Raw genomic sequence first — 288,358 nt, 5'->3', positions numbered from 1 at the left:
CTAGGTATCATTGAAAGCTACGTTCCCACCTGGATATAGTCTGGTTGACAGGAGGATCATCTTCAGGGACCAGAGCTTCCTGGTTAGGAGCAGTTCCGGAGTGGGCAAGAGGTGGTTCAAACAGGGGTGGCATAGCAGCAGTGTTATGAGGTGAAGACACAGTGAGGTGCAACTTTTCTAACACAGGAGGCAAAGTGCTGGAGTGCCACGGTTGTTAACACAACTTCACTAGTAGAAGAGTCAGGGTACTGTGACACAATAATGTGGGATCTGGAGTGGTCCTGATACCTAAGACTGGTTTAGGGTACTTGTTTTTCTACCACCAGAACATTTTCTGGATGGCTTTACTTGGTGCATCCTCTTCTGTGTCCCGTCCCTGCTCAGGTTCAAAGGTGCACTTTCAAGTTGGCACTTTTGGCCCAGGGTGCCTTTTCTTCCCCTCCACACTGCAATGTTAACCATTTGTCTTTTCTCCGGAGTCAGACATTTCTTTGTAGCTAACATCCTGATAGTTTGTGCAGTTCACGCCTACTGTGTAGTGGCTTAGATTCTATTGACCCAGTGCTTCCAGTGTTGTCATGCTCCTCTGGTGGTTTAAGGTTGGAACATCAATAGCAAACATTTTGCCTGACATTAATATTGTGATCTAAAAAAGTTTTATCACACTTTTGCTCTATTGGGTGTAGAGTTTGGATTAATAACTCAAATGAAGCTATATTTTTGTTAGACACTAGGCCATCATATTCTGACACCACAATGCTCTGTCTGTGGCAGATTTTGATAATCCTTCTTGGGGGGGGGGGAAGGGTGATGGTTGGTGGTGAGGGTGGTTGGTTCAGCTATCTGTTTCGTTCTTCCTCTATGAGGGTGCAGCAAGGAGGTTCTATTCATTCTGTGAATATGAGATCTTCTGTATACAGTAAGCCTTTCTGCTGCTGGGTAGTGTTTTGATCAGCCAATGGAAGATTTGCTGGGGTTCAAATGGGTAGATAGATTTTGAATTTGAAAGGTTCTCAATAGCTTTCCCATGTACCAACCCACTGATGGTCCCTTACCCCCAAGAGTGCTTCCTTCTGCATCTACAAGCAAAGTCTGTCATCTATTATGCAACTGGGCTTCCCTTTTTGACTCACTTACCACTGCTGGCACTTTGGGCCTCATTACGACTTTGGCGGTTTCAGGACTGCCCTGTTGATGGTGGCGGTCGTACCGTCAACAGGATGGCAGAGAAGACCGCCAATTATGACCATGGCGGTATGTCCAACAGAATACAGCCAAAGCACCGCCACTGTGGTTTGGCTGCCACGGAGTATGGTAGCCACCTGCAGGCCGGCGGAGACTATGTTTCCGCTAGACAAATTATGAGGTTGCACACCGCCAAAGTTTCCGCCGCTGTTGCATCACCATGGAAACCCAGGTTGAAACAAACTGCATAAAAGGAGACACCCACCTTCAGGAAGCGGTACTAGTCCGGAGCCACCATGGAACCTGACCTAGACGTCTTCCCGCTGCCCCTGCTCTCCCAACGACTTCAGAATCTGCAACGACAACAGCAACCATAAGTACACACACACCTACCTGTTACTGTTGTAGATTGTCAACTTTTGTACACTCACACAACGTACATTTGGGAAGAGGGTGGGAGGGAGACACACGTAACAGCACACTAACACTCACACTCACATACAGCTACACAGACACTCTCATATACACAACACAACAAACACGCTACGGCCACCACAAACACATACATATGTCACAAACACACACAGGTACACACGGAAACACTGCAAAGGCCCATACTCACACAGTACCACACAACATGTCACAACCACAACACAACCTCACCGTCTCCAATCTCTTGGCAGGGACATACATCACAAGGTAACACCATCAGGCAAAATAAAAAAACATACAAATACACAATTATACTACTTAGCGATCCACTTCTACAGAACATTGCATCTAACATCACATGCACATAACACGCACACAGTCAAAGCACACAAAGCTGGACAATACACCAACAAACACATCTCAACACAAACAACACCCAATACCAACACACTAATAAATCTGTAAAGCATAAATCAAGACACACCCTTCCATGTTTAGACAAAAGAACTGCACACAACCTCACATACTAGCTAAACAACACACATAGCCTAAGCAGACCACACATATATACAACCCCACAAGTAATGTCAGCCAGGAACAACTCCATACTACGGAAAGAAATGCAAGATGTAACCAGGAAACCAACTACATGTTGGTTTAAATTATTTTTTTTTTTAAAGTATTGTCAACAACAAAGGCCATAGGCCAGTCCGTAATGGCAAAAGTCTGTATGCACAGTGCACTGATGTGTGCCCTGACCTTGACTCCTGACTGCCATATAACCTCCACAGGTAGGGGCATCTATGGGGCAGGCAGGCACCTCAGGGGTTACTGGTGGGGGACAGAGTGGGGAGTTTGGGTTTAGGTTTTGGAGGGGGGCCTTTGGGATTTGGCTTGGGCGGAGGGGTTTGGGCTTGGTCTTGGGTTTAGGGTAGGGTTGTTTTTTTTGTGGAGGGGTTGACATATTGGCAGGGTGAGGGGAAAGGGGAGGGGTATGGGTACTTGTAGGGGGGGAGGGGAGATCTTGGAGGTGGAAGGGGTGGATTTGGGGAGGGACACAGACCATTTAGGAGTATCACGGGGTGGGAGAGGAGTAGGGAAAAAGGCAAACTCAGAAAGGAACATAACAAAGAGGTTTAGGTGTGGAGGGAGTGGTTGTCTGAGGTGTTGGTGTGGATGTCTTGGGTGCATGTTTGTGCGAGGTATGTTTGTGGGTAGTGGGAGTCTGTTGGGTGGGTGAGTGAGGGCGTTTATGTTTCTTGGGAGGAGGGGGATAGGGGGTAGAGGTGCTGGGGGATACCTGGTGGAAGGGTGGCTGCCTGCTGGGGTGGTGACTGCAGGTATGGTGGATGTGCTTCATGTAGGTATGTCTGTGGTTGTGGTGTCTGCAGGTGTGGTGAGTGGGGTGGATGTCTGAGGGTCTCCTATGGTGCTGTCTTTGGGTAGGATAGGTGTAGTGGCTGGATCTGTGAATGTTGGTGTGGTGTCTACAGGTGTGTCAGGTGTGCTGTCAGTGATGCTGGAGGTGGTGGGGGTGTCAGGGCAGGTTGTGGCTGTTGCTGTGTGTGCAAGGGTATGTTGCTTGTGTGCATGCCAGTGGTGTGTATTGTGGTACTTACATTTCTCTGAGCTACCCTTGGATGTTGATGTGGATGCATGCATGTCTGTCTGTGTGCTTTGGCTGGGTCAGGGAAGAGGGGTTTGGGATTGGGAAGAGGAAGGTGGACAGGGAAGGGGAGACAAAGGATGACTGTCATCAGTGTGGAGGGCAGAGCCTGAAAGGATCTCTGTAGGCCAGCCAGTGCACCGTGAATGCCCTCCAGAAAGGCATTACTCTGTTGGATCTGAGTTGCAAGTCCCTCAATGGCATTTACGATGGTCGACTGACCCACAGAGATTGACAGCAGGAGTTCAATAGCCTCCTCACTAAGGGCAGCAGAACTGACAAGGGCTGGGGCAGAGGTGCCTGCAGCAAAGGAGATGCTCCCGTTCTTGGGTGAGCGGGCACAGCCAATTGGGTAGGGGTAGTAGGGAGGGTGGCAGACTTAAATGGTGCTGGGGAGGTTCCAGAAGTGTCCGCCACTGCCAGGGAGTGTCCACTACAGGATGATTCTGAAGACGATGGACTGGATCCTGTCTCCCCCCCTGGCATGCTCCTGGCCCTCCGTGCCACTGGGTCCCTCGGTATCGGTGGTATCTTGACCTGGGGTCCTGTGGCCAGCAGCTTCCCCACTCAGCTGTGCCCCATCTCCTTCACCTGCTGATGCTGAGAAACAGAGAGAGAGGTAGGGTCATTACATTATTTACATACACATAAATTACACCATACACAATAGTAACATCACATCTATATCTAAGAAAGCCTAAGGTAGGAACCATTTAGAGCTTACATCATGTCACAACTACATACTTCCAACAATCCTATATGACAACAGTCTCACCCACAACATAAGCCAAACATCTGACCACTACATTACCTTCCTATAAATTCAGCGGCAATACTAATTATTCATGCACAAGAAGATTTGGCAACATAAAAAGTATCTCTGTATACAGATCATCACTGTGTATCAACAAATCATCCTTAGCAAATGCTGTAAACTGACATCACAATATCATGCCTACCCCCAATCCACACTTTCCCAATCCATCACCAGTAGTCATGTTCTATGAAAGTAAACTCATCTCACTCCAACTACAACACAGCATGTTTCTTTGAAATCACATACCTAACATGTGACTCTGCCCATAACATTCACAATGTCAAGTACCTCAGATGAAATCACTGCATATGGGATACCCAAATTGTGAGTCACATAAATGTATATACCATGTCAGCAAAACATCTATCAAAAGTGTTTAGTAAAGGTTTAGACAGAGTTTCTGGACCACTTATCTTACTCATTGACACATAGACAACAATATTTTGTCCAGCAATAGGGGCCTACTTAGCACACAGGATACACCCACAGACAACCACAGGGAGCATACTAACACCTTCAATACAATGGACAAAAATCATGGGCATAAAGGCAACATACTGTTCCACTATTCATGCTGAGTAGAAACTTCCACATGACAACATCAAAATATCTACATCACTACCAACTGTCCAGACATGTGTAACCTGACATTTTAGGACTACAGTGACACTGACATAAGCCACTTCTAATGTAACCATGATTTACACATATACCTAGAGTCTAGCAAATTGACTGACAACATATCCCATTCCACCAATATGTGAATGTCAACGAGAACATCTGCTACTCTAATAACTCAGGCAGAAATGAGCTGATCCATTACAAAAACTGTCAAAACAGCCTCAAATTAGCAAAGGTAAATATGGCCCTCAACATACAAAAAAAAGACATGAAGTACCAATTGACACATGATTTAGGCAAAAAACAGTGTATGTTGCACCCATATAGGTACGGTCCTGCCCCTATGTAGCATGGACAAAATACGTGGCCTAAGGGATCAACAGGCTAGCATCTTACCTTCTCAATAGCATGTACATGGTACTAATTGTCTGAACACACTTGCCAATTATATGTTGAGTACCGTTAATGTATTAGTACCACTTTGCTTTCCATCATGTAGGATGTTCACCCTAATCAAACATCACTTTTGCCAATGTGTAGTTTAGACATAACAATGGGGACACCTCCTCACACCTCAGAGAGAGAGAGTGTAGTAGGTTCGCCAGGTAAAATTCCTGATTGGGATAACACCCTTACATGACGATTCCATCTATTTCAAAACACAGGAATATTTGGCCCTGCTACTCATCTGCGAGACCCTATGTTGCACATAGAGCTATATCCAGTGGAATAGGAATGGTCAGATACTAAAGAGCTGGACAACTTACCAACTGAGCATATGGACTGTGGATCAGTAGGTGGGAAGGATTACACAGCAGGTTACACATATGTATAGCAGTGTAGAGTTACACATATGACACAGTCACATGTGCATCACCACATGCTGTTATGCAATTTGCTTAACATAGCTGATTAATATGCCCCTAGACACAATACAATGTCCACATCTGTGTATCAGTGATGGCAACTGCAGTACTATGTCTTCTTAGGAGAACCTTTACCTGTAGCACTTGCCACATTGTCACAGCTGAGATACTTAGACATCATACACTTAACTGGCAGAGGCATTTACATGGTGTAGTCAGTACTTACCCCTTGTGGCTGCTGTGCTGTCCTCAAATGCCCATCCAGCTCAGGGTAGGCCACCGCCAAAATGTGGGCCATTAGGTTGGTCAAGGTCCGATGGGCACCCCTCGGTCCTTGGGAAGACATCCCCAGCTGGGCCTCTGCGGACCTGGGCCCAGAGTCTCAGGTCCTCCCACTGCTTCCTACAGTGGGTGCTCCACCGGCTGTGGAACCTCAGGGCCCGCACTTGCTTGGCGATGGCACACCAGATCCCCTTTTTCTGTTAGGCATTGACCTGCATAGATGACACAGACCAAAGGAGAAAGTTATGTCCACATGCATTATACCAACATAAGTGGACAGAGCACTTCAGTTACAACAAGTAGGCAAACATTCCCATCCTCTCAGTTCACCCTCTTGCCCAATTTTGCACCTGCAGGCAGCCCATGTGTGAAGTGGAGTGTCACATGCATGATCAGCACCTGGTATTGACTACACACTTATGACCAGGCCACATGATTGGCCACAATATGGAGTGTCAACAAAAAACATATCTCACACCATCATTGTTGTCCAATCTGCAATACATGCTGTGTGTGCAGGAAGTTAGATTGCACACAATCTACCATGTGACACTACTGTACGTCTGCCTATGCACATGTTCACATTTTCATAGAACCAGACATGGGAGGCAAAACCTTCACTGCTTTACATTTCAGGAACACCATCTTACACCCCGCCTTCCACACATTGTTATTGCATTGGATTCACCTGCTCTGGTGCATTATATATCTGTCCATACAGGAGTAGGACCTTCTCCACAAGCTTGTCCAGCTCTCCTGGGGTGAAGGCCCCAGGACATGGTATGATAGCTCCCAAAGGCAGTACACAGCAGCTCAGGTAGTGGAGTTTTTGCTGGCATCAGTGTCAAGAGTCAAGTGAGCAATACTGCAGAAGATGACGGTCAAGTCCGCTATGTACAGGACCGTTACCGCCGGCAGACGTTGCCATTGGCCTAAGTCCACCAAAGGCAGCAATGTGTTCCAATGGCAATTTCCACCACAGTTGTAACAGCTTACTGCCATGACGACATCCGCCAGTGGAGTTAGGTCACTTCCACATGTCCAGTACAGTGGGTCAGGGAGCTGCCATTTTGAGCACATTTCACGTATGGAAAAGTTTTGGAATCTGCGTCATTACCAATTCCCTATAAAGTGCTAAATATCAGTAAGTACTGCCGTCAGGTTTAGTAGTCTATTTGTGCATGTGAGTAGCTAAAGCAGTGTAACAGAGGGATTTGTGGTGATAGAAATGTACACCTATTCTCAACGTCTTATGTGTGTCAGAAATGTAGAATAGGTGCAACAAATATGTTTCACATGTAAACTAGGTTGTACTACCAATCACAGTCACAGATAAATATGCATGTATGATACATTAGATAATTCAGGGAATGTGCACCAAGGGGAGTGTCATAGGATGCATAGCAATATGCTGCACTGTAGATATCAGATGTTGTAACAACCACGACTGCAGATATATGTGACTTGTGTATGGACATATTCCTTATATGTGCATTGTTCATGTCACATACAAAATGTTTATGTTTCCACATAGCTACCCTGACATGAGGAGAGGTAGACAACCTCCAGTGTACTGCCCAGTAGTAGACCTGCACACCATGGAGGAGAAACATACTATACAGACATATCACCTGAATAGGCATACAATCATGGATCTTTGTGATCAGTTGGAGCCAGATCTGATGCCTGCCATTCGCAATCCTAATAGCATACCGTCCATCGTTCAAGTCATGTCAGTGCTACACTTCCTGGCCACTGGGTCTTTTCAGAATACAGTGGCCCTAACTACAGGGATGTCTCAGCCCATGTTCAGTCTGGTTTGGAAGGATGTACTTTGTGGATTTTTGATTTTTGAAACACCTGGACAGCTACATAAGGTTTCCCCAATGTGCGGATTAGGCCTATGTCAGGGATCTGCAAAGTCGGTCCTGGAGAGCCGGGTCCATGCCAGGTTTTTAGCATATCCACATTTAGAAAAAATATGTTTCAGAAATCTACATTTTTCGAAATGTGGATATGCTAAAAATCTGGCATGGACTCAGCTCTCCAGGACCGACTTTGCAGAACCCTGGCCTATGTGAATGCTATGAGACACATTCCACATGTGGGTTGAGCCATAGAAAGCACCCATGTAGCCTAGGTTCCCCCCAGTGCCAATGAACAGGTATATAGGAACAGGAAAAACTACCACTCCATCAACGTTCATGTGGTGTGTTTGGCAGACCAGTACAATTCACAAGTCAGTGCAAAGTATCCAGAATCAGTCCATGATTCCTTCATCATGCGGAACAGCAATATCCCACTGCTGATGCCACAACCCTATACAGAGAGGGCCTGGCTGGTTGGTAAGTCAGATTTGACATGTGTGTTTGTAAAGTTTATCTCCTACTATCACTATTGTTCATGTCCTCGATATATGTCTGTGTTGTCCTACCTATTCCTTACAGGGGATTCTGGCTATCCATACAATCCTTGGTTGTTGACACCAGTGAGGTACCCAACCATGCCAGGGGAAGTCCGCTACAATGAGGCCCATGGAAGGACAAGATGTGTTGTGGAGCAGACTTTTGGGCTCCTGAAGGCAAGATTTCGCTCCTGGACATATCAGGAGGAGTCCTCCTCTACTCACCCAAGGTATGTCAAATAATTGTTGCCTGCTGCATGCTCCACAACTTTGCCCTGAGACATCAGATATCATTCCTACCAGATGAGGGGGAGGCAGCAGAACCTGTAGCTGAAAATGCAGATTTGCCAAGTGATGAGGAGCCAGATGAAGATGAAGCTGGAGACTTCAGGACAGATCTCATCAATCAGTACTTCAACTGACTCAAGGTATGTGATGACTTCTTAATGATTACATTTTGTAATCTAGAGTTGATGGGTAGCATGTCACCTCCTTTTTACCATCATCTCTGAGGTTTTAGATAGCTCCAATGCCAATGAGTGAGTTGTGCCTGCAGATTGTAAGTTGGTATTGTGTACGGGACAGTGGCTTACAGTGTCATGACATGTGAATGCACTTGTGAACATGACTTGTCAGAACTGATGATTGTTTTCTGCTATGTCCTATCCTTTATCTCGATCAATCACAGATTTGCCAAGTTTCACTTTGGCTCTTCATCCTTGGAAAGTCACAGACAGTGTCAGAGGCAGATGGGAATTGCAGGCAGACATAAGAAATGGACATGGCTGAAACCAGGTACTAATTGCCATGAGTATGTGAGTGTAACTGTTAGAAATTGGGTTTTTGGTTGGCAGTCAGGTTACCCCCTGTCCAAGCAAAAGCCCTCACTCTAGTCAGGGTAAGTCACACACAATCCAAGATTATCCTGTGCCCACCCTCTGGTAGCTTGGCACGAGCAGTCAGGCTTAACTTAGAAGGCAATGTGTAAAGTATTTGTGCAATAAATCATACAATACCACCATATAGCACCACAAAAATACACCACACAGTGTTTAGAAAAATATTGAATATATATCAGGATAATTGTAGGTCAAAAGAATAAAGTTGCAATGGGAAATTGTAGAGATATCACTGAAAAGTGATATAAAGTGTCTTAAGTCTTTAGAATATAAACAAAGTCTCTTTCAAGCACAAGTACCTGGTTTGGAGTGGAAAAATCTCCTCAGAGGGCCACAAAGGAAGAGGTGCGTGGAAAAAGGGTGTGTGCGTCGATTTCTCCCCAGCACACACGGACTTGCGTCGTTATTTTCCACGCGGGGAAGTCGTGCGGCGTTTTCCAGCACGCGGACAGTCTCTTTCTGTGGGTTGCGGGGATTACCAGATGTCCCGGGTCTGTGCGTGGATTTTCCTGCTTGTTTTCCGGCTGCGCGTCGTACTGCGGGGCTGCGCATCGAAATTACGATCTCACGGCAGGCGTCGCGTCGATTTCTCCTCTAGAGGTCGGGCGGCGTTGTCCTTGCGAAGCCGTGCGTCGGATTTCCGGTCGTCCCAAGAGCGTCGCGTCGATCAGCGTCGGTGTGCGGCGTTTTTCTCGCCGCAGAACAAGCTGTGCGTCGAACTTTTCGGCGCACGGAGCGTCCAAGTGAAAAAGAGAAGTCTTTTTGGTCCTGAGACTTCAGGGAACAGGAGGCAAGCTCTATCCAAGCCCTTGGAGAGCACTTTCACAGCCAGACAAGAGTTCAGCAAGGCAGCAGGCCACCAGCAAGGCAGCAGTCCTTTGTAGAAAGCAGACAGGTGAGTCCTTTGAGCAGCCAGGCAGTTCTTCTTGGCAGGATGTAGTTTCTGGTTCAGGTTTCTTCTCCAGCAAGTGTCTGATGAGGTAGGGCAGAGGCCCTGTTTTATACCCAAATGTGCCTTTGAAGTGGGGGAGACTTCAAAGAGTGGCTAAGAAGTGCACCAGGTCCCCTTTCAGTTCAATCCTGTCTGCGAGTAGGGGATGTGGCAGTCCTTTGTGTGAGAGCAGGCCCTCCACCCTCCCAGCCCAGGAAGACCCATTCAAAATGCAGATGTATGCAAGTGAGGCTGAGTACCCTGTGTTTGGGGTGTGTCTGAGTGGATGCACAAGGAGCTGTCAACTAAGCCCAGCCAGACGTGGATTGTAAGGCACAGAAAGATTTAAGTGCAAAGAAATGCTCACTTTCTAAAAGTGGCATTTCTAGAATAGTAATATTACATCCAACTTCACCAGTCAGCAGGATTTTATATTACCATTCTGGCCATACTAAATATGACCTTCCTACTCCTTTCAGATCAGCAGCTACCACTTCAATACTGTATGACGGCAGCCCCAATGTTAACCTATGAAGGGAGCAGGCCTCACAGTAGTGCAAAAACGAATTTAGGAGTTTTACACTACCAGGACAGGTAAACTACACAGGTACATGTCCTGCCTTTCACCCACACAGCACCCTGCTCTAGAGGTTACCTAGGGCACACATTAGAGGTGACGTATATGTGGAGAAAGGGGGGGTTTAGGCTTGGCAAGTACTTTTAAATGCCAAGTCAAGGTGACAGTGAAACTGCACACACAGGCCTTGCAATGGCAGGCCTGAGACAAGGAAAAGGGGCTACTTAAGTGGGTGGCACAACCAGTGCTGCAGGCCCACTAGTAGCATTCAATCTACCAGCCCTATGCACAGGGAGTGCACCTTACTAGGGACTTATAAGTAAATTAATAGCCCAATCAGGTATGATTCCAGGTTACCATGTTTTAAGGGGGAGAGCATATGCACTTTAGCACTGGTTAGCAGTGGTAAAGTGCGCAGAGTCTAAAAACCAGCAAAAACAGTGTCCAAAAAGTGGAGGGAGGCAGGCAAAAAGTTAGGGGTGACTACCCTAAGGCTGTCAGGTCTAACAGTAACTAACATGGCCAGACTGTCAGGACACTGGGGTGGAGGTGTGTTTTCCCATCAAGATAACCTGTTGGGTACTGGAGGTGGTCAAATAGTGTCATTTGTGTGTCCATATGTGTCAGCATGTGAAAATGTTGAACCATATCCTCTACCTTCACAATGGTTTCTGGTGTATGTGAACTACCTTGTACATAGCTGTCAGTGTGTTCCTACTTCGCAGAACAATGTGCCTGTCTCTGTGGACTGACATAAGTGAGTTTGCACGCCTACAGGTACGTGATCAATGTAAGTGAAAGATCCCTGGACTGGGGACATCAGTACTGATCTCTTTCTGCACCATGGAGTATGAATATTATGAAGCTAAGGTATGGTTATGTGACAAGGCTTTACCAGGTGATATAAAGGACCAATCTGTATGTCTCCTGCCTTCTAGGAAGACTGACATGTCCCTAACTTCTGTATCCTGTGGTTTAGTAGTGTATGACATCTCAGCTAACAATCTGATGTTACTATCAGTACTACCCTATGAACTGTTTGCATATCTAGCAATTCATGTGTGTAAATGTAGTATGTTACAGTCCCAATGTAATGAGTCTCCTGCTGTTAGAGTCAACGTGTGATGTCCATAACAAAGGTCATACATATTGATACCAGAGTTACCGTGCATAACAGTTGTACATGGTTGATAAATGGCACTTGCACAGGACCTGTGTTTAAGTGTAATTTATTGTGGACAGTAAAACAACATGTGTGATTAGTAACTAAACAAACACAAAGTAAACAGTGAAGGGTTCAGTCATGGTGGCTGAAATCATCACAGGGCTGGGAGTAGTCGATGTGGGCAGGTTGAGGCTGACAGTTGTTGACTGACCAGGTGTCATCGATGGGCCAGCTTCGTCCTCAGCTTCCACACATCCAGGGCTGTTGGCCTCACTGGGGCTTTCATCCAGAGGGGTAGTGACAGTCTCTGGTATCCTGTCCATGGTGATAGTGGCAAGGTTACCTGTGGGAAAACTGGAATACAGAGTTGCTGTAATTGATACTACAAGTGATGTAGGGTATTATTGATGTTGTGTGAGATGCAGACAGTGCCTTAACATGATCCCCAGAAATGACAGTGACAGCTGCTGCTCAATCTTACTTAGTGCAACATGAGACTTTGTAATTTCAATACCATACACCAGGCTTAAACCTATTAAACTATGTTGGTAGTGATTGGACTGCTCATACCATCTTATGATGTCAGATTATTGACATGGGTGTTCATCTTTGTTGCCTAGTGATGTGTCTTGCATGATCCATGGTACACACAAGAGCTGTATAATGTAGAATAGTATCAGATTAGGGACACATTATGGGAGTAAGCAATAGACATTGACCTGTATCTGGATAAACTGCATGTACATCCACTTTGGCATCTAGATTGCCACCCCAGGTGAGAATATTTAAATCTTAGGAACTTTTATTCTAAGGACATTAGGATTGGGTACTCAGCTATAGCTGTGTTTTTCCTGTGACAATAGTGGGAGTGGGCCATTGCATTGCTGTCATTGCCATAAACTGTTTCACACTTGAACATTCAAGATGGGTTAGAATGGTTGTTAGTTTCACATGCATAACATCTCAAATTTGGCGCACTGTTCAGGTTTTCACAATGGTGGGATATTGCATTCTGGGAGTTGGATTGCTATGAATTGCCAGTACTTCACATGCCATTTCCAAGGACTGTGGATCCAGATTAGTTTAGTGGACATGTGGCATGCCAGAGAGGGGTATTAGGGCATTTGGACAGAGGTGTAGTAGGTGCTATGTTAATTGGGGTAGAGTAGGATGGTGAGGGAGCATGCAGGACATGACAATTGGGTGACATAGATTTTGTGGTGACTTACCCACAGCTATTCCTGCTAGACCCTCAGTATGCAGTATGTCCAAGGCCTTCTCCTCCCAAGACCCTCAACTCATCAACCGTGAAACGTGGGTGTTTTTGTGGGGACATGGTAGTGGTGGTGAAGACTGTGGGAGTGTACAAAGAAAAAGGCTGCAGATAAACATAAACGTGAGGTGTAGGTGCTGTGAGTGGGTGGGTGACAGTTATTGTGGATTGTGTGTAGTAGTAAAATGTGTGTTGTGTATGTTGTGCAGGTAAGGGATGTATGCGTGGTGAAATATATATGGATCCCTATTGTTAGTTTTTCTATATCTTAAAAAGATTTTGCTTGTTTGTGGCTGTGTGTGACGTTCTGTTTTCAAAGGATTGTGGGTTGTGTGAGGGTGTGTTATATAGTGCAGTGTGCAGGTGTATCTGGTGTGTGAATGTGTGTCTGGTGTGGGGTATTTAAACTATCCAATGTGGTGTTGTGTTCAGTGTGGTGTGAGTTGAGACCGCTGAGTTTCACACCACCAATGGTTTCCTGCTATGGAAGAAACAATGCCATGATTTGGGGATCGTAATTTGATGGGAGGATTTTTGTCGGGATGGAGGTGTTGGTAGTGGAACCACCTCTTTTCCGTCCTTCAGTATACTGGCGGTTTCGGAAATTTGGCTGTTTTTTGGCCTACTTCACTGTGTGACTCTTAGGGCCATATTTATACTTTTTGACGCAAAACTGCGCTATCGCAGTTTTGCGCCAAAAAGATTAGCGCCGGCTAACGCCATTCTGAAGCGCCATGCGGGCGCCGTATTTATAGAATGCCGTTAGCCGGCGCTAGCAGACCGGCGCTGCCTGATGTGCGCAGAAAGAAAACACGTACACCAGGCAGCGCCGGCGTAGGGAAAAATGGCGTTAGGGCGTCTTAAAATGGGGCAAGTCAGGTTGAGGCAAAAAAATCGTCTTAACCCGATTTGCGCCATTTTTAACGACGCCCAGACGCCATTTACATGACTCCTGTCTTAGTAAAGACAGGAGTCATGCCCCCTTGCCCAATGGCCATGCCCAGGGGACTTATGTCCCCTGGGCATGGTCATTGGGCATTGTGGCATGTAGGGGGGCACAAATCAGGCCCCCCTATGCCAAAAAATTTTTTTTTTTTTTTTTTAAATTATACCTACCTGAACTTACCTGAATGTCCCTGGGATGGGTCCCTCCATCCTTGGGTGTCCTCCTGGGGTGGGCAAGGGTGGCAGGGGGGGTCCCTGGGGGCATGGGAGGGCAGCTGTGGGCTCATTTTGAGCCCACAGGTCCCTTAACGCCTGCCCTGACCCAGGCGTTAAATTCAGGCGCAAATGCGGGGTTTTTTGCCGCGACCACTCCCGGGCGCGATTTTTGCCCGGGAGTATAAATACGACGCATTTGCGTCGCAGTCATTTTTTTTTACGGGAACGCCTACCTTGCATCTCATTAACGCAAGGAAGGCGTTCACGCAAAAAAATGACGCTCATTCCCCATACTTTGGCGCTAGACGCGTCTAACGCCAAAGTATAAATATGGCGTTAGTTTTGCGCCGAATTTGCGTCGAATAAAACAACGCAAATTTGGCGCAAAAGGAGTATAAATACGGGCCGTAATACGGCAGTCGGATTATCGCCAACACGGCGGTATTTTTCACAGCTGCCACCGCAGTGACTTTCCCAAAAGTCTGCCAAGCTCATAATGACCCCCTTTGTGTCTTGTTGATTCCTGAGTTCCACTTAGGGTTCTGTTTGAATTCTGGCCGTTCTGTGTGCACCAGTTGTACCTGAGTTGTTTTCCATCGATAGTTCTTGATATCAATGTGTCAGATGATTTTTTCTCTCATGTAGAATATTTTTTCCATTGTCCAGTGGTTTGTTTCCCTGGTTCTTCTTGCTTGTAAATTTCCAGGTATTCCTGGCATCAGTGGTACATGATGTCTCTATTTTTTTGCTTTCTGTTTCATGAGAAGTCAATTTGTATTCTTCAGTGGACACAAGGCTCTCCCTTTCTCCAGCCAGGTCTGCCTCGATCTTTCAGATTCTCTGTACATATCCTATGGCATGGTTGGTTCGGATCAGCATCTTGATGTGATGACTATGTGCCTCATGGGTCATTCCCTTGTCTTTCATATTTAATGGATTTCTTTAATGTATTTTTCTCAAAGAGAGCCACTAACATTTATTGCTGTTTCTAAATGGCATAACTCATTGCTAAGTTGATAACAACATTCGTTATCCACTGTTGCTATGTCATACAGGCTTTCCAGGCCAGGGCGACAGGGCTCTTTGAGAGTCTGTCAGTGCAGCTCTGCTTGTTTGTTTTCACTGAAAGTAGAGTAGGAGTGCAGGAGAATAGGAGGGAGAAGGAAGGGAGGGAAGGTAGTGGTGACTGCTTTAGAATAGCAGGTATTGTATTTATTTTTTAGTATTTTGGACAGGGAGATGAGCCCCTGTTATGTATGGCACGCCATTACTCCTCTGCCCCTGTGTAGCAGTTCAAAGCAAGGGCAAATGATTTTGTGGGGGCGGCATACATAACGTAAAATTATAGATGGATATAAATTGAATTAGGGGGATTTTTTCACCTCAGGGTTCTGAGTGACACCATAGACAACTCAAGCTTTGCTTTTGTTATCTATTTGACATCACTCAAAACCCCTCTGTGAAAATATCCCATAGTTCAATGTTACCCTATAATTCTATATGATTTTCTGGAGTTGGCTGACCAGGAAGCTATGAGGCTCTTGGGTATTTTTGCCTAAGGTGGCACTTTTGGGGGCTGTCTTGTTGGATTTGCACCAGGTGTTTATGCTCCTTTTCATATGCCATCCCTGGTGAGGGGGAGATTTCTGTAGTCTCTCATTTGTGTTGACCTCTGCAGACGATCTGTTTGTTTTTGAGGGGATTTACTTCAACAGTTTTCACAGCAGTTGTGCTTCCAGGTCTTGGCAGTTTTCATGGCCTTCTTGTCATTCCTCTGATGTCCTGGTGTAAGAAATGAGAAAAAGGAAGACGGATGAAGACGTTATACCTGACTACTTATTCGGATTTTACGTTACTCAGACTCTAGCCTGCCTCATTACAGTCCTTGGTACCAACCCTCTCTTTTTGGATGAGATTGCCTACAGGGCGGCGGAGTTGCTTGGTACTTCAGGAAGTATAGCAGAGGCAGTCTCTTTACGGCTACCAAGAAGGCAGTGAAGCATTTCTTTTTAGGATTTAGTTTAATTAAGGGTAGGATGGGTAAATCCTGTTTCTATAACAAGGCAAATATCACGATGTGAGGACTGGGACAAGTACGACTACTACTCAGAGTAATGAGGAGAACAGTAAGTAGTTGGGGCATTAGCTTTGTTCAGACAACAGAAGATTTACTTCATCTAAAAGTACTTGTGGTCCATGATTCTTTTCTTATCCAGATTCACCTGCTGAGTCCATCCTTTGCCCTGGCTTCATTCTTTCTCTTGCTTACTATAGCTCTGTTTTCTCAGTTCTGTCTCTCCTTTCTCTCTCACATTTTCTTTCTCTTGTTCTTCGCTCTTTTTTTCTGTCTCTTTCCTTGTCCTGTTTTTTCCCCACTCTCTATCTTTACCCTTGTTTTTCTTTCTCTGTCACTTTTAAACATTATCTCTCCTACCTACTCCTCAGGATGTCTTTCTCTTACTCTCTGTCTCTTTCAATTTCCCTTTCTCTCTTTGAACCTCTATTTCCCTCTTGGAGTGAATTTCACTGGGGCTTGACATTCATGAAATTGTTATCAGAATATAAATATCATGGAGTCCCGGAAGCAGCTCAAGGATCAACATTATATATTATTGGAAGGGAAATGCAAACAATAGAAACACAATTATGTAAAAACATGAAATACACAAAGTACAAAACTTGAAGGTAATAAACAATCACACCAGCGTTCCACTGCAAGCCACATAGGAAACCTGGGAGGGTGAATTTGGCAGAGCCCTTCTTGAGAAGGAATGTGCGTGGGAGATAGAATTCCTGCACAAAGTCTCCTGTAATGTCCTGGCTGAAACCTATAAAATATTATATCCTACACAGGACTTACCTTTCACCGCCGCATAGAACCTGCCGTAGCGGGCTCTACCGGCTATTAAAGGCCTGCTCCCGCTTTAAAGGCCCGAGCCGAAGGCGAGGGCCTTTAAGAAGGGAGAGGGCCTTTAATAGCCGGTAGAGCCCGCTACGGCGGGTTCTAAGGCTATTAGAACATTCTGCCATTAGAGGGCAGAATGTTCTCCTAAAGAAAACAAAGGCTTTACAAAACCAGAGGGGATTAAAATCCCCTCAGGCTCCGTGAGGCTTTGTTCACACCTGCTGCTGTGAACAAAGAAGATTGGAATGTTGGCGCTGCAGGCTTTTACCGGCAAGTAAAAGCCCAGAGCACTCCATTGTTTTCAATGGAGCTGCCAACATTCCAATGTTCTAATAGGATATTAGCTAGGGCATTGGACTCCTCGGCCACACGTGCCTCGCTGGCAGCTGATTTTAAACACATTCTTTTGAATTATTGGGCGCAGGTGCAGGGATGACTCAAGGTGATCACTGGGTTGTCGGAGCTGGACTCTTAAAAGGTGGTTGCATTAGCTATACACTGTTGTCCAAAGAAACCCAAGGTAGCCTCTCACTTCCTTAACGTGATGCCTGCAAAAAGAACAATTACCACTGCCTGGAAGAACCACTTGGTGCTGTTCTCTCAAGGTATGGGTGGAGGCGGAAGGCACCCTCCACAGAGAGGAAGCCAGAGGGCTGGTCCAGTGCCAATAGCTGTGGATTGGAATACCCTGATGTCCAAGTTAACAGGCAGAACTGCAGATGATGACCGCTTCTCCTGATCTCTCTTTTGCTCACCTGGGGTTCAATGACCCATCTCCTTGGCCCAAATATCCTGATGTGGACCCCTGTATTACAGTACCCCTTGGCGCACAGCTCAACTGCCCTCATTCACTAGTTAATTTGTCATGTGGTGGGTGAAGATTCCCTTCCTTGCACCTTATTCTCTAGCTTTGTTATTTGACACATCTCTCCATTATTCCTTCCGCAGTTTTGCTCTCTCAGGTTAATACATTGAGTTATTGCATCCTAATATCCGGTGGTTAACGTCTTGAACTAGGACCTTAGACTCTGAAGGCCAATTAACCTCCTCCTCTTGCGGGAGTATCTTCCTGACTGGGGGCTACACCAAACTCAGGGAAATATTTACAATAAGCATTGCACCGCTGCAGCTTCATTGTTTTTACTTAGTGGTGGTGTTGGAGTGTAACTTTTATAATTAGTATTAACATGAAATGCTTGCAAAATAATGTATAATGAAGTCGCATAGAGAATGTGTTAGAATAATACTAATGCATGCGTTTGAAATGTGCCCACTGGGAGTGGCCATCACTGTATACGATAATCAATGAGACTGACTAATGATGAATTAATAATGTACTAAAGTACGATTTTGTATTAGCATTAAGAGTTATGTATTAAGGTTTTTTGCTAAATTAATCACTAGACCTTAGTTAGCAGGGTCTGGGCCTAGCTGCCTGGTCTCATATTAAATGTGTTTTTCTAACGTGTAATGTGCTGTCTTCCTGAAGGACGTGACACTGTACTTTTCCAGAAGCTAGAGATATGTGTGTAGCTGTAGTAAATTCTTTCTCATGAGACCCGGCTTGCTCAAGGAGACATTCTTGCTGAATGCAACAGTGTAATTCGCAACAGGTGCAAGGTCGCCTAGCCTAGGAGAAGACAATGGAACTACTGACTGGAGTGACAAGTGTAACTTTTCTTACCTGACATTCTACCTGATGAAGACGTCAATCACAGGAGCCAATAAACTATGTGAGAACTGTCTTAGGTGAAAATTCTATTAAGGTGTGTGATGGATTATTGGACAGAGATAACCATGCACCAAATATTTCCCAATGGGAAATTAGAGACTTGTTCGACAACTTTGATATGACGGCGTGACACAAGAAGAAATCAGCCATTACTCACCTTTACCCTGCCACTCTTGAAGCCATTATTCCTCTTAGCCATTCCTTGCTACTCTGAGAGACTTTGGGGGTCATTACAAACCTGGCGGTCAAAGACCGCCAGGGCTCTTTTGGCGATTGCACCGAGAACAGGCTGGTGGTGCAATCTTGTGTATTTTGACCGTGGCGGAAGCGCCGCGGTCACACCGTCGGGGCCGGCGGTTTCCCCCCACATTTGCCCCGGCGGTGATAAACCGCCTGGGCAGCGCTGCTTGCAGTGCTGCCCAGGGGATTATGAGTCCAAGACCGCCAGCCTTTTCCAGGCATGGGCAGTGCAGGGGCCCCCTGACAGGGCCCCATGCAGCTTTTCACTGTCTGCTATGCAGACAGTGAAAAGCACGACGGGTGCAACTGCACCCATCCCTCGGCCACAACACTGCCGGCTCCATTTGGAGCTGGCTCCTGTGTTGCGGCCGAGATCCCTGCTGGGCTGGCAGGCGGAAACCAGGTTTCCACCTGCCGGCCCAGCGGGGATCTCAAAATGACCGCAGCTGGAGTGCGGCCACATTGCCGGCCGCCAGGCGGTCAGCCGCCCGCCAAGGTCATAATGAGGGCCTTTGTCTTTAGCTGTTTTATACTTTAAAGCATCTTCACCTTTCTTCCATGCCCGATACTTACTTCTCCTCCTTAGGAGGGAAGTGTTCCTTCTTGCTATGCCCTGCTGAGACTTAACTGTTCTATCCTGGCTGATGGCGAATCGACTGATGTCCTGAGGACGAAGACTGACGCTGTATGCTGACCCATTTGGAGGGGTAACTATATGATGATATATTGTGATTGTCTGTTTGCCTTTTTTTTCTAGGTACCAACTGCTCTTTTGATAGATGCCCTAGTTAGATGTTTTCTAAATCCGTGTTGCTAAATTGTTTTGCATGAAGCCCAACATGCTGATGCTAATTCGAGGGTAGTTAAAGAGTTCACTAAAATCGGATGCAAATAGACAAATGACTGAATTCTTTCTTTGTTGAATAACGTGCTAATGATACTCTGCTAAAGTTAATTAATGTTAACGTCGTGCTTTGTGCTAATGTTCATGATCTATGCTCTGATAAAGTCTTACTCGATTTGCCATATTGTAGTAGTTTTGATGTGCTTACTGATATTGAGACTAATAAATATGCTATTAGATTGTAACTAATAGGAAATAAATATCCTAACCCTTACTAGATTTGTGTGGTTATTCCTGGCGGAAAGGTCATGGTGTGTGTATGATTCTTAACAAATGTTATTGATTAGTTTGATTGATTAGTTATTGTGAATATTGATGAGGCTAATGATTCATTAATTGAGATGTTAAATAGGTATCTCGTCCTGAGGAGTCTCCAATCAGGGTCAAAAGGTTCATTGGCTTAAAACGAATTTCTGAGTAAGTTAAATTATCAAAGTTGGGACGTGCTATCAGTTCCGCAATCAGTGCTCCACACTGCTCCATATTTACAAATTGATACACTGGGCCCAATGCATCTGTTTGTAGAAGCCTGCGTCGCATTATACCGCACCAGGTATAATATATGTAGGGTAGGCGTTGCTAAGTTGAAAGCCACGTAGAACTGAAGGAGTAAAATTTGCAACTTTTCCCTAGGTCACTCTACAATCTGACTGTGTGAAAATCCCTACGCCTCCTCAAACCAGGAATAAGGATTGATGCAAGGCTTTTAACATGGGACTAGCCTCTGTGTTCTAACGCATTTCTGGAGCTGTGTCAGTCTTATGACCAACTCCAGCAATGCGTACTTTAGTACCAAATGATGAGTCAGAGTTTCTGACACATCTGTCAATCCTTGCACCATAGAGCCCAGTATTGTAAATACAATGGTGTTGCAAGGGCATTTGCGGCAAGTGCAAGAAAACTGATGCATTGATGTCCATGCATCAGTTCTTGTAAATGAGGCCCTCAATTTATGACCGCTGGCACCAATCTCACTCACTGCACCCCACTACTTGTGCATGTACACTAATAATCTATAACTAAGGCATCTTTTGCCTCATACTGTGCTGTATGTTGTTTTTCAGAAATGCTAATAAACATGATTTTTTTTAAACGAAGGAAATGAACAAAAAGGTTGATTCAAAATTATAAAGTGGATGAAGGTAAACAGAAAAGGATATCAGCAGAGAAAACATACTTTGTTGTCTGTTATGATATGCTACAGATTTTCAAAGCATTTTAGGACCTATATCGCTGAATGATTGAAAACAAGCAGCAAAGAGAGCAAAAAAAGGCGGGACACCCACAGAGATAAATGGCTAGTACAAGTCAGAAGAATAAAATGTGGTGAAAAAAGTATGTAGCGATAAAGCAAACCCCCCCCCCTCCATTCAGTTCAGTTAAAACAATTTATTGGCATGGCGTATAAATATTGCCAAAGTGTTACAGGTTCATAGGCTGAAGAGTTTTCTCTGCCTTTTCTGCCATCTCTGTTGAATGATGCAAACTTACATTTCTTATTCAGCTTTGTGAAGTTAGAAATTTTAACAGGGGAATCAGGATAATAATCGTTCTTTCTTTCCTGAGATCGGGGCAGTGTACAAGGACGTATTACTGAATTACTATGAGGATCTAGGTGCAGGGATGAGAATATGTTCAGTCACTGAATTACACAAATTTGAATCAAATATATCATGAGACATGAATAGTGCGTTAGAAGTATTGTCACTATAAAAAGATAGTGGAACAGAATATAAATGGTAAGAATATCATTTTTGTCTGTATGAATTATTGTTTTTATAAAATGGTGCGTGCAATATTGTTTACTATAATGCAGTTGTAATAAATAACATATTTTAATTAATGCGATACCATATAGTTTTTATATTCATTTTATGTGTTAATATTATTTGTCATTGTTTAATAAAACATGTTAGTGTACTTTGTAATCTTTAAGGTGTAGTTTTATTTTTACAAACTACTGTTTTATGATAATTAAATATTTCATTGCTAATTAATTATGCAATCTCCTTAATTGATTATTTGTTACATAAATTACTTGCTGGGTTTTAATTAATTGTTAATTGATTGATCAGTGTGTTTAATAATAATTTTCGTAAAATGCAGTTGTTATTTTGTATTGGTTTTAATTTTATTTGGGTTTTTTTCATTTGAACTTTTATGTTATTATTGTTTGATTTATATATTCTTATATTTTTGGGGCCAGGACAATAGGAAGGAAAGTTTATTTATTTTAAATCTAATTGTATTGTTTTTATTTGCTAACTGATTTTATCACATTAATTTTTATTTATTTACGTAGTATTAATTTAGAACTTTACATTTGTAAATAATGTTATGTTGTTAGGTATTTAAATGATTAGGAGTCTGTATGGTACATGTAATCCTTCCTAAATCCAATACTTTCCTTATTTGCACTTATGTTCGAGTGAGAAAATAAAATCTAACCCTTCCAGAGTCCAACACTTTCCCTGCTGTTGCTTAGAATAGAATGGAAATAATAAATCTGGCTCCTACAAAGTTCAACACTATCCCTGACTTTGCTTACATTGTAATAGCAACAGTAAATTTAGGTCCAGATTTATACTCTTTTTGCACTGAATTAGCACCATTTTTAACTACATATTTATATTTTGACGCTAGACTAGTCTAACATCAAAATATTGGAGTTAAAGTCATTTTTTGGATGTGTGAACCCACCTTGTGTCAATGAGATGCAATTTGGGCTTTTCCATCCAAAAAATGACTCTAAGGCCCTAGCGCCTTATTTACCCTCCCATACAAAAATGGTGCACAGGAGGGAGGCGGGCCTAAATATTGGCTCTAAGTCTGCTTAGCGCCGTTATTTAATGCCTGGGTCAGGGCAGGCGTTAAGGGACCTATGGACTCATTTCCATTGTTGAACACCATGGAATGGGTCCACAGGTGCCCTCCTCAAGCCCCAGAAACACCCCCACCCACACCAGAGGGACACCGAAGGATGGGAGACCCCATCCCAGGTAAGTATGGTAAGTATTTTTATTTTTTTATTTATATTGCCATCGGGGCCCAACTTGGGGCCCCCTGCATGGCACAGGGTGCAATGGCCATGCCCAGGGGACGCTTGGGTGGTGGGCATGACTCATTTCTTTTCTAAAACAGGAGTCATGTGGAGTCATGTGGTATTGATGGTTTTGCATCAGAAAATGACGCTAGGCTAGTTAGGGGCATTTTTGTTGCCTCTAACCAGCCTAACGTAATTTTTTGGTGCAAAACCCACTTCTCCCATACCGCAAACCCCACCCGGCCAATGTCATTTTTTTTTTTTACGCCAGCCCACTCTTTGTGCCGGATTGCGCCATTCCATAAATTTGGCACCCGGCTGGCGTCCTGGAATGGCACAAGCCGGTGCTATACTTTTTGACACAAAACTGCGCAAATGCAAAAAGTATAAATATGGGCCTTAACTTCTCCAAAGTCCAACACTTTTCCTACTAGTGCTTAGATTGCAGTGGGAAAAAGTATAAATATGGGTCTTAAACTTCTCCAAAGTCCAACACTAAAAGTATAAATATGGGCCTTAACTTCTCCAAAGTCCAACATTTTTCCTACTAGTGCTTAGATTGGAGTGGGAATAGGAAATCTGTGGACTGGAGTAGGGATAGTAAATGTGATCCCTGAAAAGTCTAACAGTTTCCCTACTTTTGTTTAAATTGTAGTGGAAATATTAATATAACCCCTCCAAACTCCAATACTTTCCCTATTGTTGCTTCGATTGGAGTTTTCCCGATTTTGCTTTTGTTGGAGTTGGAATAGTAACTTCAATTACTCCAGAGACTGTCACTTTTCCTACTAGCGCTTCAGTGGGAGTGGGAATAGTAAAGATGACTCCTCCAAAGTCCAGCACGTTCCATGATTTCGGTTTCGTTGGAGTGGGAATTGTAATCTAACCCCTCCAAAGTTCAACATTTTCACCACTTTTATTTATGTTGGAGTGAGAATAGTAAATGTGATCTCTACAAAGTCCAAAACTTGTTCTACTTTTGCTTAAATTGGAGTTATATTGATAAATTTGACTTCTTTGCTAGTTCTATTTATTTTTGTTATTATTGTTTAAAAAAATATTTTTTAAGTTTTATATAATTTTGGTGAAACATATAATTTTAATGTAATTTTACTTTTTTATCTCTGTGCTATTTTGAATTGTGATATATGTTATTAATAAATGTTTATTAATATTACTTTTTAAACAATTGTTAATATTGTAGTCAGTAACACATAATTAGTTCACAGTATTAATTGGATTTTTTTAAACTAATTTTTATATTTACATTATATATATATTTTTGGGTTACATGCGATTATAAGATTGAAAAAGTGTGGTAATGAGTCACAAATACAGAGTGGGGTGTTTTATTTCAAAGGTTGTTGTTCTAAAAAAATAGTACCATCTAAGGATGTGAATGCGGTGTTAGTTTGCAGTATTGTTTATATGACTGTTGTATACAAGAGCGTTATTTGCTGTCTCATAAAACATGTACATGGAGTGAACGAAGTAACAACGTTTTGCTAGCAATTATTTTATCTCTTGTATATGTTGGTCTCATATTTTATCTATATCCCCTCAGAATTTTGCTTACAGAAGACTCGACCACAGTAGTGAATATTATAGCACACAATGAGGGTGTGAAGCTTGTACGCACGTGCTTGCCTGTATCCTAAATTTCTGATCAATAAATCGTATGCTAGGGATCTAGGTCGTAAAGATTGCCGGTGACTCCGGATGGGACCAATAATGCCACTGAAGTATATCACTATGGGGACGCAGGACAAATATTTATCCCAACATGTCCCAACACTTTTTTAAAGACGCCTCTAAATTCCAAGAATACTTAGGAGAATCTTTAGGGAATTTCATCTCACTTATTGGATCCCCTTCACCACTCCAATTAAAAAGTACTCTCTGAAAACAGGGAGCCCATACGACCCTATAAGAATTCCGGCTGAATGTTGCAGTTCCAATGATGAAGCAAGCCTCCTATATTGGTGGGTGAGGTTTTGCCTTACATATCTACAGCTATGACATATCTGAGTTTCCTGGACTAATGCAACAACTTTATGGATTACTCTTAACCTCCTGATTGCCTGCCTCCTTATACAACATTTCACAAAATAAAACCAGAGAGTGGTAATCGGATTAAAAAGGAAACTAGGAATATTACAATATAAAATGATTAAAATAACACAAGTAAAGAAGTGATAGGTAGAGGGGATCACAGAAGTAACCATTTTCTTCCTGAAAGTCTAGTTTCAGTTATGTTTCAGAGGCATTCTCAACCACAGCTAATGTTACCTCAAGGTGTCGGTCAGGAGACAAAGTGGGAGGAGCAGCAGCAGAAAAAGCCTGGCAAAAGAATGCGTCTGTCTACACATGAGCATGGCTAGATTCCTAGGCTCCTTGCTCCTGGTGTGTCTCACATGGACACAATAGGACAACGACTGGAAAGTGCAAAGAAGGAATACACCAACTAATGTCAATGCTCCCTCAATCAGATGTGCCATAAAATGAATGATTCATTTCAGAAGAAGCAGGTCAAGAGAGGTAGACTATAAAGAATGCATAACTTCCGACCTGCCTGGAAGGCATGCCTAAAGCCATAAGGGAAAATGAATGTTTGAGTGTTTTTCATAGCAACAAAGCCGATCCTCTTCTGCAGAGCATTAAAAACAGACATTTCAGCTCTTACGTCTGGAAGCCTGCCCTGCTCCACAAAATACAAATATGTTGCCAGAGACAGCCTGCTCAAATGGAAGCCATATACAGGTGATGTGATGCGAAGCGATGCAAAGCGATGTGATGTGATATTGATACAACGCACTTCTACCTTTTATTCTTGGAGTACACAGAGGCCAAGGGACAGATCCCTATATAGCCAAACTCCTTCAACCCCCAGTGAGGAACAAAGGGTAAACTTGCAGGTTCATCAATGCAGGATTTATATAAAATCAGACGTTACGGACATGCAAGTAGACTGGCTGTTCAGAACTGAGACCTGGATAGTTAAGGACACACCCCCTGTCTTGCATGAAGCAATACCACCAGGTTATAGGACCATCATGAGAAACCATTCAAATAAAAAGTCATGATGGGTAGCATTGTCCCCTATGGAGCTTCTGGATGTCTTGCACTTACATAGCTACTCTGCATCAATGTGAAAATCTCCTGTGATGAAACACTGTCCACCTCCCCAATAAAAACAATTATCATCTTCTTACACTACAGTTGCCTTTTCCAAAACACCTCGGTAGCAAAACATTTCTTTGACTATATAGCCATCTTCAGTCTAAGCCACCCACACCACGTTGTTCTAGGTGAATGAACTGCATGGCTCAAAAAAACAAATACACCTTTAAGAAATGGACTATTATAAGGGCTTAGACTTTTGAATAGACACAGATAATTAACAACGGAAGTGGTCATCTTGCCATTTTTATGTTATGCTTTTAGTAACTCAGAGTGGACCGTGGTGCTCAAGAAGTTGCTGAGTAGGCTGAGGGTAGCCTATTGGAATAGACAGGTTTTCAAGTTCCCTCTAAATCTGAGGATTGAACTGGAAGGTCTGATGGAAAAGATAAACTCATTGCAGGTGATGTGAAAAAAGGTGTGTCCCCCCGCTTTAACAAGCCAGATGGAGCGGACGTGGGTGTGAAGTAGGCCTGCCGAGTGGAGGTGTCTAGATGGGATGTGGAATTAGATGTGATTGTTGGGGTAAGCTGGCCCCAGGTTGTGTAAAGCCTTGTAGGTGAGGGTGAGAAGTTTAAAATGAGCACATTTCTGGATCAAGAGCCAGTGGAAATGCTTCAGGTGCTTGGTTTTATGCACTCGAGGAGGAAGGTAAGTGTAACTCTGGCGGCTATATTTGGTACCAGTTGGAGTCTGTTGACGAGCTTAGCTGGCATACCTATGTATAGGGATTTTACATAGCCCAGTGAGCTGGTGATGAGGGCAGGGGCCACCATTCTGCAGTTTCATGATGGAGCCATTTGAGTGTTTTTCTTTGCATTCTGAGGCTGTGGAAGCAAATGGATATTTTAGTGTTGACTTGGTTGGCAATGAGATCAGCTTGTTAATCATGACGCCCAGGTTGCTGGTGCATTAGTGGGGGGGCAAGGAGGGAGGCAGTCACAGTTCAGTGAGCACCAAGATAGGGACTAGAGTGAGGTGTCTTTGCTGAACAGTAGCACTTTGGTTTTGTCACTGTTCAATTTAAGGCAGTTGCTGCTCATCTAGTGTGCCAATGCGGACAGGCACTTTAGGAAGTTGGATTGGATGGTGGGTGTGAGGTAAGAGGAAGAAGATCAGCTGTGTATCGCCTGCTTATGAGATGATGCTGAAGCCGCATTGTGGGGAGATCATGGTGAGAGTAAGCACTGAACAGTGTGAGGCTGAGGAAGGATGGCGTAGATCAGCTTGGTGGTGGTCAACTGATAAAGGGGTAGACTGACCGTTTGTGTTCACTCAGGAAGGAAGGAGCGTATCCATTCTAGGGCGGGACATGGATTCCTGCTTCATGAAGTTTCTGTATGAGGATGGGGAATGAGTCTGTGTCAAATGCTGCTATAGAGTCCATAAGAATGAGGACTGACTACACTCCCTTGTCAGTGGTAAGGCAGATATCGTCATCGCCATTACATTGAACATCATGGTACTGAAACATGACAGCTCCAAATGACAAAAGTCTCCAAGAATTCTAGATCATGCTTGGAAGGAGAAACTAGACATCCTAGAACAAGTTTGCTGAGAAATGGGGAACTGTAGCGGAAATCTGTATGCACTGATTTATGCGTGTCATTTATACATTCCGAGATCTATACCATGCTATGTCTTGTTTGCTTTATTTCTGGCGAAAAGCATCAACACAAAATCCCCAAGCGTGTTATATTACCGCACATCTCGAAATCCCAGTTTATAAAGAATGTGCCATTTATCGCCCACGTAGGAAATTCCGAACAACGTGTAACCGGGGCCTCAACTATCAATTTAATCGGAATCTCTTGTTTATATGTGTCGTGTCCTTGAAATAGAAGTATCCTGTCTACTGGTCAAGAGGTACATAAACTTTAAAGCACCAATGTAAAGCATCATTGCCAGTTCCCTCAGCCATATATTTCATGCAGCAGTGGAACTGCCAATCCTAACTTGCACACAAGCATAAGAATGACAAGTTGTTTGCAATCCTGGTGTTTTTGCGCTGTGCACCATTCGGCATGTCAAACCTGCTGAAATTTGTGAGCGGAAAATGCTTGAAAAGGGGGGGCTGCTGGAATCAGTGGAGAAGCACAGATCCCCAATGTTATTTCCCATTTCGTATGTGATCTCTTGTAATTTGGTGCTCAAGAAATGGAGAAACTAGCGGTACCCGCACTTCTGGGTGCAGGATTACTAGTGCAGGCTCCCCGTCTGATGGACAGGAACGCTCAGCAGCATCAGCACAGCTGCTGTCTCCTGGGCTGAAAGTGTCTACAGTATTTACTTCCCCAAAGAAGCTGAACATTTCCGGAACTGGCTGGCATAGAGCTGGTATAACAGCCTTAATGAATTGGAGCAATTACTGCTGAACAATTTAAGGACTCTCTGGTGCAAGATATTGTTGGATAATGAGGCATATAAGAGAGAGTGAGGGAAATGGGAGTAGGGAGATCAGAAGGGTGGGTGGTGAAGAGGGGGAGAAGTGGAGTGATGAAGAGGTGGTGAAGAAAAAGAGGACCTCTGGGGGAGAGAGGTGTGAGGCTGGGGCAGAGACCATTTGGTTTTATTTGATCACTTTACCATGATCGATTTGGCCAAGGAAAACACAAACAAGAGATTATTGCAACAGACGCATTAACACATTGATTGAGTCAAAGAATAAGATAAATACATATCAAACCAGGTGAAAGAAAATGTATGCATTAAAAACATTTCATTTTTTTGGTACTTGAGGGTCTCAAGGCGCTGGAAAAGGGAGTGGAGACAGAAGTGGACAGAAAGAAGGGGCTAGAAGAAGGAAAGAGAGGCTGGAGCTGGAAATTGAATACAAGAGGGGGATGAGGAGTATGAAGAGTTGAGGCAAGAGGACAGAGAGGCAGGCTAGAAGAGAGGCGTAAGGGATTGTGCTGCAGTGGAGGATGGGGATGGCCGGGTAAGAGGTAAAAGGAGGGTAGGGAGTAGAGAAGAAGGCTCGAGGAGAGAGGGTGGAGAGTGAAGAGAGAGGGCTAGGGTTAGAGGAAAGAGGATAGTGGGACAGATAAAAGGAGATGCCATGGAGAGACAAGCTAAAGGGGAGAAGGGAGTGGGCTCAGAGAACAAAGGATGAAAAGACAGTGTCAAGGAGACGTGTGGGGCTGGATTGTGACACTATAAAGGAGAGGGTAGTGGAGCTAGAGGAAAGATAATCGAGAAGGAAGCTAGTGGATAGAGGAGGAACTTGGGAAACAGAAAAGAGGAGTGCCAAGGGAAATGAGGTTAGAGGTCAGAGGAAATTTCGTGGAGAGGATAGGGCAATGTTGTGCAGGAGAGGGGATCGACAGATGAGGTAAAAGGTGAGAGAAATGGTATAGGGTGCATTAAGATGGAAGTAGAGGAATACACTATAGGGGAGAGGCTTGAAGGGAGACACAGGCCACGTGAGAGGTGTTAGAAATGGGGTCTGTAGTTGGCAGTGGTCTGCACCCTTTTCAAATAGGGAACCTCATTCTAGTCAGGGTGAGAGAGTCACACAGCTAAGATAACCCCTGCTCACCCCCTTTGGAGCTTTGGCACAAGCAGTCTAACTTATCTCAGAGGCAACGTGTATAGTATTTGTACACACACACACACACAGACACACACACACAAACACAGTAGCACAATGAAAACACCACAAAAGTACGCCACACCAGTTTCGAAACATAGCTAATATTTATCTGAATAAAACAAGACGAAAACATAAAAAATCCAACATACACAAGCACAGATATCACTTTTAAAATATTAGATGTAATTGAAGTTCCTTGAAATCAATGAAGCACTTGACTGAGGCAAAGTACCTGAGATGCATCAAAACAAAGACAATGTGCGCTGCAGGGGAGGTGATGCATCGAATGAGCCGGAGATGCGGATCCTTACTGTTGCAGGGGAGGTGATGTGTCATTTGCGGCATGAATAATTGGTCCTTTACCTCGGTGCGATGTTGATGAAGAAAGTGGTACTCAAGGACAATGTGTCAATGATGCATCAGAAGTCAAGTGGCGATGCGTTGATCTGACATCGATGGAGCAGGAGCTGCACTGGAGTCAGTGCAGTGCAATACGGACTTCAGTGATGCAGTGCTTGAAACTCACGTAGCAGTGGTTGTTCTAACGTAATGTCCACTTTCTAATAGTGGCATTTTCAAACTTACAATTTTAAAATCAACTTGTATTTTTAAATTGTGAGTTCAGAGACACTAAACTCCTCATCTCTATCTGCTCCCAATGGAAATTACACTTACAAAATAATTTAAGGCCATCCTGATGTTACCCTGTGGGAGAGATAGGCCTTACCATAGTGAAAAACAAATTTAGCAGTATTTCAGGACATGTAAAACACACCTTTAAATACACTGCACCCTTCCCATGGGGCTGCCTTGGGCCTACTTTAGGGGTGACTTACATGTAGTAAAACGGAAGGTGTGGACCTTCAAGTGGGTGTACTTGCCAGTTCGAAATGGCAGTTTAAAAATGCTCACACAGACACTGCAGTGGCATGTTTGAGACGTTTGCTGGGCTACTCCTGTTGGTGGCACAAGCAGTGCTGCAGGCCCACTAGTAGCATTTGATTTACAGGCCGTGGGCACACATACTAGGGACTTACTAGTAAATCAAATATATAAATTCTGGAGAAACCAATCATCAATATATTTAGACAGAGAGCACTTGCACTTTAGCACTGGTCAGCAGTAGTAAAGTACCCAGAGCCCTAAAGCCAGAAACAACGAAATTCGAGACAGGATCAAAAGCAGGAGGTCAAAGCCATAAGACAGGGGAAACCATGCCAAGAGCTAACAGGTGTAACAAGAGGTTAGACACGTGGGATCAGATGAGAGAGAAGAGGCTTCAGAAGAGGGAAGAGATGTGGGAGCAGATGAGAGTAGGGGCTTAAGAAGAGTGGCGAGTTGCAGGCTACATGAGAAATTATACATATGGGATCAGAAGAGAGAGAAAAGATGTAGGCCACAAAGAGGTTAGAGATGTGGGATCAAAGGAAAGAGTAGGGGGTAGAGGAGAGCTGCGAGATGCAGGCTACATCAGAGATTAGAGATGTGGGATCAGATGACAGAGGTGGGGCTAGAGAAGAGAGGGGAGAGGTGCAAGGTTCTTGATAGATATGTGGGATGAGAGGAGAGAGAAGAGATGTAGGTCACAAAGAGGTTAGAGATGTGGGATCAGAGAAGAGTGGAGGGGCTAGAAGAGAGGTGAGAAATGTAAGCTACATGGGAGATTAGAGATGTGGGATCAGATGATGGAGGAGAGGCTAGAAGAGAGGGGAGGGATGCAAGCTACATGAGAGGTTAGAGATCTGGTATCAGAGGAGGGAGGAGAGATAGAGCCACATGAGAGGTTAGAAATCTGGGATCAGAGAAGCGAGAAGTAGCTAGAGGAGAGGGTAGAGGTGCAGGCCACATGAGAGGTTAGAGATGTGGGATGAGAGGAGAGAGGAGAGATGGAGGCTACATGAAAGGCTAGAAATGTGGGATCAGAGGATAGAGGAGGGGTTGAAAGAGAGCAGAGCTGCAGGCTACATGGGAGGGTAGAGAAGTGGGATCAGAAAGAGACAGGAGAGATGCAGGATACATGAGAGGTTAGATGTGGGATCAGAGGAGAGAGGGTAGATGCAGTCTACATGAGAGGCTAGAGATGTGGGATCAGAGGAGAGATGGGGGTGTGGTCAGCCCACACAAGTTGGCGGACGCAAAATAGCCTCGCTCCGCAGAGGAACCCGACATCCGACATTTATCGCTGCAATCTGCTTCCCCTCAGATACCACGTTCAGTTTGGGGGGAAGCGGAGTGGTGGAGGCACAGACAGCTGAAAGTTAGAGTGGGAGAGACTGTCTTCCGATGCTGATCTTCGCATTGCGGGCCTCTGTATGCATGAAGCCCGTCTGCCAGCCTAATCGCCTCGGATGGGGCCTCATGCCTTGGACTGAGAGAGCGTCGGGTGTGCCCTAGAGAACTGAGCGCCTATGAGTCCAGAGTGCATTAAAACTGGGGCACATTTTGAATAGGAAAGTCCACGACAGTACCACCAGCGCACCAGACACCACCTCCCAGGTGCCGAAGCAACCGCGAGGAGAAGGGAGAGTGGGAGGGCCCCTTACTGCGGCCTGCGATATGATGGTGCTCACCTCTCCACAGCGGTGATGAATGCACCACACAGGGGTGGCAGATTTTTGAAGGCGACGGAGCAGGGAAGATTTCTGCTGCACCCCCAACCAACACTGTAGTAGGTGCCTGGGGAGCAGAACTTGACGAAACGGAGGGAGAAGCTTGTCCTGCACTGCATACTTTCCCAGGGTGTGCCATCTTGCCCCAGTCTGCTTCTACTTCCTGGCCCGGAGTGCCTGGCCCACAACAGTGATCACCTAGTGCTGTGACTGTCCTGTCCACAGCACCAGTGCGAGACACGCACTTCCAGGATTGGTGCGGGCAAGAGGGCCTACTCCCCTATTTGGCCCTGACACCCTGGGACACCTCCTGTTACCTTGACTCGTTGGACCAGCATTGACGGGGTGCCCACTGGGACACACGATGTGTGTTACTGATTTTGCATGCCCCAGCTTTGGCTACTACAGTGTTGGTCAGGTGGTTGAGAAGCCACCCCCTCCCCAAGTGACTCATGCGGTAACTCCTTCGAGGAGGGGGCGTAGCACTGGAGGCCATTTGGAGCTGTGCTGCATCCTAATTACCAGCACCACACCACGGGCCAGTCCAGTCTACTCGTATTGCCCCCTTGATGCCTTGCGTCTAGGGCGAAGGCGGGTCCTCCCAAGGCAGTCCTCTGCCCTACAACTGCAGAGCTCTGATGGCAGAGAGGAGTTTGATGCCCACCAAATTCTCTTGGGCTAATGCTTGACATTTTAGAGAGGCAATTAAACGGCATCACCTCACTGCCTCCTAGTGGCAGCCTTGCCCATCATGCCACCCTCCTTCTCGACCTCCTGTTGGATGATTGTTGGGGCCTGGGGGGTTTGGTGGGTCCTGAGGGGTGCCCTCACCACATAAGAGCCACCCTGGTCAAAGTGGACAACCAGTGCATACCACCTGAAGACATCGGACCAGCGTCTGTCATCTGGGAATCACAGTCTAAGCATGGGCCATGGGCCATGGGCAGCACAGGTCCCCCTTCACCAAAACACCAAAATGATGACACCCCTACTGCTATGCCAGATTTGGACCCAGAATCACTTACTGTTTCAACACCATCAACCAATTTAAAACTGGACAGAATATTGGCTGCCATAACCGATACTAAGCAGGAGCTATGTGGCAGGGTTGGCGCAAAAGCAGTGGAGCTGGGGTTACTTACAGATGGCCAACGGAAGCTAGCTGCACTACTTGCCACTACTGAGGATGCTATCACTGATATAAAAAACCAGCACTGTCAAAACTTGAAGCGAATATCCAAGGCCTCATTGCCAAGGTACGAGACCTTGAGGTCAGGGCGGAGGATTCTGAGGGTCGATCCAGACGGAACAACATCCAGATAGTGTGGCTGTCTGAAGATGTGAAGGGGCAGGCTCCAGTGATGTTCTCGGAGAACTGGTTAGAATGAACAGTGACCCCTGTTCAACTGTCCCCACACTTCCTACTGGAACAAGTACATAGAGTTCTGGCCCAAAAACTGCCAGAAGTGGTTACCTCTGCCCCATAATAGCAAGAGTGAACTATAGGGACAAGAAGGCTATGCTTTGGGCCACCAGACACTAGTCCCATCCTCCTTGAAAATGGACACATTTCCATTTTCCTGAACTACAATTCGCTGGTCCAGCAGAATCGGGCTTCGTTCCTGGGCATGAAAAGGAAACTTTGACAAGCTGGAATGCTCTAATCCCTACTTTTTCCAGCAAAAATGAAGATCATGGCGTATGATACCAGCTACATCTTCAGTCCTAGTCCTCGGATGCCTGGGACTAGGACTGGGTGGAACAACATTGCTTCAATGGCAAACCCCTTCTTCATCTCCTAGGGCACCTAAATGTCTTTGCCAGTGGAAGAGGGACAAGTGCAATCTGCCCAAGGAACATCCAGAGTGAGCAAGGGGCACACCCACGCCAGAGCAAACAAAAGAGAACAAAACACAGGCGCTATCCACGGCCACTTGCTGGTGGGCAGAAAGGTGGTTCCATCCATCAACATGAACTGTGGATACCCCTTGGGATGCCGGATCGAGCATCTCACACAATAGCGCAGTGTCCTTGGTGTTTCCTGAGGTGACCCCACAAACTGAGGATGGCTTGATATAGGACTGTAGTTTCACACTTGCCAAATGTGGGTCAGTTGACTCATGTGCTTACATGCCACTGGTTGTACCATTCTGCCCCATCTGCCCCCTCCTCCCGGAAAGGTAATGGCCAGAGACATGTCCACCAGCTCTTTAACCCATGGGTACCCTAGAATATGGGAGGTCATCTAGCTTCTACATCACTCGCTAAGGGCATATCCATGGAACTGCTGGCTTTCACTATAGAAAGAACTTTCTCTTTCCTCTTTTGCTCCTTTGTCCACCCCCTCCTTCTGATGGAGACCCTCTATTTCTCACTGGCCATCGTTGCTCTAGCACCCCCTTCCGAGTCTCTATTGATGACAGACAGTTAGTTCACAGTTTGCGTAGATTCCCCTTTGGGATCCGCCCTGAAATGAGAGTTGAGTGGTGTTTCAATAGTTTTAATCACACAGATCACATAGCACAACAGAATCAGATGGCGCATATGCTTGGGACGCACAGGCCATTGCCACCTTGGCCGGTGCCCGCTCCTTATCCACACTTAGCGACACCACTCAGTCCCACCTACCATGTTCCCCTTTGACCCTCAATGCAAATCGACTATGTCCAAAATTGTAGTTCTATCTTGGAACGTGACAGAACTGGGGATGCCACACAGGAGGCATGCCATCCAGCAGTACATTAGAAGTTGGGGTGTGCAAATAGCAATGTTATAGGAAACTCATATAGCGAACTTCGAGGATTCTCTCTTACAAAAGTGCTGGTGGGGTAGTGTTACTGCATCATTTATTCTGACTTTGTCAGGGCTGCATTTATCTGGATTTGCTCAGGGGTCCTGTTCTGCCACACATCAAGAGATAGACTCAGAGGGACGATATGTTCTGTTTGAGGGCCATCTTAATGGAAAGTCCATTCTTTTAGGTAGCATACATGTGCCCCACACAGCGCAATTAGCATTTCTGGCACACCTCACTGTCACAATAACACGATGGCCGCATGTACCCTGGATCCTCAGGGGTGATTTTAACCCAATCCTGGGCCCACAGTTAGATATGTCATATCCCCTACTACCATCCTCTCTGACGTTCTCGGCTGCCACATCCTTCGCACAATGTCTGGCACACTGGTCGTTGCATGATAGGTGGTGAGATTTATATCCCAGGATTTTCATGTGTGCCTGGACTGGAACCTCTGCCACATCACATTACAGGTAACCAGTGCTGAAAGTAGTAGTCAGGGGACACAGTATAGGGACTGTATTAGGGGTTCGTGGTGACACTCACAAATATTTACAGCAGTTTGAGATGTCTTTGGGAACTCTAGAGTGAGATACTAGAAAAGACCCTGCGGCGCGGCCAGCCCTGGCAGAAACGTCTGAGAGACATGCCTGCCTGATACACCAACTGCGCTGCATGGACTTTCATGCCTACCAAGCCAAAACGCATGCTGAAGGAGACAAGTCAGGCTGGCTACTGGAATGGCTTTAATGCAGCACAACCCCCACAGCACCTTTCTCTATGCTCAGGGACACAACACAGTGCTAATTGACCACCCAATCAGACATACACACTGCCTTTACTAAACACTTCCAGGCACTATATGACCCCCCTCCTCTAGATGGACAACCTCATGTTGACTTCCTCAAACATATTGAACTCCCTCACCTCAATCCCCTGGAAAATAAATAATTGTATGCCCCACTGACCGTCCAGGAGCTCACGGTAGCCATAAGAGACGCTGCTACCCAGAGAACCTCCAGCCTCAAGGGGCTTCCTATGGAGTTCTACAAATCTTACAAAACTCTCCTAGCCTCGAAATTGCTAGAGTTCTGTCAGGCTTGGGGAGGGTGGCTCTCACACCACAATTTTGTGAACCACGACTAGTGGTCTTGTCCAAGCTGAACAGAGATCCATTTGAAGTAACATATTACCATCCACTTTCATTGTTAGGGACGGACTACAAGACACTCAGTAAAATCATAGCCCATAGGTTAATGGAGCATCTACCCCAGTTGATGCACAGGGACCAAAAAGACTTTGTACCTGAGGGATCCACCACTCATAACATTCAGCAACTTCACAGGGTGATGAAGATAGCCTCTCATCGCTGGCCACATGCGACCTGTCTTGCACTGGACCTTGAAAAAACATTCAACACAGTAGATTGGATGTACCTATTTTATATACAGGCCAGATTCAGCTTTAATGGCACTTTCCTTCGGCTCATTCACCTTTTGTATACTGTACCCACAGCCTGGCTAAAGATAAGGTGCCTAATATTGCATCCTTTCTCTGTGAGCCGGGGAACTGAAAGGGATGCTTCCTCTCCCCACTCCTGTTCATCCTGGCAATGGAGCCATTGGGCCACAGATTGCACAGACAGGGCATGGCTTGGGGGATCCCGTTGCCTGATGAACTACACGTAGAGTCCCTGTACGCAAACAATGTACTCATATATGTACATGACATCCGTGAAGGGATCGTGGAAATTGCACAGATCCTATCGGAATTTTACATGGCCTCGGGCCTTGCTGTTAATTGGACTAAGTCATGTATTTTCCGCTTGAGAGGGATAGCCTCCCAACTGATACAGGTTGACTCCCACACTTTGCAATGGGAACCCTGCTCCTTCTATTATCTTGGCATCTGAATTTATCATGATACTGAGATATTATGGACGGCAAACTCACACACGCCACTCCTCCTCCGTCCCCAAATGCAGTTCTGGGGCATATTGCCATTGTCGGTTCAGGGGCAAGTACCCCTTGCCAAAATGTTGGTGCTGTCTCTGTTATTGTATTTTTTTTACAATCATGCCATTCATATCCCAAGAACTACCTTTCACACTCTACATGAAGCTCTTATAACAATATTTATAAGCAGGACTTACGCCTTATGGCAGGCCTTACTCCGTACTCACCAGAAATATGACTAAACACTATTTTGACCTTCTGTACACTCATCGGACAGAGGGTGTCAAAACATAGGCTGAAGCAGGAGTAGAAACCGTTGGTGATCTTTTCCATGTTGGTACACTGATGCCATTTGCTCAATTGCAAGAGGAACATAGCCTCCTGCTGGGACACTTTCCAGCATATGGGACAGTGGTGGCCAAGTTAGGCTGCTTATGGCACATAACGGACACAGAGCCAGAACATCACCTGATCGTACACATCCTCCACATAATGGGTGGCGGCCTCTGACTTCACGTCGCTCGCCAAAGCACTGGTGTCTAACTCCCGCAAACTCTTATTAGCAACATGGAGATGCTGGGAAGGGGATTTGGGATGCAAGTTTATGAAAAAAGTGGGATATAGTCCTTCAATACCCGTGCAAACACTCCTGAAACTCCAAATTCCAGTACATCTAGCACAACATATTGCACAGAACGTATCTCACTTCCGTTAGTTTGCATAAAAATGTACGGTTCCCCCCTCACTGCCCCCGATGCTGAGCACCGCATGCTGATATGGTCCACATATTTTAGGTTTGTGCTGTAGTGTCCACTTGATGGAAGGAGGTCACTGACACTCTTTCCAAAATAATGGTGCATAGTGACATACTCACCTTGGAGGGAGTCCTGTTGGGTCTATATAAAAAGTGTAAAACTCAAAAAGCCACCAATAGATTTATCGACCTTGGCCTTCTCCTAGCCAAATGTCTATAGCGATACATTGGAAAGTGAACACCATTCCAACCATACAATAGTGGTGTGCAGCGACCTTAAATTGGGACAGGGCAGAGGCTTTTGCGCTATGACACTTTGACCACTTGACAAGCAATGACCCCCCCCCCACAACTTTCATTGCTGGGAATCGCCTGACCAATGTTCTACCATCATAGGCGGAGCGGACCCCCTCCCTACTAGCTGTTGACTCAGTCATTATTCATACCAGAGGTGGATGGAACTAGCCAATGAGAACTGTACCACCTGGATTACTTGTGTTATTGTTACTGTACTAGGCGCCCATAGCCAACACCTACCATGTCATACCTTTGTTTTCTTATCTATATGTTATGCAGTGATCTGTGGTTTGCCACCTTTTCTTTAAAAATGTGGTTACCAAAACATCAGGTCCACTCACATGGCCAAATCTCTTGCTTTGCAGACACTGAAATACGCGACGGGTGCAACTGCACCCGTCGCACCCCTGCAACTCAATTCTGAGCCGGCTTCCTCGTTGCAGGGGCATTTCTGCTGGGCCGGCGGGCGCTCTTTCGGAGAGCGCCCGCCGGCCCAGCGGAAATGTTTAAATGGCCGCCGCGGTCTTTTGACCGCGGTGCGGTCATTTCACGGCGGTACCTTGGCGGACGGCCTCCACCGTCCGCCAAGGTTAAAATCACCCCCTATGTCTTATGTAGATGGTTATTCTCCTGAAAAGCGTTTGCTTAAGAGTTTACGGCAGATGTGGAGCTTTACATGGGGCAAAATTGAGTCATGATGGCTGACATCTCGTCACTGCTGTTACTAAGAAGAAGTTGGAACTGGAGAGGCAGCTTTTAATCAACGTGACAAGTGCTAATCTGTGTAAACACACTTTTTCATCCAACGCTTTCAGTGGCTGAAACATACTATTGTATGGTTAGCAGGGCACACAAGAGGGCCTTAGGGGGCCGTGAAAGAGAGAGGAAAGGGGTTTTGTAGGTGTAGTAAGTGGGATAAAGCACATTACTTTGTGAAATTACCAACATTTTTGAAGTCTTTACAAACAGAGAGTGGGAAAGAGTGTGGATGCGCTCTTGCCTGTGAGTGCATTTTCCTGGTGAAATCCAACCACACCATATCTGACTGAAAGCACCTTTACGTGCCACAAAGATGACAGGGTATACATTTTAAAGCATCTTCAAGCTCAGCATCTATGTGAATTCTTAGTGCTGGGTGACTTATGGCTTAAAATCTTCTCCAAAATCACAGCAGTTATTTTGCAGTTTTATATAGCACAAACTCAACCAGCAGGCATCGAACTGCTTTACAGGAGCACCAATTATATAACACAAGTGCAGATTCATTTTTTGGTGGGCACCAGGAGATTGGGAATTGCTCCAAATCACAGGATGGTGAACCGACGCTGATACTCAAACGTCGTTCCCCTGTTACAAAGGGAGCAGCTTTGGTGCTACGCCACATTTGACATTACAAAAGAGGCCCAGCTAAAAGAACTACCACAGGATGGATAGGAAAAAGGATTTTCCTGTCAGAAAAACCCTCACCCACCAGGGTTACCCCTTGCCATTCCGCTACAGAGCGGGACGTGCTACGACCTACAGGATACGTAGGAGCACTGATGTAGTCTCGTCAATGTAAATCACAGGAGGGATAGAAGTGGTGTGGTCATGGGTGAGTTAAAAATACCTGCCTCCTAGTAACTCCAATGATTTAATAGATCTCTTGGAGGCAGTATGATTAAAAAGGGGCTGCGGAAGTAGGGGTTGTACCTGACTTCCTAGTCTAAAAGTTTCGGAGCCCTTCCCCTAGGCTCCTCTTCAGGTCCAAGGTGGACTCCCTGGTGCCACTCCTTGTGTGACTACCTCTAAAGAAAGCATAATAATATATGCTCTGTGATATGGTGCAATTCACCTCACTAATGTGGTGTCATAAGATGATACCTATCGTTTATGGTGTCTGTCATTGATACTTGTGGAAATACAAGAGAGGCATAGTTATCATAGCCCCCATTTGTAATGGGCCACTATATATGTTGTTTGTGGGTGTGGTGCCACCTATTTGCAAACTGCACCCCACTCGTGGGAAACGACAGTTCTGAATATCAGGACTGAGAGACTAAAGCACTCTCACAATCAACAGTACAAGACATACTACATTTAAAACTTTTGAACATGTAAACATGTGAAAGACACCAAACAGCACACACGTGGTGCATGCATAACCTACTAGGTAGTATTTGGATTCTCATATCATAGCTCCTCCGGGAGAGGGTGTGTGCTTGTAGTCACACTCTAAATATTTAGCAAAGTTTTAGAATCGACTCATGTTACCGTATCTGTAGTGCAATGCAAACAATGTTCAAAAGGCACTTACTTCCTCAAAGCGATACTCCCGCTCTGTACTTAATGCTCACCTCCCGGGGTCTGAATCTTGAATGCTCACATGGGAGCCGAGTTTAAATGTGCAGCAGCTCTTGCATCTCGGCACGCTAAAGGGTGCAGCACTAGACCGCTAACTTCCCCAATATGGCAGCCTCCAATGGAACAAAGGGGGGTCTGTGAGGACCCTAAAAGTAGGTATCCCTTGTGGGTGCCTGTAATGGGGCGGAGGTCATTGGAGTTTCATGGGCTTACAGAGGCAGAACTGGGGATTCCTATATGGTTTGGATAATTATTTGGGAGTTTTTTTCTTGTGTTTAACGAAGGGTTACTCATTACCTTCTTACTGTGATGTTGACGTATATGTGAGTGGCTAATACTTATTGTTGAGGGTTTGCTCTTTGTGTCACTATGGAATGTAAAGGAATGAGATGGACATAGGACTTTTAGTGCTGCCTAGGTGTACCATTCATTTCAGGATCTGTATATCTGACTAGTGATTAACGTGATGTTAATACTTTGTCAGCTGGCTCCAAGGTATGTTCTCATTGAGGCCAAATTGGTGTATGCGTAATTTATAGACCCATTGTTGTTCTTTCTCAAACAGTGTAGACAATTAATCTCTTTATGGTGTTCTAGGATAACCCACTGGTAACCCTCCACTGTGTGTGCTGTCTCTTTGAAATGAGTGGGCATTTTAGTCGTAGCCCGTCCACATCTCAGGTTACTACGGTGTTGGCAGATGCGAGTCTTAACCTTGCGAGTGGTCATTCCCACATAATATAGGTTGCAAAGACAATTGATCATGTATACTGGTCACTGAGTGTTACAATTTAAAAAGTCCCTAATGTCCCATGTTGTGTTGTTGTTAAAGGTGACCTGTTTAGTAACCTTTGTTAGATGGCACACACTACAGTTCCCACATGGATAATGTCCATTGGGTAGTGGTGGGTAGTTGACATCTTCTGGTTGACTACGAAGATGGCGTGGGTGGGTGTGTACAAGCATGTCTCTAAGAGGCATATTTATACTCTGTTTGCGCCGGATTTGCGTCGTTTTTTTTTACGCAAATCCGACGCAAAACTAACTCCATATTTATACTTTGGCGTTAGACGCGTTGAGCGTCAAAGTTCATGGAGTTTGCGTCATTTTTTAGCGTGGACACCTTCCTTGAGTTAATGATATGCAAGGGAGGCGTTCCCTACTAAAAAATGACTCCGAGGCATGTGCGTCGTATTTATACTCCCGGGCAAAAATGATGCCCGGGAGTGGGCAGGTCAAAAAGAATGACGTCTACCCTCTTAGCGTCATTTTTTAACGCCTCCTCAGGGCAGGCGTTAAGGGACCTGTGGGCTCGGAAGGAGCCCAGAGGTGCCCTCCCATGCCCCCAGGGACACCCCCTGCCACCCTTGCCCACCCCAGGAGGACACCCAAGGATGGAGGGACCCATCCCAGGAAACTTAAGGTAAGTTCAGGTAGGTATTTTTTTGTTTTTTTGGGTGGCATAGGGGGGCCTGATTTGTGCCCCCCTACATGCCACTATGCCCAATGACCATGCCCAGGGGACAGAAGTCCCCTGGGCATGGCCATTGGGCAAGGGGGCATGACTCCTGTCTTTGCTAAGACAGGAGTAATTTCAATGGGGGTTGGGAGTGAAAAAAAATGACGCAAATCGGGTTGAGGCGAAAAATTTGCCTCAGCCTGACTTGCCCCATTTTTGGACGCCCAAACTCCATTTTCCCCTACGCCGGCGCTGCCTGGTGTAAGTCATTTTTTTTTACGCACACCACTCCGCAGCGCCGGCTAACGTCATTGAATAAATACGGCGCCCGCATGGCGCTTCAGAATGGCGTTAGCCGGTGTTAAATTATTTGACGCACAACTGCGTTGGCGCAGTTGTGCGTCGAAAAGTATAAATATGGCCCTAAGACTCTTTCCCCGTTTATGAGAAAACATGGGTTTGGGAATATTTAATGAGCCACTATTGAGAATGCACCAATGTTTGTTGATGATCTTGCTTACTTGATTGGAGGCTCTGTTAAATGTTGTGATACATATTGGTCTTTCCTCCTTATCTTTTTGGGGAGGGGTGTTATTGGACCTGGCCCTTTTTGCAGGTTCATCCCCTGATTTTTTGCCTCCTTCCCCCTTTTTTCCTGACCTCTTGCTGTAGGCTCTAGGATTCTGAGCACTTTATCATTGCTGATCAGGCACCTACTCTGGTGGCTGTCCTCCGATGCGGCCCAGGCGTGCCTTCCTGTGTGTGCTTCCAGCCAGGTGGGGAAGATAGTCTCAACAGAGGCACCCCGCTCCACCAGGTCCCCTTTGTTGCTGTAAGCATGGGCGGGGAAAAGGAAGCCTCATCAGAGGCTCCCCCGCCCCACCGGAAGCCCTGAATGATCTTCTAAAACCGCAGGTGGGGAAGAAGCCTCACCGGAGGCCCTCCGCACTGCAAGGTCTCCTGATTTGGGCCCCATATTGTAGTGCAGGCTTTGCCCCCCCCCCCTCTGAAGGGCCATTTGCGGCCCGGGGGGCCCACAGAGATCACGGGCCCCAGGAGGCGTCTGTTATAAAAGCAGGAGAGGGTGTGTGCTACCCCCCCAAAATTATCGCGAGGCCCCTGCTTGGCACAGAGGAGCGCTGGGGGACCCCCTTTGTTCACTGCAGGGCACTGGAGGTGCTGTTACATCATTAAACAGGTACTCTTTCTGAGGACATATGATTTATAATGTTCCTGGTATGGACATGGTGGATTAATATGTTTTCCTGGTTCTTTGATGATGTGCCATATATGTTTGCTGAAGTTCCTTTTATGGGCATTCCATGCTGATATGTTTTCATAACTTGCCATGTGTTTTATAATGTTTCTGAGATCGGCGTTTATGATACTTCTAGGACAAGTGAATTTATTTATTAAAGTGATTCCTGACTACTGCTTATGTTGCAGAATGATAAGTAACCTGTGTGTTATGTGTGACTACTGCTGGTTCTGCAGAGTAACTATAGTGTAACGTTCTGACAGCTGCTGAGTAGCAGGGTATTACTGACATGTTGTGTTTGATCTAATAATTGTGTTGTGTACAATACAGTTTATTTTTGTATAACTTGGTGTTGTGTTTCCTTTGTGGCGGGGATAGTATGTCACACGTGTTGTGTGTGTTGTGCAAATGCTTTAAGCATTGCCTCTGGGATAGGCCTGACTGCTTGTGCCAAGCTACCAAGGGGGTGAGCAGGGGTTATCTTGGACGTGTACCTCCCTTTCCCTGACAAGAGTGGGTGGGTTCTGCCTGGCATAGGTGCATACTCTACCCAACCAGAAACCCCATTTCTAACAGGTGTCCAGAAGGGCTTCTCTGTTGTTATTGCGAGCTTGCTTCATGGCTCGGTTTATTACTCTTGGTGGGTATTTCCTAGCCTTCAGTTTAGATGCTTACCTCTGGGCTTGTTTTTGTAATATGACATCTCTGAGCAATTCCTTCTCAATCTAAGACATTGTCCAAACGGTAGGTTCTCTCTCAAATGGCGGGGGTGAGCACCATCAAACAGGAGTAAACAGTTTTTGGCTGTTGGTTTTTCATGGGTGGTTGTTTTAAGAGCACCATTGGTGGCTATAATACTTAAATCCAGGAAGGCCAAATGTTCCTTGCTCATTGTGTGAATGAATTTCAAGAATTGGTCCTGTACGTTTAACCACTGTACAAATGTCACCACTTGTGTCTCATCCCCTTTCCAGATAACCAATATGTCATCAGTATATCTTTTTCCACAATACTATGTTGTCTCTGTATGGATTGGTGGGGTTTAGGATTCTCTTTCTCTAGATGATGGACATAGTGACCGGCCAGACTTCAAGCGAAGGTGCTTCCCATGCTGGTCCCGTGTTTCTGAAGGTACAAATTTTCTCAAACTCAAAAAAGTTTTTGGTTAGGGCCCAGAAACAGCATTCCATAACCACATTCTGTAGTGTTTGGTAGTCCCAATCTAAGTCAAAGATAATTTCCTCAATTATGTGTAATGTGTCAGGGTGAGGAAGACTCGTGTATAGGCTTTCTACATCCAGTCCTATTAGTATCTTATTTTCTGGATCAAAAGGTCTGTCTTTCAAAAGACACAGTACATCCTTTGTATCTTTAAGGCAAGTATTTGTGTTTTGGACTATGGGTCTTAAAAACGCATCTGCAAAATGGGACAGTGGTTCCAAAATAGAATTGATACCTGATACGATAGGTCTAACAGGAGGTGATTCAAGGTTTTTGTAAATTTTGGGGATAGTGTAGAAATAACGAGTTACTGGATTTTTATTAATTAGGACCTCTCCTTCTTTCTAGAAAATCCAGTTTTGCGCTAAAGCTTGCTCCACCATACTGTGGATCTTTGTCTTTAGGAAATCAGTAGGGTCCTCCCTGAGTTTTTCATAGTTATGTGTGTCACCCAATAGTCTTAAACATTCTTTATAATAGTTTTCTAAGGTCTGGATTACGATAGCGCCTCCCTTATCTGCTGGGTTTATTACTATGTTGTTGTTGTTAGCTAGTTCCTGTAAGGCTTTTTTCTCATTCTTGGTTGTGTTATGGAACACCTTCAAAGTGTTAGGCCAAATCTCTTGCTTTGCAGACACTGAAATACGCGACGGGTGCAACTGCACCCGTCGCACCCCTGCAACTCAATTCTGAGCCGGCGTCCTCGTTGCAGGGGCATTTCTGCTGGGCCGGCGGGCGCTCTTTCGGAGAGCGCCCGCCGGCCCAGCGGAAATGTTTAAATGGCCGCCGCGGTCGGGTCATTTCACGGCGGTACCTTGGCGGACGGCCTCCACCGTCCGCCAAGGTTAAAATCACCCCCTATGTCTTATGTAGATGGTTATTCTCCTGAAAAGCGTTTGCTTAAGAGTTTACGGCAGATGTGGAGCTTTACATGGGGCAAAATTGAGTCATGATGGCTGACATCTCGTCACTGCTGTTACTAAGAAGAAGTTGGAACTGGAGAGGCAGCTTTTAATCAACGTGACAAGTGCTAATCTGTGTAAACACACTTTTTCATCCAACGCTTTCAGTGGCTGAAACATACTATTGTATGGTTAGCAGGGCACACAAGAGGGCCTTAGGGGGCCGTGAAAGAGAGAGGAAAGGGGTTTTGTAGGTGTAGTAAGTGGGATAAAGCACATTACTTTGTGAAATTACCAACATTTTTGAAGTCTTTACAAACAGAGAGTGGGAAAGAGTGTGGATGCGCTCTTGCCTGTGAGTGCATTTTCCTGGTGAAATCCAACCACACCATATCTGACTGAAAGCACCTTTACGTGCCACAAAGATGACAGGGTATACATTTTAAAGCATCTTCAAGGTCGGCATCTGTGTGAATTCTTAGTGCTGGGTGACTTATGGCTTAAAATCTTCTCCAAAATCACAGCAGTTATTTTGCAGTTTTATATAGCACAAACTCAACCAGCAGGCATCGAACTGCTTTACAGGAGCACCAATTATATAACACAAGTGCAGATTCATTTTTTGGTGGGCACCAGGAGATTGGGAATTGCTCCAAATCACAGGATGGTGAACCGACGCTGATACTCAAACGTCGTTCCCCTGTTACAAAGGGAGCAGCTTTGGTGCTACGCCACATTTGACATTACAAAAGAGGCCCAGCTAAAAGAACTACCACAGGATGGATAGGAAAAAGGATTTTCCTGTCAGAAAAACCCTCACCCACCAGGGTTACCCCTTGCCATTCCGCTACAGAGCGGGACGTGCTACGACCTACAGGATACGTGGGAGCACTGATGTAGTCTCGTCAATGTAAATCACAGGAGGGATAGAAGTGGTGTGGTCATGGGTGAGTTAAAAATACCTGCCTCCTAGTAATTCCAATGATTTAATAGATCTCTTGGAGGGAGTATGATTAAAAAGGGGCTGCGGAAGTAGGGGTTGTACCTGACTTCCTAGTCTAAAAGTTTCGGAGCCCTTCCCCTAGGCTCCTCTTCAGGTCCAAGGTGGACTCCCTGGTGCCACTCCTTGTGTGACTACCTCTAAAGAAAGCATAATAATATATGCTCTGTGATATGGTGCAATTCACCTCACTAATGTGGTGTCATAAGATGATACCTATCGTTTATGGTGTCTGTCATTGATACTTGTGGAAATACAAGAGAGGCATAGTTATCATAGCCCCCATTTGTAATGGGCCACTATATATGTTGTTTGTGGGTGTGGTGCCACCTATTTGCAAACTGCACCCCACTCGTGGGAAACGACAGTTCTGAATATCAGGACTGAGAGACTAAAGCACTCTCACAATCAACAGTACAAGACATACTACATTTAAAACTTTTGAACATGTAAACATGTGAAAGACACCAAACAGCACACACGTGGTGCATGCATAACCTACTAGGTAGTATTTGGATTCTCATATCATAGCTCCTCCGGGAGAGGGTGTGTGCTTGTAGTCACACTCTAAATATTTAGCAAAGTTTTAGAATCGACTCATGTTACCGTATCTGTAGTGCAATGCAAACAATGTTCAAAAGGCACTTACTTCCTCAAAGCGATACTCCCGCTCTGTACCTAATGCTCACCTCCCGGGGTCTGAATCTTGAATGCTCACATGGGAGCCGAGTTTAAATGTGCAGCAGCTCTTGCATCTCGGCACGCTAAAGGGTGCAGCACTAGACCGCTAACTTCCCCAATATGGCAGCCTCCAATGGAACAAAGGGGGGTCTGTGAGGACCCTAAAAGTAGGTATCCCTTGTGGGTGCCTGTAATGGGGCGGAGGTCATTGGAGTTTCATGGGCTTACAGAGGCAGAACTGGGGATTCCTATATGGTTTGGATAATTATTTGGGAGTTTTTTTCTTGTGTTTAACGAAGGGTTACTCATTACCTTCTTACTGTGATGTTGACGTATATGTGAGTGGCTAATACTTATTGTTGAGGGTTTGCTCTTTGTGTCACTATGGAATGTAAAGGAATGAGATGGACATAGGACTTTTAGTGCTGCCTAGGTGTACCATTCATTTCAGGATCTGTATATCTGACTAGTGATTAACGTGATGTTAATACTTTGTCAGCTGGCTCCAAGGTATGTTCTCATTGAGGCCAAATTGGTGTATGCGTAATTTATAGACCCATTGTTGTTCTTTCTCAAACAGTGTAGACAATTAATCTCTTTATGGTGTTCTAGGATAACCCACTGGTAACCCTCCACTGTGTGTGCTGTCTCTTTGAAATGAGTGGGCATTTTATTCGTAGCACGTCCACATCTCAGGTTACTACGGTGTTGGCAGATGCGAGTCTTAACCTTGCGAGTGGTCATTCCCACATAATATAGGTTGCAAAGACAATTGATCATGTATACTGGTCACTGAGTGTTACAATTTAAAAAGTCCCTAATGTCCCATGTTGTGTTGTTGTTAAAGGTGACCTGTTTAGTAACCTTTGTTAGATGGCACACACTACAGTTCCCACATGGATAATGTCCATTGGGTAGTGGTGGGTAGTTGACATCTTCTGGTTGACTACGAAGATGGCGTGGGTGGGTGTGTACAAGCATGTCTCTAAGAGGCATATTTATACTCTGTTTGCGCCGGATTTGCGTCGTTTTTTTTTACGCAAATCCGACGCAAAACTAACTCCATATTTATACTTTGGCGTTAGACGCGTCGAGCGTCAAAGTTCATGGAGTTTGCGTCATTTTTTAGCGTGGACACCTTCCTTGAGTTAATGATATGCAAGGGAGGCGTTCCCTACTAAAAAATGACTCCGAGGCATGTGCGTCGTATTTATACTCCCGGGCAAAAATGATGCCCGGGAGTGGGCAGGTCAAAAAGAATGACGTCTACCCTCTTAGCGTCATTTTTTAACGCCTCCTCAGGGCAGGCGTTAAGGGACCTGTGGGCTCGGAAGGAGCCCAGAGGTGCCCTCCCATGCCCCCAGGGACACCCCCTGCCACCCTTGCCCACCCCAGGAGGACACCCAAGGATGGAGGGACCCATCCCAGGAAACTTAAGGTAAGTTCAGGTAGGTATTTTTTTGTTTTTTTTGGGTGGCATAGGGGGGCCTGATTTGTGCCCCCCTACATGCCACTATGCCCAATGACCATGCCCAGGGGACAGAAGTCCCCTGGGCATGGCCATTGGGCAAGGGGGCATGACTCCTGTCTTTGCTAAGACAGGAGTCATTTCAATGGGGGTTGGGAGTGAAAAAAAATGACGCAAATCGGGTTGAGGCGAAAAATTTGCCTCAGCCTGACTTGCCCCATTTTTGGACGCCCAAACTCCATTTTCCCCTACGCCGGCGCTGCCTGGTGTAAGTCATTTTTTTTTACGCACACCACTCCGCAGCGCCGGCTAACGTCATTGAATAAATACGGCGCCCGCATGGCGCTTCAGAATGGCGTTAGCCGGTGTTAAATTTTTTGACGCACAACTGCGTTGGCGCTGGGGGACCCCCTTTGTTCACTGCAGGGCACTGGAGGTGCTGTTACATCATTAAACAGGTACTCTTTCTGAGGACATATGATTTATAATGTTCCTGGTATGGACATGGTGGATTAATATGTTTTCCTGGTTCTTTGATGATGTGCCATATATGTTTGCTGAAGTTCCTTTTATGGGCATTCCATGCTGATATGTTTTCATAACTTGCCATGTGTTTTATAATGTTTCTGAGATCGGCGTTTATGATACTTCTAGGACAAGTGAATTTATTTATTAAAGTGATTCCTGACTACTGCTTATGTTGCAGAATGATAAGTAACCTGTGTGTTATGTGTGACTACTGCTGGTTCTGCAGAGTAACTATAGTGTAACGTTCTGACAGCTGCTGAGTAGCAGGGTATTACTGACATGTTGTGTTTGATCTAATAATTGTGTTGTGTACAATACAGTTTATTTTTGTATAACTTGGTGTTGTGTTTCCTTTGTGGCGGGGATAGTATGTCACACGTGTTGTGTGTGTTGTGCAAATGCTTTAAGCATTGCCTCTGGGATAGGCCTGACTGCTTGTGCCAAGCTACCAAGGGGGTGAGCAGGGGTTATCTTGGACGTGTACCTCCCTTTCCCTGACAAGAGTGGGTGGGTTCTGCCTGGCATAGGTGCATACTCTACCCAACCAGAAACCCCATTTCTAACAGGTGTCCAGAAGGGCTTCTCTGTTGTTATTGCGAGCTTGCTTCATGGCTCGGTTTATTACTCTTGGTGGGTATTTCCTAGCCTTCAGTTTAGATGCTTACCTCTGGGCTTGTTTTTGTAATATGACATCTCTGAGCAATTCCTTCTCAATCTAAGACATTGTCCAAACGGTAGGTTCTCTCTCAAATGGCGGGGGTGAGCACCATCAAACAGGAGTAAACAGTTTTTGGCTGTTGGTTTTTCATGGGTGGTTGTTTTAAGAGCACCATTGGTGGCTATAATACTTAAATCCAGGAAGGCCAAATGTTCCTTGCTCATTGTGTGAATGAATTTCAAGAATTGGTCCTGTACGTTTAACCACTGTACAAATGTCACCACTTGTGTTTCATCCCCTTTCCAGATAACCAATATGTCATCAGTATATCTTTTTCCACAATACTATGTTGTCTCTGTATGGATTGGTGGGGTTTAGGATTCTCTCTTTCTCTAGATGATGGACATAGTGACCGGCCAGACTTCAAGCGAAGGTGCTTCCCATGCTGGTCCCGTGTTTCTGAAGGTACAAATTTTATCAAACTCAAAAAAGTTTTTGGTTAGGGCCCAGAAACAGCATTCTATAACCACATTCTGTAGTGTTTGGTAGTCCCAATCTAAGTCAAAGATAATTTCCTCAATTATGTGTAATGTGTCAGGGTGAGGAAGACTCGTGTATAGGCTTTCTACATCCAGTCCTATTAGTATCTTATTTTCTGGATCAAAAGGTCTGTCTTTCAAAAGACACAGTACATCCTTTGCATCTTTAAGGCAAGTATTTGTGTTTTGGACTATGGGTCTTAAAAACGCATCTGCAAAATGGGACAGTGGTTCCAAAATAGAATTGATACCTGATACGATAGGTCTACCAGGAGGTGATTCAAGGTTTTTGTAAATTTTGGGGATAGTGTAGAAATAACGAGTTACTGGATTTTTATTAATTAGGACCTCTCCTTCTTTCTAGAAAATCCAGTTTTGCGCTAAAGCTTGCTCCGCCATACTGTGGATCTTTGTCTTTAGGAAATCAGTAGGGTCCTCCCTGAGTTTTTCATAGTTATGTGTGTCACCCAATAGTCTTAAACATTCTTTATAATAGTTTTCTAAGGTCTGGATTACGATAGCGCCTCCCTTATCTGCTGGGTTTATTACTATGTTGTTGTTGTTAGCTAGTTCCTGTAAGGCTTTTTTCTCATTCTTGGTTGTGTTATGGAACACCTTCAAAGTGTTAGGCCAAATCTCTTGCTTTGCAGACACTGAAATACGCGACGGGTGCAACTGCACCCGTCGCACCCCTGCAACTCAATTCTGAGCCGGCGTCCTCGTTGCAGGGGCATTTCTGCTGGGCCGGCGGGCGCTCTTTCGGAGAGCGCCCGCCGGCCCAGCGGAAATGTTTAAATGGCCGCCGCGGTCTTTTGACCGCGGTGCGGTCATTTCACGGCGGTACCTTGGCGGACGGCCTCCACCGTCCGCCAAGGTTAAAATCACCCCCTATGTCTTATGTAGATGGTTATTCTCCTGAAAAGCGTTTGCTTAAGAGTTTACGGCAGATGTGGAGCTTTACATGGGGCAAAATTGAGTCATGATGGCTGACATCTCGTCACTGCTGTTACTAAGAAGAAGTTGGAACTGGAGAGGCAGCTTTTAATCAACGTGACAAGTGCTAATCTGTGTAAACACACTTTTTCATCCAACGCTTTCAGTGGCTGAAACATACTATTGTATGGTTAGCAGGGCACACAAGAGGGCCTTAGGGGGCCGTGAAAGAGAGAGGAAAGGGGTTTTGTAGGTGTAGTAAGTGGGATAAAGCACATTACTTTGTGAAATTACCAACATTTTTTAAGTCTTTACAAACAGAGAGTGGGAAAGAGTGTGGATGCGCTCTTGCCTGTGAGTGCATTTTCCTGGTGAAATCCAACCACACCATATCTGACTGAAAGCACCTTTACGTGCCACAAAGATGACAGGGTATACATTTTAAAGCATCTTCAAGCTCGGCATCTATGTGAATTCTTAGTGCTGGGTGACTTATGGCTTAAAATCTTCTCCAAAATCACAGCAGTTATTTTGCAGTTTTATATAGCACAAACTCAACCAGCAGGCATCGAACTGCTTTACAGGAGCACCAATTATATAACACAAGTGCAGATTCATTTTTTGGTGGGCACCAGGAGATTGGGAATTGCTCCAAATCACAGGATGGTGAACCGACGCTGATACTCAAACGTCGTTCCCCTGTTACAAAGGGAGCAGCTTTGGTGCTACGCCACATTTGACATTACAAAAGAGGCCCAGCTAAAAGAACTACCACAGGATGGATAGGAAAAAGGATTTTCCTGTCAGAAAAACCCTCACCCACCAGGGTTACCCCTTGCCATTCCGCTACAGAGCGGGACGTGCTACGACCTACAGGATACGTGGGAGCACTGATGTAGTCTCGTCAATGTAAATCACAGGAGGGATAGAAGTGGTGTGGTCATGGGTGAGTTAAAAATACCTGCCTCCTAGTAATTCCAATGATTTAATAGATCTCTTGGAGGGAGTATGATTAAAAAGGGGCTGCGGAAGTAGGGGTTGTACCTGACTTCCTAGTCTAAAAGTTTCGGAGCCCTTCCCCTAGGCTCCTCTTCAGGTCCAAGGTGGACTCCCTGGTGCCACTCCTTGTGTGACTACCTCTAAAGAAAGCATAATAATATATGCTCTGTGATATGGTGCAATTCACCTCACTAATGTGGTGTCATAAGATGATACCTATCGTTTATGGTGTCTGTCATTGATACTTGTGGAAATACAAGAGAGGCATAGTTATCATAGCCCCCATTTGTAATGGGCCACTATATATGTTGTTTGTGGGTGTGGTGCCACCTATTTGCAAACTGCACCCCACTCGTGGGAAACGACAGTTCTGAATATCAGGACTGAGAGACTAAAGCACTCTCACAATCAACAGTACAAGACATACTACATTTAAAACTTTTGAACATGTAAACATGTGAAAGACACCAAACAGCACACACATGGTGCATGCATAACCTACTAGGTAGTATTTGGATTCTCATATCATAGCTCCTCCGGGAGAGGGTGTGTGCTTGTAGTCACACTCTAAATATTTAGCAAAGTTTTAGAATCGACTCATGTTACCGTATCTGTAGTGCAATGCAAACAATGTTCAAAAGGCACTTACTTCCTCAAAGCGATACTCCCGCTCTGTACCTAATGCTCACCTCCCGGGGTCTGAATCTTGAATGCTCACATGGGAGCCGAGTTTAAATGTGCAGCAGCTCTTGCATCTCGGCACGCTAAAGGGTGCAGCACTAGACCGCTAACTTCCCCAATATGGCAGCCTCCAATGGAACAAAGGGGGGTCTGTGAGGACCCTAAAAGTAGGTATCCCTTGTGGGTGCCTGTAATGGGGCGGAGGTCATTGGAGTTTCATGGGCTTACAGAGGCAGAACTGGGGATTCCTATATGGTTTGGATAATTATTTGGGAGTTTTTTTCTTGTGTTTAACGAAGGGTTACTCATTACCTTCTTACTGTGATGTTGACGTATATGTGAGTGGCTAATACTTATTGTTGAGGGTTTGCTCTTTGTGTCACTATGGAATGTAAAGGAATGAGATGGACATAGGACTTTTAGTGCTGCCTAGGTGTACCATTCATTTCAGGATCTGTATATCTGACTAGTGATTAACGTGATGTTAATACTTTGTCAGCTGGCTCCAAGGTATGTTCTCATTGAGGCCAAATTGGTGTATGCGTAATTTATAGACCCATTGTTGTTCTTTCTCAAACAGTGTAGACAATTAATCTCTTTATGGTGTTCTAGGATAACCCACTGGTAACCCTCCACTGTGTGTGCTGTCTCTTTGAAATGAGTGGGCATTTTAGTCGTAGCCCGTCCACATCTCAGATTACTACGGTGTTGGCAGATGCAAGTCTTAACCTTGCGAGTGGTCATTCCAACATAATATAGGTTGCAAAGACAATTGATCATGTATACTGGTCACTGAGTGTTACAATTTAAAAAGTCCCTAATGTCCCATGTTGTGTTGTTGTTAAAGGTGACCTGTTTAGTAACCTTTGTTAGATGGCACACACTACAGTTCCCACATGGATAATGTCCATTGGGTAGTGGTGGGTAGTTGACATCTTCTGGTTGACTACGAAGATGGCGTGGGTGGGTGTGTACAAGCATGTCTCTAAGAGGCATATTTATACTCTGTTTGCGCCGGATTTGCATCGTTTTTTTTTACGCAAATCCGACGCAAAACTAACTCCATATTTATACTTTGGCGTTAGACGCGTCGAGCGTCAAAGTTCATGGAGTTTGCGTCATTTTTTAGCGTGGACACCTTCCTTGAGTTAATGATATGCAAGGGAGGCGTTCCCTACTAAAAAATGACTCCGAGGCATGTGCGTCGTATTTATACTCCCGGGCAAAAATGATGCCCGGGAGTGGGCAGGTCAAAAAGAATGACGTCTACCCTCTTAGCGTCATTTTTTAACGCCTCCTCAGGGCAGGCGTTAAGGGACCTGTGGGCTCGGAAGGAGCCCAGAGGTGCCCTCCCATGCCCCCAGGGACACCCCCTGCCACCCTTGCCCACCCCAGGAGGACACCCAAGGATGGAGGGACCCATCCCAGGAAACTTAAGGTAAGTTCAGGTAGGTATTTTTTTGTTTTTTTTGGGTGGCATAGGGGGGCCTGATTTGTGCCCCCCTACATGCCACTATGCCCAATGACCATGCCCAGGGGACAGAAGTCCCCTGGGCATGGCCATTGGGCAAGGGGGCATGACTCCTGTCTTTGCTAAGACAGGAGTCATTTCAATGGGGGTTGGGAGTGAAAAAAAATGACGCAAATCGGGTTGAGGCGAAAAATTTGCCTCAGCCTGACTTGCCCCATTTTTGGACGCCCAAACTCCATTTTCCCCTACGCCGGCGCTGCCTGGTGTAAGTCATTTTTTTTTACGCACACCACTCCGCAGCGCCGGCTAACGTCATTGAATAAATACGGCGCCCGCATGGCGCTTCAGAATGGCGTTAGCCGGTGTTAAATTTTTTGACGCACAACTGCGTTGGCGCAGTTGTGCGTCAAAAAGTATAAATATGACCCTAAGACTCTTTCCCCGTTTATGAGAAAACATGGGTTTGGGAATATTTAATGAGCCACTATTGAGAATGCACCAATGTTTGTTGATGATCTTGCTTACTTGATTGGAGGCTCTGTTAAATGTTGTGATACATATTGGTCTTTCCTCCTTATCTTTTTGGGGAGGGGTGTTATTGGACCTGGCCCTTTTTGCAGGTTCATCCCCTGATTTTTTGCCTCCTTCCCCCTTTTTTCCTGACCTCTTGCTGTAGGCTCTAGGATTCTGAGCACTTTATCATTGCTGATCAGGCACCTACTCTGGTGGCTGTCCTCCGATGCGGCCCAGGCGTGCCTTCCTGTGTGTGCTTCCAGCCAGGTGGGGAAGATAGTCTCAACAGAGGCACCCCGCTCCACCAGGTCCCCTTTGTTGCTGTAAGCATGGGCGGGGAAAAGGAAGCCTCATCAGAGGCTCCCCCGCCCCACCGGAAGCCCTGAATGATCTTCTAAAACCGCAGGTGGGGAAGAAGCCTCACCGGAGGCCCTCCGCACTGCAAGGTCTCCTGATTTGGGCCCCATATTGTAGTGCAGGCTTTGCCCCCCCCCCCTCTGAAGGGCCATTTGCGGCCCGGGGGGCCCACAGAGATCACGGGCCCCAGGAGGCGTCTGTTATAAAAGCAGGAGAGGGTGTGTGCTACCCCCCCAAAATTATCGCGAGGCCCCTGCTTGGCACAGAGGAGCGCTGGGGGACCCCCTTTGTTCACTGCAGGGCACTGGAGGTGCTGTTACATCATTAAACAGGTACTCTTTCTGAGGACATATGATTTATAATGTTCCTGGTATGGACATGGTGGATTAATATGTTTTCCTGGTTCTTTGATGATGTGCCATATATGTTTGCTGAAGTTCCTTTTATGGGCATTCCATGCTGATATGTTTTCATAACTTGCCATGTGTTTTATAATGTTTCTGAGATCGGCGTTTATGATACTTCTAGGACAAGTGAATTTATTTATTAAAGTGATTCCTGACTACTGCTTATGTTGCAGAATGATAAGTAACCTGTGTGTTATGTGTGACTACTGCTGGTTCTGCAGAGTAACTATAGTGTAACGTTCTGACAGCTGCTGAGTAGCAGGGTATTACTGACATGTTGTGTTTGATCTAATAATTGTGTTGTGTACAATACAGTTTATTTTTGTATAACTTGGTGTTGTGTTTCCTTTGTGGCGGGGATAGTATGTCACACGTGTTGTGTGTGTTGTGCAAATGCTTTAAGCATTGCCTCTGGGATAGGCCTGACTGCTTGTGCCAAGCTACCAAGGGGGTGAGCAGGGGTTATCTTGGACGTGTACCTCCCTTTCCCTGACAAGAGTGGGTGGGTTCTGCCTGGCATAGGTGCATACTCTACCCAACCAGAAACCCCATTTCTAACAGGTGTCCAGAAGGGCTTCTCTGTTGTTATTGCGAGCTTGCTTCATGGCTCGGTTTATTACTCTTGGTGGGTATTTCCTAGCCTTCAGTTTAGATGCTTACCTCTGGGCTTGTTTTTGTAATATGACATCTCTGAGCAATTCCTTCTCAATCTAAGACATTGTCCAAACGGTAGGTTCTCTCTCAAATGGCGGGGGTGAGCACCATCAAACAGGAGTAAACAGTTTTTGGCTGTTGGTTTTTCATGGGTGGTTGTTTTAAGAGCACCATTGGTGGCTATAATACTTAAATCCAGGAAGGCCAAATGTTCCTTGCTCATTGTGTGAATGAATTTCAAGAATTGGTCCTGTACGTTTAACCACTGTACAAATGTCACCACTTGTGTCTCATCCCCTTTCCAGATAACCAATATGTCATCAGTATATCTTTTTCCACAATACTATGTTGTCTCTGTATGGATTGGTGGGGTTTAGGATTCTCTCTTTCTCTAGATGATGGACATAGTGACCGGCCAGACTTCAAGCGAAGGTGCTTCCCATGCTGGTCCCGTGTTTCTGAAGGTACAAATTTTCTCAAACTCAAAAAAGTTTTTGGTTAGGGCCCAGAAACAGCATTCCATAACCACATTCTGTAGTGTTTGGTAGTCCCAATCTAAGTCAAAGATAATTTCCTCAATTATGTGTAATGTGTCAGGGTGAGGAAGACTCGTGTATAGGCTTTCTACATCCAGTCCTATTAGTATCTTATTTTCTGGATCAAAAGGTCTGTCTTTCAAAAGACACAGTACATCCTTTGTATCTTTAAGGCAAGTATTTGTGTTTTGGACTATGGGTCTTAAAAACGCATCTGCAAAATGGGACAGTGGTTCCAAAATAGAATTGATACCTGATTCGATAGGTCTACCAGGAGGTGATTCAAGGTTTTTGTAAATTTTGGGGATAGTGTAGAAATAACGAGTTACTGGATTTTTATTAATTAGGACCTCTCCTTCTTTCTAGAAAATCCAGTTTTGCGCTAAAGCTTGCTCCACCATACTGTGGATCTTTGTCTTTAGGAAATCAGTAGGGTCCTCCCTGAGTTTTTCATAGTTATGTGTGTCACCCAATAGTCTTAAACATTCTTTATAATAGTTTTCTAAGGTCTGGATTACAATAGCGCCTCCCTTATCTGCTGGGTTTATTACTATGTTGTTGTTGTTAGCTAGTTCCTGTAAGGCTTTTTTCTCATTCTTGGTTGTGTTATGGAACACCTTCAAAGTGTTAGGCCAAATCTCTTGCTTTGCAGACACTGAAATACGCGACGGGTGCAACTGCACCTGTCGCACCCCTGCAACTCAATTCTGAGCCGGCGTCCTCGTTGCAGGGGCATTTCTGCTGGGCCGGCGGGCGCTCTTTCGGAGAGCGCCCGCCGGCCCAGCGGAAATGTTTAAATGGCCGCCGCGGTCTTTTGACCGCGGTGCGGTCTTTTGACCGCGGTGCGGTCATTTCACGGCGGTACCTTGGCGGACGGCCTCCACCGTCCGCCAAGGTTAAAATCACCCCCTATGTCTTATGTAGATGGTTATTCTCCTGAAAAGCGTTTGCTTAAGAGTTTACGGCAGATGTGGAGCTTTACATGGGGCAAAATTGAGTCATGATGGCTGACATCTCGTCACTGCTGTTACTAAGAAGAAGTTGGAACTGGAGAGGCAGCTTTTAATCAACGTGACAAGTGCTAATCTGTGTAAACACACTTTTTCATCCAACGCTTTCAGTGGCTGAAACATACTATTGTATGGTTAGCAGGGCACACAAGAGGGCCTTAGGGGGCCGTGAAAGAGAGAGGAAAGGGGTTTTGTAGGTGTAGTAAGTGGGATAAAGCACATTACTTTGTGAAATTACCAACATTTTTGAAGTCTTTACAAACAGAGAGTGGGAAAGAGTGTGGATGCGCTCTTGCCTGTGAGTGCATTTTCCTGGTGAAATCCAACCACACCATATCTGACTGAAAGCACCTTTACGTGCCACAAAGATGACAGGGTATACATTTTAAAGCATCTTCAAGCTCGGCATCTATGTGAATTCTTAGTGCTGGGTGACTTATGGCTTAAAATCTTCTCCAAAATCACAGCAGTTATTTTGCAGTTTTATATAGCACAAACTCAACCAGCAGGCATCGAACTGCTTTACAGGAGCACCAATTATATAACACAAGTGCAGATTCATTTTTTGGTGGGCACCAGGAGATTGGGAATTGCTCCAAATCACAGGATGGTGAACCGACGCTGATACTCAAACGTCGTTCCCCTGTTACAAAGGGAGCAGCTTTGGTGCTACGCCACATTTGACATTACAAAAGAGGCCCAGCTAAAAGAACTACCACAGGATGGATAGGAAAAAGGATTTTCCTGTCAGAAAAACCCTCACCCACCAGGGTTACCCCTTGCCATTCCGCTACAGAGCGGGACGTGCTACGACCTACAGGATACGTGGGAGCACTGATGTGGTCTCGTCAATGTAAATCACAGGAGGGATAGAAGTGGTGTGGTCATGGGTGAGTTAAAAATACCTGCCTCCTAGTAATTCCAATGATTTAATAGATCTCTTGGAGGGAGTATGATTAAAAAGGGGCTGCGGAAGTAGGGGTTGTACCTGACTTCCTAGTCTAAAAGTTTCGGAGCCCTTCCCCTAGGCTCCTCTTCAGGTCCAAGGTGGACTCCCTGGTGCCACTCCTTGTGTGACTACCTCTAAAGAAAGCATAATAATATATGCTCTGTGATATGGTGCAATTCACCTCACTAATGTGGTGTCATAAGATGATACCTATCGTTTATGGTGTCTGTCATTGATACTTGTGGAAATACAAGAGAGGCATAGTTATCATAGCCCCCATTTGTAATGGGCCACTATATATGTTGTTTGTGGGTGTGGTGCCACCTATTTGCAAACTGCACCCCACTCGTGGGAAACGACAGTTCTGAATATCAGGACTGAGAGACTAAAGCACTCTCACAATCAACAGTACAAGACATACTACATTTAAAACTTTTGAACATGTAAACATGTGAAAGACACCAAACAGCACACACGTGGTGCATGCATAACCTACTAGGTAGTATTTGGATTCTCATATCATAGCTCCTCCGGGAGAGGGTGTGTGCTTGTAGTCACACTCTAAATATTTAGCAAAGTTTTAGAATCGACTCATGTTACCGTATCTGTAGTGCAATGCAAACAATGTTCAAAAGGCACTTACTTCCTCAAAGCGATACTCCCGCTCTGTACCTAATGCTCACCTCCCGGGGTCTGAATCTTGAATGCTCACATGGGAGCCGAGTTTAAATGTGCAGCAGCTCTTGCATCTCGGCACGCTAAAGGGTGCAGCACTAGACCGCTAACTTCCCCAATATGGCAGCCTCCAATGGAACAAAGGGGGGTCTGTGAGGACCCTAAAAGTAGGTATCCCTTGTGGGTGCCTGTAATGGGGCGGAGGTCATTGGAGTTTCATGGGCTTACAGAGGCAGAACTGGGGATTCCTATATGGTTTGGATAATTATTTGGGAGTTTTTTTCTTGTGTTTAACGAAGGGTTACTCATTACCTTCTTACTGTGATGTTGACGTATATGTGAGTGGCTAATACTTATTGTTGAGGGTTTGCTCTTTGTGTCACTATGGAATGTAAAGGAATGAGATGGACATCGGACTTTTAGTGCTGCCTAGGTGTACCATTCATTTCAGGATCTGTATATCTGACTAGTGATTAACGTGATGTTAATACTTTGTCAGCTGGCTCCAAGGTATGTTCTCATTGAGGCCAAATTGGTGTATGCGTAATTTATAGACCCATTGTTGTTCTTTCTCAAACAGTGTAGACAATTAATCTCTTTATGGTGTTCTAGGATAACCCACTGGTAACCCTCCACTGTGTGTGCTGTCTCTTTGAAATGAGTGGGCATTTTAGTCGTAGCCCGTCCACATCTCAGGTTACTACGGTGTTGGCAGATGCGAGTCTTAACCTTGCGAGTGGTCATTCCAACATAATATAGGTTGCAAAGACAATTGATCATGTATACTGGTCACTGAGTGTTACAATTTAAAAAGTCCCTAATGTCCCATGTTGTGTTGTTGTTAAAGGTGACCTGTTTAGTAACCTTTGTTAGATAGCACACACTACAGTTCCCACATGGATAATGTCCATTGGGTAGTGGTGGGTAGTTGACATCTTCTGGTTGACTACGAAGATGGCGTGGGTGGGTGTGTACAAGCATGTCTCTAAGAGGCATATTTATACTCTGTTTGCGCCGGATTTGCGTCGTTTTTTTTAACGCAAATCCGACGCAAAACTAACTCCATATTTATACTTTGGCGTTAGACGCGTCGAGTGTCAAAGTTCATGGAGTTTGCGTCATTTTTTAGCGTGGACACCTTCCTTGAGTTAATGATATGCAAGGGAGGCGTTCCCTACTAAAAAATGACTCCGAGGCATGTGCGTCGTATTTATACTCCCGGGCAAAAATGATGCCCGGGAGTGGGCAGGTCAAAAAGAATGACGTCTACCCTCTTAGCGTCATTTTTTAACGCCTCCTCAGGGCAGGCGTTAAGGGACCTGTGGGCTCGGAAGGAGCCCAGAGGTGCCCTCCCATGCCCCCAGGGACACCCCCTGCCACCCTTGCCCACCCCAGGAGGACACCCAAGGATGGAGGGACACATCCCAGGAAACTTAAGGTAAGTTCAGGTAGGTATTTTTTTGTTTTTTTTGGGTGGCATAGGGGGGCCTGATTTGTGCCCCCCTACATGCCACTATGCCCAATGACCATGCCCAGGGGACAGAAGTCCCCTGGGCATGGCCATTGGGCAAGGGGGCATGACTCCTGTCTTTGCTAAGACAGGAGTCATTTCAATGGGGGTTGGGAGTGAAAAAAAATGACGCAAATCGGGTTGAGGCGAAAAATTTGCCTCAGCCTGACTTGCCCCATTTTTGGACGCCCAAACTCCATTTTCCCCTACGCCGGCGCTGCCTGGTGTAAGTCTTTTTTTTTTACGCACACCACTCCGCAGTGCCGGCTAACGTCATTGAATAAATACGGCGCCCGCATGGCGCTTCAGAATGGCGTTAGCCGGTGTTAAATTTTTTGACGCACAACTGCGTTGGCGCAGTTGTGCGTCGAAAAGTATAAATATGGCCCTAAGACTCTTTCCCCGTTTATGAGAAAACATGGGTTTGGGAATATTTAATGAGCCACTATTGAGAATGCACCAATGTTTGTTGATGATCTTGCTTACTTGATTGGAGGCTCTGTTAAATGTTGTGATACATATTGGTCTTTCCTCCTTATCTTTTTGGGGAGGGGTGTTATTGGACCTGGCCCTTTTTGCAGGTTCATCCCCTGATTTTTTGCCTCCTTCCCCCTTTTTTCCTGACCTCTTGCTGTAGGCTCTAGGATTCTGAGCACTTTATCATTGCTGATCAGGCACCTACTCTGGTGGCTGTCCTCCGATGCGGCCCAGGCGTGCCTTCCTGTGTGTGCTTCCAGCCAGGTGGGGAAGATAGTCTCAACAGAGGCACCCCGCTCCACCAGGTCCCCTTTGTTGCTGTAAGCATGGGCGGGGAAAAGGAAGCCTCATCAGAGGCTCCCCCGCCCCACCGGAAGCCCTGAATGATCTTCTAAAACCGCAGGTGGGGAAGAAGCCTCACCGGAGGCCCTCCGCACTGCAAGGTCTCCTGATTTGGGCCCCATATTGTAGTGCAGGCTTTGCCCCCCCCCCCTCTGAAGGGCCATTTGCGGCCCGGGGGGCCCACAGAGATCACGGGCCCCAGGAGGCGTCTGTTATAAAAGCAGGAGAGGGTGTGTGCCAACCCCCCAAAATTATCGCGAGGCCCCTGCTTGGCACAGAGGAGCGCTGGGGGACCCCCTTTGTTCACTGCAGGGCACTGGAGGTGCTGTTACATCATTAAACAGGTACTCTTTCTGAGGACATATGATTTATAATGTTCCTGGTATGGACATGGTGGATTAATATGTTTTCCTGGTTCTTTGATGATGTGCCATATATGTTTGCTGAAGTTCCTTTTATGGGCATTCCATGCTGATATGTTTTCATAACTTGCCATGTGTTTTATAATGTTTCTGAGATCGGCGTTTATGATACTTCTAGGACAAGTGAATTTATTTATTAAAGTGATTCCTGACTACTGCTTATGTTGCAGAATGATAAGTAACCTGTGTGTTATGTGTGACTACTGCTGGTTCTGCAGAGTAACTATAGTGTAACGTTCTGACAGCTGCTGAGTAGCAGGGTATTACTGACATGTTGTGTTTGATCTAATAATTGTGTTGTGTACAATACAGTTTATTTTTGTATAACTTGGTGTTGTGTTTCCTTTGTGGCGGGGATAGTATGTCACACGTGTTGTGTGTGTTGTGCAAATGCTTTAAGCATTGCCTCTGGGATAGGCCTGACTGCTTGTGCCAAGCTACCAAGGGGGTGAGCAGGGGTTATCTTGGACGTGTACCTCCCTTTCCCTGACAAGAGTGGGTGGGTTCTGCCTGGCATAGGTGCATACTCTACCCAACCAGAAACCCCATTTCTAACAGGTGTCCAGAAGGGCTTCTCTGTTGTTATTGCGAGCTTGCTTCATGGCTCGGTTTATTACTCTTGGTGGGTATTTCCTAGCCTTCAGTTTAGATGCTTACCTCTGGGCTTGTTTTTGTAATATGACATCTCTGAGCAATTCCTTCTCAATCTAAGACATTGTCCAAACGGTAGGTTCTCTCTCAAATGGCGGGGGTGAGCACCATCAAACAGGAGTAAACAGTTTTTGGCTGTTGGTTTTTCATGGGTGGTTGTTTTAAGAGCACCATTGGTGGCTATAATACTTAAATCCAGGAAGGCCAAATGTTCCTTGCTCATTGTGTGAATGAATTTCAAGAATTGGTCCTGTACGTTTAACCACTGTACAAATGTCACCACTTGTGTCTCATCCCCTTTCCAGATAACCAATATGTCATCAGTATATCTTTTTCCACAATACTATGTTGTCTCTGTATGGATTGGTGGGGTTTAGGATTCTCTCTTTCTCTAGATGATGGACATAGTGACCGGCCAGACTTCAAGCGAAGGTGCTTCCCATGCTGGTCCCGTGTTTCTGAAGGTACAAATTTTCTCAAACTCAAAAAAGTTTTTGGTTAGGGCCCAGAAACAGCATTCCATAACCACATTCTGTAGTGTTTGGTAGTCCCAATCTAAGTCAAAGATAATTTCCTCAATTATGTGTAATGTGTCAGGGTGAGGAAGACTCGTGTATAGGCTTTCTACATCCAGTCCTATTAGTATCTTATTTTCTGGATCAAAAGGTCTGTCTTTCAAAAGACACAGTACATCCTTTGTATCTTTAAGGCAAGTATTTGTGTTTTGGACTATGGGTCTTAAAAACGCATCTGCAAAATGGGACAGTGGTTCCAAAATAGAATTGATACCTGATACGATAGGTCTACCAGGAGGTGATTCAAGGTTTTTGTAAATTTTGGGGATAGTGTAGAAATAACGAGTTACTGGATTTTTATTAATTAGGACCTCTCCTTCTTTCTAGAAAATCCAGTTTTGCGCTAAAGCTTGCTCCACCATACTGTGGATCTTTGTCTTTAGGAAATCAGTAGGGTCCTCCCTGAGTTTTTCATAGTTATGTGTGTCACCCAATAGTCTTAAACATTCTTTATAATAGTTTTCTAAGGTCTGGATTACGATAGCGCCTCCCTTATCTGCTGGGTTTATTACTATGTTGTTGTTGTTAGCTAGTTCCTGTAAGGCTTTTTTCTCATTCTTGGTTGTGTTATGGAACACCTTCAAAGTGTTAGGCCAAATCTCTTGCTTTGCAGACACTGAAATACGCGACGGGTGCAACTGCACCCGTCGCACCCCTGCAACTCAATTCTGAGCCGGCGTCCTCGTTGCAGGGGCATTTCTGCTGGGCCAGCGGGCGCTCTTTCGGAGAGCGCCCGCCGGCCCAGCGGAAATGTTTAAATGGCCGCCGCGGTCTTTTGACCGCGGTGCGGTCATTTCACGGCGGTACCTTGGCGGACGGCCTCCACCGTCCGCCAAGGTTAAAATCACCCCCTATGTCTTATGTAGATGGTTATTCTCCTGAAAAGCGTTTGCTTAAGAGTTTACGGCAGATGTGGAGCTTTACATGGGGCAAAATTGAGTCATGATGGCTGACATCTCGTCACTGCTGTTACTAAGAAGAAGTTGGAACTGGAGAGGCAGCTTTTAATCAACGTGACAAGTGCTAATCTGTGTAAACACACTTTTTCATCCAACGCTTTCAGTGGCTGAAACATACTATTGTATGGTTAGCAGGGCACACAAGAGGGCCTTAGGGGGCCGTGAAAGAGAGAGGAAAGGGGTTTTGTAGGTGTAGTAAGTGGGATAAAGCACATTACTTTGTGAAATTACCAACATTTTTGAAGTCTTTACAAACAGAGAGTGGGAAAGAGTGTGGATGCGCTCTTGCCTGTGAGTGCATTTTCCTGGTGAAATCCAACCACACCATATCTGACTGAAAGCACCTTTACGTGCCACAAAGATGACAGGGTATACATTTTAAAGCATCTTCAAGCTCGGCATCTATGTGAATTCTTAGTGCTGGGTGACTTATGGCTTAAAATCTTCTCCAAAATCACAGCAGTTATTTTGCAGTTTTATATAGCACAAACTCAACCAGCAGGCATCGAACTGCTTTACAGGAGCACCAATTATATAACACAAGTGCAGATTCATTTTTTGGTGGGCACCAGGAGATTGGGAATTGCTCCAAATCACAGGATGGTGAACCGACGCTGATACTCAAACGTCGTTCCCCTGTTACAAAGGGAGCAGCTTTGGTGCTACGCCACATTTGACATTACAAAAGAGGCCCAGCTAAAAGAACTACCACAGGATGGATAGGAAAAAGGATTTTCCTGTCAGAAAAACCCTCACCCACCAGGGTTACCCCTTGCCATTCCGCTACAGAGCGGGACGTGCTACGACCTACAGGATACGTGGGAGCACTGATGTGGTCTCGTCAATGTAAATCACAGGAGGGATAGAAGTGGTGTGGTCATGGGTGAGTTAAAAATACCTGCCTCCTAGTAATTCCAATGATTTAATAGATCTCTTGGAGGGAGTATGATTAAAAAGGGGCTGCGGAAGTAGGGGTTGTACCTGACTTCCTAGTCTAAAAGTTTCGGAGCCCTTCCCCTAGGCTCCTCTTCAGGTCCAAGGTGGACTCCCTGGTGCCACTCCTTGTGTGACTACCTCTAAAGAAAGCATAATAATATATGCTCTGTGATATGGTGCAATTCACCTCACTAATGTGGTGTCATAAGATGATACCTATCGTTTATGGTGTCTGTCATTGATACTTGTGGAAATACAAGAGAGGCATAGTTATCATAGCCCCCATTTGTAATGGGCCACTATATATGTTGTTTGTGGGTGTGGTGCCACCTATTTGCAAACTGCACCCCACTCGTGGGAAACAACAGTTCTGAATATCAGGACTGAGAGACTAAAGCACTCTCACAATCAACAGTACAAGACATACTACATTTAAAACTTTTGAACATGTAAACATGTGAAAGACACCAAACAGCACACACGTGGTGCATGCATAACCTACTAGGTAGTATTTGGATTCTCATATCATAGCTCCTCCGGGAGAGGGTGTGTGCTTGTAGTCACACTCTAAATATTTAGCAAAGTTTTAGAATCGACTCATGTTACCGTATCTGTAGTGCAATGCAAACAATGTTCAAAAGGCACTTACTTCCTCAAAGCGATACTCCCGCTCTGTACCTAATGCTCACCTCCCGGGGTCTGAATCTTGAATGCTCACATGGGAGCCGAGTTTAAATGTGCAGCAGCTCTTGCATCTCGGCACGCTAAAGGGTGCAGCACTAGACCGCTAACTTCCCCAATATGGCAGCCTCCAATGGAACAAAGGGGGGTCTGTGAGGACCCTAAAAGTAGGTATCCCTTGTGGGTGCCTGTAATGGGGCGGAGGTCATTGGAGTTTCATGGGCTTACAGAGGCAGAACTGGGGATTCCTATATGGTTTGGATAATTATTTGGGAGTTTTTTTCTTGTGTTTAACGAAGGGTTACTCATTACCTTCTTACTGTGATGTTGACGTATATGTGAGTGGCTAATACTTATTGTTGAGGGTTTGCTCTTTGTGTCACTATGGAATGTAAAGGAATGAGATGGACATAGGACTTTTAGTGCTGCCTAGGTGTACCATTCATTTCAGGATCTGTATATCTGACTAGTGATTAACGTGATGTTAATACTTTGTCAGCTGGCTCCAAGGTATGTTCTCATTGAGGCCAAATTGGTGTATGCGTAATTTATAGACCCATTGTTGTTCTTTCTCAAACAGTGTAGACAATTAATCTCTTTATGGTGTTCTAGGATAACCCACTGGTAACCCTCCACTGTGTGTGCTGTCTCTTTGAAATGAGTGGGCATTTTAGTCGTAGCCCGTCCACATCTCAGGTTACTACGGTGTTGGCAGATGCGAGTCTTAACCTTGCGAGTGGTCATTCCAACATAATATAGGTTGCAAAGACAATTGATCATGTATACTGGTCACTGAGTGTTACAATTTAAAAAGTCCCTAATGTCCCATGTTGTGTTGTTGTTAAAGGTGACCTGTTTAGTAACCTTTGTTAGATGGCACACACTACAGTTCCCACATGGATAATGTCCATTGGGTAGTGGTGGGTAGTTGACATCTTCTGGTTGACTACGAAGATGGCGTGGGTGGGTGTGTACAAGCATGTCTCTAAGAGGCATATTTATACTCTGTTTGCGCCGGATTTGCGTCGTTTTTTTTAACGCAAATCCGATGCAAAACTAACTCCATATTTATACTTTGGCGTTAGACGCGTCGAGTGTCAAAGTTCATGGAGTTTGCGTCATTTTTTAGCGTGGACACCTTCCTTGAGTTAATGATATGCAAGGGAGGCGTTCCCTACTAAAAAATGACTCCGAGGCATGTGCGTCGTATTTATACTCCCGGGCAAAAATGATGCCCGGGAGTGGGCAGGTCAAAAAGAATGACGTCTACCCTCTTAGCGTCATTTTTTAACGCCTCCTCAGGGCAGGCGTTAAGGGACCTGTGGGCTCGGAAGGAGCCCAGAGGTGCCCTCCCATGCCCCCAGGGACACCCCCTGCCACCCTTGCCCACCCCAGGAGGACACCCAAGGATGGAGGGACACATCCCAGGAAACTTAAGGTAAGTTCAGGTAGGTATTTTTTTGTTTTTTTTGGGTGGCATAGGGGGGCCTGATTTGTGCCCCCCTACATGCCACTATGCCCAATGACCATGCCCAGGGGACAGAAGTCCCCTGGGCATGGCCATTGGGCAAGGGGGCATGACTCCTGTCTTTGCTAAGACAGGAGTCATTTCAATGGGGGTTGGGAGTGAAAAAAAATGACGCAAATCGGGTTGAGGCGAAAAATTTGCCTCAGCCTGACTTGCCCCATTTTTGGACGCCCAAACTCCATTTTCCCCTACGCCGGCGCTGCCTGGTGTAAGTCATTTTTTTTTACGCACACCACTCCGCAGCGCCGGCTAACGTCATTGAATAAATACGGCGCCCGCATGGCGCTTCAGAATGGCGTTAGCCGGTGTTAAATTTTTTGACGCACAACTGCGTTGGCGCAGTTGTGCGTCGAAAAGTATAAATATGGCCCTAAGACTCTTTCCCCGTTTATGAGAAAACATGGGTTTGGGAATATTTAATGAGCCACTATTGAGAATGCACCAATGTTTGTTGATGATCTTGCTTACTTGATTGGAGGCTCTGTTAAATGTTGTGATACATATTGGTCTTTCCTCCTTATCTTTTTGGGGAGGGGTGTTATTGGACCTGGCCCTTTTTGCAGGTTCATCCCCTGATTTTTTGCCTCCTTCCCCCTTTTATCCTGACCTCTTGCTGTAGGCTCTAGGATTCTGAGCACTTTATCATTGCTGATCAGGCACCTACTCTGGTGGCTGTCCTCCGATGCGGCCCAGGCGTGCCTTCCTGTGTGTGCTTCCAGCCAGGTGGGGAAGATAGTCTCAACAGAGGCACCCCGCTCCACCAGGTCCCCTTTGTTGCTGTAAGCATGGGCGGGGAAAAGGAAGCCTCATCAGAGGCTCCCCCGCCCCACCGGAAGCCCTGAATGATCTTCTAAAACCGCAGGTGGGGAAGAAGCCTCACCGGAGGCCCTCCGCACTGCAAGGTCTCCTGATTTGGGCCCCATATTGTAGTGCAGGCTTTGCCCCCCCCCCCTCTGAAGGGCCATTTGCGGCCCGGGGGGCCCACAGAGATCACGGGCCCCAGGAGGCGTCTGTTATAAAAGCAGGAGAGGGTGTGTGCTACCCCCCCAAAATTATCGCGAGGCCCCTGCTTGGCACAGAGGAGCGCTGGGGGACCCCCTTTGTTCACTGCAGGGCACTGGAGGTGCTGTTACATCATTAAACAGGTACTCTTTCTGAGGACATATGATTTATAATGTTCCTGGTATGGACATGGTGGATTAATATGTTTTCCTGGTTCTTTGATGATGTGCCATATATGTTTGCTGAAGTTCCTTTTATGGGCATTCCATGCTGATATGTTTTCATAACTTGCCATGTGTTTTATAATGTTTCTGAGATCGGCGTTTATGATACTTCTAGGACAAGTGAATTTATTTATTAAAGTGATTCCTGACTACTGCTTATGTTGCAGAATGATAAGTAACCTGTGTGTTATGTGTGACTACTGCTGGTTCTGCAGAGTAACTATAGTGTAACGTTCTGACAGCTGCTGAGTAGCAGGGTATTACTGACATGTTGTGTTTGATCTAATAATTGTGTTGTGTACAATACAGTTTATTTTTGTATAACTTGGTGTTGTGTTTCCTTTGTGGCGGGGATAGTATGTCACACGTGTTGTGTGTGTTGTGCAAATGCTTTAAGCATTGCCTCTGGGATAGGCCTGACTGCTTGTGCCAAGCTACCAAGGGGGTGAGCAGGGGTTATCTTGGACGTGTACCTCCCTTTCCCTGACAAGAGTGGGTGGGTTCTGCCTGGCATAGGTGCATACTCTACCCAACCAGAAACCCCATTTCTAACAGGTGTCCAGAAGGGCTTCTCTGTTGTTATTGCGAGCTTGCTTCATGGCTCGGTTTATTACTCTTGGTGGGTATTTCCTAGCCTTCAGTTTAGATGCTTACCTCTGGGCTTGTTTTTGTAATATGACATCTCTGAGCAATTCCTTCTCAATCTAAGACATTGTCCAAACGGTAGGTTCTCTCTCAAATGGCGGGGGTGAGCACCATCAAACAGGAGTAAACAGTTTTTGGCTGTTGGTTTTTCATGGGTGGTTGTTTTAAGAGCACCATTGGTGGCTATAATACTTAAATCCAGGAAGGCCAAATGTTCCTTGCTCATTGTGTGAATGAATTTCAAGAATTGGTCCTGTACGTTTAACCACTGTACAAATGTCACCACTTGTGTCTCATCCCCTTTCCAGATAACCAATATGTCATCAGTATATCTTTTCCACAATACTATGTTGTCTCTGTATGGATTGGTGGGGTTTAGGATTCTCTCTTTCTCTAGATGATGGACATAGTGACCGGCCAGACTTCAAGCGAAGGTGCTTCCCATGCTGGTCCCGTGTTTCTGAAGGTACAAATTTTCTCAAACTCAAAAAAGTTTTTGGTTAGGGCCCAGAAACAGCATTCCATAACCACATTCTGTAGTGTTTGGTAGTCCCAATCTAAGTCAAAGATAATTTCCTCAATTATGTGTAATGTGTCAGGGTGAGGAAGACTTGTGTATAGGCTTTCTACATCCAGTCCTATTAGTATCTTATTTTCTGGATCAAAAGGTCTGTCTTTCAAAAGACACAGTACATCCTTTGTATCTTTAAGGCAAGTATTTGTGTTTTGGAATATGGGTCTTAAAAACGCATCTGCAAAATGGGACAGTGGTTCCAAAATAGAATTGATACCTGATACGATAGGTCTACCAGGAGGTGATTCAAGGTTTTTGTAAATTTTGGGGATAGTGTAGAAATAACGAGTTACTGGATTTTTATTAATTAGGACCTCTCCTTCTTTCTAGAAAATCCAGTTTTGCGCTAAAGCTTGCTCCACCATACTGTGGATCTTAGTCTTTAGGAAATCAGTAGGGTCCTCCCTGAGTTTTTCATAGTTATGTGTGTCACCCAATAGTCTTAAACATTCTTTATAATAGTTTTCTAAGGTCTGGATTACGATAGCGCCTCCCTTATCTGCTGGGTTTATTACTATGTTGTTGTTGTTAGCTAGTTCCTGTAAGGCTTTTTTCTCATTCTTGGTTGTGTTATGGAACACCTTCAAAGTGTTAGGCTTAATCTCACTGATATCCTTTAGAACCTCTTTTTCAAAGGCGAGGATTTCTATTGGGATAGAAGTGTTGGGAGGTGTGAAGGACGATTTTTTGCGTAGACCTGTGTCCCCCAGTGTTAAATTGTCTGCTGGTGGCTGACCTTCAAAAAGGGATCTTAGCTTGATCTTCCTAATAAAATCATTTACTTCAATACAGAATCGGAATTTGTCCACATTCTCCAATTGTAACACTCAACAAGCAGTATATGTGATCACTTGCCCTTGCAACCTACATTATGTGGGGTTGACCCCTTGCAAGGTTAAGACTCGCATCTGCAAACACCGTAGTAGCCTGAGCTGTGGACGGGCTACGACTAAAATGTCCACTCATTTTAAAGAGAAAGCACACATAGTGGAGGATTACCAGTGGGTTATCCTACAACACCATAAAGAGATTAATTGTGAGTCTACACTGTTCAAAAAAGAACAATGAGGGGTTTATAAGTTTTGCACCCACCAATTTGGCCTCAATGAGAACATACCTTGGAGCCAGCTGACAAAGTATTAACATCACATTAATCATTAGTTGGATACACATCTCTTAAAATGAATAGTGTCACAAAGCGCAAACCCTCAACAATAAGTATTAGCCACTCACATTTTCGTCACCATCACAGTAAGAAGGGAACGAGTAACCGTTCGTTAAACACAAGAAAGAAGCTCCCAAATAATTATCCAAATGATATGGGAATCCCCAATTCTGCCTCTGTAAGCCCATGAAGCCCTAATGACCTCTGCACAATTACAGGCGCCCACAAGGGATACTTACTTATAGGGTCCTTGTGGACCCCCCTCGTTCCCAGGAGGCCGTCATCTTGGGGAAGATAGAGGATTAGTGCTGCACGCTTTAGCGTGCCGAGATGCAAGAGCTGCTGCACATTTAAACTTGGTTCCCATGTGAGAATTCAAGATTCAGACCCCGGGGAGGTGAGCATTAGGTACAGAGCGGGAGTGTCACTTTAAGGAAGTAAGTGCCTTTTGAACATTGTTTATATCACACTACAGATACGATAAGATGAATCGATTCTAAAACTTTGCCACATCTTTAGAGTGTGACTACAAGCACACACCCCTCCCGAAGAAGCTATGATATGAAAATCGAAATACTACCGAGTAGGTTACGCATGCACCACATGTGTGCTGTTTGGTGTCTTTCACGTGTTTACATGTTTAAAAGTTTTAAATGTAGTATGTCTTGTACTGTTGATTGTCAGAGTACTTTAGTTTCTCAGTCCTGATATTCACGAGTGCCGTTTCCCACGAATGGGGTGCAGTTTGCAAATAGGTGGCACCACACCCACAAACAACATATATAGCGGCACATTACAAATGGGGGCTATGATAATTATGCCTCTCTTGTATTTCCACAGGTATCAATGACGGACACCATAAACGATAGGTATCATCTTATGACACCACATCAGTAAGGTGAATTTCACCATATCACAGAGCATATATTATTTATGCTTTCATTAGAGGTAGTTAAACAAGGAGTGGCACCAGTGAGTCCACCTTGGTCCTGAAGAGGAGCCTAGGGGTAAGGCTCCGAAACATGTAGATTAGGAAGTCAGGTACATTACATCCCCCACTTCCGCAGCCCTTTTTTAATCATACCGCCTTCAAGAGATCTATTAAATCATCAGAATTACTAGGAGACATATATTTTTAACTAACCCAAGACCCCACCACTCCTATCCCTCCTGCGATTCACATTGATGAGATTACGTCAGTGCTCCGACGTATCTCGTAGGTCGTAGCACAGCCCGGTCTTTAGCAGAATGGGAAGAAACCTAATGATGAAGCACCCCACCAAGGGGTAACCCTGGTGGGTGAGGGTTTTTCTAACAGGAAAATCCTTTTTCCTATCCATCCTCTGGTAATTCTTTTAGCTGGGCCTCTTTTTTAATGTTATATAGGCTATAAGGAGGACAAACCCAGTCCCAGAACCTCCTTCTCCCTCTTTTATGTGTATGCCACATTTGAGACATCTGTTGATGGAGTGCGATAATTACAGTGGGAACGCTTTGGCCAGCATGGACCAATAAAAAAGAAGATTAAGTAAGGCATGTGAAATGTAATCAGGAAAAACATGGTTATGGTAACACTTTTAAACGTATAATATGCTGGCTGCAAAAAGCCTGCAACATTTACCGTTCTAATGTGCAAAAAGCAGGGAAAGGGTGCAGTATCCCAGGCTGTCTTAGGTGTCCCTTGAAACCTCTTTTGGCTGCATAAGGTACTGCAACCTATAATCTTGAATTAAACACATCCCCAATTACTTTCAGATGCCGTGCTGAAAAATAAAGTGCAGCACCCATTTTGTGAAATGTTTTACACTGTGCATTCAGGTTATGAGGGACGGGAGAGAAGAGTAATATGCTGGTTGAAGAAAAAAACAAGATTAAGCAAAGCATGTGAAATGCAAGCAGGAACAACATGGTTACGTTGTTTTTATACTTGTAATATGCTGGCTGCAAAAAGCCTGCAACATTTACTGTTCTGATGTGCATGCACCGGGGAAAGGGTGCAGTACCACAGGCTGTCCCTAGGTGTTCCTTGGGAACTCCTTTGGCCACAAAAGGTACTGCACCCTGCAATGTTGAATTAAACATATCCCCAATGACTTACGGTCACCAAGCTTAAAAATGAAGCGCAGCACTCATTTTGAGAAAAGTTTTATGCTGTGCATTCAGGTTATAAGGGAGGGGAGACAAGAGTAATATGCTGTTTGAAAATAATATATGCAACTTCACATAGTGATGTAAAGCGTTTTTCCGACCAATTTTGTGCTATATGCTTAGTGATGTTAAGCGCTCTTCTGATCGAGTTCGCTCTATATGAAATTCCAGGTCCTCATTTAAAGCACTCACACACCACAAAGAAACAGCGACATACCCAAAACAAGGAAGAGGAAGAAACAGCATACGGTCACGCAGCGTGAAGTGGCGAGGCAAAAGAAAATAAGTGCACTACACTAAGCTATATGGCCAATCGTGCAATCATCTATGTAACAGGGTCAGTCTGCAAGGCGGTAACAAAGCAGTCTCAATGTGGGACAAACGTGAAACATTTACCTACAAAATCAAGGGACTTTTGAAAGGCAGGCCAAGGAGTGATGGGCATGAGATGGGCGTGAGATGGGCGTGGTAAAAGCCCACAGATGTAGATGACGTTGTTTGCTCGCTGCCTAGGCTTGACCTAAAAAAATAATTGAATGTGAAGGACAGGCCAACCAGATCAGTGCAAACTAAACCAGATTTAATCCCTAAACATAACACAAGTGTGGCCTCAAAAGGAACCCCCCGATACAAACAGAACTGAAGACAGTGTCCCTCTCACCGGAGCATTCATGGAATCACTATTTGACTCTCTTAGTTCTGATATACCAGCATTGAAAACTGACCTTTTCAAAGAACTTAAAAAGGCCCAGCAAGAACTCACAGAAAGTGGGAGTAGAGCGACACCCCTGGAAGACTCGAGTTTTTCTTGTGATGAGGAAGTGCAAATACTACGCCATGAAATATTGATGCTGAGAGACCAGCTCACCCACCCCCAGCTACGCACAGAAAATCTGGAAAACCACTTGTGAAGGCAAAACATGCAGTTGAGAGTGAGCAGTAAATGAAGGCAGTGAAATTGAAGCTTTTGTACAAAAATTGTTCCACAACTTGCTCCCAGATCTCACATCTGAGGATGTCAGGGTAGACAGAATTCCAGAGAACGAGTCCTCTTGAGGGTCAAAAAGATTTCAGGCCTCTAAGGATCGGATGCACACAAGGGGAGGAGCTAACAGAGGACTCAAAAATGGCAGCAGATTTTTGGAAGTTTTACCACAAACTGTATGAAGTTCAGGACCTGCTGTATGACAAGGTGAAGACTTACCTCGCACAACCGCTTCAGTGCTCATTAGACTCACATCACCCTGTGTGCCTTGATAGCCTGATCGCTTGGGACGAGTTAGCATTAGCTTTTGCAAGACTGAAATCTAATAAATTCTCATGCCCGAGGATGCCGCTGGACCCTACGCAAGATGGCCTCAGCTCTCTAGACCTCCATGCACCTCCGGTGCTGGGACCAGGGAAAGGGCACCATATTTTCCCCTTAACATGACTGCTTTATACCCAAGGGTGTTGGGACATGGATGCTATGCAGCACTGTGCTTTCCTGCATATTTCTCCACCTTCCTCACCCCCTATGGAGTTGCTGCATCCCAACAGCTGCATTTTCTCATTTGTGAGGCCATTTTTCCCTCTCTTCTCTACAATCTAGACAAGCCTTCTACATATGGGACTACCACATAAATGCATGTCTGTACATTTATCTTGTGGATATCGTGACAACTATGACATTCAGGGGGCGTTCTATTTCCACATAGCCAAATGTAACCTGTTCAGTGATGTATTTTATTTATATGACAGCCTCTTTACACTTTTGCTCCTGCTTCGCTTGAGTGCTACAATACTGTATTTTCCCAACTGAGGATAGCCTCTCAGGAATTTCCCAAGAGCTAAGGTAACATTTGGTCCAATTGCTAAGGGGCTATCTTCGCCTGTTACTTTCCCTCCTTTGAAGTTGTATGCGGAGATATTGCAAGCACAAGGTGACAGGAAGTCTCCCTCATTTAAAATCTACAAGTAACCTACATGTTCCAATGTCTTTGTCATCTAATTCCACCTCTGCCTATAGAGACCTCATGGAGAGTATATTGGAACCTGGGACAGAGTCCCTGCCTTCCCTTCAGGCCACAGGCACTATTTCAAATAAATCTACTACTTCTACCAAACGGCACAAAAAGGACCTAGACTCCCCCTCTAAACCACCTCCTCCTTTGACCTAGAAGGATTTCATGGAAGAAATGAAGGCATTCAAAGCATTTATAGTAGGGACTATCACTTATCTTCAACAAATTGAGGACAAATGGTCCACCCACGATCAACGCATCTCCATGCTTGAATAAGAAGTCAGCAGTGTTGACGATTCTATCCTTATATCTCTCATATAATTAAAGGCATTAATCAACTTAAACGACTGGCAAAAGTCTGGAAAACTGGGACAAATGGTTCAACCTTAGACTCTTTGGTATTACAGAAGGTTCAGAGGGACCAAACATGATTACATTATTACAGCTGGTTATTTCTACAGTAATGCATTTACCTACAATACCTTCTCTCTCTATTCAACAATGGGCTCACTGACTTGGATTCGATCCTCCTCTTGCTCCAACTCACACCCAAGAGGATACTCAGCGTTTTTCTCCAAGGTCATGGAAAACGTGTGGCTTTAAACCTGTGTGGAGATCACAACTTAACTTTGCATGCAACATTAGATAGTACAAACAGCAAAGAAAGATGAAATGCACAGAACAGAGAGAAGCTATTAAATATATTATCACAATACAACAAGATATATATTTGGTGTACCCAATATGAAACTGCTAGAGAGTGTAACTATTTATCGACAGTGCATGATTCAGTATCTCAAATTGACTTCTGGGTGGGAACAAGGGATATCAAGCTGGACTAATTCTATAGCCTAGAACATATTAGGGCCACTCTCCAGTTATAATGATCCCGAGTCTTTCAGATAGTACACCCATATATAGAGGGTGGAGGTTTCAACCAAATATGCAATTACACACTACATTCAATGAGGAAATATAACTAACCATTTTGCTTTAACACTAATGGGGGGTCAACGGACACAAATGCAACATCGTGAGAAGCATTTAAGGTGGTGATTTATGGAGAGTGGATCACCAGATGACTGGCATTCTTAAGTCTATTTGCAAGTGGCTATGCCAACTGGAGAAAGATGTATAAAGACAATAGAAGAGGAATATTTTCGGAGCAAAGCCGCAAAAGGAATAATAAATATACAGAAGGGGGTGGGAGAATTTAGAAAGAAACAGACAAAAAGTTAAATTCATGAGGAAAATACACCAGAGATAAAATATATGTCCTGGTGAGACCCTTGCTAGACTAATATGCCCATGGTACGCTGCTTTCAATATGAATAACATTGACTGGAAGTGGCAAGATCAGAATTACATTTTATGCAGAAGATGTAGCAGAATTAGCTCCATGTCTTCTTCACCTGCGTGAAGAGGCAAATGCTAGTGGAGGCTTCCCACTTCACTAAGAGAGGCCATAGTGATATCTCAGCTCAAACCCTAGAAGGCTCCGCAGAAATGTGATGTGTGTGTACGCCACTATCATCAATAAATGTAGATAGCAGGATACTGGCTAAATAATTGCAAACAGAATATTACCTCTGTTGCTACCACTAATGTTGGCAGAATTAATCTGGCTTTATACCAAGCAGGTTAACTGCAGGCAATCTAAGAACCCTATTTGCTGTAACCCATCAAATATATCCAGCCCTTAAATCAGTGCAACACAGGATGGGATTAAATCAGCCAAGCTAAAATGGGTTGAGCTTCTATATGCATCTCCAGTAGCACAAGTTAAAATAAAGGTATTGACTTGTGCTACTCTTGGAATTGGAAGACATAAGCATTCAAAGCGGCAGCGGCAGGGATCCTCTCTACCACGATCCTTTCTGCACTGGAGGTTGAACCACTTGCCAGCCTGCAAAGGGAGTTACATCTTGGCTGAGGCTTAAAATTGGGAAACCGTAGGATTTTACTGTCGATATATGCAGACAACATACTATTATTAGTCAAAAACCAAGACCTTAATCTAAATCCTATAAGGAAATCTTATGGTTTGACAATAAACTGGCCAAAACCAATAATGCGACCACTGACCAAAGAAGAAACTCCAGCCCCTGGTCCTCAATACCCAGTGCAATGGCAGCAGACACCCATTAGATATTTTGGCATGCAATGTTACTGGTATGTGGAGTTGCGGGTAAGAGAACTCCATGGAAAATTAATAGACAATATTACCATCCAAATGGACAAATAGAACAGATTGCCAATAACACTAGCCGGGCGAGTACTTCTGATGAACATAATATTCTTCCCCAAGATGCTGTTTCTGTTCTAAAATATTTCAAAACCTCAGAATAGTAGATTCTTCAATCACTTCACATCTCTCATGATCAAGCATGCCTGGGAGGGATGGCAGCCAGGATCGCATGGAGCAAATTACAGATGCTCCAAAGAAAGGGAGGTTTTGCAGCTGCACATTTTGAACTGTGCTATTTAATTACACAAGCACAATTGATGGCGCATTGGTTGCACGATTGAAGGCAGGTACAGCACTACGAATTTGAGATGGGAATGCTAGCCTGGATCCCATTAAACACGTGATTAGGAAGAAAAACAAAATTAGGGAAGAAAATACGCATAGTAAAGTGTACTTTATGGGCATGGACTGTGTTTGCTGAAATTTGCAATGTTGACACACCATACTCACCATTAATACCACTAAATAATAACCCGCGCGTTGAAGTATTGTGTTATGTAGTAGCTATAAAACAATATCAATGAAAATAACAAAACCCACTGGGAGACATACAATTGAACACAAATGTATGACACTGCCAGAATGCACAGCCCGGTGGCCATGCACTTCATTGGATGTACTGATATCCCATAGATTATGCCGTACCATATGGAAAGTCTACCACCTTTCTAGGAGGAGTGCCAGTAACTAACGTAATTCTTTTCAAACCCTATCCCTCCCAGACTGATAACCACCATGTACAACATTACTCTGAAAACTAAGGAGGACGGCTAGGGCTAAGTGGGCCCAAGACATAGGACTGAAATTAACTGATTTCCAATGGGAACATTGCTGCCAACAGGCAAAGGAAGTGTAATCTACTTGGGACACAAACTCATAAACTACAAATGTATAAATGGGACTTACCACGCTCCAGAAAACATGGTACATTTTGGGTTATCTGCCTCCATGGACTGTAGATGATGGTCAGGTACAAATGCTCAGACGATGCACCTCCCTGGGGAATGCAATTCTGCTAAAGAGCAGTGGTAACAGGTCTTGCAAGCAATCGAAGAGGTGATGGAGCCATCTGAAACAGGAACCCCTGATTGCCGTTTTGGGGTTTGTAAGATATTCCCTCAAAATATATAAGAGGTATGTGGTGGTGACTCTTATGTTGGGAAAGTCCAAAGTGACACTGGTGTGGGGGAAACATACTGGAACCATAAATTTAAAGACTGGCTAAAAGATTTAAGGATGTGATTTACTCAGTCTGAGGTCTATGCCACACTACTGTTCTGCACGTCAATGCTAAGAAACAAACAGAGCAATTCGCAAATATTTGGCCGAGAGAGTGGCATATTAAACCTGGGCACCTTTATATGCATATGTAGCACACTATTTTTGAATGATGTAAGGAGGGGTCAAAGTGTAGAATTATTGATAAAAGGATCTGATTGTCACAGAAAAATGAAATCACGCTTGCAAGAACTGTAAATATGACAATGTGGGTGCAGTACTGAGGATATCTCTGTGAAGATGTGAGATAATGCATGATGTAACTGGAATATGTGCCTCAAAATGTTAAACAAAGTGTTTTGTTTTGAAAGACAACCAAAAACTGCCCAGTCACCCAAAGGTGTATCCTAGTGCTGAAAAACAGATGGATATTCCAAACTGAAACGAAAGCAGAGACGTCACCTACCTCAGGAGAACGAAACACTGGGTAGACTCATCAAGTTCTGAACTTCCAACCATGAGTACAAATACAAGGTTCTCCAGAGGAGTCAGAAGACCATTGAGCCGTCACACCTGGCTAGCGGCACATGAACCCAGAGACAGGAAGAAAAAAGCTAGCTTAGAATATGGGGACAAATACAACCCCCTAAGATAGCCAAGGACCACAAACACAGCCAGGCAGAGGAAAGAGAAATGAAAATGGACAGCTAAAAGGGAAACAGCTACAAAAAGAGAAGTACCTTGTTAGAAATGGGGTATTTGGTTGGCAGTCAGGTTACCCTCTGTCCAAGCATGAACCATCGCTCTAGTCAGGGTAAGTCACTAACAATCCAAAATTATTCTGAGCCCGCCCTCTGGTAGCTTGGCACGAGCAGTCAGGCTTAACTTAGAAGGCAATGTGTAAAGTATTTGTTGCAATAAATCATACAATAACACCTTATAGCGGCAACAAAAATACACCACACTGTTTAGAAAAATATATAATATTTATCAGGATAATTGTAGGTCAAAACGAATAAAGATGAAATGTGAAATTGTAGAGATATCACTGAAAAGTGATATAAAGGGGGTTATTCTGACCCTGGCGGTCGGTGATAAAGCGGCGGCCAACCCGCCAACAGGCCGGCGGACAAAAAAATGCAATTCTGACCCTGGCGGGAACCGCCAACACAGCCCGCCGCATTAACACTCCGACCGCCACGGCGGAACAAACAAACAGCGCGGCGGTCACCGCCAACAGCCAGGCGGCAGACAATGTACCGCCCACCCTATCACGACCCACCAATCCGCCACCTTTTCCGGGGCGGGAGCCCCGCCGATAAAAACACGGCGGAAACAGACATTTCCAATGGAAAACGCTCACCTCGAGACACTCCACGCGGAATCCGGACAGCATGGAACCCGAATTGAACATCATACCTGCTCTCGTCTACCTGCTCATCTACCACGAGTACGAACTCCGGCGCAGACGTCAACGGTGAGTACTGCACCTACGACACACGGGAGGAGGGAGGAAGAAAGGTTACGGGCATACACATATGCGACCCCCCCACCCCCCCAATATGTACACACCAATGCAGAGCAGGAAGTCACAGTGACACCACACAAAGACCCTTTCAAAATACAATGACACAACCAAATTTGGAATAAATTTTCATGTACAAAAAAAGCACCTGGAAATAATTGAGCAACCGTGAAAAATATTTACAAAAACCAAAAAGATATACACATCAGTGTATCACTGAAGTAACAAGTCCTGCACATCCTACGAATCTAACATGTCCGTGGGCCAAGGTTCTGCGAAACAAGGGCAAAGCCCACACACGAGACCTGAGTCCTTTGGAGAGAACACTGCAGGGGCATCTGATGTCAAAACTACAGGCACCTCAGGGGGAAGGGAAGGGGGGGCCACCACAGCCACATGAGTCCACGACGCCAGATCCACGAGGAGCCACCATGCCCACTGTACCATCCTGGGGAGTGCAAAGCCACAGTCTCTCAAGTCTCTGCAGTGGGTGGGTTGCCCACTGGACCATCCTGGGGAGTGCAAAGCCACAGTCTCTCAATGTCTCTACAGTGGGTGGGTTGCCCACTGTACCATCCTGGGGAGTGCAAAGCCACAGTCTCTCAATGTCTCTACAGTGGGTGGGTTGCCCACTGTACCATCCTGGGGAGTGCAAAGCCACAGTCTCTCAATGTCTCTACAGTGGGTGGATTGCCCACTGGACCATCCTGGGGAGTGCAAAGCCACAGTCTCTCAATGTCTCTACAGTGGGTGGGTTGCCCACTGTACCATCCTGGGGAGTGCAAAGCCACAGTCTCTCAATGTCTCTACAGTGGGTGGGTTGCCCACTGTACCATCCTGGGGAGTGCAAAGCCACAGTCTCTCAATGTCTCTACAGTGGGTGGATTGCCCACTGGACCATCCTGGGGAGTGCAAAGCCACAGTCTCTCAAGTCTCTACAGTGGGTGGATTGCCCACTGTGCCATCCTGGGGAGTGCAAAGCCACAGTCTCTCAGGTGGATTACAGAGTCCACTGGTCAAGGAGGAGGCATGGTGGGCACAGTGAACCATAAACAGTGCCTGAGACGGCGGGACCCAGCGCAGCGGTGCATGACATGGCGATGTCCAGCGGAGCGGTGCTTGAGAGGAAGGGCCCAGCGGAGCGGTGCTTGACAGGAAGGGCCCAGCGGAGCGGTGCTTGAGACTGCGGGGCCCTGTTCAGCGGTACCTGTCTTCACGGCGGGGCCCTGTTCAGTGGTGCTCTTCTGCACGGCGGGGCCCTGTTCAGCGGTACCTGTCTTCACGGCGGGGCCCTGTTCAGCGGTACCTGTCTTCACGGCGGGGCCCTGTTCAGCGGTACCTGTCTTCACGGCGGGCCCTGTTCAGCGGTACCTGTCTTCACGGCGGGGCCCTGTTCAGCGGTACCTGTCTTCACGGCGGGGCCCTGTTCAGCGGTACCTGTCTTCACGGCGGGGCCCTGTTCAGCGGTGCTCTTCTGCACGGCGGGCCCTGTTCAGCGGTACCTGTCTTCACGGCAGGGCCCTGTTCAGCGGTACCTGTCTTCACGGCGGGGCCTGTTCAGCGGTACCTGTCTTCACGGCGGGGCCCTGTTCAGCGGTACCTGTCTTCACGGCGGGGCCCTGTTCAGCGGTGCTCTTGCAGTATGTCAAGGGAGTCATACCTGGCCTGGACACCCTGCTCACTCGCCCTCCGACCGTGCTGTGTCAGGCCCCTTCGGGGAGTGAGTCCTGGGCCCTTTGGTGTCGTCCCTTGCAGCCGGGATGGGGCTTGTGGGGCCCTCCTGCTCCGCGCTCCTGGTGGTTGTCCTCTCCGCCCTGCTGTCCTTCCGCTCCTTAGATGGGGCTCTCGGGCCCTTGCCTCCCCTGGCTGCTGTGGCCGGTGAAGTGGCCGGAGTCACCTCCTTGGGGGCAGCCGTCTCTGTCCGCTCACGGCGGCCCTTCAATTTCCAGGTCCTCTTGCCTGGGGGGGGGCTGGCTGTCCCCTTGCTGCTCACCGAAGTGTTACTGCCGCCAAAGGGTGGACTCCACATGCCATGCACCACTTGCACTGTAGAAGTTGGGCTGGTGGTGGCTGAGGTGCCCTTGGGACTTTTCCCAGTTGGAGGGGGTGGGTCGGGGGAGGGAAAGAGGTCAAAACTGGAGAGGTAATTTTTCTTGGGACCAAGGTAAGGGGTAGGAGTAGTGGTGAGAGAAGTGGAGGAAGAGGATGTGGTTGTATGAGAGCCAGGTGTGCTGTCCTTGGGTGCAGGTGACTGGGACGTAGGCTGTGGTGAGGTGGTTGGCTGTTGTTTGGGTGTCTGCCTGCGTTTATGTGTCTTGGAAGAGGGGGTGACAGACACAGTGGGAGAGGACACAGGGGACGTGTAAATTCCAGGTAGGCATTGCTCCGATGCACCTCCCTTTCCACCCCCTGGATGGCATTCAGAAGGGTAGTCTGCCCAACAATGACCGTCCTCACCAGGTCAATGAGCTCCGCACTGAGGGCAGCAGGGGTAACAGAGGCAGGGGCTGAGGTGCCTGGGGCGAAGGAGACGCACGCCTTCCTGGCCGAGCGGCCACGGAGCGAAGACTGATGGGCTGCTGGGAGGGCGGTGCTGGTGCGCTGGGTGGCGGCTGTACCTGTTGTTGCGGGGGGCACAGATGGTGCCGCCATCGCTAGGGAGCTCTCAAACGAGGACGTGTCCGTGTCGCTGGTGTCTCCACCGGCCCCCATTGTGGTGCTCCCCTCGCCCTCCGGATCACTGGTGCCCTCGGTGTCTGTGTCAGTGCCCACTGGGGCCTGGTGACCTGCAGCTCCCTCCTGCTCCGACGCCAAATCTCCTCCGCCTGATGATGCTAAAACACAAGAAGACAAAGATTTAGGGTGGGGGGAGAAATGAAACAAGGTTGAGTGCATGCCTTAGCAATACCCTTTGCGGAGAGGACAGACACAGGTGCCTCGTGCACTAAGTCGCGAACTTGGGGTACACTACTCAGTACTTCTGACTAGGCAAACAGGTCTAGGGACAACACACGCGCACATGTGTGATGCTGGAGCATGGGTAGCTGCACTTGGCACCCTACAGAGGTGGGGGGCGGGGGCACAGGGCCATGCCTAAGGGAGCGGATTACACTACAGAGAGCGCCCTGGCCTAATGTCACCCACAGCCCTCCTCCCCCACCCAGACGCCTCCAATGCGCATACAGATAGGAGAATGTGCGGATACTCACCCCCTTGTGTCTGCTGTGCTGTCCTCAAGCGCCCATCCAAATTAGGGTAGGCCACCGCCAGGATCCGGGACATCAGGGGGGTCATGGTGCGACTGGCACCCCTCCTAGGTCGGGAGGCTATCCCCAGCAGTGTTTCTGCGGTCTTCCTCGTTCTGCGGCGGATGTCCTCCCACCTCTTGCGGCAGTGGGTGCCCCGTCTGTTGTAGACCCCCAAGTTCCGGACTTCCTTGGCGATGGCACGCCAAATATCGATTTTCTGGTGGGCGCTCACCTGTTTGACATGTACAGGGTGGGAAAGAGAAACCGTCACATATCTGCATGTTTGGAGTACATGCCCCCCCCTCCCCAACCTTGTCATGGTTCCCATTCTCTCATCTGTCGTGCGTTGCACTCCTCATTCCCTCCACACCCCACCAACTTACATCCCCCCCCTCCACACAGGCATAACCCATTCAATGTGCACTGAGTGTACTCACCTGTTGGTCTGGAGGACCGTAGAGTAGCGCATACTGGGGGAGGACCCCGTCCACGAGCTTCTCCAACTCTTCTGAACTGAAGGCGGGGGCCCTTTCACCAGTAGCAGCAGCCATTGTCACTTCCAGACCGAGTTCACAGCAGCACTTGCAGTATAGGTCCTCTCCTGTGGATGATCAGGTCTCGAATGATTGAGCAGATAGAAAATGGCGGTCACGCCCGCGGCGGTGCGTACCGCGGCGGTGCGTCCCGCGACCGCCGGCGCACATCGTCATTGGCTCCTGAAACCCATAGGCTTCAATGTTAACCAATGCGTCTTCGCACAGCGGTCTTCGACCGCCTACCGCCACGGTGTGCCCCGCCAGCGCAGTGACCTCACATCCCATTGTCCCACTTCACAGGTCAGGCATCGGCCATTTCAAGGGCCCACATGGCTTAATTTCTAATGCGTCACACAGGCCTAGGCCTTGCAATGGCACACATACAAACATATCAAACCATACATTTACCTGTACTGTTCAAGCTGTGTTGTACATACCTGTGAGTGGATTGACTCTGTACTCCATATTCTCCTTCCTAGGCACCGTCCGCTGGGACTAGCGATGAGAAGGAGGAATCCTCGCGTGTACCGGCCGCTGGTGGACCTGTCCACAATGGAAGAACGCAACATAATACTACGATACCGACTTGACCGAGCCTCCATCCATGAACTGTGTGCCCAGCTGGAGCCAGCCCTGATGTCCCCCATCCGCCAACCCACAGGAATTCCCCCTCTAGTGCAGGTTCTGTCTGTCCTCCATTTCTTTGCAACTGGCTCATTCCAGACAACAGTGGCCATGTCATCTGGGATGTCTCAGCCTATGTTTTCCAAGATCTTATCCAGAGTGTTGTCTGCCCTGATGAAACTCATGCGGAGCTACATCATTTTCCCAGAGGAGGGTGATTTGCCTACAGTGAAAGCTGATTTCTATGCCCTTGGACACATCCCCAACATCATTGGTGCAATTGATGGGACCCATGTGGCTTTAGTCCCCCCAAATGACGATGAACAGGTGTACAGGAACAGGAAGAATTACCATTCAATGAATATCCAGGTGGTCTGTTTGGCTGACCAGTACATCTCCCATGTAAATGCCAAGTTCCCAGGGTCAGTGCATGACGCGTATGTTATGCGAAATAGCAGCATTCCCTATGTGATGGAACAGCTACAGAGACAGCGTGTGTGGCTAATAGGTGACTCTGGTTACCCCAACCTGCCGTGGCTATTGACCCCAGTGAGGAATCCCAGGACCAGGGCAGAGGAACGGTACAATGAGGCCCATGGGCGTACTAGGAGGGTGATTGAGCGAACCTTTGGGCTCCTGAAGGCCAGGTTTAGGTGCCTGCATATGACAGGTGGATCCCTAATGTACTCACCAAAGAAGGTGTGCCATATCATCGTGGCGTGCTGTATGCTCCACAACCTGGCTTTGCGACGCCAGGTGCCTTTCCTGCAGGAGGATGGTCCAGATGGTGGTGTTGTAGAAGCCGTGGAGCCTGTGGAGAGTGAAGAGGAGGAAGACTCTGAGGACGACACAGACAATAGGGACAGAGTGATACAACAGTATTTCCAGTAACACACAGGTAAGAATCACCCACGCCATTTCACAATTGCTTATAGCCTCCTGCATCTGTACTTTCTGTAGTTCCCCACAGATGTTTTTCATTAATTTTTGCCTTTCCCTTCCCTTCTCAGTGCTGTCTGACTCAGTACCTGACTTCTGCTTGGTTCGCCCATGAAATACAGCGTATTGACATTGGTATGTTGTCATGACTAATTGACAGAACAGAAATTGAACAGTAATATGTAATACATTTGTTAATAATACAGCATGACTCAAAACAGATTTGTGTGCAAAATGTGATTTATTTACAGTGCTAGATATCGGTACATGTGATTCTAAGGGTGATGGGTGGGGGTGGAGGAATATCCATGGCAGAGTCCAGTTCTCAGTCTCACAGGTGCATTGTCCTTTTGCCTGTGGAAGGATGGAGCATAGGCAGTTCATGGTTGGACAGGGTGGCAATGTGGGACAGTGGGAAGACTTGAGGGGGTATGTCCTGCTGGCGGGGGTCTTGACATCCTACTCTGTCTTTTTTTTTGGTCTCAGGCTCCTCTTACGGGGTGGTTGTTCTTCAGCAGGAGGTGGGGTTCTGGGGGGCTGTCGAGGTGTTGGGACCTCCTGTCCACTAGCGCCGGCGGAGGTGGTAGGCTGTTCCTGGTCCGGGCTAGTGACAGGGGCCCTGTGTGGTGCACCATGGTCCCGCAACGTGTCCTCTATCCTGTGGAGGGCCAGGATGATGGTCCCCATTGCGGTCCCGATGATTCTCAGCTCCTCCCTGAACCCCATGTAGCGTTCCTCCTGCTGTGCCTGGATCTCAGTGAACCTGGCCAGTACCGTCGCCATCGTTTCTTGGGAGTGGTGGTATGCCCCCATGAGGGTGGTGAGGGCCTCTTGGAGAGTGGGTTCCCTGGGCCTCTCCTCCCCCCCCTGTCGCACAGCAGCCCTCCGAGCTGCCCGGTTTCCCCCGGCCTCTGTCCCCTGGACGGTGTGCCCGCTACCACTGCCCCCAGGTCCCTGTTGTTGTTGGGGTGTTGGGTTAGCCTGGGTGCCCTGTAGTGGCAGACACACCGCTGATTGAGCTGTCCTAGAGACAGAGGCATGGGCCCGCTGGGTGGGAGCTGTGCTGGTGTTGGCAGAGGGGGTCGGGTCTGGTGTGGCCTGTGGCTGCCTGAGGGGAACCGACTGCCCAGAGGTCCCCGATGGTCCGGGCTGGTCATCAGGTTCACTGTCGACAGAGCTGCTATCCTCATTGTGGGCCTGTTCCGGTGGTGGGATGGACACTTCTGGACCCTCCTGGCTGGTGTGTTGTCGTTCGGGTCCTGCATGGGGTAAGAGAGTTTGGTTATTGTTTCTGTGTGTGCAATAGCGTGCGTGTTATGGGTGCCCTTGTCCCCCAGTGCAGGCATTCCCTTGAGGGAGGTGTTGTGAGGGTAGTTAGTGGGGGGGGGGTTAGTGCAGTGGTCATGCTTAGGTGATGGGTGCCCATGATTTGTGTTGGCATGCAGGAGTTGGTGTTGGGATGGGTGGGTTGTGCTGGTGAGACATTGTCAGGGAGGATGTGTGCTGGGGGGTTCGGGGTGAGGGTGGGGGTGTGGGTTGGCATGCTGGTGGGGTGGGGGGGATATAGTAGTTGAGATTGGACTTACCAGAGTCCATTCCTCCGGCTACTCCTGCGAGGCCCTGAGGATGCAGGATGTTCAAGACCTCTTGCTCCCACGATGTGAATTCGGGAGGGGTGGGTGGGGGTCCGCCGCCAGTCTTCTGGACCGCGATGTTGTGCCTGGAGACCATCGATCGGACCTTCCCCCGTAGGTCGTTCCATCTTTTGCGGATGTCCTCCCTATTCCTGGGATGCTGTCCCACCGCGTTGACCCTGTCCACGATCCGCTGCCATAGCTCCGCCTTCCTAGCTATACTGGTGTGCTGCACCTGCGAGCCGAAGAGCTGGGGTTCCACTCTTAGGATTTCCTCCACCATGACCCGGAGTTCTTGGTCCGAAAAGCGTGGGTGCCTTTGGGGTGCCATGGGGTGGTGTGGGTGAGGTGTGGGGTGGTGTATGTGATGATAAGTATGTTGGTGAGTGGTGCTTTGTGCTACTATGTGGTGTGTGTGATGGTGTAGTGTGCCTCAGTGTGTCTTGCTATGGATTGTCTGCTGTGTCTCTCTCTCCTTCTCTCAGTAATTATGGTCGCAGGGGTTTGTGGGTGATGTGGGTGTGTGTTTTATAGTTGGTTGATTGTGTGGGAGTGGTGTGTGTATGTGTATCAGGTGTGTGTATTTCAAATTGTCCAATGTGGCTGTGTTTTGGTGCTGTGCGTGTATTCTGACCGCGGCGGTGTGTAGCGCCAATGGAATACCGCGTTTGAATGACCGCCGTGTGGATTCGTGGGTCGTAATGGCATGGGCGTATTTCTGTTGGCGTGACGGTGGAGGTTTGGTCATCTCCAGTTTCTCGCTGCCCGCTGATGTGGCGGGCTGCAGTGGAGGACGGATTTTTGGAGGTTTGGCCGTTGTGGGTCAGAATGACCGTGGCGGTTAACCGCGGCGGTTTTATGGCGGTCTTCTGACCGGCGGTAAGGGCCTTTTACCGCCGAGGTCAGAATGACCCCCAAAGTGTCTTAAGTCTTTAAAAAGCAAACAAAGGCCCTCATTACGAGCCTGGCGGTCTGTGACCGCCAGGCTCTGACCGCGGCGCTTTGGCCGCGGTCAGTGCAGGAAAACCGGCGGTCTCCCGCCGGTTTTCCGCTGCCCGTCAGAAGCCTCCAAGGCGGCGCAGCATGCTGCGCCGCCTTGGGGATTCTGACACCCCCTACCGCCATCCTGTTCCTGGCGGTTCGCCCGCCAGGAACAGGATGGCGGTAGGGGGTGTCGCGGGGCCCCTGGGGGCCCCTGCAGTGCCCATGCCAATGGCATGGGCACTGCAGGGGCCCCCGTAAGAGGGCCCCGCTTGTATTTCACTGTCTGCATAGCAGACAGTGAAATACGCGACGGGTGCAGTAGCACCCGTCGCACCTTCCCACTCCGCCGGCTCGATTACGAGCCGGCTTCATGGTGGGAAGGTCGTTTTCCCCTGGGCTGGCGGGCGGCCTTTTGAAGGCCGCCCGCCAGCCCAGGGGAAAACTCAAAATACCCGCCGCGGTCTTGCGACCGCGGTACGGTATTTTGGCGGCTCCCTCCAGGCGCGCGGTCACCGCGTCCGGCGGGAGTCGTAATGACCCCCAAAGTCTCTTTCAAGCACAAAGTACCTGGTTTAAAGTGGAAAATCTCCGCAAAGGGCCGCAGAAGAAGAGATACGTGGAAAAATGGTGTGTGTGTCGATTTCTCCCCTGCACACACAGACTTGCGTCGTAATTTTTTACCCGGGGAAGTCGTGCGTCGTTTCCGGCGCGCGGACAGTCTCTTTCTGTGGGTCGCGGGATTACCAGATCTCCCGGGGTCTGTGCGTGGACTCTTCGGCTTGTTTTCCAGCTGTGCGTTGTTCCGGGAGGCTGTGCGTGGAATTCTCGGACTCACGGCAGGCGTCGCGGCGATTTCCCCTCTGGAAGTCGGGCGCCGTTGTCCTTGCGAGGCCGTGCGTCGAAGTTCCGGTCACCCCGAACGCGTCGCGTCGATCAGCGCCGGTGTGCGTCGATTTTCTGGCCGCAGAGCAAGCTGTGCGTCAAAATTGTCGGCGCACGAAGAGTCCAAATGAAAAAGAGAAGTCTTTTTGGTCCTGAGACTTCAGGGAACAGGAGGCAAGCTCTATCCAAGCCCTTGGAGAGCACTTTTACAGCCAGACGAGAGTTCAGCAAGGCAGCAGGGCAACAGCAAGGCAGAAGTCCTTTGTAGAAAGCAGTCAGGTGAGTCCTTTAGGCAGCCAGGCAATTCTTCTTGGCAGTATGCAGGTTCTGGTTCAGGTTTCTTCTCCAGCAAGTGTCTGATGAGGTAGGGCAGAGGCCCTGTTTTATACCCAAATGTGCCTTTGAAGTGGGGGAGACTTCAAAGAGTGGCTAAGAAGTGCACCAGGTCCCCTTTCAGTTCAATCCTGTCTGCCAGGGTCCCAGTAGGGGGTGTGGCAGTCCTTTGTGTGAGAGCAGGCCCTCCACCCTCCCAGCCCAGGAAGACCCATTCAAAATGCAGATGAATGCAAGTGAGGCTGAGTACCCTGTGTTTGGGGTGTGTCTGAGTGAATGCACAAGGAGCTTTCAACTAAGCCCAGCCAGACGTGGATTGTAAGGCACAGAAAGATTTAAGTGCAAAGAAATGCTCACTTTCTAAAAGTGCCATTTCTAGAATAGTAATATTAAATCCAACTTCACCAGTCAGCAGGATTTGGTATTACCATTCTGGCCATACTACATATGACCTTCCTACTCCCTTCAGATCAGCAGCTACTACTTTAATATTGTATGAAGGCAGCCCCAATGTTAGCTTATGAAGGGAGCAGGCCTCACAGTAGTGTAAAAATGAATTGAGGAGTTTTACACTACCAGGACATGTAAACTACACAGGTACATGTCCTGCCTTTCACCCACACAGCACCCTGCTCTAGGGGTTACCTAGGGCACACATTAGAGGTGACTTATATGTGGAGAAAGGGGAGATTTAGGCTTGGCAAGTACTTTTAAATGCCAAGTCGAGGTGACAGTGAAACTGCACACACAGGCCTTGCAATGGCAGGCCTGAGACAAGGTTAAGGGGCTACTGAAGTGGGTGGCACAACCAGTGCTGGAGGCCCACTAGTAGCATTTAATCTGCAGGCCCTAGGCACCTATAGTGCACATTACTAGGGACTTATAAGTAAATTAAATAGTCCAATCAGGTATGATCCAAGGTTACCATGTTTAAAGGGAGAAAGCGTATGCACGTTAGCACTGGTTAGCAGTGGTAAAGTGTGCAGATTCTAAAAGCCAACAAAAACAGTGTCCAAAAAGTGGAGGGAGTCAAGCAAAAAGTTAAGGGTGACCACCCTAAGGCTGTCAGGTCTAACATACCTCTATTGACAACTAGGAACTACACCAGGATCGGAAAGGACCCAAAAGGCAAGGTGCATCCCAGTAGGAGTCGTCAAGAGGGTATACCAGGCGCTGAAGCAAACATGAGTGTGCCCAGCCAATGAGGAAACTGACTGAAGTCTGGTAGGAATCCTAGACAGACAGAAAAGAAGGCTTAATCGAGAAGAATTAGAAAGCAGTGTTTCAGGTGACATCAGCCACCTAACACAAAAGGAAGCAACAACCTAACAGGAACCAACAGCCAGCTGAGATGAGCCATCAGGACCTAAGACGATCAACAAAGAGACCACACAACACATCAGGGAAGAACATGAAGTCAAAGAACCCACAACAATGAAACCCCCCATGAGGTCAAACAAATCAAGGATCTGCAGCCACTATGCATGGGCCAGAGTAAATTAGATGATGCCAGATCCCTTTCCAGGCCAAGAAGCTAAAACTCCAGAGTGGAATACAAACCTCCACCAAAAGACAATGGCTAAGGACACTCACCACCTCAAAGGAAAACTGAAGCAGTGGTGTTCCAGACCAAAAGGGGGCAAAAAACAAAGAGACGTCCAGGGCACCAGATAAGGGAAACAGGAATTAAGACACTGTACCACAGAAGAGAGCTACGGTAGAGACTGAACCACAAAGAGCCATAGACTGAAAACAGGCATTTTTCCAAAAGCAGTGGATTTGGCAGAAGTACAGGAGCTTTGCTGAGTGTGCAACCCACTATGCAACTAGTGGCTAGATTCCTCTGGAGGAATTAAAACATCCTGACCCACCCAAAGCAGAAAGAGGAGTAGAATGATCAATGACAGGCACCCAGGTAATCTTGCCAGAAGTCAGCCAAGCAGAAACTGCTATTGAACAACCAACCTAAACCGTGAAATGCACTCCACTAACACAGAGAGAGAAGGGCAGCATAGAAGAAAAACACGCCCACTGGAGGAGCATACACATGTCCTCCTAAACCAACTGTCACACCTGCAGTAAGTGACCAAAGACACTCAGAGGTGGTGCGAGAATAGGCCGACAGCACGGGAACCCATGGACCAGCCTGCTCTGTAACAGGGAGACTGAAGGAGTGAGCTGAGGTCCCAGCAACAGTGATATTTGAAAGGTTTACCGAGAATCCTGAAGAATGAACATGAGTCTCAGCAGCAAAAAGAACCACACTTGCCAGTCTTCAAACGTGAAGAATAGAAGCCCAACCAGCAAACAGCAAGTGTCAAACTAAGAGACAAAGCCACTCATGAGTGTTAGGCAAGCTGAAGGATGAAGATACTTTAGAGACCTTGTGCAAAACACACAGGCAAAGTATCAGGTAAGGAGGTCTTAAAGAGCACCAGACTCGTTCCTCACCCAGCAGGGAACCAACCTTAGAACAACACAGACCATGAAGGGGAGCTTGCAAGACCACTTGGCATTGCAAATTTAGATTGTGGGCCGAAGCTTCAAAAAGCCATGGCTGAGACAGTCCCAAAAATTACCCAAATGATCTGCTTGGGTGAAAAATGTACCTGAAATGTTTGTTGACCACCCATGTTAAAGGAACTGTTGCTCACATTCGAAACATTGCAACTCGTATTCGAATTTGTAGTTTCTCACCCAAAAATTATCCGAACAGTACGATTAGGTAAAAAATCTAGCTGAAATGTTTACGTTAAAAATGACCTGAATGGTACATCTAGCTGTACAATTTCTTCCAAAAATTATTTGAGGTGGCATGATGGATAATCTCGGTAATTTCATGTAAACTGTGTTATGCAAAATTACCAAAATTGTCCAACTGTGCCACATAAATAACATTTGCCCATGCCTAGTCATGATCAAAGTGCTCCTATGTGGAGCAAGGGAATCAGGAAATCATGAGGGAACCTGCCAAAGCTATATATCAGCAGCTGGAGCTCTGAAGCAGAGACACCAGGGGTAGTTGGAGGCCCTAGCACCCAATGCAAAATAAGAGCTGTTAATTGATCCTGATAAAGAATGTGGGAAATCAACCAGCCAGAACCTAATGAAACCCCACTGACCTAACAGACTCAGGGCCCATAAAAACAATCCATGCCATAGGCAACCTTGTCAAGAATTTGCTCACATCAGGAGCAACACAGGCAATTATGCCTGTGGCAGAAGCCAGAAGAGGCACAGACGGTGCAATGGCACCAAAGCATAGAAAGAAAGCAGCCAAAGACACCCCAGCCACCGGCAGCAGGTGGCAGTGGTGTCCATAGTTCATGGCAGCAGAGGTCCATGGTAAGGAATTATATGCCAAATGCAGAATACACCAAACACAGGAAAACTGAGAGCAGAGACTGGACTGGACTTAACAGGCAAACTCCCATGATACAACAGAGGAGGCACCTCTGCAAGAAGCAGTGGAGGGCATGGGCAAGCACTGATAGCACTGAGATAATGTAGCATCTCAAGCTGAAAGGGAGCAGTACAACCCAGCATGGCAATCAACATGGGAAAAAGGAAGAGCACCAGGACAAAACCAGAGAAAATGGGTTCTCCAGGAACATCGACATCAGCAATACTGAGTGAGTCCCTTTGACCTCCCTTGCAAGTATCAACAAGGAATGACAAAAGAAAAGAGGATGGAACCCAGGTCACACACTCACATGCCTTCCCAGGCTGCTCTGCAGCCTTTACGGATGAAGCTCTTTTAAATAAGCTATCATTCACTCATCATAGAGAACCGTCAAACACCTTATGAGAGATCAGACTGATAAGCAAAATCCAGGACCAGTGCTTTAAATGGGCGTGTACTGTCTGGTACTGAGTACCTGCACTTCTTAAGTTTGTAAGAGGGGGTTCAACCACTTCTCAGCACGGGTGCAATACTTTTAATGAGAGGGTAACAGAGCTTCTCAGTAGGAAGCAGGAGCAGCAGATACCTGCACTTCTGCATTTCCGTTTAAAGCACTTTCTATGACAATTCAAGAATTGGGACTTGACCCTGAACCTTACCCTGTGGCAATATAAGCTAGGTCAGGAAAACCAGCAGCGCAGCTGCAGGAACCATACACATGGTGGGAATTGCAAATATGTAAGTGACCAGACACCCCAGGAGAGAGAAAATCCTCGAATATCAACTCTTGCGAATCAGATTGCACTCCCCGTGTTGTCATCTTTTAGAGTTCTTACACCCATCTACAGTGAGTGATAAGGAAAGCTTGCAAATGTGCAGCGAGTGCCCTGCAAGCACTGAGACTCTAGAAGGAAGCAGAAACTGATTTACCAGCTCCAGCTGCCTCAATTAAAGAACATACTCAACTTTACATCCAAGCCATCTGGTAGGGTCGTCACAAACAGCCAAGGGCTGGCCCTGAGACCAAAAGAACCATGAAGTGCTCTTACCAGGCTGCACCAGCTCATCCTGGCCTCACCTCCACCAGCACAGTCAGTGGCAAAAGCCATTGAACAACTAGATCCACATGCACACTGCTGTTATTTAAGGTATATGGAAGATATAAAATGGAGCGAACCTGATGAGCTAATCTGCCTCTCATGCAGCCCCCAAGTCTGAAACTGGACCGCCCCTTGCATAGTGAGCCGGAGCAGAACCGTTTGGTATCAGGAACAACACTAAAGTCATTTAGTCCAATGACAGTATTCGGATCCAGGTAGGCATACTTTTCTAAGTCAGTCTCCCAGCATGCCTATCTTCCTCAGAGCAAAATTCCACAAAGCGCACCGTATCCCCCTCCACCCAGACAAGGAAGGATCTGACAAGAGCGGGGTTGGAGTCCAAAGCCCTTCAATGATCTTTGGAGCTCCCTGGCCCTATCAAAGGTAGGAAAAACAAGAGGATGCTGAGAATTCTGGACTGATTTGTGGCACCCAAACAGGGCGAGCAGGGCTTGGGACCTCACCTCACAATTAATGATTGCACGATGAAGGGGGTCTCTGAGGTATAGAGAACACTTTTAAAGTTAAGAACTGTGGATGGAACCAACTGTAGCCATTTCCTATCCGACGAAGCAGCCAAACAGATCTAAATTTAGGTAAAGTTAGAGGCGCTACATTAAATGTGTGACACTTTATTCACAGAATTAGCATCTGAAAATCGACTGCTTCATTGCACATCCAGGCATGCGTTTTTAACCAGCACATCTTAGCATTTTGGGACTTTTTTGAATTATCCATTATGAATGAAAAATTTGAGATTCAAGTACTCAATGTCAGTGACATCCTGTATCCTATGTGAAATTGCGTGTACTTGGGCTCTCTCAGTTAAGGTAGAGTGGAGACTAAAGAGAAGTGTTGGTACTCCCTTTCATACTAAAGAAGTTGATGTGTTATACCTTGAAGGCATCATGGAATGATGCTGTGTTTGTGGTCTATGGAGCTTTTGTGTGGAGTGGGGATTCTACTGCTGCTCAGTTGAGAGGTTGGTTAGCTAGTGGCGATGACGATTGTCCTGTTGATTTACGTGCTCCTAGTTTTGTGTGTATGTGTCTGTGCTTTTGACAATGCCCACCTCACGCCTATCACTACCACTCGTTCGTGGGCTTGCCCTTCAAAAATCCTTTGATGACATTGGTAAATGGTTTATGTTTGTCCCTCCCTGGGGTGGTTTTGTTACCACCTTTGCCATCGCACCTGTTACATGGCTAATTGCACTTTTGCCAATAAGTTGGACTGCAAGTGAACTTCTTTTTCGTTTTGAGTCTCTCCTTCGCGCTGATGCTCATGGCAGCCGTGGCGCTTTGAATTGGCTCACTTATGTGAAACTGCTTTACTTTTATTTTTAAGTTATGTGGCAAGACAAGCCCTGTTAGGAATTTACAACGCTAATAACTCTAATTGGAGAAAATGGGAGCCACATTGCATTGCAAATGCGTGTTTCAAAGTCTAATCGTCAACTGACTTTTCTCACTATAAAATGAAGATTAAAAGATTGAGACTGTGATGACTCCACAATCAGTTAAACATTTTGATGAAAATCAGACACCTGTGGTAAGTGTGAAGCGTAATGCGCCATCGCAAGCAGATTTCACAAATGAATAACTGTATTAGTTAATTAATAGTAAGGAGTCACACATGCAATGCATTACTAGTTTTATTAATGAAATCTTGTTAGCTTGACACTTGTCATCTTGACCTACTTTTGTTTTTGAATTGCACATTTTTAATGTGTGGTTTGTAGTGCTTGACACTAACTCCTCTGCTCCATCCCTTCCTGTGCTTTGAGGATCTCCCATATGACTCCATTGTTTAATTAACAGTAGGACATTGGCTTGGTTCTATGGTCTTGCTCACTCGATAACATCTATAAACTGTAAGGTTTTCTGTTCCTGGTATGCCCAGAGAGGACAGATTTTATGTTGCATACAACTGAAGGGCGCTTCATTGGACCAACAGAGGAGCTGTTTATTTTTTGATTCTGGTATTGTTTTCTGTGTAAGCCTGAGCACAGCATATGCATTAGATCTAGGGAAATTGTCAATATTATCATGTGATGTGTTTCCTATGTGTCTGTTGGTTTTGAAATGTAACGTTCTTTGTCACACCACAGTGATTGCATAGTTTATTAGTCTGAAAATGAGCAAAAATCCACTATTTGGGAACCGACCTAGGTATTTCCCTCCTTCATAGGGAGCAGACTCCATATTTGCCTGATTATCATTCTGTGCTTAGGATATTTTTCAAATTTCTCTCCTGTCTTATTGAGCAGATGCTCATTTGCCTTGTGCTAGACAGTATTTGGTTCTGGCTAGGAACAAGATTAGGGCTTAGGTCGAGCTGCTAATGATATTTTACATTTTTTGCGCTTTGGAATATTTTTAATTGATTGACTAACCAATGTATTTTGCCTCTGTATTGATTCCCTATTTTTTTAATAAACCTTCATGGTTTGCACTTTGAATCCTGTCTTGTGTGGATTTTCCTGAGTGAATTTTAATTGTCCTTGGGTAAATTATATGATAAATGCAGGATTCTTGTCTGCAACAGCTGCACTCATAGCCTTATTATTCAGCAATCAGCTCTTTTGATGTAAAAAGAGGTGACACATCTATCTCTCCAGGTCACTGTGAGGTACTTTTGTCAACAGTCCCGGCTGGTGTTGGGGCAAGGATGGCAGGGTGGAGTGGTGGCGGGGAAAGAGGGGTGCAGGTGGGACGGGGGAGCAGGTGGGACGGGGAGAAGGGAAACAAAACAAAAACGGAAAAAAAGAAATGTACCTGCCGCATTGCTGCAACACCAGCCTTCAAGCTCCACTGAAGGCACAGGCTCCCAGTCTGCCCTGCGGCCAATCCTAACGCTTCTCTCATGTTGCTGACAGCATGACAGCAGCATCAGGATTGGCCTGAGCGCCCCGGCTTTGCGTTCCCAGGCTGACTGGGAGCCTGTGCCTGCTGTCTCCAACCCGGCAACACAGCTGGGGTTGGAGACAGCTCTGTGCGCATGCCAGATTGGCCTTCCTGAGATGGATGGCCAAACCAACATGCACACAGAGGGGAGTGCACACCACTTCCTCTCCCTGCCTGTCATCCCCATGGCCTAGCACCCTTGAAAGATAAAACAATAATAAAGATGGTTTATTATTGTTTTATTTTTCAGTTTTTTTTTTTAAAGTTTTGCAGCTGCTGCCATAGCAGAGAAGCCACCGTCGTTTGTCAATATTTTAAGCTGCCACTGGTAGTGGAATATTTAATGGGAGGGGGGGACGGGGGGATAAGGAAAACACAAACTAACAACACAAAAATATAGGCATTTATACAGATGTGTGTGGCATTCTGGTAGCAATCTGACGGGGTTGTGTGGAATCTTGCATGCTCTGGATTCCTCAAATGCCAGTTAGCCCAGGCTTTCCAAATAAAAAGTTACTTTGTCATGTGCCATATAAGCCCACTTACCTCAGCTTGGAAGTGTACGGCGTATGGGTAACATAACACTGGCAATGAGTGGGCAACGTGGAGAGAAGCCTGGAGCTCTGTGGTGAAGGAAGATACACTGCAGATCGGCAAAATCCATGAAGCAACTGTGCTTTTGGCATCACATGAGATTATCTCAGTGATTGCCAAGTGGAGTATTTTTGGCAAGTGTTACCACTTGGGGCCACATCACAGGTGAGCCAGGGGTGAGCTCAAATATAAGAGGAATCTGCACGAGGAGTTGATGGTGGAAAGCGCAAGCATCTTGTGACAATGTGACCGCAGTGGGAGCACCCAGATAACGTGACACGGTCAGAGTATGCAACATCACGTCTTGGTGGCCATATTAAGAGTAGTAGCTACAGGCAGTGTAGCTATTATTTGGCAAGATCATGTTAGGTAAAAGGCTCATATGAAAAGAAGAGTGCTATATTCTGTAAAGTAGCCATGTTGCAAAGGTGCAGTACTTATTAGTATTTTGCACAATTTGAACAGTTTTCTGTGGTGAGCAATTTAATGAAACATTTGCATACTGGACAGCACATGTTACAGTGATTTGCACATCTCCATATTGTAATTTCAAACAAGCATTGGGCAATTCACATGAATGTAATCAGGGATTTGCACACTATTTAAGTGCATTTAGTGATTCTCTACCAAATGGCATGAGGAACAACACTAAAGTCATTTAGTCCAATGACAGTATTCGGATCCAGGTAGGCATACTTTTCTAAGCCAGTCTTTCAGCATGCCTATCCTCCCCAGAGCATAATCCCAGAAAACACACCTGTATCCCCCTTCACCCAGACTACATTAACAGAGAGAATTAACATAAAGTTATAAGTTGTCAAAGGAGGTTTCTGTCTGTTAAGATAGCCATATCAAAAATGTCTTACGATAACTTTAAATCCCAACGACCCAGACTATGTTTTGGGATATAGTGGTTTGATTTGGCATATTCATGAAGATAAAACTATGGAATGGGAGAACATATTTCCCAAGGTATTTTCATTGAAGTGGAATTATTAAAAAATGTTGTTCAGAAAATAATTATGAAGGAAAATGCTGTTGCTAAAGTTCACAAAGTAGCAAATATTCCCTTACTCCTGAGAAAGGAAGCAAATGTTAAGATCAGGCTATGTGTTGATGTGAGAGATCTTCATGATTGTGTGTGGGTATATCGCCATCCATTGCCCAACATAAGTGAAAAGCTTTCCTTACTAAATTAGGCTACAGTGGTCACTATTTTAGATCTCTTGAGTGCATACCACCAAGTAGCTTTACATAACAAGAGAAGACACTACACCTCTTTATTACTCCTGAAGGAACTTTTAGGTACAAAAGAATGTCATTTGGGCTAATTTTTGCAACTACTGTTTTAATAATGCACAAATTGTTTAAGGATTTACTCAACATGTTATATTTTGGTGTTCGATGCTGAGACTGTTTAAGGTGCTAACGGTTTTACAAGAGAATGGGCATACATTAACAAACGATAAATGTAAATTTGAAGTAGATTCTGTTGATTATTTGAGACATGCAAGGCGTTTCTCCAAAACAGAGTTTGTTAACTGTTAAGGCCATGGAGGAGGCTCCTAACTCAAAAGAGAAAGATCAACTCAGATCGTGGCAAATTATTATACCAAATTCATTGCACATTTTCTGATAAAACAAAACACTTGAGAGATCTGATGAAACATGATCAACAAGGAATGATAATTGTATATCTGATTTTGATAATGTAAAAAGGAAATTGGTAAAGCACCAGCATTATCTTCTTTTATCACAGAACATAACTCAACCATTGGAGTGTAGTGTAGGCTTTCTTACAGTTGCATAGCTTTTTCATTAACAATGTGGTAGAAGAATATGAGCTTAGATTGGCTGTATTTGTCAGCAGTGAATAGCCTTAATAATAATGTACTCACCCAAAGGAGCGTTTGAACACTTATTTCTGATGATCCCACAAAGAAAATAATGTGATTGCTTCAGATGAAACAGTGGCATTCTGAAGAAATCACACACTGTTATGTGTATATGTGTGGGAAACATGGTGACAATTCTGAGCTCATGGTGTAGTTCCAGCTGGCAGATCCATAAAAAAAAAAAAAAAAGTCCATTAGAGTGACTGATTGTACTTTCAGTGTGAAGACCAAAGGAGACATCCTCTCAGTGTAGCTATGCTAGGTAGAAATATGTCTACACAGATATCTATAGCTCTTGTGATTTTCTTCAGAACAGAAGATTTGAATGACACATGGTTTCAGACCCACAGGTGCCAAAATTATGTCTTGATCAAGCAAGGACTTCAGTTCTTTCTCCTTGATGAACTGATGAACTGGCACTCAGTGTCATCTTATTAAAAGGTGGCAGGCAGCATGCAAAACATTATGACTTTTCTAGACTTATCATTTCACATCACAAGGCCTCAGCTGTTCTCATTCATTTAATGGTCAGTACTAATATAACTTACGCAGGGGGGTACTACAGAGCCTGGTAGAAATATGGCCTCTGCTTAGCATGGCTCTGCTAACTGACTTTCTTATCCATCAATAATCCTCGGTATATGGGCGGCAAATGCTCTGCAACAGACATGCCGTCATGTCTCAAGCCCTGGTGCCCATGATGCTGCCAGTCCTTTAAAGAACTTTGTCCCCGGACTGGCTAAATGAAGACTGGCCTTGCGACAGACTGATCTGAAGCCCGCTGCGATGTCCTTTCCTGCATGTCCTACACTTGGCAAGACACCACACACAGCTGCTGCCCCTTAAGGCTGGTGCATAGCATTAGACCCAACTTTGGCATGACACTTAGGGGCTGATTATGAGTTTGGCAGACAGAAACATCCATCTGCCAAACTCCCGATGGGGAGGTCGCTGTGGTGCTGGCGACCTCCCTGCCAGCCCGATTACGACTTTTCCACTGGGCTGACCACCGGAAACCAAGGTTTGCGCCGGTCAGCCCAGTGGGAAAGGTGCAGCAGCAGGGGGCACTAGTAGTCTTGAAATGCACACTGTCTGCACAGCAGACAGTGTGCATTTAGAGGGTGCTGGGCAGGGGGACCCCTGCACTCTCCATGCCAAAAGCATGGGCAGTGCAGGGGCCCCCTGTGGCCCCCTTCTCTGAGTTTCCACCAGCCTTTCCATGGTGGTGGAACCGCTATGAAAAGGCTGGCAGAGAACAAGGTTGTAATCAGCAGGGCGGTGCTGAGATCAGCACTGCCCTGGCTGATTACAACCAGGACCACCATTAGCCCATCAGGATCTCTGATCCTGATGGGGAAGGCGGTAGGTTGGTAGGTCTGCCCACCAAACTCAAAATGTGGTAGTCAGACCGCCACAACCACGGTGGTCCGACCGCCACCGTAAGGCTGGCGGTCTTCGGATCGAAAGCCTTGTAATAAGGTCCATAGCCTCTCACATGGTGTAATGACCATCACCAGATGCCTGACCTGGAACATTTGTGGGTTAAATGACAAGCAGAAGGACGGATTAATTCATGTTTACATTACCAGATATCACATGGACATCTGCTTTCTGCAGGAGCTCCATCTAACTCAGACAACTGCTTCCTGCCTCCCTGCGAGATGGTGCGCTGAGACACATTTAAATTAAATTGCATTTGTGTAATGTTTACTACTCCGGATGAGGCATTGAATGCGTCATTATACTCTAATTATGCCAGAGGGACCACTATACTCATGTGTAAGGGGATGCCCTGGCACACAAGACAGAGAAGACACTCTGTGATAAAGACGGGTGGTATGTGACAGTGGCTGACACGCCTCACACACATACTGCTTTTTTAGTTTCCATTTATGGCTCTAACAAAGCCAGCCCAGAGATCTTCTCTGAATTCTGGTACCTGTCATCAACTTGGGACCGGGAGCTGTGGAGTGAGGGGCAGCTTCAACGTCGTCTTGGACCAAGAAGTAGACTGCTCCGGCAGCTCCAGGCAACCCCATACTGTGGTGCAACTTCATACACTCATGCATGATAAATGCTTGATGCTTGGCCGATGTATGGTGGCTGCAACATGCAGATGATGTCGAGGGCACTTGCATCATGACGGCTCATGGAGCATGGTCTCAGAGAACTTATTGGCTGCTCACTTGAGATGCCCTCACCTGGGCCTCTGATGTGATGTATCTACCCCGCATCCTCTCATACCACGCCCTAGTCTTGCTGGAGCTATCCCATCTGCTGGCCAATCCGTGAACCTTTACTTGGCATCTACCCCCCAACACTCTATGTGATCCAGTGTTTCAGGATGAAGAAGTTCGAACGGTTATCTTTGACTACATTGCCCATAACAAGGGCTCTGTGGCCTCACCATCATTGCTATGGGAAGCTTTCAAATCCTCATAGTATGCATTGCAAAACAGCCAGGCACACTTAATGCACACATGGCTGACTGCGCTTGAAAGGGAATTCTGCTCCTTAGAATTGGAACTTTATGTGACAAAAAGCTAACATACCATGGCGTTTATTAGGGAGAAAGTCTCAGAGTATGACGAGGAGCCTTAGAGAGAAACCCATTACCTGCACTTGGAGACAACCGCACAATGCTATGTCGAGGAAGACCGTCCCAGAAAGACACTAGCTAATATGCTTCAGATACCATGGGCCTCAGTCTATATTGAGGAGCTTATAGATGAAAAGAAGATAAGCAAACATCCCCTAAAGGTCTGCTCTAAACCCTGGTCTCCTTCTACTCCCAGCTCTATAGTGCCACAACTGTGGCCAAACGCAGATGATTTGTCGGCCTATCTAAATAACATCCAGCAACTCTGGCTGAACCCAGCCCACTGCCTGTTGCTAGACGCTTCTTTTATGGTTGAGGAGGTGACCCAGGTCATACAGGACATCCCTGATGACACGGCACTGGGTCCAGATGGGCTCATCACCTCCTTTTATAAGGAATACTCTGCCCTCCTAGCTCCACAACTCCTAGCTGTCTACAAGGACAAGGTGCTGCCGACCCTATGGGAAGCATTCATTATCACAATCCTAAAGCCTGATAACCACTGCGACTCATATTGCCAGCCCTCATTGATTAATGTAGACAATAATATCTTCGCCAAACTCCTTGTGAATTGGCTGCTCCCCCAGCTGCCACATATCGCCCACCTGGATCAGTTGATGTTTGTGTCCGGCAGCTCCACAGCTCACAACCTTCACACAATGCTCACCCTCATGCATTCTTTAGACACTCAACTTGTTGCTGTAGCCACCGTCTTAGATGCTACTAAGATGTTTGACTTCTTGGAGTGGCCGTACTTCTTCTGCCTACACCCACAACTCGGACTCACCCCCTCTTCAAATGACAGAAAGGCCTTGTCTACACCTCTCCATTGGTGAGCCTCTGACTCAGCAGGATGCTATCTACCCCATTTTCCGTTACGTGTGGCATCAGGCACGGGTGTCCCCATCCCTGGTCCTCTTTGGCATAGCGATGGAACCGTTGGCTGCCAGACTACGACAACACCACGCCCACAGTGGTCTGGGTTTCACGGCCCCAGGGGATACATGTATCCCCGTACGCTAACGACATCATGTTAAAAAACAAAAACTCTGAAAAAACTTGGATCCTATTTTACATGAAGTCATCAGATTTGGAGGGTATTATGGTATACACATAAACACGTAAAACCACCCTATTTCCCCTCACCTCTGTCAGAGGATCCCCTACAGTGGACCAGCAGTCGGTATGCCCGGTATGCCCTGTATGCCCGGTATGCTACCTAGAACTCTGGAGGGCTACATATGGCTGGACCATGACATGGCCAGAGGAGCAAATCCTGTCTTGGACCTGATTTCCTTTATCTATGACATGGCAGATTGCCATAGTGAAAATGGCATCTTGTGCAAATTTCCCTATCTCTTCATCAAACTCCCAATCCCACTCACCACACACTTATTGCAATGCCTGCACTGTAAACTGATTTCCCTAGTCCAGGCAGGTAAACAGCACTAGTTATGTGGGAGACTCTAACTCTGCCATTCCAACAGGGAGGCCTGAGTGCACCTGACATGACCCTCTATGCTTACTGTGCAGAAACCCAATAAATCAATTTTTGGCTTTTCTCTATGCGCTTCCAGCCTCATACAGCTGTGGAGGCAGATCTGGTGGCACCCTGCCCCCTAGCCCCTGTGTTCTGCAAGTCTTAAAAAACACTGAGAGCAGAGATACACACAGTGGCATGCGCCCATTGGGCGTGGAATGGTATGCAGCATTTCGCCCAGCTGCCCTGCTTATACGCTCCCTCTATCCCATTAGCGCGCAATCCCATGCTCATGCTCCCACCATTACAAGATGAGGGCGCTAGGGTGACATCCTTTAAGCAGGGCCTTATCACATTCACAGATCTCTACCCCAATGGTGAATTCCTACCACCATTCAGAGCCGACGAGCATCCCCTCCCCACTGCACTAAATGTCCTCCTGTATCACCAGCTTCGCACCACTTGCTGTGCGACACACATCACATTCCCCCAGCAGCCTCCCACACTACATGCACTACAACACATAATAACAAACCCCTCACCTTGCAACCTAATCACCCAATTGTATTCTGAAACTCAAGGCAAGATGCCAGGGCAAACTCCTGTGGCATGCACCACCTGAGAGCTAGACACAAACCCTCTTCTCACTGATGCCCAATGGAACTATTGTTGTGGGCAAACAGAGGCCCTCTCACCTACCTACAGGCTTAGGCCTATACACTTCAAATTCCTGCGTAAGCTTTAACGCACTGCGGTGCAATTTCATCAAATAGGGTTGGCCGAAGAGGCATGCTGTCTGGGATGCGAGACCCCACAAGCTACTTTCATTCATCTAGCATGGAGGTGTCCCCGTGTTGCTGACTTCTGGACTGCAGTATACATGGAATTGGCTAAAATAACTGACCAACCTAGTCGGCCACATGAGCTATGTAAAAGATGTTCCTCCAGAGTGCAATGACTCCCCGCAATGTTGCTGTTACTGGTTAAACTAAACGTAGCCATACACTGGGGTTGCCCGCTTGCCCCCAAAGCTGAGACCTGGTTGCAAGATGTTGTATACTGCCAGGAACAACAATCCAACTATTGGGAACTCATGCCGCCCAAAAGACATTTGAGAACCCCAATTAACCTACTTGAGACAGACATAAGCAACATCCACGCCAGGCGAGGGGGGAGCTTTGCCAGATGCGCATGTGAGCTTTTCATTCAGTGGGGCCCCTGATGCCCCTGCACACTCCCCATTAACAAATCCCAGTGAGAGACGAGAGCCCTGTGGTGAATGCAAGTGTCAAATTTACTGACTTTGACCCTGCCGCAAAAAGGTGACATCTCTGCCACTCTTTCTATGCTGAAATGTATTTGATGGTATGTCTTGCCGATGTTCCACACTCCACCCTTCCCCACCCTTCCTAAGGCTTTCACCTTGTTGTTACTTCAAAAAAATGATAAAAATGAAAAATAAAAAATTATAAATATGGATATAACTTAGGCGGCCCACTTCCTGTGTGCCATGTACAGCAGCAGAGTGTGTGCATAATCCCCACACACCGGTCATGAGAGTTAGAGTTCATGCCATGGAACAAGAAGGGGACAAGCCAGATGAACAGAACACAGTAGCTGCATGACATTGAACTATCTTATGGAGCCAGAGGCAGGCAACAGGTGACAGTGGAAACTTCATGCTTTTGAGTGAGACTAACACCCCTCAGCTTCTTCACCCTCTGAGGAGTATCCTCTCAAAGTGAACATAATCTATAGGGGCACCACTCAATGCCACAGCATGGCTAATGAATCTTGAGGTTACAGTGGAAGGCAACAGAAGGACATCAAATAATCAGTGGTGTCTCTAGATGTGATTTTCAGGAGGATATCTGATAATCTATATGTGTAGTTTTGTATGTATGCACAGGTGCAAGCATAGACTGATGGTAAGTGGAATGTGAGAGGGCGTAATGTGGAATAGTGCAGAACAGCAGTTAAGAGGAGTGATCTAAGGGAGAAGCCACTTGCTGTATCACTACTTCTATGTTGGATATTGAATAAACTTTTACCTGTTAACATTTGAAGATTTGTCTTTTTCACAATAGTACTGTTGCTTTTTAACCCCTCCCATGCCCGGGACAAGCTGGTCTCGTCCAGGCACACAGTTGCCGCGTGCCTGGGACGAGACACCTAGTGCTCCCCCCGGGCCTCCCTCCCACACCTACCAGTCGGGGATGGAAGGGGAATCGCTTCCCCTTCCACCCTGACCCTCCCCTCAGCAATCTGATGACGTCAGCTTGCTCACAACGCGCCAACGTCATCAGTAGCTGCAGAGGACACGCTGGAAGCCATTTGCTTCCAGCGCGTCAAGAAGAGAGGACTTCACCATGTAAGTCCCTCTCTTTTGGGAGGTTTTGGGAGGGAAAACAGACACAGAGGGAAAGAAACGAGTTTTTCCTTTCCCCGTGCCTGTTTTCAATGGATTCCTGCTCCAAGATTGCGGGCAGGGCCCGTGATCGTGGAGCAGGAATCCTCAGTAGGCACCAGGGATTTCCTTTCAATTTTAAGTGGGGGAGCGACCCCTTGGGCAAGGGTCGCTACCCTGGGGGGTGATCATAAATCCTGTTTTGGACCCCCCGGGGGCAGATCGGACGTTTTTCTGGCCGATCTTCCCCCGGTGGGGTGGGGAGGGGTCGAAACCCACTAGACTACCAGGGATTTTTATTATTGAAGTATTTGGGAAGCAACCCCTTAGGCAAGGGTCGCTGCCCCGGGGGCAACATTTTTTTATATATTTTGGCCCACCCCGGGCTAGATCGGCCATGTTTTTGTCTGATCTCGCCCCTGGGGGGTCGAAACCCACTAGGTCCCAGGGATTGTGTGGTGTGTGTATTTTGAGTGTTTGGGGGCACCCCTTGGGCAAGGGTCACCCTCCCCAAAGGGGAGAAATTAGTATTGGCCATTTCTGACACCCTTGGGAGCAGATGGGCCTATTTCTTTTAGGCCCATCTGCCCCCAAGGGGGGCAGAAACCACCAATATGCCAGGGATTTTTTTTTGTTCCCTTTTTTTTGTTTTACGCTGGGGGTGCCCCCTTTTGCCCCCTTTAGCAAAGGTCGTCACCCAAAGGGGGGCACATTACTGATGGCCATCTCTGCTCCCCTTGGGGCCAGATCGGGCTATTTTTTTTTAGGCCTATCTGCCCCCAAGGGGGCAGAAGCCACCACGTGAGGGAATTATTATGTTTTTTGTTCCCCTTAGTTTTTTTGGCCGGGGGTGCCCCCTTTTGCCCCCTTTGGCAAGGGTCACCCCCCAAACAGGGTACAGAGCTGTTGGCCATTTCTGCCTCCCGTGGGGGCAGATCGGCCTATTTGTTTTACGGCCATCTGCCCCAAAAGGGGGCAGAATCCACTTAGGCACCAGGGATCTTGTGTGTGTGTGTCTTTTGTGTTGGGGGGCGGCCCCTTTGGCAAGGGTCACCTTCCAAAGGGGGGGCACATTACTGATGGACATTTCTGCTCCCCTTGGGGGCTGATAGGGCTAATTTATTTTAGGCCTATCTGCCCCCAATGGGGCAGAAGACAGCAAGACGTGAGGGACATTTTTTTTTTTTTTTTTCTTTTAGTTTTTTTGTGCTGGGGCGCTCCCTTTCACCCCCTTTGGCAAGGGTCACCCCCCCAAACTAGGTACAGAGCTGTTGCCCTTTTCTGCCGCCCTTAGGGGCAGATCGGCCTATTTTTTTTTTAGGCCCACATGCTCCCAAACAGGGCAGAATCCACCTAAGCACCAGTGATCTTGTGTATGTGTGTGTTTGTTGGGGTGGCGGCCCCTTTGGCAAGGGTCGCCTCCCAAAGGGGGGCACATTACTGATGGCCATTTCTGCTCCTGTTGGGGGCAGATCTGCCTATTTGTTTTAGGCCCATCTGCCCCCAAGGGGGGCAGAAGCCACTTAGGCACCTGGGACTATTTCTAATTCTTGGTGGCGGAGTGTTTGTCAACTGGCAAAATATTTGTATTTGTGATTATAACAGTTTATTTCTTCTTTTTGTTCTAGTTCACAGCTTTTGCTTCCTTTGCTGTGGATCCTTGTGGTTTTGGCAGTAGTTGTCCTGCGGTTTGCATAGATGCATGTTTTAGGTAAGTAAAAGCAATTTACTCCAAAGGAGTATTGTTGGCATGCATGAATGACATGTTTGTAGGTGGTGTACTAAATGCGGGATTGTGTGTGAAATTGTCCTTAGATTTGAGCAAAATGACATTTGTGTTGTCATATGTCTAATTTTCTTTTTTCTTTTTTCTTGTTAGTGGGATATCATCGGTGATGGCTGTGTCTGTGCAGAGTAGTTGCTGGTGAGTAGCTTTTTCAGGCAGGTGAGTGGTATAGTTTTTAGTACATAACTCTTTGTGATAAAACTACACACTGTGTATTACTTATTTTAGTGCTGGATGTTGTTGGCATTCCATTTGTTGTTAGAAAGGATCATGGCTAACCACAGAGTGACCGCTCAGCAGGTTGTTGGTGTGCTTTTTGAGTTGTCTTCTGACCATGATTCTGAGACTGACTCTGCATCTGAGGCAGAGGAGGAAGTGAGAGATTCTGGCAGTGAGTTTTCTGTCCGAGAGGATTCTTCTGATGAGGAAGCCACTCTCAGTGCAGATGAAGGGCCTGTTTTAGAGGGGGACACTGATGTGCCAAGAGTGCAGCAGTCTGGGGCTGAAGTGTTTCCCATTAGAAGACCTGATACCTGGATTGCCCCAAACATGGAGCAGCCACAGCTACCTGCATTTACTGGTCTCCCAGGGTGTAAAGTCAATACGGAAAACCTTTTGCCTGTCAATTTCTTTCACTTGTTTATGGACGATGTATTTTTGGAAGAGATTGTGGAGCAGACTAATTTGTATGCGGAGCAACATTTGAGGGACAACGCTGCCAGATGTAGGCCTCAGTCTAGAGCTACTCAGTGGGTTCCCACACATCTGGAAGAGATGAAAAAGTTTTTAGGTTTGACTTTTTTGATGGGGTTGATAAGGAAGCCGTCACTGGCTTCTTATTGGTCTACTAGTCCCTTGATGGCAATGGCTATATTTCCTGCACCTATGACTCATAATAGCTATTTGCTTCTTCTTCGTATGCTGCATTTTGTAGACAATGCTTTAGCCTTGCCACGAGATCACCCTGATTATGACCGTCTTTTTAAGATTAGGCCTGTCCTTGATCATTTTGTAGATTGTTTTTCAGAGGTCTATGTTCCAGGCAAAGAGATAAGTGTGGTCAAGTCTTTGGTCCTTTTCAAGGGGCCTTTAGTTTTTAAGCAGTACATTCCTAGTAAGAGGGCCCAATATGGAATTAAATTGTATATGATGTCAGAAAGTAGTACAGGATATGTGTATAATTTCCGGGTCTACACTGGTAGGGATTCCAGTATTGACCCTCCTGGTTGTCCACCAACTTTTGGAGTTAGTGAGAAACTTGTGTGGGTACTTGATAGACGCCTATTTAACAAAGGTCACCATTTGTACGAAGATAATTTCTACACTGGAGTGCAGTTGTTCAAGGAGTTGTTTAGAGTGGACACTGTTGCTTGTGGCACAATCTGCTCTAACTGGAAAGGCTCTCCAAGGGAGCTTGTCTGTAAACAACTTGAGAGGGGACAGTGCAGTACCTTGCGGAATAATGATCTGCTAGCTCTCAAATTTTCAGACAGGAGGGATGTGTACATGCTATCTACCATCCATGATGAGAGTACTTCCCCTGTGACTGTTTGGGGTCAGGTTGCCGAAGTGCGCAAACCTGCGTGCATTTTGGACTACAATAGGCACATGGGTGGTGGTGATAGAGTAGATCAGAGGTTGGAACCTCACACTGCTCTTCGTAAGTCTTACGTGTGGCATAAAAAGTTGGCCCTACATTTATTTCATTTGGCAACTTTTAATGCTTTTATTGTGTTCAAGGATTGTTCACCTGAGTCAAGGATGAAATTTGTTAAATTTCAGGAGTCAGTGATAGAGAGCCTTATTCTGGTGGAACTGGCAAGAGTTCCTAGAGTAGCAGTGGTGGAGGATGTGGCTAGATTGAAAGATCGCCACTTTCCTGATCACATTCCTCCCACTCCCAAAAAAGACTTGCCCACTAAGAAATGTAGAGTATGTGCCCAAAGTGGTATGCGGCGGGAGAGCCGGATGTACTGCCCCGATTGCCCTTCAAAGCCTGGGCTGTGTGTGGCCGGCTGTTTCAGGAGTTACCACACCCCAAAACTTTTTGGGGAAATACCATGAGAGTAAACTGTCTATTTTATATTTTCATATGTTCAGTTGTATGGTTGGCATTACTGTCATGTATTTAGTTAGAGCTTTTGTGTTTTGTACTTATTTTATAATTAGTTAGTGGTTTCTTTGTTGTTTGTAAACAAAAGTAAAGTGATGGGGGTGTGCGTGGGGTGGCGCTTGGCTAGCGGTGCATGTGGGGTGGCGCTTGGCTGGCGGTGTGCGTGGGGTGGCGCTTGGCTGGCAGTGTGCGTTGAGTGGCGCTTGGCTGGCGGTGTGTGTGGAGTGGCGCTTGGCTGGCGGTGTGTGTGGAAAGGCGCATGGCTGGCGGTGTGCGTGGGGTGGCGCTTGGCTGGCGGTGTGTGTGGGGTGGCACTTGGCTAGCGGTGCGTGTGGGGTGGCGCTTGGCTGGCGGTGTGTGTGGGGTGGCGCATGGCTGGCGGTGTGCGTGGGGTGGCGCTTGGCTGGAGGTGTGCGTGGGGTGGCACTTGGCTGGCGGTGTGCGTGGGGTGGAGCTTGGCTGGCATTTGCGTGGAGTGGCGCTTGGCTGGCGGTGTGTGTGGAGTGGCGCTTGGCTGGCGGTGCCAGCCAAACATCAGTCCACACACTCCCATCAGCTAGTGTAATTGCTGTATCAGGCATGTGGGCATATGTAAGTGATGGGCCCTCGAGTGGCGCTGTCTGTTGATGCGAGTGTTGTAATGTGCTGGGCCCGTGGCTGGCGGCGTGAATGGTCTTGTGCATGTCATGTATGAAAGGTGTGTGAATGGACTGTAAAACGGTTGGTGCCTTGACACGGCTTTATAGCTCATGAGCTGTGAGTCATTGGTTCAGTTTTTTGGCCTTTCAGTTATTAACAGTGCATTTCACTTTTGTGAAATCTCTTGTTAATAAAATGTTATCTACTGAACCATCACTCATCCCCGTCCCAACCAGTATGTGTGGTAAAAATGACAAAACCTGCTCTGCTGTAATCAGGCGGCGCAGCACACTTGTGACACACTAGGTGTCTCAGGTGGGACCCAGATGATGAAGCATGCCACCAACCTGGTTGGTGGGTAAGGGGTCTTTTTCATAAAACCTAAGTGCGTTTCGTTTCACAATTTTAGTGTTTGGCACATCACAGACGTACGTGGACACATCAAAATGATATGATATATTAATGATAAATGATATATTACAAAGCTACCTGTGTTTGGGGGGGAGGGGGCACCTATGTTTTTGGTCCTGGGTGTGGCCTTCATCTAGGCAAACCTAACAAACCCAGACATTTTTTAAAACTAGACACCCAAAGGAGTCCAGTGGCTTGTGTGGATCCCCCAAAATTTTCTTACCCAGACTCCTCTGCAAACCTCAAAATGTGCTTAAAAAGCATATTTTCCTGACTTTTCTTTGTAGGATCAGAGCTCCAGCACAAAATCCCTAGGGTTCTTCTCAGTCTCCCAAGTAAAATGACACCTCATTTGTGTGGGTCCCCAAAGCAGAGTCAGCCTAAAGATGTATAAAATAAAAATATGTGCTTATCAACTCGTTGTGCTATCCCCTCAATCTCTACAGGTTTTTGGCCTTTTTCTGTTGCAGGCACCTGGCCCACCCACACAAGTGAGGTATTATTTTTATTGGGAGACTTTGGGGAACGCTGGGTGGAAGGAAATTTGTGGCTCCTCTCAGATTCTAGAACTTTCTGTCACCGAAATGTGAGGAAAAAGTGTTTTTTTTTACATATTTTGAGGTTTGCAAAGGATTCTGGGTAACAGAACCTGGTGAGAGCCCCTCAAGTGACCCCATCTTGGATTCCCCTAGGTCTCTAGTTTTCAAAAATGCACAGGTTTGGTAGGTTTCCCTAGGTGCCGGCTGAGCTAGAGGCCAAAATCCACAGGTAGGCACTTTGCAAAAAACACCTCTGTTTTCTTTGGAAAAATATGATGTGTCCACGTTGTGTTTTGGGGCATTTCCTGTCATAGGCACTAGGCCTACCCACACAAGTGAGGTATAATTTTTATCGGGAGACTTCGGGGAACGCTGGGTGGAAGGAAATTGTGGCTCTTCTCAGATTCTAGAACCTTCTGTCACCGAAATGTGAGGAAAAGGTGATTTTTTAGCCAAAGTTTTAGGTTTGCAAAGGATTCTGGGTAACAGAACCTGGTGAGAGCCCCACAAGTCACCACATCTTGGATTCCCCTAGGTCTCTACTTTTCAAAAATGCACGGGTTTGATAGTTTTCCATAGGTGCCAGCTGAGCTAAAGGCCAAAATCCACAGGTAGGCACTTTGCAAAAAAACACCTCTGTTTTCTTTGGGAAAATGTGATGTGTCCCCATTGTGTTTTTGGGCATTTCCTGTCGTAGGCGCTAGGCCTACCCACACAAGTGAGGTACAGTTTGTATTGGGATACTTGGGGAAATATAGAATAGCAAAACAAGTGTTATTGCCCCTTGTCTTTCTCTACATTTTTTCCTTCCAAATATAAGACAGTGTGTATAAAAGACGTCTATTTGAGAAATGTCCTGTAATTCACATGCTAGTATTGGCACCCCGGAATTCAGAGATGTGCAAATAACCACTGCTTCTCTACACCTTATCTTGTGCCCATTTTGGAAATACAAAGATTTTCTTGATACCTATTTTTCACTCTTTATATTTTAGCAAATGAATTGCTGTATACCCGGCGTAGAATGAAAACCCACTGCAAGGTGCAGCTCATTCATTGGCTCTGGGTACCTAGAGTTCTTGATGAACCTACAAGCCCTATATATCCCCGCAACCAGAAGAGTCCAGCAGACATAACGATATATTGCTTTAAAAAATCTGACATCTCAGGAAAAAGTTACAGAATAAAATGTAGAGAAAAATGGCTGTTTTTTTCACCTCAATTTCAATATTTTTTTATTTCAGTTGTTATTTTCTGTAGGAAACCCTTGTAGGATCTACACAAATTACCCATTGCTGAATTCAGAATTTTGTCTACTTTACAGAAATGTATAGCTTTCTGGGATCCAGCATTGGTTTCACACCCATTTCTGTCACTGACTAGAAGGAGACTGAAAGCACAAGAAATCGTAAAAATAGGGTATGTCCCAGTGAAATGCCAAAATTGTGTTGCACAATTGGTTTTTATGATTCAAGTCTGCCTGTTCCTAAAAGCTGGGAAGCTGGTGATTTTAGCAGCACAAACCTGTTGTTGATGCCATTTTTAGGGAAAAAAACACAAGCCTTCTTCTGCAGCCCTTTTCCCATTTAAAAAAAAAAGAAAACGAAATGTTCACTGTGTTTTGGCTAATTTCTTGGTCTCCTTCAGGGGAACCCACAAAGTCTGGGTGCCTCTAGAGTCCCTAGGATGTTGGAAAAAAGGACTCAAATTAGGCGTGGGTAGCTTATGTGAACAAAAAGTTATGAGGGCCTATGCACGCCCTGTCCCAAATAGCCAAAAAAAGGCCTGGCACCAGAGGGGGAAAAGACCTGGCAGCGAAGGGGTTAAACATATTTCCTATGATATGTAGATGTGCATTTTCTGATCCTTGTTAAGTAGACCTCAAGTTGTGCCTTTTCTCCATCTTTTCCAAAATGGGTACAGTAAAACTGTATGTGCAAATGTAGTTGTAATTTTAACGGAAAGTGTTCTGTCTGTAAATTAATGTGGACTTTAGTTATGATGTTTTAGTTACATTAAAAAATCACCTGCCTCATGTCCATTAAGGTTGGTCTTGAAAGTTTGTCATTCTACAAATTGGTCATGATTCTAAAAAGTCTGCAATGCACTAATCTAGTTTGTTCTAGCACCTCCGCATGACATTGGCATAGATGGGGGAGAATATTTATTCATGTAGTGAGATTATGCTTAGGTGCTAAGGCAGTGTGACTTTTTATGAGTCTGTGGTCTGATATGCTGATGTAGTGATACATTTGCTCATACGCAGCAATTCTGCAGATTCTGTTTCATAATGTATAAAATCCCATGATTTTGGGGGTGACCCAGGGACTTACTGTTGTATTAGGAATGCTATCTGCTTCTCTCTCGCTTTTGCTGCCCACTTGGTACTTAGACTAGATTTTGATTTTGCATTTCTCTGTATTTGCCCTATTCACTGAGAACCTTAATGGCATTGACTCTATATTGTCTTACTTTTGAATTTTGTTATAAACTCTTTATCTATTCCATTGATCTAAAACTAAGGGCCCCATTTACAAGGAGCTGGAGCATCGGCTCTGATGCGGCAGTTTCCTTGCATTGTCCTGTGCTCCCCTAACAACAGCATGGTAGTGCTGTATTTATAATACAGTGCACCATGGCACTCGTTAGCACAACTGCATCGAAAAGTTTGCCCAGTTGTGGCACTTTGCTGGACTAGCATAAAAAATGTTGGTGCTAGTCCAGCAAAGTTCGGGGAGGCCTATTGAATAGAGCCTAGCGTCAGTTTAATGCCTGCCCTGGGCAGGCATTAAAAAAATAATGCTAGAATGGCACAGTGAAATCTTGCATGGCACAGTGAAATGACGCAGTGAAATTATTTGCTTAGGCCTCCCTGTGGGGGAATATCTCCCTTGCATACATTATACCTGGTGCAGGTATAATGTGGCACAAGGGTTTACAAACTGGTGCAATGGTGAAATTGCGCCAATTTGTAAATACAGTACGGGATGGGGGACTGTTTTGCGCCGCCATAGCATAAAAACAAATGATGCTACATTGGCGCAGGGGGCTTGTAAATGAGCCCCTCGTTTCTGAGTGAGCCCATTTACTCAATTGACTTTGTTTCTGATATTTTTGATGCATTGTGAGGTGCCTTGATGAGGGGACACATTGCCTCGTCAAACTTAGGTTTAACACTATCTCAGATATGTCGAATTGGGGCACACTGCTGTAGTTTAGCTTTGACTGTCTAAAATTGCTAAAATTACTTATTAGACAGAAGTGTGTGAAGACTGAAGACGACAGAGCATCCACTGCACGATGCGGTTGGATATTCACAGCCCCCCCATACACACACCCATCATAGTCCAACAAGGCTGCATTTGGCTGGATAATGTGTCACAGATCATGATTAATGACTGCCCTAAAGTACTCAGCATTGAAATGTACATCATTAAACACGTGTCTTGCTCCCTAAACGATGCACATTACTATTAATAGCAGTGCTATTGAGACAGGGCTGGTGGGGGGAGGAGGGCCTCTGACCTAGATGCAGTACCTCGAGGTGCGGAAGTCAGGTAGACTGTGACCCGAGACTGCAGAGTGAGAACAGGTCGTGGTAAGAGATGGATCTGCTTAACAGCACCATTCTCAGCCCCACAAATATTGGTTCTCCTGCCGCAACTGAACCATAAGGTTGGTTCACTGGTTCTCAGAGTTCAATGCGCTTTCAGAGCCAGTGCCGTGGAGACATCACACATAAACACAGAAGGAAGAACTGTACAATTTCGAAACGTGCAGGCACCACCAGAGTGAAATGCGTTGTGCCTTAAAGAAAGGCTCTTAACTTGTGATCTGTAGACCTATTGGAGTCTGCGGCCCATATTTATACTTTTTGACGCAAACCAGTGCCGGCGCTGGTTTGCGTAATTTTTTTTACTGCCAGCTAAAACCATTCCTGTGCGTCATGCGGGCGCCTTATTTAAGGAATGACATTAGCTGGCGCTGCGGACTGGTCAGAGTAAAAAAATAATGACTCAAACCAGGCAGCGCTGACATAGGGGAAAATGGGGGTTGTGCATAAAAAATGGTGCAAGTCAGGTTTGAGGCAAAAATCATGCCCCCGCATGGTCATTGGGCACAGTGGCATGTAGGGGGGCCAAAATTAGGCCCCCCTATGCCACTTTAAAAAAAAAATATATATACTTACCTCAACTTACCTGTACTTCCCTGGGATGGGTCCCCCCATCCATGGGTGTCCTCCAGGGGTGGGTGAGGGTGTCATTGGGTGTCCCTGGGGGCAGGGAAGGGCACCTCAGGACTCCTTCCATGGTCAGAGACCATGGAAGTGAGCCCACAGGTCCCTTAACGCCTGCCCTAACTCAGGCGTTAAAAAACGGCGCACATCAGGCTGTGCACCATTTTTTAAGGCCCGCTCCCTCCTGTGCGTTAAAACGACGCAGGAGTATAAATAAGGTGCACAGGCCTTAAAGTCATTTTTTGGGCAGGAACACCTACCTTGCATGTCATTAACGCAAGGCAGTTTCCCGCATCCAAAAAAGGACACACACGGAGGAATTTTGGCGTCCGCGGGCTCAGGCGTCAAAGTTTAAATATGGCGCACGAATTGCGCCAAATGTGCGTCAAAATTTTTGACGCACATTCAGTGCAAACAGAGTATAAATATGCCCCTGCGACTTTTAGTCAGAGGGTTCTTTCGGCTGTAAATCTGAATATTTTAAAACGCTCTGTAGATGTGAAGAAATTTGAAATTGAGTTCCTATCCACAAATATGGCTGACCTCAGCTGAAGCATTACTATGCACCGACAAAAAGAGAGCATACACCAGAAGTGAAAAAAGACAGTGATATGTGAAAGCTAGAATATGGCCTTGTCTTTAGAAATGAACCCATTTTTGAAAAGCTTCAGCCTTCCCTTTTAAATAAACATTTCAATTTGTGTGTAATTTCTATTTGTGAATTGAATTTAATATTTCATAGTTTGTGTATTTGCTTGATGAAAAAGCACCTCTGTATTTTTGTCCCTGGTTCCAATAATGATTTAGTGGGGTTCATAGACGACAAAAGAATAAGAACTGCGGTCTCAAAGTGTTAGACTTCACAGCTTTAGGTTGGTCATCCCCCAACTTTTTGCCTGTTGGTCATCCCCCAACTTTTTGCCTGCCTCCCTCCACTTTTCTGACACTGTTTTTGCTGGTTTTAGGACTCTGCGCACTTTACCACTGCTAGTCAGTGCTAAAGTGTATATGCTCTCTCCCTTAAACATGGTAACATTGGTTCATACCCAATTGGCATATTTGATCTACTTGTAAGTCCCTAGTAAAGTTCACTACATGTGCCAGGGCCTGTAGATTGAATGCTACTAGTGGGCCTCCAGCACTGGTTGTGTCACCCACAGAAGTATCCCCTTAACCATGTCTCAGGCCTGCTATTGCAAGGCTTGTGTGTGTAGTTTCACTGCCACTTCAACTTGGCATTTAAATGTACTTGCCAAGCCTTAAACTCGACTTTTCTACATATAAGTCACCCATAAGGTAGGCCCTAGGTAACACATAGGGCAGGGTGCTGTATAGGTAAACGGCAGGACATATACCTGTGTGTTTTATATATCCTGGTAGTGTAAAACTCCTAAATTCATTTTCACTACTGTGAGGCCTGCTCCTTTCATAGACTTACACTAGGGCAACCCTCATATACTGTTTGAATGGTAGATTCTGATCAGAAAGGGGTAAACAGGTCAAGTTTAGTATGCCCAGAATGGCAATAGAACCTCCTGCTTATTGGTGAGGTTGGATTTTATATTACTATTTTAGAAATGCCACTTTTAGAAAGTGAGCATTTCTATGCACTTAAAATCCATCTGTGCCTCACAGCCTGTCTCCAATCCACGCCTGGGTTGGGCTGATTGACAGCTCCCTTGTGCATTTCACCTAGACAATCACAGACACAGGATACTCAATCACACCTGCACTCATCTGCATCCTGAATGGGTCTTCTTGGGCTGGAAGGGTGGAGGGCCTGACACATTTCAAAGGCTAGTGGCCTGCCCTCACACAATGGACTGCCAAACCCCCTACTGTGACCCTGGCAGACAGACCTGTATTGAAAGGGTGCCTTGTGCACTTCAAAAAACACTCTTTGAAGTCTCTCCCACTTCAAAGGCATTTTTGAATATATAAACTGGGTCCCTGACCCCACCAAATCAGACACTCCTAGACCAGATCCTGCAACCTGTAAAGCGGAGCTGCCTGGCTGCCCAAAGGACTCACATGGACTGCTTTGCTGTAAAGGACTGCTGCCTTGCTGTTGCCCTGCTGCCTTGCTGGCCTCTGTCTTTGCTGAAAAGTGCTCTCCAAGGGCTTGGATTGAGCATGCCTCCTGTTTTCTGAAGTCTCATAGCCAGAAAGACTTTACCTCTTCAAGGAACTCCTTGTGCACCAAAAATTGATGCACAGCCTGCCGGAAATGACGCACAGCCGGTCTTTCAACAAGAAAATTGCCACACAGCCAAACCCGAAAGATGCAGCCCGACTTCCGAGTGAAGAATCGATGTGGCACCTGCCTTGTGGCTGGAAATTCAACACACGGCCCTACAGGATAGATGCACAGCCGATCCGGAATGATGCTGCCCAACTCCTGAGTGAAGAATCGACGCAGGGTCTGCTGTGCGACAGAAAATTTGATGCATCGTCATACCGGATTGACACAACGCCTGTGACTTTGTCCTGCATGCCCAGGATTTCCCCGCATCATCCCTGGGCATCAAAAGACTCCTGCATCACAATGAGGAACCAAGCCTGGGCGACGGAAATTGATGCAAAGCCTCTTGCAGCATGGAAAGAAACTACGCATCGTCTGTGCTGTGCTGGAAAATCTGACGCACACCCTATTTTTCCACGCCTCTCCTCCTCTGCGGTCTCTGTGTGTGATGATTTTGACGCAAACCATGTAATTTGTGTTAACAACAGACAACTGTTGAATTCTAAGATTTAATACTTTTTTTTTATCTTGCAAAAGTTATATTTCGAATTGTACTTATTGAATCTTTATCATTTTGACCTTAATTTAACCAGATAAATATCATATATTTTACTAAACCTGTGCAGTGTATTTTTGTTTTTTTTTCCACTGTGTTACTGTATGATTTGTTGCACAAATACTTTACACATTGCCTTCTAAATTAAGCCTGACTGCTCAGTCCCAAGCTACCAGAGGATGGGCACAGGATAATTTGGATTCTGTGTGATTTACCCTGACTAGGATTGTGGTGCCTGTTTGGACAAGGGTGTATACCTCTGTCAACTATAGACCCCAATTCTAACACAAAGGATATAAGAAGGGACATTTTTCCGGCTATGATAAACATGATTCTTCATCAGTTGCCTAATGTCACACCTCAGTAGAAGCCACAAGCCCTCAAAATGAGTAATGTTCTTTTGGCATAACTCCAATTTACCAGATGTGTCACTGTCCCCTGCAGATACAAGCAGAAGCACTGTATGTGTTTCTGACACCATCTGAAGAATGGCATACATGGTAAATAACACATACGAAGTTCACTAGATGTAAAGTTCATCACACATGGTAAATACTGCATGCTTTAAGAATCGCATGGATGCAGTTCCCAACAATTGTAAGGCATCTGCCTAACTAGAAATCAGCAAAAGATATATGTAAAAGCCTTACCACTCCAAATCAGGTAGTAAATGTGATCAAACAATCAAAAATGGCAACAAACACCACATAATAAGTAGAAACCCTGTTGTTGGACCTGGCCTTTTTACAAGGTCATCCCCAAACTTTTTGCCTCCTTCCTCCTATTTTTTCTGACCGGTTGTTGTTGGCTTTTGAACTCTGGGCACTTTACCTGTGCTAACCAGTGCTAAAGTGCATATGCTCTATGTGTAAATTGTACTGTTGATTGGTTTATCCATGATTGGCTATTTAATTTACTTGTAAGACCCTAGTAAAGTGCACTATATGTGCCTAGGGCCTGTAGATTGAATGCTACTAGTGGGCCTGCAGCACTGGTTGTGCCACCCACTTAAATAGCCCCTTTACTTTGTCTCAGGCCTGCCATTGAAAGGCCTGTGTGTGCAGTTTTTACTGCCACTTCAACTTGGCATTTAAAAGTACTTGCCAAGCCTAAAACTCCCCTTTTTCTACATATAAGTCACCCCTAATGTGTGCCCTAGGTAACCCCTAGAGCAGGGTGCTGTGTGGGTAAAAGGCAGGACATGTACCTGTGTAGTTTATATGTGCTGGCAGTGTAAAACTCCGAAATTAGTTTTTACACTATAGTGAGGCCTGCTTCCTTCATAGTCTAACATTGGGGCTGCCCTCATACATTGTTGAAGTGGTAGCTGCTGATCTGAAAGGAGTAGGAAGGCCATATTTAGTATGGCCGGAATAGTAATACAAAATCCTGCTGACTGGTGAAGTTGGATTTAATATTACTATTTTAGAAATGCCACTTTTAGAAAGTGAGCATTTCTCTGCACTTAAATCTTTCTGTGCCTTACAATCCACGTCTGGCTAGGTTTAGTTGACAGCTCCTTGTGCATTTACTCAGACACACCCCAAACACAGGGTACTCAGCCTCACTTGCATACATCTGCATTTTGAATGGGTCTTCCTGGGCTGGGAGGGTGGAGAGCCTGCCCTCACACAAAGGACTGCCACCCCCCCTATTGGGACCCTGGCAGACAGGATTGAACTGAAAGGGGACCTGGTGCACTTCTAGGCCCCTCTTTGAAGTCTCCCCCACTTCAAAGGCACATTTTAGTATAGAACAGGGCCTTTGCCCTACCACCTCAGACACTTGCTGGAGAAGAAACCTGAACCAGAACCTGCATCCTGCCAAGAAGAACTGCCTGGCTGCTCAACTGACTCACCTGACTGCTTTCTACAAAGGACTGCTGTCTCGCAGTTGGCCTGCTGCCTTGCTGAACTCTTGCCTTGCTGCAGAAGTGCTCTCCAAGGGCTTGGATAGAGCCTGCCTCCTGTTCCTTGAAGTCTCTGGACCAAAAAGACTTCCATCTTTCAACTGGACTCCTTGTGCGCCGCAACATTATACACACAGCTTGCTCCGCAGTGAAAAATTTATTGCATGCTGATCCGGAAAGACGCCACTCGACCCCGCAAGGAAAAGATCGATGCGACGCCTGCGGTGTGACCGGAACTTCGACGCATGGCCCGCCTGGACAACGCCGCCCGACTTCCAGAGAGGAAATCGACGCCTGCAGTGAGGGAGAAAATTCCACGCACAGCCCATCGGAACGACGCGCAGCCAGAGAACAAACTCGGGAATCCACGCACAGACCCTGGGACATCTGGTAATCCCGCGACCCACAGAGGAGACTGCCCGCGCGCAGGAAATCGATGCAACGCCTTCCCCGTGTGGAAAATAACGACGCGAGTCCGTGTGTGAAGGGGCGAAAGCGACGCACACACCATTTTTCCACGCATCTCCTCCTCTGCGGCCCTCTGCGGAGATTTTCTACTCCCAACCAGGTACTTTGTGCCTGAAAGAGACTTTGTTTACTTTTTAAAGACTTAAGACACTTCATATCACTTTTCAGTGATATCTCTACAATTTCATATTGCATCTTTTATTGTTTTGACCTGCAAATACCCAGATAAATATTATATATCTTTCTAAACACTGTGTGGTGTATTTTTGTGGGGCTATATTGTGTTATTGTATGATTTATTGCACAAATGCTTTACACATTGCCTTCTAAGTTAAGCCTGACTGCTCAGTGCCAAGCTACCAGAGGGTGGGCACAGGATAATTTAGATTGTGTGTGACTTACCCTGACTAGAGTGAGGGTCCTTGCTTGGACAGGGGGTAACCTGACTGCCAACCAAAGACCCCATTTCTAGCACCTGCAAATAGGACTCTACTGGCCAAGAAAACAGTTTATTTATTGGAACAGCTTTGCCATGAACACAATAAGGAAAATCTAAGGAGTTATTCAAACAAAACACACAGGAATGAGAAGCAGTGTTCTCTTGCATATATTTAAGAACGTCACCATGGATGTGCTCATGCTCAGACATTTTTCCATGCTTCGTCAGATTACCCTGTTTATCCAGAATGCTGTGCGCTAGGAGGAGGAGGATTAGGCTGCCAAAGACAAATGCCTGTCCAAAGACATGGGAAAGGGTCAGGATCCACAGGACAAACTGAACCCTCTTAACATGTCATAAGTCCAGGTCCTCTTGACCAACTATCATCTGGACAGGGGCACAATATGGTATATCCTGGTGTCCACTGTGGACGCTTTGGACCCTAGCATTCTCACAGCCGCTGTTTTATTTACTGTAATTATTTGCTACTGGTTCCAACCAGGAAGCAGCAGGCTTTTCACATAGTTTGCCACAACCCACATTCTGTAAGATCCTCAACTGGGCCTGAACGCACAGATAACATGTCTTTGACCGGCCCACAAAGATGTAGTGCTACCTAATTGATGCATATAACTATTAATAGCAGTGATGTACTGCACCTATGACTGTCATATTTCATCAGATGTCACATCCTGGATATAAAACTTACAGTGGATATGCCCTTCTGGCATTTGAACATGGACAGTTCAGCAGGCAATACCTGGAGAAATGTATGTGAAATGCAAGCCCAGGAGAAAGTGCTATCTTGGTATCCTGTGGTCTTGACAAACGTCCCTAGTGCTGTTTTTGCTGTAGCGATGCATAGCCTGATCCAACAATGTCAACCACTTCTGTACAAGTACTGCCAGCACAATTATATATAGTTGAACTATAAGGTTGTATGAGTGTCATGAAAGGGCAGTATTGAATACTTTGGTGTCCTGAGTGCTCACAGATATGAGGAGAAGCAGTTGTTTTGTAGATGGTGTGTATTATTGAATATCCTTCTTGGGAACATTGCAGCTGTCACTGATGAAAGATGTGGTACTGATTAAAATGGTGTTAGTCCTTCAATTACTTTTATATTCCATGAGATGATGTGCATGTTGAACGGATCATTAGTCAACATCATCAACTGCGTGCGGACCTCCTGGATATGAGCTGGCATACATTTAATAAAAGTGGTGCTGCATTACAGTATATGAAGCGCTACTTTTCTTGCACCCCCTTAGTGGCCCCCTAACACCACCATTTTTGCACCATATTTAACATACGTCGCAGAGAAGGGAAGGCAGTCTACACATAGCTTTGCTAACCTGACTCAAGCTTGTATTGTAAGAGCACCCCACGTTCTCTCTGAAACAATCCACAATGCTGCAAAGTCATACCCCCAGAAGTAGTGTGCTATAGAAAAATCAAGCTCAGTTAAAATAACTTACCAGTACGCATCTCCTGGGAGGTTCTCTTTTTGTGGACAGGGTTATGCACATGCCCGCACAGACAGACCTCCATGCAAGCCTTGGTACCGAGGCGCGGTGTCTTGTCACCGGTGATCGACTTCTTCGGGGTTGCTACCTAACAGATCTAGCTTCTGCCTCTTGAACTACACCCACAAACTGACTGATTCACTGATAATGACATTTATAATACAAACAGTGGGAGGAGGTTTCCTTGTGTGTATCTTTAACATGTTCTTGAAGAAGTAAGTTTTAGGGCATTTTTAAAGGTGTTTAAAGAGGATTCTGATAAATCTCATACGATAAAGAGTTTGACGGACTTGAATTAATTTTGTTGAGAAGGAAGAGTTGCCGTACTCCGTTGTTCATGAACTGGGCAGTGTAATATGTAAAGTCACAGAGAAACAAAATAATAGAAACACATTTTTGAAAAACCAAATAGTTGAAAACCCATTTAGTGGAAAAACAAATTAATAGAAATTCTGTTGGACTACAAAGCAGTTAAAATAAATAAAATATATTATAAATAATAATCATTTAGTAAAAAAAAGTTTAATGAGAAGACGAAAGTACGCACTCACAGCAAATACAGCTCAGGGAAAATAGTCTGAAAATTGAAGTAGAAAAAAATAAGTAGTAAGGAGACTAAAAAAAAGGGGAAATGAGGGAGACAACGAGAAAGTAGTGAAGGAAAAAGGAAGGTGGATGGGGCTAAACTTCTGATATAGGAATTTAAAATAATTATTGCCAAAGCTAACGGGTCTGGCTTTAATATGCCTAGAGGCAATATATATTTTTAAGTCATTTTGTGACTTAGTTTCCAGCAAAGCAAAAGATAAATTCCGTTAATTTTGAACATTTGAATTAAACAGTCCAGATGAAATAGTTTCTCGTATTGGTATAGAATGAATGGGTTTCCATGAAGTCACATACACCCACTGGGCAGATAGTCGGGGCTAGTAAACAGGAGCTTCCATTCGAATAGGTATTAAAAATCATGATTGAATTCGGCAGGCAGAATAAATGAAAGTTGGAATTACGGAGAACGAATCGTTTAGGTCAAGTCTGGGGGAATTTTTCAGGACAAACGCCCATGAATTAAAGCGTAATATATAGAAATTGCTATGCTACTACCACGTTCTGGTATTGAGCTATTGGAAATGATTTATAATCCTAATTCTGCATTGCTGAATTAAAGGTATCCATGGCATAAGTCATACTGAGGCCCATGATTATACTTTTTCACGCAAAACTGTGTTAACGCAGTTTTGCATGTAAAAGTATAGCGCCGTCAAGCGCCTTTACTGGACGCCGGGCGGGCCTCATATCTATGGAATGGCACTGGCTGGCGGTAATGCATGGTTAGCGTCTTTGTAGATGATGCTAACCTGGTGGGGGAGTGTAGCGGGAGCCGGAGGTTATACGCCAGATTATGGCGCTATACTGTTTAGAGGCAAAAAAATGCCTCTAAGCAAAGTAACGCCATTTCCGGGCGTACAACCCCCATGGACATGGCTCCTGTCTTGTTAAAGACAGGAGCCATGCCCACCACCCCAATGGCCATACCCAGGGGACAGGTGTCCCCTGGGCATGGCCACTGGGGCCAGCACCAGCGCCATGCCGGGGGGCCCCAAGTCAGGGCCCCCGAGTGGGTAAAAACAAAAACAAACAAATACTTACCTGGGATGGGTCTCCCATCCATTGGTGTCCCTCTGGTGTGGGTGGGGGTGTCCCTGGGCCAGGGAAGGGCACCTGTGGGCTCTTTCCATGGTCTATGACCATGGAAACATGCCTACAGGTCCCCTAACGCCTGCTCATACCCAGGCGTTAAATAATGGCGCTAAGCAAGCTTAGTGTCATCATTTAAGGCCCCCTCCCCGTGCTAAAAGGGATAAATAGGGCACTAAGGCCATATTGTCGTTTTCTGCACGAGAACGCCTACCTTGCGTCTCATTGACACAAGGTAGGTTTCCACGTCCAGAAAATGATGTAAACTCCATAACTTTGGTGCTCGACGTTTCTAGCATCAAAGTATAAATAAGGAGTTAGGTTTGCGCTGAAGTAGCGTACAAAAAAATGACCCAAATTCAGTGCAAAACAAGTATAATTATGGGCCTGAGAGTCGAATACTGCACGACGTAGAACGGAAACTTTTGAAGTGCGGTTACCTCCTTTTCATCCATTACACATAGGGCAGTGAAATTAGGTACATGACCTGGTAGTTCAGGTTGGACTGCTCCTATCAAAGCAGGAGCAATGCTGATTAGAATTAGGTTGATTTTTGGTAGAGTAACTCAGTGTGCATAAAACAAACAGGCTTGTATGTGACAGAGTAACTGCCAGTGGTGGAGGTTGATTCAAACATTACACCCAGCATTTTTTGCTTTTCTAATTGATACTAAGTGCAGGCATGGCCCGTCCTTTAGGGTGGAGGGGCCACGCCCCCCCACTTTTTGCCCTTCATGAAGAGTGCTGGTCAGGCTGAACAAATGTCAGCCTGACAGACACGCTTCATGTTCAGGTCAGGCAGCCATGCGCGATTTGTGCAGACTCCTGGCTGCCTGAGCTGAACTTTGCTGGGCTGAGGAAGTCACAGCTCCTGTGGTCGTGACCTCCTTGGCTCAGCACAAGTGCCTCAAGGTCCTCCCCCGGGTGACGAGGGAAGCGTCACCCATTGACTTCGACCTGGGTGCTTCAGGTTTGAGCCCTGAAGCGCCCAGGGCGAGTGTCAATCAGTGACACCTCGTCATAGAGTGGTGTGGGGTCAGCAGTCTCATTGACCCCATCCCACTCTGTGATGAAGTTGGTACTGCTGCCTTCCCTCATTGGCTGACCTCAGGTCAGCCAGTGAGGGAAGGCAGCAGTCCCAACCCTCCTGGGAACTACAAGGCTGAAGGTATTTGTGTGTGTGTGTGTGAGATCTTTTTAAATGAATGTTTGGTGCGTGCGTGCATGTTTGAATGTTGATGAGTGTTGTTAATGAATGTGCGTGCGTGTGTGTGTGTGTGTGAAAGAATGAGTGTGAGTGTGCTTCCCACCAGCCCCCATCCCTCCTAAAACTGCAGGCCGCCACTGACAAAGTGTTATAGGCATGCCCAGGTGTGTGTCCTATGCTCAATATTTCACAGTGCTCAAGCAGCACATCACTGAAGCAACTAAGCCGGAGTTGCCTCTGTGTCTGGAGGGGACCTGGCCTGCCAGTTTGGACTAGACTGCTTGTTTCTATTGAAACATAACTACATCTGATTTGCGTCTGATTTACAAATAGCTTGTCTCTTTGTAGAGTGTCAAAAATATTTTCACTGGAATGCAGCAGTGGGTGAAATTAACTCAGACATTCTACCCATCATTTTGTTATTTTGCTAAGCAACATATTGGCGAAGCAACAGGTAACATATAGTGACACCTTGGCAATAAGAGGGTCGAGAGAGGCCAAGACCTGAGCATACTAGGTTCTTACAACATGAAAACCAGATCTCAGAAATCTAATTCTAGGCTGGAACCACCAAAGGCTGGTACAAGTAATGGGGTAAATGAGGGAGATCATTATACCCACCTACATTCTGCCAATTTTTTACGCGGTTGAAACAACAAACTATTTCAGCTTGCTTTACTCCACTAGGCTCATGGATAAAAATAAAAACACCTGCATCCACAAATGATACCCCACAATCCAGCAATCAAATTGTTGTAACCGCTCAAATAAACATGGCTCCACTATTGCTCAAATAAACACAGCCCTACAATTACAAGCCATAACAAATCACAACTCTGACAGCAAATCTATTTACGGGACGGAGGAGTGTTTAAGAGGTAACTTGAACAGCAGTGTTGGTAACACTAATATGTACATGGATAATTCCCTAGGTGATGCAAACTTAATAAACGAACTGGACATAAATACTCAAACTCGTGAAGCACCAGTACCTCTGTTTCATACAACTTTAACTGGAAATTCTCCAAAGGAAGCTGCTAGAACTCCGAGTGATACTGACATTCCTCCTAAATATGAAGTACTGGAAGCAATGTGTGCAATAAGCAGCACTTTAATAAATGTATCAGGTACGTAAATTGCAGAATTGTTCTCAGTGTCCAATCAAAAAACATTATTGAAGGAAATTTCTTTAAACACCCAGGCCTTTAAGGAAACCTTTAAGCAAAACATTGAATTAGATGAATGAAAGGACGTCCAAAAACTTTCACAAATAGAAGTCATCGACTTATTACGACTTTCACCCCATAAATTAGTGGCCATGGGTAGTGATCCTAATATATCACCATATCTTATTACAAATAAACAGTCAGAAAATTATAATATAAATCAAATGAAAAAGCAGGAACTACAAATATTAGGTATTTCTAAAGATGAACAATCAAGACACAATAAACAGCCCTACTGCACCATCAATAAGAGTTTAACAGGCTGAAGGTATTCAACCATAAACAAGTAAAGGAAGGCGAAAACAAAACTAAGACAATTAAATACAAGTCTAGCTAACTAAATTACTGAAAATACTACTAAACCTGATTCATTAGAGCAGAAGTCTGATCCTATCTTTGATATTACTAAACAGCAAAAAATACAGCAGAAATAGCTCTCAACTGAATCATAGGGTAATTCTAGCACTCCAAAATAATTAGACCTAAGTACAACTAGTAACAAAATAGATTCAAAACAATCTGTGAACACACAGACAACAGGGACATACTGAATGAAAAATGTAAAGAAACAAAGGGTGACAGGCAACAACCAAAGACAACGAGCATCATAAATTAAAAAAACACTAGTTCCAACAACAGTGTCAGTAGTAAAGGCTATTCTATTGGATAAAAAATCAGACCAGGCTCAGGCACAATTCATTTATTAGAAGCTTTTAAGTTCAAAAGTGTGAAAATCAGGTGAGCAATGATTCCCCGGAACTGGAGCAACCTTCAGATATAGGCCCTCATTTCAACATCGGTGGTACATTCCGCCTACCGTCTCGGTGACGGCCACCAACATACCGCCACCTGGCTACCATCCATCTGCCATATTATGAGCACTGCCTGACTTCCGCCACAATAAGGGCGGAAATCTGGCAGTGCTCATGGTGGTGGATGGTGGCAAGCTGGTGCTGCTACCACCAGCACCGGAATGCAGTAGAATGCTGACAGCCGTATTATGACCAGTAATATGGCCTGGCGGTGTTCTGGTGGCGGGACGCTGCTGGCGGTAGCAGCACCCCTTCCCGTTTCCTGATGGAAGACCTCCTCACCCAAGGTAAGTCGGGTTCCCGATAGGGGGAGGAAGGTAGGGGTTGTTGTGTGTGTGTGTGTCTGAGTGTGTGCATGAATGTCTGAGTGTGTGTGTGAATGAGTCTGTGTGTGTTGTTTGCCTGGGTGTATGCATGTGCGTGTCTGCATGGCAGTGTGATTGTGTGTAAGAATGTGTGTGAGCATGTCTGGAAGTATGTGTGAGTGAATGTGTGTATGTCAGTGTGTAAATGAATGCATGAATGTCAGTGTAAGTGAATGGGTGTATGCCTAGTGCGTGTGGGTGTCTGTGTACGTGTATGTGGGGAGGGGGGTGTGGGGTGAGAGGCGCTGTGACGGTAATGGGAGTGGGGAGGGGGGTGATGTGTGCATGTGTGGCTGTGGGGGATGGGGTTAGTTGTGTGGTGTGTGCGTGTATGGAGGGTGAGTGAGTGGATCAGAGGGGGTGGGGGTTAGTATGTGTATCAGGTGGGTGAGTTTGGATGGAGGAGGAGGAGTGGGGGGTGTCAGGTGAGTGTTGGGGGGGTAGTGGAGCCGCCTGCCAGTGACAGGGAAGGAATTCCCTATCACTGGTAGGGCCTACAGCCATGGTTTTCGTGGCGTTGCTAACGCCACAAAAACCATGGTGGTAGGCCGGCTCATAATGCCATGGGTGGTACTATGCCAGCCGCTGGGCTGGAGATAGACATCTCCGGCCCGGCGGCTCATATTGGGATGGAGAAGTTGGCTGCAGCCAAACCACCAATCTCATAATGTGGCGGTATGTACAACCAGCCTGTTGGTAGTCATGCTGCCACATTATCCCCTGGCGGTCTTAATGAGGGCCATAGTGAACATTGATGATCTTACCAATTATTTACAAATTGATTTCTGTCCTAGTTATGACTCAGATGGACTTCATGATATTTTAAACAGATAAAACATTTTGAAGATATTACACTCATTAAAGGAAGTGACTTCTCAAGACTTGGCTGTTCGAGCAGTAGCAGCACCTCCCCCCCACCTCAGCGCCTTGAGACCCTCATGGGTGGGTAGTGTGCTTTACAAATTCCTTGATTGATTGATTTAAGTGGATCAAGTCAATTTACAAGATCTGAGAAGGATTCGATTTACTTTAGATTAAAAGACTGATAAAAAATATTCACCCGTACTAGTTGGTCTACAGATAACTGGCATTCAAAGGTTTTGGCCAAGAGTAAAGAGCTAATAGACTGGGATATTATTTTGAAATTAGCAGGACAGAAAAAAATATCCCCATCTCTTAAGACAAGAAATCAAGCGTCACATGGATCCTACCAGCCTCACTGCTTTGAACCATTTCATGTTTTTAAAGACCCTGACAAATCTCTGTCTAATAAAATAGATAATCTTACAGTGACAATAACAAATGAATCAGGCTCAGGAAGGAATATTTACCATCCAACACGTACATCAAAAACAGAAATACAGCCCTATGGAAAAAATTGATTTCTTCTTTAAATCAAATATCCTCCAGTTGATACTTCTGATAGCTACCCTGTTCATTCAGTTCAGTTCATGGAATCCATAGTGATATATTCTTGGAATGTTGCAAGCTTAGACCGAAACAGAGTGGAGTTAGGAATGCAATTGAAATCTGTATCACTATTAAAGTATACCCAAAGCAACTGAAAGGATAATCAAGAGAAGTCTTGCTACACATTCAGCAGTCCCCAACAGAGTAGTGATTGCCGTTGTGAAACTTAATTTAGAAAACCGCAGTCACCCTTTGACCCCTACATTCAGCTCTGCAATACATAGTGGCGAGATAGTCCTTCCATGAAAAAACTCATACCTCCTACAGCTGTTGTTTGATAGCATTGTTTGATGCTGAAGGGAAAATGTTTATAAAACAGCTATCATCTTTCTTGGCAAAATGACTAGAAGAATTAAAAATAATTACATTCCATCAGACAGCATTCAGGTCTACCACTCAACTGTTGATAATATTGCTGCATTAACTACTTTAGCACAAAGGGCATGTACACCAAAGACAAACAAACTGATCATTTGCTACATTGATTATTCAAATGCATTCAAAAAAGTTGATGATTTTGGTCTAAATGAACTTTGTGGAGCATTGGTCCTGTCTTATTACACCTAATAATCAAACTACATTGTGAAACTTGAGTTTCGATAAACCTATCTAAAAGAAAGGGCTTAACTCCTATGATAATAACGAACAACAGGTTGAAATAAAGATGTATGTAAGCCCCTTTTCTTTTTTCTCTTTATTTAGATGACCTAACACAGGGATTAAAACATAGCAATGAAGATGTCACAAAGATAGCAACTGATCCAACATCTCATATAGCTTATGCTGATAATTTATTCTTTCCACCAAACAGAATGGATTGCAACAACTGAACTGATTGCATACCTATAACCCCGAAAATAAACTGCAGTTTGATAATGAGAAGGCCATAGTAATGTGGTTAAGGTGTACTAAGCCAAAGTTCAATTGAGTTATGGGCACTATGAAGATCCATTACACCAAACATTAAATATACCTTGGAGTTGTATGAGATAAGGACCCAAAATGAAATTTACTCTTAAAATAAGTGGTCAGTAAAACATCTAAAACCACTGTTGCGATTAAAGGGTTTTCAATGAAAAATGGAGAGTGGCATTAGGGCCAACTCTATTAGCACCAAACACAAAATGTATTTTCATGACTTCAATGCAGTACTAATTTGGAAGTTGCAATCTATGGAAAAGTTGAAAATATCATTTTTTAATTGAATCTGGAGTTTACTCAGTTTAAGAACATCAACTCCACAAATTCCTGTAAGATTGAAGTTGGGTCTAACACCTGTAAGGTCATCTATGTGTATTAACAAAATAGTATTATTTGTCGACTGTCGTTCTGTAGAAAAGTGCACTTCAAAAGCATTGATTATAGAAGAATGGATCATAAATGATAAATACCAAGCATTATCAGAAGTATACATAAAGAAATTATTGTTAAAAAATAACCTTCCATCATTATACAAACTTACCAGATTGAAGTGGAAACTAATGGCGAAACAGGCAATCAAGACCAATTATTTGTTATTGGACATTGACCAATCACTGTCATAGAAAAAACAATAAATACACAGTTGCAGCATACACAATGTGGAAGCAGCCCTACATAGAATTTAATATCAATACAGGAACAAAAAATCTGTCTCATGATTTAGACTCTTTTATCTCCCTTGTGCACACATTGACTGTTAACAGCTCTTCGCGCGGTTTCCCCTCTCTTTTTGTCTCCGACCTCCTGTTTTTGATCCTGTGCTGAATTTCATTTTTGTTGGCTTTAGGACTCTGGGCACTTAACCACTGCTGACCAGTGCTAAAGTGCAATTGTTCCCTGTGTAAATTGTATCGGTGATTGGCTTCCCCAAGCAGACCTTTTAAACTCCTAGCTTTTAAATACACTGCACCCTGCCCGTGGGGCTGGCTTGGGCCTACTTTAGGGGTGACTTGTATGTAGTAAAAGGGAAGGTGTGGGCCGGGCAAGATGGTGACTTGTCAGGTGGAAATGGCAGTTTATATCTGCACACACAGACACTGCCTGTGTAGGTTTCGCCAAACATGGTATCTGACCATGGTACCAATTTCATGTAATTGTACAGGAAAGCCATGCGGAAGGAATGTGGTGTTACCTACAAGTTCACCACGCCTTACCACCCCCTAGGCAGTGGGTTGGTTGAAAGTTTCAACTTTACCCTGAAGGGCATGATTATGGGTTTCTGAGAACCCATGAGGCGTAAGTGGGACATCCCGTTAACATGCCTGTTGTTTGCCTACAAGGAGGTACTGAGGAAGGGGGTTGGCTTCAGCCCTTTTGAGCTTCTATATGGGCACCTTGTACGAGGGCCTCTCAGTTTGGTGAAGGAGGGCTGGGAGCAAGCTCCTAAGAAGCCACCCCAGGATATATTCAGTTACATGCTGGCCTTCTCGAACCAGACAGCCTGCTTCCCGGAACTCGCCCAGGAGAATATAAAAGTTAGCCAGGAGGACATGAAACACTGGTATGCCCAGAACACCATTCTGGGTGACTTTCAGCCTAGCAGTAAAGTGTGGCTTATGGCCCCGTAAAGCCCCATGCTCTCCAAAGACTGTGGGTCTGGGCCATTTGAGATGAAGGAGCGCAGACCTCTAGGAACCCCTTGAGTGTCCTCCAAGTGAACAGCCTCAAGCCGCACTTTGAGATGTCTCAGTTCACCATGCTCTTGGTCACAGATGATGGGGTAGAAGAGGAGAGTGAACCTCTCTCCGACCTCCTGTCTATCAAAGAGCAGGATGGGTCAGTGGAGGGTGTGAACCTCTCCCCTACTTTGACCCTGGAACAGCAGAGAGAGTGTCGCCAGTTACTGGGACAGTTCGCCACCATGTTCTCACTCGTCTCTGGAGTCACCCAAGGGTGTATCCACAATATTGACAATGGGGACAGCCTGTCTGTAAAGCACAAGTCTTACAGGTTCACTTCTAGAGTGAGGAACTACATCAAAGAAAAAGTCCCTAAGATGCAGTGTGATTGAGCACTCCAAGAGTCCTGGTCCCCAGGGCTGCTCCACACGGTGTCACACTTGAACCGAGGTTTTGTGATGACTACCAGGGGCTCAATACCACCACCAAGACTGACACGCACCCCATCTCCTGAGCTGATGAGCTCATTGACCAGTTGGGAGTTGCCACGTTCCTCAGCACGTTTGATCTAACGTCTGGGCACTGGCAGATTGCCTTGACTGAGGGTGCAAAAAAATGGTCTGCATTGTCAATGCCAGAGGGGCATTATTAGTCCATGTTATGCCCTTTGGGTTGAAGAACACCCCTGCCAAATTCCAGAGGTTGGCCAACCAGGTCCTGGCTGGGTTGGAGTACTTCAGTGTCATCTACCTAGATGACGTTGCTGTCTTCATCTCTAGTTGGGAGGACCACTTGTACCACCTCGAGGAAGTGTTGAGAGCCCTGCAGAGTGCAGGCCTCACTATCAAGGCCAGTAAGAGCCAGATAGGGCCAGATAGGGCAGAGGGATGCGGGGTACTTGGGACACCCTGTAGGGAGCAGCTATATGGCACCCCTACACTGTAGGATTGACATCATTCTGGCTTGGGCACCCCCAAAGACCCAGACTGTTGTGGGGGCCTTTTTAGGCCTCACCGGATACTACAGAAGATTTGTCAAGTATGGCACCATTAATACCCCCTTTATAGAGCTGACTTCCAGGAAGCAGCCATGTCCGGTGATCTGGACATTGGAGTGCCATACTGCTTATGACACCCTGAAGGAGGCCATGTGCACCTCACCCATGTTCAAGGTTCCTGACCTTTCCAAGGAATTTGTGGTGCAGACAGATGCCTCAGAGCATGGTGTGGGAACGGTGCTTTCACAGCTAAATGAAGCGGACCTAGATCAACCTGTACCCTTCAATAGTAGGAGGTTACTTCCCAGGGAACAGAGGTGGAGCTCAATAGAAAGGGAAGCTTAAACTGAGCAAAAACACAATGGATTAAACCCAGATCTTTTTGAATGGGGTGAATGTTTGCATTGGTCAGCATTCCGTCCATCATCTGTTCTTTTTGCATTTGTTTGAAGGGTATGCCCAGACGTGGGTCCCGTGCTCACCTGCGCCACTGGATTCAAGCTGGCCTGGCTGATGAAGGGTGATCCCCTGAAACTGGTCCTAGGATGCTTGTTTCCGGAGCTGGGAGGACCTGGCTTGGCAGATCAGGCTGGACTGTTCCCATGGGGAACAGGGTCAAGACTGATTTGCATATGGCTGGGTCCCAAACTGGGGTGATGGGGTAAGCAAAAAAACTATGGATTAAACCCAGATCTTTTTGACTGGGGGTGAATGTTTGCATTGTTCAGCATTCCATCCATCATCTGTTCTTTTTGCATTAGCTGTGGTCTGGGCACTGAAGAAGCTAAGACCCTACTTGTTTGGGACTCACTTCCAGGTTCAGACAGACCACAGGCCCCTCAGATGGTTAATGCAGACGAGGGGTGAGAATCCTAAAGTGTTATGGTGGTCAATCTCTGTACAGGGAATGGACTTGATGGTGGAACACCACCCTGGAACAGGACACGCCAACGCTGATGGTCTGTCCAGGATCTTTGCCTTAGTGACGAGAACTCCCATGAGGGTGGGTAGTTCTTCCACCTATCAGCTGGGGGGAACACATGTTAGAAATGTCAGCTCTTGGCGTGGTTTCCCCTTTCTTTTTGCCTCTGACCACCTGTTTTTGATCTGTGCTGAATTAAATTTTTGCTGGCTTTAGGACTCTGGGCTCTTTACCACTGCTGACCAGTGCTAAAGCGCAAGTGCTCCCTGTGTAAATTGTATTACTGATTGGTTCCTCCATGATTGGCATGTTTGATCTACTAGTAAATCATTAGTACAGTGCACCAGGTGTGCCCAGGGCCTGTAAAACAAATGCTACTAGTGGACCTACAGCACTGATTGTGCCACCCACATGAGTAGCCCTGTAAACACGTATCAGGCCTGCCACTGCAGTGTCTATGTCTGCAGTTTTAAACTGCCATTTCAACCTCGCAAGTTCACCCACTTGCCAGGCCCAAACCTTCCCTTTTACTTCATGTAAGTCAACCCTAAAGTATGCCTAAGTAAGCCCCATAGGTAGCGTGCAGTGAATCTAAAAGGTATGACATGTACCAGATAGTGAAAAACTGCTAAACTCAGTTTTCACTAGTTCAAGTACTATCTCTCCCATAGGGTAACATGGGGATTGCTTTGAAATATCTTTTTAACCTTATTTCCCATTGGGAACAGATCGAGATACGGAGTTTGGGGTCTCTGAAATCACAGTTTAAAAATACGTCTTTTGGTAAAATTGGTTTTTAAACTGTGAGTTTGAAAATGACACTTTTAGAAAGTGGACATTTTGTTGCTTAACCATTCTGTCCCTTTGCCTGTCTACTTAATGCACGTCTGGGTCAGGATGACAGTTGGGCTCTTTGTGCATTCACTTTTGACAGTCACACAAAGGGAGCTGAGGTGTGCCCTGCATTTCCTGATGTGTCTTCCTGAGCTAGAGTGGTGAGAGGAGCTGACACCTGCACCTGAATAGGGCTGTGCCTGTCCTCACACAAAGCAGTCCCCAACCCCCTGGAGTGTGTCTGAGGCCAGGGCAGGGAAAGATAGGGTCATGTGCACTACAAACACTTCTCTTTGAAGTTTTCCTACTTCAAAAACAGAAATGGGTCTAAGTACAGGACATCTGATACCACACATTTAGAATCCTTCTGGACTGAGGAAATTCTGTCAGGAAGAAGAGCTGGATGCTGTAGGGGGACCGCCACTCTGCCTGTTGGTTTGTTGTGCTGGCCTGTTGCTTGCTGCTTATGTCCTTGGAGTGAAAGGACTGGACTTGGCTTTCTACATCCTGCTTCCAAATATTGATTCTCCAAGGGCTTGGACTGAGCTTGCCTCCTGTTCAGAAGTCTCAGAGACATTAAAGACTTCATCTGCCAGCACCTGGGCTCTCTTGCTGTGAGTCCTGACTTTCCCAGTGGTGCCAAATCCAGTCACTGGGCCCTTAGGAGTGACTTCTGGTGCAACAAAGAAGCAACTAGTGCATCAACATCCAGAACGACTTTGGAACTGGTGTCGCTCTCTGACCACAAGTAGCTCCCTGCATTGACTTTTTTGGTCCAAAAATGGAGCTGGAATGTTAATAGCAGAAGACATCTCCAAATACTAAATGATAACACTCCAAAAGCTTTTGTAATATTGTCTCTAGGAGGTTGCTAAGGTTATTTCCTCTACTTCTGCCACATTGAGGAAAAACAACAACACAAATGTGCTTTCCAGGGTGGTTGCTAAGGGTCTTTCCTCTACCACCAAGCCGACTCTCCAATCACGGAGGAATTGTATATATATTTTTTTTATTTCCTGCTTCCTCCTTCCTTCAGTAACGTGCCAGCTTCCCAGTGTGAGAGAAGGAGACCCAACTGTCGAGTTCCTGTGCCAGGCTGTAGCGCGCCCTGAGCAAATGCGCGCAGCGAGTACACGTGCAGCACTCGTCCGCTTCTTTTTGCGTCCTCGCTCACCTCTGTAAGTGTGGCTGGCACCTTCATCGCCAAAATGTGGTAATGAAGCCACACACATGGAGTCTTGGTAATGTGAAAACAAGGTTTATTTGGTGAAGCGAGCAATGCGACTTCCTCCCGAGCCAGCCAACACCAACTGACTCGGTCCAAACTCCGCTCGACATTCTCATTCTCTGCATTCGGAACATAGAGAATATTACAACCCTCTGAAGTCCTGCCACAGTATGAGTCCAGAGTGCTGTGTCACCAATGTCAGTGACACCCGGACTCCCCCAAAGCACTTGTGGTCCAGTGGTGTGATCATGACACCATGAAGTTGACGCCTCGTGTCTTGACCTGCTGGATTAATTGACCCCGCCTTGTCATAAGGAACCAATGCCTCACCGCCAAAGCAGCATCACCTCCCCTGCAACCATAAGGAAACAACGCCTCACCCCCCCCTGCCTACCCATACGGAACCGACACCTCACTTCCCCAGCGGCAGTAAGGAACTGATGAAGCACCGGCTCCAGCAATATCTCACCTCCCCGACTGCATGCAACGTCTTTGTTCCCTCATCATTTGCCAAGGTACTGTTACTGGGGTCTGCACAACTCTGTGGCTGACTGCACTACCTTGCAGGTGGTGCTGGAGTGTTGGAAGCCACTCTCTCAAGCAGTTTTCATAGCCCAGGTTGGAGCTATTTTGTTTCTAAGTGCCATACTACATTTAATCTTTGAAAATTCGTGCCTCTACTTGTGTATGTTGGATTTTTGCTGTTTTAATGTTGTTTTACTCAGATAAATATTGGCTATTTTTCTAAACTGGCGTGGGGTACTTTTGTGGTGTTTTCACTTTTTTACCGTGTGTGTGTGTGTGTGTGTGTACAAATACTTTACACATTGCCTTTGAGATAAGCCTAACTGCTTCAGCCAAACTACCAAGGGGTTGAGCAGGGATTATCTTACCTGTTTGACTCCCTTACTCTGACTAGAGCGAGGGTCCCTACTTGGACAGGGTGCAAGCCACTGCCAACTAGAGACCCCATTTCTAACATTGACGGGTTATGGAGAAAATTAACTAACAACAACACTGTCAGTTTTGCAACACTTCTGATGAGACTATATAGAGCACATACCCTGCTTCTGTTCAGACTTGCTTAGTCTACGGAGAAAATATTTGAAACCGATTTCCAGCCAGGAGACATAAGTTCTGCCAACAAGGAAGTTTTATATTGATTTAAAGGAAGTTCTCGAAAAATAACTCGACACATCATGAAATACCTTGAAGTTAGCTAATAATAGTTATAATATGAAAAATATTGGAAAATAATGTTATTAAGCGGTTTTACGAAATGGGTCATTTGTACTGTACATGGCTTTATTAAAACTTACACAATTTACTTACAGTGATTCGCTAATTGGGACTGTGGTGACAACGGATGCGAAGCACATGGAGGTGCTAGCACAAATGGTACACAGTGGTCACAGATCTGCCTTCCTGATGGCCAAGGGAGAATGAGAGAATATGGAAGAATAAGGGAAGTAAGAATGAAAGAGGAGAGACGGTAGCAGGTAGCTAGACGGGAATGGCATGTCTCAGCGTCTTACTGTTTCTCATTCGTTGCATCTCTTTGCTCTTAAGGGAAAGAAGAATGCTTGTGATGAACTTGTTTCAAGTTATTTTTTACTGTGGACATTAAAGGAGTAGTGTGTGCACTTTTTTAAACACCATTCCAACCGTGCAATCTAATTTGCTTTGCCGGGGTTTTGGGCAAAGGTATATGAACCCCTATATTGAACCGACAGTCAAATTATATATGAACCCCTATATTGAACCGACAGTCAAATTCCTTCCGGTGTCCGTACTCTGTGGAGTTTACTTGAACAACAATCTGAGTAGGGTTCTGAATTTGGGAAGTCCAGTGGCTCCTTATTTACTTATCTGGCCCCTATTCACTCTGTCATGAGCCCCACAGCACTTACTGAAATCCAACGTAGCGAGCTACCCTACACAGTCATCCGAGACAGGGGCAGCATTTAGGTTTTCCAGGTCAGGAGGGAGATGTCAAGGTTTTAGCAGCTTCTTTCTTGGAACTCGACACGGAACCTCCTGCCAGGAAACTTGGCCAACACCTGCCGTGCCAGAATCTAACAGAATAAATCATTCTGTGCAGAGAACCTCTAAAAAATAGCAGTCAAATATTGTGTAACAAAGAAGTAGTCTTTGGTTGCCAAAAAAGAAATTCAATTCAGAAGTTATTCACTAAGTTTATTTCTCCTTTCTCCTACCGAGTTCAATCATGGATAGTTTCTGCTGTTCAATAGATGTGGATTCGCCTTTATGTCAACCTTAGAATGCAGGTAGCAAGGTTCCCCTCGCATTTCTCTCATCCTGTCTCAGGGCTTCATTTGAAAAATGAATAAGTGTAGACAACCAAAGATTTACGTAGAAACCAGCTGTCAGCGCTGACAGTGTCAGTGTCGCTGAATACCAAAGCTGCCTAATTTGATTCTACCGCAGGCTTTTTTCTTTCACCACCCTCTACACGAGCTGTCTCTCTAGCTCACTCTTACAAGTTCTTTTTCATCCCTCCTTTCTCCGTTTGTAACTATTTTCCTATCTTTTTGTACACCCTTCTTTTTCTCTTTTCAGCCTTCCTATTTCCTGCTCTGGGCCCTGAACCTGATAATGAAAAATAATCCTGGTTCCCAGAAAATCAGAGCCAGTGTCCAAGACTGGAAATTACAGGCACAATTTAAGCACGCCTCCTTTCTCTTACCTGTTTCCTGTGGATACGCTGCTGTGATGACTTATTCGGTAGCAGGATGGAGGATTGAAGATTCACATTAACTTTAGAGTAGGGTAAAACGAGTTTGCTTATGTGCCTGTCACACTGTCACCTCTGCCGAACCTAGTTGTGACTCAGGACTATCATTTATGTCCCCTCTAAACAGGGTTGTAGTTAGATGGTGTGAACCCTGAATGTTTACTAATAAATATTCATGTATTTTGAATTATGAATATGCATAGAATTGACTTAATATAGAAAGTAACGTGTGACTTGACAAATGTGCCCATTTGAGTGGCCCCCAGTAATCACGCGGTGTCCTTGTTAATTGCTTATTAATAAAAATGGATGCGCCCATGTTTAGATTAATGTACCAGTATGTTATATGAATGATTGCTTGCCTTGTGAGGAGGCCAGTATATCTATACATAATCCTGAGTGTGATGAGTAAACAAGTATACCACAAATAGTCAGCGACCAGTTTGTTACTGGAGAGACCTCCATTATTCCAAATGATTCAGTTCCCATCAGCAACATCATTCACTAGTCCATAGGTTGAGTATCAGGTATACATCTTAGGCAGTGTGTCTCACTGTAGTTACACTCACAGGGCTAATATAACAATACTACAATGTGCAGATGGAAGAGCTGGGCGAAAGGGAAAAGCACGAACATGAACTACTAACCCAACAATCATCCAAGACACAATCATTCAGCAAGCCAAATTGTGATGTCTGATTCGCATACCCGATCAAGAAGAACACATAGCCATCCAGAGCTAAGATTCCAAAAAAGAGCGCAGAGGAGCCCAGATATCTCTTGGACGAGATCCCTCAGGGGCCAACTCCCAGAAAGTAGTTAATTGCTCCTGACAAAATACAGCGTCTCTAAGCCAGTCAGATTTACGCGGAGCCCGGCCTCGCCCCCAGCACATCGCAACTCTGCGCTTGGCCAAAAGCAATAACTGTCCCACCAATCTCCGCAGTGCCGAAGGAACTTCATCTACCATTCCAAACAGAGCCACCGCAGGAGAGACGGGCAGATCCACGCCAGTCATCTCCACAATCGCAAACATCACTTCCAGCCAGAAATCTCTCACTTCCCCACAGTTTCATGCCAAATGAAGAAGGCCAGCCTCCGGAGCGCGGCATCTTTCACAAGTAGCATCTGCACGTAGCCCCATAGCGTAGAGACCCCGGGGGGTGTAGTATAAGCAGTGTATCAATTTAAAATGAATAAGCCTCAGTCGATAGTTCGGGGACAGTTCTCTCATATGCGCGCAGCATTTCTTACATGATTCTTCAGAAATGGCTTTCCCAATTTCTGCTTCCCATTTAGCTTTAGCAGCCGCTGCAAGGTGGCTCTGCTGTTCTTGTACATAGCAGTACAATTTAGAAATGAGTTTGCGCGGTGACTGTGCACTCCATAATACCTCCAGTGCCTGACAAATCGTCAGGGTGGCCGGGAGGCCCGTAAATCGAGCGCGAAGCATCGCGCTGACTCGCAGAACACATAGGCGGTGTAGTGCACTATCGACCCCCTCCCCAAGCGCCTCTTCCAAGGAGACCTGACTCCCCCCTACGAACCAGTCTCCTAAAGAGGATAGGTCCGATCCCACCAGAAAGTCCCGCAGCTGTCTATCTCTGTATATCCCTTCATCAGCAATAGCAAGCACCGGTATCGCGGGAGCATAGGGCTCACTTATCCCAGATCGGCGCAGCAGTGCCGTCCAGGGCCTGGAAGTGTTTGCCACTGTGTTCGTTCCACGGGTTCCAGGCCATGACAGATTCCCAAGTACACGCGGCAACTCGTCCAGCCAGAACTCCTCGCTCTCAGTCGCAAGGTGCAGCAAGTACCACCCAGGGCAAATCCAGTAGTACGCAAACTGGGCCTGCGCACAGCAATAATAAAGTTCCAGATCAGGAGCAGCAAGACCACCCATCTCAAAGGGAAGAGTCAGCTTCTCCCAAGATATCCTGGGCTGCACACCAGCCCAAACCAGTCGAATAACAGCCAAGCGGATACACTGCAAAAAACTGGTCGTGTGTACTAGGGAGAGATTCACGTAAAGAATGTGCTGTACTAGTTAATGTTGACTGTATAGTTTTGTGTGTGAGAAAGTGATGTTCCCAGGAGCTAACAATGGATGCACTGACTGAAGGACAGAGGGCTACAAAATTGTTACCTGACGAGCCTTAAGATGGGAACTGGAGAAGGGGAGCCAATCATCGACATGTGAAAGAAAGTTTAGTTATATCTTATATTTGTAGTTCTACTTTTATTAGACTAAATGTAAACGTACGAACTTCTGACCATTGGCAACGTGGGAAGTGTTTTAGGCAATTTTACATTAGCCCGACTGCACAGAGGAGAATTGCGCCATTCTGATCATTCTCACTTTTCATGCTCATTCTCATTTCCATTTTTCACGGATGAGGTGTACTCGGCCTTGATTCTCCTACTTAGAGAATTCTATCTTTAACTCTATTGCTTAAACGTCTGATGTGGAATGCTGATTCCTTAGACATTGCTTTCCAAATGTTTCAGATAGCTTAGAGTCCTTATTTCTGAACCATTCCCTTTCAAGGACTGTTGCTGATGGTGACCAAACAGATGTCCACTTGACTGAAATGCCAGTAGGTTGTTATTAATAAAAGATTGATGTTACTCAGTTGCTGAATCTAGATGTATGCTATTTCTGTTGTGCAGTTGCTCTTGCTATTGATTTGTACTGTAACTCTTGAGTGCGAGGTAATCAATGCTTTAGTGAAATTGAGATTCTTTAGAAGATTTGGTCAACCAGTGTTGTTTTTGTATGTAATCCATATGATTTTGAGACTAAGTTACGTGATATATTAGCATTGTTAATATAGGGAAATAAACATTCTAACTTTACATAAAGGTGTGGTTATTCATGGCCAAAGGGATCATGGTGTATGAGATTACTGACTCCAAAGAGTATTGATATCGTTGACTGAATTGTATTGAAATAGAGTCTTGTGGCAGGATTTACTCTATGCGCAGTCAAAAGGTCCATCGAACCTCTAACGCGTCTCCTTATAAATTAAAGATAAGAAACCAAATAAGGTCAGATGCGCTAACAATGGCTGCCACAAAACGTGGTGAGGAACAAAAATGTACCTCATGTAGCATACCAAAATACCACAAGAGGGCCCTTTGATGGTACATTTGCCACCATCACTTTCTTAATACAAAAATATAGTTACCTGACACTTCTGTTCCTAGTTTAATTCAATTCAATTTGTGACATTTATAGAGAGCACAGATACTTTGAAGGAGGTGTCCTGGTGCTTGCGGACAACTCACAACTAAGAGAGAAACTAAAAAGACTACACACCCATTAGACCAGAGGTGGCTCCTCTGCAGTGGCAGAGGGGCTTTGCCCCCCTGGCTGTACCAGCAGATGAAAAAACGATAGCTTGCAATTGTTTTATTTTTCATAATTATTAATCTGCTGGCTCAGTCAGCAGAGTGTACGGGGAGGGGCTGGGCGATGGGAGGTGGGAGTGGGGAGGAGTGGAAAGTGTACAAAGTGCACATGTGTGTTTGTTCGGCCGTCTGAGGCCGGCCAAACACACATAAGCACTTAGGTTTCTCCAACCCCGCTGTATACATGAACAGGCTAGAGAAACAGCACCCATCCCAGGTTTGTGTCCGAGCGGCAGTCCGAGCTGCTTAGACCAATTCTGATGCTTCTTCCATGCTATGTTTAGCATGTAAGCAGCACCAGGATTGCTGGGAAGCCTGTGCTTGTGTCCCAGAGAATGCTGGGACACCACAAGAGGAGCGAGGTGGCTTGAGGCGGTGGGAGACGGGAGGCGCAAGGGAAAGAGTAAGTGTTTTAATTTTTTTTTTAAATGTTGTTTCCCCATCGTCTATCCCCCTTGACAAATGCGGCTGCCACCCCGTTGCATTAGACAGGTGTCGAAAAAAAGGGTTTTAAGATTCAGTCTAAAACTGATTCAGAAGGACTGAAGGTAAAACTGAATGGCAATGCATTCCAGTTTGGAGGCCAGATAAGTGAAGTAACACCTGCCTCTTCTAGCTTGTGAGTACATGGGAAACTTGGAGCAATTTAAGTTTGTTAGATCTCAGAGCTTTGAAATGGAGATGTGGCTTGAGTCTTCTCCTCAGGTAAAGAGGACATTTATGAGTGAAGGCTCCAAAGATCCTCTTGATGACAGGAAGCCAGTGGAGATGTCAAAGGTGATGAGACACTGGTGAGCAGGGGGATCTTCAAGATAAGGCACACAGCAGAATTATGGATAATTTGGAGCCTTTGGATTAAAAAAGCTGGCAAACCCAAATATACACTGTTAGCGTAGTCCAGTTTTGCAAGGGCATGGACGATTGCTTTTTGGGGTTTCCACAAGAATGAGGTGGAGTATCCTTCTGAGAAATCAAAGGGTAGCAAAACAAGCAGTGGATAGGCACTTCATTTCGGGCTCAAAGGTCAGATTTGCATCTAATTATATCCCATGGTTTCTAGCCATCTGTGCTTGGGGCCACCCCCGTTCATGTGGCCAACATAAACTAGCGTCCGAGAAGGACTTGTTCCCATATTTATACTCTTTTTGTGATGAATTAATGTCATTTTTTTTTCACTAATTCAGCGCAAACTTTACTCCAAATTTATATTTGGGCACTAGACCCGTCTAGCGCCAACGTTTTGGAGTTAAAGTCATTTTTTGCTAGTGTGAACCTACTTTGAGTCAATGAGATGCTAGGTAGGCGTTCCTGGGCAAACAATAACTCTAAGTCCCAGACCCCTTATTTATCCTCCAGTGCAAAAATGGTGCACAGGATGGAGGCGGGCCTAAATAATGGCGCTAAGCTTGCTTAGCGCCATTAATTAAGGCCTGTTTCAGGGTATGCATTAGGGGACATGTAGGCCAATTACATGGTGGAACACCATGGAACGAGTCCACATGTACCCTCCCAAGGTCCCAAGGTCACCCCCACCCACACCAGAGGGACAGTGGAGAATGGGGGACCCCATCCCAGGTAAGTATAGGTAAGTAGAGGCAAGTATTTTGGATTTTTTTAAAGTGCCATTGGGGGCCCTGAAATGGCCCCCCATACATGGCACTGGGTGCAATGGCCATGTCCAGGGGGCCTTTGTCACCTGTGCTGGCCATTGGGGTGGTGGGCATGACTCCTGTCTTTTCTAAGACAGGAGTTATGTGGTATGGTAGGTTTAGCATCAAGAAATGCCGCTAGGCTGGTGAGAGTCATCTTTTTTTTACTCTAACCACCCTAACGTCATTTTTTGGTGCAAAACCCCATTCTCCCATCCCGCCATCCCCACCCGGCTAACGTAATTTTCCATGACGTTAGCCCACCCTTAGTGCCGGATTGTGCCATTCCATAAATAAGACGCTCGGCCAGCATCTTGGGATGGTGCTAGCCGGCAGTAAACATTTTCACGCAATTGCGTGGAAAAGTATAAATATGGGCTTTGGTGCCAAAAAACAAGGATCTCAGTTTTTTCTGACTTCAGTTTGAGACAGCTTCCCTCCATCCATTTCACCACTGCACAGGGCTGCTGGCGAGTTTTCATGGACGGCCAGGAGAATCTGGATGTCATGTGCATAGGAGACCACTCGCACTCCCCAGGACTCCACCAGTTTTGCCAATAACTCAAGGTAGATATTAAATAGGGTAGGGCTGAATGTTGAACCTTGAGGGACATCGCAAGCCAGTGGTTTGGAAGAAGAGGTGAAAGAAGGAAGGAATGATGACTGCTTGAGATCGATCAGACAGGAATGAAATAAGCCAGAGCAGAGCCTGGTCTCTGATACCAATTTTCTTGATCCTATCAAGTAGGATGGCATGGGAAACAGTATCAAACACCAAAGACAGATCCAACAGCATGACCATAACTAGAGAGGTTTGATCAACGTTTTCCCAAATAAGCTCTGATACCTTGAGCAGTCTCAAATTCTCCTGTAAGACAAGAATAGCCAGATGTACAAACTGTTAGCCAAAAAAAAACTTACCACAGTTTACAAGTAGCATTTTTGTGACCTGTAAAGAATTTTATAAACCAACCTGTGTACTAATAGGTCAGTTCATAAAATTCTGATTCACAGTGAATTGTAATCTGACTTACCTGATGAATATTAATGAGATTGGTAACAAATTACGACTCACTCCAATTGGTGGCCATTACCGTGATAATAGCCTGTAAGGGTTAACAGAGCATCAGTTCTGTAATCACTCTTTTAGAAGGTAAACTTTTGTTTTTAAATTAGCACCCTTTACATTAAAGAAAACTGTGTGACTTAAAAAAAACATTTACTTTTATAAAACGTTTTTGAGGTTCATGGGCCAGATGTAGCAAATTCCGGCATTGCGACTCGCAAATTGCGAGTCTGAGCGACTCGCAATTTGTGACTCGCAATGCCGGATGCAGGATGGTGTCCCTGACACCATCTGCGAGTCGCAAGGGGGTCGCAAAGGCCTACCTCATTAATATTAATGAGGTGGGTCGCAATTTGCGACCCCCTTGCAAGTCGCAGCACTCACTGGGATGGTGGCCTGCTGGAGACAGCAGACCACCATGTCTGTGACTGCTTTTAAACAAAGCAGTTTTTTTTTTTTTTTTTTGCAATGCAGCCCATTTTCCTTAAAGGAAAACGAGTTGCATTACACACGAAAAAATTAAACGTGTCAGTTTCATTTTTTCAGAGCAGGCAGTGGTCCATAGAACCACTGCCTGCTCTGAAAAATGTTTTTCAGGGCCATTCACAAAGGGGAAGGGGTCTCATTGGGACCCCTTCCCTTTTACGAAGGGGTTACCACCAGTGTGACACTGGTGATAACTGCGAATTGCTTTGCGACCGAGTTCGCGGTCACAAAGCAATTCTGCATTGTGATGCGACTCGCAAATAGGAAGGGGAACACCCCTTCCTATTTGCGACTCGCATTCCCATTTTGCGAGTCAGTAACCAGGTTACTGAGTCACAAAATGGGAATGGGCATCGCGATGTGGCTTTTGCTCCTCGCAAGCAGCGATTTTCGCTGTTTTTGCGAGGCGATAAAAGCCTTTGCTACATCTGGCCCCAAGACTCCTTTCCTTTTGCAACTGGCTTACTACCCACCTCGGGAGTCAGTCATTTTTCAATATTTTTCTTACAGGATTTTGGTAGCAAAACAATGAAAAATATCATGCTGATTCGATATTTGGGGGTTATGCCTACTACAACCCCCCTTCCTAATATCAAAATGGTGTGCACCACAGGCCCTTTGCAGCCCCTGCCCCTCAAGGGGCTTCCAATAAGTCCAAGGTCCAAGTATATCTGTGATATATGGGAGGCTTAGGGTCCCCTCATCACATTGTGTGGGGGGGCATCATTTTGGTTACATCACTGTTGGCGTGGGGTTACAATCCCATTTTAGAAGTCATTAAAGTGTTCTAAAATGGAAATAGTACATTAAAAAACAATTTATGCGGCACACACTTTGAATGGGAGTATTTGCAACTGTAACAAGCATTTGCAATGCAATGGGTCTCACATTTTCTCGAGTTCAAGCTACTGGCATTGTACATTTCTAACTGGACTTTTCTTGCCACATAAATTTAATATTAAATGTATAACAGTTGACATAAGTGAGTCGAGTCAAAGCACCATGGCCACCTGAGAATAAGCGCAAAGGAGAGACAGAAAAAGAAACAAAGTTCGCTCACAGTCAAACATATCAACAATTGTGTAATTTTCCATGTAACAGGATCAGTCTGCAAGACGGTAACACCACCTCCCCAAGGCGGGACAAACATAAAGCATTTACCAATGCCATCAAGTGATTTTTGAAAGGCAAGCCCACGAATGAGTGAAAGTGATGGGCGTGTGGTGGGCATGGTTAAAAGCCCACAATCCTTACAACAGGTCAAAGCGCTTGCGCGCTCAACCTAAAAAGGTGTTTTGTATGAGTGCTGCTATTTAGCACGTAATCAAAGTGTAATTACTCATTTCCCTCATCGGAAGTGGTGTTCCTTTTTAACAGAATCCTATTCACTAAAGGGTACTTCATGGTTAGTTACAGCCTGGTTGTGCAGGTTACATTAATTGACAGGCCCAGTGCATTTCGCAATCTTAGGCAAAGTAACCTTGAAGTGACCATCGGCCTGCGTTAGCCATCACCTCCATGCCTTAACCCAACCTCTCTCCCACACTAACAGGATTGTGTGTGTGTGTGTGAACTGGTTCTGTGTGCGCTAAGTCTTTCAGAGATATCTTTGTGCCCTAATTATGAGTTTATGGCTGGTACTTGGGGGGGCGCTGCAGTTAGAGAGATGACCCACCAGGAGTGTCTGTATAAAGATGGCTCTGATGAGTAAGAGACATTCTTTTGTGCTGGGGTCAATATGATGCGCTGTGAGATGTCTCAGATGCGGCTTCACACCGACTTTAAGGGATGGCAGGAACAGGTGAGGCGTTAATGGGGCAACGTTTTTGCTCATGAGTGAAAGGTGTTTTTTTTTTGCTCCACCATTGATGAAAATGAAAAGTAAAACAGTTGGCATAAGCAAGCCGATTCAATGTGCCATGGCTGCCATGAGCGTAAAGGAGAGACACCAAAGGAAAAAGAAGTTCGCTCACAGTCAAAAATATTGGCAATAATGCAATAATCCATGTAACAGGGTCAGACTGCAAGGCGGCAACAAAACATCCCCAAGGGAGGACAAACGCAAAACATTTACCAATTATAACAAAGGATTTTTGAATGCCAAGCACACGAACAACTGAAATTGATGGGCATGAGGTGGGTGTGGTTAAAAGCCCACAATCCTTACAATTGGTCAAAGCGCTTACGCGCTCAACTTAAAAAGGGCTTGTACATCTAGCTCAAAAAGAGTAATTGGTAAGCGGTGCATAACAGACACAAAAAGGTAAATTACTAAGCAGAGCATAAGGGACAAGGAAAGATTAAGTGCTACAGAGAGCATAAGAGACAAGGCAAGGGCAAGTGCTATGAAAAGTTTAAAGAACATGAAAATGGCAAGTGCTCAGGGCTGCATAAGGGACAATAAAAAAGCCAGTGGTAAGGATTACATACAGGACAATAACAGGACGAGTTCTACAGACGCCATACAAGCACAAGCAAATGGAAGGTGTTTGGGAGAGAATAAGGGAAAAAAATGCAAAGTACCAGGAAGAGTACCAGAGACAAGAAATTGGAAAGGGCTAAGCAGAGCATAATGGAAATCAATATCGGAAAGTAGTAAGAACGGCATAAGGAGAAAGAAAAAAGCTAGTGCCTAGGAATGCGTAAGGTACAAGAAGAGAGAACGTGTTAGGACGAGCATAGGGAACAAGAAAAGGGCAAATGCTAGAGAGAGCATAAAGGAAAGAAAAACGTAGGTACTATGGAAAGCAAAGCATAAGAGTTCAAGCTACTGGCATTGTACATTTCTAACTGGACTTTTCTTGCCACATAAATTTAATATTAAATGTATAACAGTTGACATAAGTGAGTCGAGTCAAAGCACCATGGCCACCTGAGAATAAGCGCAAAGGAGAGACAGAAAAAGAAACAAAGTTCGCTCACAGTCAAACATATCAACAATTGTGTAATTTTCCATGTAACAGGATCAGTCTGCAAGACGGTAACACCACCTCCCCAAGGCGGGACAAACATAAAGCATTTACCAATGCCATCAAGTGATTTTTGAAAGGCAAGCCCACGAATGAGTGAAAGTGATGGGCGTGTGGTGGGCATGGTTAAAAGCCCACAATCCTTACAACAGGTCAAAGCGCTTGCGCGCTCAACCTAAAAAGGTGTTTTGTATGAGTGCTGCTATTTAGCACGTAATCAAAGTGTAATTACTCATTTCCCTCATCGGAAGTGGTGTTCCTTTTTAACAGAATCCTATTCACTAAAGGGTACTTCATGGTTAGTTACAGCCTGGTTGTGCAGGTTACATTAATTGACAGGCCCAGTGCATTTCGCAATCTTAGGCAAAGTAACCTTGAAGTGACCATCGGCCTGCGTTAGCCATCACCTCCATGCCTTAACCCAACCTCTCTCCCACACTAACAGGATTGTGTGTGTGTGTGTGAACTGGTTCTGTGTGCGCTAAGTCTTTCAGAGATATCTTTGTGCCCTAATTATGAGTTTATGGCTGGTACTTGGGGGGGCGCTGCAGTTAGAGAGATGACCCACCAGGAGTGTCTGTATAAAGATGGCTCTGATGAGTAAGAGACATTCTTTTGTGCTGGGGTCAATATGATGCGCTGTGAGATGTCTCAGATGCGGCTTCACACCGACTTTAAGGGATGGCAGGAACAGGTGAGGCGTTAATGGGGCAACGTTTTTGCTCATGAGTGAAAGGTGTTTTTTTTTTGCTCCACCATTGATGAAAATGAAAAGTAAAACAGTTGGCATAAGCAAGCCGATTCAATGTGCCATGGCTGCCATGAGCGTAAAGGAGAGACACCAAAGGAAAAAGAAGTTCGCTCACAGTCAAAAATATTGGCAATAATGCAATAATCCATGTAACAGGGTCAGACTGCAAGGCGGCAACAAAACATCCCCAAGGGAGGACAAACGCAAAACATTTACCAATTATAACAAAGGATTTTTGAATGCCAAGCACACGAACAACTGAAATTGATGGGCATGAGGTGGGTGTGGTTAAAAGCCCACAATCCTTACAATTGGTCAAAGCGCTTACGCGCTCAACTTAAAAAGGGCTTGTACATCTAGCTCAAAAAGAGTAATTGGTAAGCGGTGCATAACAGACACAAAAAGGTAAATTACTAAGCAGAGCATAAGGGACAAGGAAAGATTAAGTGCTACAGAGAGCATAAGAGACAAGGCAAGGGCAAGTGCTATGAAAAGTTTAAAGAACATGAAAATGGCAAGTGCTCAGGGCTGCATAAGGGACAATAAAAAAGCCAGTGGTAAGGATTACATACAGGACAATAACAGGACGAGTTCTACAGACGCCATACAAGCACAAGCAAATGGAAGGTGTTTGGGAGAGAATAAGGGAAAAAAATGCAAAGTACCAGGAAGAGTACCAGAGACAAGAAATTGGAAAGGGCTAAGCAGAGCATAATGGAAATCAATATCGGAAAGTAGTAAGAACGGCATAAGGAGAAAGAAAAAAGCTAGTGCCTAGGAATGCGTAAGGTACAAGAAGAGAGAACGTGTTAGGACGAGCATAGGGAACAAGAAAAGGGCAAATGCTAGAGAGAGCATAAAGGAAAGAAAAACGTAGGTACTATGGAAAGCAAAGCATAAGAGACAAGAAAAAAACAAATACTAAAAGGCGCATAAGTGACAAGAAAAGAGCATGTGCAAGATACAGCATAGGGAACAAGAAAAGAACAAATGCTTGGACGAGCATCATGGAAAAGAAAAGAACAGGAGCTACGAAGAGTTTAAGGGACAAAAAAGGGCAAACAAGTGGTCAGTGAGCATATGGGACCTGAAGCAGGCAAATGCTAGAGAGAACATAAGAGACTCTAGTGACGAGGTGTGGAAAATTGTGTCTTAATAAAAATAGCTTTGCAGCAGAGGAAATTGAGGAACTGCAAGCTGCCTTCTGCCTTCGCTCTTTGTCCTCCTGGGTGTATTAGTAATGGAACTTCCTAAAAGAGAAATCAATACAGTTGCATGTGGGGTTTCTACTTCCATCTACATAGGCATGTACTACAAAAGCGATGCACAGCCTCAAATCCCCAGCATGTGCAACACTTGTCTCATAATAAGTAGCTTATCTTAGTGAGAATATTCCAAGCAGTTGAGCCATTATTTTTATTGCTTTCAGTGTGTAACCCCAAATCAGACAGGCATGTGGTCTAGTAGCTAAGGCTAAACTGCCCATTTTGGGGTGTGGCATGGCTAATTTGGATATAATTGGCCTTTGTCTTTGCTAAATGAGCAAAAGAACTGATGGACTGGAATGCAACACAGAGTAAATACCAAAGAAAGAGACTAATTTCATTACTGTAGGGAAATGACTCCCTTGGTATGGTTACCCACTAACCTTTTGCCTTTTGTTGATGCCAGTTATGATTGAAAGTGTGCTGGGACCCTGCTAACCAGGCCCCAACCCCAGTGTTCTTTCCCTAAACTGTACCCATGTTCCCACAATTGGCACAGCTCTAGCACACAGATAGGTCCCTTGATGGTACTCCTGGTACCAAGGACCCTGTGGCCAGGGAAGGTCTCTAAGGGCTGCAGCCTGTATTATGCCACCCTGGGGACCTCTCACTCAGCACATGCACACTGCCTCACAGCTTGTGAGTGCTGGTGGGGAGAAAATGACTAAGTCGACATGGAACTCCCCTCGGGGTGCCATGCCCACATCCCACTGACTGTGGCATAGGTAAGTCACCCCTCTAGCAGGCCTTACAGGCCTAAGGCAGGGTGCACTATGCCACAGGTGAGGGCATAGTTGCATGAGCACTATGCCCCTACAGTGTCAAAGCCAAACCTTAGACATTGTAAGTACAGGGTAGCCATAAAGAGTGTGTGGTCTGGGAGTCTGTCAATTATGAACTCCACAGTTCCATAATGGCTACACTGAAATCTGAGAAGTTTCTCATCAAATCTCTCAGCACAATAAATGCACACTGAGGACATCTTAGAGATGCACCCTGAGTACCAGTCAGAGTCCTAGTGCTAGGCTGAGCAGTTTCTGCCAGCCTTCCACAACCAGACGAGTTTCTGGGCACATGGGGTAAGTGCCATTGTCACTCTGTGGCCAGGAACAAAGCCTGCACTGGGTGGAGGTGCTTCCCACCTCCCCCTGCAGGAACTGTAACACCTGGTGGTGAGCCTCAAGGGCTCTTGCCTGTTGTTACAGCACCCCAGGACATCCCAGCTAGTGGAGATGTCTGCCCCTCCAGACATAGCCCCCACTTTTGGTGGCAAGTCTTGAGGAGATAATGAGAAAAACCAGGAGGAGTCACCTACCAGTCAGGACAGCCCCTAAGGTGCCCTGAGCTGAGGTGACCCCTGCCTTTAGAAATCATCCATCTTTAGTTTGGAGGATTCCCCCAATAGGAATAGTGATGTGCCCCGCTCCCCTCTGGAAGGAGGCACAAGGAGGGTGTAGCCACCCTCAAGGACAGTAGCCATTGGCTACTGCCCCCTGACCTAAACACACCCCTACATTCAGTATTTAGGGGAGACCCTGAACCCAGGAAATCAGATTCATGCAACCTACAACAAGAAGAAGGACTGCTGACCTGTAATCCCCGCAGAGACGACGGAGACGACAACTGACTTGGCCACAGCCCTCACGGCCTGTCTCCAGACTCAAAGAACCTGCACAGAGACACATCCAGTGGGACCAGCGACCTCTGAGGACTCAGAGGACTGCCCTGCACCTGAAGGACCAAGAACCTCCGAGGACAGCGGCTCTGTCCAAAAACAGAAAAAAAATTGCAACAAAGAAACAACTTTAAAGAGACTCTCACTTCACGCCAGAATTGTGAGTCTTCACACTCTGCACCCGACTCCCCCGGCTTGAGTCCAGGACAACCAACACCGCAAAGAGGACTTCCAGGTGACTCCAACAACATGGACACCTTGAGTCGATCTCCCTGCACCCCCACGGCAATGCCTGCATAGAGGATCCAGAGGCTCCCCCTGACTGCGCCTGCCTGGTAACAAAGGAACCTGACGCCTGGACGAAGCACTGCACCACAGCCCCCAGAACCACCTACCAGTGCAGGAGTGACCAGCATGCTGCTCTCATCCTAGCCCAGTAGGTGGCTGGCCCGAGCAGCCCTCTTGTGCCCTGCCTGTATCGCCTAAGTGACCCCCGGGTCCCTCCATTGCTTTCTATAGCAAACCTGATGCCTACTTTGCACACTGCACCTGGCCGCCCCTGTGCCGCTGTGTCCCCCCCAGTGCTCTACAAAACCCCCCTGGTCTGCTCCCCGAGGACGCAGGTACTTACCTGCTAGCAGACTGGAACCGGAGCACCCTGTTCTTCATAGGTGCCCATGTGTTTTGGGCCCTCCTTTGACCTCTGCACCTGACCGGCCCTGTGTTGCTGGTGCTGTGGCTCTGGGATTGCCTTGTACCCCCAACGGTGGGCAGCCCATGCCCAGGAGACTGAATGTGTAAGTGCTTTACTTACCTGCAAAAACTAACCAAACTTACCTCTTCTAGGAACTGTTGATTTTTGCAGTGTCCACTTTTAAAATAGCTTATTGGCATTTTAACCAGAACTGTGTGTACTACTGTTTTAAATCAAAGTTCTATACTTACCTGTGTGAAGTACCTTGCATTTTATGTACTTACCTAAAATCCTGAATCTGGTGGTTCTAAAATAAATTAAGAAAATATATGTTTCTATATAAAACCTATTGGCCTGGAGTTAAGTCTTTGAGTTTGTGTTCCTCATTTATTGCCTGTGTGTGTACAACAAATGCTTAACACTACCCTCTGATAAGCCTACTGCTCGACCACACTACCACAAAATAGAGCATTAGTATTATCTAATTTTGCCACTATCAACCACTAAGGGGAACTCTTGGACTCTGTGCACACTATCTCTCACTTTGCACAGTCCTTCAGTCCTTAGGATAATTGTATATGGCCTTCCCACCAACATATTTTCAATAACTACACAATTTATATAATTCCTAAAAGCATAATTTGGAATCACAAGCTTTCTCCTATGTCCAGTTGCACTGACAACTATTGTGTAGGATTTTTCTCATAAATCCATTCAAAAGAATACAACCACATTTGTCTCAAAATAAAAATTTCTATTGGCATTCTTTGCAGAGGCAAAAGACTGAATGGGCATGGTGTCTAAAATTCACCTATGCTGATTGGTTTTAATTTGCTCTTTGGGACACGTGAAAGCGTCATGACGCTGTACAATTAATTACACATGTAGTTATAAACAGTGAACATTCACTCCATGTCAGGGCAAAAGCTCATTGCTGTTGTTGTGCTAGGAGACAAATGTTTTTTTTTTTATACACATTAATACCAGTTGTTGTATTTCATGGTTTTTGAATCCCAGTATGACACAACCACGCATGCCAGAACCACACATACCTTAACAACGCAGTTTAAACCACAACTGCTTCTTTTCCACGCATGCCTTTACAATGAATTTTGTTGTAAAAGTATGCTTAGTAAAGGCATATGTGGAAACGGCCTGAATGGTTGTGTCATACAACTCCCCCTCTTAACCTCAAAAATTACCAAACCCCCCCCACCCGCCCTGAGGCCCAAAACTATCCCCACCCCAAAAAACATCTCCACTGAAAAACTCTGGCCCGTGTTTACATAAAAAAAAAAACTAGCCTGACCCCCCCACAATCCCTGAGCCCTAAAACCTCCACCACCCCTAAAAACTAAACTAAACTTGACACCCCACCCTGAACCCTAAAACCTTCCCTCACCCCTAATAAGTAAACTACCCTGACCCCTCCACTCACCCCAAGCCCTAAATCCACCCCACCACTAAAACCTACCCCAAACCATGCCAGCCCCACTTACCACACTGCATCATCTCCCATTCCTTCCTCCTCTCCTGTTCGCCTTTATCCCACTTTCCTTAAACCTTCCCCTGCCTCTAAAAAATAAACTCCCCCCCAAAAAAAGAATTACACCGACCCCTTTCACCCTAGGCCCTAAAAAATAAACTTTCCCAACCCCTCCACCCTGCCCCTAAACAATAAACTACCTCAAAAGCCCGAAATCCACCCCACCCCTAAAAACGACTCCCAAACCCTGCCTCAGCCCCACCTACCTTACCCTGTCCTCTCCTGATACACTAGGCCATTTTTGCCTTTACTCTGCCTTAACCATGCGTGCGTGGTTAAGGCAGAGAAAATGGCAGTAATTTAGGCAAGCATTGTTCCGCTTGCATGGGAAACATCTGCTTTCTTTAGGACAAGTTGCTTAGCACGTTTCGATACAGGTACAAACTATGATGTGCCACAAGAGTTTGTACCTGTATTATTTCGCGGGGATTCAAAGGTCACCAACCAAAACAACTGCAAACAAGTATTAACGTAGAAAAACAAAACAAGCAACAACCTGCCCTTTTCAGCAGTTTGCCTAAGAAGTGTTGTCTAACCTTTGCAAGCAGCAGTGCCCTGAGTCTATATCTACATGGTGTTTGTGCAATCTCAATATATATTTTGCAAGAGTAGATAATGGGGGGCTTATGTATACTTTAGTAGCAGCCTTCAATAAGCCTAAGAGCTTTGCCTCTGTGAGAAATTGGATTACCAGTTGGGGTGAATGGTAGTCCACCAGGAGGGATAATGTAATTATCCTTGATGGATCCAGTAAAGGTCTGAATCATTTAAATCTGAGCTCAACCCTTGGTAGCAATGGCACAGAGAGGGAAGCAGCGGATGGATCCCACATGACCTTCTGCTAGCACGCTCCAAGGACTTTGCCCTTGCCACAAGGCATCTGCTTCTGGGGCATGAATGCCAGCAGCAGCAAGGACGCGGACACAGAGCAGAGAATTCAGTCGACGGGGAGGCATAGGAACGATTGTGCCTGATTTTCGGTGCACGTAACAACTTTGGTATTGTGGGGGAATTTGCTGTCACGTTTTTCAACTTTATCCTGTGTTGTGGGCTATACAGAGTGCACGTTGCCCTCCATTATTGCCTCATTGGTCGTGGATCAGATTGAATGGCCCCATGCGATGAATGAGGAAGAGCCGAGGGGTAAGAGCAGAGTTCTGCGAGTGGCTATGGCAGGCTCAACGCCTAAGCTGCTTAAAACTAAGAGACGTATTGGCCAGTCACGCCTTGCTGGATCTCAGCGAGAGATGTTTGAAAATCAAGAGGTAGTAAATTGAGTGCTGTCATGTCATAACTGTGACCATCGAATCACTAAACCAGGTAATGGAGAGAAACAAAGCACTTTCAAGCTCCCTCATTGACGTAAATCCAAGGCAAAAGGGTTAAGCAAAATCTCCGCACATGGTTAATAGCTCCCCTGCCACTCCATCAAATATTGGCTCAAGTCAGTCAGGAGAGACTTGGGACAGATACATTGGTAACGGGGCAGCATTGCAACACAGTCAACACAGGCTGCAGCATTGTGAAACAGGCAACATAGGCTAATCTCAGTCCTGAACACACACAATGATCCAGTAAAGTGCTAAGAGACTAGGGAAAGATGGTAATGCCAGAGCCCCTGCTCGGGCCTTTATCCTAAGTAGCGGCAGGTCTAACAGAGGAAAGTTGGGATCAACCATCGAGTGAGTCTGAACCAATGAACCTCCTGAGTAGCCAAAGCCAATATTTCTGACCAGCCATCAGAAACAGAGTTGCCCAACCAACAAGGGACGAAGGAAATCCGACCCCCAAAAGGGTACAAGGACTCAAAACAGTGTCAGATGAGCAATCTCTGAGCGCAGATGGTAGCATTGCTATGGCTGTGGGACCCAAAAGTATTACTACATTCACTAAGACAGATATGCCTCTAACCCTTTCGGAGACTATCCTGTTTGAAATACATAAACTCAAACTTATTCAGACGCTGAAAATAGCTGCACTTCATCTAGGGCTTAACAAAATAGAGGAAACTGTACTCTAAATACCAGCAAGACTGCAGGAAATAGAACAAAGGGTCTCAGACTTAGAGGACTGCTCTACTTGTTGGGACACGGATTCAAGGAGTATTCGAAGAAAGCTGCTGGATACACAAAATTAAATTGATGAAATGGACAATTATACTCGACGATCAAACCTGAGCTTTCTAGGAATACCAGAAGGGGTAGAGAACATCGGCAGCCATCAGGATAGGCTCAAATGTATGGAATCATTGATCAAACCTCATATCCTGGAAGATGCTCCAGGACATCTTTCCTTCATGAGGGCACATCCTTTCAGCACTCTACAAACATTAGACTTCCCTGCACCGTTAATGTAAATTTCGCAGATTGCATAAAAGAATGTATACTTGCATAGACCATACAAAAGAAGACATTCACGAACTGATGACAAGGTCCAGATTCGAGTGTTCTTGAATATGTCTGCTGCGCATAGATGTAGAGACTTTACAAGACTTTTGGGGTAATTCAGAGCTGCCTGGGTCAAGGCTTTGATTGTGCAGCAGTCAAAGCTTGAAATTCTGTTCAGAAGTCAGTTTTATCTATGTGCATCTTTGGATGAGGCACTGAGTCTATTGCAAAAAGTTAAGAGGTTGAGCATATGGGTGTTTCTCTTTTGTTTTTGCCCTAGGCACCACATTCCTTATAGATAAATAGCAGGGGGGAGGGGTAGGTTCTCCTCTTGGAGCGTTGCCTGGTGCAGAAACACAGCACCAACTAAGTGGGGGATTTGAGGAGGTATGGTGGGCAATTCTTCCTTTGGGGTTGAGGGGTCTCCAAAGAGGACCCTGGGACACTGCAAGATGGAAGGTTAGGGGGACATGGGAGATGGACATACCTATAGGAAAGAGCAGATATACCAGCAAGAGCTTGAGTTTTGGCACAAGCAAGGCAGAAAGGTTCTGTTCGAGGACATAGCTGGAACTGGAGTAGTTTGTCTGGCTCTTTGGATAGCTGAATATAGGGGGAAAGTTAAGGCGATGAATTTAGGGATAGTGTAATAGTATGCAATATTGGGTTTACTTCATGTAATGCAAATGGAATTTTTAAACAGGCATACATATGGAGCTGTAATGAAATGGCTGTCCTCATTCAATTCAGAAGTGATTTTTATACAAGAGGCACATTTTAAGAACAGTAGACCCAATTTAGTTATCCCAAGGAAATACGCCTATGCTTTCCTTGCAATAGCCAGGCTAGCTATGCAAGGACTCACAATTTATTTGCCTAGATCAATAAATTGGGAGGTGAAGGAAGTGATAAGAGAAAATCAAGGGTGATAGTTATGGCCGAAGGTGCAAGTACAAGCTGTTTCTTTTAATGTGCTGAACTACTATGGGCTTATGCAGAATGATGTGACTGCTCTTAGGGATCTATTTAGCATAGCCATAGGGGGCTGAAGGTCCTATGATCAGGGGTGGGGGGTGATTTTAAATGTATTCAAAATCTTAAGCTAGACACCTCGAGTCAGATGAAAAAGCAATTAAAACCTAAAACTACCTTGGTGTTTGATTCAATTAAACAGGATTTTAATCTGGTAGATCAGTGGCCCATGGCATCTAGAGAGGGTACAATTTACGTGTTTCTCTTGCTTATATAATACTGCATCACAGATCAATTATTTTTTAAGTAACACAGACTCTTGGCTTGAGGAGTACGGATAGTTGGTTTAATTCCTTTTCAGACCATTCGGTGGTATTTATTAATTTGGAATTTTAAAAAATAAGCACCGCGAGATCAAGGTGGCAGTTTGATAGAAGTCTTCTGGTAGACCATGCTTGAGTCTCCAAAATGAATATGTTTCATAAAAAATCTGCCCCAACTTTTGTTGTATGGGAGGCCTTTAATGCAACATTTTGCTGCCAGGTGATTGCATTTACGTCCAAGCAGAATACAGTTTTCAGCGCTGAAATTGGCACTAGGCATGGCAAGGGGGATGAAAGAGTTGGGTTAAAGGAACAACTTGCACTAGCTAAGGGCAGTATAAGAGATTTCTTAATTCTCAAAGAAATTAGTAATTCAATAACTTTCCAACAAAAGGAATATGAAGAAAGCCAGTTAATAGGCAGGCTCCCCGCCTGGTCGATGTGACTTAAGCAAGATGCACAGCGCATTTCAAAAATTAAGAATCGCTCTCTAATGCAGTTCAGACAAAGAAACATTTTAAGAATATATACGAAAGGGCTTCCACAGACTCAGTTTCGTTAGGTTCCCTTGTTTGGCGACTTAACAGAAAGAAAAATTAGTGGAGGCTATTTCAGAGCAAGAGGTGGTAGCTGCCTTGCAAAAAATGCCCAATGCCAAAACCTGTGGCAGTGATGGAATACCAATTGAGGTATATAAGGTGTTCCTGAGAGATCTATTCCCATTTTTGTCAACTTTATTTATTGCTATCTGGGAAGGAGTAGCAATACCATCAACCTTTAAAGAGTCAGTAGTAGTAAGTTTCCTAAAAAAGGTTGTCACCTCTAGACACGAACTCCTATCGCTCAATAAGTCTGCTTAATGTAGAATACAAGCTGTTTGCAAAGATATTAGCATCACGTATCACTGCTTTTGGACAAGCTCTGGTTAATGGTGACCAGAATGGGTTTTTGCCCAGCAGATTGATGGCAGTGGACATTCATCATTTGATATAGGCAATCAATTTTTTGTCTAACCGCCAAGAAGAAGTTTGACTCCGAAAAAGCATTTGACTTGGTAAATTGGGATGCCCTTTTCTACACTTTTGGTAGGTTTGGATTCCCAGATCTAGTTGCTAAAATGCTTTGGAATTTATGTCAGGGCACTGAGGCATGAATCATTACAATTATCAAAGAAGCTGAGACTGTGAAAATCAATAGAGGCACCCATCAGGGGTGCCCAATGTCTCCTATCCTTTGCCCTTTTTATTGAGCCTTAGTGGCTAAAATTCATACTACAGCATCTATAGTTCCACCAATAGAAGAAATGCCTAAGGTCAAATTATTTGCAAATGATCCTCCATTTGAAAGATGATAGGGCAAATATCTATGGTGCTATAAATGTTATACAGGGCTACACTAAAGTAGGGGGTTATAAGATCAATCAAAGTAAAACTGAGTCCCTTCTATTTAATGCTCAGTCTGCAGTATTGCCCCTAAATCTCTAATGCCAGTATAATAGGCAAAGCCTATCTAGGGGTACATGTTACAAGCAAATGCTCTGAACTGTTTCAGTTTAATTATAAAAAGATGCTTGATAAGGTTAGGACGCTCCTGACTAGGTGGGCACTTCTTCCTCTGTCGTTTATTGGGAGAGCTTCTCTAGTTAAAATGTCTATTTCGCCCTTGTTTTCATTTTTGTTTACTAACCTTTCTAATAAAATAGGTAAGGCACTAACAAATAGATTCTCTTATAATCAAGTTTATTTGAAATGCCAAAAGATATTCAATTCTTCAGCTATATAAGAATCAAGGTGGTTTGGCCTTACCTGACTTCTTTACCTATTACCAGGCAGCATGGCTAGACTTTACAGTCCGCCGAGGTATAAGGCTGGGTAGACTGGATAATTTATTTTGAGAGAAAAATGTTGCAGGAAGCAAGCTACCTGTCTTTTTGAAGATTCCTAGATTGCCAAAAAGTACGAGGTATAATGTATTGGGGGAATACAGCATGCCTAAAACTTATTTTTAAAGTGAGACAAGTGCCGACCTGCCATAGATGAATACAGCTACAGGGCTGCCAAGCTTTAGGCGTATCTGTTGCAAAACATGTAAGCAGTTACTGGAACTCTTAAAGGTTTCAAGCAATGGGTGACTTTTTTTTTAGGTAATAGCTTGTTAACTTGGGAAGAAATGAAGCAGTGCCTGGGGGCATGATGTGATCGTTCTTGGCTCATTTGTTTTGCAGATTTCTGGATTTTTGGCAAACAAATATCAAGAAATGAGCAGGCTCTTTTGAAATTACTATCAAAAACTGAGTTGACAGGGATAGGCAATTGGTTTAGGGCTCTGAGGAAGCATTCAGATTCATCCTTACTGATATTTTAATGAAGTTAGAAGGGGCTATTGGGTGTAGGGTGACGATTGGAGCTTGATTACTAGATCTATCCGGCACTTATGCACTTTAGTATTTAGTAGTGGTAGGGCAAGGTTAGTTTGTACTTTAGTTACTTTAGCATAGCCCTGTTGCGCATTTCATTGCACGAATTTCAGGCAGTGAAATGCGCAACGGGTGCTACTACACCCACTGCACATCAGCATTGCCGACGGCTCTATTACGAGCCGGCAGCAATGTTGATGTGACTTTTCCACTGGGCCAGTGGGCAGTAACACTGTCCGCTGTTACCGTCCGCTGGCTCAGCGGAAAAGCCAGAAATACCACCGGCACTGGCCGTATTCTGTCTGAGGGCTATATATTTAGAAGTGGCGGGGCAAGGTTAGTTTGGCTTTGCATTTTTGTGCTCTTGTACTTTACCTATTTGGATATATGTTGCTAGAATGTTACTAGAGGTTAATGCACGGTTATCATATGCACTTTATTATTTGTATCCTATTGCTAATGAGCTTTCCGTGATTTGTAATCATCATCATAAAAAAAGGTTATTTGACTACCAAAAGTCATAAAAGTAACTCAAACGCACATAAGTATACCCAATATAATGATATCATTTAAATTTAAAAACAGATAAAATGTGCAATATAAAAAATATCATTAAAAGAATATAGAATACATGGCCAGCGTTCATAACAAAGAAGCTGCATTTCAAGCAGGCAAAGACTTCCTGATCCGATGAGTCCTTACCAAGAAGCACGCAACACTGAGGCACTATTTAACATTTGAAGGTACAGCACAAACCTGCACAGACGAGCATCCCCAGAACAGTGGCAAGATATACTTATGTTGCTGTGCACTATAGTACTAAACAATGGGATGGAAGCTGTCACCGCCTGGATGAAGGACAGCTGCCTCAAGCTCAACTCTGACAAGACCAAGATCCTCTTCCTGGGACCCTCCACATCAGCCTAGACTACTCCTGGTGGCCAGCCACCCTCGGCACCCTGCACCCCAACAAACCACACATGCAACCTCGGTTTCATCCTGGATTCACCGCTTCCCATGACCTGCTACGTCAACTCAGTCGCAACATCCTGTTTTCTCACACTCTGACTTCTCCAGAAGATCTATGCATGGATCCCAATGGACTTCCGCAGAATGTAACCCATGCCCTGGTTACCAGCAGACCAAACTATGGCAACACCTTCCACGCCAGCACCACCCAGAAGAACCTGAAGAAACTCCAGCACATCTAAAACCCCTCCACCAGGTTCATCCTGGACATTCCCCAAAGCGACCACATCACAAATCACCTAAGAGACGTCCACTGGCTTCCTGTCAAGAAAAAAATCAACTTCAAATTTCTCATCCACGCATACAAGGATCTCCGCAACCTAGGACCCACCTACCTCAACTACTGTATCACGTTCTACTCCCCCACCAGGCCTCTTCACTTCGCTCAACAGGCACTAGCCACCATATCCAGCATATGGAAGACTTTGGCTGGAGGAAGATCCTTTGCCTACCTTGCGGCAAAGAGCTGAGACATCTTGCCCCTGCACCTAAGGCAGTCACCATCATTACCTCAATTCAGGAAGGACCTTAAAACCTGGCTCCTCAACTGAAGCACAGAGGACAAATCCCCCTCAGCGCCTTGAAATCCTTAGAGGTGAGTAGTTGCGCTCTATAAATCCTGATTTGATTTTGATTGATTTTGAATCAGAAAGAAAACACACCAAACTTCTATCCACCCCCAAGTCAATCTTCATCCCCAACAATTTCCCTCTATTCACACAATCAAATGCGAAGGTGAGGTCCATAAATGCCATGTGTAACACCCCCTTCTTAGCCACTGCATATTTCCCAACAATCAGTCGTAAGTTCAAACATTGATCCAGAGTTCCTTTCCAGGGCCTATAACCATGCTGAAGACCTGAAATGATACTGTTTTGATCAGTCCACTCCCTGAGCCTGGATAGGATAACTTTGCCAATTGCCTTAATGGTTGAATTGAGAAGAGAGATATGGCAATGACATTTTGGGTCTTCTCTAGACCCCCTCTTAAAGTCAGGAACAATATTAGCTTTGGACCAAGATTGCAGAATACCTTGACTGCACACTGCATTACCAACCCGATTTGCACTCATTATTATCTTATTTTACTGGATTGTATGTTTATGATTTGTCAGGATAATGTAAGATGGTCATCATCGTATTTCTAGTCCTTTTCAAACCTCATACCAGTTACACTTGTTTTTAATAATGTGCCTTGTTTGTTGGAATGTCATGTTATCTGCTCCAATAAAACATTTAAAAAAAAGCTGTGGCACAGAACAGACATTCCCAACTTACGAAAACATGTAAAGCATTACAAAATACCAAAACAGAAACAAATTCAAAAACACAACATAAAAACCACAATTTAAGAAAAACAGTGAGCAATTTACTTAACAGAATTACACCAAAATGACAAAAAAACAAAAAGAGGAACATTAGATATGATTTTTTAGATTTTTAAATGAAAATAGTGCTAAAAAGTGTTAAAATCCAATGCTGATCATCTGCTGGTGCTTGACCAATAACTTGGTGCAATTTAAGACTGACAGCAATGGAACACGGGTCAGCTACAGAACCAGGTTTGTCCTTGTAGGAAATTCTACCTTTTTACTTTAAAAGAATCCTTCAGCAAGGCAAGGCAGCAGGCTGTGGTTAAGACAGACTCTATGAGGCTGGATAGCATCAGACAAATTCCCAGCAAAGCCTTTGACTTTTGGTGGGTAAGCTCTGAGTGGGAGAAATTCAAAATTCACATGCAAGGAAGGTCCCTCATCAGTTTGATCCTTTTGACACCTTCCCCAGTGAAGATTTCAATTTTTAAACGTTTTTTGGAGCTCAGATTCCTACAGTGGGACAAAGCTACAAACTGTAGCTGCACAGGGCTCAATTGAAGCAGATTTGCTACTGCTGAAAAGCTCCAAGCAGGAGCAACCTTAATCTTTGGCCCAGCAGCAATGCACTTTCAGTGGATTGACTTGGCAAGTTTGTCCCTATTCCTCCGGATGTCTTGAGCCAAACATTTTCTATGTCTCAGGTTTCTCAGGATTTTAGGAGGAGTGCACTTCGAAACAGCCAAGAGTCCACACATCTCAGGGACAGCACTTGGGGATCAAGACTCACTCCAGCAGTAGCCATTAATACAGTCCAGAGCTGTTCAAACTGGAACTGGTTGGCTGGGCTGTTCAAGAAAAGGGTTTTTGCAGCTTGTTGCATCCCTGTGGATTGACAGAAGGTCAGCCAACCGACCTTTGAAGTCCACTTATTTGTCCTGGTTACAAGTTGTGGTAGATCCATTCTCAAGTCCCCTCATAGATATCAACGTCAGGTGCAGTGCTCTTTCTGTCTTCCACAGGTCCATTAGGGTTCTGAGGAGGGTTTAGTGCTTGGTTAACTAGAGGAGCAAAGGAGAGGGCAGGACCTGGTGTCAGCAACATCTGCCTGTGGCAGGATATGCCTCTTTGAAGTTAAGTTCCTAGGCACAGTTCAGATGGTCCTCCTGTAAGAGGAACAGAGCACCTCCTCACACCCAAGGCCTTTGTTTCAACTCTGGGAGCAAGTTTGCACTTCATCAAAGGGACTATTCAACTCCTAGGTGACAGTTGGAAGCTCAGGCAAAAGAGCTTCTGAAAGCTTTAAGAAAGAAAAAAGTTCCTTTTTAAAAAGCACCTTTTGTTAAATATTTAGTACAAATATGACTAATTAAGTGGGCTTGTAATCAATATTTTTGAAATACAAAAAATGAACTTCGTGGCTGTTTCCTAAGTGGCGATAACATTATTTAATGTTAATATTATATCCAAATGCTTCCCAATAAAGAAGCTAACCCTGATACAGTGAAAATATCTTTTGGGGCCTTGTCGCTGTATGGGGTTGAATTTGCAGTTTTAAAACTGCACAGACAGCCTGCTATAGGAGACCTGAAATCATGTTTTACAATGTCACTCTAGAGGTAGCACAATATGTGCTTCAGTCAACTAGTGACATTTAACTTACAGGTCCTGGGTGCACTTTGTACAACATACTAGGGACTTATAGGCAAGTTAGACATGCCAATTAGTGGTATAGTCAGTTTCAACATGTTTAAGGGGTCAGAGTACATGCACTGGGGCCTGGGCAGTGTCACAGTGTTTATAGTCTATGATTTAGTAATAAAATCGAGCAAAAAGTGGGGTTGACCACGCAAAAAAGGGGCTTTTTCCGACAGCCTCTAGTACGATCCCTCAATGGAGTACTGCCTACCATATCTAGATATTCTTGTCTGCCTGGTGGGAATCTATCCCATAGTGCGCCACAGCGGTGCATGCACTGTAGGCTAGCTTTTTGCCAAATGGGTGCCATGTTGAAGCAGCCTGCTCAACGTTCTCTTTGGCTTTTTTTACAATAAGCTACAGAAACCTGTGGGTTGTTGCTGAAGAGCGTGGCATTGCATGGTGGTTCCAGCATAAAAATATCAATGTGGGTAGCCCTGCTCTATGAAAGGCAAAAAATCACCACAGAAATATAGTGACTTTTTTTAGACTAGCAGCTGGGTCAAAGCACTCTGCCTGTGGTACTGTCTGAGGCTCCAACTGGTACCTGGTAATTCCAAAAGGGAGCTTGCATGTACAAAGATGCTGGATCATTGCCAATTTACACAGCTCTCCTGCACGATCAAACTCTAACTGATTCCTTAAGTCACCTAGTTAGAGGGGAAAGCCTGAGGTTTGTTTTGAAGGAATATTTATCTTGACCCACTGCTGCAGGGCCAATATTCACAGTCTCAGAGATGTTATGAAGAAGGTTTTTTTTAATCTATTGCTTCTCTCTTTCTCTCTTAATGCACATTTTACTTTCCCAAGGCACAGCATTCCTACTCTGAGTTGTTTTCTAACTTTACTTGTCTGTGCCATCAATGACCTCTAGCTGCTTCTGGCCCCCTTTCTCAGTTTCTTCCTTCTGTTCTTCTTGTCTTTCATTTTTTTCTTATTTCCTTTGTTCTTGTTCTTTTATTTATTTATTTCCTTCTTTCATTTCATATTTATTCTTTATTTTGCTGTTCTTGTCCTATATCTTTATTCTTGTCCTATATCTTTGTCTTTTACTGTTTCTCTTTGTTTCCTTCTATGTTCTTTCCCTGCCTTTGTCTTTCCACCCTTCTTTTCCCCCCTTCCTCTTACACTTTCATTTCATTTCATTTTGTTTTTTTTGTTTGGTCTGTCTTCCCTTTTGTTCTTTCCTCCTATCCTTCGTCTTCTAAAATAATTTTTATTTTGCATTCTTTGCCCTCTTTCTGCATTTCTCTAATTTACTCTTCCATTGCCGCATGCACTATCGGTTTCTGCTCCCCTGCACTTTCTCTCTCTCTCTCTCTCTCTCGCTCTCTCTTTCTCTTTTCTTCACTCACCCCAGTGTCTTTATTTCTTCTTCTGCTTACCTGACACTCTTCGTTTCAGTGTCACACGACTGTTAGCGTTTGCAGCCAAGACATCTTCTCAGCCAGGTCAACTGCAATATATGCTATCGTGTGGACCATATTAAATAACATAAGCCAGACACAGTTGACAGGCGAGCTGCCCACGTCGCCCGTCCGCACACACCTGAGCCTTAAGCCTGGTTCTCTCTTCAATGTTCTTGTTTTGTTTTAGGATCCCCTTGTCTGACCTTTCCCCGGCTGACCTCGTGCGTTCATCCGCCCCAGACACATAATCGCCCCAGCACCTGCTCCTGGGACACCAGCCATGACCCACATTCCTCATTGTCCCCCTGCGCCACCTGCTCATCGCCAACTTGCCATGACCTATATCTGCTCCTTCCCTCCGGTAACAGCTGCTCCTCCCCTGGCCGGCTTTCCCACACACCGCGGCCCTCCTGGGCCACATGCTCCAGTATCCCTGCATCCTCTCCAAGCCCTATTTTCCTTCTCTTCTTTAGAGATGAAAGAACCGCTGATCGAGCACAGCCAGATCACTAGCCCTTCTACACAAGTCATTTCAGGGACATTAACGATTGTTTTGTAAATAGGGCCACGTGGTTCAAATTGAACGATCATTTAGCAACTTTATTTGCAGAAACAAAACTTTTTCCTGTACTGAATTGGAACTAAAAAAGTGTTGACAATAATTCAGTCCTGGGCAACAAATCTTGCACGTGCTTATAAATCAAAGGGACTTATTTACAAGCTGCTTGTGCCACTGGTGTCACTTTTTATATGGGGGACGAAATGGGGACCCATTTTTCTGGGCCTTCTAATAGGGGAACGCCCCCCTTCCATACATTATGCCTGGCACAGGAAGAACGTGGCGCAAGGGGTTACAAAGTGGCGCAATACTTGAATTGCACCACTTTGTAAATCTGGTGCGGGGAAAAGGCCTCCTTGACGCCACATTAGCTTAAAAAATAATGATGGTAGGGCAGCACATGGAGGCAAGCTCTAGGGGTTTATAAATATGCCCTAACATGTTTTCAACAGAAAAAAAAACGGGATGTCTAGCAGGCACACAACAGACCTACAGACAAAGCAGTACCTGACTTATGCACTGGGAGCCACTAGAAAATACACACTTGAAAATTCTATGCCAGGAGAGAAAAAAATCCGTTTGTAAGAACATAAAATGACTGGGATAATTGATACCTAAATCAAAATGTCTGAAAATACAATAGCAACCAAATTGATGCCTTTGATGCCTTTGAAGGTCATGAAATCAATGTACTAGAAATCAATAGACTGGCGTTAGAGTGGCATGATCTTTCTCATCTCACTCATCTCAACAATACCTTTGTGGCTGATATCACTCCAGAACTTAGACCATTCTAGGTTCTGACCCAAGATGCCCCAAGAACACTGGGATGAGTTTGTACTCGGTGTAGCTGGAGATTGAACATAGAGGTAATGGATGGCATCTACCATTCAGTGATGAGGGCCCCTCTTTGCATTTGTCAGCTCTACTTCAATGGTCCTGATTAGGGTTGACACGGAAAAAGTGTGAAAGTTTGATATTTATTGCATCCAATATATTAAGAATACCGAATTGGAATTATTACCTGAAAAATAGGACATGAGATAAGGATTTGGGTGTTATCTTTCAACAAATCCTGCATGTACCTCAAATTATCAGACATTTTTACCTCCTTCAACTTTGGCAGGGTTGACCTGCTGAAACGTACGCGGGGACAAATGTGGGGGGGATGTGGGAATGGGGATCGCTTGTTGCCCAATTATAATTGCCCTATGTGCATACCTGAAGTTACCACACATGTCACAATCAATTGTGCCACGTTTAATCGGTGTCTTTGTGCAGGGCCGTAGCCACGAGGGAGGGGCCAGCAGGGCCGGGCACCCCATCTTGATGCTTGGTCCCCCCAAATGTTATTGGCAGTGACAACGAGATTTTTAAAGAAATGCTCTGCCGTAGAATCCAGGCATTTTTCACCTCAAATACTGTATGCAAGCTACAATGTGCTCCAGTTAAGAATAAATATTTAAGTCAAAAGCTTACCTTGCATTTTTAGGACCATAAACAAATCAGTTTTCCTCTTCCATTTAAGCACTCCAAGTTCAGACTATCATGATCAGAGGCGTTTTAAGGCATAGCCAAAGTGAGTCCTAGCCTAGGGCCCCAGCTTTCCAGGGGGGCCCTTGATAGAGCCATTTCTATCCTGCAGACAGGCCTGTCCTCAGGACCTTGAATGCGTCTTAAACATAGATTGTTTTAAATACTGTTTTCCTCCAACTTCAATGTAATTTTTAACATGGGCAACGTGTGAGAGTTTATTACAACACTTTGCTAAAAACTTTTGTATTTATGTTTTTCAACACCATGCAACATGCATAAAAAAGTTTTTTTAGATCGAAACAGGATGTCATAGATGAGAAATGAAAGCTAGTCACAGAGATTATTTGCAGTAATATTAGTAAGCTGCTACTGTTTTACACCATTAAAAACACATGACTATTAGATGGAAACAAATTTAGAACTTGGATCAGTGCAGTGGCCTGGCCAAAGAGTGCATGAAAGAACTCTAACTGGATCATAAATTCAAAACTGTTCTGAACAGGGATCCTGAATATAAGTTTGGTCCAGGGCCCCCAAAATCCTTAGGATGTCCCTGATCACAATTTATACTCCAGAAAGTGGCAGGGAATTGTACAATTCAGACATATAATACATGCAGTCTGGACTAGAGTAAGAAGCTCATATTGGTATTGTCACTCAAATAAAATGCAGGTGTGCTTTAAATGTAGGCTGGACCTGGAAAGCCCTTTCAGGAATGCATGAACTGCAGATTGGTAAAATATCAATGCGGGGCTAAATTAAATATGAGCATTAAAAATGGTTGGGCCTAGAAACAAGATAAATGAAAGCATAAAATCAGCCAGGGTTTGAGACACAATGTTAGAAATTATCAAATGTAAACTGGACTTTGGAAAACAAATGTGTTGAATTGCACTGGTTTTTATGTAGGACTTTCCCTTGCAAGGCCTAAATCATGTTTCTGGGTTGTCTGGTTTCATTATTTATATACAGCTTCATACCAGTGACAAGGATATTGAAGTGCACCAATTTGTAACAACTGCTTGGGGCATTGTTAAAAGGGTGGTTGTGTGGTTTGATGTTTGTTGGACATGAAGAGTGTGAGGTATGATAGGAGAGGATGTGCTGCCGACTTTGGAACTGGGGAACCAGACATGAGTCTCGCCATCAGCTCATTCTGGGCAAATCACATAGGTGGTCATTATGAGTTTGGCGATATTGGACTGCCAACAGTGTGGCGGTCTGGACCACCGTATTATGACTCAGATGGGAAAATGTGAGCAGACCAGCCACTTCACCGCTGCTACCGCCAGAGCGGAAGAGCCGCTGCCGCTGGCCATCTTCAGGTCGGTGGAAAGGCTCTTCCCGCCCACCGTATTATGACACACCACACCGCCATGATTTCTGGGGCGGAATCACCGCCTCACAAAGCCTGGTGGAAGGGAGCCATACATAAGAAAACACTCATTGTAGGTACACAGACGACGCCGATGCTGAAATGGAGCGTGAACTGGAAATTTTCCCAGTGTTGATCCTTGCGACATTCCTCCAGGACTGTGACAGCCGACGAAGACGACAACGGTGAGTACATCTGCCTAGCATACAAGGGAGGGAAGGGGACAACTACACACCCATACGCCACACACATCCCACACACACACCACCAGGCCCACACACATGCACACCGACACTCTTACAAACACACACCCTCATGACCAACACCCCAAAGCACACCTCCCACAAACTAGGTACACAATCTGTACAGGTAGACACCTACCTGACACATGCACAGAAAGAAAATACAAAGCACATACCTGTTTACACGACCCTCCCACATTAAAACGCAGGACTACGGAAGAACAGTGCACCAACATGCCTGTTGGACAGATATTAAACCAGAAATTGGAGGCAGAAAAATAAGTACAGACAAGGCCATGGACCAGTACTTTCAAAGTGTCCCGTTGGGTCCACAAGGCCCCCACTTGACTCCTACCACGACCATGGCCACCACAGGGAAGGGGCATTAATGGGGCAGGCAGGCACCTCAGGAAGCATAGGTAGGGGGTGGCGGGGTGGGGACTCTTGCTTGAGAGGGTGGTTCCTTGGCTTAGGTTTCAGAGTGGGTGGGGTTTTGGGTTTGCCCTGGGAAGTAGTGGGAGTGGGCTTTGACCAGGGGGTGGGAGTGGGATCAGGCCTCCTACATGTTCTTTTCCTCCCTGATGAAGGGGCACGGGACTGTGAAGGGAGGACTGGAGAGGAATCTGATGAGGAAGGGAGTGGAATTGGTGAGGCCAAGGTAGCTTTTAGGGACAAGACGGGGTGGGTCAGTGGGTTTAAAAAGGTCAACACAGGAAAGGAAAAATGTCAAAGGTGCTGGTGGAGGGGCTTTGTAGACAGGTTGGAGAGTGTAGGTTGAGGGAGTGGAAGTATGTGGTGTAGGTGTGCTGTCAGTGGATGCCGGTGCATGCTTTGTCTGCTGACGTTCTCTGGATGGCCTTTGCATGGATGAGTGAGTGTGTTTGCGTGTACAGGGAGGAGGGGCAGAAACAGTGGGAGAAGACAGGCAGTTAGTGTAGAAGGATGTTGTGCGGGTGTCTGCAAGTCTAGTGAGTGGGCAGCAAGTGTCTGTGAAAGTTGTCGTGGTGAGTGCAAGTGTGGTGTCTGGGGTGCATGAGTGGATGTCAGCAGTTGTGGTGACTGTGAGAATGGAGGCAGGAGCAGTGACTGAGGGTGCAGAGCATGTGGGTGTACATGGTGAGGTGACAAACAGGGAGAAGAGGGTGGGCAACACAGTGGGGAAAGTGGATGTTGTTGTGTGTGCACTTGGATGTTGGGTGTGCGCCTGCTTGTGGTGGGACGTGTGCTGCCTGTGTTCCTCTTTGAGTTTCTTGTGTGTCATCTTCGGTGCATGCTTGTCCGTATGTGTGCTTGTGATGGGTGAAGGTAGTGGGGTGCTGGAAGGGGCAGAGGAGGTGGGAGGGGGGACAGAAGAAGCAGGGACACTGGCTTCTGTCAAAGACGAGGCCAGAGCCTGAAAAGATCTCTGTAGGCCAGACATGGCACCGTCAATGCTTTCCAGGTAGGAATTGCATTCCTGCATCTGGGATGCCAACCCCTGGATGGCATTCTAGATGGTTGTCTGCCCTACAGAGATGATTTTCAGGAGGTCAATAGCCTCCTCATTGAGGGCAGCAGGGCTGACTAGGGTAGGGGCAGAAGTGCCTGCGGCGAAGGAGACACCCACCCTTCTGGGTGAAACAGCACGGGCAACTTGGGGGGTAGCTACTGGGAGGGCGGTGCTGGTATGGGGTGGCGAAAGGTGTTGTAGATCCGGTGGTCCCAAAAGGGTCTGCCACTACCAGGGAGCTGCCATCAGAGGAGCTGTCAAAGTCACTATCTGCAGTGGTAGTTGCCTCCCCCGTGGTGCTACCTTCGCCCTCCATCCCACTGGTCCCCTCGGCGTCGGTGGTCTCAGCCTCCTGTGTCCTGTGGGCAGCAGCATCCCCACTCTCCGGTGTCTCTGCTCCTTCACCAGATGATGCTAATGCACAGAAGGACACAAGAACACAGGGAGGGGGGGTTGGAAAATAAAGGAAGTATGTTGTCAATACCTGGTTCAATGGTATGTTGGCACAAATGCACTCCCACCCATCCCAGACACTATCCCTCAACATCACCCACTACATCAAGGTAGGTACCTCCTATTGGTCGTCTAGCTCCCACACTACACTGACCTACCTACACTTTACTGGCCAACTACATCACCATCCATTCCCTAAATTTCCAAATAATTTGAGTTGGCCCAACGGAGAGGGATGCTGTCCCACCACAATGTGTCCAGTCTCAGAAGACATACATCAGACCCACTAGCCCACCCATGGGATCTGTTACATGGCTAAATACCCACCCCTTCAAAGCAAAAATCACAATCCCACTTATGGAGAGGGGAGCGCCTGCATGGACACACCTGTACAGGACCCAGCCACAACTTGTCCACCACACTTTTTCACACAGCTTCACAATGTGAGAAATCCCAGTGAGATGCAGAAAACCGGTACAGTGATGCCCATGGTCACACAAGAAGGATGATTGAGTGGACCATTGGGCTCCTGAAGGCCAGATTCCGCTGCCTGCACATGTCTGGTGAATCACTGTGCTATGCCCCTGACAAGGTGTGTCAGATTGTAGTGGCCTGCTGCCCGCTCCTTAACTTGACTCTGAGGAAACATGTTCCACTACTGGAAGAGGAGGATGCTGCACTGCCACCCATGGGATCTCAGGGGTTGGATGACAGTGAAGGAGAAGATGAGGGGGATGAAGTTGGCTCCAGGACCCAGCTAATACAGCTCTACTTCCAATTACTCTCAAGTACATGTTGCACTGTGATATTAGCTAGACTGGGGTGGATGTCAGTGACAGATGGAGACTGTAACTGTGGATGTTTGGGGGCTCCACTTTTGGCAATCTGCTGAGTGTTAAACAGAGTGGTCACAGCAGTTTTACACATCATCATTACCTGCATGACAAGCCAAACTCATAATGAGGGCTTGAATCTATGTGCGCCTAAAATAAAAATAAATGTGACATTTTTAATGCAACTGGTGCTCATGTGAAGTGCTCCAACCCCTTCTAGATAAGTTTTCACAATATAAAAATGCAAAAATAAAAAAAATAAAAAAAATAAAAAAAGACAATGATGACATAGTGGGCACATGGAGTGTAAATGCATTTATGTGTTGCAGAGGATGTGAGAAAGACTCAGCCGCACTTGCATGCACTATACATGAAAACCACTGTTGTTGTGGATCAGAATTGTCCATTATGGTATATGGAGCTCATCAACTACCATCCGGAGACCATACCTATTTTGGAGGCATTGTTAAACCACCATGTAGTATTATAAATGTGATAAGGTTTCCCCTGCCGCACATTATAAGGCTATTGCAAGTCACTAAGGAGTTCCCAGACCACATAGAGGAGCAAAGCCGAAGGACAAGTATAACATCCCCCTTCCCACAGACCTCTTAAAACCTTGGAACCATATTATTGAAAGTGTTCCACAATGCAGCAACAAAAGTTGCTGTGCTATTTCGCATAACAAGGAGAGGAGTCAGGCAGCCGAGTGCTATGCACACACCTTGGCATCATTGTGCAAGGGAGTCTGCGTGAGTCTTGAATAGGTTTTGTACTGGAAAGGCACTTTTCCAGAAGAAAAGACTAACTTTAAAACTTTTCCCACTTCAGATGTGTGCTGTGCAGTGCAGCACGCATGCAAAGTGGGAAAAGTTAGGAGAAATAAAAACATTTCTACTTTTTAATGCCAGTGGCATTTTTTTGCCACAAAACCCAGTCTATCATTATTAGTAGATAGGATTTTACGTAAAAAAACATGAGTGGTTGCATGGGAATGCCCATATACAACCCATGCAATACTCCATTTGCAGTGCAGCACACATGTGAAGTGGGAACAGTTAGGAGAAATAAAAGCATTTCTTCTTTTTAACATCTGCAATCCATGCAACACCTTCCTTTGCAATGCAATGCAAAGCTAAGGGTTTCTTTGCATTTCTTTGAGGGAACTCGTTTTGCGCTAGAAAGTAAATTAAAAAAAACATTTTGCACAGGTCTGCGTGACTTTTGTGACACAAACCCTGCACAAAATGTTTGGTTATCTGGGCCTTGGTGTCTTGCTCTTTCATGTTCATTACAGAGAAGTATAAAAGTAGAATCTGTACTGTGAAATTTAACACTCCAAAAGCACATACTAATTTTTTTCAAAATTATAATAGAATGAGTTTAATGCAAGTCAGGTTATAAAGGCTGTGGATCAGATTGATAGAAGCTTGTAAAGATTCTACATTCTTGCAATAACCTAGTGTGTGGAAAAAAATAAACACATTGGCATAAATATCTCATTTTTGCTGTTCACCTTTTCTTTTTAGAAATCTATATCAAAAGGAATAGCCAGCTCCCATTTTCACTGGTTAAACTGCCTTTCATCCTGGCTGCTGGCAGCAGGTATTCTGATGCCTGAACTCAACTGGAGTAACTTATTTTAGTTGAGCAGCTATGTATAACTAGATGCGTCCTAAATCAACCATTATGAAGAAATTAGACATGGGTCTTTATACATGGATTGGAGGTTTCAAAGTATTATGTGAAGCCTATCTAGAAGCATCAGGGAGAAACAGAAGAACAACTAATTGGAGGTGCTGTTGAAACACGAGCAGAGTGATGTATAGTGTTCACTCAGGAGAAACAAAGGAGATACCCATTGGATGGATTTAAGTCTATTGATGTGCGATATAGAATCAACCACCAAAACGGTAGTGTATGGAGTCCACTCAGGAAAGAGTGGGAAGGGGCTTGGAGATTAAGAGAACAGAGATAGAAGGGAACCAAAGTAAGTCTGTAGCCCTCACGTCTATCAGGCACAAACAGGGAACAAACCACAGGTAGACCCTTTTATCCTTTTTCCTTTTAGTTGAATGCCCGAGATTGACACCTTGATGGGAGAGATAAAACAGGTGAACTGAGCATCATTTACCAGGAGGAGAAAGGAAGGGCTGGTCTGCAGCAGGCTCAGTTACTGCACCTGCAGGTCAATAGAGACATTAAGAGACTAACCCTTGAGGTGGAGGGAGTCACTTTACCGCAGAGAGGAAGCAAGGTGCTGCAGGGTATGAACAGAGCCCAATAATTCAAAAACACAAATCTAGACACATGGGAGGAAAAACAACACAATGCAGAGGAGGAAACCTTTCAAACTTAAATTACCTGAGATGCACAATCACAACAAATGGATGCCTTTAAACTTTCTGACTTTCTTGTACATAGGTGGTGTATTTAAGTACATAACAACAGGAGTGCGCAAGTCAAAAGTAAAACCTGAGGTCTCATTGAGATTAGTTCATCACATGGCTAGAAGGTTTTTGATTGGAATAGGATAACCTACCTATTTCACCCTTACCCACCAATACCTGACAAATGTCACAGTTTCCGACTTCAGCCAGTCCACCTTATAGCCAACAATACTTTGCAAGATGAAGCTCATACATTGCTTGGAAAAGTGAGGCTGCAAATCCCAAAATACCAAAAGGTGTTAGCTAAAACGATACAACTAAATGAAGTCAGCCCCACATTTTGGGGCCAGTTGGCAGTCCTGAACACATCCTGACTAGACATTAGGTCTTTGTATCCGACCTATTTGCTTTCTGCTGCTGGAAATATACTATTTGTTCTGCCAATGGGAGAGCCCCCAAGAAACAATGGAGAGCATTGTAAACTACCCTGCCCATGGTCTTTCCTATGTTGTGTTAAAATGTAAGGGAGGAAAGAACAGTTTCTTTATCTCTTTGGATCAACAACAAAAACAAGAGTGATAATAATAGCATTCTATTATTTGTGTAACCCTCTGCATTATGCAGTTATTATTAGCAATTCATAACAGAAACTTAAGACCAGATGTACATAATTTGTGACACGTATTTTTGTGGCAGCTAAATTATTTGGTAAACCGACCTACGTATTAATAGGGCAGTTCATACAATAAGTATTTGGAGTAAGGTAGGTTCCAGCCTACCTCATTACTCTTCATGAATTAGGTGCAAATTGTCACTCACCCCAATGGATGGCCATTAAAGAAATGGTGACTGTCAGCAGACCACCATGTCTGTGATCTCGATTTCAATTTCTTTTTTTAATGCAGCCCATTTGTCTTGAGAGAAACAGTGGTGCATTTAAAATATTGTTTTTTAAAGTTCCACTGGACCAACCCCCTCAAAATGTTTGTTTTACATTCACAACAGGAAAAGTGTCCTAAGATGACCACTTCGCCTTTGTGAATAGGTTACCAACACCTTTGAAGAGGTGGTATCCTAAGAATGATTTGTGATCCAAATGATGGTTACAAGCAATTGTTACATAGAATTCTGAAATATAATCTAGAAGGGATGCTGAAGACATGTGCCTTCCAAATTGTGATTCAACATGCATTTTCAAACCCAGTGTGTGATTTGGACAGGGAGTGCTTAGCAATCTACTGTTTCTGTGATGTTTAACAAACAGAGGCCCTCATTATGACATTGGCCGTAAATCCCACTTACCGCCATGCTGCTGGCCGCCAACTTATCGCCGCTGCGGTGGATATCTGCTCACCATATTATGACACACATACACCAATCCAACAGAATTCAGCCACACACACAAATCCCCCAGACCAAAGGTCAGTGCTAAAGTGGCGGTATCAAAACCCACACTGTTACGCCAACAGAACAATGCCCATCACATTCTGACCCACGAATCACCACAGCGGACATTCAAAGGTAGTAAACCATTGGCGGTACACACCGCCGTGCTCAGAATGGACACCCACATACAAAATAACACTACATTAGGCAATACCAAATACACCCATACACACCACACCACACCCACACCACTATAAAACACCCACCCACATTACCCACAACCCTTTACCATTTCAAGTCATTACCAGCAGAGAGACACCAAGACCACTGACACAACTACAGTCACACACTATTCACACCTAGAGACCAGTCACGCACCCCACATCACACACCCAAACACATTACCTAACACACCCTCACCAACACACCTCACACAACACCCATGGCAACACAAAGGCACCCTTGTTTCACTGAGGAGGAGCTAAGGGTCATAGTGGAGGAAATTATCAGATAACTAGGAAGATGGAGCTATGGCGGAGAATCGTGGACAGGGTCAACGCCATAGGACAGCACCAAAGAACTAGGGATGACATCAGGAAGAGGCGGAACGGCCTACGGGGGAAGGCACGTTCCATTGCAGCAAGACACCAGCTCGCTGTACAGAGGACTGGTGGTGGACCCCCACCTTCTCCCCCACAACTAGCAGCATGGGAGGAGCACGTTTTGGCAATCCTGCAGCCTGAGGGCCTGGTGGGAGTAGGAGGAGGACTGGACTCTGGTAATTCAACTCTCTACTACTACTACTACGCCCCTACCTACATGCCATCACATACCCCCACCCTCACTCCCATCACTCCACTCCATTCCACACGCCCCACTATCACATCTCACTCATCCCAATGCCAAGCCCTGCATGCTCTACCAATGCATGGACACCCATCACAGCCCTGCATGGACACTCATCACTAAAGCATGCACCCTATGGAGAACTAACTATGCCACCATACACCAACGTACACAAGTCAAAGCTGACAGGGCAAATAAAAACCAAAGAGGGCAAGCCACAGATGCACAATATGTCAGACACAGAAGCCATAACACATCATTTACATCCCCACAGTTACCCCAGTCAATGTCAGCGGAGAGGAGGTGCCAGCGCTATCCAGTCCCCCAACTGAAGTGATGACAGCAACTCTGGTCTTCAAGATCTGGATGACCTACCTGGCCCATCAGGGACCTCTGGACAGCTGGTTACCCAGGCCCACTCACACACCACCACAGAGCCTCCCCCATCAGGAAACATCACCACAGCACACACCCCGCTGACCCACACCTCTGTCCCCAGGACTCGTCAATCAGCAGTGTGTCCACCTCTACAGGGACCCCAGGCCACACCTCATACCCAAGAAAATCATGGACCTGGGGTCAATGGCAGTGGGCACATGGTTCAGGAGACAGAGGCACAGGCCAACAGGGAAACTGGGAGGACTGCTGTGTGCCAGGGGGAGGACAGGCCTAGGGAACCGACTCTCCAGGAGGCACTTGCAGAGATCCTGGGAGCCTATCAACATTCCCAGAACATGATGGGCTAGGTTCTGGACAATGCACAGGAGAACAGGCGGCTGCAGGAGGAACAGTACCAGGGGATCAGGGAGGACTTGCAGGCCATCAACAACATCCTGAGCTCCATAGCAGGGGTGCTGGCAGACATGGCTAATATTATGGAGGGAGGCAGTCTCACACCAGAGGGCCCCTGCCACTAGCCAGACATCTGAACAGCCTTCCACATCCGCTGCCGCTAGTTGATTGGAGGCTCCGCCACAGGACTCAGAGGCCATCAGTACACCTCCTCCTGCAGAAGGAGAACCACCCCCCAAACGTTCCCTGCAATCCAGACAGAAGCCAGAGACACTTGCCAAGACCCCCGCCAGGAAATGAGATTCTCCTGATTGTCACCTTTGTGTCCCACCCTGTCACTCTGTCCACCTTGAACTGTCATTGCTCCCCTTCCTATGTCCCCTTGGACAATGCACCTGTGCTACAAACAGACTGGAACAATAACCTGGACTTTCCTCCATCATCACCCCATCCCATTGCATCTCCCCCTCAATATTCTAGTACTTCAATAAATACCCTTGGAAAAAAAATAAGTTTGTTATGTATATCAAATATGTATTCAGTGAAATGGGTACAAACATTGCAAATCAACTGTACACAAAAATTAGCATAGGTTAATGACCTGTAGCTGGCTGCAGTGATAAGACCAGGAGTATATGTGAGCTCACCAACATCTGTAAAATGAATTGCCAGAGGTAACAGTAAGTGGGCATAGAAGTGGGAAATGTCAGCATGCCATTGCCACACAAATTCAAACAAATGTCATTGAAATGTGAAGTAACACTGTCCTACCTGTGTGTCATTGGAAGTATTGTCTGATCACAGATATTCTGTTGTCCTCATCCTCACTGTCCACAGGGTCCACAGCTGGCACACGGGCATCCCCAGCCTCCTCCTCCTGCAGGAATGGGACATGGCATCTGAGGGCCAGGTTATGCAACATGCAGCATGCCACCACTATCTGGCAGACCTTCTTTGGTGAGTAGTACAGGGATCCACCTGTCAGATGGAGGCACCGGAACCTGGCCTTCAGGAGGCCGAAGGTCCTTTCAATTATCCGCCTTGTTCACCCATGTGCCTCATTGTAATGTTCCTCTGCCATTGCCCTGGTATTCCTCACAGGGGTCAGCAGCCATGATAGGTTTGGGTAACCAGAGTCACCTGCAATTATTGAGGGACAACATTTAGCCACACACACTATCCCATATGGCCACACCATAGCCATACACCAACATCAACTGGGTGGGGACCATGGCTCACCTATTAGCCACACCCTGTGCATCTGTAGTTGGCCCATCACATTTGGGATGCTGCTATTACTCAGGACAAAGGCATCATGAACCGACCCAGGATACTTAGCATTGATGGGAGATGTACTGGTTGGCAAAACACACCATCTGTACATTCATAGAGTGGAAACTCTTCAGATTCCTGAACACCTGTTCATTCTGGCGTAGGGGACAAATCAATACGTGTTCCATCAATCGGCCCTATTGTGTTGGGGTTATGTCCCATTGCATAGAACTCTGCCTTCACTGTGGCCAAATCTTCAACCTGGTGGAAAACAATGTAGCTGCACATGTGTTTAATCAAGGCAGACAACACTCTTGTCAGCACTATTGAGAACATTGGCTGTGATATTCCTGCTGCCAGGCCCACTGACACCTGGAAAGAACCAGTTGCCAGGAAATGGAGCACTGATAGCACTTGCATAAGAGGAGGGGTTCCCAGTGGGGTGACAGATACCAGATATCAGGTCAGGCTCCAATTGGGCACGCAGCTCTGTGATTGTGGCCCTGTCCAGTCTATAGGTGAGGAAAATGTGCCTGTCCTCCAGTGTTGCCAAGTCCACCAGGTCTCTGTACACAGGGGTATGTCTCCACCTCCTATTCATCCGCAGCGGTAGCAATCTAAGGGACAAAAGAGTGAGGAGCCGGTCACAAACTGAACAATGGTGCTACAACAGAACTTTGCATCCTGTAAACTTCTAATGGGTCATTGTGATTTGTCCAGTATGTCCTAATCTCCTGTGATGCAGCATTATTCCAGGGCCTTCTCACCCTCTGAAATGGCGTCTGCCTGTCCTGTGTGGAGGGACAGGTGGAAGTAAGAGTGAGGAGCCAGTCACAAACTGAACAATGGTGCTACAACAGAACTTTGCATCCTGTAAACTTCTAATGGGTCATTGTGATTTGTCCAGTATGTCCTAACATCTCCTGTGACGCAGCATTATTCCAGGGCCTTCTCCCCCTCTGAAATGGCGTCTGCCTGTCCTGTGTGGAGGGACAGGTGGAAGTAAGGTAATTCCGCTGACATTGTGTGCCGTTGTGGGAGGCGGTCGGGAACCGCCATGCAACTCCTCATTGGTTATATTTGGGCCCTATGGGTTACAGTGGCCAATGGTGATGTACGCCGGCAGTGACGGTATGCACCGCTGTGGACGTGACTGCCATTTTCTATCTGATTCCTCACTTGCTACCCGACCTTCCATAGGAGAGGACCTACACTGCATGTGCTGCTGTGACCTGTGTCTGGAACCTACCATGGCCCGTGTGACCGGGGAAAGGGCCCCAGCCTTCACTTCGGAGGAGTTGGAGACACTGGTGGATGGGATCCTACCCCAGTACGGACTGCTGTCTGGGCCTCCAGACCAACAGGTGAGTACACTGTGGGCACAATGCATGTGGCATGAATGCATGGAGTGGTGTGTGTGAAGGCCTCATGTAAGGAGGGTGGGTGGATGTCCTCTGGGCAGCGTACAGTTTGTGTGCTGGGCCATGTGTGTAAATGGTGATGGAAATTAATATGGTGGGCAAAATGTTTAACAGACAGGACTGTTTGTCTAAATGTATTTTTCTGTGTCTATTGCCTCTACAGGTCAGCGCCCATCAAAAGAAGGATATATGGCGTGCCAACGCCAAGGAGGTGCGGACCCTGGGGGTCTGTGACAGGCGGAGCACCCACTGTCGGAAACGGTGGGAGGACATGAGACGCTGGGCACGGAATACAGTGGAGGCCTAGCTGGAGATGGCCTCCCAATGGGGAAGGGGTGCCCGTCGAACCCTGACCCCCCTGATGGTCACATACTGGCTGTGGTCTATCCTGAGCTGGATGGGTGCTTGAGGGCATCACAACAGCCACAAGGGAGTGAGTACCGTGCCCATCATTACAACTTACGCATGGCTGGGTGGTATCCGGGTGGGAGATGTGTGTCAGTGGATGCCCCTATGCCAGGCCTGACATTACAGCGTAGGTCCCATGGTGGCTAGAGTTCAGAAGGGAAAATCTTGCAACCTAGCTCATAGGCATCTACTCTTGGTCAGGGCTGCATTGGTCCCAGGTGTGCTGCAGTTGGCGGTGTGTGCCCCCCCATGGCTTGGCCGCTAACTATTTCTCGAGTGCAATGGCATATTGGTTAGGGCTGCTCCCTGTGTGTGAGGGTACTGTGTACACCAACAGTGGTGTTGGTGCAGCCATTGACCAAGTGTATCCTTTGTCTCTTCCCCCCCCCCCGTTTTTGTTTTGTCATCATGTCCCTATGTGCATTAGCATCATCTGGCGGAGGAGCAGAGGCACCGGAGGGAGCTGCATCCCACAGGAGCCAGGAGGCAGAGTCCACAGATGGTGAGAGCACCAGTGGGATGGAGGGTGAGGGGAGCACCACGGCGGAGACTGGAGGGGACAGTTTTGACACAGATACCTCCTCTGATGGAAGCTCCCTGTTGGTGGCAGACACTTCTGTGACCACCCAAGCTACAGGTACGGTCGCCATCCCCGTACCAGCACCGCCCTCCCAGCAGCCCCTCAGCGAATTGCCCGTGCCCGCTCCCCCAAAAGGGTGGGCATCTCCTTCACCACAGGCACCTCAGGCCCTGCCCCAGTTAGCCGTGCTGCCTTGAGTGAGGAGGCTATTGACCTCCTGAGATCCATCTCTGTAGGGCAGTCAGCCATTGTGAATGCCATCCAGGGGCTGGTAGCCCAGATGCAATAATCTAAAGCATTCCTGGAGTGCATTCACACTGGCTTGGCGGCCCAACAGAGATTGATTTAGGCTCTGGCCTCCTCTCTGATGGCAGCCATTGTCCCTGTTCCTACCATCCCCCCTCCAGCTTCCACTGCCCAGTCCCATTCCCCTCAACCCCAACCCATCCCAAGCACACAGCCAGACGAGCATGCACACAAGGCAACACCCAAGAGTGTCACAGGCAAACACAAGCACCACCCCTTATACCACAGGCACAGGCACAAACACCAACCAGTTGCAGACATAACAACATCCACTATTTCTACTGTCTCCGCCTCCTCCTCTACCTCCCACCCAGTTCTACCCACAATCACACCTGAATGCACTACATCATCATCCACTACCAGCATCACCACACCAAGCAGAACACACACCTCACTGGCAGACACCTCCACAACAGCCATGCACACGTCCCATGTCCTCTCCCACTGTGTCTGTCCCCCCTCCTAAATTACACAAACACATGCACTCAGACACCCAACAGCCATCCACCTCACAACAGCATACAGTCCAGGCACCTGCACCCAAAGCAGCAGACAGACACCTCCAACGACCACTCCCTCATCCTCCACTCCCATTCCTTCTCTTTCTTCCCGCCCCAGTGTCCCTAAAAAACTGATCCTATCCACCATTGACCTCTTCCCTACCCATACTCCTGTCCTGCATGTATGGCCAGGGTAGGAAGAATTCAGCCAAGCAGCTCAGCCACGCAGTACATGGGCCCAGTCGTCACAACATCCACTCATGGTGGAAAGGGATCCAGGCCACATGTCCTGAAGGGGATGGAGCCTGCACCAGCCAGCCTAAAGGGAAAGGAGCCTGCACCAGCTTGCAGGAAGACCAAGGAGCCTGCCCCAGCAGGCAAGAAGGGAAAGGAGCCTGCCCCAACAGGCAGGAAGACCAAGGAGCCTGCCCCAGCAGACAAGAAGGAAAAGGAGCCTGTCCCGGAAGGCAGTAAGACCAATGGGCCTGGGCCTGGAACTGTGACGGAGCCCCCACCACCAACGATGATTGTGCAGCCATCTGAGATTGCAGGGGATGGGCAGGATTCTCACCCCACCAGCACCCCCACCACTGTGCAGCCATCCGAGGTTGCAGGGGATGGGCAGGGGCCTCCCCCCACCAGCAACACCACCACTGTGCAGCCGTCACCGCCGGCGGACGGTATGTAATCCTGCCTCCATGGACTGCTGTGCGGCCTGTCTACTCCAGAACCAGTGGATATGACACCCACCTGAGAGACTGTGACCCTGCACTCCCCAGGATCAAGCTCAGGGCATGTTGCCCCCTTCAGAACCAGTGGGAATGACACCCACTTGCAAGACTGTGGCCCATCACTCCCCAGGATCAAGAACAGGGCAGGTTGCCCCCTCCAGAACCAGTGGGTAAGACATCCACATGCCCATCTCTTCCCAGGATCAAGCACAGGGCATGTTTCCTCCTCCAGAACCAGTGGGTAAAACACCCACATACCCATCACTCTCCAGGATCAAGCACAGGGCACGTTGCCCCCTCCAGAACCAGTGGGTACGACACCCACATGCCCATCACTCCCTAGTATCAAGCACAGGGCACGTTGCCCCCTCCAGAACCAGTGGGTATGACACCCACATGCCCATCACTCCCCAGGATCAAGCACAGGGCACGTTGCCCCCTCCAGAACCAGTGGGTAAGACACCCACATGCCCATCACTCCCCAGGATCAAGGCCAGGGCATGTTGCCCCCTCCAGAACCAGTGGGTATGACACCCACTCGCAAAACTGTGGCCCATCACTCCCCAGGATCAAGCACAGGGCACGTTGCCCCCTCCAGAACCAGTGGGTAAAACACCCACATGCCCATCACTCCCCAGGATCAAGCACAGGGCACGTGCATGTTCCCACCTCCAGGACCAGTGGGAATGACACCCACTAGGAAGACTGTGGCCCATCACTCCCCATGATCAAGCACAGGGCATGTTGCCCTCTCCAGAACCAGTGGGTATGACACCCACATGTGAGACTGTGGCCTTGCACTCCACAGGACCAAGCACAGGGCATGTTGCCCCCTCCAGAACAAGTCATTTTGTTACATCTCCAGGCTGAGGTGCCCCAGTCCCCTGTCCCCCGTCCCCCTGAGGTACCTGGCTATTTACCATCTGATGCCCCTGCAGTGTTCTCCCCGTGTTGAAGCAGGTGACATGTGTAGCCTTGGACTTTGGCTTGTGGCCATGTGGCCTACGCACATTGTGGACTGGGCTGTGTCCCTTTTTCTGTACATATGTATATATCTATTATCTTGCCTAACTTAATTTTCATGCTGTGTTGATCTCATTACATTCACTTTTGGGAAATCGTTTTTTCCTTGCATTATTCATCTGAGTTACGGGGTAAAATTGTTTTTGTAATGCAGCTGGTTGTGTGTATGGTGTGGGGGTGAGTGTTGTGTGTTTGTGTGTCACTGTTGTTTTCCTTCCCCCCTCCCTTGTGTGCTAGGCGGCTGTACTCACCGTCGTTGTCTTCGCCGGCATTGGTGTTCGTGGTGGAGCAGAACGTAGAAGATCATAGGGAAGACATGCAGTTCAGGTTCCATGGCGGCGTGGTTGTTCCCTGTGTCTCCAATGGTGAGTCTTTTCCCTTCTGACCTCAGTTTCTGCCAGGCTTTTGATGTCTGTGGTACCGCCCTGGAAAAGGTGGCGGTTTCAAGGGTCTTAATATGGTGGGTGGAACACTGACTTCCGCCTGGCTGTAGGCGGCTACCGCTGTGGTGGCTGTTGTTTCCACCCTGGCGGTCGGTGTGTTACATTGGCTGCCTATCGGAGATCTTTCCGCCATGGTCATTATTTGGTGGTAGTTACCGCCGGCCTGGTGGCGGTATTACCTTTCTTGTAAAGAGGGCCACGATGTCTGTGTGCTCTCTAACCAAACCAAAAGACCTTCTGTGAACCCTTCCCACATTATCTCAAAAACAAAATGTGTACACCTACTCTCACTGCCTGTCCTGCTTCAACCAATCTTTACAATCTTACTAAAATGTAAAAAGTTTTTAAACAATTTAGCAAAAAAAGCTTATTTTCCCATTCACTGAACTATTCGTGTGTTGCTGTCATTACTTGAGGCCATGCCCCACCCACCCCAAAACAAATATTCCTGGCTATGGGCCTGTCTATGTCACCTACTTTTGGCATGAAATGCCCCCCGCCCCAGCTAATGAACTGTATAGGCCACAATTATTTGCAAGAACCAGAGCGTAGGGCTCTTTATTTTCTCACATATGGCTGTCTTTACATTTTTATGTCCAAGTTGTGGCAGCTCAACATTTCTCTTGATAAGTATTGACTATCTGAACTTCTTTCCTCACAGGAACTAAATAAAATGTGTAAGAGAGAAATTAATTGATTTCTTGAAATCTGCAGGCATAGCCGTCCAGCTTAGAGCAACGACCTTGAGTAATTCGCCCTCTAACATGTTTCTCCATAACTTTAATCCATATTTATTGCATGAATTCAACTACAACAGCGAGACAGAAAAATATTGATTGCTCCGCCTAGTGTTTGTGTTGCTTGTGCAGTGTATTAGTAGGGCAAACCTCTTGAAATCTTCATTCACTTCAAAGTTGAAGTAGGCAACAAGCACAGTTTTCCCAGGCTGTGTAATTCTGTGTCCCACCAATTCTCCAACTATTTTGCAATGTTTTTTAAAACACGTGCATATCATGCAAAGTAACTGGTAACACGAGTGATGCAATTGTTAATCGAGCCATCTCTTTAGTTGTCGTCTCCAACCAAAGTTTCTAATGCAGGTCACCTGAGGATCCTCCCAGTGCCTTTAATCACTACTGTGCATCTACGGTAGCGACCCTCCAATATGTTTGTGTGTGTGCATGTGTAAAAGGGATGCCCTGGTCGCCACTTGTTCTACATCCCTAACCTTAGTGATATATCCCATAGGCATGGACAACAAGCAGTAGACACAGACCTGGAGGGTTGGGCTCCCTATACCATGCACCATGCATGCGCTCAAAGGCAGAACTCAGCACAAGTTGAAGAATGCATTTCCTTAAAGGGAAAGCAGATACTTTTGCAGTTCTTCTTGCACATCACCCGTTTTTGAGGTGGAAGAGGTAGAAGAATAATCAGGAGATTTGAGCCAAGGCATCTGGTTCAGCCTTACAAGCCAATTGTCAATCAAACCATCACAATACTTGATGCCCAGATTACGTAATAAAGTGTAAAAACATAACAGACTTTAAAATAAAAAGTGTGGTTGGTTAACATTTAGTCATGTTTCGACTTAGTACATTACATTCTATTACTGGATTGAAAGGCACTTAGCATAAAGGAATGTTTCTAAGCATGAACTTAAAGAAATATTTCTAATTACCTGAACACGTCTGATGACGATGCCACTTGTGAACCAAGAGAAGGGTCTGTTATGTGCCACGTGCACGTGGCCGATATTGTTACATAACTAGCAGTATTATTTTATATTAAACCTTACACAAGAAAGAGGGCTTTGTATAGGACTCTCCCTGAACTGATTTACTTCACGGTGCGCTGAAATGCGATGTTCAAGGGAAACAAGGCACTGTGAAATAAAGTGATTTGATAGGTGCATATTGTGCTTGATTGACATCTTCTTCATTATCCCATTTAACATCAAAGGAAAGTGCTTTTTCTGATTAATAAATACTAGACCGATCACATGTTAACTCATGTTAAATCAATATGACTGAAGATCTCTTTCTAAAACAGCACAAAATCAAGGAAAGGCGGGAGGTTATTTGTAAATGAATATCACTGGCTTCTCAATAAGGAGAATGATCTCAGTGAAGGCAGTTACAGGTATTGGACCAACAAAGAGGTGTACAGGGTCCCTGAGACTTGGCTCTCCGGTCACTGCAGGTCTTTAGTGAAACACATGGAAGTGAATAGCTTCGCTGCAGACAGAGCTTCACGTTTCACGTTTATAATCTTAAAATTCCAAAAACAGTTCAAGCTCAAAAGATGCCTGTTTGGTTGCCCAAGTATAAATCTCTGCCTCTCGGCTGCCCGCAGCCTTCATCTTCCTCTTCACCTTCCCCCACCCTCCTAAGCATTCGTTACTCTTCTGTTGTCTTCCTCCATTCTCTTCATCCTTCAATTCTCTCCTCTCTCTCCTTATCCTCCTCTTCTTGATGTTAACTTCCCTTGTCCTTTCTTTTGTCCTTCCTTTTCTTCATTCTTTTCTCTTAACTTTGTAATTGTAATTGTATTTACATAGCGCTTAATATCCCTGATGAAGCATCAAAGCACTGTTTGGAGAGTAGCAAGATACTTCGGAACTTAAAAAAGGATTAGTGGTGGGTTAGTATAGGGAAATATGAGTAAAGTTGAGCGGTGTCTGTTAGTTGGATTGAATAGGATAATGGAGAGATAGAAGAGTCAGGAAAGTGTTATTTGGGAGATCACAGTAGTAAGATGATTTTATGAGGAAGGTAAGATAATTGAGGGTTGTTAGCCAAGCTGTTTTGTAGCACCTGCTCAAACCGTGGAAGCTCACTGATCTGATGCAGCTTGTCACTGTGTATTAGAGGCTCACTACCACCCACAAAGAGAAGAACAGATAGACCGATGACAGGCAAACCACTCTGATGATACACTCCTGCCACATCAAGAAGGCCTACTCACTTACAAGACCCTCTTCAAAGATCTGTTGCAAAGTCCAAGACCTGCTGTGTGGATGACTTCACTGCAGCCATCAGCAAAAACATAGGTTGTTCTTCAGGCCCTACCTTAAATCATGGTACCATAACCCAGAAGAAAGGACCTGACCACTGCCCACCACTGCATGGGCCCAGTAGCCTAAGTGTCCCTCTGTCCTAAGTTTGCCACTTATGAAAGTGGTAGACAGTGCTGCAGGTCCCACACACAAGACCCAGGAGAAAAAAAGGGCAAAAGAAAAAGAGGAGTGTATCAAACACTCCCACAACACCACCGTGTCCCACAGCACAACTGAAAACAAATTAACTTTGTGTGAAGTCTGCCCTCAAACCGCTACATAAAGGCATATACATTTACAGGTCCCATAATAAGAAGAACAGGATGAAACAAAAATTACATCTCCACATATACAGGAAGGTGGAGTACTCTGCACCCTACCCAGAGCTAACTCCCACCTTTCAAATTACTGCCAGAAAGTACTGATAGTTTTCGGTGTTGTAGCACAGAAAGCTCCTTGCTGGATCTGCAGCCCTCTAGGTCAGAGTAAAAGAGGGCAAGTTGAAAGGAACATTGGCAAAGCCGAAAGTCTCACCTATGCTTGAAGTCAAGAAAAAAAAGTGCTATGACGTGTGCAGCTTTGACTGTGTCATAATATTTGTTTTAAGCCATGTTGCACAGCAGCCCATGCTGTTGAGCAATATGTGAACATAAACGGAGGAAGCAACACAAGGGAGGGTCAAAGGGGGAGGGTGGGATCAGCAAGAATAGGACAGGGATAAAGCCACACAAGGGAGGTGTGGGGGAAGAGGAAGAGAGCACCAGACATGAGCAACAACATGGAGAAGGGATGGGTGGGAAAGAAAATAAGAAACAGTACCTGAATCACAGCGCAAGCAGCGGACAGGCACCAAATAAGTTGAATCAATCTGTGCTTGGTCCAAGCTCCAACAAAAGGAACAGAATTGATGCTAAGCCTGAACTGGCAAATATGAGGCAGCAAAAAAGAGTGGAACTGAAACTAACCAATGGTAAGCAATGGGTAGAGTTCAGGCCCTTTATAGTAAACAATACTGTCTTGTAAGCAAGAGTGCATGCAGAGTATTTGCTGTCACATGCTGGGCCTGAAAATTAAGACTTCCTTTTTATCTTATTTTTTAACTTCTCATCTCCTCCTAAGTCCTCTCCTCATCTTTTCATCTCCGATCCTCTTCTTCTCTTCATTCTTGCTTCATTCTTCATTCTTCTTTCTATTTTCTCTTCAAATAGTTAACTTTATTTTCTCCCTATTTTTGTCTCTTGTCTTTTCTCCTTCTTCACACTCTTCTCCTGTTATCATCCTCTTTCCATGTAGATGCCCTCTGTTCTTTCTTGTGCCTTCCTTAGCCTTCACATCTCATTTACCTTACTGTTACTTCATTGTATCTCCTTCCTGATTAATGCTTATGTTCCTCTTTTTATAATTTTATCTCCTTCCTGATTAATGCTTATGTTCCTCTTCTTATATTCTCTATATACTTTACACAATCTCCTCTTATCCTTCTCTACCCCTTCTTCCTTTCTATCTCTGCTCACCTTAAGATCCTTTGCTCTACCTCATTTCCGCCACTTTTATCTTAGGTCCGTCTTTTTCTTCATGTGTTCTTCTCATTTTCTTTGCCCTTTTGCCAATCTTATATTGCTGGTCAGTCATAATATTATCTTCCTTTCTTGTCTGCTTTTCCCTCTCTGCTCTTTGCAATATATTACGTCCTTATCTTTGTGTCTTTCTTCTTATTGCGTCGTTTTTTTCTTTTCTATACCTTTCCATCAACTTCTTGTAATCTTCTTCTCTCACCTTCTTTTCTCATTATTTCTTTCTCTTCTTTTTCCCTTCATCTCCTTGCCACCTACCCCTTTAATACGCACTGATTTCTCACGTCTGATTCTCAAGTTCTCTTCTCTGCATCTTCTTCCTTTTCAATCCATGCTGTTCTCTTCTGTGTAGTTACTGCTCCTTTTTCTTTCATGGCATTCCACTTCCTGTTTTCCTCTTTTGTCCCTCTTCTGTTCCCACCTGTTCACTGTCCTCTCCTGTGTTCTTTTTTTTCCTCCTTGATTTCCTCCCCTTTTTTCCTCTTCCTTCTACTTCTCATTTTTCTTTCCCTTAAGTCCTCCTTCTCATTACCATCTAATTTGCCATTTATTTTATCTTATAATTCCCACATAGTTTATTTTTTTTAATTACTTAAACAATTTTTCAACTTTAGGGCAAGTTAGAAACTTTTAGCTCAAGATTCATAAGGTGAGATGAAAAGGAGTCTGAAAATGTTGCACATCACAATATTAAAAAAAACAACATGAAGACTCCAGACCATACAAAACTACGCAGTCAGGCACACCTTCAACCTCCCACCCTGCACTTGCATCACCCTGTACCTCAAAGAGCTCCATTAGCTCCCAATCCACAAATAAGCACTCCACACTCATTACCCATGAACACAAAGTCTTACACAACATTGGGTTAGTGTACCTCAACAGTGGCAAAAACATCCACAAACCTACCCTATACCTCTGCTGAGCCAGACTCCTACACACACACACACACCTTGCATACGTATAATCTGATCTGACGGTCATGACTTCTCCTCCCTTGCTCCTAAATGCTGGAATGACTTGCCCCTGCATATCAGAGCCACCTCATCTGTTCTTGAACTCCACAAGAAACTGAAGACCTGGCTCTTCACTAAGTTCTGGCCCATACAGCTCCTTCTTCAGCACCAAGATAACCTCTCGGCAGAGTTGTGCACTGTACAAATACACATAACATCAAAGTAAATGCATGCTTTTGCGAATAATACTGCGGCTGCAGTGACACGTAATTCCAGTAACCCTCTTTATAATCTACAAAGCATTCGAAATATATGCTGTGTATCGGCACCCTTTTGAAGCACGCAGCTCTCTGGAAAGTTGTCTCCACATCAGTGCAACAAAGATGACATTAAACTTGCTCTTTCTTGCCTACAAGATTGGGTAATGGAGTAACGATGATTTAATGACCAATTTTGGTTCAAATGATTAAGGTGATCTGAGCACAGAAACCACTTTGTGTTAAGTAGCTACAAATATGCTATTCTGAGAAGTAAGACACTTAAGCCAATTTTTAGGAAATTGATAATAAAAACAAGAGAGCAGATAATGGAACATGTAAGATGAGCTGAAAATGAAGGTATGAACTGTTGGGTTGCTAAGTTTCCTGCTTTGCAAAGATGGAATGGAGCAGAGGCCTTTTAAAATGTAATTGTACATCAAACAATTCTTATTTCTTTTAAAGCTATTTTGGAAGTGAAAATGTGCAAAAGACAGTGTTTAATGATTATACTTTTACACAGAATGTATGACTGAAAAATGTATTTCTGTGAACGAAATAAAATATTTCAATTGTCCGTTCAGCTCTCGGTGGGACTGCAGCAATTTGGAAGACTTGGCAGTAATATTGAATAAGGTTGTAGGTGTCGTCTGGATGCGCTAATTTGCAAAGTTTTGTCTCACAACCTTTGCACAGTCCTGTGGAAAACGTTGCAAACTTCATAAAGTTTCGATATTCTAAGCTTTCTCACATTTGTGAGCAAGGGCGTAACTTTGGCCATAGGATTCGGAAGGCGGGTCGGTGAGCTTCAGACTTTCCAACAATCAAGCTGTCATATAATTCTAAAAATACCTTGTACAAAAGCAGACCGCATGAGAGGGGCTTAAGAGTCAGTGGAGATGGAGAGGAATGCAGATTTCTAGGGGTACTAAGTAGGAGAAAAAACAATTTTTGTAAAATAACCTACATTTTTGAAGACTTTCAAAACAGAGAGAGCGTGTGTGTTTGTGTGTATGAAAAAATCCCAGGTGAAATCAACAGACACCTGATACCTGACTGAAAGCACCTGTACGCAACTATTCTTCGGAAAATATATATTTTTAGGGGGGTGTAACACCCCCCCTTAAGCTATGCCCATTTGTGAGAAATTTGTGACATTTCCAACAGCCCATGCCGCTAAATGTAAACTTACAAAAAATAATTCTGCATACATTTCCCATTGTGCATAGAGAAAGTCCGCAAAAGGTAAATGTGCAGACAAAACCCTCAAACACTTTCAATAGTGACAGGTACGTCAAAAAGTGTAAAAACTACATTTCTCAAAACGTCTTTTTGCCAAAAATAAACGAAAAGCTGTCCACATTTTGAGGATACATGGACCATCCCGGTACACTTGGGACCTCATTTACAAAGAAGTGCTGCAGCACAGCTCTGCGGCAAAGTTTGCAGGGCCATGCTGTGTCATTTACTACAATACAGTGCACCCTTGTTTTTTCCCTAGCACTGGTGCTAAAATTAGTGCCTAGCGCCAACACAGACACCCTTGCACCATAGTGCAAGGGTGCCTGCATTGCAGGGGATGATTGTTTATGTGCAGGATGGGGTCCCGTCCTGCACATAAGCAATTAATAATGGCGATTTGTTTCTTCTATGTATGCTGCTTAATGCAGCACACATAGAAGTAACAAATCATCATTATTTAATGATTGTTTATGTGCAGAAAGGGACACCTTCCTGCACATAAACAATCATTAATGGCGTTTTGCTCTTTATATGTGCACTGCAGAATGGAGCACACAGAGAAAAAGCAAAAACAAGGATAAATAAAAGTATTTCTCGTTGCACCACTCTAATGCCACCCAGGGAGTGAAGTTAGTTTTTTGCACTACCTCAGGTTTACGTTTTCTCGTAAATCTGGGGCAGTGTCAAAATGTAATGGGTGTTGTGGTGAAAGGCCCACAGCAACACTCATTGCACGCCCCTTTCACGCAAAGTGATGCATGTAAAGGGGCCATATTTACAAGGCAATGTTAACCCACAAAAAGTGGCTTAACACCGCTTTGTAAATAAGAAGCAGGCACTTGCGCCACCAGAACGTCAGGAAAAACTGACCTTCTGGTGGCGCAATGCCTTTGTAAATGATACCTTTGGTTTTTCCTGTGTAGTAGTTGAAAGAATCAGGTATAGGATGCTATTGCAAAAGAGGAGTTGAGTCACGTCACCACTTCTAGAACTTGGTTATGAAGTGCCATGGCTGAATCCACAGGGGCTGGCAGCTTTTGAACGGCAGTTGAAGTGTGATGTTTCACCCTTTGAAGCAATGTGTGGCGAGAGTGGGAGCAAGCTCCCTGCTATGTTTCAGCAGCAGAATAGGGGTTCTGATGTTAGAGTGCCACATAAGAACATGGCCAGAAGTTAGGGCCATGTAATGCAGATACAGAAGAAGAGATGCCTAAAACTGAGAGAGAGTCACTGAGCCGGACAGAACTTTTATTAAATCTGGGTGTTTTTTTCTGAGGCGGTGTGTTGCCTTAATCTAGAATTAGTGAAGTAGTTCATTGGTTGAATGACAATTTTTTTATATTATCCCTATATTGGGAATTCTCAAAAGAGACTTCCAGTTTATAGTTGTTGGATTTCGAGATTTTTGGATTTTGGTGAAGTTGATTTTCAGTTGGCTGCCCTTTAGAATGTATCAGTGTGTATAAATTGTACCAGAACATTAGTGTTAAGGTGTGTCTGAAGTCACAGGCTAATTAACATAATCCTAATGGTTCTTGTATCCAAATAGATAACGAAATGATAAAAGAGGAAGGGGAGAGTTTCCCATTGTGCAAAGTCTGTTTGTTAAAAAAGTTTAGAAATTATTTTTTGAGCCCCGAGCCTGCAGCAGAGCACCAGGCCAATAATGTGTGCAGGGACTTTGGTGTTTCATTATATTGCTTTTCGGTTAAGAGTCCTCCCTGTCGTTTCTTTCAAGATTTCATTTTTGCAGCTCTGGTTTGCTTCTGGCCTGGTCTTGTCTTTGTTGGCTTCCGTCTGTTGAGCAGATGCAACCATTTTGGTGCAGTCTTTTGCTCATAGTGTGCTCCTCTTGTAGCATTTGTTGCTCTGCCTGTCATAATAATGATGTTTGGATTTTTGGGATCAGTTTAAGACTCTAATAGGTTTTGCTTTCTCCTTGAGACATTCTTTGGCTGTCTGCTCCCGTCCTGGCTCTTGGCTCGGGCTATGGCCTGGGTCTTTTGCTGGGTATAGGAACATTGGTGTTTCGCAGTTTTTTTCTTCTGGGGTATTGGAATTTCCTCTTTCTCCTTAGTCAAGTATCAAGTGTGGTGTCCCTGTGACTTTCCTGATAGTGTGCTATGAGTGCAGCATCTTCTGGCCCTATCAGCTTCTTCCTTTCATGGTGGTGGTTTGTGCTGCCTAGCTCACCTCCACAGGGTATTCCCTTGTCATGCACCGTATTGCTTACTCAGATGTCATTTGCTGCATTGGGTGGCTGATTGAGGTCATTTCACTGGGCCTTCTTCGTATGCTTCTTCATTGCTAGTCTTCCTTGCTTTCTATACATAGTTTGGGGTGGATGTGGTGGGTTGGATATTTTCCTTTCAATTTTTTTCCCTTTTGCCATGCTGGTGTCATGGCCTTGTTGAAGGAGTCTCCTGCTTACGTTATGTGTGTTATGATTCTTGGTTCTCTTCCCTGTAGGTCTCTTCTTTATTTGCTTGTGACTTGCCTTGAAATACTTCCCCTTTCAGCCTGGAAGCTGGCTGGGTGGAAGGCAGCTGTTTGGTCTCTCCCCTGTCTTGGTGTCTGTCAGTCCTGTGGTCTTCTGCTTCCTCTGAGTTGTTTTTCTTGGTGCTGTGCACTCTGTTGCTCCCAGGGCTGTGCCCTAGTGAGTTTGTTTTATTTCATGATTTTTGGAGCCTGGATGTTATCTCTCACATTGTCTGATGGGTGGCTTTGCCAGCTGTGTGGACCCCCTGCAGTTACCTGGACATCTTGGTGTCCGCAATGATACTGGCTGTTTTTCCTGACTGTGCTATCTCTTCTGATGCTGTGCTCTCTCTACCAGTGGCACCTTGCATTGCTTTGGGGGTTTGTGTGCTTTGTTGGGGATCAGGTCAGGGTATGTCTGCTCTGGCCTTTCCTAAATTAAGCAAGGACTAGGACTTCTTCCCCATACTTACACCAGACATTTACTTTCTGACACTGATGCCATGATCTCCCATGCTTGGTCATAGAAGGACATGGCTTGTGTGGACCTAATCTTGGTCTCTCTTGTGGGGGAGTTATCAGAGAGGCCAGAGAGAGGAGAAGAGGAGTGAAGTAGAGATATTTTGTACTTTTAGCTAGGTTACTGGGTGCTTGAAGAATAGTGAGTACATAGCGATTAAATGCGTACTGGAATGTGGAAGGTAATCGGAGTAAAACCATTTCTGGGATGTAATTGGTGTTCCGTGGAGTGCTTTTTGGCACAAGTTCTGTGAAAATGTTTCAGGGTTCAGGTCTATAATTTTGTAATGAAAAAGGTATCCAGGATTTAATATTTATGCCTAGTGCACATGTGTTTGAGTGTGTGTTGTGTGCGTGTGTGTTTCCATGCTAGCTTTGCAAGAACATTGTGAGAAAGCGCCTTTCGATACAAATATTATTTATTTTACAAGATGACTGTGAAAAACCCACATTTTAAATACATGTGAAAGGTCCGCGCCTTCCAGCAGCACCAGAAGCAGAATCCTGTGAATCACTTATGACATAATAGGCCCCGCAGTGTGATGTCACTAGGTTCAGGGTACCGCAGAGGGGAGGCTTTCGCCGCAGCAGAGAGAAAAAGAGAGGCGCTGATGGGGAAGAATATCGAGTAGGATGGGTGCTTTAAGTTTCATCGCATGATCAATATTTGTGACTAAATAGATGAAACTCCCTCCTCCCTCAAAAAATGGGTTAAACCCGTACAGCGCCTGCCCCCTGTGTTAAACTGCAACACATGGTAACACCCATAAACCGATGACGTATGAAGACAAGTTGTAAAGTCTCCATTGTGACGTGAATAAAAGGCTGGTAACCAGGCAGCTGCAGCATTGCGCTCAAGGACAGCAGACGGGGAGGACCGTTGCTGGCGATTGGAGATGGGGCCAGTAAGAGGCCGTAGCTGCAGGGCCTATCCGGCTCCAAAAAGGAAGGGCCTGGGCATTGATCTAAAGGGGCAAGGTGCGTATATAGACCTAACGAAAAGTGAGCTGAAAAGCAAACTTGAAACTAGACTTAAAACTGACTTGAAGTTCTATTCCCTTCCCTTCCATTCACCTCCCTACCCTACTATTTCTTCCTCTTGCATCCTTTCCCATCAACTTCCTGGCCCACTGCCTTTCTGTCTCCTCTCTTTTGTCCCTTAGGAACCACCTCCACGTCCTGTTACCGTCCCCGATCTTTCTCCATTGTTCACAACTTTCCTTTCCTTTCCTTTCCCCTTTTCAAATTTCTTTTCTTTTCCCCTTCCTTTCTCTTCCCTTCCCTTCCTTTCCCTTTGCTGCCCTTCCCTTCCCCCCTCTGCTCCCATGAACTCCCCTCCCTTCCCTTCCTTTTCCTTCCCTTCCAGACGATCTCTTCTGTTCTCTTCTATCTCCTCCCACTCCCATTCTCTTTCTATCCATTCCTTCTCTACTGCTTCTATCCTCTCCTGTTCTTCCTCCCATGACCCTTCCATACTCCTCTTCCTTTCCTCTCCCTCACCATTCCGTTCCCCCTCTTCTCCCTCCTCCTTACACCTCCCCCCACTGTCCCTTTTCTTTTCCTTTCCTTTCCTTTTTCTTTCCTTTCCTCATGCCTTCCTTCCCGTTCATCCTTCCCTTTTCATTTCACTTCTCTTCCCTAGCCTCCTCCTCCTCCCCCCTTCCACCTCCCTCCAACCTCCTCTCCCTCAAATTCCCTTCCCTACTTCTTCCATTTTTCCCTTCCCTCTCCTCCTTCCCCTCTCCCTCCCACTTTCTCCCTCTTCTCCTTCTTTACCCCTCTTCCCTACCCCATTGTTCCCTTTCATTCTTTCCTTCCTATCCATTCCATTCCATTTCCTTTCATGGCCCCTCTCATCCCACACACCCTTCCCTATACCATTCCCCTTTCACTTCCCCTCACCCTACCCTTCCTTCCCTCCCTCCCTTCTCCTTCCCCTTCCCTCTCCCCTTCCACTCAACCTTTCCATAACCCTGCTGCTCACAATTCACCCTTTCACCTCACTTTTCCCCTCACCCTTCCCCACACCATCACCCTTCCATAACTTTCCTTCCTATACCCTCCCTACCTTTTCCATTCTATTCCCTTCATTTCCGTTCCCTTCTCTACTCTGCTCTTCCCTTCCATTCCCTTCTTCCGTTTCCTTCACTTCCCTTCTTCCCTTCCCTGCCCACACAGCTTTCCCTACACATTACCCTTTCCTTCACCCTACCCTTCCCTTCTCTCCCTCTTCCCTCCCCATTCTCTTACCTAAAGTTTCCTCTCCCCATCTCTCACCCTTTACACCCCCTACCCCTCACCCTTCACTCACCCACACTCCTCCCTTCCCCTTCCACCCCTCTTTCCCTCACTGCTCCCTTCCTTTTCCTTTGCTTCCCTTCCTTTCCTTTCCTTTCCTTCCCCTTCCCTTCCTCCTTCTCTCTCCCTTTTCGTTTCCCTCCGTCCTCCCTTCCTTTCCCTTTCTCCCCCTCCATTATCCCCTTTCACTTCCCCTCACTCTACCTTTCCCTTTCCTCCCCCTTCTCTTCCCTCTCCCTTTGCCTCACTGTTCCATTCCTTTCCCTTCCCCGTCTCTCACCCTTCACTCCCCACCTGTATCCTCCCTTCCCTTTCCTTGGATTCCTCTCTTCTTCCCCCTACCATTCCTTTAAAAAAAACTATAAAACACAAAGGGGTCCTTGCATGAACAAGATAAAAACTTTTAGAAGATCTAGCATATAAGACGGTTTCACCAGCCCAACCAGCACTGCGCTTGGAAACTGATGCAGCTACTAAAGGCCTCTGAGTCCTTTAGAGACGCACTAACAAAGTGCACCAAAAATCGTGGTGCACTTTTAGTGTGCCCCGTAAGGGCAGCCCTTTGAAGGGAGCAAAGGCATTTCCATTGATGCCCCAGACATCCCCCTGCAGCTGGGTATAGTTAGTCACTGTTCACACCTGCAGAAGAAGCAACCAATACGTATTTTCTTGAAAGCATTGCCCCCATGGCAGGTGAGTTAGTGGCTGCCTGGTGGCAGGGCATTCAGTGTAATAAGGCTCTGTATAGGGCGACTGCTGGCAGGAAGATCTGATGGGGCAGCGCGTAGAGGGGGGCAAATAATTTTAAAAAAAACACTTACCTGCTACACCACACCACCTTGCCTCTGCCACTCTGTCGCGTTGGCTCTCATTATACTAATAAGGCTGCTTTATTTGGGCGGCAACATCACCTGAATGGTGGGGAACTGAGTCCAATCTCACACCATGTGACAACTGTCAGCCTAATCCGTTTTTTGGCCAGCTAGCAGCGCCTCATCTCTGCCTAGAAGCAGGGACGATTTGTGGCAACCGGGCTCATGACATTATGACTTCTCAGGGAAATCGTGGTGGATCAGATCTCACCCTTTTCTCTCAGTTGCATTAGTCTCGCACATGCAAAGGTAAACAGAGGCAGAAAATGGTTCAATAAGATTTATTTAATTCGCTGTGTTTTAGATAAAATGGCATAAAATGCAATAATGAGAATAATGAAACAAAATAGAAGCAATATGCTGACAAGGAAAGTGAAACACAGGAAAAGTCCCACTATACAGTCACTAAGAACAATATATGCAATTCCTACCTAAGCTATGTAGGCCTAATCAGCCCTTCAGGATTCCCCCCTGGAAAGACATTATCTCCTGTACCTGATGACACTAGTGAAGAGGACTGTTATCTACAGAGACGCCATCCCCATGTGGGTCAAGGAACCGGTGGTCTAGGCAAGCAGCTGTGACAAAGTCAGAAAGCATGAGGTCATGGTCATCTCCCTCTAACATGCATGGAACAGGAAAATGTTTTTATAATAAAACAACTGATGTCCTGAGAAAATGTCCCCACATAAAAATATGTGTGTTTCTGTGAAAGTTAGTGATGCAGTGTACCACTTGTGCTGACAATCCTATCTCGCTGCAGCCTTGAGGAAAGCACAGAGTGAAAGAGTGTTGTGGTAAGAAATGTAATGCTTTCCTAGGCGAAAGGACAACTAGATAAAGCAAATAAAACACCACCATAAATGTGGCAGATTCTAAAATAAAATGAAGTAAAATAAAATTTTGCTAGGCTAAAGTGCACAAGCAGCAGGCCTAGTTACTGTAATAACGTGCCCAGAGACATGATTAAAATGGCTCTCCAACAACTCCTGCCACCTTGGTGCTTCTGCCTTCCTCCCCTCCCTATTGAATCCAGATGCTTCTTTCATGCTGTTACATGAAAGAAGTGCCGGAATTGGCCTGAGCGGGCTGAAATTCTGCACAGGTAGGGAGTGGGAGCCTTCACTTGTTCTTTACTGTGGAGAGTTCTAAGTGGGCATGTCAGTTTGGCAGGACTCAGACAGCCAGCCAACCAATATGTGCACTTGGAGTGCCCCTAGCATTCCTTCCCTCCACCCCCCTGTGACGCAGAGAATGCTGGCGCTGCCCACCCTACCTAAGCAGAAAAATAAAATAATAAAAATGCTTTAATCATTTTATTTTTCTGCTTCCTCCTTTCAACGGGGGACGCTCCTCCGCCATAGTGGAGGGGCCACCACAGCTCTGTATCCCTGTCTGAGTGAGGTGCACCTTTTGAAAGGTGCACTGTGGTGCAAACAGACAGTGTGGCCTATGGATAATCGGGCCCACACTCGTTCTCTTTGTACATGTTTAGCTGCCTTCTTTAAATATGTTGGATGAACATTGCATGGATGTACATTTATTTCTGTAAATGTACATCCACATGTCTAAATGTTCATTATTTAATGCAGTTGTCAAATTCTGCCCACACCCAAGATGGTGAGACCTCTCTCTCAGTGTTCGTACTTCACTAGCCCACTCTTGGGATGTGGCTACTTCAGGGCTACTCCCCATGAGAAAACCAGTTTGACAAGTGATTTCCCCTCTCTGCTCCCAGCCTATCTGCCTAAACAATGGGGTATCCTTTTTCCCTAGTGTGACACCCATGCCCTTCAAAGATAGCTTCTTTTTTGAAGACTGCCTTTTGGGGCTAACACCCAAATGGCTTGCTGCAGTAGGGAGACAAAACCTTCCTGGCCTGCAATACCTTATTCTCCTTTCTGAGAATCGTTGGCATGTGTCTCCAGAAGGACAGAAAGTTGCCTCGTGGAACAGTCTCCATGTGTGCCCAGAACGGCCCAGGAGTCTCTTGAACTCACCAACTGGGCGACCAAGTCTTTCCACAGTAAAGAAGGTGGCTTTGCGTGTTTGCTGTCAGGTGTCCTGCCTGTTTCATATGTTGTACCTGGCCTTAGGACTTGGTTGGCCTGCTAGTGGAGTAATTTACATAGATGTAGAGGAAAATAGTGATTTTGAGAAATCGGTCTAGCAGTACATGGCTGCTCTACCAGTCTGTAGTGGCGGACTGCGGCGCTCATTTTATGTGGGGGACATGCAGGATGGCACAACCAGTGCTGCAGCCCTTGGAAGTACCCCTCTAACATACCATGATACCAGATACTAGGGACTTACAGTTAAGTTACCCATTTTCAATTGGGGATAGCCAATTCGACTTATACTTTAGCATCAGGGTACTAGCACTGAGGGCTTGTTAGCAGGTCTCAGTGCACTCTTCAAGTCGAAAAACCAGCAGCATCAGTCCAAAATCTTGGTGGGACTATACAAAAAGAGGCAGTTCCTTACATATTGTATGCAGATTGGTTAGAATAAATCCATATTGGTATTTCAGACTGTTCATTAAACTTAGTTCATATAGATACTTTGGTGTGCAACACTCTTTGGGCGAAAAGGGCTTCAGACCGCCCCTGTTTCCCACTCTGCCTCCACCCAGCGTGCCATAGTGAAGTGTGGATGGGAAATATAGGCAAGGATGAAAGAGAGGGAAAAGGAAATATCTTTCAGGGTTCGGGCTACAATGCTCAGGACGAAGGGTTATGGATACAGGGTGAAGGCTACAGAGATATAGTCATGGTTAATTCAGGGTTGAGGGTAGAGTGCTAAGTGTACAAACTTAAGGGTCATGTCATGTGTAGAGGGCTAAAAGTACAGGTGGCCAGGGGATACAATGATGAGGGAACACAGTAAAGAAAGTAGAATTATGATTACATGTTTCAGGGCTATGGGCAAACACTACATGATTGTGGATGCATGGTCCATGTTTATGGCTATAAGGCTGAAGAGAGATAGAAAAGAAAAGGAGAAGGGTAGGGGAGGGAAGGGGAATCTATAGAGAGAGCACAAGCGAGATAGGAAGGGAAGAGAAAAAGAGAAGAGTGGAGGAAAGCTAGGGAAGGGAAGAGGAAGCAGAGAAGGAAGAGAAGGGAAGTAGGGAAAAGAAGGTATGAGAGGGGTGGGGAATGGAAAGGGAATGTTACATGAGAATGCTAGGGGAGGGAAGAGAAGATTAGGGAAGAAAAGGGAAGGCAAGGCAAAGACAGAGGGAAGGGAAGTGATGGGAAGGGAAGAGAAGGGAAGCGAAGAGAAGAGAAGGGAAAGGAAGGTAAGGAAAGGAGAAGGATAAGAGAAAAAAGGGAAGAGAGTGGAAGAGGTCAGAGAAGAAAGGAAAGAATGAATAGGAAAGGAACAGGGAGAAACGGAAAGGAGAGCTAATATGAAAGTAAGGAAGGGAATTAGAAAGGAAGGACAGGGAAAGTGAGGTGAGGGGAGAGGAGAGGAAAGAAAAGGAAAAGGGAGGAGAGAGTATAGTAGGGAAGGGGCAGGATGAGAAGGGAGAGGAAGGGAAGGTTAGGGAAGGATGAGAGAAGGGAAGGGTGAGAGAAGAGAATGGATGAAGGTAAAGAAAGGGTGAGATGGGGTGGGAAGGGAAGGGATGGGAAAGAGAGGGAAGGGATGGGAAGAGTGAGGGGAAGGGGAAGGGAGAAGGAAGATGGGGTGGAGTGGGTGTGGTGAGGAGTGAAGGAGAGAACAAGGGATGGGAATGGGCAGACAGGGACAGGAATGGAGGGGAAGAGATTGGAAGGCGAGAAGGGAAGGAAAGGAAAGGAACGGAAAGGAAAAGAAAGGGGGCAAAGAAGGGGTGGGAGAAAAGAGTGGGAAAGGGGAAGGAGAAATGAGGAGAGGAGAAAGAGAAGGAGGAGAAGAAGAAGAAGAAGGGGAACTGGAAGGAGGAGAAAGGGAAAGAAGGAGAAGGGAGGAGAGAAGGGGAGACAGTACCGGGAGGGAGATATAGTGAATGGGAATGGGAAAGGCAAGGGTGAAGTGTGGATGAAGGGAAGGAAAGACTGAGCGATAGAATGGAAAGGGAATGGGTGGGGAGGGAAGTGAAGGGAAGGAACAGAAGGGTGGGGGGAAGGGGAGAAGGGAGGGGAGGGTTGGTGTGGTGTGGGATGGGGTGTGGAGTGAAGGGTAGAGCAGGGGATGGTAAGGGACAGGAAAGTATGGGAAGGGACAGGAAGTGAGGGAAAAAAGGGGAGGAGGAGGGTGAGTCGGATGGAAGGAAAGGGGAGGAGAAGGGTGGGTGGGAGTGAAGGGAACGGAAGGGGAGGGGTGGAAAATGAGAAGAGAAGGAGGGGAATGGGGTCGGAAGGGAAGGGAAAGGAAGGAAAGACAAAGGAAAGGGAAAGCAATGAGTAGGGAAGGAAAGGGAATGAGGAGTGAAGGGAAGAGAAGGAGTATGTAAGGAAAGGGAAAGGGGGAATGGGAAAGGAAAGTGGAATGCAGATAGGAAGGGCATAGAAGGGGAAATGGTTAGCACAAGTAACAGGAGAGAAAAGACGGGGAGGTTGGGGAGGATTGGAAGGGAGGAGAGGAGAGGGGGAAAAAAGAAGAGAAGAGATGCGAAGGGATGGAGATTAAGGAAAGAAAAGACAGTAAAGGAGTGGAGAGGTTAGGTAATGGGAAGGCAAGGGAAGGCAAGGGAAGGATAGAGAAGGAAAGGGAAAGGGAAAGGGAAAGGAAAGGAAAGGAAAGGAAAGGAAAGGAAAGGAAAGGAAAGGAAAGGAAAGGAAAGGAAAGGAAAGGAAAGGAAGAAAGGAAAGGAAAGGAAAGGAAAGGAAAGGAAAGGAAAGGAAAGGAAAGGAAAGGAAAGGAAAGGAAAGGAAAGGAAAGGAAAGGAAAGGAAAGGAAAGAAGTGAGGAAGAGGGTGATAGGAAGGGAAGGGAAGGAGGGCAGAAGTGAAGGGTGAGCAGATGGGAAAGAGAATGGGATGTGGAAGGGAAGGGAAAAGGAAAAGGGAAGAGAAGAGAAAAAGGGGAGGGAAGGTGAAGGGAGTGGGGAGGGGAAGGTGTGAGGCACAAGGAGGGTCTGAAGAAGGGGAGGTGCTACAGAAGTGAAGGGAACATACTGGAAAGGGAATGAAAGCGAAAAGGAGGGAGGGGATGGCGAAGAGGAGGGAAGAAAGGGAAAGGAAGGAGAAATGTGAAGGGAAAGGGTCATTTGAAAAGGAAGGGATTGGAAGGGGAATGAGGAAAAAGGGACAGGTGGGGAGGATAGAAGTGGGAAGATGTGGAATGGAAAGGAAGGATAGCAGTGGGGAGGGAAGCAGAAGAAAGGGAACAGAGGGATAGTGGGAAAGGGAAGTAAGGTAGGGGAAGGGAAGTGGGTATGGAGGAGAGAGCAAACGATGGAAAGGATCAGGACGGGAGAGGAAGGACGGGAGAGGAAAGGAGGGTTAGAGGAGCAGAGTAAGTGCGAGGAATGGAAGGGAAGGGGGAGGGGTGAGTGGGAGGGAACTGAGGAAGGAAGAAGGTGAGTAGGGGAAGGAAAGGGAACAGACAGAAAGGGGAGGGTGGGAAGATGTGAAAGGGAAGAGAAGGGAAAGGAAGTGGAGGGAAGGGGAAGGTAAGTGAAAGGAAGGAGAGGTGGAGGGTGAGGAGATTTGGAAGGGAAGGGCTTGGGGAAGGTAATAGGTTAGGGAGGAGAAGGGAACATTACGAAAAAGGGAGGGTGTGGTGAGGTGAGGAGCAGAAAGGAGAAGAAGGAATGTGAAGGGATGAGAAGGGAGTGGAAGGTAAGGGGAGGAGGGTGAGTAGAAGGAAAGGGAAGTGAAGGGAATGGAAGGGAAGGGTGAGAGAAGGGAACAGGCGGGGAGGCGAGGGAAGGGAGAGAATGGGAAGCTGAAGAGGGATGAGGGAGAGGGGAAGTGGAGAGTGAGGGGGGAATGGGTCTGAGAAGGAAAGGGGGAGGGGATGTGGAAGGGAAGGGAAGGCAAGGAAAGGGAAGGAAAAGGATGAGGAGGGTGAGGAGATGTTGAAGGAAAGGGGGCGGCGAGGAGAAGGGAAGGAAAGGGTAAGGAAAAGGGAAGGAAGGAAAGGGAAGTGTATAATGAGGAGTGGAGGGAAGAGGAGGGAATGGGAAGGGACAAGAAGGGAAAAAAGGTAAGGGGAGGAGGAGGGAGAGTTGGAGGGAAGGGAAGGGAACAGAAGGGACTAGAAGGGAAAAAAGGGGAGGGAAAGGGAAGGTAAATGAAGAAAAGGCCAGGTGGAGCATCCCTCCATCCCTCCAGTAAGGGATGAGGAGGGAATTGGAAGGGAAGGGAAAGAAAAGGAAAGGAAATGTATATGGAAAGGAAAAGAAGGTATAAGGAAATGATGGGGAGTGACAGAAGGGGAGATGATGTAAGAGGTGGGGAAGAAAGTAATGGAGGAAAGATAGATGGAAAATAGGGTAGGAGGGGGAGTAGAGGAGAGATAGGGGCATAAGGAAGAGAAAAAAAAATGCAAGTGAATGAAAGGGAAAGGGAAAAGAATAGAACGGATGAGGGAAGGGTAGGGAAGGGAAGTGATGGAAAGGGGAGGGTCTAAAGTGAAGCAGAGAGAATAGAAGAGATAAGTTCGAAAGAAAGGAAAGAGAAGGGGAGAGAGTTGAGTGGAGTGGAGAGGAAGTAAAGGGAGGGGAATAAAATCAAGGAAAGGAAAGGAAAGGAGCTGGGGAAGGTTAAGGGAGTTCATGGTGGTTTGCTAACGGATTGGAAGGGAGGGGAGCAAGAAAGCTAAAAGGCAGGGAAGTTGATGAGAAAGGATGGAAGGTGAAAAAGGGAACTGGATTTTCAAGTCAGTTTCAAGTTCATTTTCAATTTGGTTTCAAGTTCTGTTTTCAGTTAAGTTTTCATTTTGTTTATACACTCACTTTGTCGCCTTAGATCCATACTCACCCCCTTCCTTTTTGTAGACTGATAGGCCCTTGAAGCTACGGCCTTTCACTGGCCCCGCTCCAACCGCCAGCAGTGGTCCCCCCATCCGGTGTCTATGAATTCAATGGAGCAGCTGCTTGGTTACCAGCCTTCTATACCAAGGGCACGTCACAATGGAGACTTTTCAGTTGGTCATCACGTATCATCGGTTTATGGGTAATGCCAAGTGTTTCAGTTTAGGGCAGGGGGCAATGCAAAAGTTTGACCCAATTTTTAAAAAAAATGAATCTATTTAGTCACAAATAATGACCCTTCGAAAAACTTAAGAGACACTATCCCACCCAACATTCTTCCCCATCACTGGCCTTTCCTTTTCATCTTCCTGTGGTGGACGCCTCCCCTCTGCAGTACCCTGGACCTCGTGTCGTCACACTGGAGGGCAGGGACGGTTCTAGGATTTGTAGGGCACTGGGTAGAAATGGAACATGCAAAGCCACCTTCTAATTTGCATACCATATGTGACAACCCAGGAAGTTACATCACAGAAAGTGCCATCAAATGTACTCCTCTTACATCTTGAAGCAACTTTGGAAGAAGCTACTTTCCTGGTGTGGATATCAGTAAAACAATAAAAACATAAATAACAACACTAATAAAATACATATATTTTTTTAAAGTTCTGTTTAGTGGAAATACATTATATTAGCCACACTGGGTGGACATGTTTTGCCTAGATCGCTCCAAAATGTATACCTTTAACCAAATGTTAACAAATTATTTCCAGATTAGCATATTCTTATATGTATTGTGTATGTGGTTTTTGCATAACTCAAACCTTGCCAAATAGGAAAATGAGAGATGATCAAAGTTAAAAACACAGTCAAGAAGTGATAGAGCGGGTAGCAACTTGTGGACTGTTACTGTACCATGAAGTAGGTTTCTTTAAAGAAATTAACATTTTTCTTCCTTTTTTTACACTTCATTTTCTGTCTGAAAAGGGCTCTTGCTGAGTGTTTGACCTGACAGCCTAAGGGTGGTCTTACTCCCACCTTTATGCCTAACTCCTCAATTTCCTCCACTCATTTTTTGCTGGACTTAGGACTCTGTGCAGTGTACCTCTGCTGAACAGTGCTAAAGTGCTTTTGCTCTCTCCCCTAAACATGGTAACATTGGCTTATCCCTAATTGGCATATTTAATTTATTTACATGTCCCTAGTACAGTGCACTACATGTGCAGGTGGCCTGCAAGTTAAGTGCTAATTGTGGGCTTGCAGCACCGATTGTGCCACTCACTTAACCATGTCTCAGGCCTGCTGTTGCAGACCAGTGTGTGCAGTTGTCCACTGCCATGTTGCCCTGGCAAAATACCCTTTTTGCCATGCCTGAATCTTTACTTTTTGTAACCTCTAATGTAAGCCTAGGACAACCCAGAGGGCAGGGTTTAATGTATTTAAAAAGCAAGACTGTCACTTTTACGTTTTACATGTTCTGGTTGTGAAATACTCCCAAAATTGTTGTTCACTACAGCAAGGCCTATCTTTCCCATAGGATAACATTGGGACTACCAAATTACAATTTATAAGTGTAATTAGCAACTTGGAAAATATAAACTTTTCAGGTTTGGTGTCTCTGGAATCACAATTTATGGTGAAGTCAGATTTTTTTCAATAACAAAATGTTATTACACTTTTGAAATCCACCACATGGAGAACAATTACGTCTACATTGCAGCTTTAGGGTACAATTGACTGACAAGTCACAACCCCAAACCATAATAGGTCCCCTAGCTCCCCCATATCTTGTCATATTTTTGTGGGAAACCTCATGCAATGTAGATGGGCTTTTCCAGTCCACTTCTGCCCTCCATACCACCAGGGAAGGGGCTTTGTGAGAGTTCCAACTTTGAGCAAGGTCTTACTTAGAGACCAGTGTGGCAAAGCTATATGTAAAAATGGTATACAGTGGGGGGAGGTGTGGCCAAGCAAGATGGCCGGCAGGACGTGCACTCAGTGAGCTCCTACTCCTCGGCCTAATCCTGCACAATATCCTGTGGTACCCGTGCTTGTAAGTTTCCACCCATGGCAGGGGAAGGTGCCCAGACCTTGCTGACGCCCTCGGCTCATGGATTGAGGGCTTGGGTCCGTGGCTCTTGGACAAGCGGATCGGCCGGAAAAAAACGGGCCATGCAACAAGGAGGTATGTGTGCGCAAAGGCCCTGTTGGGCGCACCACGCTTGGAGCGGCATAGGCGGGGGGTGATCGCTCCCCCCCAAGTGGATGACTCCCTTGTCTGCTGGCCTGGTGGGAGCGCGGTTCTGTGGCGTGGGCAGAGCTGATTGCTGGGGTGCTGCGGCCCAGCCTTGGAGAACAACTGTGCTCTTGAGTGCCTGTGGAGGGCCCTGCCTGTGCGTACCTGTTCATCCTGATGCACAGTAAGGAGCGGGGACCTGGCGAAAAACTCTGGATTGGATGAGTGGGGGCAGTGAAGGAGCAGCTTGTAGTTCCTGGACACTTGCTGGTGCTACCTGCATGGTTGAGCTGGGGACTCTAGAGTTGGGACTTGGCTGGCCAGTGTAGCACTCGTAGCCCAGTTGTGGGCCTGCCTGGTACAACTGTATGGAATTTGCTACTTGGGCCCTCTGAGGAAGAATGAACATACTGACCCTGGAGCAGCTTGTTGACAGCGACATGTGGCTGGCGTTGTGCACAGCCTGGTGACTGCTATTGCTGCTTTGAGTGGGGCTGTAACTGTCGGGTGCCTCTGCTCCTCATCGGGGTTACTGGTGGTGCGGACGCTGTGTGGTCCCTTGCTGGCCGCGGTATGGGACAGCACCAACAGTCAACGACATCACAGGGGAATACCATTGAACCATATACCACGGCGGTGCCACTGCCTCAGTGCCAGACATGGTCTGGGGACCCCGAGGTTGTTCTGGGAGCTCCCAGGACCGCTGGTGAGCCTTCGCGGGCGGAACTTCTTGCAGCTATACAGGGCTCCACGGTGGCCCTTGAGGGGAAAATAGAACAGTGGCGGTGAAGGTCAGTCTTCTGCGGGCAGATCTCAAGAAGGTCTCTGAGAAGGTCAAGGTGGCAGAGGGTTCCATAATGGAACTGCAGACCAAGGTGGGCTCTCTGCGTAAACAGATGGTGCAGGTCAATTCCACGGTCAGAAGGTTAGAAGCCAGATTGGAGGATGCAGAGGGCAGGTCACGTCGGAATAATATCTGTTTCCTAGGGATCCCAGAATGTGCGGAGGGAGCTAAGGTGGAAGGCTTCGTGGAAAGTTGGATAAAGGATGTGCTGCAACTGGTTGGATTGTCTGGGGTGTTTGTGGTGGAGGGAGCTCACAGAGCCCTGGTGTCTCACCATCATCCGGGGGTGCCCTCGAGAGCTATCATTGCCCGACTTCTGAATTATAAGGATAGGGACCTTACCCCTGTATCCTGAGGGCAGCTCGTGAGTCTGAGAGAGGGGTTTTTGAGAACTGTAAAATTTCCATTTATGGGTTCATGGAGGTGAAAGCCAAATTCCGTGTCATGAACGTCACATACATGTTGCTGTACTCGGCACACCTGAAGGTGATATCCGGGGAGAAATCCCACTTTTTCGATCAACCGAAGGAGGTTTGGAGGTGGCTGGAAATGTGGGACAAAGCTGTTCCTAGTAGGATGGAGAGGACGGGCCTGACTGTCCATTGTCTTTCAGGCCCGGCTTGCCTGGATTGGAGGACTTGCGGGGAAAGACAGCTGGAGGGCACTTCACCAGATAGTGGACATTGTTGCTCCCACCAGAGTCGAGATTCAACGAGATGGGATAATGGCTGTGGTAACTCCTAGTTCGACGGATGGATCGATGAGACCGAGGGTTCTGGGTGCAGAGTTGCTCCCGGCAGACACTTAAACTGTTATCTGACTTTGGAATGCCGATGTCGTGCTCTCTTAATGGAGGGTCTGGACCTTCATGGACAGAGCCTGAAATGTTGGTGGGGGGTCTGCTACACTGGGGGGGGGGCACTGTTCAACTTTATATTTGCACATAAGTTGTATGATGGGGGAGAAAGCCATTTTCTGTGTTCCCTGCGTAGGTGCTCAACTACATAACTGTTGTGGTCGGGATGGGGGGTGGTCACTCCACAGTCATGATAGGAGCTTGTAGCTGGTTGGGGATTAGGCTGTTGTCCTGGCAGCAATCATATGTATGGATCTACAGTATGGATTGATGTGTTTGAATTACTGTTCATCCGGGGTGGGAACTGGGCAGTTGGGTTATTTGGTTTGTCAGTTGTGTGAATGGTTGCAGGTTACAATAGCAGTGCATGTGTGTTTGCAGGAGATAGAATGGGCTCTCACTCTATTCAATTCCGTGGTAGGGAGGAAAGGGATCGGGACAGGTGGGACTGGAGGGAAAAACCTATTTGGTATGGGACGGCAGATTAATATACTGATGTGGAATGTCAGGGGGCTAAAGAATTACACCACACGGTATAGGGGCATTCCTTTTGAAACGTCATACGGTCCATATAGCCTGTATCCAGGAAATGCATATGACTGAGGAGGAAACTCAAAAATTGGCAAAGAAGTGACCGGTCAGATGTTCTCCTAGTCTTTCTCCTCTTACGCAAGAGGGGTGATGATATGGATCGCCCCGGGGGTTCCCTTTACCCATGGATACAGTGAGGGGGATGTCGAGGGGAGGTATTTGCTTGTGCAAGGCACATTAGCTGAGGAGCTCCTCACCATCCTGAATATTTATGCACCTAATGTGGATGATTCCTCCTTTTATGATAGTGTCCCTGAGATTGTAGGGGATGGGATGGATGTGCCTCTTATTTGGGCGGGTGATTATAACTGTATCCTGGATGGCGAAAAGGATCGCCTCCCGCCCAGATTGGGGACCAAACCACTGATGACGAGATCCTTCGCGGAGGTAATGCACAATTTAGGGCTATGGGATGCAGGGAGGGTACTATACCTGGAGGGCAGGGAGTATACATGTCACTCTAAGATGCGAAACACACATAGTAGTCTTGATCGGTTTCTCCTGGGTGGCCTGAACTCATAGATTTTGGACGTTGGTCATATGGGAAGGTTTATGTCTGATCATGCACCTGTGTTGATGCAGCTGCGGTGGGGGCCCGATGATGCTGAGCTAACACATAGTTGGAGGATGCCTGTGGGCTTTCTGGAAGATGCTGGATGTCGTGATAAGGTGGCGGTGGCTATCAAGGACTATTTGGATCTAAATTGGTCCACTATGGATTCTAGAGGTACGGAATGGGAGCCGCTGAAGGCGGTTGTGAGGGGGTGTGCATTGGTACTGCTTGTGGGGTGCATAAACAAATGGAGCAAGAACTTACTGAATGGGAGGACAAGTTGGCGGCATTGCAGGGTCAGACACCACTTACACGGGAGGCTGAGAGGAACAGCTTCGGCTGCACAAGATGGTGAACAACTGCTGGAATACATTAAGCAAGGTTACACTTCGCGCACATAGACAGCGCTTGCATAGGGAGGGGGATAAGTCAGGCAAAGTATTGGCATGGATTCTGAAATGAGAAGTGGAGAATCCCCCCATATTGTATATTAGGAATGCCAAAGATGAGATGATTACCAATCGCAAGGATATACTCAAGGTATTGGTGGAGCATCTGCAGAGAGTATCGCGGGCGGGTGCCGTAGTCCCAGATGAGGAGTTGGCAGGGTTTATACAGCTCATGCAGATGCCGCGTTTAGAGCTGGAATGTAGGGAGGCTTTTGAAACAGCCATAACAGTAGAGGAGGTGAGCGAGGCGATGGAGGCTATGTCAAAATCGCCAGGGGGGTGACGGGTTTTTTGATTGAGCTATATCGAATGTTTCCCCTACTTTTGTGGGACAAACTGTTGGTGCTGTTTGAAGAGGCACAAAAACGTGGCGTCCTGCTGGAAACCATGCATCAGGGCATTGTTTGTTTCATGCTTAAACCTGGGGGGAATCCGGGTGATCCCTGCTCCTATCGCCCGCTTACTATGTTGAATAGTGATGTGAAGGTCCTTTGCTTAATATTGGCCACTAGGCTTCGAGGAGTAATTCAGAGTTTGATGTATGAAGACCAATGTGGTTTCATTCTGGGCGGCAGCACGGCCTATTATTTACGTTGCTTGGTGCATGTGCTGCATGAGACTGTGGGTGGGAAGGTTGAGCTGGCACTATTGTCATTGGACCTGAGAAAGCCTTTCGACATGGTGGAATGGGGCTACCTACTAGCGGTGCTGCAAGGTATGGGATTTGGCCCACAATTTTGTGCGTGGGTACAATGGCTATATACTGCACCCGTCGTGCGTGTTCGAGTAGGGGGAGAGCTATCAGAAGCGTGGGAGGTTGGCAAGGGAAGTAGGCAGGCCTGTCCGCTTTCTCCGCTTCTATTTGCTTTAGCTGTGGTGGCACTGGCGATCTGGATCCGAGGGGAGCTGGAGCCCTAGGGTATCCAAGTGGGGCAGGCCACACATACTGTCTCTTTATATGTGGATGATGCGCTGGTGTATCTTCGTGAACCTGGTGTTTCGGTACCTGCACTGTTGCAGCTGTTGGAGGCTTTTGGAGCTGTGTCCGGTCTTCGAGTGAACAGAAAAAAATCACTCCTGTACCCATTGGGTTCTCTCTGTGGTGCCCCACTGAACGAGCTACTAAGGGTGGGGCTCCCTCCGATGGGAGATTGAAAGCTTTAAATAACTGGGGATTTGGTTGACTCAGACAATGGCAGCCCATGAAAAACACAATGTGGAACAAGTGGTGTCCAGTCTTGAGTGGTCAGTGCTATTCTGGAATAAACTACCTCCTAATAATGGGGAGAGCGACTGTAGCCAAGATGGTATTTTTGCCAAGGTGTATTTATCTGGTTCAGAACTTGCTGTTCCAGCTGCCTGCCCGACTTTTTAATCGACTGGATAACTTGCTGATCTCGTTGGTATGGGCTGGGCTGCGAAGCAGGGTGGCATTGTCAACGTTGCAGAGAGAGTTGGAGGAGGGAGGATTGGCAATCCTTAATATTAGGAATTACTACTATGCAGCACACCTACAGCACTCTGCAAAGTGGCTGACGGGCTCGGACAACTGGGAGAAGAGATTGTTTGCAGGATTGTTGGGCGGGAAGACGCTGGCACATCTACTAATGTTGGGTGGCCGGTCTGAGTCCGATGTACCATATCTGGTTAGAACTACTACTTGGAAATGGGAGCAGGCAGTCAAGAAGGTTCTCAAACGCACCCCGTTTGATAGAGAGTTAAAGATCTGGGACTTAGCCCCCTTTAGGGATATGGATGCCTTAATGTTAATGGAAGCCTGGAGATTGGGAGGATGTGCAGTGGTGGGAGATTTATATCCCAATGGAGAATTTCTTTCATTCTTAGATGCTCGGGATACATTCGGACTGGGCCCAGGGCAGTTCTTGCAATATGCCAGAATGGAGAGTGTGGCCAAGGAGATCTGGTGTGAATTTCTGTTGGCCCCTAAACCATCGTCGGTGTTGAATGGATTATTAAATTGTGGTGATGATGGTCATTTGATCACTCGGTTTTATAGGGCCCATCGGGAGGACCAATCTGGTCCTACGAGCGTAGCGTGCAGGGCATGGGAGCGTGATTTTGGAGAGCCCTTGGAGGATGCGGATTGGGCAGTTACATTATCACTAGTGCATTCTGTGTCATGCAACCACAGGTTCAAATTATTACACTTTAACTTTGTGCCCAGAACGTACATCACACCTGATCGGCTCAATAAGATCGACCCAGCAAGGGGGGGGGGGCAAGTTGTCCTAAATGTGGCCTGTTGGATGCTTCTTTTCTTCATTTAGCATGGTCCTGTCAGATGGTGTATCAATTCTGGCAGGAGGTGGTGCGTAAAGTGGAGGAGGTAACAGGATTAGGGCTCGAGGCGTCGCCTGTGACATGACTTCTAGGAGTGGTGAAGAGGCCCCAGGGTAGGAATATCCCATACAAACTCACATAACTGGCCTTATTTTGGCCACATGTAGGGTGGCCATTGATTGGATGAGCTCCCGGTGCCCGGCCATCTCCTGCTGAATTCGAGACTTAATGGAATGGGGTGTTGCTGAAGAACAACATCTACGCATGATGCGGAGAGGGGAAGGGGCACTCATGGATGTGATTGCGTGGGAGACATTACTGGAACGCTTCTCCAGTGTGGAGGAGTCAAGTCTAGAAGGGAGCATGGAATGATAATGTCATGCTTAAAGGAACGACGACCAACTGTGGTTAGATCGTGTTTATGTAATTCTTAAGATATGACTAGGTCTCAGGTGGATCCTTCCTGGGGGTGCAGGGAAAATGTAATTCTCATTGTGGTGGGTACAATAGATTCTTATACCTGAATGCATGTCTGCCCTATCCTACAGGAACCTGACCAATAGGTACAAAAGACAAAGATAATGTCATCCTTGTATTGATGCGCACTGCACTGTATTGCTTTTGATGGTTTTGTTTATTAAAATCAATAAAAACAGAGTTATAGTAGGACAAAATACAAAGAAAAACTATATCACAGAGAGGAGTTTGTAATTGAGACAGGGAGCAAATTACAAACTCCTCCCTGTGATATAGTTTTTCTTTGTAGTTGCACTGCATACCATTTTTACATATATTGTTCATTACCCAGGTGCAGTTGGGTTATTTGGGTATACTCCTTTTTTTAAAGTTGGCTTATTCTTACTTCAGCCATTCAGTGCCTGCTGCCTGTCTCTGGTCACTTGTTTGGGTGGGTGACAGCTGGGCTTTTTGTATTCCCTCTAGAAAGCCATACTCAAGGGAATCTTAGGTGTGACTTGATGGGCCTTGATGGACCATCCTGGCTGGATTGGAGGGAGAAACTGGCTACAACCTCATTTACACCTGAACAGATTGTGTCCTGTCCCCACACGAAGGGCTGCATAACCTCCTGTAGTGAGTCTGGAGCCAGGGCAGGAAGGGCAGGCCCTCTTTGCACTTCAAAGGCTCGTCTTTGAAGTCTCCCCCACCTCAAAGGCCCAACTGGGTATAAATACTAGACCTCTCACACCACTAACTCTTTACACTTCTAGACCTGTGGATACCCTACCCGAAAGAAAGACTGCTGTGCTGCAACAAGGAATGCCATTCTGCTGGACCCCTGATTTATTGTGCTGACCTGCTGCCCACTGTCCTCTTGCCTGGGAGTGAGATGGACTGGACCTGCATCTCCAACACAGAACCCAGAGTGACTCCAAGGGCCAGCTGACTGGACTCTTGATCTGAATTCTAAGGACATAAAAGACTTCCAGCCAACCAACCTCTGCACCTGGACTCTGCCGTCTGTGAGCCTGCCCTGGCAAGTGGTACCACCCCAGTTCTGGATTCTTTGAAGTGGGCCTGAGGTGCTTGCTGCAGCCAAACTGACATATCACCCTTAACAAGATGCCTTGCCCTCGCTGCATGGATTGGAAGTGGCACAATACCCTCATTGCATGGATCAGAACCAGCACTTCGCCTCTGCTGCAGAGATTGACTCCGACACATTGCTGCTGTTGCAGGAACAGAACCGGTGTATGGTCTCCAGATCCACCGCATCTCAGAACCGACACTTTGCCACTGCTGCATGAAGAAAATCAACACATGCTTTCTACTGCGTAGGGGAAAATCAACACATCTCCTCCGCTGCCAGAATCACCTTCGGACCTGCTGCAGCCCAGCACTGATGCATCGCTGCTGCTGAGTGGAGAAAATCAACGCATCTACTCTACTGCATGTGGAAAATGATGCATCTCCTCTGTTGCGGGTATCGACACTGGTGTATTGCTTCAGTTGTACCCTCATCTTTGTTGTTGACGCACCAGGATTTCGGTACTTTTGGTAAAGGGGCTTCACTGGGTCCCTATATCCTGCCCAGGCTCCATAGCAGCCAGGTTGAACTTTTGACTTTGTCCTGGTCCGACATGACCAGATATCCCTGGATGGTGCATTTTTTTGCTTCTGAGTGCTATTTTACAGTTTAATCTTTAAAAATTCATAACTCAAGTTCTACTTATTGGATTTTTGTAGTTTTGGTCTTGTTTTATTTATTAACAACTGCGCTATGTTTGTAAACTGGTATGGAATCTTTTTGTGGGGTGTTTTCACTGGTTTACTGTTTGAAGTGTTGTACAAATACTTTACACATTGCCTCTAAATTAATCCTTACTGCTCTGTGCCAAGCTACCAGAGGGTGAACACAGGTTGATTTAGGGTTTGCCTGCACCTTACCCTGACTACGATTGTGGTTGCCGCTTGACCAGGGCTTTTCCCCAGTCAACTGACAACCTGAATTCTAACACTGAGGATGTGTGGAGAACCACTGGTGCTCAAGAACTTATCATCCAAATAGGCAGAGGCACCAATCATTATGGCTTTAAATTATGCAAGCTGGCTTCCTTGGACTGTGACTTCAAGGCCCTGGGGCCAGGCCTTTTCGGTTCCCTCCAGGCCTAGTATTTAACCAGCATAGCCAGAACTTACTTGTTTAAATAGAAGAAAAATTGGATAATGGAACAAAAGTCAGTATTGTCTGTGTGTTACTGTGTAGCAGTTTGCCAGTGTTTGCTCAATGAAACTGTCTTTCCAAGCCTATGTATATATGTGTACCTCTGTTACATACACACCACCAGTGTGGCAGTGAATTGTGCTACATTGTGATAAATATGTGCTTTACTGTAGCATTGTGGAAATGGATTCAAGTGAGAACATTACTGCTGGATTTTGGAAACTGGGCAAATATGTGCATTGGCGAGTCAGTAGTGTATGCCAAGGGCATTAGACTGGGCAGTAAAGATTTAAGTGTGGGTATTGTGTTTTCTAAGGTAATTCTTTGTTGTCTGCTCTATGTAAGCTTGTACCATAAGTATGACATTGTAATGCTTTCATAATAAATGTGCCTTTCATACATTGGGAGATTTCCATCAATCAGTTATCCATGGTTGGTTGGTTTGTGTTTGGTAGTGATGTATAGTAGTGATTTCTTAAAGACCTCGCATAGTAAAGTTTATTGTTAGTTAACGTGAAAGCAAAATGAGCTGATTCTTCTCAAGACTTTTACTGTCTGTGTGCTGAAGCACTCTCTCTGGTGTTTGTAATTGAGTTCGGTGGTCAGTTGTCCATTGGCCCAGCCTAGAGAGATTGTGTTATAGGCAGCATCACTGGTCTGGTAAGAGTTATTGATGTGTGTGTGTGTGAGGGTGTGGTAGATTTAGGTGAAGATTATCTAAATGCCTCTAAGACTATGTTGATGTGTTGCTTGGGTAGAGCTGTTGAGGTGGCAGCATGGCTTTGATGGTCTGGTTTGCAGTCAAGTAGTCTAGCTAATGTGTTTGAGAAAGACAGAAAATTAATCTAGTTACTAAGGTGTTCTGTAGTGAGTATTGTTAGAAAAAATATAGTACTTGTGTGCTGGGTAGATCAGGGAAGCAAAACAGGGAAGAGGGAGTGACGAATTAATTCAGAGTGTGTGTACGTGTGTGTCAGAGAGAGTGTTTATGGTTAGAAGGCAAGCTGCTATGTGTGAGCAGGAAGGTGGGGTGGAACATGTAGTCTGCTGTCAGGAGAAACCAAAATAGAGGTACAAAATATAAATGACCTGTCTAACTCAGTTAGCTTCTAGACAACAAAGGTTTCGGATGGGGCATGGAAGCCCAAATATTTGAGTACCCAGGGACCGGCTCCAGGCATCTCTGTCACTCTCTCCAATTCCCCGAGGTTAACTGCAGCCAGCAGGAACAGCCAGGGTCTAAGTAATAAGACAGAGAGAGAGAGAGCGAGAGAGAAAGAGAGTGAGATACGAGATCAGAATGGGAGACGAGAAAGAGGATAAAAGGAAAAAGCAGTGACTGGTTAGAAAGAGAGGAATAGAGAAAAGGAGAGGTGCTTTATGGCCTGGTGTACAAAGAAATACCAAATCGGCAGCCAACCCGTTTACAACCAATAAATAGGGGGATTATTTCATACGAAAGCAGTGTTGCACAGAAAAATCGATTAGCGAATAGATAACCTAAGAGGTCGCTTAATGTGAGTCATTTACATTTTCCGAAATGTGAATCGGTATTTGTGAATCACAATTTAAATGTACTGATGTCCCAAATAGTGAATAGTCACAAAATGGCCAAATAGCATGTGCAAATTACCAGGTTGTAGCAGATGGTAACCAGGTGGAAGGTAGAAAAGGCCACCAAAAATCCAGACCAAACATCCACTGTGGCGGCTCTCCGTGCTATGGTGGTGAGGAGGCGTGTGCTAGGAGTGCTACACTACACAGGAGAAAACAAGATAATTTTTAGGGATTTAGTCATCCTTTCTGAAACAGACGAGGAGTTTTACGGCAGATACGGACAGTAAGGCTGGCATACAAGATTTAATTAATGAAATAGAGCCTCTTCTAGTGAGACCAACTGCACAGAGTCAAGCCATTCCTGTGCATTTTCAGGTTTTGTGCTCCCTACATCTACTAGCATCAGGGAGTTATCAAGCATCTATTCCTGTAGCAGGAGAGATATCTCAAAGTACTCTCTTTAGGATGTGTGGAAGTTTTTCAACCACAGTGCTAAACTGAATCAATATACATTTCACTTTTCCAAACCACACTTCAGAATTACATAAAACTTAGCAGAAATGTTAGCAGAATTCACATTTTCCTAATCTCATAGGATGTGTAGATGGAGCACACATACTTATATGTGTATGGAGCACACATACTTACATGCCACGCTTCTGTTAATGAGAAGCCTTACAGGAATAGAACAAGCATTTGCAATGCAATGGGTTTCGCGTTTGCTAAAGTTACAGCTATTAGCATTGTAAATTCACAACTGGACTTTTCTTGCCGCATATATTGAAAATGAAAAGTAAAACAGTTGACATAAGAGAGCCGATTCAAAGCACTGTGGCTGCCGTGAGCGTTAGGAGACACACAAAAAGAAGAAAAAAAATCCTTGCAGTGAAATGTATCAGCAATCGAGCAATTAAACATGTAACAGGGTCAATGGCCAAAGCTGTAACAGAACTGCTCCTAAGGAGGGACAAACGTAAAGCATTTACCAACGAAAACAAAGGATTTTTGAAAGGCAAGCCCATGAACGAGTGATAGTGATGGGCGTGGTTAAAAGCCCACAGAGATTACAACGCGTCAGAGTGCTTGCACGCTCAAGCTAAAATGGAGCACTCCCTGAACTTCCAAGTGGTGTGCAATGCAGATTACATTATAGCAGCCAATGTTGCCCTTACCCAGGGTGCACACATGACTTTCTTTTTTTACCACTATGGACTAATCTTTAAAGTGAGACATGGGAGATGGATAATTGCTTGGTCAGTGTGATAATTCGGGTTGCTTTGCTTTACAAACATTTTATATTTACATACTATTCATACTCATGTTTGTATGTTACAGGTGATAATGTGTATGCCATTTAGCCATGGATAATTACCCCACTTTTACATCCAAGAACATCGAGAATATCACTATAATAAAGATAAAGAAGATAAACAAATACTCTCAGTGATGGAAACAACTTTTGGAATTTTAAAAGGACAAAGTTGTGGGTCTCCATAAAGTTGGTGGGACTGCCATGGAAACGTTGGAAGAGGGTCCCACACCCCCTCGTTTTCATCAGTGATATTGATAAGGCAATTTACATTCTACTGAGGGAAGGTCTATAGATCTGAAATAAGTACAAATTATTTTTAGATTTTATATATTTTTTTAATTTAATACAAACACAATTCTGCATTGCAATAATTATTCCTGTTTATTCAAAGGAAAATAGACATTTTTTGTTTTCTCAATAGTCATGTCTGAGAAAACCAACTAACAAATGTAAAGTTTTTGCTTATCAGAGAATTCAAGAAATATGTTTAAAAAAATGAAATTTCGTTTTTCTTAGCTCTACCACCAGTAGGATGGTGGTGGGCGCCTGATTTTGACTACCCAGCTTTGACTACTTTGAAGCTCAGAACTCCTGCTGCTTCTAAGCGTACAAGTACCACACTCTTGCGCTGAGACCTTACTAACACTAGGCCCTTCCTCGCTCTCAGGCAGTGTTAGAGGACCTCTATTTTCGACAACCTTCTAAAACTGTAGTAACGCGAACTAAGGTCCTGGTTGTGTCAGCCATTTGCAGAGCTTAAAGAGTGTCTAACGTAGGCTGAGGTACTTGCTGCTAAATGCGCTAAAGAGCAACCACAAGGCCTGGAAATGATTGCCTGAGCGGTGCTGTCGTTGTCTCTGTCCTTTGCCCACTTCAACTAATCCTCCCCATAGAGAATAAACATCTTCTGAAATGTCAAATCCATTATTTTCTGTATTTTGCAACTGCCCCACCTGAAAGGTTAATTCACACGTAGCTTTATGCTGCTTCTTTTGCCCTCCATGCGTGGAATTTTCCAGTTTTCTAAAATGCTCCGCTGGTGCTCCAGCATCTTCCCTTTTGCACTCTGTGGGTGTACTACTGTATGCGGCCCTTCATTGCTTTTCTAATGGGTGATGCGTTGTGCATCTTTGAGAAACATTAGCTGTTGCAGGTGAGGTTGTTTGAGAAGGCAGATTTGCAGATGTAGCAGATATTTTTAACATTCCCGCAGATGCATCATGACCAATAATCAAGATGGGATGGCTTCCTGACTCAGGAGTATTGTATCCACCACTGTGAGGATGTGGACTGTGACCTGTCACTGACCTCTCCTCATCTGTCCCCTCAGGGACACTTTGAGGCAGATTTATGGAAAGTGGCGCTGCACCAAGTGCAGTGCCACTTTCCCTGCACCCCTTAGGACCCCCCTACCGACACCATGTGTGTGCCGTATTTAAAATACTGCGCACCATGGCGCCCGGTAGAGGGAAATAACGTCATTCAATGTGACACTATTGATGTACTCTGCAGGAGTAACGCCAAAATGTTGGCACTACTCATGCAGAGTACATAGGGGCCCATTCTAAATAACGGAAGCCCCCTTTTAACACCTGTTCTAAGCAGGTGTTAAAAGTGCCGTACACAATGGCGTGGGGATTACGGACTCATTGGGCCACATTAACATAAAAAATAATTTACTCTAATGTGGCGCTAAGGGATTCTAAATATGCCCCTAAGTGTCTTTGTTAAATTATCGTAGGATACAAGCATATGTATTAGCTTAGTACGTATGGCCATATGTTTCACCATTCTGTGTCTATGGTGAAATCCGTTAGTACATTAGAGCCTTAGATAAAAAATTCATAATTTTTTTACAAAACAAACTTGTGAATGTTGGTTAAGATGGTGAACACTTATGATTTTCAAATATTTTACATAACCATTTAAACTTTTATTATATTCACACATTTTGCATATTAAATCTACTGCCATAATGCTTTGCTTTTGTATATGACATAACAAATAGATCACATTATGGGTATATATAAACTTAAATATTGAAATTTGTTGCAAAGGGAAAACACATGAGGGTTTATATTTATGATTTAATATTTTCATATACTTTTTTTAAAGTAAAAAAATGTCAGTGCCTACTGGGGCTGAGGTGTTTAGGTCTTGATAGTACTAACCTCATTGACTGCCTCAGGTTGTAATGTGGCAGCAATATTTCCTTGAACCATGGTAGGAGATCTGGGCCCACATCCGGTGCCACAATCCTCTGTTCTTTGGGCAGTCAACCTTTCCTTCATTCTTGATTAAAATCATACCGCCGTTTCCGAATTTCTTTGTTGCATGAATGTTGATTTCTGCCACATTTATGAGATATATTTTTTTGTTGCTTCAGGAACATTTAGGGATGATTTGCCCAAAAGTCCATTATATTCACCAACATATCCCTCCTCCTAAATTTCTAACTCAGTATCATCAGATGTCATTCTCTGCAGAATCCAGAATAGCCATTAAGAGAGATTTGAATTTTCAGACCACAGTGATGGCCTCTGCCTCCTTTTCTCCAACACTGCACCTGGCTTATTTCCTGGTTTGCTGATGTCACTAGCAAATGCTGGTGCTAGTGTCAGGAACTCAGATGCAAGGATTTGTTAATTGCGATACAGTATTTTGCGATTCACAACAATTCATTATCTCAGTACAAGGGTCGTTAGTACATCTACATTAACAAATCACATTTTGTGTGTCACTATTTGTCATACATTGAGAACCAGTATTTTACATTTTACATGTATTCCCTTAATTTTCTGTACAGCGCCAGAGTCAGAGAAGTGCAAATTAGAAAAGGGGAATTCTACCAACCATCCTGGTCTTTATGTTATTTATTTATTTTTTTATTTGTACCGCGCACAGCTGCCCCAGCAAAGGGGCGTCCCGGCGCTTTGAGAAGGTAAACACAACACAGCACTAAAAGCGGGCAAAAGAAGACAAAACACAACAGATAAGCTTAGACAAATAAAAAGGTCTTAATAGCCCGCCTAAACTGAAGGAGCTCATCAATGGCCCGGATTTGTGGAGGAAGAGAATTCCACCAACTCGCTGCCAGGACTCGAAAAGAGCGGCCCCCAATTCTGCTCAGCTTAAAGCGCGGAACCACTGCTAAGTTCTGGCCTAACGATCTAAGAGTGCGAGAGGGAACATAAGGAATCAGCAATTTCTCCATGATTTGCGGGGAAGTACCCTTTAAGATTTTAAATGCAAAACAGAGAACCTTAAATCTAATCCTCTGCTGCACAGGGAGCCAGTGGAGAGAGCGCAGAGTATTGGACACCGAACATCGCCTGGGGAGACCAGTCACCAGTCGGGCCGCAGCGTTTTGAACCCGCTGGAGCCGCCGAAATTCTGACTGGTTTATCCCCGCCAGTAGGGAGTTGGCATAGTCCAACCTAGACAGCACTGATGCTTGAACCACCAGCTGTCTTGTAGGTGCATCAAAGAATTTGAGGATAGGTCGAAGTCCTCTGATGATGCCATAGCAAGAAGCCGCCACCTTCTTGGTATGACAGATGAAACTCAGAGAAGAATCAAACCATACCCCCAAGTTTTTTATCTCTGCCGCTGGGAGGGGAGTCACACCCAACTCCGAAGGCCACCATTTATCATCCCACAAAACCACCTGTTTACCAACCACCATAATCTCCGTCTTTTTGGTGTTTAACTGGAGACAGTTGGATTTCATCCAGTTAGCCACTTCCCGCAGACCATCACAAAACCTGGGAGCCTCCAGGTCTGAGTCCCCACTCAGTGTGACCGCCAGCTGCGTATCATCTGCGTAGGATACCATGGTTAGGCCCCACCGCTTGACGACCGCAGCCAACGATCTCACATACAGATTGAAAAGGGTGGGACTCAGTGAAGACCCCTGTGGGACTCCCTGGTCTAACGGGTAGAGTGACGACTTACCGGGCGGGATCGCCACCTGGAATGACCTATCCATAAGGAAGGAACGAAACCAGTGCAAGGCGGAGCCAGAAACGCCCACCTCCTCAAGACGCCGAATCAGAATTCCGTGCGAGACCGTGTCGAAGGCGGCACTAAGATCTAATAACAACAGTGCCGCCGTCCGACCGGAATCCATCACGGAGCGCAGATGCTCGACCATCGAGAGGAGGGCCGTCTCCGTACTATGACCCGTGCGGAACCCGTTCTGGGTAGGATCAAGAATGTTAAACCTACCAAGGTGGTCTGTAAGAGTGGCATTCACATGGGCCTCTGCTATTTTCGTGGCCCAAGGAAGAAGGGAGATAGGGCGGTAGCTTTCAGGTTTAAGGGGGTCAAGGGTCGCCTTCTTCAGAATTGGCGTAACTACTGCCTGCTTCCATCTAACGGGAACCACTCCAGAAGAAAGAGACAGGTTGATCAAGGACAGTACCGGGGAGCGGCAAACCGGTGCCAGAGTCATAAGTTGGGTGGGTTTCAACGGGTCAGCCGGAGAGCCAGACTTAATTTTGGCGCTGAGATAGTCAAACATCTCCAGAGATAAGGGGGGTAAGATGGAAAGACATTCCCCCTCACCTAAGGTGCGACCAACCTGCTCTAGCATCAGGGAACCCGTTGGGAAAGTGCGATAGATGGCTTGCACTTTTTCATGAAAGAAAGAGGCCAAACCCTCACAATGTGAATCCGAGCATATTTCCCCTGCAATTACTCTCTTCGCCATCAGGTCCTTTAATACTTTAAAAATAAGTTTCGATGGATTGGTAGAATTCTGAAACTGTTGAGCATAAAAGGAGGCACGAGTTTGACACACTGCCCTGTGATAAATCTTGATTTTAGCAAGATAACATATTTTCAGATCAGAGTCATATGACTTCCTCCATAATCTTTCGGCCTGTCTACAGACCCTCTTAAGAGATGCCAAGGAAGTGTCATACCAAGGGCTCGGCTCCTTCCGGTGACACTTAGACCAACACATAGGAATCAGAGAATCGAGGGCACCAGAAATCCACTCACAGAAGGAGTTGTATCCACAATCGACCTCAGTGAGCGGACCTAAAGGAGCCTTCTCGAGCTGATGATAAAAATCCTCCAGACTTAATTTGTTCCAGTGTCGTTTAAGAACAAATCTATCCTGAGATACAAAAGGAGAGTCAGACAGAGAGCATGCCATTTTCACCAGCATGTTGTCTGTCCAGACCAACTGAGAGGAACCAAGAACTCTGAGACCTTCTAAATTTGTGAAGAACGGGTCAAGAATATGACCACCTTTATGTGTGGGGAAGGTAATCATCTGCGAGAGCTGTAAAGCCTCAAGATCCGCCAAAAAGCTCCTAATAGTAGGTAAGGAAGGACAGTCCAAATGGAGATTAAGATCTCCCACAACATTAAAATTTGCGCATCCTAGTGCCTCTATGCTAATATACTCAGGAAGAGTAGCCCTAAAAACAGAATCACAGCCCGGAGGCCGGTAAATTAATAACCCAGAGAAGGTAAACTGATGACTAAACGCTATTTTAAATAGGGCACCCTCACACCCCAAAAGTTCAGCGGCTTTCCACTGACAGGGATAACACCGTTTGGTGACCATCGCAATACCTCCACCTCTAGTCGTACGATTTAAAGTAAAAATAGCATATTCTGGGGGAAAAGCTAAGTTAGTTATCGAGGAGTCAGAGTCCTGGAGCCACGTTTCCGTCAGAAAAAGCACATCCGGCGAACCATCAGCAAGAAGGTCGTAAATCTCCTGATAGTGCTTTACCACAGATCTGACGTTTAAGCTCCAGATACTCAAGTCCCGTTGTCCTATCCTCTTTACAGCAGGCCCTAAGGAGCGTATAAGGGAGGGGGGTTCCAATGACCATACACCGCACCTACAGTGATATGGGCCACACAACGGGCCTACAGGCGAACACTCGCAACGTGTACATTGACCCCGAAGGGCCAGTAAATCGGACCTACTATAGGTTCTCAAACGAACAGTCATGATTACCAGGTCCAGAGTTCTGCCACGAGCCGCGCTTCCTTAGCGCGGACGGGCGCAGACGGGCACGACTCTGGCACGACTCTGGCACGACTCTGGCACAGCGAAGGCACGCCCGCTGCGCGTATCCGCTGCGCGTTGGGGGGAGCTTTAAATAGGCATCCCTCCACTCAGCCGGAGCGCTAGACCGCTCGTCAGCAACCCCACCCAGAGTGATCACCACTCCAAGATGGCGCCCAAAGTGACCACCACTCCAAGATGGCACCCAAAGTGACCACCACTCCAAGATGGCGCCCAAAGTGACCACCACTCCAAGATGGCGCCCAAAATCAATACCCCAGAGACCGGACCCGCCAAACAGCGGTGGGAGAACCGATTAGAGTGCAGGTAAGGGGGTTACAATAAGTCCTATAAAATCAGGGCAATAAACAACTAAAAAAGAACATAAATAGTTATAAAGGTAGCTTTTAAAATAATATCGCAGTATAGAGGCGCATAACGCGATGCAAAGCGCGAGTACCTTCTCAGGGCAGCCCCCAGGGCAGGTCGCCTTAAATAGGCGTCCCTCCACTCAGCCGGAGCGCTAGACCGCTCGTCAGCAACCCCACCTTTAGCAGGCATCTTGGAATAGTACTACTACTTCTGTTTCCCCTACTAACAATAGTTGTTAGTATGAGTAGTAGAAGTTGTTGTACTTCTATTATTACCATTATAATTCGAACAATATTAATAATAATAATATATGTTCCTTCTGTGTTACCAGTGTCTTCAGCACTAACATTTTAAAATGTCACAATCAGAATTTGCCCATAAATATTTCTACTCTGCCTCACTGTTCCAAACATGCCCCCACATCAGCCCCCTTTAAACAAAAATTTATCACAAGTGCTTAGTTAAAAAAAAAAGTTATAATGATAATAATAATAAGTGCCAGGACCCACATCAGGAGGCCACTAAAGCTTACACCATCCACTGACCTGTCAGTGCTGCCATTGGCAATACTAATACAACTACTAACCATCACACTGTTACAAATGTGACAATTCAGTCTTTTCCTGGCCACCCAAGACTGTATGAATCACTTGGGCAACAAGTATTAGTCTATTTTAATATGTATTGAATTATTAAACAATTGTTGTTGTGCTCACCACTAAATTAGACAAATAGTGCTACCATGTGGTACCCTGTCATAAATGCCACGGCTAACAATTAAGTACCTGAAAACACCAGCTCAAATTATGCACCGAATGCCATTTCAGCAGTTATCACTTTGCCCATCCCTCCTACAAAGTAGGGGCACCAAAAGAATATCTTGTTCTGTTTTCTGAAACTGGAAGGATCTTACGTGCCTTCGTTTCTCTCACTAAGAGGAGCTCCCGGACACTCTGTCGGACTTACCAAGGTCCATCCATCCTTTACTTGCTTGGGATTTACTTACCATTTGTGGACATACACCACCTCTAATTACAGCGTAAGACTCTCAGCGGAACAATACACAGGATTTAACTCCCATTTTCTACTCATTTTAACACAGGTGCCAACGTTACTTGCCTCCATTGGATAGCCCATCCTCCTACTTATGATCTTGCCTTGATAAAATCACAGTTGTGACAAAATACGTGTTGGCTGTGCCTGTTTTTGACTGTATTTCTGGATTTACGAAAATCAACCAAAATAAACGACCTTTTGGAACATCAAGAAATATACCGACTAAGTTACTGACAAAGCAGCTACATGCAAACTGTCACTTGTACTTTCTTGCATTTGTACGTTGTTGAGTGCTGTGGTTATATTTGTTCAAGGTTCTTAAGTGCCTTAAGGAGACTTAGCTGTTCAACCTGATGTGCCTAACATAGGTCAGTACTCACTTCCAGTCCTTTGTGTGATAACTGTTTGTTCTCTGATCTACAGAGTGGACTGATGATCATTTGGGAAGATGGGTTTGATGAAATCTTTTTGATGATTCTCAGAACATACAAAATGCGCCTTTTTTCACCAGCAGAGCAGAATTAGAAATGTTCGATTGATGGAGAAAACAGCCAAATGCCAACACAGTTGCTTTTTAGGAGCATTGCGCAGGGCTGAGCAGCACACTTAAAGATAACTGCATTAAGGTAATTACTTTACCCATCGATATTAAAAGCAACTTCTCCATCAGGACAGCTTCTGTACAAGGACTTCCTGAAGGGTCTCCTCGGCACTCGAGCAGTCAGGCCCCACACAAAAAGTACCTTGTTAGGGACCTTACTTTGGTGCACTGTCAAGCCCGTGGTAGCGTAATTCATGTTTTTTTATGAAAACCTTTTTGCTGTTTTTTTCCATAATGAAGTCAAAACAGCAGTTACACACATTGAAGAGATACTATTGCCAAATACTCACTCTATGTAGCAGCCTCAAAGTGGGTCACCCCCACGTGATCCGCCCTACAGCCCTCCTCCCCCCATCTAGGCAAGGCTTGAGTGTGCAGATTCGGGTCGACCATGGTCGCCCTCTGCAGGGTTGAGGGTTCGAGTTGGACACCCCTATAAAAGGCCCATTCCTTCCATATCGTGCTATGTTTCTGGGGGCAGCCACAGCTGTATATATATATACGGATTGTTCTAAACTAAGGCAGCGATCTAGCCCCTCTTCCATCCCTCTATAAAAGGTGTGGTGTCTTTCCAGACCTTAGCAATATCCTGTTTAGTGATAACCAGTTCCAACCACAGGAGAGCTCTTTTGTGCCTTTTGTGAGAGCTCTTTTGTGCCTTTTGCTGTCTCTATATTCTGTGATGTGTAACAGGTCTGCCTTGGGGTTTCTGAGCAGACTATAGCCCCGGACCTCCCCCAATCATGCAAACACTCTCCTTCCAGAAGGGCCTGCGCACCACACAGCGTTAGACCCTGTGTAGAAAATCTCCCACGTGTGAAGTGCACCTCAGGCATAGCTGTGAGGTAGTGAAATTAACCTAGTGCAATTATCATTAGGTTCAGTACATTTTCTGACCCCTGACAATGCTGGACAGCACGAGTATTCCTCGGACCTTGCATTCCTCACTGTGCATAATGCGGTATTATTGTGCTGCTGAATATTCCACCTGCATACGCCTTGATTATGTTCCAGGACAGGAGGATGTTAAAGCAGTGGAAATGGGTAGAACTGCCTGAAGTTTCAGATCCACATACTGAATATTATATTTTAAAAAACTCCCACCCTCAGGGAAATTGGCTGCGAAATCCAAGCACAAATATCTGTATGTAAGTTGACTGCTCTGCGGCAAAGTTCACCCCATAACTAACAGAAGTGTACATGGCACGAGTAGCTAATTTCACCAAGTATCTTTTCAGACTGTTATCTGTACGGTGCATATTTGATTTGATCAAATTTACTCTTCAAAATGTATAAAGTAATGGCAACATTATTAACTCGTCTCTTTCAATAAGCACATGTTCACCGGGAAGAGGATTTCCTGACACCGAGGAAATTACAGACATTATATTTCTGTAAGACAGAAATATTGTAATATTCTTCAGCAAGTAGGGTTTGATGTATGCAGTTTAAAATCACGTTTTTACTTTCATTAGTATCTGAAATAGTTTTATCCTTCAGTTCCACGTATCATATATGAATTCTAGACAGCTGTGTAGGGTATTCACATGCAAACAGATATCTTACTAATGTGGCATGTAAGAGAATTTGAAAATCAAAATGTGTATGCTTCAAATATAGCAGATGTATCTGGACTAAGACTGTAAGCTACAGCCACAGCTGAAGCCCAACAAAATGTTATTTTAGATACATTCTCCTAGGAAGACTTGCTGTAAGCTCAAGGCATTGATAACAGGGTGTACGTGGGTTATAGGGGATCAGGAAAGGACACACAGGACAAGGGGTTGATGCGTGGGATAAGGTGGACACAGAACGTCAGGTGATGACACTGAGGAGCAGACACAGGCTCAGGGGATAAATACCGGGCAGGGTGCAGCATCTTAGTGAAGCAGATTTGACAAGTGGGTGGCACACTAGATCAGGTGTCTGTTCAATGAGCGCACAGACCAGGATCAGAGGGAGGCACACCAGATGTGTGGACTGCATAGAATCAGCAGCTGACATACATGATCAAAATGTGGTGCGGGGCCTGGGTTGACAGATGGAATTAGAGGAAGATGGACCAATGGGGAAGTAGAAGACACGCCAGGTTGCAGGTGGCCATTGGCTTCCTCACAGCCAAGAAAGACTTGGCAAGACACTGAGGATATACAGCAGCCCGACACAGACTGAATGGACCCTTGGAATGGACTACTGTGCCAAAGCAAAACAATATGCATATAAATCGAGATGTCCCACAAAGCATACTAAAGTGTAGGGTGATTGGCTCAATGACTCAGACTCTTCCATTGAATAACTTTAGATTCACGTTCCGAAGTTTGTGTTTATATTTGATTCAGAATTAGTGGATACAGAAGGTTCAACATGACGTTTCAAATACTAACCTTGTCATGGAAATGGCTGAAGTGCAAACTACGCGTACAAACGTAACAGAATGTGGTATGAACATGGCACACGTGTGGCTTCGCCTGATAGGGTGAGAGAATAGGACCTTCTGAGGGCAGGGAATAAATAACCAGAGGATGGCATGTTCAAAAGAAGGTAGAGGATCACAGGAGACGATAGGATCAGAGTCACGCTGCACATGTTTTGAAACAAAGCCAGTGCTTCCCACAGGACATCCATAATGTGACAGATGAGAAGAGGAGCCTTCTTCATCCCAGCTGGTTGGACAGACCCTTGCCCAATGATCCTAAATGTGCTCCAACACTGCCTACCTAGGCTCGCATGAAGAGGAGATACTCTGGGGTGCAGTGGCGTAGTCCTCCCACTAGCATCCATCTCACTCAGTTACCACAACAGAATAGAGGAGCAGGAGAAGAGGCTGTGGATAACTAGAAGACATGTATGTGAAGTTCAATGTGGGGATAAGTGTGTAGGTGTGTTCTTGCATATATGTGCCTGCTTGTACTCGTCTTCATGTCTGTGATTGCGTGTCTGTTTGTCTACCTATATGTGAGTCTGTGTGTGTTCATGTGTATGTGTGTGTGGATATCTTCCTGTGTGTTTGGGACTCTGTGTGTGCTTGTGTCTGATTCTTTTGGGAGTAGCTGTGCTTTAGTGGAGAAATCTCAGACGGGTATGCCAGAATGGAAATTGAAATAGTCTGCATTTTGTGGGAAATGCCAACATTTGTGAAACATCAAGGCCTTATGAATACATGCACAAACATTTTCTTTAGGTAAGGCAGCGCAAGAATATCGATCTCGAAACGGGATTCGCTGGACTGAGGACTTGTGTTCCGCAGGGAATATGAAATTGGCATTGACAATGTTGAAATTGGCATGACAGATGTGTTGGGTTATTTAAAAATTGACTTGACTTGGTTTGCTTAATTGAGGTAAGATGGGAACTAGGACAAAGAAGTAGCTACTGCAGACATATGCCTAACAGGAACAAGCTTAAATGTGCGTGAAAATGTGGGCACTGGTGTGGCACTGTGGAACTTGACAAGTTTGACACAATGAGCAGACGTTTGTCCAATTAAAGCAGCACCCAGGTCTAGTTGAGCAAATTCAAAAAAGTGATGGATGGAATGCAGGGACTAGTCTCAACAACTAGCAATTAATCACTCGGGCTACATCCTATTCGATCATTGTTTTGCCCACCGTGCCACCTTATATGAGACCCAGCTATATGAAAATCAGCCTTGGTCCTGCTTTCATTCATACCAGTCCAGCATGATTGCTAAGCCAGGTCTTCATTGAACCAGAACACAAGCAACCATAGGATGGCCTTATTTGGGCCTCTTCAGTTGAGTGCAGCCTGGTCCCAGTTGTACAGTTAGCACGGGACCCATGCCTCAGCATATCTACTGAGCGCCACATTGAGGAATACAAAGAAGTGATGGATGGCACATTTGAATTAATCTCAGCTATTGGTAATTACTCGGCTGCATCTTAGTCCATCATTTATTTGCCCGCCATGCCACTTCTGATTAGACCCGGCCACATACAAATCAGCCACAGATAACTTGGCTTGGCAGTATGGGCTTGACTGTTCCTAGTGTAGAGGATGAGCAGTATTAAGGGGTGATTTGCATATAGCTGGGCCTAATATGAGGTGTCATGGTGGGCAAAAAACAATGGACTGGGGTGCATCCCTGCGTAATTATCAGTGGCTGAGACTGAGTCAAGTATTCCACCCATCACTTTTTTGTATTCTTCACTGGCAGCGTCAGCAGCACTCTTCTCAGCCAATCCATATAACAAATATCATTAGCATTATTTTATTTCCTTCATCCTTGTACTTTTGAGCAACACTCTGATATTGTTGGAAGCACTCTCGAACATTTCAGCAATTCTCGTATATGAATACTGCCCTTAGAGTAAAGCGTTACCGTGATAATGGCAGAAAAAATGCCATAATATATTTTGGACACACATTTTTATGGGCTATTAGTTGATATAGTAACAATGATGTTCATCATATCTGCAGGCACAATATTATTAATTGGTGTACATTGTGTTGACGTACAGTTCATGAGAGGCTCTCAACATTCCGTTCATACAGAATCTTTTTCGAAACAACATTTTTTTATTAACTCTCTATGCTGTCCCTGTGCCTTGCAGTGCAATGGCTGTGCAGACTGACAGCGTGCATTGTTACACAATCAGATGCCCAAAGCTCCAGCCTGGCTCTTCTCCTTATATGTACTTAAGGTATCGCCTTGACAAACAATAGCAACAAATCTGATGTTATTTTATTTTATCGCAAACACATTTCGATGGGCTGTGAGCTGACACAGTAACAATTAGGTGTAATATTTCTCAGAGCACAGCCTTTTAAATGGGTGTAGATTCTACTCGTATATAGTGGTGTAACACAAAATGATGCCCCCCACAGAATGTATAAAACGGAGACTTCCATATATCACAGCTATTCTATGTCCTGAGGCTCAATGGGGGGGTCCTTGCACTGCAAGGGCTACATTAACCTGTGTTATGTCCTTCTGGTGTACCGTACGAGTGAGGCTGTCAGACTTTGGCCTGAATTTAAGAAAGATGGTGCTGCATCCAATGCATCTCCACTTTTGTTGCACTCCTTAGCGCCTCCTACCACCACCATGTGTGTGCCATATTTAATATAAGGAGCAGCATGGCACAGGGTAGGGGCAATAGCGCCAAAGGTTTTGATGGTATTGATGTACTGTGCAGGATTAGCGCCAACATTTTGGTGCTAATCCTGCAAAGTACATAGGGGCCCATTGAAAACAATGTGATGCCACCTTTGAGCACCTGCTCTGTGCAGGCATTAAAAACAGCTGCTTCAAATGGAACAGTGGAATCTCTTAGATTCCACAGCACCATTTTTGCGGTCCCCCTAATGGGGGAACGCCACCTTGCATACATTATGCTTGGTGCAGGCATAATGTGGTGTAAGGCGTTACAAAGTTTCGGAATGTGTCACTATGTAAATATGGCGCAGCAAATTTGGCCTCGTTGTGCCCCATTATCATCATAAAAATGATGCTAATGTGTCTCAAGGAGGCTAATGTGGCTCAAGGAGGCGCTAGGCCTTCTTAAATCTGAGCCTTTGTGTTCTACATATTTATTCATAAAAAGGAAAACAATCTAGTTTGCATAAGTATTGGCATACAGAGTAGAAAAAATAAATGGGAGGGTCATGCCAGAGCTAAGCCAAGGGTTGGACCAGGGTCTCAGAGCCATGCACAAGCTGAGCCCTGAAAATACTTAGCAGGAAATAATGCAACAAACATCATGTTAGAGTAGTAAGATGTCTTCAACATACAAAAAAGTGTATTTCTTTACTTAAGAAAATATGTCACCTTACTACTGCAGATTGTATCCATCCATTGAGAAGTATTTATTAGACGTGAGAGTTTTTAAACATGACCTGAGAAACATTCTTGCTCCCATCTTGATGACAATGCTTTTAGTGAACTAAGCGGCAAGTCCAGTATTTAATTTGTTTAAAAAAAATTGCCAGGGCCCTTGTTAGGGGCCACTGAAGCTTGCACCACACACTGCCCCTGTCAGCGCTGCCATTGACAGCCCCAACAAAACTACTAACCATCACACCCCTACAAGCATGACAATTCAGACTATTCCAGGCCCCCAAACTATAAGAATGGCTTGGGTACCAGGTATTAGTCATTTTTAATTTAGCTTGAAATAATATTCATCTATTGTTGTGCTCAACACTAAACTAGACAGCACCACCATGTGGCTGACTGTTATAAGTGCTGGTGTTGATCATTAAGTGCCGGTGTCGAGCACCAGAAACTACTAGCTCCAATTAAGCACTGGGCAAGTCCGTTGTCATGCATACCCTTTACGTGTCCTAGATTCTTATCATAGATGGACCAACATTATAAGTTATTAAGTCAAACGCCAGAGGTTTATATAGAGCGAACATGCTGAAATCACACATTTGAAGGTGTTCTCATATGTCATAATTCAAAGCAATGGCCTTTGAGGCTTAGAGTGCTGTGTAAATTATGCAAAAAAGGAAGTAGGAAACTCTGGATAGTTCCCCAGTTTTAGGTGGAAAGCAGATGTTTTATATGGAACACTACAGCACCACTGACACTCTATTACAGCTCACCTCAAATGTAAGCATAGGATAAACATAGTGCCATCCACACCAAGTGAGAAAAGTGACAAAGTCCTTTGCCATTTTTGCACCAAATTCTTTAAGCATAGGATTAGCTAGTGCTATGTGATAATTAACAAAAGTAGGCTTAGTGAAATAAAGAATTTATCTATGCCTATGATCACACAAATTGGTCAACAAGTGAATCTAGATTGATCACAGATTTTCCAGTTCCTCATTGTGTAATTCAGCCTAGAGATGGTTCTTACTTTCTGACATCAAATGTAAATACTTTGTTCTTAATTCCTCCAGGATAAGGGTGGCTGGCAGGATCCACATATTATTTTTGGCTGTTTTACAAAATGCAAACCCTGTCCTGCAGCATACTCAAAGCAATCTTTCTGGAATTCAGAGGTGAGCAAGCAATAAAGGTGGCTATACAAATTATTATTATCTGTTCATATTTGTTGTGCATTTAAAGACACAGGTCAAATATCAGGCCAAGGCTTGTGCCAGATTTCTGCTCATGTTTTTTAACATGGACCTTGGTGTTTCCTTTCTCTGATTACAAATCGAAAAAGATTTTGTAAAGCGAACTATGTGACAAGCTGGGGATATATGTAATGTGAAAAGGAAAGGCCCTAGAATCTCAGTTTTTTTAAACAGACAACCAAATTAAGATACCTGCAAATGAACTGTATAAATATTTCAAATTATGTCAGCAACAAGGAAAGCATAAAAGAAGCATATTTTTGTAATTCTGAAGTGTGATGGAAATAATGATGTTGATAGGATAAAAACAAATCAAGACTCTTTACTCAGTGATGTCCAACTTATAAATGTTTGCTGAAACCCAATTTCCACACATTATGGTTTGTGTGCTACATAGTTTTACCAATAAAATGTCATGTTTCTACACATTTTGTAGCTATTTCCATAGAAAATTTCTTGTCTATAAATGATAGTGTGCTACAACACGATACTTTACTAATAGATTTGTGACATTACACTCCACAATGCACCACTGGCTACATATTACATCCTTACCATTCTGCCGCTAAATGGCCTTGGCTCATTTGCTATGCTTGTTCTTAGCCTGATACTTGGATGTTTGACAATCACCATGACTTCAGAGATACACTATTGATGGAAGCATCATTACTCTGAAAATTGTTCCAGCTCTAGTGAGACTTACACAAACAGACTATATTAATACTTTATCTTCTTGCCCTGGGAGATTTGCCATTCAGAATTCAAACCCAGTTACGCATGTTGCATGGCTGGCGTTTGTAGCCTGTAGGCTACATTGCCTTTTGTGAATCTTTGGCCTATTTTGGGCTCAAAATGGACCTTGAGCTGAACCAAAGCTGGGTTTCTGGCTTGAGTTTGACTTTTGCTTACTGTGGCTCACCCACATCTAATGCAGAGTGCAGATATAGCAGAAATGCCCTTGCATGTACATGGGCTCTGCAGTCATTCTTAGCACCCCTTCTTTACCTTCGACCCACTGATAACACCCCCAATCCTGGTGTCCAAGGAGTAGGAAACAGGACCTCGTGTCTGTACATGAGAACCAAGTCAAACCTATTTGTTCATCAAAAAATGTAGGAGCATATTTAAGAGCCCATAGCACCATCTCCCGACACATTAGCGTTATTTTCCGATGCTAATATTTCATAAGATGGCCAAAATACCCATGCTATGTTTACAAAGTGGCACAATGCATGCATTGCAACACTTTGTAACCCTTTGTGCTACATTATGCCTGCACCAGGCATAATGTATGCAAAGAAGGCGTTCCCCAGTTAGGGTGGCCGAAGCAATGGCGCAAGGAAATTTAAGAGATTTCCTTGTGTCATTTTTTTGGGCACTTTTAACGCCTGCTTATAGCAGGCGTTAAAAGGATGGCACACCGTTGAATACAATGGGCCCTAATATTTTTGTGCTACTCCTGCAGAGTACATCAATAGCTTCAATAAAAATTACACTATTACCCCAAACCCTGCACCATGGTGCGCCATTTCTTAGATATGGCGCACACATGTTGGCGGTAAGGGGGGTGCTAAGGGGCGCAAGGAAAGTGGCGCTGCAGTGGGTGCAGTGCCACTTTCCTTAAATCTGCCTCTCAATGTTGTAGATTGTGCCAACCTGCGATCCTGTCGAGGACTGCATGCATTGACTGATTTACATATGAATAAGAAAATATTTACTTTCTCACTCCTATTAACAGGTTCACAGCATATTTGTGAGCAGACCACAGAAATTTGCACGACTGTGGAAGGTCTGTTTCCAGATCTCTTACAGCGGCACACACCACAGCAGCATTGATATTCACAGCGTTTCCAGTTTAATTGCAAAGGAATTTCACTAAATAATGTGTTTAACAAAAGTGTTATAAAAACACCAGAATATGTGTTTAACAAAAGTGTCAGAAAAATAAAACAGACCAGAATGTGTGTTTACCAAAAGGGTTATAAAAATAAACAAACTGTAGATTGTGTGCACAACAAAAGTGTTATAAAAATAACCGTGTATACGGCTGCTCAATAAACCCCTGCAGGAACGCAAGAGTATGTGTTTTTCATATAAATAGATATGGAAGACCCGAGTTTCAATTTACTTTTCAGAACAACTGGGGAACAACATCTAATAAATGGCAGAAAATCAGTAGTACATTTTATCAGATACTACATCAATGATGCATTACCTATATTTGAGTATCCACTGTGTTTAGCAGACATACTCATATATGATCTGCTGCAATGGTAAGTTTATGCTTCTGTGTAATAAGAATTGAAGTACTTTCCCCATCCAAACTACGTTTGAAGCCTACAACGTTTGACACATTGTTGTGTTTGCAATTGCAAATGTGTTTGCAAATATTCACGTTTAGCCTTATTTTTAAATGTGCTTTGTGGAGAATAGGGGAGACCAGGTTAGCTTGCTTCCACTGTTCAATTAAAGATCGCGCTGGTCTTGTAGGATTAGGAGACGGCACAGAAAATGAGAGGCTTGCACGAGATAGGATGATGGTAGAGCATAAGATTGGGGGACAGCATCTCAAGGGATGGTACATATGTGTTTCCAGTTTAAGAGGTTTTCACTGACAACAAGAAAGTAAAGTAATACTTGGAAAAACACAATTACCATTTTATGAAAACAAACTTTACATGTGTTTTAAACATTTAATACAATGAAAGATTTTATTTTTTTGGGGTGAGAAAGAGATGAGAAGAAAAAATAAAAATGTCAAGATGATTGAAGGAAACGAGGAAAGGAAAGAAGAACAATATAAGGCTAAAATGAAGAAACAGTAATGCTAGGACTTAAGTGTAATAATAGTAAATTTGAGAAAAGTGGGCAGAATAGATCAAATGTAATCTTTTGTTGGAAACTGAAAGAAGAAGCAGTATCAATTCTGTGCTTATCACAAATTAGGTTCCACCAGGTGAAAACAGGTTATTTAAGGAAATCTTTTCAACAAGATAGTGTTACTTTAAATGGGTTTGCAATGAAAATATCTAACAGATTAGTCACATTAACAGGCAATAATGAACCAAAAAAAGTAAAGTGCAAATTACAATTTTAGGACATTCGGCCCAAACACGTAGCTGAAATGATGTAACATATTTACAGTGAGTAACGTGGATTATAGAGCCATTCTTATTATTCCAAGGCTAACAAACAGAAGAGGCAGAATGATCAATCCTATAAACATAAACTGTAGTCATAATACCTCTATTGTAAATAAAACAAAATTGATTGAGCAATATTGGCCGCTCTAGATGTTTTGAACGAATTTACCCAAAGCCTGTCCCAAACATAAACTGGATAGGAAATCTTTCAACCATCTTCCCATGAAAGATACATGTATGGGGCACCTTTTTCTTTCCATAGTTTGAGTAGAAAATAATTATTACATATTTTAAACAACTTATTATTCAAAATTAGAGGATTTATAAAACATTGTTGAGGGGAAAAAATGAGAAAATAATACTTGATTTAACAAAACACAAGAGTATTTTAAATTACGATAGTTTGAAATATATTTACAACTAGACATATGAATAAAATCTTTAAAGACAAATTCATTCAAAGTGGATCGCTGAAAGAAAATCCACTTAGGAAGAGGGTAATCACTATAGTCATGCATCAAAGCACATGACTGTCGAGTACCAAAAGAGGAGTGATATAATTTAAAATCAGGAAATCGCACACCTCCTTGATTTTTTTACCTTTCTAATTTGATTAGAGCAATCCTAGAGGTCTTATTATTCCATAAGAATTCGGAGCAACAAATATCAAGTTGTTTAAAATAGGAGTTCAGAATTATGAAAGAAGGTATTGAAATGATATACATAATATGAGGTGCAATCCTCATTTTATTAGTTGAAAGCTTCCTACTATGATGAAAATAGAGGAGACCAAGTAACAACTAAGTTTGGTGTTTTGGATTTGAAGGTTGATAAATCATAATTAATTCTGTTGTTAATATTAGAGAAAAACCACATGCTAAGATATTTAAATTTGGTAGGGTGCCATAAAGTCAGAATCACAAAACAGATGTTGATAACATATGGAATTTAATGGAAGCCCTTGTGCTGTCGTAAAATGTAAGTTTTAACTGGAAACTTTGGAGCATAACTGTATTTCTTGCAAAAAGGGAGTTAGAGATGAAATCTGGTAGCAGACTGAAGACCTCCAAATGAGTAATGCCCTTGAAATTGATATTGGGACCTTATAAAAGACTGGCCAGAGAAATATCCCAATGCTCTGGCCCGGTCAAAAACACGGCCCCCGAAAACTCTCCTCAGCGAGGGCTGTGCCTTATCTAAGCTGGTGAAGGTGGAAACATAGGGGGTGATTCTGAGCTTGGCGGGCGGTGGGAGCCGCCCGCCAAGCGGGAACCGCCAGAAGACTGTACCGCGGTCAAAAGACCGCGCGGTCATTCTGGGTTTCCCACTGGGCTGGCGGGCGACCGCCAAAAGGCCGCCCGCCAGCCCAGCGGGAAACACCCTTCCACGAGGAAGCCGGCTCCGAATGGAGCCGGCGGAGTGGAAGGGGTGCGACGGGTGCAGTAGCACCCGTCGCGAATTTCAGTTTCTGCTAAGCAGACACTGAAATTCTAAGTGGGGCCCTCTTACGGGGGCCCCTGCAGTGCCCATGCCATTGGCATGGGCACTGCAGGGGCCCCCAGGGGCCCCACGACACCCCATACCGCCATCCTGTTCCTGGCGGCCGAAACCGCCAGGAACAGGATGGCGTTATGGGGGTCGGAATCCCCATGGCGGCGCAGCAAGCTGCGCCGCCATGGAGGATTCCCCTGGGCAGCGGAAAGCCGGCGGGAGACCGCCGACTTTCCGTTTCTGGCCGCGGCTGTACCGCCGCGGTCAGAATGCCCAAAGGAGCACCGCCAGCCTGTTGGCGGTGCTCCCGCGGACCACGGCCCTGGCGGTTTTTACCGCCAGGGTCAGAATGGCTGCCATACTTTCCTACATGCTTCACCAGACCATATTCAAGCACATACCCATTAGGGTCTTCTGATGGCTCTTTTTTTTAAAAGTTCCCTAACTTAGAGCTCATTCATATTAGAACAGCCTTCCTCCTTTCAGTCATCAATGCTGCATTGGCATTACCTAGAAAACATATTGCCTTGTGTGACCATCCACAAATTAATTCTGTATCCACCTGGACTAACTATGATTTGGCTTCTCAGCCATATCTAGTATTCCTGCTAAAAGTCCTATTGCCTCTAGTAGCCTATCTTGGCACTGTTTTAGTGCCCCCTCTAGGCTCTTCTGGGATGGCGACCCAACTTAAACAGGAAACTGATAAAGCCTTGATCCAAATCTGGGGTCACACAAGCCTTATCCTCTACTACTGGATGAGAACATTCAGCTCTCATCACGACTCTTGCCTTTTTTATAATGTATTCTTATTTCATTGCTAAAATCAGTCACATGTGGCATTGGCCATCAATCTGCACTCCTGGGATGCCTGATTATGTCTGGGCTGAACATATCTGTACCTTGAGGATCCTTAACAATCCCCTTCTGTTTGTTCAACTTCCCTACCTGGGAATGTCCCATCCATCATCATCATAATCATCCAATAAAAACTCATCAAAATCATCATCACCTAAATCACTGGCATTATTCTCATCAGGTCGTGGCTGAATTTCTTTCATGCCGCCAAGAACACCCTCTCTTGTGTCACACTTGGCACCCTCCTCTTTTGTGGTGCTAAGTTCACCTCTCCAAGATAGGAAATCTGTCATTCAATTCAAAAACATTTCTCTTCACCTTTCTTTTACGAGATTTGACATTCTTATTCCTATCTTCCTTCTCCAGGGACCAATACTCATCATCAGATAAATCTACACTTTTCCTTTCACTCCTCAAAACTGTCTCCAACACTTCTTTTACGGAGGCCCTCACCTCCTCTTGTACAATTTTTTTCAAGGAAGTCTTTTCATTTTCTGCTCCAGATAGCTCTCCTGCCTCACTCATTTTTTAGGATACTTAAATATCTTTCTGACTAAACAAATATTTCTTACAGTATCAAGTAAACTTTAAAATCTAAACTAAATGTCTTTTTAAAATCTTCTCTCCTTTTTTATGAATTTTTTGCAAAATTACCAAAAACACTTCACCTGTGACTTGCTCATAATGAAAACTCTGTGAGAATAACTAGAATTCTGGAAACGAGGCTGCTGTGCGCCACAATGTTTCATTAAAATGGTCACTGGTGGCTTCAATTGCTGAAAATAGCGGTAAAACCAAAATGGCCACAAGTCACGGGACACCGTCAAAAGCGGTATGCGTGCAACATCCCCACTCCATAATTGGGACTCACATAAGCCGGCCAGCTCTCAGGAGACCACAAGAATGATTTCCCCCAACGCAAAAGTCCCTCAAGACACCTCGGCCATTTACTGCTGCCCTTGCACACCTAAAAGTGTTACGTCCAAAAGCAAATTCAAACAAACAAGAATCTCTAGTTTAACAAAACGGTACATGGAATTTCTAATTTTCTGTTTCCTAATGCATACAAATAATTTTAAATACCTTCACAAATTATAATACCTATTATTCCCATAAATTGGGAAATTAAAAAAATCCTATACTACAATTTATGCATTTAAATGTTCCTATTAAAACATATATATTACTTTGACCAGTTTAAATACCCATCACATATATGAAATGCCAAACTTAAAAAACTCTAATAATACAAGATACTTAGCTGGTAAGCTGCAGCAAACAAAGATGAATATGGCTGTGTAGCTGAGAATTAAATAGACAGTAGTGACATTCCAGTTCTAGAATTTTAAGATTTTAAGTGTGATTAAAGTTTACTTTGACGTGCTGCAATGGAGTGGCAACACAAGTCTTATGCCCAGTGGTAGCCCCCAGTCTTGGCATGAAATTAGTCCTCATCCTATGTGAAGAAACATTAAGAAAACATACTTTTAAATTGACAAGATCATCAAAGGAATTAGTGCAGCCATTGTGAGTTATTTTGCAAATGCAAGGATGAAGTATGTATAATCCTGTATATGATGTGATGTTGTCTAATTAAAGGCCTGTCTCATAGCAAGAAATTCCTTACCTCAGGCAGTTGTAGAATTAGATACATCCTGTAAGAGAAACAAATGGTTGCCAGATGAGATAAATCTCTTTTTTTTCTTTAGCTGGTTTTAGTACACTGAGCAGGTCAGTAAACTCCAGGAACAACATATATATTAATATATTTAGGGTTGATGTAATGACAGTTATCTTGACCCAGATGATCATCATGTTATAAGTTAATAGGAGGTTAACAGGACATATTAAGAAGCTCATGAATTAATTTCAATCAAACATCAAGGAGATTGGATCCTTCAACACCTTCCAGTGAACCATAAAAACAGAACTTATTTTACCACTTTCTATTTTCCAAATTATCTGTATGAAGTTTGAGTTTTACAATTTACTGCTCTAGCTTAGGGATTTTTGTAGTAACATTCTGTATGATATTAACGCATTGCTCTAGCCCAACCATACTGTTTTCCATAGGAATCCACCTATACCCTATTTGTTATAATTTCTCATTGGTAGGGTTAAAAAATGGTTGTTAGGTTCTAACGTCATCTAATATGGTATACCAATTAGGATTTTAAAGAAGCTATAGATGAAGGTAGTTCACTTAAGGTCTCGTAGGATTTGTTCCAGAAGTATCCTCATTAGCAGCATGAGGCATGTCACTGACCATTTTGATTGGTTAAACTTTCAGTGATAAGTATCCTGGAAAGATATTTTGTTCTGCCCATAAAATGATCCACACACAGAAGCAAACATATTGCAGTGATTATGATGCAGGCTGCCAAATAGTATTTGTTGGACCTGGCACTTTTTGCGGGGTCATCCTCAAACTTTTTACCTCCTTCCTCCTATTTTTTTCTGACCTGTTTTTGTTGGCTTTAGGGTACTTTACCACTGCTAACCAGTGCTAAAGTGCATGTGATCTCTGTCTTAATTGTATTGGTGATTGGTTTATCCATGGCCCAGGGCCTGTAAATAAAAGGCTACTAGTGGGCTTGCAGCACTGATTGTGCCACCCACAGGAGTAGCCCTGTAAACATGTCTCAGACCTGCCATTGCAATGTCTGTGTGTGCAAATTTGCACTGCCAGTTCGACCTGGCACATGTATCCACTTGCCAAACCCAAACCTTGCCTTGTAATACATGTAAGTCACCCCTAAGGTAGGCCATAGGTAGCCCCATGGGCAAGGTGCAGTGTATTTGAAAGGCAGGATATGTACAGGTGTGTTTTATATGTCTTGGTGGTGAAATACTGCCAAATATGTTTTTCACTATTGCAAGGCCCATCTCTCCTATAGGTTAACATGTGCGTTGCCTTTAAATATCTTTTTTTTTTTTAAATCTGTTTATTAATTTTCATCCATTATTTTACAGTGAGGTATTCATATCAGCAAATTATTATAATGTCAGATCGCCTTGTATCTAGTACATCTCTTCTGTCCACAAGATACATCAACAGGTCTCTTATACAGCATTCTAAAAGAAAAGATTAACAGTGATACGCCATTTGGAAGTAAGATTGTTCATGAATGATCTCAACATGTGTCTGATCGATTGAGGGGGGAGTATCCAGAAGGGGGGGACGGAAGGGAGGGCAGGGGGGGCAGGGGGAGAAGGGAAGAGGCGATCAACAGCGGGGGCAGGAAAAGGGGGAATCAAGAGGTTATACACAGAATGAGGAGGGAGACTGGTTTTTCATTATATTGAAATCTTAGGAGTGATAGTGCTTGACATGGAAACATAGATATTGGTAATATATTCACGGTTCAAGGGGGTCTAGTGTCATCTTTTTGTTCAAGCTGCTCTATGAGGGAGTCCCATATGTCCGCCCCCTTGATCTCCACTCCACTCCGCTGTCGTGTAGTGTGTGTAGTACCTGTGTTTCTGCCTTAGCCCAGTGTAGCATCCCTGACGTCCATCAGTGTATGTCTGGGGCGCTGGGCGATTTCCACTGTATTGCTATTAAGCGTTTAAGTAAGATAAACGCGAGGTCAGTGCATCTGTGTCTCTGTTTGTCTTTTCCTCATCTTGAGCGCACCCCTAATAAGCAGGACTCCGGGGTAGGGAGCGGGGGTAGTCCCGACCAAGTAGCTGTCTGCGTCGTGACCTCTTGCCATATACGGAACACCGGAGAGCAGCTCCACGTCATATGTAGAAAATCAACCTCCAGCATCCCGCATCTTGGGCAGTCTGGGGTGGATTGTGGGAACATACGTTTTAACCTGGCTGGAGTCAGATATGTCTGGTGTAAGTAATGAGATTGTGTGTACCGGAAACGGGCATTGCTCGTGTAATTGCCAGTGCTGTGTTTCACTTCTGTATAGGAAGAGGTGACAGCAAGGTCGCCTCCCACGTGATTTTTGCCTGTGTCTGAACTTCTTCTGGGTAATCATGCAGTATCTTGTATATCCAGGAGATATCTGATTGCTCACCGGCCCCCAGCAATAACTCGTGGAGTATCATTGAGGTGTGAGGCTCGCTATTGTTGTTCCGCCAAGTATTGCGCACTACTTGCTGTAGTGCCCTATGCGCTAGAAATTCACCCCTGCCTAAATCAAACGTATTGGCTAGTGTCTCATACGACAGTAAATGTCTCTCCTCAAACATATTTCCGATTGTGTGTATGCCTTTAGTGACCCAGGTAGCTAATTTGAACTGTCCTTTTATGCTGTTTAATCCCGGAATGGCTAATAATGGTATTCTAGGTGAGTACGGCGGTGTACGTCCCTTTCTCATCACGTATCTGCGCCATATCCATTCCGCCACTTCCATCAGCGTATTACTGCGTTGCGGTGAATTTTCTCGGCCGATGAGCGAATTTATTGTGTTCAATTGTCCTAGCAAAGTGCTCACCATTCGCCCCTCTGAGTCGTGTGGGTTACGCATCCAGTCCATGATCCAGTGTATTTGTGCCGCTGCATAGTACCGCTCAAAGTGAGGCGCGCCCATCCCCCCCTTCTCTAGTGGCATATAGGTTTTAGTGAGGGCCATTCAACAGCGTCCTGGGTTCCGCGTAAGGTCCGTTAGTAGGCTAGTTAGGGACGCAAAGTAGTTCCTGGGGAGTTTGATCGGCAAGGCCGAGAAATAATACAAGATTCTGGGTAATATTATAATTTTAGCTACTGCCACTCTCCCCATGGGTGAGAGTGGGAGTAAACACCAAAAGGGCATCGAGCCTTTTATGGATCTGATCGTTCGGTCTAGATTCCCCTCTCTGAGGTCCAGTTCGTCGTGATATATTTGTACCCCTAAGTATTTGAAGGTGGTATAACACCATTGTAAATTGTGTGTGGATATTGTTTCTCTCTGGGGATGCGGAGTTGATTGCATCGGAAACAGACATGATTTCGCCCAGTTTACTCGCAGGCCTGATATGTCTCCGAATGTATCTAATAGTTGTAATAGGTCCAGTAAGGATTCCGATCGGTTACCCAGGTATATTAGTGCTTCATCCGCATATAGGGAGATGAAGTTATGTTCATTGTAATCTGGGATTCCCCAGTTCGGCGCCTCATGTCATAGTCGCGCTGCGAGTGGTTCAATAGTCAGTGCGAACAAGAGTGGCGATAAGGGGCATCCCTGTCTAGTACCTCTGCCTATCGTGAACATTTCAGAAATTGTGCTGCCTGTCTTCACTCTGGCTTTCGGGTCCGCCTACAACGTTGTAACCCAGCGTATGAATGTGGTTCCAAAGCCCATGTGTTTTAGGGCTTCAATCGGGTATGGCCAGCCTAGTGTATCAAATGCCTTTTCTACATCTAGGGAAACCGCTGTTCGTGAGTGATCTAGTTTCGGGGTTTCAGCTATTAATCTTAACAGGCATCTTATGTTTGTGTGAGTACTGCGGGCAGGTATGAAGCCGGATTGATCCGGGTGGATTAGTGTTGGCAGCAATGGGAGAAGACGATTTGCTAGCACTTTTCCTAACAATTTACAGTCGGAATTCAATAAAGACAGGGGTCGGTAGGACCGAACATCCAGTGGGTCATGTCCTTTTTTGTGGAGGACTACTATAATTGCTTCCCGTTGTGATTCTGGGAGGTGGCCACGCTCATATGCTTCTTTCAGCATTTCCAGGTATGGTGTTATCGTTTGCGTTGCGAAGACCTGATAATACTCTGCCGGGAGCCCGTTCCCCCCCTGGGGCTTTATTATGGGCCATTTGTTTCAAAGCTTGCTGGATCTCATCCAGCTCTATGGGCTTCTCCAGGTCTTGCAATTGTGGCTCCATCAACTGGGTTAATTGAATTGTCTGAAAGAACTCCCTCATCTGCTCTTTGGGTGGGGGGGACCCCACCTGTACAAAGTGGCATAATATTTCCTAAAGGCCTTGTTGATCTCCTGTTGTGTATTGACGATGTTTCCTTCATCTAACCGGATAGCGTTTATAGTGTATTGTTGTTGTCCTCCTTTCACCAGCCAGGACAACAACCTGCTGGAGCGATCCCCCTCGGCATGTAATCGTGCCGTGTAGTGTCGGTAATCAAATTTGCGCAAACGCGTATCAGTTTCGACCCATTGTTTTTTCAGTTCACTCATATTCCCCCGTCCCCTCCGTCCCTCTCCATCATCCTCTCCGCCTCCCGTTGTCTCTTCTCGATATTACTCAGTTCTACGTTTAGTGTTCTACGAACTCCGCCAGATGCCACCATACACATACCTCTCATCACTACCTTGTGTCCGTCCCACTCCACTGCCCTTGATGTTGGCGAATTTGTATTTATTTAAAAATATGAGTCTATTCCCTCTGCTATCTCGGTTCGGAAGGGGGGGTCACTCAGCAGGGAAGTCTGTAATCGCCAGGCAGGAGTGCGTGTGGGCAACCTGCCCCATTGCACTGTTGCCACCAATGGGCAATGGTCTGATATAGTTTTAGCTAGGTATGATGCCTTGACTAAGAATTGAGTGAGTTCACTCGTACACAGTAGCAAATCTATCCGAGTGTGGAGTTGGTGTACCGGGGAGAAGAAGGAGTACTCCCTATCTGCTCGGTGCAAGCTCCTCCATACATCATGTAATCTGTCAGCCACATTCGCAGCGCTTGTGAGAGTCTTCTACTCTGGGTGCCCTTGAGTGGAAGGTGAGATCGGTCCATACATACGTCTGGTACACAATTGAAATCTCCCCCCCATATGTTGGATATCGATGGATCCCATGATAGAGTTGCATAAGTAGACAGCAGGAATGTTTAATGTTGGGTGCATATATTCCTGTTATAGACAATTGTTTCCCGTCTAATTCTCCTCTCAAATGGACATACCTCCCGTCCTTATCTATTTGCTTGTTTTGAACTGTGTATGGAACCCCGGGGGCTATCCATATTAGTACTCCCCTTGCATATGCCGATGTTTCCGTGCCATATATCGTACCCGTCCACTGTCTGCCTATTCTGCCCAGTTCGTCAGTCGTGAGATTGGTTTCTTGAAGTATTGCTATGTGTATTGTATTTCGTTTAAGGTGATTATATATTCTGCAACATTTGGAGGTATTAGCCATCCCTCTTACATTCCAGGTTAGAAAGTTATATATAGCCATGACATTGAGTTAATCTCCCACCACGGTCCCCTCCTCCCAGTCGATAGTCCTCGTCAGCACAGTGCCCCCTCCCAACCCCCCCCTTTCGAGTACATATTACATGGCACGTGTTGAGGAAAGCATAATGGCGTAGTAAAATTAAAAATAACCAAAACCATAACCAACTGTGCGGCACAATCGGTGCCTTCAATACGTTTCTCAGTTTAAGGTCCATTCGGAAACCCATGTGGGTGTGGAGGCGTGGTCGAGGAGATTCTTGGTGTCCCAGTAGTCTTGGCCCACGTAGATAAACAAATTTCCCTTGCAGTTCGGTCGTCCGGACTCCCAAACTCATCCAGCTTTAGAATTAAGGCTGATCCAATGTGTAGTTCCGTGTCCCCGTCTGCTGTCCTTCCAGCCGGGGGGGGGGAGGAGCGTAACATATCTGAGTCATTGAACCTTGGTGTCATTGTCTGCGCTGGAGTTTCGGGGCCTTTTGTGTCTCCTGTCCTTCTTTTATGTCTCTGTGTACATCAGGATTTAGCGTATCTGAGTCCACTTTCTATGTTTCATATGTCATCAGCCGTGCGAGGTGTTAGATCGGGGCCAAATATTAGTGGTGACAAAGGGGGACTTAGATGGCCACGTGAAGAGTTCGAGTCCGTTTCTCTCTTTCCATTTCTGATCAGTGTTTGTGTTGTTGCGAATATATTTGCCTCTTTGAGGGCTTGTTCCTGCGCATCCACAGCCTGTAGCTTTGAGGGGCGTGTTTTTATCCCAATGTTAGTTTTCTTCTTCCTACGGGGACGCTGTACCAGCCATTCTTCATTGGCATCAGGTTCACCTACAGGATCGACCAGTCCCTTGGCGTGCAGCCAAGTCCACACATCCTACGCTGATGAAAAGAAGAGGGTCCTGTCGCCGTCTATCACTCTCATTCGGGCCGGGAACAAGAGAGAGTAGGTGATGTTCTTCTCTCGGAGCACCTGCTTCACTTTAATAAAAGTGGCCCGTTTAAGCTGGACTTCCATCGTGTAGTCCGGGTATGCTGTAATCTCAGTGTTCTCCATGCGGACAGGGCATTGAGTCCGGAAGCCTTGCAGCACTTGATCTCGGTCTCGATAGTTTAGGAATCTTGCTATCAGTGGGCGGGGCAGAGCGCCCGGCCTTGGCGGTCCGCCTGGGACTCGGTGTGCTCGCACTCTTACTATAGCACTGTGTCTTTGAGCCATTGCTCCAGGAAATGTTCAGCTTTAGGAAGCTCTGATCGTTCCGGGATTCAGAGGAATCTAACATTATTTCTACGTGAGCGGCCCTCTGCATCCTCGGCTCTTCGTTGTAGCAGTGTTATTTTGTTTTCCATTCGTTTAATTTGAGCCTTCATTTCAGTTATTGCTGGTTGGGTCCTTTCAAGTTCCGATTCAGTGATGGTGACTCTATCGGCTAGTTTCCGATGATACGCGCGGAGGAGATTAACTTCCAGGACCACCGAGTCTATTTTCCCTTCCAGTGAGGTCTTGGTGTCCAGTACTGCCTGCAGCACTTTATCGAATTGCGGTGAGTGGGTGGTCAGGGTTTCGGACATCCTACGCAAAGCATTAGCTTGATTCCCCAGTTCTCCTTCAGAGAGGGGGGTCCCTGTCTCTGGATTAGTGTGTACTCTCTGTGATTTTGGTTTAACCATGTTTGCCCGTGGTTACACTTCCTATTAAGCAACTCGTCAGCTGCACGGGTCTCGTCGTATGTTGTGTCTTTTTAAAGTGCCACGACAAAGTCCAGATACTTTTGTGTCCTGCCATCCTACTTTGTTCCTGCGTTGTCTGATCGCCACTTATTTCATGTACCGGTGGGGTACCTTGTGTGCTGGTCAGCAGTGTTGTTGACCGTTTAGGGAGGCCGTGGTTGAGTAAACCTGCGTCATCGGGTGGCAATTTTCAAGAAGTTTGCCTTGTTTGTCTTGGCTTGGTGTTGGGGCCACTTAAGTCAGCCTGGTGTGAGTGCGTCACCCCTCCTCAATGCTGCGCATTTCAGGATTAGGCAAACATCCGAGTACCAATGTCTGTGAGTCTCACAGTGTTTCCTGCTGTTATATTATTAAAGTTTTGGAGGGGGAGAGAGGTGGAGGGAAGACCGGTGTCTCTGTTTGCAGCCTCTGATCCGCCTCTGTATTAATCTCAGTACGAATAGGGGGAGGGGAGAAGGTCTCAGTTACCCTTCTTTAGCAGCAAGAGAGACTTATATAATCCTCCTGGAAGGGAGGGGGCGTCCCCTTCCTGTCTGAGACTGTATTTTTTCAGATTACCCCAATGTAGTCCGTGCCTCGTAGTCTTTTTATTTATTATTATTTATTTATTTATTTGTTTTTTATTCTGTACTTATTTCCTTTCAGTAATATGGGGGTTAAGTATCAGCAGGGCTCCCCTCCAGCGTGGCCACCCGTCTTCCCCTCCTCTCCTGAACTCGTTGAGGTGATGCAGCCACCTGCTGTGTTTGCCCTGCAGCGCCGATGCGCAAGGGCCGTCCTGGAGTCCCCCAGGGGGCCCAGACTTACTTTGACAGCCGTCCGTCCCGTTCTTTATCGCCTGGCGCAGCGTCCTGGGGCCCGGCTCTCTTTATTCCCGCGAGCTCTGCGTCTTCGAGCGAAGGCCTTCTCCTCCTCTGCATTCGGCTCGCGGTCTCAGCACGGCCCGGTGTTTTCTGTTCAGGACGTCTTGTGCGTCAATTACGGTGTCGCTGGAAATCGGAGACCTCTGAGGCTCCGCGTCGTCAGTGTGGGAGTCCCAGCGACCCTGTGGGACAGGAAAATGTGTCAGTTAGTGGTGGGCCATGAGCGGAGCTCGTTCTAAGCATCTGCTCTGGCTGCCATCTTGGCCTCACCCCCCTAAATATCTTTTAATAGCAGTTTCCCCTTGGGAGCAGATGGCGATATGGAGTTTGTAAAGTTTTGTAAAGTTGGTTTTTAGATTGTCTGTTTGAAAATGCCACTTTTAGAAAGTGGGCATTTTCTTGCTTAACCATTCTGTGCCTCTACTTGGCTAATGAATCTAAGTCTGGGTCAGACTGACAGTTGGGCTGTTTGTGAATTCACTCTAGACAGTGACATAATGGGAGCTGAGGTGTGTCCTGCATTTCCTGGTGAGTCTTTCTGGGCTAGAGTGCGAGGGAGGAGCTGTCACCTGCACTTGAAAGGGCTGTGCCTATCCTCTCACAATACAGTCTTTAACCCCCTAATGTGTGTTTGGGGCGGGGCAAGGAAGAGGCAGGGTCTTGTGCACTACAAAGACTTTCCTTTGAAGTTTACCTAGTTCAAAGGCAGAAATGAGTATAAGTATTGGACTGCTGACCCCACAATTTTAGAACACTTCTGGATCAAGAGGAACCTCTGCCATGGAGAAGAGCTGAATAGCTGTGAGGAGGAGTACTTCCCCTTTGCTTTGTGTGCTTTGCTGGGTTAGCATGCAGTTGCGTCTTCTGCCTTAAAGAGTGCAAGGACTGGACTTTGCTGTGTATCCTGCTTGTGAAGATTCTCCAATGGCTTGGCCTGAGTTTGCTCCTGTTAAGAAGTCTCAGGGACATCAAAGACTTCATCTGCCAGCACCTAGGCTCTCTTGCTGAGACCCTCCTGACTTGCCAAGTGGTGCCACTTCCAGTCCTGGGCCCATTGTAGGAGAAGCTGGCAGAATCAGAGTGAAAATCCACACACCGGAGCCAAGCGGCAGAAAAATCTACGGAGCGCCGGTGAAATCGACGCATCACCAGCTCAGTGAGGATTCATAATTGCTGTGCATCTGGATTTTCCACACATCATCCCTGGTCAAAATTTCAACATTACTGCACAGACAGAGGCTGCTTGTCCGGAAACCAACATATCCCTTCCCTGCGAGGAAAGAATCAATGCATGGCCTCACTTGCGAGTAAGGAAGAGTTGTGTATCTCCTTTACCCCAACTAGAGTGAGGGTCCCTACTTGGACAGGTTGTAATCTGACTGCCAACTAGAGACCCCATTACTAACAGTATTAAATGCCATAAGTTATAGGCACCCATTACAGTAACGTAATTGTGTAACAGCAATATGTAGTGGGGTACTATAAAAGAGCAGGAGATCAAAAAACAAGTTGAGATCATCAGGGGTGTCATACATTATATAAAAAAACATGCAGAGGAGCAAGGCCATTGTGAAGAAGAGCCTTGTTAAAGAAATATTTCTAGCCAGAAGGTATTCATTTAAGCTTCTCAGGAGTAGAAAGGCAGTCTACAAATGAAGAATCACTTGAGAAGCAAAACTGCATTATATAGGAACATAAGCAATATACCACCTATGTTGATGTAGTAGGACTTTATATCTTAAGGCACATATTTGTGAAAGGGTTATATAATGTCAGAAGAAGGCCATTTATTAGGTGCGCAATGCACAAAATGGCACAGTTGCATTGGGAGAAATGCTGTTTTATGGTGGTAAAAAGCATCTCATGGAAATAGCAGGGTTGTTGCCCCAGAAACAAAACCTCTCTGGAAGATCCGGGCAGCAGGCAGCACAGAAAGAGAAAAATATGATGTAATACATAACAAAATTCAGAAAACATGCTCCTTGTTGTGACTGAGCTCAAAGGTCCACCACCATATAGCCTGGCATCCAAGCCATGCCACCAAAGGATGGCACGTATGATCATGATATGGAGTAAGTTCTAGGCAGGACACATAAGATCACACACTGGCATATCAGCCTCAGGTAAATCCAGGGGGTTGTTACCCTAGTGGCAAAAACATCTTTAGATGGTCAGGGCAGAGGACCACGAAGGAAAAATATGGCATAATACGTGGAAATGTTTTGAAAAATGCTCCATGTGCCAACTGAGCTCAAAGGACCGCTGCTCTCTTGCTTGGCGATCAAGCCATGGCCCCAAAGAATTGCATGTATGATAATGATATATGAGATCAGGGGTAGCACAAATGAGCATGGCAGTGTGAACAATTAGGGGAAGGTACAAGTTATCAGACAGTGGCACATATGATCATGAGGTACAGGAGGAGCACCGTCTAACAGAGGGATCAGGGAAGAATAAGACGGTTCAAGGGAAGGCACAATATTAGAGAATGAAACAGGTTCAGGGGATGAAACAATGCGATCAGTGGATGGTACAGAAGATTATAAGTTTGCACATAAGATCAGAGGAGAGCATACAGTATCAGAGGATGGGGAGCAGGATCAGAAGTTAGGACGTAAGATCAGAAGATAGCACACAAAATCAGAGGATGGGGCGCATGACCAGAAGATACCATATAGGATCAGAGGCTAACATAGAAGATCAGATGATAGGTCACATATGATCAGAGGATAGCAAATAGGATCAAAGGAGAGCATACAGAATCATAAGCTAGCATACAGAATGTGAGGATGGGGTGCTGTATCCTGAGATAACACACATCATCTGAGGAAAGAAGACAGGATCAGAAGATAGCATATAGGATCAGAAGACTGGGCGCCATATCAGCACCCCAGATGCAAGGACAGCATACAGGAACAAAAGAGAGCATACAGGAAAGTGGGGAGTAGGATCAGAAGACAGCACACAGGTTCAGAGGATTCATACAGGATCAGGGGATAGGATACAGAATTACAGGTTGTGGTGCAGGATCAGAAGAGAGCACACAGGATCTGAGGATAGCCTTCAGGATCAGAAGATAGAATACAGGATTAGAGAGTGGGCCACAAGATCAGAAGATAGCATATAGGATAAGAGGCTAGCATATATGATCACAGGATGGGATGTAGATGTGAAGATAGCACAGAGGCTCAGATGATAGTAAATAGGATCAGAGTAGCATATACAATGAGATGGTAGTATACAATTAAAGGACGATGCTCAGGATCAGTGAATTGCAGAAAATCAGAGGAGAGGATAGCATATGGGATCAGGTAACAGCACACATTAACAGAGCATTGAACACATGGTCATGGTAAGCACAGGAGCAGGGGATGACACACAATGTCATGAGGACAGTTGATGGCGTTTGATCACTGAGACACTGGAGGGCACAATGGGTCACTGTAAGGGCAGGGCACACATAGATTGAAAATAATCTAGTTACTTAAGTGGGTTGGGCACCTTCTTTGGAACATATTTTTCTTTTCCTCCTCAGAGAGATTCCAGCCACACCTGTCATTAGCCATTGTGTATGAGTGTGTGACACTAAGGTCCTCATTACGACCATGACGGTCTGAAGACAGCCAGGGTTGTGGTGGCAGCTGGACTGCCAGCAATCTGGCGGTCTGACTGCCACATTACGACCGTGACAGTAGAGCCGCAGTCGAACCGCCAGCACTGCCACTTTTTCACCACAGGAGGGACTGGCGGTGCTGGTGGTCTTAATCCGCCAGGGTAGGGCTGCAAGTAGTACTGCCTGGGGATTATGACTCTCCTCTCTGCCAGTGGTTTCATGGCAGTAGCACTGCCATGAAACAGCTGTCGGAGACGGGGTGCAGGGGTCCCCAGGGGGTCCCCTGCACTGCCCATGCAATTGGTATGGGCAGTGCAGGGGTCCCCCTGCCCAGCCCCATCACAAAGTTCACTGTCTGCCTTGGTCTTGGGAAGCACAGGAGCAGGGGATGACACACAGGTGGTCATTCTGACCCTGGCGGTCTTTGACCGCCAGGGCGGAGGACCGCGGGAGCACCGCCGACAGGCCGGCGGTGCTCCAATGGGGATTCCGACCGCGGCGGTAAAGCCGCGGTCGGAGCGGCACCACTGGCGGGGTCCCGCCAGTGTACCGCCGCCCCATTGAATCCTCCGCGGCGGCGCAGCTTGCTGCACCGCCGCGGGGATTCCGACCCCCCCTACCGCCATCCAGATCCCGGCGGTCGGACCGCCGAGATCCGGATGGCGGTAGGGGGGGGTCGCGGGGCCCCTGGGGGCCCCTGCAGTGCCCATGCCACTGGCATGGGCATTGCAGGGGCCCCCGTAAGAGGGCCCCTACATGTATTTCACTGTCTGCTGCGCAGACAGTGAAATACGCGACGGGTGCAACTGCACCCGTCGCACAGCTTCCACTCCGCCGGCTCGATTCCGAGCCGGCTTCATCGTGGAAGCCTCTTTCCCGCTGGGCTGGCTGGCGGTCTGAAGGCGACCGCCCGCCAGCCCAGCGGGAAAGTCAGAATTACCGCCGCGGTCTTTCGACCGCGGAACGGTAACCTGACGGCGGGACTTTGGCGGGCGGCCTCCGCCGCCCGCCAAGGTCAGAATGAGGGCCACAATGTCAAGAGGACAATTAATGGCATTTGATCACTTAGACACTGGGGAGCACAATTGGTCACTGTAAGCGCAGGGCACACATAGATTGAAAATGATCTAGTTACTTAAGTGGGTTGGGCACCTTCTTTGGAACATATTTTTCTTTTCCTCTTTAGAGAGATTCCAGCCTCACCTGTCATTAGCCATTCTATATGAGTGTGTGACACTAAGGCCCTCATTATGACCCTGGCGGTCTTAAGATCGCCAGGGTTGTGGTGGCGGCTGGACTGCCACCAATCTGGCGGTCCGACTGATACATTCCGACTGTGGCAGTAGTGCCGCAGAGACTGGGTGTAGGGGTCCTGAGGGGGTCCCCTGCACTGCCTATGCACTTCGCAAGGGCAGTGCAGGGGTCCCCCTGCCCAGCCCCATCGCAAAGTTCACTGTCTGAGTTGCAGACAGTGAACTTTGTCATGGGTGCTAATGCGCCCTACGCACTACAGCATTGCCACTGGCTCTATTACGAGCCGGCGACAATGCTGTAGGCCGTTTCCTGCAGGGCCAGTGGGTGAAAACTCTGTTTCCACCTGCAGATCCAGCAGGAAACTCGTAACGGGGCCGACGAGGAGGCGGATGCACTGGCAGCAACCTACCCTTCAGGACTTCGGCGGATGGGCTTTTCCATCTGCCGAAGTCGTAGTCAGGCCCTAAGACTACTCCACTATAGAGGCTATCCACAATGTGTCACCTATCTTTTTCTTGTTTTAATTGGTTCTTCTTGTGGTTCCCTTCTCTCTGTCATTCCTTCCATTTAATTCTATTCCCATGTTTTAATTTCATTTTTCTCCTTGTATTCTTTCCTCTTGCTCTATGTTTCTCTGTGTCTAGCTCTCTATTGAGTTTTTTCTTAATTCCCTCACTACATTTTATCCCTTCCTTCATTTGTACCTCTCTACCCATCCACCCACTCTCCTTCCCTTCCTTTTCTCATTTTTGCCTCCCCATTCTCCTCTTCTCAGTTTTCATTATTTTACTCACTATCTTCCTCTCTGCCTATTATCTCCATGTTATGTTTATCTCTTTTATCCATCACTCTTGCTTTAGCAGTGTATTGTTCCTACTTTCTTGTCACAGAGCAGAAACAGTCAGTCTAGCCTTGGGACTCGAGTTGTTTAGCACATTACTGGGATCTCCTAAAAATGAGCGAGGCTGCATGTAACATGCTATGGCAAAACATTATTTCCGATTGTTGAATATATGCTATACCTGGATTGTTGCCACAAGGAGCACTCCCCCTGTGCACCTGAGAGCATGCAAAATTTTAGAAGTGGATTTGGTTCTTGACTTACAAAACACAGAAGTGTTGGGATATGATGTTTTGTTCAAAAGCTCATGGCTACCCTGCTTAGTCTTGATTCTGTCTCATGCCTCTTTCGTCCACCACCGACGCACCCTGCTTCTTTCTCTCCCTTTTGCAGGTTCTTTTTCATTCCTGCTTTTTCCCTTTGTCACAGTTTTTTCTAATCAACTTTTCTTATCACAACAATACATAAGAACTTCATCCAACAGCAGTCCCCCCACATTGCCCATCCTGTCCCAATCCCTTCTATTCTCTCTCCCATCAACCTCCATTTTGAACAATCATGGTCAAGTCAAAATATTCCCACCACCTGCCCCACCTGCCCCAAATACTGGTGTGTTCCTTCATGCATCCTCTGGCCAGAAAAATGGGCTCTGCTTGTTGGGCCACCAGTTCATTTCTGCTTTGCATTCAGGTAATGTAGGCCAGGTAATGGCATTCCATTAGCGTGCAATATCCATCTTGACCAACCCCACCAGTGTATGTTCCCCTCTATGACCATCCAAGTTCAAGCGCACCAGAAACACTTAGGTTCAGGAAGCCTACCTAAGTTCCACCAGTGGCATGGTGTTAATTAAATGATGTGCAAGTAGCGCAGCTGAATTAACCAGAGTCAGGAGGCTACTGCAATTTCTGAAGGGGCCATACGTGCTTCCCTTCAATCTACATCATCTAGGTGTCCAACCCTTTTCCATTTCAGGGGTGCATTGGGGCATTGATTATGAGTGATCAATAAATATTAGATACACGACCTCAGCCAAGACCACCCATTCTGATTTTGGTCTCCAGTGGGCAGTACTCTGGTAGGTCAGAAAGATCCAATTGATGACAGCCAATGCATGCTGAACCTAAAGGTATTTGTGGAATTGGGTGTTTGCAAGTGTAAATTGGCACCACATAGGCCTTTTGTGCAGAGCTGGCGACCCGCAGTGAAGGACCACTGGGGAATGATCAGAGATCCCTCTCAGAAGATTGTCTACAGGTGTGGTGTGGAGTATGTCTGGGGCTGGTAGGAACAGGAGGTCAATGCATGAGCGTGTTTTGGCAGATGCCGACAAATGTGTATACCCCCATGGCCTCAGAGTGCCAGGTTCTCCAGACATAGGCCCATAGAGGCTTGTATAGTGTCCATAGCATAATATGGTGGTGTGTGGAAGGGCCGGAGGAATCGACTACAGTGTTGGGGATCACATTAAAGTCCCCCCAACAATCGCGACCCCATGAGACAATGCTGCGAACAGCTTTGTGAGATAGGGCTGGTGTTTGATGAGGCATAAACATGCTAGGTATATTGATCTGCCTCCCTTCAAACAGTCCCTCAATTCCCACAGAGCGATCCTGAGAATCTAGGACAGTATTTGTTACCGCCTTTGGGAAGGACTTATGTAGCAGGATCGCAACCTCTCTGGGCCCTCTAGTATAACCCAGGTAAATTGCCCTATTGTACCCAAATCTGCATAGAAAGGCATGTTTTATCGACAAAAGGTGTGTTTTCTGCAGGAGCAGTACATCTGGTTTGGGTCCTCTTGGCATAGCAGAGAACCGCTTCTTGCTGCATTCAGTCTAGGAGACCATTGACATCCCAGGTCATGACCTGAAAGTCTGTCATTGAGGAGTGTAGTTATGTGCACTGTACAGGCTGCAATGAGGAACTGCGTCCTTGGCGTCGATTGGTGGGGCATGCTAGCGTCATATCTGTGGGTGAGTGTGCTGTCAGACCTGCATGCAGCACAGAACAGAACTAAAACAAATGAACATTTGTACCCTCCAACTCCACTCCATCCCACACTCCACCCAAGAAGCATCTGTCAACCCAAGGTACCCTTGTAACATAGCTAGTTCACACCTAGCGTAGGGCATTCAAAATTGGATCTCCTCCTACTAGTGAGCTCTAAATCGGGGTCCAGAGGCTTTCCCCCATTCTGGATAATGTTGTGCTTACCATATGCAAACCCCTTCCTCCCCCCTCTCCTCCCACACAACTTTAGTGAAACATGTTTCTTGTGGTAACCCCAGTCAACCAGGGTGTCCTAGCTCTTTCTGACAGGACACCTTGACCACTGCTCAGTTGATCTTGTGTGCCTTGAGTTGGGAAACCACTCCCCTTTTGGTTGGCATCCCCTCTGCGGCCCAGATGAATCTGACATTTTCCTACGGCGTGGGGAAGCTCAGCTGGTCCAGCTTGGCTCATAGTTGTAGATTGTTGTTAGAAAGTGGGTCTCTAGTTGGCAGAGGTATTCACTCTGTCTAAATACAGACCACAATCTTGGTCAGGGTAAGTCAAATACACAACCTAAATCAACCTCTGCTCACCCTCTGGTAGCTTGGCACAGAGCAGGCAGTCTTAACTTAGAAGGCAATGTGTAAACTGTTTGTGCAACACTTAATTACAATAACACACTGAAAGACACCTCAAAAAGACTCAACATCAGTTTAGAAAAATGTATAATATTTTTTCTGATTAAAACAAAATCAAAATGACAAAAATCCAATAAGTAGATCCTGAGACATGCATTTTTAAATATTTAGGTGAAAACAGTGCATAGAAGTGCAAAGCTCCAACGGTGGCTATCTGGTCACGCTGGACTGGGACAAAGTCTCATGTGCAGGCCGACTGCGATGGAGTTTAGGCCCCCTACAGGGACCCACTTGGGCCTGCTGAACACAGTACCTTATATCCTGGTGCGTGGTCTGCATGGCAAAGAAGGCAGAACACTTTAGGCCCACTTCCAAGGGTTCAGGACTGGGGTGGCACCACTTGGCAGGGTAGACTCACAGATGGCGTGCCCAAGTGCTTTAACAGGTGAGGTTCTGGCAGTCTTAGCTGTTGCTGGGACTGCAAAAGAGCAGGGGGCAAGCCAACTAGCCCATGGGGATTCTTGGGTTCATGATGTAGAGAGCAAGTCCAGTCCCCTCACTGCAGGACAGAAGTATCAGGCAGCAGGCCAACACAGCAAAGCAAGTAGCAAAGTTGCTGCAAGCAGTAGGCCAACACAGCAATGAGGTTGCAGAGTGGGAGTCCCTCCTGGCAGCAAAGCAGTCCTTCTTCTTGGCACAGTGTCCTTGGTTCTAGTAGAGATCTGATTCGGTGGGGTTTGGGGACTAGCATTTATACTTTGGTACCCTTGTTCTGGAAGGTGGGAGGAACTCCTAGGCCTTCCTTTGAAGTCTACAAAGTCCCTGTCCTGCCCTTCCTGGCTGCAGACACTCTGCAGGGGGTTATGTAGCCCTCTGTGTGAGGAGAGGCACAGCCCTATTCAGGAGTAAGTGAGGCAGTGCTAAGCTGTGCCCTATCAATTGGCCATTAATGCATGTAATAAAAGGGAAGGTTTTGGCCTGGAAAGTAGTAACCTGTGCCAGGTTGAAATGGTAGTTTAGATTGCACACATAGGCATGAGAAATGTTTAAAGTGCTACTGTAGTGGGTGACACAATTAGCAGTAGCAGGCCCACCAGTAGCAATTAATTTACAGGCCCTGGGTACCTACAGTGCACTTTACTAGGGGCATACAAATAAATTAATATGCCAATTGTGGATAAGCTGATGTTGCCATGTTTTAAGCAGAGAGAACATGCACTTTAGCACTAGTTAACAGTGGTAAAGTGCCCAGAGTCTTAGAGCCAACAAAAATGAATTCAGCAAAAAGTGGAGGGGAAAAAGCAAAAAAATCTAGGGATGACCCTGCAAAAAGGGCCATTTCCAACAATCGTTACTACGAAAGGGTGGGGATCATGGCAATGGCTTACTTTCCTTTCCACAGCCAGGTCCCATGCTTCTTCTTGAGATTCAAAGATGTAAGAGTGAGAATTATAGATCACCTTTAGCTTCGCCGGGAAGATCAACATGAATGATGGGGACACTCCCTAACTTTCAGCTTGACTGCCTCAAAGGATTTCCTATGTTTTTAGACGCCCTTGGTGTAGTTGGAAAAGATCATGATGCTGGTGGACTGAAATTGTAAGGTACTCTTTTTGTGCACCTCATGTAGGATGATGTTGCAATCCTGGAAGTTTGACATATGGGCGATCATGGGTCTTAGGTGGTATCTCGGGAGGATGGGTTTGGGGCCAGGGAACCTGTACACTCTTTCCACCAAAAACCACTAGGACAGGGCACCTTCCAGAAGCCATCCTCAAAACTATGACTCTTTAAATTCTTCCCGTGTGACGTTTGTGCCCTCTCCGGGAACCCCACGAAGGACAAATTACAAAAATGCCAGTATCTGTTTTTGGTGCCTTCTGTACTGTTCTCAAGTGTATGCAGAGTAGTAGATTGTAGGGACACTGTCCGATTTTCATTTCAGTCCCCACATGTGACATCTGAATAGCCTGCAGGACTGTTGTCACTTCCATAGAGTCCATTTGACTCAGGTTGGGAAGGTAATCGGGTGGTTTAGTCTGCTCCATGGCCATAATTCTGTCCATTTGTGAGTTGGTGTGGGCCAGGGAACCCTTGTCCTTTTACATTTATGGCAATAATGAGCCATCTAGGGTCCGAGGCAGAGAGTGGTCAGTCCTGTGCTGCACTCTATCTCTCCTTGGCATCCGGGGGGGTGGTCTCCATGGTCAGTATGTAAGCACTGGGTGCAGCCACTGGATCAGCAGCCAACCAGAAGCTGGTAGGGCCAGACTGTCCGTAGCAGGCATTGGGCATTTTTGTGGAAGGCTGGAAGGGTGGGGGACAGTTTCGCAGCAGCTTGTTTTTCCCTGAGGGCCAGTTTTGGAGCTGTGCTGCAATATCAGCCCACAGTAACATAACCAGTAGTGCTTTTCACTTGCACCCTGCCCCCCCCCACCCCGTGGCTAGTCTGACAAAAGTGCCAGGGCTGCTTTGGGTTCCCAGTCTGGACCTGGAAGCTGGGGCAGTCTCCACAAACCCCCAGCAACCACCTGGCCCTCCCATTTCTGTTTTCCCACTGGAGACAGCATACTGAGTAGGCATTGGCAGACCCTTGGGCTTTGTCCCTTTTGAGTCTATAGCAGGTGCCCTTCTGGCAATCTCAGGTGTGGACCATGACAGAGCCACAGGCTCAGTCTTTAAGTTAGGAGGAGGCCGGTGGGGGGAGAAAAGGCATAGGAGAAGTGCAGGCCATGGCTCCCCTACCCAGCGTGCCCCTCGTCCATGTTCTATTGTTGAGTGACACACCTGAAAGCTGGCCGCTCCTCACTGCAGCTCCTTAGCCACCCTACGCTCAGGGGAGACCAGCCATGGCATCCATGTCCCCACAGGTGCACGCTATGAGGCACTGTTGGGGGACTCTCATGCCCCCACATCTCTTTGGCGGCAGGGGGCTTTGTGGGCAGAAGTAGTCAATGTAGGGGCCAGAGCCCATTTTATTCAAGAGCAGAACAGCCACTTCCCTTCTCCCTCCATGGGCTCACCTCTGGGAATCAGCCGGGCTCGCCCCCGGGTTTCCTAATACAATGCTCCTGGCCACGCTGCAAGGGAGCAGTTAAACACTGTGCTGGTTGCCTGTTCCCAAGGCCCGACACTTCTGGCGTTCTTTGTGGAATCCTGTGCCTCTACGCCTCCTTGGCGGGGCTAGGCTGTAGCCCCTCAGTGGCTGCGACTGAGCCCCACACACTTGGCCCAGATCTCGTTTTTGCTGGGCAACACCATCTTGCAATGTAGTGGCCTCCTTGCACCCCCTCCTCACATGTCCTCTGCGGGTTCCCCCAATGTCTTCTTGCCCTCGTTTATCTCCCTCCTTTTTTCTCCCTTTTGAATTTTGCTCTGTCTTGCTGTGGATCAAAGTTTGTTGAGGAAAAATAAATGTTGGTCCCTGAAAATGAATTCTAGTAGGTCCCACCCTAATAAATTAAATACTGGGTAAGGTGACCTGATCCCGTAGTCAGGGTGGAAATGGACTTTTTCAGATGGTGCTTAACTGATCCCCCAGCTTGAAACAGTAAAAAGAAAAATGGCATTTAGTTCTTCAACAGGGGCTGGACCTCTAAGTACCAGGCACCCAAAATGAGAGACAAGGGAAAATTAGCTGACAATTAAGTAAACGTAGGTCTAGTTTTGATACTCCTTTGTGGGTTCTCATAGGATGCAAAGTGATGGCACGCAGTACTAAGTGACACACGCACAATAGCAGGGACCAGCTTTTGATAAAAAAATAAACTAAAGGTGTGCAGAAGAAATCGCAAGATCCATAAATGCAACCAAGGCCTCACCACAGTCAACCCCTGGGGAATGTGAAACCACAACCCCAAAGCCAACAAGGAATAAGCAAGGGCCACCCTCAGCTTGGACTGGAAAGGAGGCAGAAACTGGTCAACAATGCCACCAAAGGAAAGAAGTGCAACAGACACCAGGGCAAGGGGACCAACAGGGCCCCCATTCCCCACAAACCTTCCTGTGGACAACAGGCACAAAGAGGGGAAGCAGGCCCTGGCGACAGGAAGCAAGTAGACTGCCCTGCCAAGTGAGAGAGAGACCACAACTACCTCCCTCTCAAATGGCCAGAGGAAAACAACAGGAGAGAGGGAACCAGGAAATGAACACCCTCCAAACATCTAAAAAATACACCTTCACCCGGTAGGTAGAGCTTACCACCAGAGGATAACCCACCACACCGGGACATAACCTGCCCGAAAGCATGAACAGCGCTACCAATGGTATCCAAGAGAAGGCCTAGCTGGCCCAAAAGGAGAAAGGCCAGAAGGTGGCCCCTAAGGCAAGGAACAAGCAACCATAGTGAGAATCAAGGGCAGGGCCAGAGCAAAGGAACCCCTGCAACAGAAAAGCCACAACAGCCACAACAAGCCAGAGACACCAGGAACAATAAGTCAAAATGCCCAGAGCGAGGAACCAACAGAGACAACAGAAGAAACCACCAGAGGCGGTGATGAAGCGTGCAAACAGCCGGAAAAAAAAGCATTGATAACAGGACCCTGGCCAGGAATCCCCAGAGCCTGAAAATAAAGCACCAACCTCGTGTGGGGAACCATGTGACAGCCGACCCCAACTGAAGACAGATGCGGAAACAGGTACCAACAGGCATCAGGCCTAAGAGTCACACAAAGCAAAGGAGCCACTGAAGGACCACACAAGACAGGCCACGAAGGAGCCACACGGTCAAAGAAGGATACAAGAGACACCCCTGAGAAGAAGGAGAGCTACCATCAAAGTCACTACCCCTGAGAACACATATGGCGGAGCCCGGAGGCATGATACAGGGACACCCAATAGCATGCACCCTGCAACCCAGCCCCACATGGAAGATCCCTGCAGCACCTGGGGCAGAAAAACGCAGAAGACTCCCATCCCAAAAGGGACCCTGCAGACAAACAAGCACAGAGCTGTTAAAACTGCACAACATCCGTGACTCCAGAAAGAATGGAGTAGAACACCAAACTCCATACCAAAGCGGGCAACACCCAAACAGCATGAGACCACAGAAATGAAGAACACCATGCGGAAGGGCCATCAAATGACCCAGGAAGGACGGGCAGGAAGCACTCTAGATGCGGAGGAAGGACACATGATCCCCCACCTAGAAGAGACGTTAGACAGGCTGGAGAACAACCCAGGATGATCCTCCCCCCGTACTTGCCCCAACATTTGGGCAGGAACCCCATACGGGGGAAGCACTCAGATGACAACACACTACCCCTGTGAACAGGACACAGACCCAGAGCCTACATCAAGCACTGCCTCGGAAGCAGACAGGGAGGAGAGATACCCAAAAACAATGGTCCATCACTCCCATATGGAAGACCCACACATATGCCCCACCAGCCTGGCCACAACAGAGCAGGCCAGAAAGTGAAAATCCAGTCGGAGCATGCCATTCCCACAGAGCACATCCAGCCAGGAGAAAAGATGGGCAAATGAAAGGGATGGAGCAATGCCCCCAAAAGAGACAAATGTCCAAAGCCACACATGGGAAGAATCCCCAACTCACAGCAGAAGAGGCTGGGACATTGACCATCAGGCTACAGGTGATCCCCAAAAATGCAGAGGGAAACCAACAGCCCATGGCATTCACAGGCAGTGGCGCATGCCCGCACTTGCCAGGTCTGACCATCCTAAACTGCTGAAAGTAGACAACATCAGGTGCCGCCCAAGAGGCACAGCTGAAGGCTTCAAAAGACCCAGCAGCCTGAAAGAGCCCCAGGCTCCAGCCATAAACACAAAAAGGGGGGCGAAGTGAAACCAATCCAGAACAGAATGCTCCCATCTCAGAAGGAGAATCTGGGACCATGGCCAATATGCCACAGAGAAGGCCAATACACAAATGGAGAGAAATGACTGCGGACCCACCTGGAAAATAACTTGCAACGCGTTGTGCGAGTAACTGAGGTCATGGCTATCACACCATAGACATCCTTCTAAACCCTAGGGAAGAAAAGGAGGGAAAAAGAGCAGGCACGGGCAGAACAGAACCCCTAACCCACACTGTGAGGGTTCGAGAACTGCAACAGACCACGGCTGGAGATGCAATGCAGTAAACACTGCAACACACATGATTGAAACAAAACCTTTGGAGAAAATGGCAGTGCTACACTTGTCTGTGAATGAAAGACAGCAGCCTGTGAGGGTGAGGAGGGGAACATATGTGGAACAGAACCCACACCCCTCCCTGTGAGGGCCTGTGAACATGACCACCCATGGGACACTACCAAAAAGCCAAGTAAAGTAAAGCAAAACCCTGTCACAACACCAAGCTGGCAACAGGGTATTGTGAAGGAGAAGACAGGTACCACAGCAAGGGCAAGCGTGATGCCAACAGACGTATTTTATCAACACAAGATGGGATACTTCCACACAGACACCTGGAACAGAACCCTCGACTTTCAGTGTGAGGATCTATGACTGTGATTACTATGCCAAAAAGAGGGGTATGGCTACAGGCACGCCTGAATAGAAGCCTCACTTCTCAGATGTGAGGTGATGAAGTCTTGAAGAGAAATCAAAAGTAAGGCACCACCAGAGACATACCAAAAATAGAAAGAACCAGAGACGTACCAAAAACAGAAACTGTGCCTCTCAGCCTGCGAGGAACTGCTCTGCCACAGACAAATCAGCCACAAGGATAAACGTGGTAAAAGGCCGAGCCACCGACTTGACCAATGCCTGTCACCGGGCCAGGCCACGACCACCACCAGAATGTTACTACTTACCCCAAAAACACTGGAAGGGCAAAACTCGGGTGAACACTAGCAGCTGAGTCTAAAAGCGCCCTTCCCACGCATGCTCGGCAACAACCGTCTCCCAAGGAGAAAGTCTGGCAAGCTCCTGGCTTCCTGCTTCCTCCGCACAGCTCCCAGCTGCCCAGGTAGCCGAGAGACGTGCAAACCAGACCGATTATGAAAGGTGAGACATGCCTACTGACATACCTGTAGGACCTCATTGTCCAGAGTGAGAGTCAGTGGCAGTGACCTTTAGGCTTCAGGTGACTCCCCAAAGAAAGGAAGGAAATGTCGGCAGACACACCCAGTAAAGAAGCTTCGCCTCCCAGTGTGAGGATCTGTACACATCCGGGTAAAGAATCCTCACCTCCAAGTATGAGGATATGTACACACCTGGGTAAAGAATCGTCACCACTCAGTGTGCGGATCTGTCACCTTGACCAGTGAGCCACAGAGGACTGTCACACCGGTTAACAAGGGCCCGCTTAGTGACCACAGGAAGGCAAACAGCAGCGCTACCCCAGTGAGCCCAGCAGGCTGGAGGGCAGCACACCTGGAACAGCAGTCATCCAAGCCCAGCAGGGACAACATCCTCATGTCTTCGTCCTGTCGGAAGACAGAAAAAGGAACAGGCGGAATGCTGGGTAACTACAGCTTATGTACTAGCAGAGGGAGGGGATATCCCAGCATTCCTCATGTTCTTTTTTTCTGTCTTGGAGATAGTTATCTCCACATAGTGATGAATGGGACGAGGACTAGAGGGACCTGGGGGTAATGCACATGCACCAGCTGCTTCAGTAGCTTAGTGATCTGCAGATGCATGCATAAGATGTATCAATAGCTTACGGCTCTGCAGATGCATGCACATGCACAAGGTGCCTCAGTAGCTTAGGGCTCTGTAGATGCATGCACATGCAGTAGCTGCCTTTTTAGCTTAATGCTTTGCAGATGCATGCATTAGATGTATCAATAGCTTACAGCTTTGCAGATGCATGCAAATGCCCTGGGTGCCTCAGTAGCATTGGGCTCTGCTGGTGCATGCACATGCACTAGGTGCCTCAGTAGTTTAGAACTTTGCAGATGCATCCACATTGACTATCTGGCTCAGAGGCATAAGGCTCTGCAGATGCATGCACTAGCTTCCTCAGCAGCTTAGGGCTCTGCAGAAGCATGCACAGGCACTAGGTGCCTCAGTTGTTCAAGGCTCTGCAGATGCATGCACATCCACTAGGTGCCTCAGTAGTTTAGGGCTCTGCAGATGCATGCACATGCACTGGGTGCCTCAGTAGTTCAGGGCTTTGCAGGTGCATGCATATCCACTAGCTGCTTCAGTGCCTTAGGGCTCTGCAGGACCATGCACATGTACTAGCTGCCTCAGCGCCTTAGGGCTCTGCAGAAGTGTTAGACTTTTCATCCTTGGCCTGGTCTCCTTTAACGTTTTGCCTCTGTTCCCCAGGTTGTTGATGTGTGCTGGACTCTGATTTTGCTGTTTTTGTTACTCTGGGCACTTTACCACTGCTAACCAGTGCTAAAGTGTAAGTGCTCCTTTACAAAATGTGTATGTAATTGGCTTATCCATGATTGGCATATTTGATTTATTAGTAAGTCCCTAGTACAGTGCACTAGAGGTGTCCAGGGCCTGTAAAGCAAATGCTACTAGTGGGCCTGCAGCACTGGTTGTTCCACCCACATAAGTAGTTCTGTAATCATGTCTCAGACCTGCCACTGCAGTGTCTGTGTGTGCAGTTTTAACTGTAAATTCGACTTGGCAAGTGTACCCACTTGCCAGGCCTAAACCTTCCATTTTCTTACATGTCAGACATCCCTAAGGTAGGCCCTAGGTAGCCCCAAGGGCAGGGTGCAGTGTATGGTTAAGGTGGGACATATAGTAATGTGTTTTATATGTCCTGACAGTGAAATATTGCTAAATTCGTTTTTCTCTGTTGCAAGGCCTGTCCCTCTCTTAGGTTAACATGGGGGCTACCTTTAAATCTGATTTAAGTATAGATTCCCTTTGGGAGCAGATGGGCATGTGGAGTTTTGGGTCTCTGAGCTCATAATTTAAAAATACATATTTTAGTAAAGTTGATTTTAAGATTGTGTGTTTGAAAATGCCACTTTTAGAAAGTGGGCATTTTCTTGCTTATATCCTTTCTGTGACTCTGCCTGTTTGTGGATTCCCTGTTTGGGTCAGTTTGACAGTTGGGCTGGTTGCACCTCACACTAGACAGTGGCACAAAGGGAGCTGGGGTGTAGCCTGCATATCCTGAGGATCCAATTGTGCTAGGAGGGAGGGCTGTGCCTGCCCTCACACAATGCAGTCTCCAACCCCCTGGTGAGTGTCTGGGGCCTGGCCTGGGCAAGGCAGGATTTCACATTCAAAAGAGACTTTGCTTTGAAGTAGGCCTACTTCGAAGGAGAAATTGGGTATAAGAAGGGCACCCAAAACCACAGACTTTAGAACACTTCTGGAAACCAAGAGGAACCTCTGCCTGGAGAAGAGCTGAAGAAGAAGAGCTGCCCTGCCTGTGACTGTGCTTTGTGGCGCTATCCTGCAGTTGCTGCTTCTCCCAGAGTAAGGGGGCACAGCCTGGACTTTGTGTGCCTTCCATCTTATGAAGAAATGTCCAAGGGCTTGATTTAGAGCTTGCCTCCTGTTGTTTGAAGTCTCAGGGATAGCAAAGACTTCTCTCTGCCAGCACCTGGAGTCTCTGGAGAGACTCCTACTCTGCCCTGTGGTGCCCATCCAGTTCTTGGGACCCTGAAAGGAGAAGCTGGCAGCCTAAGAGGAAGAAATACACGCACAGAGTGCCGTGTGGGGAAAAGATCGACGCAACTACAATCTGCAGCTGAAGAAACAACACGCTGCAGGCTCCGTGGCTGAAAATCGACGGTCGTCGGAAACCCGACCGGAAAATCGACGCACGGAGCTGGAGAAACAATGCACAGCATCGCTGATGGAGGCCTGGATGATCGCATCCCGCGCTGCATGGTTTTCGGATCATCGTGCGGCTGGATTTCCGGCGCAAACACCGCTGGGCGTGTAAAAATGACGCAAGGCCTGCCCGGACCCAAGAGTGCTGACCGGATCGACGCATCGCTCTCCTGTGGAGAGAAGAAACGACGCGCCCGGCGAAAGGAGAAACGACGCACGGTCCTGCTCGTGAGTGGAATCGACGCATCGCAAGCCCTTTTTGACGCACGCTCGCCCGTGCGGGTTATTTTTGATGCACCCAAGGTACATTTTCATGCTAATAGTGTTAGTGTGTGTTTTAAACTACATAAAGACTCTTTTTGCTTTTTCATTGATAACTTGACTTGTGTATTGTGGATTTTTGTCGTTTTGGACTTGTTTTGTTTAGATAAATATTTCCTATTTTTCTAAACCTGTGTTGTGTCATTTTGTAGAGTTTTCATTAAGTTACTGTGTGTGCTGGTACAAATACGTCACACCTAGCATTCTGAAGTTAAGCCTACTGCTCTGCCAAGCTACCAAGGGGGTAAGCAGGGGTTAGCTGAGGGTGATTCTCTTTTACCCTGACTAGAGTGAGGGTCCTTGTTTGAACAGGGGATAACCCGACTGTCAACCAAAGACCCCATTTCTAACAGGATGCATGCATATGCACTAGCTGCCTCAGTTACTTAGGGCTCTGCAGATGCATGCACAGTCACTAGATGCCTTTGAATTTTAGAGTTTTTCTGATGCATGCAAATGCTCTAAATTCCCCAGTATCTTCAAGGGCATGTGCCAGAGACTACTGGGGCATATGCTTCTGTGGCAACGTCAGCTTCTGCAGATACATGTATAGCAAGGTGAGAACTGATGTAGGCAAATAATAAGAATATATTTTATAGACATAAATACAAATATAAAATCCCTAACCCTAATACAAACATTTCAGGTGAAGGATAGTTTTAAAACCTATGTAAATAGTGAACCTCTGCAGAAATCTATAGGTCGTAGTGCACATTAGTTTTAAGAAACGCACTGAGAAAAAAATTATCTTGTGTCGTCATTGAGCACACAGTGCAAACAAGGGTGAATTCTACCTTAGTGCAAGCCTGTTGAGAATATGTTAAAGTCAGATAGTCTGGGCTGGACCCAGTGACGTCAAACAAGAGATAAGCACTTGCTATGTAGAAAACCAAAAATGTTTTTCTAGGTCATCTTATCCTTATTCTGAAAACTACAAAAAACACACACATGAGAGGGCTTCTGCGAAACATAGACAAGTGAACAATTCTTGTAAATGCTAATGTATCTTGACAGTATCTTATCTGCCCAGCTTGCTATTTACGTCATATAGGAATTTGTAACTCTTTTATGTGGCTTTTACAGTATATATACACCACTGCTTGGAATCCACAACTTTGAACTTCAGACTTTGATCTCTTTTTGAGACTGGCTGATTTTCCCAAGTGTTCAATTGATTAAAACCGCATTATTGTGTAAAATTGTTCTGTCTTACTTTATTGATAGATTTTCCTTCAACAGCCCCTTGCAGATACTTACATTGTAGACTACTGGTGACACATGTCCATATTGAGCGAAGGCCTTTGAAGACACGCGAGCAGAAGCAGCATGTTTATGCAGTCACATGCACATGAGCAGAAGAATGCTGAACACATATGCACTTGTACGGGTGTATATGCACCTGTAGAGGCATAGGCCTCTGCAGACACATGTACAGCCACATGAGACCTGTGAAGATACATGCACAGGAGACTACTGAAGACACATACATACTGATGTCTTTGCCTCTGTGCCTCAAAGTATTCCACATGTGGGGGCCATGTATTCAGATATCTTCATACCTCCTCTATTCATTAACATATACACTGTGCCCTGCACAAAACCATGATATCCATACTGCACTGATGTGCTCTGAAATGACACATTGCATTTCTCACAAAATGTTGATTAACGTCTTTCTAGCATCACAGTACTGGAGCAGCCCTTGCAGCCTGCATCTCACATACCCAGTTGGAGTTTCCCCATTTGTCTGTTGTTTGGGCTACAGCCTATATTAACCGCAACCTAAAACCAGACACTAATTTAAACTTGTTTGACTACTGTGACATCCCATTGCTTTAACCTGCCCAGTAACAGCCTACTCCCCCACCCTCATGCAGTGGCTGGCCTGTGGCATTAGAATCCACAGATCTTTGACCATTGCTTTTCTCTCCTCCTTCATTTCAAGATTCTGGACAATGTAATTAAAGCAGCTCCCACTTTGGCTGCCTCAGGTTATGGATTTTAAAGGTGGTACACCTTCTGATGGCTACCTCAGTTCCAGTAAGGGCCTCGTTATTTCATACTTGCTGGCTCTGGCTAGCCTCTTTGTTATCCATTTTACAATTTTAAATTTTACAACTCCATACTATCTTTCAAATTGCAAGTATGGCATGTTGACCTATACTGGTTCCTTCCTTTCTACACTTCATCGTTCTGACAACATTTTTTTGCTTGTTCCCATGATCAATCATCCATATAGCCAATCGACTGATTCAGGCTCCTTTTTGAGGAGAGTAACTTAGATCCTTTGCTCCCCTTCTAATTTTCCTCCCATTTTTTTACTGTATATTCATTACCAATATGCCTTCTTTCCCTGTGGGTTTTGCACCATTGTGCAGCTCTGCAACACATTCTTCCAGGACCCTCTAGCCCTAGTAATTTTGGTCTCAGATCCAGTCATTTTCTGACCACCCCACCCCTACTGCAAATTATTACTTAATATTAATTCATTTACTATACTATACTATAAGAGACCATAGTGTTCTTCAATGCCCTCTGATGATATCCTGATGATGACTTCCAACGCACACAAATAGGTCAAAACGTTGTCTACTGTAAACAGAGCTATAGACTCAGTCACCCCATCGAGAGGTGCAGGGTGTTCTTATTACTTTACAACCACACACATGATCTATGACTGGCTGCTACAGGCCCTTTCCCCTGTTCCTGCTGCTCAGCCCTCTCCTCTCTATGCCTTCACTCCTGTCGCTCCGCCCCACTCTAGATGGCTAAAATTATTTTAGAAACATTTTGGCCCATATTTATACTTTTTTAGCGCCGCATTTGCCTTGTTTTTTTAAGCAAAATCGGCGCAAACTTCCAGAATACAATTGTATTTTGTAAGTTTGCGACGTTTTTGCGTCAACAAATTACGCAAATGCGGCGCAAAAAAAGTATAAATATGGGCCTTTGTGTTTGACAAAAAAATAGAAAGCTCTTGACTTCTAAGTCAATCAATGTCTCTTCCAGCGGGTGTGCTGGGACAGTGTCATTACTAAGTGAGTGCCCAGTCATGGCAGGATGGAAGGCTCTGACCTGGATAAATCTGCTTCCCATTGTTCCTTAGCTCTCTTGCTCGTAGAGGAAATGGTGACAGGCCTCTGACCCGAGTGCAGGCTTCTTGCCCAGAGGAAGGAGCTGACCAAGAAATGAGTTTCAGTGCCACCAGAAGCATCTTTAATATAAAATGCGACATTGCCCTCCACAAAGGAAAAATGAATTAGGACCTTTTGGAACTGGTAGTCTTTGGGTGTGTGGCTGTTTTGGGATGCCACCTTTGGCATTTAGACTTACTGTTCAACCGCACTACTATGTTGATGTACTGCTCTGACACTCAGATCATTGTGCTTTTTCTATCACTTTGCACTTTTTCCTACAACACATCCCACACCACTTTATCTGTCTCCTTTTCCTCAGGCTCATCCTAATGCGCTGCCCCCTATCTTTAATTACTTGCTTTATATTTCTTTCTCTTCTTTCTCTGTCTGGGCTGGGACGATTAGATAATAAGAGTACGTAGGGGCATGCATAGGCTGCTAGCTCTGCTCACCCTAACAGAAGTAATGTTTTGCCTGCTTCAAAAGCTGGGTCTCAGAGAATAGAAATATTGGCAAATCCATTAGTTCTCACCTGTGGAGGAGCTATTGGATTTGCCAATATGTTTTAGTCATGTACACCAGCATGGCTGTTGTTGAGCATGGCTAAAGGTTAGTGCTGTAAAAGAGAGTGGCTTGAAGTGGAATGGAGTGTCCTAAAGTGTAGTGTTGTGGAGTAGAGTAGAGTGGAGAGCTGTAGAGTGGCAAGGAGTGGCATAGAGGGGCGTAGAGTAGATTTAAGTGGCCCGGAGTGGCATAATGTTCTGAAGTGTCCTGGAGGAGGTAGAGTGTCATATAGTGGAAGGGTGTACAGTGGAGTAGAGTGTCATAGAGTTGAGAGGTGTAGGGTGGAGCATAGAATGCAGCGGTGCAGAGTCGAGTGGCACCGGGAGGAGTAGAGTGGCTTAGAGTGCAGTTGCATAAATTGCAGTGGCGTACAGTAGATTGTTTCAGAGTAAAATGAAGTGGCATTGAGTGGAGTCGTGCAGGGTAGAGTGGAGCGATGCATGGCAGAGTGCAGAATGTAAAGTGGCATAAAGTACGGGGGATGTGCAGAAGTGTAGAGTAAGTTGGAGTGAGTGGAGTGATGTAGAGTGGTGTAGAGTGTAGTGGTGCAGCATGCACTGGCATAGAATGTAGTAGATTGGTGTAGAGTTGAGTAGTGCGGAGTAAAGTGCATTGGATTAGAGTGTAGTGGTGCTGATTAGAGTGGCATTGATTTCAGTGGCTGCGAGTGCAGTCTTGCAAAGTAGAGTGTGGTAGAGTGCAATGGTGTGGTGTAGAATGCATTAGTTTAGAGGCCATTGGCATAGAGTGCAGTTTTGTGGAGTAAAGTGGTGCAGAGTAGAGTGGTATTGAGAGCAATGGCATAGAGGACAGTGGAGCATGGTACAGTAGTAGAATAGAGTGGAGTAGAGCGCAGTGACATAGGGTACAATAGTGTAGAGTGGCATAGAAGCAGTAGTGCAAAGTAATTGGCGTGGAATGCATTGGCTTTGAGTAAAGTGGTGTAGAGTGTATTGGCAGAGAGTGATGTGGTTTAGAGTAGAGTGGCAAAGAGTGCAGTGGTGTAAAGTAGAACAAAGTGGAGCAGCGTGGAGTGCAGTGGGATAGAGTGGAGTGGTGCAGAGTGGGTAGAGTGGTGTAAGTGCAATGGCATAGAGTGCAGTGGTGTAGATTAGATTGTTTCAGTAGAGTAAATTGTCATGGAGCTGTGCAGGGTAGAGTGGAGTGTTGCAGGGTAGAGTAGAGTTGGATTATGTAGTGGCATACAGTGCACTGGCATGGAGTGGTGCAGAGTAAGTGCATTGTCATGGAGCGCATGGGCATAGAGTACAGTGTTGCACAGTAGAATGTCGTACAGTGGAGTGATGTAGAGTATAGGAGAATGAAATGTCCTAGACTGGAGTGGGTTAAAGTGCAGTGGTGCATTGCAGAGTAGACTGGGGTCGAGTGCATTGGCATAGAGTAGAGTGATGCAGAGTAGAGAGTAGCACCAGTGCAATATCTTTGTAGATATGACGCTTGTCCTGCTCTCTCCCTTTTAAACAATTCTGTGCTTTGTTGTGTGAAATAACAGTACATTTTTAACTTAAGTGTCCGAAATTCGTTTGCAAAATTACATTCCCCTAGGGTGAGACGTGTTTACTGCTTTTACAAATGAACTGCTAGGATTTAAATAGTGAAATGCAAACACTGGGTCAGGGCCACAGGCGCCTTGAGCAGGAGCACCGATAAAAATGAAGTAAGCCATGGGAGCATAGCACCTTTGATTCATACCTCTCTCCCCCCGTTAGCTCTACCACTCATCAGTACCACCAGAATTAAAGTGAAAGTGCCAGGATGTGATCCTGCTACCTGCACGTCATACACAGATTTCACACCGAGTGCTTAAAGTATACCACTGCTTTTATAAACTTATTTCAGTAAATCTAACGTACACAGATATTACTGTCTTGGTGAATACACAGAACACTGACAGCATAACGCGGTAGATGGAAACGCAGGAATCATTCAGAACCACATTATTTTGCAATGCTTTAGTTCATTTGTGCCATTAAAGATAATGACCAGCCATATGATTAGCAGCAAACAAATCCTGCTGCCTGCAGAGAAGCCCTGTGGACTCGTCCACCATAGGCTGCACAGCATGGCATGTGGGCGTCCACAACAGTGCCCAATGCCCTCCTACCCTGGACCCTGTTGGGATTGACCGTTAGCAATTCCCAACTGACAAAAAGAAGGGAAGGTAGCTTTCGCCACACCTTCACCCAGCCCCTGTTAACAAAGGCCTAATTGACATATGCTTTGGCCAGCACTCTTTGGGCAGAGGCCACAGCCATTGGCCATACCCTGCATCCAATTCCCCTTCTTCGAGAGCCTTCAGGACAAGACAGTAAGCCAACTTCTGTGGGCTGAAGACATTGGCCTAACCACACCATGCACCAGGCCTACTGTCTCCCCCTGCTGCATATGAAAGCCATGGCTACAGGCCTCTAGGCAGAGAGCGATATAGAGACCATATCACAGGCATTGATTGAGGCTAACGACTGTACCCCGAATGTTTCAAAATCCATTTGGGAAAGTGTTTGTCCATACCCATCAGGCTCTGGGTGTACAATAAAGTCTTCGGACATGCTTTTCACTCAGTGCTCCTACTCTTAGTACCAGTTGTGTATGACTTTCTGGTGGTCCAAGCTGTTTCTGAAAGCAAAGTGCCGCCTACAGTTATACTTTATGCCCCATTATCTATTCACAGTAACCACTGATCACATCCTGTGGACATGCCTCACAAGAGCCATTCAGGCAGTTAGCAAAGTTGTACTTTTTCTTTTGCCTTCATCCACACAAAGTTTTTTCTCCACACATTGACACACTAATAGAACCAAGCCAAGGCACGTTTGCAACATAATTTCATGCTGGACAGGTATTCCACCACATTACTGAGTTTTAAATATCGTCCTGCCATAATGTTGTGCCTAGAATAAAAACGAACTCCATATTGTCATTTTATTATATATAAGTACAGATTTACTATACTTAACTCCACATATATTTACCTTAACTATATATCTTCAAGGTACTTAGACGTAAAGTTACGAATGGTAAACCTATACTTACCTACATACAGTTAACCTCACAATATTGTGCCAGTCCAACATTTGTCACTAAAAGTAGTTACATACAACAAGCTAGAAGATGCATGCAAATTTCACCTCTGTGTGTTTACTTTTTTGCAATACAGAGGTATTACAGATGTGGAGAACAGTATGGCCATGTGTTTTTGACCAAATTAGGATTCTGCATTGTGTAGGTACACCACCCTTCTATTTTACTTTTCCAGTTACTATTTCATCAGGCAACACCTGGTGAAATCTGAGTATAAAAATGGCCCAGTGATCAATACAATCTTACAGCAATTGTTAAGGAAATTCCCCATTCACAAGTCCAAACACATAATGACCTGGCAATCTGTTGTCTGGAAAGAACCAATTCCTGGGGCATCAGTAATTTTAGATTTTGAGATTAGCGTTGAGGAGAGTTTGTGCAATCCACTTCTTTCCATAAAGTATATTTTCTGCAAATCTACTTTTAACATTAAATGGGGACATGATTCCCATGCACATTTCTCTGAGCAAAGAAACTCTAAATTATGCAAAGTAGCAAAGTTTTCCACAGACCATTGTGATGGTTGCCAGACAAACTTATCAAGGATCCCCAATGAGAATGTCACTGGACAATGCAACTTTTAGGACGCGCTGTAACTTCATCTAAACTTCCAACAGTCTGTACACAATTTTGAAATAAAGATAGAAGTAATTTGGTTTTAGAAAGTTCACGCCAGATGTGTCACTTGGTGTATAGTTATAATAAATCCAAAGCATTATTTTCTACAAGTGCAGGCAGGACCAGTATACACCACTACACACTGGTCCTGGGGAAAGGGTGTTGCTCTCAGTCATGGCCTTTGACCATCAGTAGAAAAAAAATAACATATTTGAATATTTAATTAAAACGATAGATTTGTTACAAATTCATTGCTACTGTATCTGTTAAAGATATTTGAAGCTATTGCCTGCAATGTTCTGCTAAGGATGGGCTCTGATTACAATTAGAATTTTCAAATTTTGATTGCCTCTAATAGAAATGCGCTGGTTATGAGGAATTGGGTGAACCTCTACGTATTTCTGATGGGATGTCATTATCTAAATAGAACATTATATTGAGAAGCTTATTAGCTGTCAAGAAGGTACTGAAATTGAGAGTAACCTTTCCGTAGCACCATTTAGGATTTTACAAGATTGATGTCATACCTGCTTTTTAAATATGTTATCCTGACATCATTTGTACTGCAGTTATTTGTTGGGTAACTGTGGTGTAAAACATCGTCCTTATGGTCAACACAACTGAGCAAGAACGATTGTGTTTTCCCTGCCCCATCATTGTCTATAGGGGGTATCTATCATGCGCCCCGCACCCTGCATCCCCTGATGCATTCACCCCAACCTCTTGCCCAGGGGCAGGCAGATGGGCACTTGATAACTCATCCCACAACCGCACTCATTATCATCCCAGCCACATAAAGGGAATCTTACCTGCCCTGGTCCTCCTCTTCTGGCATTTTTGTGAGTGAAATAGGACAGGGACTGCTCAGAAGATCCTGTGTGAAATTCATCCCTCCTCCGCCTTGTCCAAGGGTTAGAGGGATTGCTTCCCTTTTATTAACTTAACTGTTTTGCACCTTGGAGGGGGGCGGTTTGCGTTGGTCACAGTTTTCGTCCATCAACATTATCTAAACATCAACCAAGGTTTCTTCCAGTGATAAGTACGTTTGCATACACATTTTTTTAAATGCAAGAAAGAAGACACGGGTGGAGAATAAGAAGAATCCATGAATTTAATGCAAACTTGAAATTGATTGGACTAAAAATGGCATTTGGTCCTTAACTGTTATCTTTATTTAGTTGACAGAACATGAGGCCCTAGAGTGTAGGCATTTGACTGCATCATGTCGGGATTGTAAAAAACTGGACCTGCTGCTGTGATCAGCCACACTGGTTTGCATGAGTCCAGGACATGCTGCTTTACAGGACTGAGGTTTGCATGAGTCCAGGACATGCTGCTTTACAGGACTGAGGTTTGCATGAGTCCAGGACATGTAGCTTTGATCTGCAGAGCTGTGTAATCCTGGACACCGCTGCTGTGATCAGTCAGACTGTGGTCTGCATGACACCTGAACAGGCTTCTTAGCAGGACTGAGGTCTGCATGAGGCCAGAACAGACTGCTTTGAAGGACTGAGGTCAGCATGATGCCGGAACAGGCGGCTTTGCAGGACTCAGGTTTGCATGAGGCAAGAACAGGTTGCTCTGCAGGACTGAGGTCTGCAAGACACCAGAACAGGCTGCTTGGCAAGACTGAGGTTTGCATGAGGCAAAAGCAGGCTGCTTTGCAGGACTGAGGTCTGCAAGACGCCAGAACAGGCTGCCCTACTCGCACATCTTTTTCTTGTGATTACTTTTTAAAGTATGTTGTGCCAGTAACTCGCAAACATGCCTCATGTGAGTGCATCCGTTCTTAGCATTTTATCACAAGTACTCTCAAACTGTAGCACACCGATGCATTGCGAGCATTGTGACTGTAATTTAGGGCCAGATGTATCAAACAATTTTGCATTCGCAAACGATGCGAATCGCAAAATTCCACTGTTTGAGAATGCAAAAAACAGCATTTGAGGATTTATGAAAGGCATTCGCAGTGCAATTTTAAGGAATCGCCAAAATAGCGATTCCCTAAAATTGCGACTCCATTTAGCGAATTGCACATTGCGATTCCCTAAATAGGAACTTGCAAACAGGAAATACCTATTTGCAATTACCTGTGCACATGTATCATGCATTTCCTAAATGCGAACTGGGGATTTAGAAAAAATGCAATTACCACAAATTCAAATTTAGTAGTAACCATGTGCAATTTTTTAAAATGCACTAAAAATGCAGTTTTAAAAGTGCCATATAGCGCACACATGCCCTTAGGGCATGTGTGCGCTTTACATGTGCACAATTGTTTTGAGGGGTGCATCAAAGGGGGCCTTAGGCCCCCAGTACCCTTGGATTTGCTTTACCTAAGTTGCACATTCCTAACAGGAATTCCCAAATTAGGAAATACAAAACCATTCACACCTATGGACTTTCAGGCCCATCAGGATGAATGGAGTACCATTCCCTAATAGCGATTCCCTAATAGCGATTGCGAATTTTAAGAAATCACTATTAGGAATTCACTATTTTCTTTCATCCCATTTTGCATTTCTCAAATAGCGATTTATTAAAAATGGGTCTTCGGTACATCTGGCCCATAGTTCTTTGCTTGCCTGTTCCCTCCAGACAAAATGACACAAATAACTTTTATGTAAAACATATTAGCCAGGGGCGGCTTTTGGGCGGTGCGACTTCACCAGGCGCTGACCTCAGGGGGGTGCTATGTTTAGCAATAACTTCAGAGACTTGAGATTTAAAAGCACCTGCTGAAAAGTTCCTTGTGTTTAGCCTTCAAGAAACAATTAAAATGTCAAGATACCTCTTGTGATTAATGTTCCTGCTGCAGAGAGAGATGGGAGTTTTGCCTAGTGGCAGCATCGACTCAACATAAAGTAGCATAGAGGGTTAATATGCCTGCTGCACAAAACAGAACTATGGGGCATATTTGAGAAAAGTGACGCTACACACAGTGCAGAACCATTTTCTTGCACCCCTTAGCACCCACCTAACATCACCATGTGTCGCGTCATATTTAAAATACGGCGAACCATGGCGATAGTTAGGGGACTAGTGTCAGAATTTTTTACGCTAGTCTGGCGCTTTGCAGGATTAGCATAAAAAATGGTGACGCTAATCTCGCAAAGCACCCAGAGGCGCCCATTGTAACCAATGGAAGCCTCCTTTTAATGCCTGCTCTGAGCAGGCGTTAAAAGTGCTGGAAAACAATGACCCCGGCAATGCCCCCTTTGCATACATCATGCCTGGTGCAGGCATAATGTAGCGCAAGGGGCTACAAAGTGGCGCAATGCATGCATTGCGCCTCTGTAAATATGGCACAGCGTTTTTGGCCTTCTAACGCCACACTAGTGTGAAAAAATGACAGTAATGTGGCATTGGAATGGCACTAGGGGCTCTTAAATATGCCCCTATGACAGTGCTTAATATGTGTTTGTTGTTTCCAGTGAGGAGCACTGGCACTTATTTTTGAGGCTGGCACTTATTTTTCTGCCTCAAGCATTTACTGCTAGAAAAAGACACATACGGGAAAGACAGAGGAAGAGAAAAATGAAAAAGCGTCACAATGGGAAAAAGCAGAAATCCTTAACAGTGAGCTGAAGGGGCAGGGAGTGCCTGTAAATGGATTGAAGAGGCCCGAGATGGCTTCAGGATTACGCTGCCTCTGTATTCCGTGTTCACACATTTAATTCCAGCAGCCGCGTGTTTGAGAGGAGGGCTTTGGGCACCGCCTTTTTATTTACAAATAAAGCACTGCCCTATGGGGCATTTTTTAAAAAAGTGGCGCTACACACAGTGCTGTGCCACTTTTCTTGCGACCCTTAGCACCCCCCTAACGCCAACATGTGTTTAAAATACGGCGCACCATCGCGGTAGTTAGGGGACTAGCGTCAGGTGGGCCTGGGAACCCTTGTCCTTTTACATTTATGGCAATAATGAGCCATCTAGGGTCCGAGGCAGAGAGTGGTCAGTCCTGTGCTGCAGTCCTGTGCTGCACTCTATCTCTCCTTGGCATCCGGGGGGGGGTGGTCTCCATGGTCAGTATGTAAGCACTGGGTGCAGCCACTGGATCAGCAGCCAACCAGAAGCTGGTAGGGCAGGCATTGGGCATTTTTGTGGAAGGCTGGAAGGGTGGGGGCCAGTTTCGCAGCAGTTTGTTTTTCCCTGAGGGCCAGTTTTGGAGCTGTGCTGCAATATCAGCCCACAGTAACATAACCAGTAGTGCTTTTCACTTGCACCCTGCCCCCCCAACCCCGTGGCTAGTCTGACAAAAGTGCCAGGGCTGCTTTGGGTTCCCAGTCTGGACCTGGAAGCTGGGGCAGTCTCCACAAACCCCCAGCAACCACCTGGCCCTCCCATTTCTGTTTTCCCACTGGAGACAGCATACTGAGTAGGCATTGGCAGACCCTTGGGCTTTGTCCCTTTTGAGTCTATAGCAGGTGCCCTTCTGGCAATCTCAGGTGTGGACCATGACAGAGCCACAGGCTCAGTCTTTAAGTTAGGAGGAGGCCGGTGGGGGGAGGAAAGGCATAGGAGAAGTGCAGGCCATGGCTCCCCTACCCAGCGTGCCCCTCGTCCATGTTCTATTGTTGAGTGACACACCTGAAAGCTGGCCGCTCCTCACTGCAGCTCCTTAGCCACCCTACGCTCAGGGGAGACCAGCCATGGCATCCATGTCCCCACAGGTGCACGCTATGAGGCACTGTTGGGGGACTCTCATGCCCCCACATCTCTTTGGCGGCAGGGGGCTTTGTGGGCAGAAGTAGTCAATGTAGGGGCCAGAGCCCATTTTATTCAAGAGCAGAACAGCCACTTCCCTTCTCCCTCCATGGGCTCACCTCTGGGAATCAACCGGGCTCGCCCCCGGGTTTCCTAATACAATGCTCCTGGCCACGCTGCAAGGGAGCAGTTAAACACTGTGCAGGTTGCCTGTTCCCAAGGCCCGACACTTCTGGCGTTCTTTGTGGAATCCTGTGCCTCTACGCCTCCTTGGCGGGGCTAGGCTGTAGCCCCTCAGTGGCTGCGACTGAGCCCCACACACTTGGCCCAGATCTCGTTTTTGCGGGGCAACACCATCTTGCAATGTAGTGGCCTCCTTGTACCCCCTCCTCACATGTCCTCTGCGGGTTCCCCCAATGTCTTCTTGCCCTCGTTTATCTCCCTCCTTTTTTCTCCCTTTTGAATTTTGCTCTGTCTTGCTGTGGATCAAAGTTTGTTGAGGAAAAATAAATGTTGGTCCCTGAAAATGAATTCTAGTAGGTCCCACCCTAATAAATTAAATACTGGGTAAGGTGACCTGATCCCGTAGTCAGGGTGGAAATGGACTTTTTCAGATGGTGCTTAACTGATCCCCCAGCTTGAAACAGTAAAAAGAAAAATGGCATTTAGTTCTTCAACAGGGGCTGGACCTCTAAGTACCAGGCACCCAAAATGAGAGACAAGGGAAAATTAGCTGACAATTAAGTAAACGTAGGTCTAGTTTTGATACTCCTTTGTGGGTTCTCATAGGATGCAAAGTGATGGCACGCAGTACTAAGTGACACACGCACAATAGCAGGGACCAGCTTTTGATAAAAAAATAAACTAAAGGTGTGCAGAAGAAACCGCAAGATCCATAAAAGCAACCAAGGCCTCACCACAGTCAACCCCTGGGGAATGTGAAACCACAACCCCGAAGCCAACAAGGAATAAGCAAGGGCCACCCTCAGCTTGGACTGGAAAGGAGGCAGAAACTGGTCAACAATGCCACCAAAGGAAAGAAGTGCAACAGACACCAGGGTAAGGGGACCAACAGGGCCCCCATTCCCCACAAACCTTCCTGTGGACAACAGGCACAAAGAGGGGAAGCAGGCCCTGGAGACAGGAAGCAAGTAGACTGCCCTGCCAAGTGAGAGAGAGACCACAACTACCTCCCTCTCAAATGGCCAGAGGAAAACAACAGGAGAGAGGGAACCAGGAAATGAACACCCTCCAAACATCTAAAAAATACACCTTCACCCGGTAGGCAGAGCTTACCACCAGAGGGTAACCCACCACACCGGGACATAACCTGCCCGAAAGCATGAACAGCGCTACCAATGGTATCCAAGAGAAGGCCTAGCTGGCCCAAAAGAAGAAAGGCCTGAAGGTGGCCCCTAAGGTAGCAGATCAAACCTGAAAGTATCTACTTCACAACCAAAGCCTTGCAAAATAAAAAAACATAAAAAAATGTATTTAAGGAACCATGGGTAATTGAAACCTGCCAAGCATTTATAAAAAGCTGTAGATAATTGAATTTAGGCCACTGTTATTCACACATTTAAAATATATTGTGCAGCAGGAATCATAGAAGATACCCCTTTTAATCATTTGTTGAAAATCCAAGCTGTTTCAAATTATCACCTGCACCCTCTTCTCTTAAATGTACAAATCTATAGTATGTGGTGTACCATAAACCTCCCTAATCAATAATCATGTCATATTCCTGAACCTTAAGGATGGTTTCCGGGGGTAGCATATGTGAAGTCAGGAAAGGGAGGGGTGCCCTCTGTCTTGATTCAGCTTCCAGTCGTCTCCCAAGGGGAGGGGTAATGATCGGCCAGTTTAGAAACATCGACCCTCCCCCAAAGAAGAGAGATTAGTATGTCCGGCTCTTCCCATTATTTATTTACAACATTTCTCCATCTGGGTCCCATTCCATGAGAAGGATGTGTGAGAACCTTTGAAACAAATCTTATCTTGAATGAAGAATCAGACCTCCTGGGAAGGTGATCCCAGGGCCTGCTATCAGGACAGGAAGAAACCCACAAATTGGTGCCATTCATTTAATAAAAATGCTATCACAGGAAAAAAGTATATTGCAAATTCGGCAGTTTACACGGAGCCACTGAGTGTTACATCAGATCTGGATCTCTTCAGACAGTCAGTCGCTGAATTGCTGGTATCGCACAGTGTGAGCACACGGTGAGATGAAACGGGCCTAAGTGCATTAACAAAAGTATGGGAAACTGTGACCCTGAGTACAAAGAGGGCGGAGTAGGGCGAACGTGGGAGTGGGCTCAGACGTCTAAAAAGAGCATCAAATTCAGTAACTATTTATTTGGCCTTTCAACGGGCAACTGCAAATAAAATATATTGTTCACACCTTATATAAAAACCAAATGCAACTTAAATTTATCAATGGAAAATGCATTTTTCTGGTAGGAAAGCTTCGCTGGCTAATGCAATCACATCACGTGTGTGAGTGTAACTTGACGGTCACTGGTTTGACTTCTGGTCACTAATACGTTGACAGTACCTCTTGCCATAGGGTTCCATTAAGAGAACAAATTCTGGATTCTATTAATTAAATACAATACCGGCTCCCGAGCAGCCTTTAGATTTGCTAACAAACCGATTGCACCCGTTTACATTTCTTTCAGGTAGCAGGCACCTTGGAAGGAGGTCCTGTTTCTTCTATCCCTCTCAGTCCCTTCTTTGGCGTCACAAAGTGGAGTCCCTCCTTTTACCCCTTCGACCCTGCTGAAGCTCAACGGTTCAGGGATGATTGCTTTCTTAGTCGAAATTATGGGACCTGTTTTGATTACATTAATAAAGATTGGGAATTCCTTTGGTTTCACGTCCAAGTTCCCTCCCATGGCCGCTCCAGTCAAACCCAATGGGCTTGAGGAGCCAAAACCTGAATCTCACAAGGATCCTTCACATTGATTGTTCACCTGACCTGACCTGCACTTTGTGAATAGCCTCTGCGATCTAAATAGGAGGGGTGGGCACATCTGAAGACAAGATCCCTTTTTTTCATTATATGTACACATATGTGCATGAAATCATTTACCAAGTCAGCCCAGGCGCCACACACCTATTGCATGCTATGCTCAGCAGGTGTTACTGCACGTGCCCTAAAGACTAAAGCAAGGAATTATCTTCCTGTTTGGCTACTTTAAAATGTGTATGGTCCTTTTTGAAGTCTGTTTTGATAACCTGTTTTTATATAGCACTTAATACTTTTTTGCTGTCTACAATTGCTGTAAACAACAAGTGTGACTATCGCTCTGCTTAATGATACAGACTTAAGAACTCGAAGGATATACGACTGAGGTAGTCTTGCCTGTATCCCAGCTTGTGACCTATAGATCACAGATGTGAGAATTTAATTCACTGAGCCACCTTGCAAACATTTGTGGTAAGCTTCTGCTTTTTGGTCCTCGAACTTTATAGACCAAACAAGTTCCTTTGATATTTAGTTAGTTTACAGAGATTTGTATGGCATGCTTTCTGGCATTAGTTTGGCCTGGCAGCGCAGTTGGAGTTCAAATACTTCAATGTTTTGTTCTCGGAATTCTGCAACTGACAGAAGTATAATTTCTGGGTGCATTGGTACTGTAGGTGTGGTTATTGTGCAGGGCCGATTTTCTGTATATTTGTGGTTGCATGTAATTTAAATTAGTTAGAAGTGTTAAATGTCTTTAGTCCGAGGTCTTTATCAGTTTGGGTACATGATGCAAAAGAAATGGTACACACATTGCCTGGCTTGAAATATTTCTCTGAGGTAATTGAGGGTATAATATCTTCTTAGAGGTTCACAATATGCCTTTCACCAGAATAACTGTGGGGTGTTGTGAGGTTGTGAATTTGGTGTGTTATGCATTGTTGTATTGTCGAAGTAGCTTTGTAAAGAGCGCAGTGCTGTTGTGTACTTGTTCAACAATATGGCACCTATGAGGTATGCTGGAAGGGTGTACATAATGTACTACCTAATGTGTTCTGTTGGTAGTTCTCATTGCTGATTATGGTTAGTATTTTTCCCAATTATGGATATTTTCTGTGCTTTGCTGGAAGTGTGGTCAGTTTTGCAACTAATATGTTCTACTGGATGGTGTGTGTTGTTCCCTAGTGGGAGGCTTTGTGCGCAGTAACAAACAACTATTGCATATGCTCAAAGTCATTTGTGCATCTTTCATGCATGTGGGTTGTTGATTAGTGTGTGATGTAGCAGAAATATTATTGCTACTTTTGACATCACAGTAATTATCTATTAGTGACAATCTTTGCATTTTGTTATTTGAAATACTAATAGATTAATTGTGAAGTGCTGCACTGAAAGCCTATTTTAATGTGCATTCACTGTGGAGTAATACGTTTGAGGGCTGTGGCATAGCCCTAAAACATAATTTATAATCAATTAATTTAATTCCATATGATTCTTTATGATGTTGATTAACAGTTTTCACTAAAACAATAACAGATTTCTGAAAGGTATTTTTTTAAATGTTACATGCACATGGTGAAAAATGTAGTCCTGCACCACAGTTAAAGCAATGTATTACGAGTTTTTCAGTTTTACAAATACTGTCACATGAACACGACAAAGCTTAATAAGGATGAATTAATAACTTTGGATGTTATATGTGCATTATTATGCATACATGAATGTGCTATTTTAATTCATTTTACTTAGCCTAAGTGAGGCCTGCAAGGCACACTTTATAAAACATGCAGAAAAATGCTTAGCCTTTTTGTTAACATGAACTTTTCCTTTCAGACTTCGTTCCCATGAAATGTTAGCTTTTAAATAGATGTCCTGTTGTTTTACGCATAATGAGCCTCTAAAATTAACCTTGAGCCCAGTACATTCAGGAACTGTGGAAGTGGACAGTATACAGTTGTTTCAGCACAAACAGATGAGCTAAGATGGATGCCTTTGCATGTTGGAATTGGGAATCTTTCCTGCTGTTGCAGTTTGATGTCGCATGATGAACTTTCATTGGAAAATTACACCTTCCAAGTCATGTGGAATGATGGACGAGTGAATCATCTTGTACTATGGACTTTAATATACTGTTTCCCAGTTGGACTAGCAGCATTCTGATCCTCATTCTTCTTTACTTCATTATCCTTTTCTGGATCCCCTTGGACTTTGAGAGGTGCCCTTAGCCTTTATTTCAATGCTTACTGAGACTTAGAAATTGTAACTCTACTTCAGAAGAATACTTTTCACTGAGCTTATGAAATGCTGACCCCTTTCCTTGTTACCTGCTTTCTGTGAACCTTTTGCCCCAGATGTTGTTTTCTCTAATTCTTTGTGTACTTTTTCATTTTTACTTTGTGTTTTAGCCCAGCACATGTTGAATTTTGACTTGCTAATCTGTAGGGTTTTCCCTTGTCCTAGCTAGCTAAGTTTAAATGACTTTTAAATTACCTTAATGCTTAGAAGAACTGAACAGTGCTTGTTTTTGATCCATCAGATTATCGTGTTGCTGTTTTGTATTTTCATTGTTAAATGTTTAGTCCTTTTGATGTTAGTTTGTTTGGATCTTTTCCGTTACCTTGTTCAACCCATGGTGATTCTGAATCTTTATAACTTTGTTTTGAGTATAATCTACATAACTTTGAGTCTGAGCTTCTTATAAAATCCCTTAACTTTATCTCAGACTGGAGTATTAAATGGGTGGCCACATGGGTCACACTGTCATTGTAAGTTGTGCTAGTTGAAGGGATCTTGATTGCACTATTTCTCTACCCCATCATGCCGGGTGAAAAGATTTATTGACCATGATTAAAACATAATTAAAAAATACTTTACCAGATCTTGGTAGCAGAGGACAGTTTCTCCCACAAGTGGGGAGAACTATTTAGACATAGTGTAAGTGACCCCAGTTTTTTTCATGCAAATTGCTCACTCCAAAACTTTTTGTCCCATGATTCGTTCTGAAAATTGATGAAGTTCCAGCATTGTTATGTTGCAGGAGATGTTTGAGTATTAATAAGGTTTGCGGTTGCGTTGCTTTGGGTAAAGATTGTGGTGAAGTGTGATGTTGTGAAGTGTTTTGCAGAGTTTTTGTACTTGTCTAGTTATGGTATTTAATACTAAGCAGTTGCTTTTGAACGGGTCTGTCCTAGTCTAAGATCCGGGGGGTAACTCACAGGTGCAGTAGACACTTGGTTAATTTATTATCTGCAGTGTAAGGTGCTTATTGTGAGACATCTTCAACAGTGCAAATATTATTTCCTTGTGTGAGTGTGGATGGTTGGTATTAAGTGAATCCTGAGTGCACATGGAGGATCTATATCGACTGGAGTGAGATTTGCTGGTAGAGACTCATTTGTTGTGTTATTGTGAAAGCATAGTTGGAAAGTGTAGCACCGTACTGCTTTGAAGTGTTATTGGTTGAGAACACCAAAAAGAGAACTGTGGGGACAGAATTACTTCCTTATTGAGAATGCAAAGTTATTGTGAAATATTGAATTTGATTGAAAATGAAATTCTTTAATGCATTGAAAAGTGTGATGGAAGGAAATGTAATTATCCCAGCTAGAGAGAGAACAGAGACCCCACCAAAAGGTACTCCAGGTCATTATATTTTGTCTGCAAAAGATCTTCATGCATGTTTGTGGCTTGAACTACGGGATAAGGTTACTGACAAAGAAGGTGCATTAGCATTTCCTTGCTATGGAACATTTAATTTAAGAATCATTGAGAACCTGAGGTGAGTATTTTATGAGATGTAACCACCTTCAAGACTCACACAATTTGAAGCACTTAATACATGGGAACATATGGTTCATCAGAAACAGAGAGATAAGTACGAGAGTAGAATGAAGAAGGCAATAAGGACCATTAGAATGGCAAGATGGGATAGTCATCAAAGGCTTGGAGAGCAGCCATCAATTAGAGATCTAGGTTGTAGCCAAACATCACTGGTGAAGAAGAAGAAAGCACAAAACCAAAGACTCAGACAAAGACAGAAAAAGCAGAACAGACAACAGATTCTGAGAAGAAAGTTGAAACGTAGAGGGTGATTTGGATGATGAGTTTATAAATCAGCTATTGTTAAATTGTCCTCCTCCATACAGTTCCGAGCAAATAGGAGTGACAAGTGAGACACTCGGAAATATGATCTTTGATGTGCCTACTGCACCAATTGAATAGAACCCTAATCAGGCAGTGCTAGATTCGTATATGAGGTCACTAGAACAGACACCTAATATAAATCAATCAATTCAGTGTTTTAACAAAAAACAGTCAGTATAGAGTTCTAACATGAATCAGTCTGTGGCAAATTTCAGTTCAAATCAGCCTGTGCAGAATTTTACCCCAGATCAACCAGGACAAGGCTTAAATGCTGCCTTGACAGGACGGAGTGAAGGAATGGCAGTTTCACAGAATCCAGTGAATTACATGAACCCAGATGCATTGACAGTTACAGTAACAATAGGTTCAGTTGTTCCTTTGTTTGCTGCAGGCATGATTGAAAATAATCCACACATGTTGTTAAATGTCCCGAATGTTCAGAATGTTTCAAATGTCCCGAATACACCAGTAGTATGAAATGGGTTTGCATCAAACAGTGCACAGGAATTTGTAAGCCCAAGTGGTTCAGAGATGGAGAAAATGAATTCTCTTCTGAGACCATTGACACATACATGGATTTCAGATCCACTTTCAATTACAAGTCAGACAGGATTTACTCCTGATGCGAGGTTTCCTCAGAGGTCCTCGCCATTTTTTGTGCCCAGACAAGAACAGACCATGAACATTGGTTCCAGTAGCCTGAATAGGAGGTTACCCTTTAACAGTCAAGAAGATATGTCTAATTCAAGTATTCCAGATCAAGACAGGAGCAATGCTGAATACTCCAAAAGTTTGTGAGGTTGTACTGCTCCAAAATTAAATGATTTGCTGAATAATTTGAGTCCTGAAGGTACAACATGAGGAACGAGGTGCAGTGCAAGAGAAGAAAACACCCCAGAGAGAGATAGACCATTGGATGTACACAAATTAAAGTTAGAGATCATACTGGGAACATTAGACACAGCTCAATTAGGTTTTTACACTGAAGGTGAACCCGTGTGTAAGGACATTACAAAACGTGTAGGTCAAGCCAATGACAGACCTGCTGAGTTACCAAGATATATGATGTAGATTTGGAGAAATCTAAACCCTTGTAGAGAATTTACAGAGCAGACTTTATTTACAAGGATATGTTGAACATGAGGCCTCCTAGAATGAGATTGCAGATTAAATAATTCATTTGTTACAGTCAGAAAAAGGGAGCTTTAAACAAGTGGGAAGCAATATGGGCAAAGAAAAGAGATCAGGAGAAAGCGAAAACAGATTTGCCTCAGAGAAGAGCAAATCAAGATGAGAGAAAATGTGAAAACTATTCCCATGAGAAAAATTACTTGTGGTGGATATGTTCATGTACCTTGGCGTGGGAGTGATATTTTGTCATTCACAAATGATTATTTGAAATTGAGAGAGAAACCAGTGGAGTGGTATAAGAAGACAGAACAATTTGTGAAAGTTTCAATATGCCTGTGGGAAAACTTGAATACATTGTTTGAGATTGCATTTCTGAGTGATTTATTGCAAGGTTGCTGTTGATTGGCCTGACAGTGAACCGCCAAGAGATCCTGTAACTATTGCGCCATCTGAAGAGGTGATGAAAAAGTACCAGAAAGTAACTGGCTTTTTGAAAAACAAGGGGTCCCTAAAGCATTTCAGTGGTACTAAAGCCATTCAGATGTGTTAAGGGATAGAAGCTAGACATAAGTAACATGATTCAGCAGCATTTGATTTATTGACAGAACAAACTAATTGATGAGAATCTGCGGTATCGAAATACTGCAGCGATGAATTGGAATTAAAGCAGAAAAAGTTGAAAGAGAAGGTGATGGTGAAGATAATGCAATCGAAATTAGCACAGAAAGCTGGTCAGAATCATCGGTTTGCAGGGAGGACCGGTGGAATGCAGGGAGCTCATGTGATGAAAAGCAATGGTAATCAGCAGTGAGGTAGAGGATGTGGTGTTCCTGTAGATATGAATGGAGTTGTTAATGTGCAGGCTCTGAAAAGAACTAATCCATGTCACTGCTGTTGCCAGTTGGGCCATTGGAGGGGGGAGTGTCCTCTTCATGGTACAAATAGCCAGGTACAGGCACAAGCAGAAGGCGATAATCAGGTTCAAATGCAGAGTTCAGAGACCCTGAATGCAGAATGAAAATGTGTTGGAAAGACAGCATATGCCAGTACCAGAAACTCCGATACCAAAGCAACAGGCAAATTTTTCCTGACAAAATTTAAATCAGGTTACAAACATAGATGCAAATCAGTTGTCATCACAGTTCACATCACAGTTTCCCCACACTAAGTTAAGTGTCGATGATTTGTCTGACATTTTTCAG

This window comes from Pleurodeles waltl, chromosome 3_2 (genome assembly GCF_031143425.1).
Source record: "Pleurodeles waltl isolate 20211129_DDA chromosome 3_2, aPleWal1.hap1.20221129, whole genome shotgun sequence".
Taxonomy (NCBI): Eukaryota; Metazoa; Chordata; class Amphibia; order Caudata; family Salamandridae; genus Pleurodeles; species Pleurodeles waltl.
The sequence above is the reverse complement of the archived record's forward strand: the minus strand, read 5'-3'. Positions refer to the sequence as shown.